Source organism: Tursiops truncatus, chromosome 5, assembly GCF_011762595.2.
Source record: "Tursiops truncatus isolate mTurTru1 chromosome 5, mTurTru1.mat.Y, whole genome shotgun sequence".
Lineage (NCBI taxonomy): Eukaryota > Metazoa > Chordata > Mammalia > Artiodactyla > Delphinidae > Tursiops > Tursiops truncatus.
Window position 1 is genome coordinate 106,547,149 of NC_047038.1, and position 288,358 is coordinate 106,835,506.

A 288,358-nucleotide genomic window follows, 5' to 3' on the forward strand; every position below is an offset into this window, starting at 1 on the left:
CTCCACAACGGGAGAGGCCACAACAGTGAGAGGCCCGCGTACCGCAAAAAAAAAAAAAAAAATTAAAAACTTCTGTTTTATGAAAGACAAAGTCGAGAGAATGAAAAGACAAGCCACAGACTGTAAGAAGATATTTGCAAAAGACACATCTGATAAAGGACTCTTATCCAAAATATAAAAGGACTCACAAATTTCAACAATAAGAAAACAAACAACCAGGCTAAAAAATGGTCCAAAGACCTTAATAGACACCTCACCAAGAGAGATATACAAATGGCAGATAAGCATATGAAAAGATGCTCCACATCATATGTCATCAGGGAACTGCAAATTGAAACAACAATGAGATACCACTACACACCTATTAGAATGCCAAAAATCTGGAACACTGACAACACCATATGCTGGCAAGGATGTGGAGCAACAGGAACTCTCATTCATTGCTGGTGGGAAAGCAAAATGGTACAGCTACTGTGGAAGACAGTTTGGTGGTTACTTTACCATACAATCCAGCAATTGTGTTCCTTGGTATTTACCCAAAGGAGTTGAAAATTTATGTTCACACAAAAACCTGCACACAGATATCTACAGCAGCTTTATTCATAAGTGCCAAAATCTGAAATCAACCAAGATGTCCTTCAGTAGGTAAAAGGATAAATACACTGCAGTAATCCAAACAATGGGATATAACTCAGTGCTAAAAAGAAATGATCTATCAAGCCATGAAAACACATGGAAGAACCTTAAATGCTTATTACGAAGTGAAAGAAGCCAGTCTGAAAAGGCTACCTACTGTATGATTCCAACTATTCCAGAAAAGACAAAACTACGGCGACAGTAAAAAGATTGGTGGTTACTAGCATTTAGCAGGGAGAGAGGGATGAATAGGTGGAGCACGGAAGATTTTTAGGGCAGTGAAATGATTCTGTATATTATAATAGGGCATGCATGTCATTATACATTTGTCCAAACCTATAGAATATATGACACCAACAGTGAACCCTAATGTAGTCTATGGACCCTAGGTGACTATGACGTGTCAATGTAGATCCATCAGTTGTAAAATGTGTACTACTCTGGTGGGAGATGTTGATTCTGGGGGAGGCTGTGCATGTGTGAGGGCAGGGGGGATATGGGAAATCTCTGTATCTTCCTTTGAATTATGCTGTGAACCTAAAACTGCTCCAAAAAATAAAGCTGAATAAAGAAAATTATGGTAAGTGAAAGAAGCCAGACAAAAAAAGACTTCTTTGATTATCTCCTTGTGGTGGTGTTTAACTTATACCTCAATGCTTTGGAAGGTAAGTCTAAAAGCTTGATTTATTTTGGGTAAGAATATTTCATAGGTCATGCTGTGTACTTCTTATTACGTAACATGAGGAGGTAAATAGATTGTTCCACTGTGTGATACTCAATTTGATCATTTGCTTAAGGTGGTGATTGCTAGACCTCTCCCCCATGTAGGTCTATTTTTTCGTTTGCAATTAGCAAGTGATCTATGGACTACGCATTAGCAACAAGTGAATATCTCATCTGCGTTCATGGATAATCCTTGCATGGACTGATTATTTTATTAGGTTTTTTAAAGCATTAATTAAAAATTGCCATTATTCTTCCTCAGTGAATTAGCTGGCTTTCTTCTTAATCAACTGAGACTGAAAAGTTTTTGAGCAGAACAAATTTCTCGTGTTTGTTTCCCTTGACAAATCATGCTCATCCTTCAATGAGCCCCTCTTCTGAAACCCTAACCTCCTCCTTCCTAACTTCCTAATCACAGAAGCTAAGTGTTTTCAAGCCATGTTGCAAATAGTACCGTTTTTTCATTCACTCACTCATTCAGAAATACTTATTGTGTCCATGCCATGTTTTAGGCACTGTTCTAGGCATGGGGCACATAGTGAATAAATCAGATGAAGTCCCTGGCCTGTACTGTAGTGTGTGTGTGTGTGTGTGTGTGTGTGTGTGTGTGTGTGTGTGTGTGTGTGTGACTATGAGTAAATAAATATAAACACAACAGAATGCCATAATAGAAATACTACTGTAAAGAAAAAGAAAGCAATGGATGAGGGAAGGGTAATGATGGGGTGTGTGTTATTTTAGATAGGAAGTCAAGGAAGGTATAGCTGACAGCCATCAGTGCCCGGCCCACATTCCCATTCCCTAAGCACTCTGGAATGATCCAGTTCAAGCCAATCTTACTGGCAGCACTTGTGACCCTCTGTCCGTGGCCTGAGGGCTTCTCTCTATCTGTTTGTGTGACAGGTTCATGCTCGAGGAACAGCTCTCAGCCAATGGTCAACAGGAGTGGAAGGACAAACATCCTGTTTCCCTGCCCCCTTGAGTGGAACATCTTTGATGTGTGGTCCATGTTTCCCAGAGGATCCCTGTGGGCTGAGCTCCAGTTGTCATTGGTAGAACCCTGCTCAAAAGTGCTCTGGATTGTTTCTTTTCCTCTGCGCCTCATGTCTCCACTCCTCTACCACTGCTTCCTGGTATCACATTTTACTCTTCAAACATATCACTTGCACTCAAATCCTTAAGTTTTGGAGGAACACAGCCTAAGTCAGTAGGTCCTAGAAGTGATGCAAGGAAGGAGACCCTCAGAATAGGATTCTAGAATTGGATCACTTGCTGGTCAGATGGCAACTAAGACCCTGCTACTGTTGGTAAGTGAGGCCACGATAATGTCTGGCTACTATAGCATCACTACCACTAAGAGTCTTACCTGTGGTGAATGGGGCTGGTGTGCAGGGGTAAGACAATGTTCTGACCTATAGAGTAGCTCAAGAACAGAATGGGGAGTAGCGACAATTATTAGAATTTTGGAATTGGTTTGTTGTTGTCAACTGCTAGAGGAGCCATGAAAGAAGAAAATAACAGGCTCAGGTCAGGTAAACATTAATTTAGAATTTGGGTTGAAAGAAAGCCAGAAGTCTTCCATCTCATCTTTTAAAGCAGGTCTCATTTCCTGTAGACAGAGGGTAGACTGAGCTGAAAAATAAGACCTCAAATATGATCTTAAATACAGTAGAGCTAAAAAAGGAGGGTGAGTTCACAGCCCAGAAGTGTTCTTATGCTAAAGTCAGGAAACAGAAAGGGAAGGAGAAGAGCCCATTTGGGTAGATGGGATTGAGGATTTAACTCTCTAGATTCCACTGAATAATCTGAGCCAGAATTCTCTGGAGCCCTACCTCTTGCTAGAGGAAACTAGTCTCCAACTGACTGGAGATTGTACAAAGGTCTTACCTAGGGCAGATGCCTTGCAAGATGATGCTTGTCTGTAAGATCTTTCCTTCCCTCTCTTTATTGCTCCTAGACCAATAACTAGAAGTCTTACTATGATCCCAGCAGAGAAATACCACTATGTGGAGAAAGAGATTATTCACTGAAAGCACTGCAGAACCTGGCAGTGTTATGTACCAGGAACTGGGAGAATTTGCCTGGAAATGGATATTAAAGGTGGTGGAATCATGCGGGACAGACTGTGAGGCTGGATAAAAGAGAGTTTATTAATATGGGTGCATTATTCAGTGACTCAAGACTTACTGTCTTGGTAGGATGCCTAGAACTGTCCCTGGTACATTGCAGGAATAGCTCTTCGAAACTTGAAAACAATGATGAGATGGAGGTGCTTGAATTTTGTAGAAGAAAGCTGAGGAAGGGGTAAAAATATTCCAACAGACTAGATTTAAGAATGCATTTATTACCTAATACCAGATAACCTACCTGCTAACAATGTTCCCTGGGCGGGGTGGGGGGGTGTTCAGAGGGCACTCCCTTCACTAAAATATGGAATGTGCTAGTACATTCTGAGAACCTCAGAATTGTTTGTCCTCTACATTAAGCTTGTTGCCCCAGAATCAATGGGAATAACAGGATTCTAGGGGCCAGGCTGGCAGCACTATACCGTCAGAGGCAACAGGGATGTAATTATGATCACATATATCAACCTGAATAAATCTTAGGGGTCTAACGTTGATGGGGGAAAGTGAATCCCAGAAGAACATGGGAGTTATTTAGATTTTGAAAACACACAAAATGAAAACGTAAGTGTGTGTGTGTGTGTGTGTGTGTGTGAGATGAGAGGTTAGTAAACACAAAACTAGAAGAACGCTTCTGGGAGGAAGGGGGAAGAGAGAAGGGTTGGGGAGGTTATAACAAGACTTCTAAGGTCTTGGGAATATTCATTCTCTCAAGCCAGATGCCGAGCACACAGGCAATCACTTTACTGTCACTATTTATACACATAAGTTATACTTTTTGAATGTATTCAATATTTTTTTTTAAAATTTATTATTTATTTATTTATTTTTGGCTGCGTCAGGTCTTAGTTGTGGCATGTGGGATCTTTTCATTGTGGTGCGTGGGCTCTTTGTTGTGGCACATGGGCTCTTTGGTTGTGGTGCGTGGGCTTCTCTCTAGTTGTTGCGTGTGGGTTTTTCTCTTCTCTAGTTGTGATGTGCAGGCTCCAGGGCACGTGGGCTCTGTAGTTTGCGGCACGCAGGCTCTCTAGTCGAGGTGCAGGAGCTCAGTAGTTGTGGTGCACGGGCTTAGCTGCCCCGCGGCATGTAGGATGTTAGTTCCCCGACCAGGGATCAAACCCACGTCCCCTGCTTTGGAAGGCGGATTCTTTACCACTGGACCACCAGGGAAGTCTTGAATGCATCAATATCTAACAAAAATAATTTAAAGAAATAAAGCCTAACCACAGTTTCTGGCTGGTTGTGACACAGTAGAGAGTAGTGAAAGGAATGCAGGTATTGGGCTTTGGCACCAGATAGAGCCAAATTCAAGCCACTTACTGGCTACACAACTTTAGGGAAGTTACTGAGTCTCTTGGAGATGGGTTTCTCATCAGCAAAATGATTTTGATAATAACTATCCAGCAGAGTAGTGGTAAGGATTAAACGAGATAATTCACATAAATCTTATAGTCAGCACCTGGCACATATCAGGGGCTTAAGATACAGCAACTGCTATTCAAAAAGTTTGTCCATGCTTCCCATTTTTTTCCCTTTTAGGAATTGTCCATGTTCCTCACTTGAATTTGACTGCATTCACCTTACTTATTTCCTGAAAGCACAGCTTTATGTTGGGTGGGCTATGTCTTATTTAAAAAAAAAACTTAAAGTTAGTTTCAAAATACCATTATCTCATTTGACCCTCCTTTTTAATCCTAAGTTCCTAGCACAGGTTGGAACATGAAAGGAGCCCCAATAAATCTTAGCAAATGAATGAATGTAGCAGGTAGGTATAATGGGCTTAATTGTGTTCCCCCCGAATTCATATACTGAAATCCCAATCTCCAGTACTTTCAGAATGTAACTGTATTTGGAGATAAGGTCTTTAAAGAGGTGATTAAGTTCAAAAGAGGCCATTAGGGCATGGCCCTAATCCAATATGACTATTGTCCGTAGAAGAAGAGTAAGAGGGGACTTCCCTGGTGGCGCAGTGGTTAAGAATCTGCCTGCCAATGCAAGGGACATGGGGTTCAATCCCTGGTCCAGGAAGATCCTACATGTCACAGGGCAACAAAGCCTGTGCGCCACAACTACTAAGCCTGCGCTCTAGAGCCCATGAGCCACAACTACTGAGCCTGCGTGATACAACTACAGAAGCCCGTGTACCCAGAGCCCGTGTGTGTAACAAGAGAAGCCACTGCAATGAGAAGCAGGTGCACCACAACGAAGAGTAGCCCCCGTTCGCCACAATTAGAGAAAGCCTGTGCACAGCAACGAAGACCCAATGCAGCCCAATAAATAAATAAATACATAAATCTTAAAAAAATAAGGGTAAGAGACCCTACAGATGAGCTCCCACAGGGGAAGGCCATGTGAGGACACAGGGAGAAGGCCAAAGAGAGAGAGACCCCAAGAGAAACCAACCCTGCGACACCTTGATCTTGGACTTCCAGTCTCCAAAACTGTGAGAAATACATTTCTGTTGTTTAAGCCACTTGGTCTGTGGAAGTTTGTTATGGCAGCTCTAGCAAATCAATAGAGTAGGGCAATATTACTATCCCCAAGTTATAAATGTATAAACTGAGTTTCAGGGGTTAAGACCTGTACAGACTTAACGTAAGCAGTAAAAGTGTAGAATTGCTCACTGAATTGAATCTAGGTATCAGATTCTGACATTACAGATGCTTCAATCTATACAAACAATTTTTAAATCAAATTCTTATTTTTATCAAAGTTAATATATGGGTTTCTGAAAATAACAAGATTCACCTGCCTTTCCCTCATCTAACGTGGCTTCCTCAAAGGCAACCCCTTTGAGCACTTTAGGTGTTTCTACGCTTGGTATACGTGTCTAAATAACATGCTGATACAGAATATGTGATGATTTTTCAAACCAAGACATCACCTATGAGGTTCGTTATTAAAGATGAGTCTTAATTATCTCCACACACACACAGAGACACACACATAATCACTATCCTTCGCCTTTCATCTCAAAGTTTTATCACGACCTTTGATAATTGTTCTTCTTCTGCATTGTCCTAGTTTTCTCCAGGTTAATTTTATTTTTTGCTTTCATATTAGACTTTCCTCAAATGTCTGGTGATCTTTGGCTGTCCATTCACATTTAAGAAAAAGCTTTTTTCCACTTTACCCTGCTCCCATCCTTCAAAGGTGACTAGTGACTTCCATTTTTGACATTTTCTAGGGTTTCACATCAGAGATTGGCCAGCTATTGCTGGACGCTCTGCAGGAACTTAGGTTTTAACTTCATTTTCTCTAAGTTAGTTGTTCATTGTCTATCTTTCTATCTTCTAGAATTTCCTGACATCTCCTCTCTGCTGTCATTTCATCTCCTGTGCTCTTTGTACTTTTTATGCCTTTTTATTCCTTAACTGCTCTTTTAGGGGTTTTTGAGAGTAGAGACAAATACAGGCTTTTAAACAGAAGCCTACATTTCTAATTTTGACTTCTCTTGGGTTTTTACTATTCGTCAATAAGTAATGGTTAGTATCAGCTCAATGCAAATGAATAAAAATATCCCTATTTTTTCAGTTGCCTTTGTCAAAGCCTCTTTTACTTTGAAAACCTTGTGTTATGAGTTATGAGTGTCACGAATAAGAAGAATAACAAGAAATTTCTTACTTAAGCCTCACTTATACCTGAAGACGTCTGTGCTCAGAGCAAGGTGAGGAGGGTGTACACACAGGACAAAGGGCTGGTGTGGAGTCCCACGGAGGCTGCCCCAGTGCGTGGTGACAAAGCCTGTGCAGGGAGAGAGGTGAGAATCCGTGCAGGGGCAGAGTCGGGGTGGGACGGGTTCCGGCCAAACAAAGAGGTCACCCACACTATGGGGCGGCCTGTGGTGAGGTGAGTGAGAGGGTGTCCACCTGCGGGGATGTCCCAGCATGGGATCTGAGCACATGCAGGGCATCCTCATGGGGGAGGGGGCAGGGACAGTGATGGGAGTTTGGTCATATATCAAGAGATTGATCAAATAAGTAAAAATTACTAATGGTAATGAGAGCCAGGGTTCTCACCCTCATAGAATGAAGTCATAAACACGGAAAGGGAGAAAACCAGAATACACCTTCAGCATTGGAATTAGAAGTTATCAGTGTGAAATCACGGACTGCAACGTATCTGTATCTTTATGGCATCAATGTTGATATATAACTATAGATGTAAATGTCTGCGTGTGTGTGTATACATGTTCCCTAGCTCCGAACATCAAGAGAGCCTAAAAGCTGGGAACTCAAATTGCAACAAGCAGCCCTATCCAGATTGTGGTTTCTAAATACCATTTGCTACGTAAGGGAACCAGGGCTCCTTGGTAGGGTGCCAGATTTAGTACATAAAAACACAGCAAATATTTAGCAAACCAGAAATTATTGCATGGGACATACCTACACTAAATATTTATTAATTATTTATCTGACTTTCAAATTTAACTGATTAACCTCTATTTTATCTGGTAACCCTATTCCTTGGAGAAATGGCCACTTGCAATACTGGGGCAGGGAAAAGACAACATGAGCCGGGAACATTTTGTTGTGTCAGAAAAAAAAGAAAATACTCACAGAAGGATGGGGCAAAATGACAAAGAAGCCAATTTGAAGGGGTTCTCAAATACGGGACAATGTGAGCATCAAAATAAATAATAATAGTAACAAATTATAACCCAACGAACAAAATAGGAAACCAGGAGCTGATACTGATGTGAATAAAATAAAGGCGTGATAAGGAATAGGATATTTATTTAGATCTAAAGTAACTCTTCGCAAAATTAATACTTGATAATTCCAAATGGAAAAAATAGTAACTTCATTTCGGAGTTACCTCCTTGTGGAGAAGCCTGGTAGACACCATTTTAATCAAGCGATTAAAGTGAACATCACCAGTAATAGGACAAATCAAAACTGAGTGTCACCTGAACACAGCATCAATTTGGTGATATTCCTGCCAAACACAAACACACCCAAATTGAGGGATATTCCACAAAATAACTGAGTCTTCAAAAGTATCAAGGTCATGAACGTCAAACAAAGAGTGAGGAAACATTTTTGACTAAAGGACACTAAAGAGATGTGACAATTAAATGCAATACATATTCTGAAGTGTAGCCTTTTTTTTTTTGCAGTACGCGGGCCTCTCACGGTTGTGGCCTCTCCCGTTGCGGAGCACAGGCTCCGGACGCGCAGGCTCAGCGGCCATGGCTCACGGGCCCAGCCGCTCCGCGGCATGTGGGATCTTCCCAGACCGGGGCACGAACCCGTGTCCCCTGCATCGGCAGGTGGACTCTCAACCACTGCGCCACCAGGGAAGCCCATGTATCCTTTTTTTGCTATAAAAGATATTACTGGGATGATTGATGAAATTTAATGAAGGTCTTAGGATTGTTTAATATAAATGATCCGTGTTTATTTTGATGGTTATATTGTGATTATGTGGGAGAATAACTGATTGCACTCCCTTAAGTATTTGGGGATGGTGGGGCATCAGGTTGGCAACTTACTCCCAAATGGCAGTTCAAGATAAAAAAGTTCTTCCTACTGTACTTGTAATTTTTTGTAAGTTTCAGATTGTTTTAAACTAAATAAAAGTAATGCTTATGTTTGGTTTTAAAAGGGAAATGAATACTTAATCATTCTTACACATGGGTCTAAAACAAGAGCTTAAAATGCCACTAATAAGCAGTGTTTTGCAATGATGATGTAACAGATTAAAAATGAGCCACATGGAAGTCACAAATTCATTTATTAAAAATGCTCCTGAAAGTATGTTGCTGGAATTTTTAAACTACAAGAAGCCAAAAAGAAAATTCTACATATTACTGATGTTTGTATGCCAAGCATTGGGGAAATTGCCATTTAAAACAAAAACCATGGTAGCTGTTTCTGGGGTTTAGACCTTGGCATTTCATCTCTGGGGTAGATGGTCTTTTTATGAAAAACATCTTTAAGGGAGCTATGGACTGAATGTTCGTATGTTGAAATCCTATTCTGCCCTGCCACCCTCCTCTCCTTCCCTCATTGTGATGGTACCAAGAGGTGAGGCCTTTGGGAGGTGAGTAGGATTAGATAAGTTCATGAAGGAGGAGCCTCATGAATGGGATCAGTGCCCTTTTAAGTGTTAGGAGAGAGGTTGCTGCCCTCTGCTCTCCATCATGTGAGGATGCAAGAAGTCAGCAGTCTGCAACCTGGAAGAAGGCCCTCTCCCCAGCATGCTGGCACCCTGCTCTCAGACTTCCAGCCTCCAGAATTGCGGGGAATAAATTTCTGTTACTTATAAGCCACCTAGTCTATGGTAATTTTTTATAGCAGTCAGAACAGACTAAGACAAAGTGTGTCAGACACTCTTAATTTCCTACTCCTTGTCTATTCTTCTCGCTTTCCTTAGTTATAGAAATCCAACCTCTTGTTGGGCAACAATGCCCAGCTAAAATACTACTCAGCCTTCTTTAGATCTAGGTGTGCCCCAAGGTACCACTCTATCAATTAGACCTAAACGGAAGTGTGCTGGAAATGTTGGGAGAAGAATCGGCTTTCCCTCATACAGGCAACACCCGTTCTCCCTCCTTCCAGTCTGCAATTTGGCTGTAGCTCCTGAGGAACAGCAGCCTGTTTGTGACTCATTAAAAAACAGGCTTGATGATAAAAGTCAACATGACATTGATGGCAATGAGGACGGCAAGGAAAGAAAAGCAGCCTGGGTACTTGATGGCATTACTGAGCTGCTGTGTCAATCTTGAACTCCCTACCAGTGGATTTTTTATTAGGAGAAACAGCAAACTCTCTACATGTTTATGCCAGTTGGGTTTTCTGTTATTTGCATCTGTATAAATTATTAACGAGTTTGATGGGCTTTTTTAATCAAAGGTGGAGACCCAAGACAGTTGAATTGCTTGTAATAAAGTAAAAGGAATCTTGTATTTAAAGAGACTGTTCTGGAGAGATGTGAGGGGGATGTGGGGTTAGAGTAGCAAATCCAGGGTGACTGGAAGAGACCTAAGGAAAGACATAATCAGTGAGAAATTCCCTAAGGTTGCAACTGACCAACAGTTTTAGGAAAAGTTATATCTGACATCAATTTTGAAATTGTTTCCTGTGCTGTAAGTTGGTTCTTATACTATAATAACCATTTGTTACCTCTCAACCTAAAAGTCTGCTACACAGAACAGTCTTATGTTGATGAAATGAAACACTCGTGTCCAGTGAGGGGCAAGGCACTGAAATAATTTGAGGACATCAGCCATAGTGGAGAGAGCTGGCTCTGAACTTTTCATAACATATAAGATGGTAGGTCATAACATTTTGTTTGGTTATTGAAAGAAATGTCAATCCTGCAACGACAGGCTGGAGAACCTAAGGATATATTATCCTTGAATTGGAAGCCTATTGGTTGACAAGGAAGCCTTCAACAAATATCTGGAGGGTGCTGATGTTACACCCTGTGATTCTTTCACAGAAGAGTCAGTACCTAGGATTGTTGTTTTCTTTTCCCTAAATGTCCTTTTATAGCTTGAATTGGAACTCAGAACTCATATTTCTATAAAAATATAACAAAAGGGGGTTGCATTTTCTCGTCAGGTCACAAAAGCTTATTTATATCACTTAACCTCACTAGATTAGAATACTAACATTCTTTATGTTTTAAATGCAGACTTGTTATTAAACTCAGCAACTTAACATAACTTTATATGTTTTGCTCTGTTCACTGTTTGATTTAAGTCAGATAGCACTTCTCCAAGCAGCAACTAAGGAATCTGGACTCCTTCTAGCATGTGATCCAATATCTGCACATCCTTTGCTTCTAAGCCTGTAGACAGAGGAGCTGATTATCTCATGGGAAACTTTAGGGATCAAGCCTGGGCATGACACACATTACTCCTGCCCACATTCTGCTGGACAGACTAATCACTGGACTCCAGCCTAACTGCAAGGGAGGCTGGGAAACACAGTCTTCCTTTGTGGCCAGGGAAGAGGAAAAAGGAACATGGGCATCTTGCACCTACTTCGCAAGGTTTTGTGAAGATTAAATAACTGCACATTCTAGGTTCTTGTCAAGTGTGTCTTTTCCTTCCTTTGGAATCAGCTAAGTACATACTGTGGTGGCAGGCTGCAGTGGTGGTGGGTTCTGGTGCACAGGACTCCTAGTGAAAGGGTTTTGGTAACGAAAATCAGACGCAGATGCTGGTCGAGTTAAGCAGAGGTTGTGGTAGCCTGAAAGGTAGAGAATGAGAACATAAGGAACTGTGAGTTAGATGCTCTTGAAAGGGCTCCTAGACATTTAGGACAAATTCAAGGAGAGGAGAAAGAGGGAATAAGGGTTTTGGCTGGAATATCAGAGCCTTCCAGGGAAGACATGGTTGGGCAAAGGAAGAAGGAAGCAGCGTCTGAGAAACGTACAGGTTGCTTTCGGAAAACAGAGGAATGCTTAGCACCTCCCCCAACCACTGAAGCCACACGGAGTCAAAGGTGAGTGAAAAAGCCACTGAAGGAAAGGAGATCACCCTTTACTGAAAATATATAACGTTCTTAGTAGACTTAAAAATATAACATTTTAAACAGGAAATGATATAATGTAAAGCAATTACTTCCAAATAGTATTGGAGAGCCCAGTTTTTAGTTTCCCTAAAAATATTTACATTTAAATATGATTGAAGAATGCAATGTGTGAACCTTGATTGGATCAGGTTGGGGGGGAGGACACAAGCTATCAAAAATAATGTTGGTATTTTATGCTAGAAATTTGCTAAGAGAGTAGATCTTAAATGTCCTCCACCCCCCACCCCACAACAAACACACAAAGGTAACTATGTGAGGTAATGGATTTGTTAACTAACCTTATTGTGGTAATCCATTTCACAATACGTGGGCATCTCAAATCATCACGTTGTACACCTTAAACTTATACAATGTTATTGGTCAATTATATCCCATTAAAGCTAGAAAAAAATATTGTTGGGGACAATCAGGAAAATTTAAATGTGAACTAAATTTAGATATAGATTTTTGTTAATTTTCTTAGATCTGACTAAAGGTTGGGGTTAGGTATATCCTTTTCCTTAGGTGATACCTGCTGAAGCATCACCTAAGAAAAAGGATGAAGCATCATGATGCCTGCAATTTAGTTTCAAGTGTTTCAGAGAACATACATAAAGCAAATATAGCAAAATGTTAACAATGACTAAATCTAGGTGGAAGGTGTATGAACAGAAATCATATTGTTCTTTCAATGTTTCTGTATGTTTAAAAATTGTCATAATGAAAATCTGAAAAATGACAATACGACTGAAGGTTTCTAGCCTGTGATCATTTATTTGCTTATCAAGAGAACAAAGCAGTCACCCAATTATTCATAAAATACATCATCAGATGATAATATAGCTCAAATAGTTTTAGATGGAACTGGCTGGGGTCAAGTATAAAGCCTAGGACATATTGGCACCGGACCGTGAACTCCATGAAGCCAGGACACCATTGTTTTCACCATTATACGTCCAGCACTTAGTCAAGTGCTAGGAAATAGTAGGTGGTAAGTAAATTTGTTCATTGAATGGTGAAGTAAATGTGAAAGTTCTATGCTTAGAATAGATATTCCAACCCTTTTGTGTTTTCTACGTACCACTGCTTTTTGGAAGACAAAAAATATACAAATAATATTTATGCATCTGGTACCTTTGGCAACTCCCTACCGTTAATTCAATAACTCAGTTTTGAATTTCAAGCCAAAACATTTAGAAACCTGTGCTTTTCAGAGCTAAGTTATGTGTAAGCCTACCTTAATATTTTTATGAAGTTATTTTCTTTAAGGCTGCTTTCACTCAATACTTTATTTTAAAAATAACAGTCAGATTTTACTGGATAAAAATAGTGACTATTAATGACAAAATCAAATGAAGGATTCTTCTGAAACTTTAAAGGTAAATTATCAAACATAACAAAATTATTTCAAAATCATTTAAATTTATTTTCCATTAAAACTAGTAGTCATCTATCATTCATTTTTAGAATCAACCTTTATGCAAACCTAGATGATGATAAAGACCACACAGGGACAATCTTATCAAACAGTTGATAAGTTTTCTAGATTGATTTGTTCCTGTATTTAAAAATGTCTTTCAAGTTCTGATATATTCCAACATTTTTAACAGCATTATGATATTATTAGGGAGCTGATCACCAAATCCGAGGGCGTTTGCTGCATCATTTTGACACTACCAACCACTTTTTTTTGTTTTTTCAGATGTTGAGGAAGTATGGTAATTCTCTGGAGAGGCGATGGGGCCTAGTGACAGACTGGCTACAAGGGATGAAGGCAAGAGTGGAGAAATCTGCTTTTTAAAAAGCAGGTTTCCATGTAACCCCTTTTTATCACTATTATTTATATTAATCTCTAAAAATTTTATTCTTTTATTTTATTTTTAATTTTTTTTCGGTACGCGGGCCTCTCACTGTTGTGGCCTCTCCCGTTGCGGAGCACAGGCTCCGGACGCGCATGCTCAGCGGTCATGGCTCACGGGCCCAGCCGCTCCGTGGCATGTGGGATCCTCCCAGACCGGCGCACGAACCCGTGTCCCCTGCATCGGCAGGCGGACTCTCAACCACTGCGCCACCAGGGAAGCCCCTATTCTTTTATTTTTATTTAGACCAATCTTAATCTGATCCTAAAGCTGTTAGGCTTAAAATAAAGTAACCTTATCCAACGGTAGAATAAGAGGTTTGCCATGTGGAAGTGAAAAATACTCTATAGACCAGGAGAATTAATTTACCTTACTGCTCCAGGAGCCTGAGGACCACTGTGATATAATAGCGAGCCTGAGGGCCACTGTGATATAATAGCGAGCATACTCTATTTTGAAGACTTGGGGCCGAGTCCAGGCTTCCTTTTTACTTGCTCTTCTGACCCTGGGTAAGTCATTTAATTTCTCTGGGTCTTCCTCCAGCCTTATAATATCACTGACTCTAAACAAAGAACTGACAGAAAAGAAAATGATAAAACAGTCAAGTAGAATATGCTGGGAAAATTTGCCAGGGAGTGACATGGATAGTATGTATTTGATATTAATGAGTAAAATGAAAAAACAAACAAAGTATGTATTTTAGCAGGAACTTTAGGAGGAAAGAAAAAGCCATTGTGATTTTTATAAAATGAATGAACATTGGAAACGAAAAAAAATTTGTGCTGGTGAAACAATTTGTTACACAGTTGCCTATAAAATACAAAGCAACAAAGAATAGACTTTAGTCACACAGATTCAAGAGAATAAACATCTGGCTTTACATACTTGAGGGAAACTAAGTCACAACAAAACCGGAAACCACCATGATGGATTCCAGCAACAATTTAGTAGCCGAAAGCATGGCATTATTTTGGAATGTAAAAAATATAGCCTTATAGGGCTTCCCTGGTGGCGCAGTGGTTGAGAGTCTGCCTGCCGATGCAGTGATCACGGGTTCGTGCCCCGGTCCAGGAAGATCCCACAGGCCGCGGAGCGGCTGGGCCCGTGAGCCATGGCCGCTGAGCCTGCGCGTCTGGAGCCTGTGCTCCGCAACGGGAGAGGCCACAACAGTGAGAGGCCTGCGTACCGCAAAAAAAAAAAAAAAAAAAAAAAAAAAAAAAAAAATATATCTATATATATCTCTATATATATAGCCTTATAGTCCTACTTTTAAGAAGTTTATCATCAAATTCATAAGAGATAATTAGGTAAACTATAATTATCCTTATTTTGGAAAGAACTTGTCCCAAATGTAACTCATTTGGTAGTATTACCTTACCTGAACTATATTATTCAAAAGTGGACTATAAAAGGATATTGGAAAATCGGGTATCTCGGTGATTAGGCATGAAAACGATAACACATTTCACAAAATAAGAAATACAAATGGCTAGTTGATCTATGAAAACGTCCTCAATAGCATCAGCAATCAGGGAAGTGCAAGTTAAAACCACAATGATAAGTATACACCCCCACCAAGCTGGCAAAGCTGAAAAGGACTGACTATACCAAATGTGGTTGAGGGTGTGGAGCCATGAGGCTCATACACAGTGGGCGTGAGTGTAACACTTTAGAAAACAGTGCGGCATGATTCGTTCACATTTATAATACACATAACCCCTCCCAGGTATACACCATACAGAAACTCACATAGACGTGATGGAATACATACATGAGGAATATTTACAGCAGCATTTATAACAGTTCCAAACTGGAACAACCTAGATATCCATCAACAATAGAATGCCTAATAAATGACGGCATATTGCTACAATAGAACACTGTAATATGCAACAATTAAAATGAATAAATTACAGTTATAGGAACAACATATGGATTAAACACGATGTTGAGCGAAGCCGTAAGCACAACAGGTTACATATTATTTTGTTCCAAGAAAGGGCAAAACCAAACAATATACTGTTTAGGGATGCATGCATACTTGTGATAAAACAATAGAGAAAAGCAAGGAAATGGTTATCACAAAAGTTAGAATAATGGTTACCTCTAAAAGGGAGGGAAAGAGTTGTGTTCAGGAAGGTCACTGGGGGACTTCTGGGGTGCTGGCAGTGTTCCAGTTCTTGACCTGGTTGGTTACATGGAGGTTTCTTTTACAATTACTCATTACAACTGAATAACTGATTTATGCATTTTAATGCATATGTCACAATAAAACCGCTAAAAGTAACTGAATATTGTAGATGGAATTTCTAGAAAGAAATTTTGCTAGAAAATTTAGCTTATGAAATCTTTGACAGCAAAAGCTACTGATGTGGGATAATAAAACTGATAAAATAGTTTCTCAGACGAGCTCACTTTCAAGTGTAGCAGAGAAGAGCCTTATACAAATATCCCATTGTTATATTTTAACATAGTATGCAGATCTTTATCACACAAACTGATGTACCAGGCAAAGAACGCTGTTACCTAAAACTTCGGATTTTTTTTGGAATTGCGAATGAACCAGCTGTTTTCTCCTCTGTATTAATAAGAAGTAAAAGAACTAAAGAGATGCAGACCAAGTTGGAAATGTTTGAACTTCCTTCTCTGCCGTCACCAGTTCCAGCTGTTTCCTCCAGTTACCATACTGGGTGAAGTGGGTGGATCTTGCCTAGTAAGCTAGTGCAGCTGTAACTTCATCAGTAGGTGGCTGAGTGCCATTCTGCCTCTCAGCACCAAAGTTCTCTGGTGGAGCCACTGACAACGAAAACAGATCAGGCTGCTGAAAAGCTCCATGTGGTTACACACTTTTCTGGAGGTGTCCTCTGCTGGGTTGCAGAGCTCTGATGTTTGAATTCTTTTCATTCACCTCTCAGAGGTGCTTGGCTTTACAAAATCCCCTCATTCTGTATATTTTATTCTTGCCATTTTCATCAAAAAATTAGGAAGAGGAGCAAAATCCAAAAAGATTTACTTTGTAGCCATGTGGGGCCATCACTTGCTGGTTTGATTTCCTGTGAGTCTTATTTGGAAGGACCTGGCAAGGACTGGTCACTAGAAGAGAGTCAAATCCAGGGTAGCTGAAAAGTAGGAGAGTTAACCTGGTTCTTAGAACTTTGGATGAAGGTCAGCTGTGCAGACGCTACTTTGTGAGTCTCTTCTTGCTTTGGCAATATCCATCTCCCTCCTCCCATCACTTTTACTGCAGCATTTTAATAAAAATGAGCCCTTGGATTTTACCCAGTTACAAGTTTCCTTGGCCTATTTGCATATGGTGGTGGCAGGAGTGTCAGGAACTCTAAGCTCCCCAGATCTGCCTATAAACACTTGCGCCTCACCCCCTGAGGTGGAAAGACCTGTAACAGCCACTACTGCTGCTTCCAGACGAGGCAAGGAGCGCCAGAGTCCGGAGACCCAACTGTGGAATCTGCTTCCTTTCATCACTGCTGCTTTTATCTCGTTCTCACACTATTCACCAGGACAGGTTCAAGACAGATTTCTGAGGATTCTGAAATCCTTTTATCTTAAAATTTCTTGTCCTAGAGAACCACCCTTTCAACCTCATGAGTTTTTTACTTTGATTTACTTTCCAGGATAACACCCGTAGGAAGACCTGCCTAAATGGTAATGATATTTTACAAAGGAAACAGCCTTTGAGTCAGACCTGAAACACAGGCCAAAATTTCTTGATGACGGTAATGGACACTGATTAACAACCAATACCAGCTCTCCAAAGCTCCAAACCACAAGCAAGAATGATTCCTGAAAGGGAGGCACTGCTAAATTCTCCTCCTGAAAAAGTCAAAAATCCTTCCACACTCTCCGGGAGGATGGCTCCCTTCCCTCGTCCCAGCAATTCGCCTCCTTTTTCACTAAAGACTCAAGTTGTGTGACTCCTCACTTAAGCCGCACCCCTATTTCCTTGCGGGGAGGGGGACGGGGGGGGAGAGGGATGTGTTACAACTCTCATCTTTACAATGCTACGCAGTTTACAAAGCGCTTGCACTTCCGTAAAACTCCTCTGAGCTCCGCGAGGGAGGGAGGGAGGCATTCATTCATTCATTCATCAAACATTTGCTCGGCCCGACCACGCGTTACCGGGCGCTGGGTCTCGCCCCACACGGCGGGAAGGGTGGGGCGCTCGCTCCCTCGAGCAGGTGCAGCGGATCAAGCTGTAAGATAACTTCTCGCTCAGCTGGGCTTTTCGAAGGCCCGTTGGGGCCAAATGCCTCACCTTCGGGTGATGCGCGCCCGAGCATGGCCGCGCGGCCTGGGCCTCCTCCTTGCTCCCCAAGGAGCAGTCACCACCTGCTCTGAAGGAAACCGCTACGGAGCAAGCTCTCTCCACTGCCCTCGGGTCAGGGGTAAGCTTAGGCGGCAGCTTAGGCTCCACGCGGCTCCTCCCCTTCCTCTCCTCAGTTCTGACGCGGCCGTAGAGGCGGCGGCAGCGGCGGCGAGTCCCGCGGCCCGAGGCGCACCCACCCGCTCGCCGAGCCCGACTTCCTCTTCCCTTGGAGCGTCATCGTGCGCGCCAGAGGCGCCCAGGGCGGGGTGGTTGGAAAGGGGAAAAAAGGCCCGCGGAGGAAGCCTTCGAGCGGAGAGAAAAGGGAGGGGGGAAGAGAGCGGTTGCTAGGTGACTTGCGTCATCGGTCCGCGCCGTTTTCCTCCCGCCCCTCTCTCTGGAGTGAGGCGAGAGCCCCGCACTGAGCGAGGGAGACAGCGAGCTGAGCTCGGGGCGCTACCGCCGCCGCCGCCGAGAGCGTGAGAGCGAGGGAGCATCCGAGAGACCCAGCGCCCTTGCACTGGCCGCCGCCGAGACCTCCGCCTTAACCTGGGCCAGAGGGAGCCGCGGCCACCCCTCTTCTCCCCCCCTCGCCTTCCCGGCCGGCAGCGGCGGCTGCACACGCCGGAGCCCGAGCCCGAGCCGGAGCCGGCGGCTGGGGGGCAGGGAGGCGGCTACCTCGGGTCGGGACTAGTCGGCTGCTCCGCGGTGAGAGGACGCTGAGGAGGGGCCGGAGCTTCTGTCCGTTCCGGGGCGCGGGGCGAGGGACCCCCAAGGTGGAGGGAGGGGGTCCCAGCCGCAGCGACACATGCTGGAGCCGGGAGCGGGGGCGGCGCCGAGCGGAGCCGGCCGGGTCCCCCACCTCGCCGCCGCCTCGGCCACCCGCCCGGGGCCGTAGCATCTTGCCCTGGAGTGTATGAGCCGGGACCCCAAGCCCGGCAACCACCCCCCGACCGGGGGGGCGGGGACCCCGATGTGAAGCGGAGGCCGGGGCGGCGGGGACAGCAGGACCGGCGCCGCCGTCCTTTCCTTCCCTGCCCCCTCCCCTCCGCCCCCTCGGGGGTCTTCTTTCTCGGCCAGTCGCCGGCCCCCCGGCTCCTCGGCAGGACTCCGGGAGGAGTTCTTAGAGCCCCCTCCCCTGCCCCAGCCCCGAGGGCGGCGGGGCCGGGGGGGACCCGGGGGGCCGGCCGCAGCCTCCGCCCAGAAGAAACTTTTCAAAAACAAAATCCGGAGCCTCCCAAACGTGACTGTTTGGGGAGAAGTGGCCCGGGACGGGCAGAAGACCCAGCCTGAAGAGACCCAGGAAGAGGAAAAGAGGAGGTAAGCGGGGCCGCCGCCTCGTCTGCTCCGGCGGCGCGGAAGAGTCCCGGGTGGCCGCCGGCTTAGCGATCCCAGCCCCGCTTCTTCCTCACTAACGCTCCGGAGCCTGCCGCAGCTGCCGCCTGAGTCCCAAGAAGGAAGGGAAGCACCCCACGCTCTCAGCGCCCGGCTCTTCTCTAAAGTGTGAGTGGCCTTGGGAAAGGGAATGGAGGGATAGAAAGGGGGAGGATGCTGGGGCGTCCTCCGGAGTTTTGCCGGTGTTTTCCAGGAGTGTTGGGAGTGTATAGACGAGAGGGGTACCTTAGTCCTCACTGCGGGGAGAGGCATCCGGCAGTCCAGTGTTTTGTAACCTTTTAGCGCTCTGTACGTGTGATACGCAAGCCCACAGGTTTCTCTTCGAGGAGTTCTGTCTTTCTCCAGGGTGGACACTTGGTATCTTTCTGGCCAGTAATTGGCAAAAGGAAATTGAGGAAGCCAGAGCCTGTGTGCGCACAAGGGACATCTCTGTAATACACATTTTCCTGGTACACCCGGTGGGAAACAGCGCGGTAGTTTTTGTCTCTGGGCAACTCTTATTTGGTTCCCAAGTGGGAACCCCTGACTCTTTGAACCCCTGAAAGTAAAATTGCTTTCTTTTTTGCCAGTCTTCCTTGAGAGATTTCATTTCAGTACCTAGTGGTACAGGAATTTTTTTTACCTTCTCATTTCCTGGGTGCAGTTCCTGCGTATCAGGAAGACACTGTAACATTTCAGTTACTCAGGAAATTCTGAGGTCTTTTGATCACAACTGATTTGGGGGAGAGCATTTAGTACTTTAACCAGTTTATAAAAGGTGTTAAATTTTTTCCTTACCCAAATGCTTTTTTTTTTTTTTCAGTAGCATATGTCCTAATTGCTAGCAGTTTTTTGTTTGTTGGAATGACTTGAAGCTTTGCTTATTTGAGTTATCTCATGCTTCTGTATCAAATGAGGAGAAACTTCTGATGTTTAATTCTTTGAAGAATGATGTTTTTCCTCTTCCTTTATTTTAAAGGTGAAGTCTGTAAAATCTTTGATTTGTAATTTAGGTATCCCCTCAGAGTGGCAAATTAAGGTGCAGGAAAGTAATTGACATTTCATATGTTTATACAGACCTTAGGGTTAAGCATAGGGTGGAATTTTATATAACAGAACATAGGCAGTACTAAGAATTATGGCCCCTCCAGACAATTGTGTGAGCTTACACTCTCTGAAGCCACTGCTGAGAGAAACTTTGTGGGAGTGAAGCCTGGATTATCCATGTAACCTGGTATGCAATATGAGTATCCAATAACCTGGATTATCCATGCTAACTTTTCCATTCAGGATCTTGATTAAACTTATTTAAAACTTTCTCAAACACTTTTCATCCTGTACTTTTTCTCTTTTGAAGAGATGAATTCTGCAAGTTTACTAGCCCCTGAATTATGTAACAGTTCATTTATTTATCCCAAACCTGTCTCTTTATAAAGTTTCAAGACACATCCCAAGTTCGTATTTTGAGAATTGCTAGAACAAGCTGGAGTTCATCTTTTCCTGGTTTGTAGATTTTGATTGTTCCTCTTTGCTATCATCTTTCCTGACTTTTTGTCTTAAAATAATTTCTTCTATCCTTTTGATCACTTTGCCCTCCTCTGGAACTTCACCAGCTGTTTTGTTTTTCTTTATATGCCTTTTCCTTGTTATGCTTTTGTTAGGAACCTTTAATTCTACTTTAAATAAGTACTGGCATCAAAATATTGAGTAGTGGGGCTTCCCTGGTGGCGCAGTGGTTGAGAGTCCGCCTGCCGATGCAGGGGACACGTGTTCGTGCCCCGGTCCGGGAAGATCTCACCTGCTGCGGAGAGGCTGGGCCCGTGAGCCATGGCCGCTGAGCCTGCGTGTGCTCCGCAGCGGGACAGGCCACAGCAGTGAGAGGCCCACGTACCGCAAAAAAATATATATATATATTGAGTAGTGGATGTAGTGTTAGACGTGGAATCAAAAACAAATTTCGCGGGCTGCCCTGGTGGCGCAGTGGTTGAGAGTCCGCCTGCCAGTGCAGGGGGACATGGGTTCCTGCCTCGGTCTGGGAAGATCCCACATGCCGCCGAGCGGCTGGGCCCGTGAGCCATGGCCGCTGAGCCTGCGCGTCCGTGAGCCTGTGCTCCGCAACGGGAGAGGCCACGACAGTGAGAGGCCCGCGTACCGCAAAAACAAAACAAAACAAAAAAAACAAATGTCTCTAGATCTGTTATTTTGTGACCTTGAGGAAGTCATGTATCCCATACTTCACAAACATAGGAGGAAGAGAAATCTAGTCTTGCATAGGCTGTTTTTTGGGGGAGGAAAAGAGGACAGACCAACAAACTAGTTTGAACGTAGATTATACTCCATCAAAGTTGCTTACAACTTTGACTTGTATTGTTTTGACTATAGATTGGTTAAAAATCATGGTAATGTTTAATGTATATTTGGGTAGCAAAGAAACAACAGAGCATTTGTGGGTCCCTGCCTTTGAGATGCTTTTGCTTATGGGTGGCAGAGGCAGTGAAACGCAGATTGCACAAAATTATATAAAAGGAGGAATGGACCAGTTTTTATCTACGATGACTGTGTGTCAGCAACTGTTTGATACCTTATAGATGTACATGTATTTGTACATTTTTCACTAGAGAAATGTTGATGTTGGACTATACAGAACTTATTGGAGTGTCTGAGCCAGGAGAAAGTGTTTTTTAGGAAGAAAAGAACAGGTGGAGATAAAGTGTTTAAGACTTTTGGAATTGGAGGGGGTGAGGGACAAATGTAATTAGGAAGTTAGCTTTTGGGAATACAGAGGGAGATTGTTGAGTAGGCTTAGGGCCAATTTGTGTTTGTGTGGATACATGTTTACAGCCCAAAGAATGAACTGAGAACAATGTTTCTGAGAGGATAGTTTTAGACCACTGAGAAGAAATCGTATTTTAAGCCAAGAGGCATTATACCTGGATTAGGGTTTTGTTTTTCTAGAGAACTAACATTTTTACACTACAGTCATTGAAGAGCTGTACAGATGGAGGGGTGAAAAAGAAGGTGCTTCCAGTATGTTGGTATGGTGCTAGTGGTTTCTTATAAAAAGTAATTCAGAAATGAGGCAGTGGACTTTGGACATTAAATTTTAGGGTTAAAGTTGGATACCAATGCAATCTTAAGACAGTAAAATAATGAGTGATATGCTGAAAATGTAGAATTGGGAGTCATTATAAAAGTACTAAGGTTTCTCTATAGTGCTGATGGAGAGTAGAGAGCTGAAAAATGGGTATCTGGGGGGAGGGGAATGTGTTAAAGTTAGCAAAGATACAGGAAGAGGAGAATGGATGAGACTCTCCTGTTTTAAAAGTGAATAAGGGTTGAAATTGAAAAAGGAGGAACAACCTTTAAACATGGGCACCAGTTCAGTCTTAGGGCAGATGATTATTTTTGAAATACTAACAAGCTTTTTGTAAGGTATATAGGTCCCTTGAGATTGTTCAGAAGAATATATAAGATTTCAGTGTTAAGGAACTTATACATAAAAGGACATATCTGTTTCATCAAATTCATGTTTTTAAAGTTTGCCTTTCATTATTATCCTAAGTTTGGTCTCTAACATGACGAAGTGGGGCTAAAAATAGCTGGCAAAGAACGCTGCTTCCCCTGCTCGCAGTTGGTGTGTGTCTTTGTGTCCCATACAATGGAGGGGATATCCCTGTGTTGGCACAGCAGTGCTGAAAATGCCTTAAAAAAAAATCTTTTTATTAAAAAACAAACAAAAACCAATTTGGCACTTAAAAAAATTCAGACGTCTTCGAAGCATTTATGGACATTGGAAGACTGATTTTTTTAAAAATTAAAATTTAAAATTCTTGTGGTGAAACTTGCATTTAGTGTTGACACTAACAAGGATTAAGAATTGTGAGGTAGGGAATATGTATATCCACACTTTTTTGTGTTCCTTAGTTCCAATTCACCGTCTTAGTAGCCTGTTTGGCCTCTTCTTAAGAGTGATAATTCAAATGGCAGGACCTTCTGGGCCACAGCTATTTAGACAGGGAGCTAGATCTATGGTGGTTCTAGGATCTGGAATATATGCCATATGAGTGCCTTCTCTCCTCACCCACTATTTTCCACAACAGTTTTTATGCAGGCGAAATCATGTTTCGATGAACTTTAAAGGGCAGCCTTTTGGGGTTAACATGATTTACTAGTGAAGGCAAGTGGGGAAGGTGGGACCCTGGTAGTAGGGAGTGATCACCTCGTGTGCTCTGCCTTGGCAACTTTGGGACTGATATGGGATGATTAAAGAGCCTTGAGGGTGTGTGTTTGTGTGTTTTATCACCGGATGGTCCCAAAGCCCACACCTAGGCTAGCAGCAGCCCAATTCGTGTACTTGGAGATGGTTTTTGGAGAAGTCTTGTGTTGCCTCCGGCATCTCATTGTGTAGAGGAGGGGTTGGCATACTTTTTTTTGGTGAAAGGCCAGTTATTGAATAGTAAATAGTTTAGATTTTGTGGACCATATGGTCTGTGTCGCAACAATGCAGTTCTGCTCTTGAAGTGCTCTTGAACGCCACAGACAGTATGTAAGTGAATGAATGTGAATGTGTTCTAATAAAACCTTATACATAAAAACAGGAGGTATGTTGGGTTTGGCTCGTTGTTTATGGACCCCTGGTATAGAACACTGACTGCCAAGTCAACCAACATGCAGTATGAGCTTCATTCCACTACAAAGCTGGGACTGGCTCTTTTAGCTGGTCTCTGTTTTCTAAATGAGATGTGTTCCTTGGAGGCAGTCTTAAAATGATTCTGCATAAAGCACAGAGTCTACTGTTCAAGGTACTTTTGCCTCCACAGTGATGAAAACTATGGACTGAGGAGCAGGGGCAATGCCATCTATAAGGTGATGAAGCTAAAAAGTAGGTAGGACTACTTGTATTTCTTATTCAAAGATACCATACCATATAAGATACCATATAGTGATATACTGGCCGTGTATCATGGCCAGAAGTATCTTTGAAGAAACTTGTGAGTATAATTTTGAAAGGTTCTGAAAATAAGTTGTAAAGCATTTACTTTAGATGTAAAATTAGAAGTATTGATGGTTTGTTTGAATCAGATGAAAATATTTGTCAAACTATAAGAACATTAAGGTTTGGTACTTCTGTTTCTTAAAGCTTTTATCTTTTGCAGTGACCAAGTTCATTGTGTAGAATTATTAGCTCCACAATTTTTGTTTTGTTAATTTCAAGTATTATATCTTACCAGATCACTTAAATCATTTAACTCTGTACTTTAAAAAGTTTTGCTGTGTTCTTAAGGGTAAATGTAGCATGGGTTAATAGATTCACCCAAAAAATAAATCTCAGATGTGTTGTTTAGAAAGGATAATTCACTTTGTGCAATTTTACATCACAGCTAATATCAAAACATCTGTTTCATATGTCAGCATTGGACGGTGGTATATTTTTACCCTGGTTTCATAAATCTTATTTATCTCAGGAGTCCCCTGTTTATGGCAGGGGAAGGGGTTATTCTTGCAGTAGTGACCACTTTTTAGTTTCAAACCTGCTTTTACTTTATATAATGTTTCTACATATATAATTGATACTTCAATTCCTCTTCCTTTAAAAAAGAGGTCTGACAATTTTACATGACCTGACAATTTTAGTATACCTTTTAGAAAGAAGGTCACTGTAAAGTTGCTTTTTTTTTTTTTGGCGGTACGCGGGCCTCTCACTGTTGTGGCCTCTCCCGTTGCGGAGCACAGGCTCTAGACGCGCAGGCTCGGCGGCCATGGCTCACGGGCCCAGCCGCTCCGCGGCGTCTTCCTGGACCGGGGCACGAACCCGTGTCCCCTGCATTGGCAGGTGGACTCTCAACCCCTGCGCCACCAGGGAAGCCCTAAAGTTGCTTTTTTATTCATTAGGAGAGGATTCTTTCCTTGCTTTTTTAAAAAATCTTGCTTTTATTTCAAGCTTAAGGATGAGTGGCAATTTAAAAGACACAAGGTGTCCATCTGCTATCTCCTGCCTTCTATCCAAATAGTAATATTCTGTGTTGGTGACATTTCCAGTGGACCAGGGAAAAGAGTGGTGTATTAGGTTTCATTTATTTATTTATTTTAATGTAGCTGAATTGTCATTACAGATGAGTAAAGTTGTTTTCAAATAATGAACTCTTGCTGTTAAACATTTCTACTTTGAGACTTTTCCCCACTGAGTGTCAAACCAGTCTGTCTTATGCCTTAGTTTAGTTTTAGATTTTTGCTACTTTTTTATGATACCTCATTGATACTGTCTCATGATCCCTTTCACACTGTGTTTGGAGTCTGTTTCCTAAATCTACATGAAATTTCCTGAACACTATAGGATATATATTTTCTAATAATTATACTTTTACACACATGTATATTTAAAATTTCCTCCTGTTCTACCTTCAGAATTGTGAAATATTTGAGGAAACATCTGTACTTGATCTGGATATTGAGTGACAAACCAATGTATACAGTTTTTTCTAAAATGTTCCCTTAAAAAATTTTGAGTAACAATTGATTTCTCTAAAACTAAGAAAATATTATGTTTGTGTTGTATTATCCTGCAATACAGGTAGTTGGAAAATAATAAAAAAAATGGGCAAGAGACGTTATTGTTTGGTATCTTATTTTTTGCTCTTTCCCCTCATCTAAGGGATAGCTAGTAGATCAGTCTGATATTGTGCAGTTTCTGTTGCTCTGCTGTTTCACCTCAGCCCTTTTTTTCCAGCTGAAGTTTAGCTACTGGAAATCTGGGTGGCTTTAGGCAGGAGATAGCGTGTGCTGTTTGTGTGTCTGTGTGTACATGTATCATGCTAGATGCTCCTTCATGACTGCTGTGGAATTTAGGAAATATTAAAAGATAGTGGTACAAAATATTTTTAATATCACTTAGCCTTTCCTCTGAGAGGATCACCATAGGAGAAGATACTGAACCCATCAATATATGTTAGGCCAAATGTGAAGTGTCAAGACAGATTGCTTGTTTGTTTTTGGAAGAATGTATATAACTTAATGAGACTTTTAGGATGGCATGCTTTTCAGGGTAGTGTAAGGGGTAGTAATAGACCTTTGCATGACATCCTCTAGGTCTGAGAAGGACTTGTCCCACTAATAATGGTGGGTAATTTATAACTATCTAATGGTTGAAAATATGCATACATGGAGCCAGCAACAGTTGCTAATTCATTTCTCATTTTCCTCATAAAATACATTGATACTCTGGAGGCAGAAGACTCATTAGTCAGGCAGTACCTTTCTTGGCTTTGTGGCACGGGACAAGCTACTTATCCTTTTACTGTCGACTTTATCACCTGTTGATGGGGACATGTCTTACACAGGGTTGTTGTTAGGATTAAATGAGATAATGTAAAACATATGCAAAGCTCTTCCAGTGCCTGGCATATAGTAAGGTGACCCATCACTGTTAACTTATTAAGTTAAAGATCTTTTAAACTGTGGCATAGACGGAAGGCTAAAGTCAGGCTTTATATTGCCGAACACTTAAATTCAGCCATTGAGTTTGACAAATAATACTGAAGTAATTCTGCCGTGTTTCCAAAAGCCTCTGAAACAGTGTATCATTCATTAATGTTTTTATTTTAAAAAAATCTTAAAAAGTAAAGAAATGGCAGAACTGCTGTGCTTATTGTTTATAGAAAAGAAAGACTGATTTGAACATAACTGGAATTTGAATTCATCCCTAAAGACTTCAATAGTGCTTAGATCAGAAAGGACTCTTTTTTGAATAATTTATTATCTCTGAAAATGACTGTGGTTTAAATTGTCCATTTAGAAATATCAGGATGTAATTGGATTATCCAGTCTTTAAACTATTCATCTCTTTAACACTGGGAATAAAAAACTTAAAAAAAACCCGTGAAGTTTAATAAGTTTTATTTGTATCGTTACATCTCAAATTAAGATTGAAGGAATTTTATTTGAAGGATTTTATTGAAGGATTTTGTTTTAACTAAATTTTTAGTTTTCTCCTTTTCCTAAAATGATGAGAGTGAGGGAGGGAGGGTTGGCTATTCCCTTTTCATGCTTAATATTTATTAAATACAGGATCAGTTTTCAGAAATAACTTTTCCTTCAAACTTGGCATAATCAGTGTTCTATTGGCCAATTCAAGAAATAAATGCTTCTTGATAGTTTTTTGTATTTGGAAAGTATTTCTACTTTGAGAACAATTCGTCTATGCCTTCATAGTTTGTTTGTTTAATAGAACTGTATATTTAAGATAAGTGTATGAAAAAAATCCAAAGGCAGAAAGAAAAGATTGAGCTATGTTCCTTAGCACTGTTTGTCTTGCCAACTCTTGTTCTCATTCTTTAACTTTTCTTTTAAGGCAGATTTGCTTTAGATTTTGGTGTAAATGCAGAAATCAGATTGACTTATATATTAGTGGATCTCTGGTTAAGTAGTTAATTTAATGAATATTCTAGTTTTTAAACAAAGTCAGTATTTTAAATATTTCTCTCTGTTGGTAGTGATTGGAGTTATAATTCTGGAGTTAGCTTCTTTCCATTTTAGAGATTTTCAGAAAGAATTATAATTATGAATAGGTTACTGGATAGATGGGAGAAGAGCATAATCTCTAGTGAGTTTAATTTCTTCCTGTTTATTTATTATGTCTATAATACCAGGTTATATAAATAAATATGCTGGTCATCAGCTTTCTTTTGCATGATTGGTTGTCTCTTCATTGACTAACATAACTTTTGGAATGCTGCTCTAACGAGTAGGGAACCTTTTTTCTACCTGAGTATTACACAGGTAGACTTTTTTTCCTTAGAGAAATATAAAAGTTTTAGCTAGATTAGAAATTGAGAGTAGGAAACACAAAATTTCCAAGTTTTTGTAAAGGCCTTTTAGTAGGAGAGGAGAGATGGGATGTATAGAGGAGGGGAGAGATGCAGAGCGAAGGAGGGAGGGAAGTGGCAGATTCGGGGAGAATGGGTCAGGAAATTTTGAGGTCAGCCTTAGTCAGAGGTCACACCCTGTTATTTCTTTGGGTTGTGGACACGGGGTGTTACCACTCGTTATCTACCACCCTTTGAAATGTTGATTAGATGATTGACTCTAGCTCCTAGTTTTTCAACATCTGGATTCTTTAAACCATTGAAGTTTTAATCTGTATGGGATAATCAGTGTATTCTAGGGTGGGAAAAAATCCACAGTACCTGCTAGGAGAGGGGGCGGACATATGGTTTTTGACTACATTGGAATTTCTTTTTGGTTCTGGTTTGTTGTCTTTCCTCATTGGCTACATTTCCCTAGCTTTGCCTTAGAAGGATACTTGTAATTCTATGTATGTGACATAGTAGTTGAGAGGCAAGCCTTGGAGTTGATAGACCCAGGTTCCAGCTGTGCTGCTTTGTGACCTTGGTCAAGTTGTTTATTCTGTGTGTGAACCTGTAAAACTGGGATGATAATAATAGTACCTACCTCTCTGAAAAGGTAGTTAAGGGGATTGAGACAATGGATCACAGTGTCTGGCTCAGAGTTAGTGCTTAATAAATGTTAGTTGTTGCAAAAATAATAAATATTACAATATTATTGTTATTTTTTTGTGGTTGCTGAAGGTCTTTGTAACCTTTGTTTCTGAATATGTCACTATTTTGAATAGTGCCTTTATTCAGCAGCAGATATTTACTGAACACTTACTGTGCCAGGCATTGATCTAAGTGAACAGAACATTATAATCCCTGCCCTCTTGAAACTTACATTTTGGCTGAAGGAGACAAAATACATAAAGCAAAGTAGATGACCCATCACTCTTCTTATGAAATTTAGCGTTTGACTCATATGTCTAAGCCTCCATTAACCAACCCTACCAGTCTTCACCTTTAGGTCTTTTGCATTCATTCCTGTTGCTGTGCTTGAGAGTGTTTGTGGCAGGAACACCCTAAAAGCACACAACTAGTGTCATTGTCTCCAGCTATTGGGCGATCTTAATTTTAAGACAGACTTATTACTCCATCATTTCCTTGGCTTACTGTTTAAGTTGGCTATCACAAATCTTTCCTTTCAGTCCTCATACTTCTGTTTCACATTGTTTACAGAAGTGTTGCTCCTCCCCAGCTTATCATGTTTTGCTCATCCATTTCATTTCCAAAAGGGGATAATAGAAACCTCTTTTCAGAAGTATTCCCTGACTAATCTAACTATATACTTTCCTTCTGCTCTTTTTTAACTTCTCACCTTCTATGTGTTGTTAACGGAGATATTTAACTTGCTTATTCTGTCTTTTTAAAAAAATACTGTTCTTTTATCTTCAATTAAATTGTAAGCCTTATTAGGTCAGGGACTACTTTTCTATTCTGAGCCTTAGCTTCTTCACTTGAAAAAAAGATAATACCTACCTCACAGGGATGTTGTGAGATTTCAGAGAGAGAATGTATGGAAAAGATAATACCAAATCCTTAATAAACATAGTTTTCTTTTGTTTGAACCACTCTAGTTTCCAAAATTTGTACGGGGCATGCATACAGTCAGTGCTTAAAAAAATACTTGTTAATTTATCCTGAATTGAGGTTGGGAGTCTTTTAATTTAATTTCCACTTGTGTGGATAATTTTAGTTTTTACTTCCAGATAAGATTCAAAATATTAACTTTCCACGTATCTGATGAAAAAAGCTGAGGCATGAATAAGAGACAACAGAACCGTGCTTAGAGTAGGGATTGAATCCCTGTTGTGTGGGTTCAGTTCGGGCTGGTTGTGTGACTTTTAGCAGGTTGTTTAACTCTTGGCCTCAGTTTCTTTATTTGTAAGATGGGGAAAATAATAACTACCTCATGGATACTATGTTGTTAGATTAAATGAGAATAAATGAGAAGCACAGAACATTGCCTGGCATATAGCAGTAGCCTCAGGGAACATTTGGCAATATCCAGAGATGTTTTAGATGGTCACAGCTGGGGGAGAGGTATGTGTGAGGGTGCTACTAGTATTTTGTGGGGAGAGGCCAGGTATAATCATTGTACACAGGACAGCACCCCGCGAAGAGGGATTATCTGGTTCAAAAGATCAATGGTGCCAAGATTAGGAAACTTTGCTTTATCGTTAAGCTGTTTCTCATTTGCTTATCTTTGTAGTATAAGGTACTTTGCCAGTTAGATTCTGTATAAATACTGACATCCTTCACTTGTATCTAAAAACTGACTGTATATCCATTTGCATGCAACATATGCATATTTGTGTGTGTGTGTATGTATATGCTTTTACGTATGTCTCTGTACCTTGCTATTTCCTCTGCCTGGAGTATTATTTCCCTTTCATCTGTGAAACATTTATCTCTTAAGACTGTACTTAAATATCATCTCCTCTAGGAAGCCTGTCCTGGTTAATGTGAGTAGAGTTAGTTGTTCTTTCTTCTGGTTACCCACAGTATCTATGTGACTTTTACAGCACTTAACATAGTTACTTGTATTTTTCTCTTTTACTGGTCTGTCAAGTTTTTGAGAACAGGGGTTCTATCTTATTCATCTTTTCAGTAAATATCTCCTTCTGCCAAATGCCTAACATTTGCTGCCACATAGTAGGCATATATTAAGTTAATGAATGGAAGAGAGAAAAACAAACTGGAAAGATTTTTTAATAGGCTCTACAAGAAAAGGATATTATCTTGTCACCTTTGCTTCCAAGTGAGTGCTTAGTGTTCAGTGAATATTTATTGAATGAATTAGAGGCCAGTTGCAAAAGTTGATAGATATTTCATGTGACCTTTTTTCTTCATTTCTACAAAGTGTATCCTAGAAGTAAAACAGCCTAGATACTTGGTGCATGTGATGCATTAAGTCGACCTTTCTTTCCTTGACTCGCTTAATGAGACTTGATCCAGCAGGTACTTCCTGAAAGATGTTTTTGGTTGATTTCTTTTTCACCTGTGTGTCCATTCTAGTGTTGAGCTTGTTGGAAAGATGAACGTGTGGTATCAGTCTTACATTATAGATGAGCTGTCATTAAGTACAAGTGTTAAATAAGGCTTTTGATCTCCTTTACATTTGGGCCCAAACTGAGTGAGTATGTATTTACTCTCAAGTATGGATAATGACTGAGGCTAGTGAAGCATGGGAGAAAAGGAGGGTGAGGAAGTTGCCTACTAGGTCTCTTTTTCTTGATAATGACTGCTTTTTACCTCAGAGCTGCCCCCAGCTATTTATAAAGCATTAGCTAGGAGAGGGTTGTGAATCTAGAGGATAAGAATATAGGTTTGATAATTTGATAAAATCAATTAATAATTTGACAAGTCATGGTTTTTTAAATTTATTTTGTTGAAGTATAGTTGTTTTACAATGTGTGTTAATTTCTACTGTATAGCAGAGTGATTCATTTATACATATATATGCCCTCTTTTTCATTATGGTTTAGCCCAGGATATTGAATATAGTTCCCTGTGCTGTACAGTAGGGCCTTGTTGCTTATCCATTCTATATACAATAGTTTACATCTGCTAATCCCAAACTCCCAATCTATCCCTCCTCCACCCCCTCCCACACCGCCCCTTGACAACCACAAGTCTGTTCTCTATGTCTGTGAGTCTGTTTCTCTTTTGTAGATAAGTTCATTTGTGTCCTGTTTTAGATTCCACATATAAGTGATATCATGTGGTATTTGTCTTTCTTTTTCTGTTGACAGTCATTGTTTTGATTATCATAGTTATCACTTATTGAATGTTTGATATATGTCAGGCACTGTGCTAAGGAATTTTACATGCTTTTTAAATTTATTCTTCACAGCAGTGCCTATGAAATACATACTAATAAGCCTGTTTTATGGCAGAAGAAACAGATTCACAGAATTTTCTAAGAACATATAGCTAGGAATTTGAACGCGCAGACCTGAGATTCAAATCCAGATCCATTGACTCTGTGGTCTATGTTTTAATGACTGTGCTGCTGCCTCCTAAGTTTCAGTGGAGGAGTTTTGTATTGAAAGTGGTAGTACTGAGGTAGGAGGGGAAAATAATAGGATTTCATCCTGTACAGATATTAGAACGAAGAAGATTAACAGACTCATGGAGAAGCAATTCCCAAGTTTATGTCCTTATACAAAATAATTATGAAATTTAAACGTGTGATTTAACTAACTTACACTAACCTGCATTTTTTATTAAATTTAGTCTTGCTCTTGGTATCAACATCAGGACAGGTGTCCCAGATACATCTTTAGCAGTAGAAGAAAACTTTCTAGGTAAAATCTAAAAGATCATGAAGCAAAGTGATTTTTATAAATAATTTTTTTTCTATATGTAAAATGTGTTTTGTAGTTAGAGTTAAGTCTTTTGAAAGAGATTTTTGTTTAGGGGATAAGCCTCAGAATTATATTATTTAGGACTTGAAAACCTATGATTTGTTATGCTTGGAAGGTGTAGCAGAAAATTTGATAATTGACACTTGCTAGTCTCTAAGATATAAATTATTTAAGTCAGTGGATATCTGTGGAGTACGTTTGCTCAGACGGTGTTTGTCATTAAAAAAAATTACTTTTTCCTTCCTTCCCATACTTTGTACTGGACTATTTTTTACACAGCTAGTTTACTTATAGGTGTTGTACATTTAATAAATAAAGTGAGAACATAGTTTTGACGTCTGTGCACTATTATTTTTATTCATTAGGAGATTTAAATAGTTTTAAATTTTATTTTGTTACCTTAAAAAGAGCTAAACCTGGATATTGGTCTTAAAAAAGTTTCTTGAAAGATTTTCTCTTTCCTCTTGGTTGTGTTTTAATACTGTATTTGTAATCATAGTTATATGCATTTGAACTTTGCTCCTTTCAGAATTATAATTCAGTGCTTTTGTAAGATTTTATCAAAAGTTACATGCAAACACTAAGAGCAGTGTGCTGAATGATGTTATATTAAAGACTAAAGATGCCTGAATGAAATTGAGCTCTGGTAAATAAGAATTTAGGGTTGGGGTACAGGGAATCAGATAATCACGTCAAGATTTTAGGATTCTAAGTCTTAGGCTTGTTAGTGCTGTCACATTATCTACCACAGGTTGCCTTTCTTTTTTTCTTCCAGGCAAACAAGTTTTATTTTCACCTTACAAGCTTGCATACTTATAAAAAAATGTAGTTTTGTAAAAAGTTTAAGGTTATACAAAGTTTATAAATAATCCTGCAACCATACATAGTAGACAATCAAGTAAATGTGCATTAACTTTGAACTACATCAGCAGTAAATAACATAATTTCTTTGTAATTCACGGGCTTGGTCATAGGTGCACTTGTCTCCAGGTGTAAAGGTTGGGTTTCAGTATTTTAGTGTCCTGTTTCCAGCATTCATACATTTTCAAACTCGATCAGGTGGAATTGCATTCAATCTAGTGATGGAAAACTTAGTATAAACTTACTATACCAGAACCACTATTCTAGTAGTTCCCGAACTTTAGCATGCATCAGGATCACCTGGAAACCTTGCTAAACCATAAATTGCTGGTCCACAAACCTAGTATTTGATTCAGTAGGTCTGGGGTGAGACCCCAAAATGTAATAATTCTTACAGTTTCACAAGTGATACTGTTGATCGAGGGACCAAACTTTGAGAACCACTGTATTATACTAATGAGGTGATATCAAATCAGTTATTTCAAAAGTTCAAGTACTTGCATATAAAGATTAAGACCTTGAATTTGTAACCTTAATTAGCAGTACCCAGTCGTAGGCATCAGTTTTTCATGTTACAGTTGTGACCTAATCCCACTTCTTGGTGGCTTGTGCCATTTTTTGGTTATAAAGCAACAACATTAGCTGTAAACCAATATTTATTTGAATTTGAATATTGCATTCTAGTATTTTATTTGCATAAAATAATATTTTTGAAAGGCTTCTATGGCCTAAATAATGTTATTTTCTCCTTAAAATATCCTGAAAAATAGTGTTTCACCTGCTGTGAAAAGACTGAATAGCATCCAGGAGCCTTAAAGGCACAGAAAAGGAAGTAATGAGCATTAAGAGAAGAAGAAAAAAGCCTGCAATGTTATCCCTCCCATGGAAAAGAAACATAAACTATATTGGCCAAATGCACTGTGTCTTTTGGGATTGTGCATTTCTAACAAGCATCTAGGTGATGCTGATTTGGTGGCCCTCAAAACTATATTTTGCATAGCAAAGCCCTAGAATGTCAGTTTTTAATGTTTCCATATAAGTTTCAATTAGTATTTAACATAGGAACAGACATAATACTCAAACCCGTAAACATATCATTAAGGTTAAAAAATACAGTAATAATTTTTAACTGTGCCCTGGCAGATTCATACAATTAAATAAAACTAAAAGCCACCCAGGGGGACAGTCCGGCAGGTTCCTCAGCAAATACACAGTTTGCCTTTGTTAGAGGTAACTGTTAATATGATATTATTATAAAAATAATATTGATGTCATCATTTGAGTGCTTAATATGTGCCAGGCATTCTTCTATGTCCTTTGTAGATATTAACTCATTCAGTCTTCACTATAACCCTGTCAGGTAAGTATTGTTAATGTCCCTATTTTTTAGTTGAAAATTTGGCCCAGAGAAGTTAAACATGCTCAAGATCTCACCTTTAGTTAGTAGTGGACCTGGGATTGTATCCAGGCAGTCTGGCTCTGCAGCCTGGGATCGTAATCACTATTCTGTACTATATTTATCGTCTATACATTTATTTCTTATATATTATTTAGAGAACAGTGCCTGGCACACAATAAGATCTATAGAAGTGCAGGCTGTTTTCAGTGGCATTTAATTGTATACTACATAAGGTTGGCAGAGCAAGTGTTATTATCCATTTTTGTATGTATATTTTTCTTCTAGTAATTAGATTCCAGACTTTATTCAGGTTTCTCTTAGTCTTTTTTTTTTTTTTTAAATACCTAAGTTCCCTGAGGTCTTAGAAACTGGTTGTCCCAAATTATATGGCCTTGCTAGATCTAAAAATTAGCTTTTCTTATCACACATTCATCTTTACTTTCATTCCTTTAGAAAGTGATAAGGACTGAGATATTTACTTATTTATTTTTGGTATGTCACTGGTTTAGAAAGACAGAAGCAAATATACTAAATTTGTGTGCCCAGTTGATGGAGGAAATAAATTCTTAGATGTTATAAAGTTGTTTTTTTTTTGCCTGTAAAGTTTTGAGAGTGGTATAACTTCATCCTACTGATTTGTGAAATTGAATAATAACACTAATAATAATGTGAAGTATAAGAAATTGTTCTGATGATAGAGCAGATTAGCAGCGTTTAAGAGAAATAATATAAACCATATTTCCTCAAATCTAAGAAGGCATCTGTGTTAGTTTTCCATTGCTGCATTGCAGATTACCACAACTTTAGCAGTTTATCTCACACTTTCTGTTGGTCAGGAGTCTAGCCGTGGTTTAGCTGGGTCCTGTCCTCAGGGTCTTACCAGAGTGAAATCAAGGTGTCATCCAGAGCTGTGATCTTATCTGAGGCTCATGGTTCTCTTCTAGGCTCAGTGGTGGTTCGCAGAATTCAATTCTTTGCGTTTGTAGGAATGGCATCCCTGTTTTCTTGCTGGCTCTCTGTCATGGACCACTCAGTCCCCTAGAGGCTTCTAGAGGCCACTTTGAGTTCTTGCCGTGTGGTCTTCCCTATGGGCAGTTCACAGCATGGTGGTTTGCTACTTTAAGGACAATAGGAGACACTCTGCATTCTTTTAAGAACTGATCTCTAGGTCAGGCCTACTACAATAATCTCAGTAATTTAAAGTCAACTGATTAGAGATTTTAACTACATCTGTAAAATCCCTTCACAACAGCATTTAGATTAATATTTGGTTGAATAACTTTGAGAAGATGTGTACACCAAGGTGTTAGAATCTTGGAGGCCATCTTAGAATACTATCTACCACATGATCAATTTTAAGACAAATTGTTATTTTATTTATCACTAAGGAAGAAAATGCTGGCTTAAAGTATGATACAGTACATTATTAGTACTTGGATGTTGTCTTCTTTAAAAATAAAAAGCGGGATTGTGGTCATTCTTCTAAGCACAAATACTTGCTTCACGAATGTCAAACTTATTCCCCATTGCTGCTTTTCTGTGCTTTTTTGCAAGCATAATTTTTTGTTTCAATGCTGAATCATAGTGTAGTCTTTTAGGGGACATTTAAAATTGGGAAGTGGACTCGACATGTGTGTACCAAAAGTACACAGAATTCAGTAAAAATTATGGTGATATAAACTGCCATGACCAAATTCCCATATGCACAGGGAATGGCAGCTACATTGTGACTGCCACAGGGCTAATGGTGATTGCTTTTTTTTGTTTGTTTGTTTCCTATTTCTTTTCATTCAGCTTTATTGAGGTATAATATGTACAGTAAACTACAACCATTTAAAGAGTTTCAGTTGATGAGTTTTGACAAGTGTATACATGAAACCATTACCACAATCAAGACATTTCCATCAGCCTGAGAAGAGTCAGCCCCAGGCAGTCACTGATCTGTTTTTTTGTTAGTGTAGATTAGTTAGCATTTTCTGGTATTTTAAGCGGTGAGAAAAAAATTAAGACAGTGTTCTTAATTTTTGTGTTTTCTTCAGATGCCCCTCATTCTTAAAGAAATCGTTTCTTTGTTAGGTCCTAGGTTTATTCCTTCATTGTGGGGGTAAAATGGTTCTCTTCGAACCTTTCTGAACTCAATTCTGGGGTGTTCTTGACTTCTTCTTTGCCTAGGTATTTTTTTCCAGCATAATCAGGGTTGGCTCTGCTAAACCATACTTGTGCTTGCATGGCTTCCTGGTCCACTTTTCTACTTACTGTCTTTGAAAGGGCCATAAACAGAAGCAGTTTTCAGCTGGAAGTTCGAAGCTCCTAAAATATTACACTTTGTTATTGCCTGAAGCTTTTCCCTTGTTACTTAAGATAGTCCTAACCCCCAAGAGAATCTCAAAATGTACTCATCTCAGTTTTTCTTGTTAAGATTCATAGTACAATTTGAATTTTAGGAAACGTAGGAGATTTCCCTCCTAGTCACTTCTTAGGATTATTACTTGTTTCATGTTGCCTGGTGTGTGCAGTGCTTTCCAGTATAAGAAACACTCTGGGAAAAGTCTTACTTCCTGCGTATAAGACAAAGGGAATTGAAGGAGGACTCATGAAGCTCTGAAAAAGCTCATTTAGCTGCCATTTAACACAACATTGTCCAATAGAAATATAATGTCAGTCAACCTCATTTGAATCAGCCTCTGATACATGAACTCAAAATCATTCATTTTCTAGTTAACACTATTAGCAGTTTATTTTTTCTGGGGCCTCAGTTTTTTTTTTTTTTTTAACTTATCTAGATAGAGTCAGTCTTTTTCTGCTTTTGACACATCTGAAATAGTAAAAGTAAAATATTTTTACACCTATTTAAAAATTATAGAATGTCTTTATGTGCATGCGTGCATGCGTACACACGCAGAGATACAAGAACAGATGTATAGTGGTATTCTCTCCTATTTTACAGAAAAAAGATCATAGTATACAGACTTAAAAAAAAAATTTCACAGTGTATCCTAGAAATCTTTTCATAATAGTACATTGAGAACTTTCTCATTTTTTTCCCCTGTAGAATAATTTCTTCAAATTACTGGCTTAAAAAGTGTATCCACTTGAATTTTGATTACCTATACTTAGAAAAAGAGATAAGGGAATATCAGTGCGAAAAAGGACACTATGAATGGACTTTTGGACTTTGTTTACAAATGAAAAAATGGAGGATCAGAAATTTTAAATAATTGCCCCTGGTCATGCAACCAGTGCAGGGTCAGGATGCTAATCTAGGTGTGCCTGATTTTAACTAAGCTCCTGGCCTTTCTGTTATATCCATATTGCATTTGATGAACAAAAGGGGAGATAAGTCATGCCAACTTCTTTTTGGAGAAAAATAATCAAATTCCAGACTTTATTTTTGGGATCAGTCCTTTAAGAAGCTTTGCATTCTGAAGCCCATAGGTGTGCTTTTCAGTTTTCAGAAGAACTATTTCTGATATTAAGAAGTATCCTGAAATGATAGTAAATGAAACACTCTAGGATGAATTTGAGAAAAGTACTTAAAAAAGAGATCCCAATATACATAGGTATTTATCACAGGCAGCATTTCAAATTGGTGAGGGAAAAGTTGGCTGATTTGGTAATTTATGTTGCAACAACTTTCTTATCATTTGGCAATAACAAAAATCAACTGTTCATTGCTTTACTTTTTACATAAAAATAATTAAAAATTAAAACAAAAGATAATATAAGAAGACTTTGTGAGGTTAGCCTTTTTACTAAAAAGACTGAACTCAGTGAGTATAGTCATGAAAGTTTCATTTTTTTTTCCCAGCCACTATCTTTTGAATTTTCTTCAGTTGCCCCTTAACATCATCTTGGGTCAAGCTCATAGCTTTCCCAGTATTTTTTTCAGTTACAAAATGTCTAATTCTGCTCTTGTCCCTTATTAGGCTTGACCTGTGGCTGGAGGGATCTATAGTACTCTTTCAGGCTCCTTCCCCCGTTGTTGGGAGTGTAAATTTATGCAACCTTTTTGGAGAGCAGTTTGACAATATCTGTGGAAAAGAAATGCAGTGTGTATGCCCTTTGACTCAGGAGTTATACTTCCAGGAATTTAGTACTACAGATATACTCACACTACTTTATTTGAAAGGTGAGTCCATTAGGGGTGAAAATTCTTTGTTGGTTCTGATAGAAATTCAGAAAACTTAATGTAACTTAATGTTTGTTAACAAGAGCGCTGTTAAACTTATTCTGACTCTTCCAGTGAAATGGTGAGATATGTTATAATTTAACTACTGGACACTTAAGTTGTTCCCAGTTTTTTAAATAAATATAAAAAAATGCTGCAGTGAACATCTTTGTGTATATGCTACTCATTCACGAGTGTTGAGAATGTTTCTTAATGGCCGTATTGAGAAAAGTCTTCTGCTTTATATTTTGCGCCCCCCCCCAACACCCCCATACTTTAAGGAGCACAGGAGACCTCAGTTTAAATCACAACTAATTGTCTAAATGGGTGTGTGACTTTATGACGGCACTTTAACCTTCCTGAGCAGGAGGTTCTGCAAATTTGGGCGTCTCAGGCTGACATTTAACAGCTGTAACAAATGCACTCTTCATTGTTGCCCACTATCACATTCTTCACCATCCTGTAGAGAGTATGTGTCAATAGGGGTGCTGTTAGTATTTTGGATAAGACAATCCATTGGTGAGATAGTCCCATGCTTTTCTGGTCTCCTCCTCCATTGTGATGTCACTGTGCTGCAATTGTGTATAATTACAGATTCAAAAAGCAACTTCAACAGTTATTAAGGAGATAGTACTGCTCCCAGTTGAAAACTACTATAGTAAAAACTTTTGGCAGGAATTATATAAGATTATTTCTGATTTTTATTGGCTTTTCTTTATCTCATTCTTTTAGCAAGAAGCAGTGGTAGTTTAAGTTATTTAATCTCAGTATCTACCCTAGAACATGTCATTTTGTTTATTATCCCCATAAAAGACTGGGTCAACAGTAATAGTTTCTTCACAGATACATCAATAATTTGGTATGATATAAAAACAAGACTGTATTCTGATTTATTAGCTTTGTTTTTTAGGTGGTTTTACATTTTTTTTTTCAAACTGAGGAAAAGAATGGCAAAAATATTGCCACGAATTCTCATACAGCCTTCATCCAGGTTCCCCAAGTGTTAACATCTTACACAGTGACAGTGCAGTTATGAAAATCAGGGAACTAACGTTGATATAATATTGTTATCTAATCTCCAAGCTTTATTCAGATTTCACCAGTTGTCTCACTAATGTCCTTTCTCTGTCCAGGATCTAATGCAGTTGCATTTTAGTATTCATGTCTCTGCTTAGTTTTCTTTAATCTGAAACAATTCCAAAATCTTTGTCTTTCATAACTATTACACTGTGAAGAGTACTAGCCAGTAATTTTGTAGAATGTCCCACAATTTGGATTTATGTGATTTCCTCCATGATTCAAATAATGTTGAACGTTTTGGTTGAGAGTACTATAGAAGTGACATTTTTAAGCTTAGTAGGAGGCACATGATACTGATTTATACAATTACCAGTGATGTTAATTTTGTTCATTGGTTAAGGTGATACAGTTGTCCCCCATAGTTGTGTTTTTCCTTTGTAATTAATAGGTATTCTGTAAGAAGATACTTTGTGGTCAGATAATTATCTTATTTTTCATCATACCTCTCTACTTTTTACTTTCATTGATGATTCATACCTGAAATGATTATTACTAAGGTGTTTGCCAAATGGTGATTTTCTATTTCCATCATTCCTTTTACATTTTGCACTAATTAGAACTGGAGGATTTCTTTATAAGTTACATTGTGCCAAATATGTTATTTCATGGAAACGTGGTTGAAAATTTTATTTGGTTTTATTGGGTATTTGATAATAACAGTTTTAAAAACTTTTCTAAGAGCTTCCTTCTAATGCTTATGGCATAGAAATGTTTGTATCCTTTATGTATTTATTTAGTATAGTGGTCTCAATTTTTTTTCCTTAAGAAAAATCTTGACTTTGACTTAAGTTCTTGGTTCATTTACAAAAGGTGGGTTGGCCATCTATACAGAGTACATTTTTAGTTAAGCTGTACAATATCTACAAAAGATTTCAGGCTTTTCTGCTCATTTAACTTCTGAAACACATGTTTGCTCTTAATATACAATATACATTAGATCCCTGTTCCAGACTATAACTTTAAATTTGCAGTCTCTAAAAGTCGGAAAAGGAAAATTGTAAAGCATTATTTACAAGCCATCAGCTCCTAGATATTTGAGCTTTTAACTAAGGTCGGGATGAGATTAGAACCTCATGTTCTTAGACTGTGTTGTTTTGGCACCACAGAATTCATTCATACTGTCCATTAATTTATCTTGATTTTACCTTGAATTTATTTGTACATTGTCCTTACCAGTGGTTCTCAAAGATGGTCCCCTACCATTAGTAGTGTCAACCTCATGTCAGAACTGGTTAGAAATGTAAACTTCTTAGGATCCACCCAGAGGAAGCAGTCTGTGTTAACCAGCCCTCCAGGTGATCCTGATGCGGGAGAAACATTGCAGTATACATTTCCTATAAATTGTTTTGGATTGTTGGTGGAGGTAGAGAATAGAGTGCCAGTTTATCCATCTGCTGTGTTACATTATCTGTTTTACCTAGCTTGTAGGGGTAGTGAGATATTTTGAAGATTAACTCTCTATTCTCTACCCACCCCCGGCCCCCGAACCTGGTAACCTCAAATTTACTTTCTGTCTCTATGAATTTGTCCATTCTAGATATTTCACGTAAGTGAAGATTCATGCCATATTTTTCCTTTGTGTCTGACTTATTTCACATAACATAATGTTTTCAGGGTCCATCCATGTTGTAGCATATACATCATAATTTCATTTCTTTTTATAGTTGAATAGTAGTCTATTGTATGTATATATCATATTTTGATTATCCATTCATTTGTTCATGTATACTTGGGTTATTTTCACCTTTTGGCTATTGTGAATAAGTCTGCAAAGAACCTTGGTGTTAGAGCCCCTTTTTTCAGCTCTTGGGTATATACCTAGAAATGGAATTTCAGGTCATAACGGTAATTTTGTGTTTGTCTTTTTGAGAAACTGCCAAAGTATTTCCCACAGTGGCTGCACTGTTATACATTCCCACCAACAATGTACAGTTTCTCCACATCCTTGCCAGTACTTACTATTTTTTTCTTTACAAAATTTATTAAAAATAATTATAGTTATCCTAGTAGGTGTGAAGTGGTGTCTCATTGTGATTTTGATTCTCATTTCCCTAATGACTAATGATGTTAAGCATTTTTTCATATGCTTATTTGGCCATTTATATTTCTCCTTTGAAGAAATGTCTGTTCAAGTATTTTGCCCATTTAAAAATTTTTTTTTTGCCTTTTTGTTGTGCTATAGGAATTCTTTATATATTCTGGATATTATTAAACTCTTATCAGATATATGGCTTACAAATACTTTCACCCATTTGGTAGGTTATCTTTTAATTTTCTTGATATCTTGATGTATGAAAGTTTTAAATTTGATGAAGTCCAATATATATATTTTTTTCTTTTGTTGCATATACTGCTGTCATATCTAAGAATCCATTGCCATGATTGTGGCAATCCAAGATCATGTAGGTTTACCCTGTGTTTTTGTGTGACAGTTTTTTGGTTTTAGCTTTTACATTTAGATTTTTGATCCATTTGAGTTAATTTTTGCGTATAATGTGAGGCAGGGATCAACTTCATTCTTTTACATGTGGAAAAAATTCGTTGAAGAGACCATTCTTTCTCCGTTGAGTGGACTTGGCACCCTTATTGAAAATCACTTGGCCATAGATATATGGTTTAAAGTCTGGACTCTCAATTCTGTTCCATTTGTGTATATTTTCTGTCCTTATGTACTATGGTATTTTGATTATAAATTTCTCATGCCATTTTATTTACTTAAAAAAAACTCTTGGCACTTTGCTGTTTTAACTTTTTGTTCTTAATAAAACTAAAATTATGAGTAACCTTAAACATTAAAAATACTACACTTAGTAAATTCTAAATAAATAAATTTAGTATCATGTGATAGGTACTCTCCTGAGCTTCTGTGGGAAGCATGAGGATGGGCAAGACTTGTTTCTGTTCTCTAACAACTTGCAATTCAGTTCACTAACTTAAAAAGTACTATACTTTGCTTTGTCATTCTGTTTTTTGTGTGAGTCCAACCTTGTGATGTCTTTAGTTCAGGACATGAGATGCTTACTCCTGTTGCAGCAAAATTGGAATGTTTAGCTGTTATAGTATTACTTTTTTTTTTCTTTTTTGCTGTTGTATAGTTTGTGTCTTTACCTTAATAAGCACCTAATTTTATTACTCTCCTTATCTTTTTGTAATTTGCTTCCATTATATTCTGCAACTAGTTTCATAGAGAACGGTTCTCCCCTGTTTTAGTTTTATAAAAGACTGAGCTGTTATAACACTGAAGTTTGCCTCTTTCTGTATGTTTTTTACGTATCCATTTGCAAACAACTGAATCTTTCTTAGGCACATTTATCGTCTGATACTGAGACTTGTTCACTGTGTGTTGTGCATATAGTGGGATGGGCTATTGTAATGTGAACTTCCAGGGTGAATTTTTTTTTTTTTTTTTTTTTTGCGGTACGCGGGCCTCTCACTGTTGTGGCCTCTCCCGTTGCGGAGCACAGGTTCCGGACGCGCAGGCTCAGCAGCCACGGCTCACGGGCCCAGCCACTCTGCGGCACGTGGGATCTTCCCGGACCGGGGCACGAACCCGTGTCCCCTGCATCGGCAGGCGGACTCTCAACCACTGCGCCACCAGGGAAGCCCCAGGGTGAATTTTTAGTAGTTGATAGTGATGTTCTAAAGAATGTGCTCTTCTTGCAAGAACATAATTCCATTCATTTTTAGTTAATCTTGCCTAGAATAGCACTGTGTGTTAGAAATATAATTTGAGCCACATAAGTAATTTAAAATTTTCTAGTAGCCTCATTTTAAAAAGTTTAAAAGAAGATTAGATTTATTTTAATATATTTTAGTTAATCTGACATATCCAAAATACTATCATTCTAACATATAAACAATATAAAAATATTGAGATATTTTACATTTCTTTTTTGGACCAATTCTTTGAAGCCTGGTAGATGTTTTATATCTCAATTTGATCACCAAATTTTTATCAGAAATATGTCATCTTTCTGACTTCATAAAAATTTATGGTTGAAAAAGTAGATTCACGTACCTAAGTTGTTCCAAATAAACTTATGCTTTTCAATATCTGAATTAAGTGCCAAAAAATAAATTTTGCTTGTATTTGCATCCAAATTGATAAAACTGTTTCATATTTTTTTAATAGACTTCATTAGACTTTGAAGCAAAAGCTTAACAGTTTCAAAACTGTGCTACTCAAATTAAGCAAATTCACTGACTCGTGTCAACTCAGTATTATTAATCTCAGATTCCTTAAGGATATTGCATACGTTGAAAAGCAACACGAAATTCAGTCAGTATCATAGTGTTCAACTGTTTTCTTGTCATTTTCTCAGCCAGTTTTCATAAAACTGTCCATTGTAATTAAAATATTGTGTATATGGATTCATGTTAGGGAAAAGTGTATTAATCAATCTTTATTATTGATTTGTATTGTGAAAGCTTTCAGTTTCAACACAAAAGTTTCCATACCTTGTAGCTAGGTCATAAATAAACTTTTTCTTTCTTTGATACTTCAGATTAAGCTTGTTTACGTATAGTGAGATACCAGTGACAAAGAATACTGCCATTTTTGTTTTTGATTATTGCATATTGAAAAGCAATCCTTACTTGAATCAGAGTCAGTACAGTAATACAGTAAATCTTTGTGAAGTTCTTCCACTACTCAACCACTGAGCAAAGAGTACAAGATTATTAAATTATTAAATCTTCTGGTTTTTCAACAGCTTTGTAAACTGGCTAGGATTCGTATTATTTGCATGTACATACTTCTCAATTTTAACAAGTTAATCCATTACACTTTTCATAGTTTTAGAAAGCTGAGCACAGATATTTTCAATGTATATCATACAATGGAACAAAACAATAAGATAAACATCAGTTTCTTCTTTTAAAATTCCAATAAGCGTGGATGTTTGAGCTAACGTGACTGGAACTGTCTGTTGAGATAGAAACTAATTTTTTAATATATAGCTGAAATTCTTTGATAGATGTAAAAGATGAGAAGAGGTCTGTGCCACAATTTTGATTTTTTAAAGCTACATATCGACATTTCTTTTTAAATTTCAAAGTCCTTTCAAACAAAATGTGTCTAAAGTTTTAATTTGGCAGTGGCTCTCATATCACATGGCTATCTAAAGCTAAAAGAAAAATAATTTCTCAAATCTATTGATTTTTTTATACTGTTAGAAAGGTCTTCCATATGATGGACAATTGTTTGGTGGCTTAAATGAAGACCTTCCACTTTTTGTAAAGTAACCTTTTTAGTATTCCTCATAATGTTCTAACAAAATGTCTATAATTGAAATATCTTTACTATCTTTCCATTTAAATATGGTTTCCTTCCTCCCTCCTTCCCTCCCTGTCTCCTTTCCTCTTCCCCTTCCCTCCCTCTCTCTCTCTCTCTCTCTCTCTCTCTCTCTCTCTCTCTCTCTCTGTCTGTCTTCCTCCCTCCCTTCCTTCCTTTGCCATTTTATAGATGACCAGAGTCATAAACCCAGATCCCTTAAAAATCTTTTAAAAATGTTTGTGGGACATTTAATTCTATATCAGGTGACTAATTTTGTTGCTTCTCTTTTTTTTAATATAAATTTATTTATTTATTTTTGGCTGCATTGGGTCTTTGTTGCTGAGCATGGGCTTTCTCTGGTTGGTGGTGAGCAGGGGCTACTCTTCGTTGCGGTGTGCCGGCTTCTCATTGCGGTGGCTTCTCTTGTTGCAGAGCACGGGTTCTAGGCGCCCGGGCTTCGGTAGTTGTGGCATGTGGGCTCGTTAGTTGTGGCTCGCGGGCTGTAGAGTGCAGGCTTAGTAGTAGTGGCGCACGGGCTTAGTTGCTCTGTGGCATGTGGGATCTTCCCGGACCAGGGCTTGAACCTGTGTCCCTGGCACTGGCAGGTGGATTCTTAATCACTGCACCACCAGGAAAGTCCCTGTTGCTTCTCTTTTGACTTAGGAAACTTCTTATAAAAATTTATTGCATACTTGCTGAAAATGTCTCTTAATATTGTCCACTTTTTTATTTGAAAAATTTTCTACATAAGAAACAGCTTTTTAATTTTGCTGTACCACAGCTAATTGTGATTATTATCCCTATTAGAATTTGTGGATTATCTTCTTCCAGTCTCACTTCACTGTTCTAGTGATAGTACTAACTTCTGTGTCTTTCCTTCATTGTGCAGGGGTAGAATGCCTTTGTTTTAATTTAAAATTTTTGTTTACCCCCACCACCCTTTTGTCCATTTGTTTTTTTAAAGTTAAAGGAAACAATTATATTCAAAATATATTAAAATTTAAAAATTAAAGTAAAAATTAAAAAGTATCTCCATTTGGTTATCAGTTATGATATACATAGGCATCACTGCAACTTGTGTTCTTTGCAAAAAAAAAATTAAGTAAATGCTTTACACTATCATTACATTGGTATGTAGAAAAAAAGTCATTTCAGTTGAATAGTTAATTGATGCCGCCGAGATCACAACAATACAGTTTTCTTTAATAGGAAGACATTTTACATGACTTCAGCTTTTAAATTTAGATAAAATTAATTATAATTAAATAAAAATTCAATTCCTCGGTAATGGTAGTCAACATTTCAAGTGTTCACTAGTCACATGCAGCCAATGGCTATTGTATTGGAAATTAAACTTTGATAGTTGGTTATATACTGTATACTTCCAGGTCTGGAAATGAAAACCTTGAGAGTTGGGCTTAAAATATTTTGGTGACTTGAGACCAAGCATTATAGTCTTTTTTTGATAATGCTAATGTTACAGGAGCAGTACCAAGAGGACTTAAGAATCAAGAACCCTGGAAAGAGTTGCTTAGAACTACAGGAATACCTTGTTTTTGTTTTGCACTTTGCTTTAGTGAGCTTCGCAGATATTGTGTTTTTTTTTTTTAACAAATTGAAGGTTTGTGGCAACCCTGTGTCAATCAAGTCTGTTGGTGCCATTTTTCCAACAGCTTTTGCTCACTTCATGTCTATGTGTCACATTTTGGCAATTCTTGCAGTATTTCAAACTTTTTCATTATTATTATATTTGTAATGGTTATCTGTGATCAGTGATCTTTGATGTTACTATTGTCATTGTTTTGGGGCACCACAAACCACACCCATGTAAGATGGCAAACTTAATTGATAAACGCAGTGTGTTCTGACTGTTCCATCAACTGGTCATTCCCCCGTCTCTCTCCCTCTTCTCAGGCCTCCCTGTTCCCTGGGACACAACAATATTGAAATCAGGCCAATTAATAACCCTACAATGGCCCCAGTGTTTAAGTGAAAGGAAGAGTTGCATGTCTCTCACTTTAAATTGAAAACTAGAAACAATTAAGCATAGTAAGGAAGACATGCTGAAGCTGAGGTTGGCTGAAAACTAGGCCTCTTGTGCCAGTGCGCCAAGTTGTGAGCAAAGGAAAAGTGTTTGAAGGAAATTAAAAGTGCTACTCCAGTGAATACACAAATGATAAGAAAGCAAAACAACCTTATTGCTGATATGGAGAAAATTTTAGTGGTCTGGATAGAACATCAAACCAGCCACAATATTCTCTTAAGCCAAAGCCTAATTCAGAGCAAGGCCCTAACTCTCTTCAATTCCCTGAAAGCTGAGAGAGGTGAGAAAGCTGCAGAAGAAAAGTTTGAAGGTAGCAGAGGTTGGTTCATGAGGTTTAAGGAAAGAAGCTGTCTCCATAAAAGTGCAAGGTGAAGCAGCAAGTGCCGATGTAGGAGCTGCAGCAAGTTATCCTCAAGATCTAGCTAAGATGATTAATGATGGTGACTACACTAAACAACACATTTTCAGTGTTGATGAAACAGACATATTGGAAGATGCCATCTAGGACTTTCATAGCTAGAGAGGAGAAGTCAATGTCTGGCTTCAGAAAGCTTCAAGAGAGTCAGGCTGACTCTCTTATTAGGGCCTAATGTAGCTGGTGAGTTTCAGTTGAAACCAATACTTACTTACTATTCTGAAAATCATCAGGCCCTTAAGAATTATGTTCAGTCTGCTCTACTGTGTTCTGTAGATGGAACAACAAAACCTAGATGACAGCACATTTGTTTACTACATGGTTTACTGAATATTTTAAATCCACTGTTGAGACCTGCTGCTCAGAAAAAAAGATTCCTTTCAAAATATTATTGCTCATTGACAATGCACCTGGTCACCCAAGAGCTCTGATAGAAACGTACAACAAGATTAATGTTTCTGTGCCTGCCAACAACATCCATTCCGCAGCCCATGGACCAAGGAGTAATTACAACTTTCAAGTCTTATTATTTAAGAAATGCATTTTGTAAGGCTAAAGCTGTCATAGATAGTGATTCCTCAGGTGAATCTGGGCAAAGTAAAGTGAAAACCTTCTGGAAATGATTCACAATTTTAAATGCCATTAAGAACATTTGTGATTCATGGGAAGAGGTCAAAATATCAGCATTAACAGGAGTTTGAAAGAAGTTGATTCTAACCTTCATGGATGACTTTTTTAAGGGGGTTCAAGCCTTCAGTGGAGGAAGGAGCTACAGATTTCTCTTGCTACAGAAATAGCGAGAGAACTAGAATTTGAAGTGGAGCCTGAAGATGTGACTGAATTGCTGCCATCTCATGATAAAACTTGAACGAAGAGTTTGCTCCTTATGGATGAGCAAAGAAAGTGATTTCTTGAGATGGAATCTACTCCTGCTGTGAAGATTGTTGAAATAACAACAAAGGATTTAGAATATTACATAAACTTAGTTGATAAAGCAGCAGTAGGATTTGAGAGGACTGACTCCAGTTTTGAAAGAAGTTCTACTGTGGGTAAAGTGCTATTAAACAGCACCACATGCTACAGAGAAATCATTTGTGAAAGGAAGAGTCAGTCGATGTGGCAAACTTCACTGCTTTAAGAAATGGCCATAGCCGCTCCAGCCTTCAGCAGCTACCGTCCTGATTCAGTCAGCAGCCACCAACACGGAGGCAAGTGCTTCCACCAGCAACAAGATTACAACTCACTGTAGGCTCAGATGATGGTTAGCATTTTTTAGCAATGAAGTATTTTTTAAAAAATTTATTTATGCATTTATTTATTTTTGGCTGCATTGGGTCTTTGTTGCTGAGCATGGGCTTTCTCTAGTTGGTGGTGAGCAGGGGCTACGCTTCGCTGAGGTGTGCGGGCTTCTCATTGCAGTGGCTTCTCTTGTTGCAGAGCATAGGCTATGGGCAGGCGGGCTTCAGTGGTTGTGGCACGTGGGCTCAGTAGTTGTGGCTCGCAGTCTCTAGAGTGCAGGCTCAGTAGTTGTGGCTTGCAGGCTCTAGAGCACAGGCTCAGTAGTTGTGGCACATGGGCTTAGTTGCTCCACAGCATGTGGGATCTTCCTGGACCAGGGCTCGAACCTGTGTCCCCTGCACTGGCAGGCGGATTCTTAACCACTGTGCCACCACGGAAGTCCAGCAATAAAATATTTTTTGATTACGGTATGTACATTGTTGTTTTAGACATAATGCTGTTGCACTCTTTTTTTTTTTTAATTAATTTATTTATTTATTTTTGGCTGTGTTGGGTCTTTGCTTCTGTGCGAGGGCTTTCTCCAGTTGCGGTGAGTGGGGGCCACTCTTCATCGCGGTGCGCAGGCCTCTCACTGTCACGGCCTCTCCTGTTGTGGAGCACAGGCTCCAGACGCGCAGGCTCAGTAGTTGTGGCTCACGGGCTTAGCTGTTCCGCGGCATGTGGGATCTTCCCAGACCAGGGCTCGAACCCGTGTCCCCTGCATTGGCAGGCAGATTCTTAACCACTGCGCCACCAGGGAAGCCCGCTGTTGCACTCTTAATAGACTATAGTATAGTGTAAACATGACTTTGTACTGGGAACCCCGTAAATTCGTGAGACTCACTTTATCGTGATGTTCACTTTACTGCGGTGGTCTGGAACCAAGCCTGCAGTATCTCTGAGACATGCCTGTATTTGCATTTTCTTTGTGGCATGCCTCATAGTCATGAAAAATTAAAAACATTTCAAACATTGTTTATGAGTTAAAGGATATTTAGTAATAAAATACTTGGACACGTGTATTATATATGAAGTCATGGCCCGCCCGCCTTTTATCCTCCAAGTGTTCTGTAGGAGTACTTGGAGAGTGGGAACATGTCTATATTCTGAAAACTATTTCATCACTTCGGTGAAAGACCAAGCAACAACAAAATTAGGGGAGTTATTTTTTTTAAGTGCTCTCTCACAAAAAATTAACATTTTATCTGTAGAGATCTATAGGGGTCTCATCAGGTTCACAACAGATCTTTAAATTATGAAATTTAATTTCAGTTGACATGGACTGTGGAAAGATTGTTAATGGAGCTTAAGTATTTAATATTCTGAGTTTGGTTAAATATGAAAATGTTTTATTAAGTATCCCTCAACTCCTTTGTGGTTCTTAAATTAGGAGGGGCCATATCTCAACTAGTTATAGCACCAACCTTTTTTCTTTTCTTTCCTTTCTTTTCTTTCTATCTTTCTTTCTTTCTTTTTGTTCTTTTCGTTCTTTTCTTTCTTTCTTTTTTGTTCTTTTTTCTTTTTCTTTTCTTTTTTTATTTTTTTGCTGTTGTCTTCTGAACAAGCAGTAAGTTCTCCAAAGTTTCTGATTTTCCCAAAATAAAGGAATGACAATGTTTATTCATTCTCAGTTATGATCTGTGAATACAGGGGGATGTCTAAAGACCTGTTTTAAAAATCAGAGGAGCAAGTCTGTGAATAAAAAGGGAAATGAAACTTGTCTTAATAGAATTTGTCCACTAGATTGTTTCCAAAATTTGTTCTGTAGAAGTAGTCACTAGCGATGGTCCTTGAAGAATGCTTTCTGTGATTAAGTTTGAAGAAATACTATATACCATAATAATGGCCTATTGAAGATTCACAATGCACAGTGATATATTAAAGACTCTGGGACATCTTACAAGAAAGAAACTTGCTAAAGCTTGTTTATCCTGTGTTTCTTAAACTTCTTGGACAATGGAACTCTTTTATTTGTCAAACCTGTCTATCCTATGAGAAATGCTGCCCTCTAGAGGCATAAATTCAGTTGCTCTTGAATTTGAGTACCATAATGCTGCCTCATCTTAGTATGTAGAAGTTGTAACAATAAATAGTAAATACATAACAAAATAAAATAGAAAAATCTTATTTTGTTGAATTTTAATAAAATTTGGGGAGATGGAGCAGCAATGTAAAATATATGCTCCTCTTTTTATTGGACATATGCCATATTTATGGCTGCTAATAATCTTTTGAATACATTTTCTTTATTTAGGGAATTATGAACACAAGGCAAGTCAAGTCTCTAAACACCATAAAGTCTCTCTTGCTGTCAGAAGTCATCTTTCCCTGTCTTCTTTGAAGACTTGTAACAATCTTGCTTATGAAAGTTACCGTTCAGGGGGAAGCCAGTTTCCTCATAGCCCTTCCCATAATTCTCATTGTTTCCAGATCTGTAACTGGAGTCAGATTTTAGCATGCTGTACTTTTGGATAGTCAAAATGAGAAGAAGGGATTATATATCAACTTAAAATTTTTTGCTAACGTATCAGAAAAAATTTCAGGAGTATGTGTAGACGTGGGTTCTGATGATGAGAGGGAAACATGCTTTTACATTGGGCTCAGAGTATTGGCATGGTGCAATTACCAGAGATTCTCAATTCATTATTCCAGCTCAAGCAGCTAAGAGAGGTAATTGTTTGTTTCTTTGACTGATCTCAACATTGGCCTATACTAATGAACTTGAATGCCTATGAACTCATGGTATAATGTAGAGGAAGAAGTCAAAAGATTAAGGGTCAGAGGACTGATGGAGTGGATTTTTCATTGTGCCCATTCACCCACCTCTTTTATTCTGTCTCCACTATTATCCACTAAGAGGTCCAGAAGACACTTTACTCACCAAGGTAATGTGGAATACGTTGAGGACAAATAGCAATAATTGCTATTGTCTGTAGGTAGGAGACCTACCTGCATTTAATTTAATTTAATTCCATTGAAATTGTCTTTCTGATTTCAGATGGTGGGAGTCTAGGGTGCCTCTAAATTTCACAGGCAAGGTGGGCATCATTTCCATAAGGTAGCATGACCCGCATGATGATGAGAGATGCAGCGACCTGAATGCTTCTTTTTGGCTGTGGCTAAATGATCATGGGATCTCTAGATCTAAAGTAGATGGGCGGACCATTAAGGTCCTACTATATCTGTATAACCAAAAGTTTTAGGTTTCACAAGGGAAGGTCTGAAGAGTGAGTTGTAGTTCTTCACACGGTTCCTAGACCCAGGTCAGGTCTCTAGAACCTATTAAGTTTTCCTTCTCTCAGTGTTTATGCATTTAAAAAATATTTTCATTTGTTTTTCCATTCCCACCTCCGTTGCAGTTTTGTCCATAGGTTATAGAAGAAACCAGGAGGGCGGGGGACACGACCCAGAGGTTCTGATATTGGAGCTGTGCACAATAACTGATGAGACTGGTTCTCATCGCCCTTTGAGGAACAGAGAGTTTTGTTTGTACAAGGCTTGGTTATAATCTGTCAGGCTTGAGAATCTTGTTTGGCGCTTGAAGTTTGGAATAAATGTGCATGTTGTTCATTAGCCAAGACTTGGTCTGTATTTGGTCTTATTTCAAATAACCTCCCACTGTTGGATAAATTGGTATGTTAGGAGTGCTACAGAAGGCAGAACTCAGTTTCCTAACATCCCTTGCAGCTAGGACATGGGCACATGACCTAGATTCTGTTGATCAGATGCATCTGTGGAATACGTGAATTCAGAAGAGAGAATTGCAGGGTAGCAGCTCGTGCTTGGATTGCTTCTTAACGTGGATGTTGGGTGCTGAGACGTTGAGCTTTTAGTGTGGCCAGACGTTCTGGTGAGCCTTACAGTCTGAGGCTCTACTTTCATGGCACCAAGGGCTCAAAGAGTGGGAATAATTAATTGGTGAGGATACTTAGGTATTTTTCTGGCTGTTATACCCCCAAGCTGATTCTTTGCTTCTTTGCAGGGAATTCTGTGTATCATCTAATGTGTTTTAATGAATTCCTTTTCTGGTGAAACTACGGGAGATAGGTTCTGTTGTTTGTAGGTAGAAACCCTGATTGATCTACTGATTGTAAAGACTTTGTTTATTGTCAAAGTATTTTATTTTTCTAACTAAGATCCAAAAATTACCAAGCACTTGCACTCTATTTTTCCTCCCTGGAGGTGTACCATTTTTTTTTCTACCTAGAATGCCAATTTTTGTACCTTGTGAATTGCTTCCTGTCCTTCACCGCTCAGCATGAGTTCCACTGCTGTGGTGAAACCTTTCTTTTACATCGCAGCAGCCTGATGGATTCTTTCCTTCCTCTGAATTCCAGTGGCACTTGTTTAGGCGTTAAGTGCTAGTTTTTTTCTTTCTGTATGCATCTTAGCTCTCACACTAAGGGATAAGCTTCCTGAGAACTGGTAGTATACCTCTTTCTGTCCCTTGCATTATCTAGCAGAATGCCTAGCACCTGTTGGATTCAAGGTCCAGCACGGTCACTTTTATAACATGTGGTGATTAGAGTTGCTTGAGAATCACAATGATGCCAGGTCAAGTGAGCTGAGATGATAAACTGATTAGACTCTATCTTGGTCCTAGTGAGACAAAATTGTCTGGCCATGAGGCCCAATTTCATCTTCCTCAGGAAGTCTGAGACTTGCCTCTCGTCCCTGTTTTCATCACTAGGTGGCCATATCTTTTAAATTACCATCTTCAAAATGTTTTGTAAGTTTTTGCCTTGACAGAAGCCTTCCATGTATTTCTCTCTTACTTTCTAGTTACTTGCATTGTACCCTCTGGAATTGCTGTTCATAATCAATGAGCTTACTGTTTTAAATCTCTTAAAATGAAATAACTCAAACATACAAAAACGTACAGGAAGTAATATAACAAATACTTGTGCCTCGCCTCAAGATCAAGCACATGTTAACTTCTTTCATTTGCTTTTTCTCTTCTTTTAAAATTCTCCCCTCCTCATCCTTTCTTCCCTCCTTCAGAGGTACCCATTATCCTGAAGTCCTGGTGCACCATTCCCCTGTTCTTTCACATGTAGGTTTAGTTCATTCTTTTTAACTGCTGTTTGGTATTCCATGTTGAATGAAACCCAGTTTTATACTGAGAGATAACTAGGTTCTACCTTTTGGCAAATAGTATTGTAATGAATAGACTTGTACATAGATACCTAGTCACTGTGTAAATTTATCTAGACTAGACACCCAGCAGTAGAATTGCTTAATCACAGGGTATAGGTGCCACTTTATCTTACCAGGTAAAGCCAAGTCCAGTCCAAAGTGGAGGTACTACTTTGTAGCCACCAGCATGTTTTTCCACATCTTAACGACATTTTATTTTATCTAGCTCCTAATTTTTGCCTCTCTGAAAGATAAGAAATGGAATTTCATAGTTTTCATTTCATTACTTTGATTTTTAGTAGAGTAGAATGTCTTTGCATTTTGGTCTCCTAGTCTGTGAATCTTTTCTCAGTGTCCTTTGCAATTTTTTTTTCTTTCCTCTTAGGCGTTGGCTTTTATTGATTTGTGGCAATTCTTTTTATAATCTGGATATTAATGTTTTTGGTAATACGCATTGTAAATATCTTTCTAGTCTGGATTGTTTTTAACTTTGTTTAAAAGTATTTGATTTGTCTACTTTCATGTCACTATCATACTGTGTTAATTACAGCCGTTTTGATATGTCTTGATGTCTGATAAAGTATCTTCTCTCTCTTAATGAATTTTAGGTCAGTTTGTCAAATTTCACCCCACCTCAAAGAAAATCCAAAAAAAACAAACCCCCAAACCCTGTTTGGGGTTGTGATTGGAATTTCTTTGAATTTACTGGTTTACAGTCGGGATAATTGTCATCTTATTGGATGACTGTGGTATACATCTCTATTTAGGTATTCTCTAATATTTTTCAATACAGTTGTCTTGTTTTCATGAAAGTGTTCTATTAGACTTATTCTTAGGTTTTTTATGATTTTTGTTGTGAATGATACATTTTTATAAAAGTACGTTTTGTAAATGGTGGTTACATACTAGTAACCACCAGTAACCAATTAATGTGGGAAACAAATTGCTATTTGTGTATTGGTTTTGTATTCAGCAACCTTGCTGAACTCTTAATTCTAATGATAGATTCTCTTGGGTGCCCTATGTAGTTAACCATATAATCAGGGAATAGTGATGTTTTTGTTGCTCTCTAGGCTTAAGCCTCTTTATTTTACTTGTCTTATTGAGATGTTCAGGGTCCCTTACTAAAATTGCAGCCCTCCCTGGGTCTATATGAGTGTTAATGTACAGAAGAGGAAGGGGGATCTGAGTTCTAAAGTCTCTCACCAAGGGCCAAAATTCTCATCTGCAATCCCTGCATATGAATTAAAGGGCAAATATATAGGTTAAGACTAGTAACCCATCCTAAGGCAGAAGCACTGCCAATTTGTAATCTTGTTAGTTTTTCCTGTATTACCGGCACTTAAAGATTTTTCTTTCATGGTAGCTAAAAGATTTATTTAAGTGAATGATTTTGATTTATCCTTTCTGGATGAAGTTTTTGTGGGAAGGCTTTTCATGTGATCTAATCTGATATATTGTTGGGACTAAAGGATAGCCTATGCTTTATACATTTCTGTAATTGAAATTTCACTCTGGGGATTCTTTGTGGTCTGTACTGCTGTCACCTTGGTTTTTGATGTATTGCAGTATCATATTGCATAGTGGTTTAAGAGAACAACCTTTGTTAAATCTCTTAAAACTTCTCTGAGTTTGTTTCTTCATCTGTTGTAGTAGTAGTAGTAGTATCATTTTTTCCTTATAGGTTATTGAAGGAATTAAGTAAATTAATACATATAAAGCTTTAAAACAGTGTCAATTATTGTTCTTAGCCTCCTTTTAGCTGCCACCTACTGCCTTCCTGGTAGATTCTGCTTATTTCTCTAAGACAATGGCTCATTGCTCCTATCTCCTTGTACATTCCAGGTCCTACAGTGATTCTGGATGATTTCAGCATCTGTATGAATGATGCACCAACATTCTGAGTCTCATTTCCCTGACCTCACCAAATCCAGTGACTTTCTCCTCCAGTCTACCCTATTCCTCAATCTCATGGGAATTATTATATTAATAACTGTTACATCTAGTAAATCATTAATAAGCACTTTGTATCCCTTAGGGTTGTTTGATTAGCTATATAACTGTTGATTAGCCATTATAACTGTTCTACCAGTTCATTTATACTTCGTCTTTTGGCCTCTCATTTTTCCAATCATCATACTTTTCCATTTTTCATATCTCTTGTTAACTAAGAGTCTGTTGTCTACTTCTTGTTCATATCCTAAATTTCTTTTACTTGCATGTATTTCTCCCAGTTCTTTGGCAAAATCCCAATTCAGAATTATCTGCTTCCTCCCTTTGTAAAGCACATGAATACTGCAGTCAAAATCATCTGAAAGGACGTAGTTCTTTCATTATAAATTCATGATAATTTAAACCACAATGAGATATCATCTCACACCTGTCAGAATGACTGTCATCAAAAAGAGCACAAATAACAAATGTTGGTGAGGATGTGGAGAAAAGGGAACCCTCATACACTGTGAGAATGTAAATTGGTGCAGCTACTGTGGAAAGCAGTATGGAGATATCTCAAAAAACTAGACATAGAACTACCATATGACCCAGCAATTTCACTCCTGGGTATATATCTGAAAAAAAATGAAAACACTAATTCGAAAAGATACATGCACCCCAGTGTTCATCGCAGCATTATTTACAGTAGCCAAGATATGGAAGCAACCTAAGTGTCCATCAACAGATGAATGGATAAAGAAGATGTGGTGTATGTGTGTGTGTATACACACACACGCACACACACACACACACACACACAATGGAATATTACTCAGCCATAGAAAAGAATGAAAATTTTGCCATTTGCAACATCGTGGATGGACTTGGGGAGGGTATTATGCTAGGCCAGACAGAGGAAGACAAATACTGTATGATATCACTTATATGTGGAATCTAAAAAATAAACTAGTGAATACAACAAAAAAAAAGTGCATTCACAGATATGGAGAATAAACTAGTGGTTCCCAGTGGGGAGAGAAAAGCAGGGAGGGGCAAGATGGGGTAGAGGATTAGGAGATACAAGCTATTATGTATAAAATAAATAAGCTACAAGGATGTGTTTTATTATGTGTAAAATAAGCTACACCGGGAATATATTCAATATTTTATAATAACTATAAATGGAGTATAACCTTAAAAATTGTGAATCACTGTTGTATACCTGTTATATAATATTCTGTTTTCAACTATGCTTCAATAAAAATTAATTAAAATAATTTGTGATCTTCAACCATAAGTAGGCCATACTACTTCTTGGAAATCTGTTGCATTACTCTTGTCAGCTGGTCTCGTCATCACTGTAACTGTTTCAGTCTTCCACTCTCCTCACACTTCCTCCACTATGGCCCTTCTCCTCCTCCAGAATGCTTTTCCTATTACTTTACAGTGAAATAGAAGTACCCGTAGTTGCCCACTATCTTTACTATTTTTTCTTCTTCTTTTATGTTAAAATACAGGCAACACTGCTTTTTCTCTAAGGCTCTCTCCGTTTCCTTCCCTCCCTCTTGGGTACCTTACACTGTTAATTATCTCCTCCTTCTTTTGTATATTCAGTTTCTTTCCTTACACTGGATTCTTCTCATCAGTGTTTAAACATACCCAGTTCTCAATATTTAAATAACCAAAACTATATGTCTTCATAGGTACTAACATTACTGATCTTTTTGTTCTCTTTCCTAGCCAGATGCTTGAAATCATTGCTTAAGTTTGTTTCCATTTCTCACCTTTGACTCACCTCTTCAATTTATTTACTCCACCAAATAGTATTTGCTAATGATACCAGTGACCTCTGTGTTAATAAATTAAGTGGATATTTTTAGACTGGCTCTTACTTGACCCTTGTGTTAGTTTGCTAGGGTTGCCACAACGAAATACCACAGACTGGGTGGCTTAAGCAACAAAAATTTATTTTCTCCCAATTCTGGAGGCTAGAAGTCCAAAGTCAAGGTGTCTACAAGTTTGGCTTCCTCTAAGACATCTCTCATTGGCTTGTAAATGGCCACCTTCTTGCTGTGTCTTTCTCACATGGTTTTTCCTTGGTGTCTCTGCATTTCCTCTTATAAGGACAAGTCACAGATTGGATTAAGACCTAGGTGATGACAGAATCACCTCTTTAAAGGCCTGTTCCCAAATGCAGTTATGTTCTGAGGTACTGGAAGTTAGAGCTTCTATATTTGGATTTTAAGGAACACAATTCAGGTTAGAACAACCTCCTGGAAGCTTTTGGCATTGTTGACAACTCCTTCAAACCTTTTGGGTCTATTACTCTTACGCCTTTTTTTAAAATAAGCTTCTCTTCTGCTTGGTTATTAAAAATTGTAATTTCATGAGGTTTGGTCCTGGCTGGTTTCTCTTGCTTTTTTGTTCTTTCTCCCCAGGCAGTCTCACCATTTTGATTTTCACTAATGAAGTGATTTACGTGTTTGTTGCTTTAGCCCTTCCTTATCTAAGTTCCAGACCTATTTTATAACTCTACTTAGCTATCCCAGAGGCACCTCAAACAAAAAGTCTGAATCTGAACTCATGATAATTTCCATGTGATTTAACTAGTCTGTTCCTTGCTATAGCCATTGCTGGCCTCTTTATCCAAATGTGATATATCTTTTACTCCAGAGCGTTTGCTTTGTTATTTTCTATGTCAGTACACTCCTCACCTTCATTTAAAAAATTCCCAATTTTTAAAATATATCAAAGTTATAATATAAACATTAGTCATTAAGGAAATGCAAGTTGAAACCATGAGGTGGCCACTTAAAACCAACTAGAAGGGCTAAATTAAAAAAGACTGTAACAACAAATTTTCCGGTTAGATACCCAGAACTCTCATAAGTTGCTGGCATGGGTATAAAATGGGAGAGCCACTTCGGAAAACCATTTGCCATTTATCAGTTTAAGCATACATCTACTTTTGAATCCAGCAATTCTGCTCCTGGGTGTTTTCCCAAGAGAAATGAAAACATACGTCCACAAAAAGCCTTTTTCAAGAATTTTTGTAGTAGATTTATTCATTATAGTTAATAACTGGAAAAACCCAAATATCATCAACAGGATAATGGATTAAAAGGTTTTGGTATATTCATACCTTGGAATGCTAGTCAGTAATAGAAAGGAACATGCATGCAAATAAGGTGGATGAATGTCACAAACACAGTGGAAGATGCTGGGCACAATATGGCATGACTCTATTTATATTAGAATCTAGAACAGGCAAAGCTAATCTGTGGTTAAAGAAAAAAATTGAACTCAGAATTGTTCAAAAGAATTGAACATGGTTCAGTTCTTTTGGTTGTGGGGAGTGCTGGCGCTCCACTGGGAAGAGGCAGACGGGAGGTTCCTGAAGTGATGAACACGTTTAGTATCTAATAGAGATGTGGGTTACCCGAGTTTATCTGCTTGTCAAGAGTTGTATAGTTGTATAGTTAAGTTGTATAGTTAAGAAGTGTATATTTCAATATATGTAAATTTTACCTAAAAATATAAAAACAGCAGTCAAGTTGGTGGCAGGATGTGGAGGGTATAGATGAAACAAGAATGGCAGGATGTTGATGGTTGCTGAAGTTGGGTAAAGAGTATATAGGAATTTATTATGCTATTCTGTTTATTTTGTGTATGTTTGAAATTTTCCACATAAAAAGTTTTTTTTTAATCTGAAAGTTACAAAGACACAAACAGCCCCATGTTCTCACCACCATCTTAATAAATAAAACCTTACCAGTATAATTCTCTTACCTGTGAACCACACCCTGATTCCATGTCCCATCTCCCACCAACCACTATCCTGAATCCCTCTTCTCTCTTAAACATTTCCAAATCTCACTCTAAATGTCGCTTCCTTGGGGGAAGGTCTTTCCTGATTCAAAACACTCACTAGGTTAAGTGCCCCTGTTATGTGCTTTCATGGCTTTTATCACAGTTGTGATTTATTTGAGTACTCCATATTATTAATCTCTCCAGTAGACTAAGTTTTCAGAGGGCAGAGTATATTTATTTTTGCCGTCTTAGTGCATAGCATAATAAATTTATTAAATGACTGTGTTGGTGTAGTTTTTTTTCTTTATTTCAATGAAGATATCTTAAAAATTGGAGAGCTGTTCTATTATTGCATACTTAGATTGATGGGTCATGTGTTATAAAAAGTTATGAATGTGAGAGAATGATTGATAGGTAGTAATTCTTTCTGATTTTATTGGCATCAGATAAAAAAGGAGCAATAATACTGTGTCCTTAGATTGAAACCATGTCCAAAAGGACTGCCACTTGGTTCCCAAATGCTCCTGAGCTTTATTATTATTTATTTTTATAAGTTTATTTATTTTATTTATTTATTTTTGGCTGCATTGGGTCTTTGTTGCTGCACGGGTTTTCTCTAGTTGCAGCGAGCAGGGTCTACTCTTGGTTGCAGCGCGTGGGCTCCTCATTGCGGTGGCTTCTCTTCTTGCGGAGCACGGGCTGTGGGCACATGGGCTTCAGTAGTTATGGCACGTGGGCTCAGTAGTTGTGGCTCACAGGCTCCAGAGTTCAGGCTCAGCAGTTGTGGCGCATGGGCTTAGTTGCTCCACGGCATGTGAGATCCTCCCAGACCAGGGCTCGAACCCGTGTCCCCTGCGTTGGCAGGCCAGTTCCTAACCACTGCGCCACCAGGGAAGCCCCGTGAGCTTTATTATGTTGTCTTGGAAGCCATGTGAGTGAAAGACCCCTTTCCTGTTTACAAAGATTATTTCTAAATACCTTTTCTTTTTCTCTTCTCTAATGTGCTTCCTCCTTTGGTTATTAGTTTTGGTGTTTATCAGGGATAATGATCTTTAAGGGCTTGTTGTTTTCTTATTTTTTATACTGATACTATATATTTTAAACTTTGATATGACTTACTGCCAAATGACAGTATGAACTAATAAATAATAGAGATTAATAAAAATGCTTTGCTTATAATTGTACCATTAAACATTATCATTAATGCAAATAGACATTAAAAGTATTGAAGGGGAAGGATTGTATTTTGATTTTTGCCATTTTGTATTTACAAGGAATACTTAGGCAGTTTAACACAGTAGTTAAATTTCTGCTATGATTGTTTTTTGTTTTATAAACTTTTGCTGTCTCTGGAAGACTCAGACCGCCAGGGTTTGAGTCCCGGTTCCATTATTTCCTAACTGTGTGACATTGACTAAATGACTTAACTGCTTTGTGCTTCAGTTTCCTTATCATTAAAACATATTAATAGTACCTGGAAGCATTGTCGTGGGGATCATATGAGGTGGTATGTATAGTGACTGATACTTAGTAAATGTTAGATACTTACTACTTTTTGGGTTCTAGGGAACCTAATAAAACCTTTTCCTTTTTTTTTTTTTTTTACTGTGGTAAAATATACATAAAATAGAAACCATTTTCACCATCTTTAAGTATACAATTCAGTGGCATTAAGTAAATTCACAGTGTTATGCAGCTGTCATCACTATCCATTTCTAGAACTTTTTCATTGTCTCAAACAGAAACTCACTAAAAAAGCTCTCTACCCATTAAATAAAGTTCTCCATCTTCCCCTCCCCATAGTCCCTGATACCCTTTATTCTCCTCTCTGTCTCTATGAATTTGACTATTCAAGGTACCACATATAAGTGGAACCATATATTTGTCCTTTTGTGACTGGCTTATTTCATTTGGCATAATGATTTCAAGGTTCATCCATATTGTAGCATGTTACTGTAGCCATTGATTTTTCTTTTCATTCTCTTGTGATTGGAGAAGATACTTTATATGAGTTCATTCTCTGAAATTTTTGAGACCTGTTTTTTGGCCTAACATACGTAGAATTCTTGGAAGAATGTATATTCTGCTGCTTTGGGGTGACATGTTCTGTAGATATCTGTTCTGTCACTTCAGGTTGACATGAAAAGACACAACTTTCATTCACATGAAGAAATGAAGAGAACCATTACTTTTCATTTCAACCTGAATGATTTCTTTTAGTACTTCTTGTAAGGCAGGTCTGCTAGTGATGAATTCACTGTTTTTGTTTATCTAGGAATTTCTTAATCTCTCTTTCATTTTTGAAAGATAATTTTGCTGGATATTCTTGGTTGACAGTCTTTCTTTTGGCATTCTGACCTCCTTGGTTTCTGATGATAAATTTGTTGTTGATCTTATTCAGGATCTCTTATACATTAGATTAGCTTTTTAAATCAAATTTTGGAAGTTTTTGGCTGCTATTTCTTGTAATATTCTTATTGCCTCCTTTTCTCCTTTCCTTCTGGAATTTCCATTTTGTATATGTTGGTAAGCTTGATCGTGTCCCAGAGGTTCTCTGAGAATCAATTCCTGTTTCTTCATTCTTTTTTCTTTTCTGTTCCTCAGACAGGTTAATTTCAATTGACTTGTCTTCAGATTTGCTGATTATTTCTTCTACCTGCTGAATTCTGCTGTTGAACCCCTCCAGTGAGTTTTTCATTTTAGCTGTTGTACTTTTTAATTCCAGAATTTTTATTTGTTTCTTTAAAAAATGTCTTTCTCCTTATCGATATTCTTCATTTGTTGAGATACTATTATCTGACCTTTAGTTCTTTTGGCATGCTTTCCTTTAGTTCGTTGAACATGTTGAAAATAGCTGATTGAAAGTCTTTGTCTAGTAAGTCCAGTGTCAGGGCTTCCACAGGGATAGTTTCTTTTGACTGCTTTTTTTTCTCTGTGCATGAGCCATACTTTGAAGTTTCTTTGCATGTGTTATAATTTTTTGTTGGAAACTGGACACTTTAAATTATATAGTGTGGCAACTCTGGAAATCAGTTTCTTCTCCCTCTCAAGACTTGCTTTTGTTGTTACTTTTTTTTTTTTAAGTGATCTTTCTCAACTAGTTTTGTAAAGTCTGAGTTCTTTGTTGTGAAGCCACTGAAGTCTTTGCTCAGTTAGCTTAGTAGTCAGCTAAGAATTGAACAGAGACTTCCTTGAATTCATGGAAGCAGTAAGTCTACTGGAGAGATTGTTATGAAGTACTGAAACAAATTAATCACAGCTGTGATAAAAGCCATGAAAGCACATAATAGGGACACAACCTAGTGAGTGTTTTGAGTCAGGAAAGACCTTCCCCTAAGGAAGTGACATTTAGACTGATATTTGGAGAATGTTTAAAAGTGAAGAGTGATTCAGGATAGTGGTTGGTGGGGGATGGGACATGGAATCAGGGTGTGGTTCACAGGGAAGAGATTTATATTGGTAAGGTTTTATTTATTAAGCTAGTGGTGAGAACATAGGTACTGTTTATGTGTCTTCAGAACTTTCAGGTAAAAAAAACTTTTTATGTGGAGAATTTCAAACATACACAATATAAACAGAATCGTATATTAAATAAACTTTTTTCCTTCATGTTTTTCAGTGTAGACTGGCTTTTCCACATTGTGGGAAACCTGCAGAAAGAGCCAGTCTGAATTTTTTATCTTAGCACATCAGCCGCTAAAGAGGATCTGATTAATTTTTGAGCCCCAAGCATTAATAGACTCACTGGTATGGCTTGGTCAAGTTGGACTAATTCACTGTAGTCCAGGGTCATGTAAGAACACTGAGTTCCCAAGGTAGCTGTTGGGATGTGTGTGAAAGGTGGGGAGTTAGGGAAAAGAGATGGTGCTTGGAGGAAGGCAAGGGTGCTAGGCAGACAGTACCTTGGATGTTTGCACTAAGGATTACAGTGAACTGAATTTTGTGACTTAATTTATAGATTCTAAATGCAATCTGTTGACTTTAACTGAAACTCATAAAATTGACCAATAATATGACTTTACAATATATGAAAACTGATGTTTTTCTAATACTTTGAAGGGGTTTAAAATGCCTGATTATTATTAGAACCAGTATTTTATTTATTCATTGATAGTTCTCTTTGATTAGCAATTAGTTTAGAAAATGCTAACGTTAAATTAGCAGTACATAATAGATATATAATTATACTGAGCATGAATCATATTTGAAAATCTAGCATTCATGTATTCCTGGGGTACCCTGCATGCCCCAAAGCATTATGTATTCTGAAGTTACTGAAAATAGAAGCTTTTGGGGGTTCACATATCTCAGGAGTAAACTTTCTAAGACAACAAACCTGAACACCATATATCTTATAGTCTTATATATCTTATAATCTTTTAATGACTACCCATTGCATAGAATAAAGTCCAAATTCTAGAGCAATAAAAACATGGCCTTTCAAGGACTGACAGACATTTCCTACTAACTCCCTACACATATGATACATTCTAGCCTTGCTAAATTAATTAAAAATGTCTGAGTTTATTGTGGTGTTTCATGTATCTGTTTTTGTATATGTTATTCACTAAGCCTAAGGTATACTTTCCTTTATTTAGCTTCAAGAATCTCCTCATTAAAGACTTATCTTGTTTAAGCTCAGTTAATGATATCCTTCATGCTATTATATTTAGTAGTTAATACTATTATAAGCTACCTTATAGTAATTTTTTTAGATGCCTGTCTTGCTCCTTAAAATGAATTGCTCGAGGGCAAGGATTGTGTATTAGTCTTTGCAGTATCTTCCATGCCTTGCTTACTGTAGTTGATTGATTAATGCTGATTGGGTAAATGAACATTTTTGTTCTTCATTTTGAGACTGTTATAGGTGTTGTTCCTTTAGTTGTTTATGAGAAGATGGCACAGATTTCTACACAACTTGGCTCCATGGGAAAACAGAAGAGAGTAATTAAATAAAATATAAGTAGTTTCATCTAGGAACAGCTTTCTGAAGTTGGAACTAATATGTTATTAAATTACCTGGAGTGGAAGGTCAGATTTCTAGAATGATCATGTTTTAGTTGTTAAAGCAAATGGCATGTAAGAGAACTTTCAAGTTCGTATGGCAAAAACAGGGAAAAATTGCAAAGTTAGAGTCTCTGAGGTTTCTGATGTTTCATAGACTAACAAAAGGTTGCTTTATTAGCAGCATTAATGAAGGAATCGCTTTATTGGCTTAGGCATACTGGTAGCTTTGTCGGTCCAAAGAGCTAAGAGTTCTTATTTCAATTCATGATTATGTTGGAGTAGTGAAGTGAAAGCCGTTGACCTTCTCTTAAGCAGAAAATAGAAAGTTTTTACAAATAGATTAAAGCATTATAAGGAATGTGATGAAGAACTAACTTATGATCAAATCACTTAAAATTTGAGTTTTCAGAATCTTTTTGTGCACCATTTTTACAACAGTAGTAGATTTTTTATAGACTTATTAATTGGTATTTAAAGTTATAACTTTAATAGGATGGTTATGTAAAATTAGGTCAAAATGATTGAAAAAAACCTGAATTATTAGAATGGATAAACTTTCAGTTCTCCAAATGGTGATACATATTAAGAGCAATATGAGATACAGGAAGTATCAAACTTTAGAGATGGTGTAATGCCACTCAGATGGTGTACCTTCCAAGTTGTTTTTTATTTAGGTAAATGAAATGCATTTTGCTTTTTAGAATCATTTTGAAAGGGCTGATTTGCTTCTGTTAATTTACATCAGAGATTAAAGCAGAAGGAGACACTGGGGGCCTGCTTCTAAATTAAAGTTCTTCAAATCAGTAGTTTTACATACCAGGAATTACAGAACTAAGTATTATATAGGTGTATAACAGAATTAAGGTTTTTGTATAGCAGCAATTCATTTAAAATTTTAAATTTCTAAATGATGGAATATTTAAAAGTATAAAAATTACAGGGACGAATATAAAGTGCTCATGTATCCATACTGACCAAATTAACAGATATTAATATTTTGCTATAATTGTTTCAGAACTTTTAAAATAAATTAAAATATGGCTGAAGATTTCTAATCTCATTCTTTTGCTTCCAAGAGGTAATTACTAATCTCAAGGTATCTTTTAAGTTTTTTATACTTTTATGCACACATTTATATAAAAAGATAAATAGTATTGATTTGGTTTTAAAATGTAAATTAAGTAGTATCATATTGTTTACATACATTTGTAACATGCTTTTTTTCACTCAGTGTTCGAGATTTATACATGTTGATATATGTATGTACTTAAAGTTTGCTTATTTTACCCTTTGTATTATTATGTTTGTTCCATTATTTGTGATGTTAAGCTAGATTATTTGGTTTAGCTGGTGCTGCCAAATGTCTCTGTTGTAAAGGTATTACAAAGGTATTTTTCCCTTTGGTAATTAATCTATGCCTTCAGGCTGAGTTAATATTGTTTCTCAATAACCTTTGACCTAATGATTTTAGTATCCTTTGTTGATTTTTGCCTGAACCGTTGATTATATTGATGCTTGAAAAATGATGATTTTCTAGTTTATTATTCTTCCCACATTTATTAGCTGGCAGAGTTTCATGGATTCTTTTTTTATTCAGTGGGCTAAGATCCATTATTGTTACATTTCTTTTGAAGGCTCAAAATGTTAAAATTCAGCAGTAGGAACTCATTCAGTCTGGTTTTTATGTCTCTTTGATATGTACCATTATTTTAGATCACTTCTTTACTTTCTGGCACAACAAAATGTTCCATTCTTATTATCTTATGCTTTCACTGCCCCTAGACCTGGAAACAGCTATTTCTCCAGGAATCCCCGTTCCTCTTGTTGGGTACTTAAAAGCTACCTCATGAGCTCTGAATGTGTTCTGTATTACTGGTCGTCATTGCTTCTAGGGGTTCTTTTCATTGGACAGAGAACAAGGAGTTATACTTAAAAAAACTACTAATATTTGTGATTCCAGTCGAGTACCCCAGGGTCCTTCTCTTCTCCTGTTTCATATTTGGATCTCTCTTCTCCCACAGTGAGGATATTGGTTAACAGTAGCATCAATATACATATATTAATTTTCTCTGACCTATAAATATACATGATGTAATATTGGAATTACCACACCAATACTACTGCCAACAATAAACCCAGTAAGTAAAGAAAGTTGAAGATTTCTGTGCATTTTGTTCATGTAATATATCCCAATGAAGGTATGCATCAGAATACTATGCTCATAAATTATTTTAATTAGTGATATATTTTTATGCCACCAGTTTGATAAACACTAGGTTCATTTGTTTTTGCTTCTGTTCAGTTTTAGCGCCCCCATTATTGATTTAATTTTTTAAAAAATTTGAGACTAGTAAAACAGTAAAATGGCTAAAAGTCAAAACTATGTAAAAAGGCATTCTCAAAAGTCTTACTCCCTTCTTCTTCCCTGTTTTCTATTTTCACTCTCTGTAGGTTACCAATTTCATTAGTTTCTTGTTTATCCTTATGTGTCCTTTTATAAAAATAGGCATATTATGTGTTCATGCATTTCTGTTTGTATCTTTATTCATATTCTTATTTTATATAAACAAGAATATGCTATATATACATATTCTCTATGAGTGAAGTTGAACATCAGCTTATTGAGCTCTAGGAAAACAGTTGTTGGTGTTTTTATTTGAATAATGTTATTCATTAACTTGGGGAAATCAGTATCTTTATGAGGCTAAGTCATACTTTCCAAAAGAATAGGGGATGTTTTTTCATTTGTTTACTTTGGTTTGTATCTTTCAGAAGTGTTCTAAAGTTTTCCTTTTAGAGGTTTTACACATTTATGTTTAATCCTAAATATGTTTTCTTTTTTGTTGTTTTTGTAAATACTGTTTTCTCTTCAAATAAGCAGTTTGAAACTTTTTCCTTTTAATAGGAGAGTTAAGCCTATTTATATATCTTGATATGACAGTGTTTCTTCTAATTGATACATTGCACTTACTGCTGTTTTATGATGTACTTACTTTTTTTCTTCTCTATGGGCTGTTTTTCTACTCTTTTTGAAGATTATTTTCTTATTTAGGAAGGTTGATGTTTTTGTTTTAATGGCTAACTTTATAGTAATACCTTTTATAATATCATTAGGGTCCCTTTAGGCAAAGGCTTAGACTGCTGATAATTGCTTTGTTTGCATTAAATGAATATCCTCTGACATTCACTTATTACCTATTCAACTCCAATGAGCTGATTCTTCTGTTTTTTACTTGTTTTCTTCACATTAAAAAAATTGCATGATAATTTGTCAGAGAATATAATATTTGAGTACTATTCTTCTGTCTTTGTCCATATCTTTGTTTTAGTAATATATCTAAAATTAAATATAGTCAATGTTTATCCCACTGTTTAGTAAAGTTTTTGCCAAAGTTTTTGCTGTCTTTTTTTAATGGGATGAATCTCATTCTTTTGTAGATTGCTCAGAATGGGCTATGAATAGTATAGTCCCAGAGTTCTTGCATGTTTATTTCTGTAATAGACTTTGTAGTAATAAGGATACATGACTGGATATAAAATCCTTAGTTTACACTTTCATTCCTTGGGTTTCTAGAAAAAGATGCTACACTGTTACCTCACTTTGACTGTTGCTCTTCAGAAATCTGATGCCAGCCTTACCTTCAGTCCTGTGTAAGAGGCTTAGTGTTTTTTGTCTGGAGGACCCAAAGATTTTTTTCCTTACTTCCTTTTGAAGTTTTACTAGGCTATATTTTGGAGTTTATTATTCTGGGTTTCTCCAAGTGTATAGTAGGTTGTTGCCAGAATTAATGTATCTTGTACTTCCTCCTGCCCACCACAACATACAAATACATATTTGTTTTGGAAATACTCTATAAATTATAGTTTTAAATATTTATTCCTTTATTTTGCTTTTTATTCTTCAGAGTTTTCAGTTATACATATAACTTCTTTAAAGGTATATGTTAATAATGTTTTTCTCCAATCATTTTTTTCTTCTATAGTTTTATTCTCTTGGCTGACATTTTCTTGTTCCTTATTTTCCTTTATATTTTTACTTGAATTCAACCTTACTTTTTTTTTTTTTTTTTTGCGGTACGCGGGCCTCTCACTGTAGTGGCCTCTCCCGTTGCGGAGCACAGGCTCCAGACGCGCAGGATTAGCAGCCTCGGGCCCAGCCGCTCTGCGGCATGTGGGATCTTCCAGGACCGAGGCTCGAACCCGTGTCCCCTGCTTCAGCAGGCGGACTCTCAACCACTGCGCCACCAGGGAAGCCCCAACCTTCCTTTTCATTACTTTTTTTTTGGCCCTGCCAGAGTGTGGGATCTTAGTGCAACATGTGGGTGAGATCTTAGTTCCCCGACCAGGAATCAAACCCACACCCCCTGCATTTGAAAGCATGGAGTCTTAACCACTGGACCACCAGGGAAGTCCCTTTATTACATATTTTAAAAGTGATTTGTCTTTTTCTCAATCCCCCCCCCCCTTCCTGAGCATGCTCAGTTCTTGTTGCATATCTTGTGTTTTGACCATTTCTGTTTTTGATTTTTGGTTCAAGATTTTTAAAAAATATGTAAAAGTCTGTTACAGATTCATTTTGGAATATTATTTTACAGTTTTCTGTTTGTGGATTTTTTTTCCTTTGGTGAGAATTTTCATTAGCTGGAGTGTTTGGACTTGGAATGTCTGTGTTCTTACAGTAGCTTTTAAAATTAGTGTTGTCTGCTATTTCTGTTCATTTCATGGCTCAGCATTACAACTTGTATGTAGATGGGGTGAGGGATTTGCTTAGTTTATAAGGTTTTCAGTTCACGAAATCGCATTTTTGTTGGTATGGTGCAGTATAATTTCTTTAATCTACAAGTTTTTTGTTTTTTGTTGTTTTGGTCTGTGAGGGGGAAGGGGTAGGTATATTGTACAGTTTTTGAAATTCTTTTTTGTTCTTTCAGAGTACTTAATTTCTACCCTTTGCTTCCTCCTTTTCCCTTCACCACCAGGCATCTAAGGGGTACCCAATCCAAATTATTTTACTGTCTCCCAGAACTGTTGCCTTCCTGGGACTGCCATCTTTGATCCTGCGTACTTTACGTCCTCCTTTTCTGTTCTTTAGTAGCCAGTGATCTGATCTACCCTTGTCTCAGATGCCTTTTCTCAATATTTTCTATTTTCTATTTTCTCAATATTTTCTATTCACTTTTCTCAATATTTTCTATTCAATATTTTCTATTCACTGATAGCAATAATTATTTGTATTTACTGAAACAAGGGTTCAGGCTAACATTCTAGCACCTATTGTGTGTACTTATTATCTGATTTGTTCTTAAGCCGTTGTAACATGTAGGTATTACTATGCCTGTTTTACTTTGATGAAACTGAAGCTTAGAAAAGTTAAATAATTGTATTCAATAAATATTGAGTGCCTACTATATCTAAGGTTGTTTCCTATATGCTAAATGTGGAGTCATAAATAAAACTGATACTATTACAAAGATTTTAAAAAAGACATAATGATCCTTGATAATTATAAAATGTAGAATTGCTTGGTTATGTTGTTTGTTACATATATTTTAAATAGGTAAAGAAACACATTAACCAGAATTTGCAAAATAGACAAAAAAAATAGAAACCACCTGCATAATCTGCTATCCTTTCCTGAAAAAATATTGTAATTCATATCTACTTCCTTGATAGTTACTTGGCATCTAATATTTATTGCCACAAGTTTATTTAATATTTCAATAATATGTCTAAGTGACATATGACAGTTTTTTATGTACAAAACAAAATGTAGTTGTATTGCATATTGTAAAGCAGATCATTTTTAGATACCACATGGCTGTGTTTTAGTAAATAGATTAAATAAAAGTGAACCTTTTTGGTTGGGTCTTAATGATACTGCATGATGGAAGGTATCTATATTGAGATTATGTTTATATCTGTATCCTTGTTTATAGAAAAGGGATATTCATTCTAACTTTGCTCTGAAGTCATGTTATGGGCTGCTGTGGGGCTGGGGAGTTTCCACCAATAATATAATATATCCTAATATTGATAATGTAATGAGTAGATATCATTCTACTCTAAGGAAAAGAATAAAAGGAGCAGAAAATGATAAACTTGGAGTGCATATACAAATTTCTCTTTTGTAAAATAATTCATTTACACTTGGAAACTTGATTAAGTAATTTGGGTTGTTTGCTGTGATATTTTGCTTACTGTAATGCCTTTTTAAAAGAGGTATGCATGACCTGAATGTTAACTGAATATTTTCCATATGGAAGTAATTGGAGATAGGATGCATGGGACTAGAGACTGAGAACTTTTTGAGTACAGAGCTGTGCAGCCAAGTTTTACTTTCCGTGGCTTATTCCCAAATATTTATGCTTAGAAAAGTTTCAAGTCATCTTATTAGTTACCCCATTGGAAAGTTTGGAATCTGCTGTATATTTTCTTAAATACATAAGCTTATTATTATGCCAAGGTTATGTACATTGGTGTATATTATTTCTTTTCTTAGTGCTAGATAAAATTTGTTAAAACAGGTTTTGGTGCTTGAGAAAATGTATGTTTCCAGATTTTCCTCATTTGTAAAGATTATTATTAAAGATAAAATAGAAGACAATTCAAAACTTTTGTAAAATGACCATTAAAGATAAATGATAGGTTAAAAAGATCATTGTTACAATCCTTTCAATTATGTATGAAAACTACGTAATTATTTAGTAACTATAAATGTCCACTGTGGTCATATTTAAAGGAAAACCAAATACTACTTTTAGTTAGTTCCTGATTTAAAAATTATTATTTTGCCAAATTTTGTTAAAAGTATTAGAAATACACACACACACACACACACACACACACACACACACACATACATATCTCTATATATGCTTGTTTCTATTCAGTTATTATGAACTTATATTTTCTGTCATTATGAACTTAACGTTAAAGGAAAAATATATCTTATGAACTAGTATCATTTGATTTTACTTCTCACCTTTACTGTTAGATTCTTGTTTTTAAAGAAATTTATGAGGTCTTACTTTTATACCTGATTTAAATAGGAACTTTAAATATTTGACTGTTTAACCATAAAGTATTTGTCTATCAGGGAATATATTAATGTGTATTTTGTTTATATTGTCTTGTTCTCGATTTTCTAAGGTCTGCTTTTTATGTATAATTCCCTAGCATTTGGTGGTGTGGTCTAGTATGGTCTAGCCTGTGTGAAGGGAGAGTCATGTACCCATAAGATAAATACTATTTGTTAGAGCATCAGTTTTACTTGAAGAGTTGGAAAAAGGGAACATTAGGCAATTTAACTGTTAAGTAATTAGAAGGTTATTTATATAATAGAATGAATTCACAAATAATACAAAGTTGAATGCAAAATGTGTGTTAATTTTTAATGTGAGTCAAGCATTCCAAACAATTTGGCTTTCATGTAGGCTGTTTCAGACTGTACTTTTCATTGTCACAGGTTAGATGGAGCTGAAGAGTAGGGGGGATAAGATCGTTATATGTTTTTTACTTTTACCTTTGGTGGTTTTTTGCTAAACTGAAATGTGAGAAGTATTGTCCTAAGGTATTTACCCCTAACTCTTCAGCTGCCTCTGGATACCTTCTTTGTGCCTAGGATACCTTCCTAGGAAATCAGTTTGCCAGCATCTGCTTATCAGGACAAGGCCTGCTTCTGGGTTGGTAGTATAGTACCTAAAGGCTTTCTTGTCTTGAGGTGTATCATCAGCAGAAGTTTGTCTTCCTGTCTGTAGATCTTTAGAATTTTAATCTTAGCCCTTAGATAGTGCTTTCAGTCTTTTTTGGTATTTTTATTGTCATTACTATGTTTAATTTTGTTAACTAGAATCTGCATTTTCTTTTTTTCTGTCCATTTAGTTGGGCTTTATACTTTTCTTTGCAAAAATCTTGTGTCCTGAGGTAAATTTGCATCTGAGCATTTAATAATTAAACAAATTACCATTGTGAGTGGATTTATTTTATATGAATAGTGTGCCACAACTAAATTTTACTACGGTTGATTTTTCCTTTTTGTGGAGCTTTTACAGTGTTGACAGTATTTTTGTTTGCTTGCTCCCCCATATGTATAGCTTAGTAATTACCAAAAAAGGTGTTTTTTGCCATATTTATTCTGTAATTGCTACTGTGCAATTGAACTGCAAAAGGAGGACATTCTCACAGTGGTTATATGTCACTGCAATAAAGTGATCAGTTGAGACTTGTATTGATTTAAGGAGTATGAAGGTGGTAGTGAAAGATATAAGACCCAGGCTTAATGAGAAGTATGTTGTAAAAAATTGGCAATTGACAAGAACTGTGAGGAATTTAGAAATACTTTTAAGGTTTGTGGAAATGTTGAAGAAAAGCGATGAGAGCATAACTTTATAAAGGTGTAATTGTGTAGTGAAAAGGATTATAAAAATGCAGGTAAATTGTACTGAAACTTATGTTTTGTAATGTTTTAATAACTGGGGCAAGTAAGATATTTTAAAAGTATCATGTGTTTCTTTTTAAATTTGTTGGTAGTTTCTATGAGACTGTCATCAGAACATTGAGGGATTCCTTTCAAACTGTTGGAGGCATTGTGGAAGCATTCCTTTGCAGTTTTGTAGCAATCAGGCAAGAAGCTTGAGAGGATAAATGCTGAGTGCTGTGTCTTCTTTGTTCAAGAAATAGAAATGCAGCATGAGATTTTTAAAGTAAAATTTTACATCTTTTACAAAAAATTATGATAGTGTGGAGTTTTTTGAAGATATGTGAAGGATAAAATAGGATTTAGTTCTCTATAAGGTAGGGATAAACTGTCGATTTGGATTGTGTTGATTTGTGAAATATTGTAATTAGGGTAAATTGAATGGGTGATGGGCAGTTTGAGAAGTGATTGCTAATGCTTTTTTTTTTTTTTTCGGTGAAGATATTTTATTTTTCATAAAAATATAATTGTACAATGCTCTTCAGAGAAAGAAAAATTCCTTCAGTGCCCCAAAATACCATGTGATTTAGTAGTAATTTTCCTCTCCTTTAAAACTAAAAATGTAATTGATAATAGGCAACTGATTTCTTGTGAAACATCGCATTTATGTTTTTAAATTTTATTTGCCTTTGTTTTAACTAAAGGTAAGTCTGGTTTTAACCTATAGTTTTTGGAATGAGCCAAATCAAGCCTATCAGTTCAAAGATGATAAAATAAAATGCTAAATGGTGATGCTGATAGATACTGTCAGATAGCTGGTAAACAGTGATATCAATTTGCTGCAGCAAGATTCTGATTCCGATATATTAGAAAGATTTTAGGTAAAATAGAAAAAAAATTTAAGAACTTCAAGTATATCCTAAAATTTGATCTAGTCAAACTTATTCCATATTATACTCAGTTGCTCTAATATACAACGAATCTATGCTAAATTAATGACAGAAAATTAATGACTGGTCTAAATTTTCCCCCTTTCCTTTCCTTCTTTGGGAAAAGGAAAAAGGAAACATTACTCTGTGTACTCTACAGAGCAAGGAGAACAGCAGAACAGATGAAAGGGGACTGAGCTCACTGACTCTTCAACCGGCTTCTGTTCTCTCTCAGCCTGTATGTTGTCCTTATAGGTGAGTGAGAGATGCTAGGATTTCAGCATGCTGCTCCTTAACTGGAATGGGACAATTACTTAATTTATAATTCAAGATCTGATATCTATGTAACAACTTAAAACTCTTGACTAGCTGAGACCTTGCTTTTTAGATATTTTTCACCAGTCTGGCTCTAACTTTTCCACCTCTAAAATTAAAATAGAAAACAGCAACAAAAAATAACAGAATCCTAAGAAAATATATCATTAGCATTATTCAAAGATGCTAGCTTTTCAAATACCAGTTTTTACATAGTTATCATTAATGAGCAATCTGTATTAGATTTATTGCTGACTGAACAGTGTGTAGTCACTGAATTCACTATGCATCTTTTGTTTTAGGGGAAGACTGCTGTGCTTACATCCTTATTGTCCTCTCTGGGATTTTTAGTGTATTACTAGAAATCATGAAGTTAGATAATTTTCCTAACAAACCTTTGTCTAGCCCTGTAGGTTCTTTAGATTTGGGATGGATCTATTGGCTCTCTGCTTCAAAATAGGTCCTAAATCGTGATCATGGTCCTTCTCTTAGTGTTTGTCTGTCTTATTTTAGTGAGATGTGTGACCTCTGGGGAGGTCTCCTTACATTTAGTAAGTTGATCTTTCTCTTTTAGGTAGATAAGCCAAACTTCTCTTGAGGGAGAGTTTTTTTGCCTGTATTTTCTAAAGTGCCTCTCAAATGAACACTGTTGTTCATTTCAAAAGTTGCCCAAAGTGGGAACCTGTAAGTCTTAAGTTGTTCTTAGTGAAAATATACAATTTAGAAAGATAAGTACCTGAATTAGAAGTGGGTGTCTGGCTTGGGGGTGGGTTGACTGATGAAAAAAGTCAGTTTTGTGCAAGTGTTGCTTTTGCACCTTATGTCTTAGAACCACAACTGAATGGTTGGCTACTTTCAAGTAGAAACCTGATAAATCCTGGCTGGTTGGAGGTTTGGAGAGATCTCTACCAGGCCAGACTCATAGGTAAGGCAATCCAAGACTGAGGAAAGTTATTGTAAGGTTTTGCTGAGTCGTCTAATGTTTGTCCAAAGGATACTCAGACTCTGGGAATTGTTCAGGGAACTAACCTGTTGGGGCCTATGCCATTCTGTTCCTCTGAACATTGTCTTAAGAGACTTATATGACAGACCCCACCCCCAGCTCAAGACAAATCTGTCTTATGCAAATAAGACAGATTTCCATCAATGATACAAGTTTTCAAATCTGATCAAATAATGGTATCATTTAATTTAGAGAGAAGTCAGGTTAAAAAAATAGTTATTAGGTAAATATAATGGAAAAATAAAAGGATATACAGATGAAACTGTTTATATTTTTAATAAAGAAGGTATACCATTGTAAGTATCAACGTAAAAAGTTTTAGATATGTAAGAATATTTATTTGGAAGACTTTTCTTCAAACGGTTACTGGTTTTTAAGTCTTAAATTTTTTCTGAGAAACAGGGCCAAGTGGTGTGCCTTAAGGTTTTTATGAATGCCTGTCTTGGCCATACAATTGCTTTTAAAATCAACTTCTGAGTTAGCTATTAATACTTTTAATATGTGTGAAGTTATACATTTGTGAACCTAACTTGAGCCTATGTAGAACAGGCATTGGCAAGACTTCATGCAAAACTTTCTCTGCTATTAATAGAAAATCATAAGGAATCCCTTCTTGGTAAAATTTATATTTACATTGAAACTATTCTTAAAACTTATTAATACAAAATAACCAGACATATTTACTTTACCTTTATGCAGTCTATAGAAATAAATTGAAATACATTGTTAGGAGATCCAGATTTTCAAATGAGTGAGTTACAGATCATTAGTACAATGACCTGGAGTTATTTAACTGAGAAGTGATTTTTCATCTATTTTATTTTTTTTTTAAATAAACTTTTAGGGACATCCCTGGCGGTCCAGTGGTTAAGACTCTGTGCTTCCAATGCAGGGGGTGTGGGTTCAATCCCTAGTTGGGGAACTAAGATCCCACATGCTGCAAGGCGTGGCCAAAAAGTAATAAAAAGTAAAAAAAGTAAAAAAAAAAAAGAAACTTTTAAAATAATTGAAGTATAGTTTATATACAGAAAAGTTTAGGTGAACTTTTCTATACTGATGAACTTTTACAAAGTGAACACACCTTTGTAACCATACCTAGATCAAGGTATCCACTCCTCTGAAGCCTCCCTCTGTTCTGCCCCAGTTAAATAACCCATTCACCCGAAGTTAACTACTGTTCTGACTTTGTGATCAGAGATTAGTTTGGTTTGTTTTTGAATTCAATAGAATAATATATAGGCTTCTCCTCCCCTCCCCGCCAGCTGCTTCATATAGCATTGTGTTTGTGAGATGTATCTTAATTTTGTGTATGGCACTAGTTTTCTCATTTTCACTGAGGTATAGGAATCCACTGTATAAACTACAGTTTATTTCTCCTTCCTACTGCTGACGGACATTTGGGTCGTGAGTTTTGGGCTCCTTTGTACATATCTTTCTGTGCACAAACATATACATTTCTATTGATTGTATACACAGGAGTTGTATTACTTAGTCATTGGGTATGTGTATTTTCACCTTTAGTAGATATTTCCAAATAGTTTTCCATACTGGTTATACGAATTTCCATTTCTACCTGCAGTGCATGAGAATGCCATTTGCTGCACATGCTCACTTACATTTGGTATTCTCTGATTTTTCGATTAAAAACTAGCCATTTTGGTGTGTAGTAGTATCTTATTGTGTTGTTTATCTGTGTTTTCCTGAGGATTAGTGATGTTGAGTACCTTTTCAATATGCTTATTGGTTTTTGAAATTATCTTTTATGAAGTTTTTTTTTTGGTCTTTAGCTTATCTTAAAAACTGGGTTGTCTTTTTCTTGGTGATTTAAAGTTGTTTTTTTGTTTTTTAATATTTCATACATGAGTCCTTTGGACATGTGCATTGAGAAGATCTTCTCCTACCCTGTAGCTTTTTCATTTTAAGAACACAACTTTTTAATGAAGTCCAATTTGCTGTGTTTATCTTTGTGTCTTGTTTAAGAAATCTTTGCCTACCTCAAAGTAATGACAGTATTCACCTGTCATCTCACAGCTTTATTGTTTTAAACTTTATTGTTCAGGTCATACTTTCTTCTTCCCTCCTGTTCCATGGCCTGTGGATGGATGTGATTCATTTGACTGATTTTGATTTTAATAGTAGTAGTGATAGAAAATATACTGGTATGGCTTACTCATAAGAAAATGTTTTTATTTTATTTTTATATATGGCATTATAATTTCTGTATGATAACTTATTGCTAGTTAAAATAGATGATTTTTATTTTGTTGATTCTTTAAAAGGAATTTAAAAACTTTTTTTTTGTCTGACTCTAAAAGAGGCAATCAGTTTTACTATATACTATGTCATGTTCTGTCTTATTTGTTTTGTTTTTGAGGAGTCATAGTGTGATGCCTTAAAGACATTGGATTGTGCAGTCAATGGCAGCTACTATATTTAAGCAGATGAATGAATATAAGGTTTGGTTTTGTAATCTATAAAATGGAGAGTAAATAAGGTGATTAAAAAAAGTGTGCGTAAGTTTTTTCAAATCTTTGGCAATGTGCCTGACAAACACTAAGAGCACTATAATATTTAGTGCTTTTTTCTTGAATTTTTGAACTTCATTTTGAAGATTATTTTGACCTGAGACTTGACTGAAAGGACATATACTATGTTTATTATAAAATTATTCACAGCTAACTTTTGTAAGTAGTAAAATTAATTTGTAAGTTTATGCATTTCTTTTTATTGTGGGTAAAATCTTAATTTTTTTTAGTATCAACATAAGGTGGATTTAAAAATACTTATGTTAATTTTTTAATAAAATAGAATATAATAAATAGAATAAATAAATAGAAAATATATATTAATAAATATTTTAAAATATCTTTCTATTTCATTGGCTCTACTTTAACTCTGTAGATGCTACAGTTACATTGTCTAGCTGCTACTTAAAAGGTGGTAACTAGATACTAGAATGTAGAGCTTGGCATTGTATGTTGATGGTTAGGAATAATTTAACATATGGATGCTTTTCTAAGACATTGTTAGTATGCTGTTATCTGATTTGTTATAGAGCTCACTCTTTTTGTAGTCTAGTAACTGCCAATATCTGATAATTCATTAACTTTTCCATATATTACATTTAAACTTTCAGTTGTTTATAAGGTTAGGAAAAATTTTGTTAATCATTTGCCAAAGTTCAGCACATGCTTTGGGTTTTAAAGTAGTGTGAAAAAACAAATTGCTGTCATGAAAATGGGATTCCTGCATATACTTTACAGATTAGAGGTAACTCCGAAGTTGAAAAATTATTCCTGATATATTTATTTTTTTATTATTTAGGGAGTCTCAACGAGATTTTTAAAAGGCTATCAAATATTTGGTAAGTACATATTCTCCATGTTAAATACTTTGCATGTTACTTAAATTTACATGTATATTACATTAATGGCATTTATAATAATAGCCTGTGTAAATTATAATTTATATTTCTTTTAATTTTTACCCAGTATTGGAATTTCTTCTCTTTATATTCTGATCCTCTTCTGATTCTTTCTACACATTGCATCAAGAAAATTCTTCTAGCATGCAGGCTAAGTATTAAAAGAGTTCAAAGAAAATAGTAGCCTTCATGGGCAGAAATGCTAATACTTTGTGAATGAAACAGGATTTTCCTCACTTGAGATTTTTGTAACAGTTTTTGATTAGCTGTTGATACGAGTACAGATATCAAGATTCTTCAGCCATCCCTTGCTCTACTCCTTACATTAGGTCCAGTTCATCACAATAAGCCAATGTGAAGACTCCGATCAGACCTTATGCTGTTTCCTATTTGGACCACTCCAGTTTCTTTGTAATAACATTATAATATGAAAATTTGATAAGGGCCTGTAATTAAGAATTTCATAAACTTTTGATTTCACTAGATAGTGTTTTACTGTTTTTACTTTTTTTTTTTTTTTTTTTTGCGGTACGCGGGCCTCTCACTGTTGTGGCCTCTCCCGTTGCGGAGCACAGGCTCTGGACGCGCAGGCTCAGCGGCCATGGCTCACGGGCCTAGCCGCTCCTCGGCATGTGGGATCTTCCCGGACCAGGGCACAAACCCGCGTTCCCTGCATCGGCAGGCAGACTCTCAACCACTGCGCCACCAGGGAAGCCCTACTTTTTAAAATTTTTGAGTGAAAGTGGGAGAATTAATCTCAGAATGTGTTTCACTTCACTATATAGGATTTTAGAGTTTTGTGCTGTGGTGATTATATAGGTGTAACAATGCTTTGGTTGGTTACTCATGATAGATTTAAAAATTTTTGGATATACTTCAACAGTGAGCGGAAAGTATCAAGTGGCATATGTAGATTTTGATTATTTTAATATAGTAATACAATTTTTTTAAGGATGAATACATTTACTTGATTAGCTAAAGGAAATTTCCTAGATACATGAAGAAATATTTAATCATTAATTTCTTTTATTATACTTTTTATGTGTTTGAAACAATAAATATTCAACTGAATGATATTTCTAAAATTCTGTAATAATCATAGTTAATGTAAGTATTCAACAAATTATACCACTCTATTTACTGTATATTTATAATAAATATAACATTTTTAGGAGCAAATGATGTTACAAAAATCTCTTAAACAAAATTTTACTACTTTAAAATGTGGTAACTGATTTCTGGTGATGTATTAAGTGGAAAAAGCAATTTACTGCCGTCTTTTCCCCCATTGATGCAAATATTTGAGTTAGTTTGAGTGAACCATATTCAGAGTTGTGTATTCATTACTGCTATCTAGTTTTAGACATCTCCCCCCCCCCCACCCCCTAGGCAACCAGTAATATACTTTTTCTATGAATTGTGTATTCTGGACATTTCTTATAAATGCAGTCATACAATATTTGTCATTTTGTGTCTGGCATCTTTCACTTAGCATAATATTTTCAAGGTTCACCCATGTGGTAGCGTGTATCATTTATTTTTATGGCTAAAAAAGATTCCATTGTATACCACATTTTGTTTATCCATTCATCAGTTGGTGGGTTGTATCTACGTTTAGGCTATTAGGAATGCTTCTGCAGTGAACATTCTTGCATAAGTTTTTGTGTGCACTTATGTTTTCATTTCCTTTGGGTGTATACTTATAAGGGGCAGAGTTGCAGGTTAGTATAGTAACTGTGTGTAACTCTGAGGAACTGTCAAAATGGATGCACTGTGTTACAATCTCACCCCAGTGTATGAGGGTTCCAATTTCTCCACACTCTTGCAGACATTGATTGTTACACTGTCAGTCTTTTTTGTATTTTAGCCATCCAGATAGATGTGAAGTGGTATTTCATTGTGGTTTTGATTTAGATGTGAAATGGTATTTCATTGTGGTTTTGATTTTCATTTCCGTAATGACTAATGATGAGCATTATTTCATGTGCTTATTGACCATTTACATATGTCCTTTGGAGAAATGTCTCTTCACATCCTTTGCCCATTTTTTAATTAGGTTGTCTTTTTATTGTTAAACTATACACGTTCTTTATATATTCTGGAAACTAGCCCCTTATGAGATAATATGATTTGCAAATACTTTCCCCCATTCTGTGGATTGTCTTTTCACTTTCTTTCTGGTGTCCTTTGAAGCACAAAAGTTTTTAATTTTGATGAAGTCTGATTTATCTCTTTTTTTCTTTTGTTGCTTATGCTTTTGGTGTCATATTGCAAAATTATCTTTAAATAAATATTCATTGATAGTCTAGGTCTGTGACAAGGTTTTAATTATCACAGGGCTGTAAAGCATTGACATTTCCTGTGTTTGACAGCCAAAGCCCAAAGGAAGCAATTATCCTTGTATTTGTGCTTCAATTCCTCAGCTAATTGTTTTAAGCAAAACATTATGTTTTGATTCCATGTGTTGCCATGAAAACGTTAGCTGTGTGTGATATGTTTATTGATATTGGTCTCATGAATTCATAGTTAGTTTTTTAGATTGGAGAAGAACTAAGTATTTAGTTTATGTGGTGTTTATTGCATATTTGATTTCATACCTTAATAAACCATCGCTTTTTAGGCTAAGAGTATTATCAGGGTTCTTTTTAGCTTTCCTGTGAGGAAAAAATAGATTTTGAGAATCTTATTGATTTTAATCTTGTGCAGGTTATTTGTAGCAGTGATATTTTGATGTTTTTGTAAACCTACATATGGAATACGTATATTTTTCTTCTGCTTTATTAAGTATGTGCCTTTTTAATTTTTATGGGACCATTTTAGTTTCTTATTTTTTACATTATGTGGTTTTTAAATCAACTGGAGGCATATTTCAGGATGTATTGGCCTGTAATGTCTAATTCAGTTTTTTAGAAAAATGGCATGTGACAATGAAGTGTCACTACTCTTAGTAGATTGGCTTTCTGTGTAAGGGCAAGAGGTTGTAATACAGTATAACAAATATATTTTTATTTGGGGAATTTACTTTTGTATCTTTCATATTATCTAATAGTATTCTGTGTTAACTTCAGGTTAACCAAAGTCTATTTTAATGAAATTTTATAGAGCTAAGATCATTGATATTCTTCTTGTTAGTTGATTTGAAATCATAGTGTCCATTGATGAACAGTCCTTAAGTGCCCATTGGATGAGTGATATTGTTCTTTACATTGATGTGTGTTATACTATCTGTGGACATTTTGCAGTGGAAAAGGAAATAAAAACTGACATCTCATTCATGGTGGTATTAATTGTGGTGGTATTAATTGTGATAAAAATAAGGAAAAGATTTAGCTGAGAGAGTTACCTCCTCCTATGGTTATATGTCAGATATGGTGATTAAGAGGATTTTGATGATCTATTTATGGCTGAATTAAGGTGAAATGGCTTTTGTGCACTATTCTTTCCCCCTTCCCTTCTCTTGTTCTAAATGCTTATTTACTAACATAATAACTGAATATATATTAATTCTCTTTGAGTATTTATATTTGAAATGAGGTTTTAATATTAGTAGAGACCTCTTTTTCTTACAAGGGTAGGAAGGATTACCCTTTAGTTAAACCACTAATTTGTCACTAAAGTCAGTAAGGCCTGCCTTATACTACAGGGGGCAGCTTCTCAGCACATATACTAGAGTTTGCCATTCCGCTGATCCATAATACCTTGGAGATATTGGTCAGGGTTGTATGGATAGAACAATTAAACTATTCTTCATCAGAGGGGTCTTTCACTACTTGCTTTTTTTTTTTTTTTTTTTTTTTGCGGTACGCGGGCCTCTCACTGTTGTGGCCTCTCCCGTTGTGGAGCACAGGCTCTGGCCGCACAGGCCCAGCGACCATGGCTCACGGGCGCAGCCGCTCTGCGGCATGTGGGATCCTCCCGGACCGGGGCACAAACCCGCATCCCCTGCATCGGCAGGCAGACCCCCAACCACTGCGCCACCAGGGGAGCCCTTTCTTTTTTTTTTTTTTAATTAATTAATTAAATTTATTTATTTTTGGCTGCGTTGGGTCTTCATTGCTGTGCGTGGGCTTTCTTTCTGTAGTTGCGGCGAGCGGTGGCTACTCTTCGTTGCGGCAGGTGGGCTTTTCATTGTGGTGGCTTCTCTTGTGGCTCTAGGCATGCGGGCTTCAGTAGTTGTGGCACGTGGGCTCAGTAGTTGTGGCTCGCGGGCTCTAGAGTGTGGGCTCAGTAGTTGTGGCACACGGGATTAGTTGCTCCATGGTATGTGGGATCTTCCTGGACCAGGGCTTGAACCTGTGTCCCCTGCATTGGGAGGCGGATTCTTAGCCACTGCGCCACCAGGGAAGTCCCTCTTTCACTACTTTCTAATCTCAGGAAAGCTCAGCTAGACTTGAATTATTCTAAATGTCACACTGTTTTTTGCACAAATGTCTGAAAGCTATCGCACAAGTAGTATGACTTTTTTTTTCTCCCAATACAGTTACTGTAGTAACCACATCATGCAGAGAAGTTTTCCTGAAAGCTTTTTCCTTCAGAACTTACTTTTAAAAAAATTTTTTTAATTTAATTTTATTTACTTTTTTTATACAGTAGGTTCTTATTAGTCCTCAATTTTATACACATTAGTGTATACATGTCAATCCCAATCGCCCAATTCATCACACCACCATCCCCACCCCCCCACAGCTTTCCCCCCTTGGTGTTCATATGTTTGCAGAACTTACTTTTTAAATGAAAACTTAATCCAGATTAACTCACATTCAGTCTAGTAGCCATCTTAATTTTATTCTTATTAATATCTAAGATTTCCATTCTCTTGATCTTTCTTCAGAAATTTCTCAGTCTATTAATCCAGGGGTCCCCAGTCCCCGGGCCGGGAGCCAGTACTGGTCCAAGGCCAGTTAGGAACCAGACTGCACAGCAGGAGGTGAGCGGTGGACAAGTGAGCGAAGCTTCATCTGTGGTTCCCCATTGCTCACGTTACCGCCTGAATCACCCTCCGCATCCCCATGGAAAAATTGTTTTCCACAAAACTGGTCCTGGTGCCAAAAAGGTTGGGGACCACTGTATTAATCTAAAGAGTTACAACCGTTCATTTCTTCTGTTTTATCCCCTGTTCGTGGACTGCTTTATTTTGCTAGAGTGATATCAGTTTACTGTCTTGAGAGGTTCCTAGTATAAATTCACATCCCCCCGGCCCTGCCCCAGTATAGCCTCAGTGCTTCTTGGTCATCTTTATCTCTTTTTCATCTTCTATTTCATTCCACATTATTAGTTATTTGGAACCTTTCCACTCTCCTCAAATGACCAGTCCTGTCCCTATTTCGCTTATTCTTTCTTCATTTCATATTTTATACTCTTTCTTTCCCCAGTCTAAGTTTACTCAAGGAATAAAATGTTTTCATTTCTTTCAAAAGCTAACATCTATATTCTCAGTCTTATTCCTCCTTTCCTTCACTGGAACCTTGTTATTCTTCCTTTTATGCTCCATGCCGGGTTCTCTGCCTTATCACACTAAATCTTGAAAAATATCTTACTTCTACTATTTTCCTATCTTTCCCGTTATCACTGAGCTTGTTTGATTTATAGTTGTTGACTCCAGGTGTCCAATTTCTCAACTTTTATTCAACTACCTTCTGCAGTTTGACTATTGTTTCTACTAGTGTTCTGCTTCCTCAAATGAAAGTAAACCACTTTTCTTACCTACCCAGATAGACATTGGTTAGGTTGATGATAGAATGTTCTGTATCATCCCCCAAATAAGACTGAGTTCCAATTGCTAATCTGTGTCTTTTCTTTTCTCATCCTGTCCTACCTTTTTCAGCATTTGGTATTTTGCTTCTCCTTAACATTCAGTTCTCCCTTGTCTTCTGTAATACTTTAATGGTTTTTCTACTAACTCTCCAACTAAATGCTTGCTTTCTTTGTTATTGCTTTTTTCCTTTACATACCCCTTATGTATAAACTGGGTTGAAGCTTTGCTCCTCCTCATTATATATCATTTTTAGGAGGTGGTCTCTGCTTTTATTATGTAAATTATCACAAATTTGTGATGACTCACAGATGCCACATTTTCCTTTATTACGTGTTTTACTTGAGTCATTAGGTCTTAAGCACCACAAAATTAAATTAATATTTCTCAAGCTGAAAATATTGCCTCGATATATGCATGGAACTCAGTAAACACTTGTTGAATCACTGAATGACTCATCTTAGTCTCCCGGTCTGTTTAGTCTGTTCTTTTTGTTTTGGATAACAATTTTAACCATTCACCTATTCTCATATTGCAAGGCTTATACCATCTTTGACCACCTCTTGTCTGTGCTGGTTAATATTAGTTACCGTATTTTGGTCCTAAGCTTAACTAATGAGGCAGATGATATTCCCATTTGCAGATGGTAAAAATAAGGATCACAGAGGTTGTGATTTGCTTATAATTTCACAGGTAGTGGTGGAGTTGAAAATTAACATCTGATTCCTTATCACATGTTTTCTGGTTTTCACAGAAAACATTCTAATGATAAAAGCAGTATGATGGACAAGAAATTATTGTCAGTGTACTGTGTGAGTTAAGGTAGAGAAAACAGGAAGGTGGGAATACTTTAAATTGTTACGTGATGAGATGAAGTCCTAATTTGGTGGGAGGAATGAAAATCAAGGATGTGAGAAGTTTGTCCCTGAAGATTAATAGAATTTTGACATCTGTTAGTGATGCAGGGATGCCGGTAAAGTATTGAATGATCCCTCAGATAACAGTGATAAAATCCGGATAAAATATTGAAAGAAAAACTATTTAAAAGCAGCAGAAAATGACCAAAAGGAGACAGAAGTCAGCTGAGAAGTTATCCTTTAAAGCCTGAAAATACAATGTGTAAGAGTTGTACATTTGTGGTTTTCTTGCTTTTGAGTGCATCCCAACCTCCTGTATTTCCAGTAGTACAGGACAGAAGTTAAATCTAGCCAAGTAGCTGGAAATTTATTGAGGGAAATCCTAGAAGCAAGTGAACCACTGAAAAGTAAACAAAAACTGATGGAATTTTTTGCCAGCCCACCACCATTACAAGCAATTCTAAAGGAAGTTCATCAGTCTGAAGGGAAATGGCACCAGATTTCAAGTGTTATTTACAGGAGGAAACCAACATCAAAAATAGTGAGTAATTGGGTAATTATAAAAAACTATATACAGTTGACCCTTGAACATTATGGCATTAGGAGCACCGACCCTCCACACTGTTGATAATCTGAATATAACTTTACAGTTGACTCTCTGTATCTGGGTTCCGCATCTGAGGATTCAACCAACCATGGATTGTGTAGTACATATTTAGTGAAAAAAATCGATGTATAAGGGGACCTGAACAGTTCAAATCTGTGTTGTTTAAGGGTCCACTGTGTGTGTGTGTGTGTGTGTGTGTGTGTGTGTGTGTGTGTATATATATATATATATATATTTTGCGGTACGCGGGCCTCTCACCGGCGCAGCCTCTCCCGTTGCGGAGCAACAGGCTCTGGACGCGCAGGCCCAGCGGCCATGACCCACGGGCCCAGCCGCTACGCGGCACGTGGGATCCTCCCGGACCGGGGCACGAACCCGTGTCCCCTGCATCAGCAGGCGGACTCTCAACCACTGCGCCACCAGGGAAACCCTCCACTGTATACTTTTATTATTAAAAAAAAATTACTGATTAAAGCAAAACTTATAATACTGTATTTTTGGGTTTGTAATGTATATATGAGAACAACAGCACAAAGTTGGGGGTGTTGTGTTCTTGTATTTCTCTGATGTTAATGTTGAGCATCTTTTCATGTGTTATTGACTATTTGAATATCTTTGGTGAAGTATCTGATCAAGATTTTAAGAATTGACATATTACACAGTATTTAATATAACATGTCATAATAAGACCTATTATGACAAATTGACATACTAAGCAATATTTAGTCTTTTTTTTTTTGGCTGCACTGTGCGACTTGTGGGATCTTAGTTCTCTGACCAGGGATTGAACCTGAGCCCTTGGCAGTGAAAGCACTCAGCCCTAACCACTGAGCCCCCAGGAATTCCCAACAATGTTTAGTCTTCTAACTTATGAACATGGTATATCTTTCATTTATTTAGATTGTTTTTTCATTTCTCTCAGTAATGTATGGTAGTTTTTTTTTCTTAAGGTGGTAAAAAAAACTGAACTCTGTACACATTAAGCAATAATTTCTCATTTCCCCCTCTCCCAGGCCCCAGTAGTATCTAATTTACTTTCTGTCTGTATGAATTTGCCTATTTTAGATATTTCATACAAGTGTACTGTCATCCAGTATTTGTTCTTTTGTGTCTGGCTTATTTCACTTGGCATAATGTTTTCAAAGTACATCTGTGTTGGAGCATGCATCAGAATTTCCTTCCTTTTTATGGCTGAATGATGTTCCATTGCAGTATTCCACATTTTGTTTATCTGTTCATCTATTGATGGACACTTGGGTTGTTTTCACTTTTTGGCTGTTGTGAATAATGCTGCAATGAAATTTGGTGTACAAGTACCTGAGTCCTCTTTTCAGTTCTCTTGGGTGTATATCTAGGAGTGGAATTGCTGGGTCATATGGTAGTTCTATGTTTAGCTTTTTGTGAAGCTGCTAAACTGATTTCCATTGTGGCTTCACCATTTTACATTACCATCAGCGATTTACAAGGGTTATAGTTTCTCCACATCCTCATCAGTGCTTGTTATTTCCTATCTGTAGTACCTTTGTGAGGCAGATTCCTTAGGATTTTCTACATAAACAATCATGTGAACAGAGACAGTTTTACTTCCTTTTTGATCTTTTTGCTTTTCTTTTTCTTACCTTTTTGTTTGGAATTTCTACAATATAATGTTGAATATAAGTAAGGAGAATAGACATTCTTGCCATGCTCCCAAACTTAGGGAGAGTATATTCGATATTTCATTATTAAGTATGTTGTTAACCATAGGACTTTCATAGGTACTCTATCTGGTTGAAAAAGTTCTTTGCTGAATGGTTTTGTTTGTCTGTTTTTAATCATTAATGGTATTTGATTTTATCACTGACTTCTGCATCTATTGCCACAATCATATAGATTTTCTCTTGAACTATTAATGTGGTTGAATTACATTAATTATTTTTCATGTTCACTCAACCCTGCATTCCTAGATAAACTTTACTTTGTTAGACTGTATTACTGTTTTTATGTATCACTGGATTTGATTTGCTGAAAATTTTGGCAAAACTGGAAAGTGTCCTCTTTTCCTCTATTTTGTATACTACTGGCATATGTTTATATGCCAAATATATAGTTTGTGTAAATCTGGCATATGTTTTCCTTAACTGTTTGGTAGAATTCACCAGTGAAATCATCTTGGTCAAGAGTATGTTTTGAAGGAAGGTTTTGGATTTATGGATTTTTTATTCTTCCTGGTTTTATTTTTTTATGGGTAAGTCAGCTGTTTTAGTAATTGGTGCTTACCTGGTTAATCCATTTTTCTGTTATGAAATCTGGTTACTGGATTGGATTTTTTTCTCTCTTTTCAAATAGTAGTTTTATTCCTCATTTAGTTTCCTTGGGTTAGTTACAGTAATGAAGAGAGCTACATCTTAAGTATTTAGTGATTTAAAAATATGTAAATGGACTTATATATACTACCAAATGTAAAATAGATAGCTAGTGGGAAGCAGCCACATAGAACAGGGAGATCAGCTCGGTGCTTTGTGACCCCCTAGAGGGGTTGGATAGGGAGGGTAGAAGGGAGACGCAAGAGGGAGGAGATATGGGGATATATGTATATGTATAGCTGATTCACTTTGTTATACAGCAGAAACTAACACACCATTGTAAAGCAGTTATACTCCAATAAAGATGTTTAAAAAAATGTAAATGTATAAATTGTCTTCGGTTCACCCATGTGTCACCTAGGTTTTGAACTGCTTTTTCCTCCCTGTTTTAATGTTTTTGCTTGGATGCTAAAGAGGACTTTAGTTCATTGTAGTTTTGTACTGTAGGATTCTTATAATAGCTTTTTGTGTATATATCTGTGTGGTCCTATGTTGTAGTATAGTCTTGCCAGGGAAAACTTGATTTTGTTTGATTTAAGGTCTGGTGAATGCCATTCTTCCTCCTGTACATTTACTGCTACCCCAGCACAACCTTATATATAATAAAAACAAATTTCTTTCCTAAACTGTAATGTGAACTTTTGATCTATAATAGTTTTAACCTAACTCACAGTATACAGAGTAGGCAAATGTGAAAAATACCCAGCTGGTTATTTGGCATATGGCAGTTTAATAAGTTAAAAAAATTCCTGTTATTGCCTATTTTGAAATTGCATAGTGTTTTGAACTAACTAGTGTGATTTGAACCTAAATTTTAATGTGAGGCACGTTCTAATCCTGCTTCTCTCACTTACCTTTCTCACTGTGAATTTCGTAATACTTTGATTATATTCTTTGTACTTTATTAGAGATCCATTTTTTATTTTCTGTTGCACTTTCTGAAATCTGTTAGTAATTTTTTTTTCTTCTCCTAATGTTACATAAGATTTGAATTCCTGGGACAAAACTCTGGTAACAGTGGGTAATTCTTTTAATATTAGCACTTCTTTCTCTCATTCAGTTATGTAGTTATTGCCTGGCAAATGTCTGAAAAGATCTTTTAAAACAAATTTAAAGATTTCTGTAGGTATAAGTAGCAGACAATTTGTTTGGTTTTGGCTAAAGTAATCTGAGCTGGGGATATATTTCATTTAATTTGGGTGTAGTGGTATATATTTATATGGAGATCAGTCATGACCATGTATAATTGTAGGGATGTGTTCTTAATGTCCAGTGGCTCTAGCCATTGAGACAGGAATGTATAAGGCTAGAGCGCATATACATTATGAAAGTGTCCTGCGATGGTCGTTACTAGAAGTATGAGTACACTACTAGTAGCAGCAAAGGAGAAACTAGGTTTGAAATTTACAAAGTCAGAATCAAGTCTATGGAAATGTTTACAGATACATATCTAAAACTGTAAGATTAGGTTTTCATCCTACTCATTCAAAATGTCTGTACTCCTGTATAGAAAATAATACATAATGTAATGTGTATATTGTATATTCACCAAATATTTTTCCTATTTTAGTTGAAATAGCATATTTAATAAAATTAAAATATGTGATTTCATCTGCCTATTGGAACACTTTAGTAAAGCAAGTATGAAATAATAGACTTCTGATTTGGAAGTATGTTGAAGGTGTATTCTTTTGTCATATTTACATTTATTTAAGAATTAAGATAAAATTTAGATTAAATTAATGGAATATGAAACAAAAATGGTTAAAGATGTGCCACAAGTAATTAGAAGTTATTCTGACATTGCAAAGTGAATTGTGACATAAAAATGTTTTGATCATGCAAAAACAGTAATTCATTTAAGAGGAAAAAATATAAACAGAAGTAATAGGCTCTTGGTTTTTTGATAGTCCAATTAATGAAAATGAATCTTATGAAAATATTGGAAAAATATTTAAATAACTTACTTGTTTGAAACCAGAATCTCTGATCAGTGAACATAGCATAAAACTCATAACCCACCAAGAATGACATTGATGATTGTCTTATCATCAATGAATGTCTTAAATTTAGGGTATGTAAGATTAGTTACTGCACAAGAAAACTTGAATTGAAATCTCAAGTTTATATATGAAAGGAGCGTGATAGGAGTTCCTCATATTTGTCAACTCTCTCAAAAATTTACACGACATTCCCAATAACAGGTTGTGAAATTTGAAGTTTGTAAACTTTGAATAATAAAAAATAAATTATGATAAACTATGCTAGAGGAAAGACTAAATTATCCTCCTAATCTCTGTATAAGAAACAGTATAAAATTTTGTCACATGAAAAGCCAAGCAAAGATTACTCAACCAAAAAATGAAGGAATTATGGCATAACAGAATTGTGTCAGACATTTAATTAACGTGTTATTTTTCTGGATTTATTTATGGTATTTGTCAGTCTTTTAAAAATTAGTATTTTGTTATTTTTTCACATTTCAAATATGTATTCACTTTCATTTCTAATTTTGTATTTGTAATTTTGTATTCTTTCTTTTAAATCCTCCAATTTTTAGAAGCTTCAGGCCCCTTAAAACTTAGATGTGCCCCTATTAAAGGGATAGAGCACACACAGATGCAAGTGCAGTCTGATGGGCTTGGCGGGGGATGGTTTAGAGAGACTGTCTTTCTGAAGAGGTGGCACTTGAACAAAGATCTGATTAAAGGCATGGAGAGAACCTTATGAGGGTTTGGCGGAAAGAGCAATTCAAGTAGGGGCACTGTTGTGGGAATGTCTGGTATGCTTATTACGAGGAGGCAATGAGGTTGGAGCCCAGTGGTTGGAGATGAGATTGAAAAGGAAAGCAAATTATATACTTAAAGCAATTATATATGGCCTGGACAAAAATTTAAGGAATTTAGATTTTGATTCTAGTTATAATAAGCTTACCATTGTAGAATTTTTCACATTTTCAAACTGGCAATGAAACTTTTTCAAGTGCTCATTTGGGGACCCAGTTTGCTTTCATCTTTTAGGTCCTTCATCCTTGTGCTTTATTTTCATGTTCCAACTGCATTAGGAAGGAGAAATAATCTGCATACCCACTCTCTTAAAATGCCCAATGCAGAACGGCACACATAGTTTCTAAAATTCATTTTCCTTTGATGAGAATTTAGGTGTAATTGTAAGGCAGAGTGCCCTGCTACATTGCCGTTACTATGGAAGGCGAGAATGAATTTTGGTTAGAAAATTTGTTGTCACTACCACATTAATACTTAGGTGTTAGGACCTAATACCTGACTTATTCTGACTTCTTCTTAGGATTCCATATGAAGGTTGTACTATAGTTTAATGTTTAGCCATTCTCTTATTGCTAGATTAACGTAATTTTTAAGTTCTTGGTATCATAAGTAAGGCTGCAACAAGCAACTTTGTTATGTTTACTTGAATATTAGGGTAGCTAACAAAAAGTATAATTGCTGTATAATAAACATTAAAAAATGTAATAGATACTGTGAAATTGTCCTTCACGTGTTACTCTCGTCAGTGGATGGGTATATCCATTTCACTACCTCCCCATTAATACTTGATGTTGTTTTTGATAATCTTTTAACTGAAAAATATATTCTCTTTGTTTTGGTTTGCATTTTCTTAATTATTGGTGAGGCTAAACACCTTTTTGTAAGTTTTTGGTAATTCTTTCTACTGTGAATTGTCTACTTATATATTCCCATTTTTTCTATTAAAATTGTCTTTAAAAAATATAATCTGGTTATCATTTTAATCCTTTGGATTTTCTGTCTCTTTCAAAAACATTGTCCCAGTTTTTTGCCAGTTAAAAAAATTTTTTTAAATGGTGTTTTATATCGTACGTGGTATTTCTATATTGTTTCAATATAGAAATGGAAAATATTGATATATTACTGGTTTCCAAACTACTCTGTGGAAGCAAATATTTTACAGATTCTATAGACTAAAGTTTTTTAGATTAAAAACGTCTAATGTTTATTTATTTTCTCCTTTTTAAAAAATTTCAAACCTACAGGTGAGAAAATAATACAGTGAACACCTGTATACTCTTCACTTAGACTCAACCAGTTGTTAACATTTTGTTAATATTTTGCCACATTTTTTCCAGTCTGTATCTCTATTTCTATTCATACCCATATCTGCATTTACATATATACATATAATCTTCTTTTGATTACACATTTAGAAAGTAAGTTTTGAGCAAGCAGGTGGTTGCCAGAAGGGAGGAGGGGGTTGGAGGAAAGAACTAGGTGAAGGCAATTAAGAACTACAAACTTCCATTTGCAAAATAAATGAGTCATGGGTAAGAAATGAACATTGTGGGGAATATGGTCATTAACTATGTAAAATCTTTGTACAGTGACATATTGTAACTATACTTAACATGGTGATCATCCTGAAATGTATAGAAAAACTGATTCACTATGTTAACAGGAACGAACATAGTGCTTGAGGTCAGTTATACTTCAAAAACAAACAAACAAACATACATACATAGAAAAGGAGAACAAATGTGTAGTTACCAGAGGTGGGGTATGTGGGGAGGGTAATTGGATGAAGGCAGTGAAAAGGTATAAGCTTCCAGTTATAAGACAAGTACTAGGGGTATAATGTACATGATAAATGTAATTAACACCACTGTGTGTTATATATGAAAATTGTTAAGAGAGTAAATCCTAAGAGTTCTCATCACAAAGAAAATTTTTTTTCCTGTTTCTTTAATTCTGCATCTATAGGAGATGATGGATGCTCACTAAACTTACTGTGGTGATCATTTCATGATGTATGTAAGTCAAATCATTTTGCTGTATACCTTAAACTTATACAGTGCTATATGTCAATTATATCTCAAAGCTGGAAAAAAAAAAGTTTTGTACGTTCTGACATTTAACTGCTAAATACTAAGCATGTTTGATATAAAAATAAGATTTTTGAAAATGTATAGCAACAGTATCATTATTGTACCCATGAAAATTAGCCTTGATTTGATAAAATCTAATAATACTGTCCATTTTCAAATTTTCCTAATTGCTTTCTAAAGATTTTTATAATCCCCACCCCCATCTGCTGCCTGCCCAATCTAGGATCTAATCCAGGATCACTCGTATTTGGTTATAATGGTTTTTTTAGTCTCTCTTAATCTGAAACAGTCTCTTGCCTTTATTTTATATTTTATGACACTGACTTTTTAAAGAGTCCCAGCTAGTTGCCTTGTAGGCATTTTTACATTTTCAAATTTTTCTGAGTATTTCCTTATGATTGGATTCAGGTTAAAACATTTTGGCAAAACTAAAACATAGGTGATAGTGTATGCTTTTCAGTGTATCACACATGCCAGTTTGGTTCATTATTGTTTATGATAAGTTTGATTATTTTCTCAAGGTGGTGATGGCCAGATTTCTTTATTATAAAGCTACTTCTCCCTTATCGTTTATAAGTAACCTGAGGGTGATACTTTGAGGCCATGTGGATATGTTTCCTACCAAGTTTTCATCCAACAGTTTTATCGTCTATTGATGATTCTTGCTTGAATCAGTTATTACACTGAGTTTTAGTGTTTATGGTATTTAAAAACACAAATTTAAATTAAACACAAATTTAAAACAGTTGTGGTATATCAAATTTTAAAGTGTTAGACACCACTAGTATATTAACTTGTGCTGTCAGAGCAGCTTTTTAAAAGCATTTGCTGCTTTCTTCTAAATGTATTGTCAATGCTCTCCAGCAAAGAGCACCAGAAGCATACCTGCAGTTGGACAAGTTGGGTGTACTACTCATTGCAGCAAGGGAGCACACACACTATGGGAGACCATGGGGTCCCAGTAAGAGGGTGTCAGGACTTAAAGGATTTGGGCTTTGGTTGAGTGATTTTGGGAATGGTCCAAGGTAGCAGAAGTCCACTCTGGATTAGGTACTGTCAAAAAGCAGGAACAGTTCTATGATTTCGTACCCCAACAAATCTTATCTATAGGGACAGCAGAATAAAGTGAGACTAGAGCTGTAATTGTTAAAGAAGCAGCATTCACTCATACCTTTTGCAAGAGGGGGATGTTTGGTATTTTGTGGCTTGGAGAGTGTTCATATTTTGCCTGTGTCCAGATGTGATTACTGAGTGGTCTTGTAGTCACGGTTCATCCTGATCAGAGTGACCATGTCTAATGCAAATGTTCTTTGAAATTGTTTTATGTTCAACAGAAGAATATCAAGGCTGGCAGATGGTACTAGGCAGGTTCCTGGATATTAGGAGTTCTTTTCCATCTCTCAGTGTCATTTAAAAGAAAGTTTTAAACTCACCAGTGTTTTTTAAGGAAGTTTTCCAACTGGATATATTCTGTATGTAAAGTTTAAGAATGATGACTCTACTGCATAGGTGAGGGGACTGGAGGGTGTGGGCTCAGCTAAATGTGGCTGAGACTCAGATGCATATACAGCTCCTGTGTTCTTTTTGTGCTTTGTCAATAATGTATATAGTCATTGTGCAGTTAATGAATCTGTAAATATTTCGAGCATATTGTATTACAGATAATATTAGTACTCATTTTAAATTTGGGGTGTTTAGTTTTATACATTTATAATAAGTTAACAGTTGTTGGAAACTGTTAGTGATTTAGCTTTGGATTGAAATGTTCCAATGTATATTTTAGAAATTACTTATTCAGGTACTTATCTTTATGTATCAGGATTTTCTTAATATAGTCTAACCCATACAATACAGAAATAAATTGCTGAAACTGATAAAAACTCATGACTACATATTTTTACATTTATTAGACAGGCACATTGTTTTATTAATTCTCTTTATGTAAGTAAATATAACTTAACATAACTTTACACTAATAATATTGTTAATATCTTTCAAATATAGTTCCATTTAAGATTTTGTTTGCAGATATTGTTAATATCTTTCAAATATTATAGTTCCATTTAAGATTTTGTTTGGGAGGAAATGGTTGAATATCACTATCTTATGAATAGCGTAAAGTAAACATTTTCTGTTTGTTTGGTATTGTTACTTCTTTAACTCAGAATAGGTATAGTACATATTTATTTATATAGTAATGTATATTTATGTGTATTACATCCCCAGATCTTGCTTTTGAGGATTTCTGACTTCTCCGAATCTATTTGTTATGGAAATTAGCAATTTTAGCTCCAATATAATTAGAAACTTTATGATAAAATGTAAATTCCACAGAATTTGTTCTGGATAGTAAAAAGAAAAATTTTAATGTTTTTGATATGACTATTTTAATAATATGTCGTACACTTTGCTTTTTTAAAAAGTAGTATATCATGACCATAGTTCATTTTTGGATAACTTAGGGTCCCATTTGAATCTCGGTTATTGTACAGGGATGCCATTGCAGAGAGTTTACAGTTTAACTCATCCCTGACTTTTCCAAATAGGCAAGTCAGTGCCCTAGGGCATTTTTCTTTCCGCATTCCCTCCTTTCCCCCTCCCTTAATACCTATTAAAACCATTGTTACACTCCATTTTATAGTTATGGCAGAAGGTTTGCCCTCCCCCATCCTTACCTATTATTATCCACAGTTGGAAGGTGTTAGTATTAGGGATTTATAAAGTATTACTTTCTGTACTTTGTAGTACAAAGAAAATTGGTGTTTTTATTGTAGTATTGATTGTGCTTTTTCAAACCACACTTCCCCCATGGTTTGGAATCACTGCTGTATTAATGTAAGGTCAGTCTGCCTATGATATGATTCCCCATTTATCACCAGGGTTAACTGAATTAACTGCTGTCTATAAAAAGAATCTTAGGAATGACTATCGGGTTTGCTCTTTGCATGTTTTGGCTACTCTTGTAGTTAACTTGGCTATAGTATTGTAGCGACTTATTTGCCTCAAAGAGATATGCCCCAAAGCTTGATTGAAAAAAGTGGATCTGCTGATAGTTTTGAAAATATGATGATCCTGAAGTCATCTTTCTGGCTTGACTATTTTTCTCATGGCATTAATGATAGATGGGATGTTATTTTAGGTAGTAAAGTTATGTTGTAGTCTGAACTTGCTGTACTATTTTGGCTAGTAACTTAGCGGAGAATACCACTTTCTTAGTGGCGTGCAGGCTTCTCTCTAGTTGTGGCATGCACGTTCTTTTCTCTCTTCTAGTTGTGGTGCATACTCTCCAGGGCACGTGGGCTCTGTAGTTGTGGCACACGAGTTCCAGAAAGTGTGGGCTCTCTAGTTGAGGCATGCGAGTTCAGTAGTTGTGGCACACAGGTTTAGTTGCCCCGAGGCATGTGGGATCTTAGTTCCCGACCAGGAATCGAACCCATGTCCCCTGCGTTGGAAGGTGGATTCTTTACCACTGGACCACCACTTCTCACCTGTCATTTGGGGCTGTTTCACTGCACCTTGCAGTGAATATGCAGAGGAGTAACTAGATCCTAATTTCCATAAGTTGATCATGCCAGTTGGGGAACATTTTAATTGTGGTTGTCTAGCTATGTTAGGGCTGTTATTGGTTTTGCTTTCAGCTGTGCTACAAAGTGGAAAAGATTGAATTGCTTATCAATCTCTCATCACATGCTAAGACTTTCCAGTGACCCATAGAAGTGACATAGCAAACCAAACATAACTGGGGTGGTTTTCCAATCACAAGCTCCCACCTTCCTCTCTCTGTCTCTCTCTGTCTGTCTCTCTCTCCCTCCCTCTTTCTCTGTTTGATTTTTGGACTTGTTTCTTTTCATACCCATACTGTAAGCAGTGCTTTCCAGTTAGAAGTCAGTTGACTCTTAACAGAGCTGGTTTACACAGAGATGGGACTAGGGTAGCAATCCAACATGAGATTATTATGCTGTCATTTTAAAATGAGCAAATGGCTGTTTATGAGATGGTGGTTTGTCTAAGATAGTATTGCCTACTGAGGTTTGTCTGACCTGGAGCCCAAATGTGTTGATTTCCTAATAATGTCTCAGTGTTATGATGGATCATGCACATCTGGATCATTCTTTTCAGTTGACTAAGTTGATACATATCTTTTATCTCTGAGAGTTAAAAATATTAAAAAAGTCAGAAATTTATTAGGCACTCTCTCTGAAGGTGAAAATAAATGTGCCTCAGAAACTAGTAAAGTTTATTTTTGACCACTGTGTCAATCTGCTTAGAAAGTTTATTTTAAACATCAACTTACAAAAGTCTCCTGAACTTTCTCCTTTTTATGGTGTTGGGGAGGATAAGAGTGGTGGAGAAGTCCAGTGGAAACTGAGTACCACTACCGTTTTCCTTTACCTTCTAACCAGAAATCTTTCCTAAATTCCACAGTTAATATCTGTATTCCAGCTCCAATTCTCAGGTGTCCTACAATTCAGTTTAATTCAGTTTGGAAACTATCTATCGTTAATGTTAAATCCCACAAGTTAAAGGGCAAGGTTTCCAACAAAACTGCCTTTACTTGAGATGCCAGTCACAAGTGTGTTCCCCAAGCTACCTGCTCTTCTGTCTGACCTGTTTACAAATTCAGAGGTTTGTACAACTAGAAAGATTGGATGATTCCCTAGAATGATTCACAGAACTCGCTGAAAACTCTGTACTTATGATTATACTTTTATTTTAAAGGATACAACTCAGCCAAATGGAAGAGAGGAATAGGCAAGGTCTGGGGTGAGGGTAGGGGCCATATAGAGCTTGCATGTCCTCTCCTCACGCTTTCTGTGAATGCCACCTCCTACCATATCAATGCATCCACCAACAAGGGAGGTCCCTTAAGCCACAATGTTTAGTGTTTTTATCAAGGTCTTATTATGTAGGGGTAATTGATTAAACCATTGGTTTTGTGTGATCGAATTTAATCTCCAGCCCCTCTCCTGTCCCTGGAGATTGAGAGGTGGGGCTGAAAGTTTTTCTGGTGACCAACCCCCATCCTGAAGCTCTGTAATACCACTTTTAGTCACCTCATTAGCATAAACTCAGGAGTGGTTGAAAGGGGCTTTGACAGAGGTAGTGTCAGAATGGAAGGATTGTACCTTTAATTTGTGCATTCTGACACTAACTCTGGTTAGTATCAGAATTGAATTGAATTGTAGGACACCTAGTTGTTATCCGAGAATGAATAACAAAAGACACTTTTATCACTCAGGAAAGTCACGGGCTTTTGCTGGGAACTGGGGCCAAAGACCAAATACATATATTGAATGTATTTTAAATTGTATTACAGTGTCAGTGTAACATCTTTAATCTTTCAAGTTGTCTTTGGTATTCTTTACTTTGCAGACTGTTTATTAAGATTCTACCAAAAAAATAGGTTTCAGATTTTAATTTCTCTGCTTCATTTCCATGTTCTAATTTTTAAATTTAAAAAGTTTAGTTTTATTTAGATGTAATTAATGCATAATTTGATGACTTTTGACACATGTATGTACTCATGAAGCCATCACCACAATGAAGATGAATATATACGTCATCCCCAAAATCCTCCTTATAACTCTGTAATTCCTCCCTCCCCTCCCCCACTTTCCCGGCAAACACTGATTTTCCTTTCTGTCATTACAGGTTAGTTTGTATTTTCTTGAATGTTATATAAGTAGAATCATATAATACGTCTCCTCTTTTCTCTGGCTTCCTTCCCCCAGGTTAATAAATTGGAGATTTATCCATATTGTTGGATGGACTATCAATACTTTGTCCCTTTTTATTATGGAATACTAAAATTTTGATTTGATTTTGATACGTCACAATTTGTTTTCCATTTACCTGTTGCTGTGTTGGGTTGTTAACAGTTTTTGGCTATTGCAAATCGGCTACAAACATTTGCATGGATTTTTTCATGTGGACATGTGCTTTCCTTTTTCCTCTGAGTGCAATAGTGGAATCATATAGTAGGTATATGTTTACCTTTATAAGAAACTAGTCCTTTGTGTAACTGTTTGAGGTTTTTCCCTGTTTGTGGCTTGCATTTCATTTTTTTTAACCAATGTCTTTTGAAGTTTAGAAGTTTTTCATTTTGATGAAGCTGAGTTTATATCTTTTTCTTTTATATTTCATGCTTTTTTGGTATATTGTGGGAGGTTGACTAGTATCCCCAGCCCCAAAAATGTCCATGTCCTAATTTCCAAAATCTGTGACTATACTATCTTATGTGGCTAAAGGAACTTTTCATATGTGATTAAGTTAAGGATCTTGAGATGGGGAGTTTATCCTGAATTACTCTGGTGGGCCCAGTATAATCACAGACTCCTTAAAAGAGGGAGGTAAGAAGGTCAGGGCAGAAGAAAGAGATGGGAGACTGAAGGTAAGAGGTTAGAGTGGTACACTCTGAAGATTTAGGAAAAGGCCAGGAGCTAAGGAATGAGGCAGCTTTCTAAAAGTTAGAAAAGGCAAGGAAACAGATTCTCTTTTAGAGCCTTTAGAAAGAACACTGGCCTGCCAACACCTTGATTTTTTTTTTTTTTTTTTTTTTTTGCGGTACGCGAGCCTCTCACTGTCGTGGCCTCTCCCGTTGCGGAGCACAGGCTCCGGACGCGCAGGCTTAGCGGCCATGGCTCACGTGTCCAGCCGCTCCGCGGCATATGGGATCTTCCCACAATGGGGCACGAACCCGTGTTCCCTGCATCGGCAGGCGGACTCTCAACCACTGCGCCACCAGGGAAGCCCCAACACCTGGATTTTTAGCCCACTGAAACTGATTTTGGGCTTCTGACCTCAAGAACTGTAAGAGAATAAATTCATGTCGTGATATGCCAGCAGCCTTGTGGTAATGTGTTACAGCAGCCCTAGGAAGCTAGTACAGAAGTGGGCGGAGCTGCTGTAACCAATACCTGCACATATAGAAGCGACTTTGAGATTGGGTAATGAGTAGAATTTTGAGGAATATGGTAGGAAAGGCGTAGATTGCCTTGAATGTACTGTTGGTAGAAACATGGATGGTAAAGATCCTGAAGATGAGGACTCAGAAGAAAGTAAAGAAAGCCTATAGCTTCTTAAAGAAATGCCAAAATGTCATAAACAGAATTTGGTGGAAACATGAACATTAATGGTACTGCTGGTAGGGGCTCGGAAGGAAGTGCACATGTTATTGGAAACTGGAGTAAAGGGGATCCTTGTTAGATAGTAACAGAAAGCTTGCCTGACTTTTGTCCTATAGTAACCTAGCTATCTCTCTTCTGTCTTGCCTTGGTAGAGTAGCAGTCATGTTTGTATAAATTTTGCTCTTCTTTTATGTACTTGCATAAAGTACTTCAGTTTTAATTAAAGTGACAGATTTATATTTTTATATAAATTAAATTTACATTTTAACAAAATGTCAGGATTTTTCAGAGCAAACATCTTAGTAGTAGTAGTAGTAGACTATGCTTATTCTTGAGATGTCATTATTACTGGTCTTTTTGCAGTTTCCCATTGAATAAATGGATATGCAAAAACAACTTGCTGTAAAACCCTTAATTTCTGGATTTTCCTGATGACTTCAAGAAAACTATTTTTCAAAACATAATTTTAACTTACCATTTTGAACTAAAATGGCTATTATAAAACACATACCTTGGTTTTAATGTATATATGCTCATTGAAGATAAATATTTAGAAAGTAGAAATGTATTGTTTGGTAAAATAATTTTAAGTGATAGCTTTTGTTAATGGTTATTATTTATTAGTATGATACAACTTATAAATATCTGTGCATTCAGTCTTTACCCTGTTCTTGCAAATCTTTTTCTTCTGTATTCTAGGGTTTTTGTTTGTTTTGTTTTTGGAGGGAGGATATATAAAGTAGTAATCATTACTATATTTTCAACCATTGCCACGTTGAAACTCAGTGTTTAAATTTGAAACTAAAGTTAGTGCTATTTAAATGTGGAATTCCTAAATATTATAGTTCCCTCTTCTGTCTTTTCAGAGCTATTGCACCACGTTAAATGTTTCAAATTAATTTCAGCAAGTGTTTGAAAATTACCAATAGCCTTAAATTGCTGTTTGATTCTCTGGAGTTAGAAGGACTCCTGTGTCTGCCACCTCAAATCTCTAGTATTTCTGTTAAATTTGGAATTTGGAATAGTCATTATCAAAAATTATTTGTGGGAAATAGGAAAGATTGGGGTACAGGGTAAATGACATAGTGAAGAAGCATATAGACAGTTTCAGGATATAAGAAAACTAAAGTGGTTTCTGCAAGTCAGTGGCATGAAAAAGAGGGGCAGGGGAGTTGCTCTCAAATGAAAGAGATGTGAGAAACAAGAATCACATACCAAGAGTAGTTCTTTTTGGATTCTGTTTAGATCACATTATCTAAAATAGACATTCTTGAGGCAGTCTTAGAAATTTGAGTATTGACTGGTATTAGTTAATACCTTGGAAGCTTAATTTGATAAGTGTGATAATAGTGATTTTGTTATTATATAAGGCAATGGCAAAATTAAAGATATGTGTGTGGGTGGGGGAAGGGAGTGACATGATATCTGGGATTTACTTTAAAAATACCTTAAAAACAAAAACAAAAGACAAATATAGAAATATCGATAATATCTTGAATCATATTCCTAAATCTTTAAAAGTATTATTTATATTTCTAATAAGAAAAATGAGGCTTTTCCCGGCCATTTCGTTCTTCTTCTTTTTTTTCTCCTTATGATTTATCACCATCTCCTATAGTAAATATCTCTTTTGTTGTTGTGTGTCTTCTCCTGGAATATAAGTTTAATGAAGGTAGGAGGGATTTTTATCTGTTTTGTGCATTGCAACTTCTTCATTACGTATCCCTGCCTAGCACATGGTTGGTGCTTAGTAAATAGTTGAATGAATGAACGAATGGGAACTAAAGCTCTTGAATACTGAGGACATGGGGTTTGGCCAAAGACAACTAAGGAGAACCCCTTTGAAAATTAACCATGTGGAACTTACAGGGGAAAACGTGGCCTAGTACATTAAAATTTAAGGTGATAAGCCGTCTATCCCGTGTTAGACTATAAAGTCATAATATATCAAATATTCAACATATTCTCAGCAATAGGGGTTGCTATAAAGTAATTGTTGTCTTACTGTAATTTCTCTAGTTGTCTTTCATATAGTCTTTATCATTTCTTCTCCCCCCAGTCATCTGTTTATCACATCTTGAGGTGTACAGCCATCCCTTGGTGTCTGCGGGAGGTTGTTTCCAGGACCCCCCCCAGACACCAAAGTTCGCAGATGCTCAAGTCTCTCATGTAAATGGTGTAGTGCAGTTGGCTCTCCGTATCCGTGGGTTCCACATCTGCCTATATGGAGGGCTGACTCTTTTATTTGAAGGCTATGTATTTCTTCTTAGGGGGAAAAAAAATGATTTAAAACTAGTAATTTTGTACAGATAAGATGAATTTTAGAAACTGTTCTTATGGTTTATTTTTATGTTAGAATATATGTAATCTCACATTTCTCCTTTTTCTAACAACTGCTTTGCTCTCTTTTTCACTGTATATGTGTTTACAAGCTAGATTTTAATATCTCACTTATGAACATAATTATCAGTTATCTACTACTTTTAAAAAATAGATTTTAGTTTTTAGCATTACTGTGAGACACAACTGATAATAATTGTACTCAATAATTAAGGTGACCAAGTTGAGTATTAAAATGACATCAGTGAAAATTCAGAAACTTTTTATATTTGATATTCTAAAACGAATGTTTTTAGAATCACTGCTTTTAAAATTGCTGAAGTCATTTTTATAAACCCAAACTGTAAGCCTTGACTGAAGGAAAAATGTGAGCAAAAATTTTTAGTCAGTGTCAACTTTTTTGTGTTTCAGGACCCTATTATACTCTTAGAAATTATTTAGGACCCCAAAGACGTTTGATTTATTTGAGTTATATTTCTCAATATTTAACCTATTAGAAAGTAAAACTGAGAAGTTTAAAAAGTACTGTATTCATTCTTTTAAATTCACTTAAAAATAACTGGTAATTACATGTTAACGCAATTAATATATTTTGGGGGAATTAGGCTTATTTTCCCCAAACAAAAAAAGTCAATAAGAAAGATGACATTGTCTTACGTTTCTACAAATGTATTTAAAGTCTGGCTTAATGAAAGATAGTTGGATTCTCTTATCTGCTTCTGCATTCAGTCTGTTAAGATATAACAAACCATGTTGTCTGAGGAAAACTTCATTGTATACTCATGAGAGATTGAGAGTGAAAAACACAACTAACATCTTAGTATTATGAAAATAATTTTGATCTCATAGACTTTATGTCAGGGTCTCAGAGACCACACCCAAGTCCATATTTTGAGAACTGCTGGAATAATTTCTCTGGGAAACTGTATGTGGCAATATCTTAAAGTCTTTAAAATGAAAGACAAGTTTTAAATATATAATAGTGTCAATTGAGTGTTTCTGTTCCATATGCTCTACTTTAGGGGAACTATTGAAGTTAGCGTGTGCTTACTTATGTATATATCAATACATTTGGGCATTGAGGAAGGATGCCCTGACCTGCAGGGCTGTGTTTGTAGATTTCACATGTTTTAGACTACCATGTAATAGAACTGGTCACCTTATTTCTTAGAGAAGTAGAAATTTATTCAATAGTAATAGATGGTTAAAATTTTTAAAGCAAGTTTTTGGTATTCAGAGTTACTTGTAATTAAGGGGCAAAGCACAACTTTAAAATGCAGTTAATTTATTAAAAAATAATCATGATGCTTAATGTCATTAGTGAGCAAATATTAGTGTTGTTTCCACCTCTTGGTGAATATAACTCTAGCCATACAAAGATAACTGTTAACTGTTTTTTTTCCCTAAATATGTTATGTTTCATTTTCTGAGAGTTTTTAAAGCTGTTTCTTTGTTGACTTGCCTTCTGCCTCCATCTGTATGCAACCTAAAAATCAATAGTACATTAAATTAGCTGACACAGAAGGAAAAATAATAAGTAAAGAAAATAGCACTTATTGCTTACATTCGATTTTAGTTATAACTAGTGTAAGATCCAGAGGGTATTGATGGGGAATGAGGGAAACGAAGCACTACACATCAAGTTATTTCACAAGTAGTAGTCTATACTTTTGCATCTTTTATTTCATGGTTTTGTTTAGAAACAACATTGATGCTGAGTAGCTAGTAAAATAACTTACTTTCACTAACAGCATTTGGTGAGGATTGTTATTGATGCTTGTCTGTAATATTAGACACAATGATTTATTTAAAGGCTGTGTTAATTATAAAGCTAATAAAAACCTCATATTATTATGGGCATGCTATATATTTGTTGACAATATAAATTGCATGAGGTTTTAATGCTCAGTACATTGTCCTTACGTTCGGATGATGTACTAATTTTTTCATTACCTCTCTAAGCTTCCCAATCTCGCACATTTGCTAGGAGGAGTGCATTAGCAGCAATAAGATCTTTTTCTCCAACGTGTCTGACAAGCCTCTGAAAATGTGATGGAGCAAGCTATAGCTAGATTTTAGAAGTTCTTTTGTTAAATCATGTAAGAAACTTAAACTTACAGTACTTCACATTTTCCATGGTAATTTGCTCTTTCGATGAATAGCTGGGTAGCAGCAGCACAGGAAAAGCAGAGTACTTGGCAATACCAGCTCAATTGCCTCTGCAGATGAGGATTTAAAATTCTATGCAGCAGACAGTACCTCCAGCAGGCGAGTAAAAGGTTACTGCATTATTTTGCTTGTTTGTTTCCGTAGCCTTTATCTACAAGCGGATTTTTAAAAATGCAATGTGAAGTGCATGCCTGTTTTTAGATATTCTGGAAATTGATTTAAGTTTAACATGAATATCAAAAGGGCAGCGCAAGGTGAAGGAAGAGGCAATACTGGTTCTTTTTAGATTTAAACCAAAGAAGAAATTGAACATGAGATATACACAAATAAAGAACCTTTCAATGCCACAGAAAACAGGAAGTTTTTAAAATATACATTTTAATACAAGGTATTTCTTTTTAGTTTTTAGACTATCTTCCTCAAAAATGGTGCTGTTAACAGACTGATAATCGTGGATCTGTGAATGTTCATTAAGTTACAGTTGTTTGAAGTCTGATTATTTGGGAAGACTATAAAGTATTTGTATTAATGTGACCCTCTCTTGTCCTGTGGATTATAATTACATGGTATACATACATATATATATATCTTTATACATTATTGGCAAAAGATACTAGAGTATGGCTAACATAATTAATACTGTTGTTTATGTTTTCAGGGTGGTTTGTGGTTTTTGAATCTTTTTAATGAGATGCAGGTAACCAGGTAGGAGAAGATTCAGTATCAAAACAACCAGGTTTTTGGTGGCTTTTCACTTATTGTCAATACCTATCTATGTAGTCACATGCCCTTTCCTTCTCATTTTAAACTCTTCTTACATTTATGATAGCAGGGGTCTCCTTGGATTCTCTTTCTTAGTTATTCTGTCATTATCAACACCACTGGTTTTGCTATAGAATTGTATTGCTCCATATTTCTCAAGTTTAAGTACAGTATTCAGAAGGAAGTTTTTACTTTGCCTATCAACCACCGTCCTGCCCTCTTCCAGCAATACTCAAAGATTTTTACTAGCTACTGTCTAAATTTTGTTTAAAAAAATAGTTATGCCTATGTTTTTGTATTTTAGATTGAATAACAAGATTGAAAACAATCCTATAAATTAATCTGTAATAAAGAAGTAAAATCAGTTGATTATTCTTACTGTGAGAGTTTGGCTGGCTTCTTGAATCGTAGAGTCATAAAGGGTCAGCAGTTCTGATTGGTAAGTTAAAGAATCCGTCCAGTAATTTGCTCCCTGTTGTTTCTCAAAGCAATGCAGCAGCAGTTCTTTTCCAGATATTGAGCGGTTCTTGAACAGAGTGTATGGGGACAGGGAGGGGTGGGGCTCATTCCTGTTGGTTGTTGAGACAGTGTGCATTTACAGAGGGAACAGGTTGGATAGGCTGAGCCGGAGGAGTAGGCAAGCAGATCTAAACTGATGGAGGACAGAAAGAGTGGTTAGTATAATTTGGGGGTACATTATCTTGAGTTTGCTCCTTTATTCAGTACTTGGGCTTTAATATAAAACACTTTAAAATATTAAAGCACCCTACCTTCTTTCTAAAGAGTAGCCGGGAGACTTCTGCTTTTAATATCGAGTTTTTCTTGGCAATGAGTTTGTGGCTGGTATCTTCTGTGGAAGCTGTTGTTTTATTCTTTTTTAACAGTGTTTCTTTCAGCCAGAGAGCTGCAGAATGAGGCAGTTAGCCAATTTTGAGTATACATGGGACATTACCAGTTCTGATTTTTTAAGTTAAATTCTCTGATTTTTTAAGTTAAATGAGCAAGTCAATGTGTGGCTGTGGCTGCAGCGTTATTTCTTCTTTAATGAAGAGGTTGAGCCGTTCGACCTGCTGCTCCGACCTGTTCCCTGGTAGCCATACATCAGACCAGTTGCAGAGATTATCCATCGAGTGTCCCAGGCAACCAAAGGTAACTACATAGATTTATTTCAAATAAAAATATACAATTAAAATGGATGCATTATAACTAAGACCAAATGATTAAAAATAAAAGATCAATTAAAGATGTTCTGAGCAGTTTTCTTGACCTTGCAGTAGCTATCCAGTATCATTTTGTCATCATCAGATTGTGTAGCAATGGAAATGCACTGCAGTAATTGATTTTGTAATAGGATCAGGTGATTTACTAGCTGCACTGACAACCACTTGCTTGCCTGCTCTGAGCTGTGGAGGACTCTAATGGATGTTGTGATTGCAGCCCCGAGTTGCTGTGAGGCTGCTGGCCACTTAAAGCAGCAGCATGTATTTTTAAAATTAGAATAGTAAGTTTCTCTTTTTTGTTTTCTTTGCTGTAAGTTATGGGTAACCTCAGTAATTTTACAGGTAATTGAATGCCCCCATGAAATTTTAGAGATTATGTGTTATTTCATCCATCAGTTCGTAAAAAGTTCATTGGTACTAGTAGTCTTGAATATAATCTCTGCTCCCTGCTCCTAGTTTAGCATCAACATGTGTATCAACATACTTTGGTGTTGAACATGAGAGCACATCTCTAAAATATAACAATTTATGTTAACTGTCCTATGTCATCTAAATGAAACAGAATATTTCTCACATTTGTAAATTTCATCAATTTCATCTAGCTATAATTATGATAATGGGATTATGGTAAATTCTTGTACTAGTGAGGAGTTGTATTAAGAGTTGTTTTGTATCCTTTTTTGGTCTTTTGCTTTCTTAGTGGTCTCATAGATATAACAACATTTAGGAACTCTGAGTTGAACCAATTCTAAGGAATGTTGATGAAAACATAGTAGCTATTTTAGAGTAGTGTTTAAGGGTATAGCAATTTAAAAATTTAAAAATTGGATATTAAAAATTTAATATCCAAGATTATGAATTTTCAGTGATTATATTTTAATAATCTTTGCTTTCATCTTTCCTTTATGCATTTTAAACAAATAGTTGATTATAAATATAGAAGTATAAGACCAAAGCTTAAAACAGAATAGAACTAGTGTTATGTAAAGGACCATCAGACTCAGGTGCCCAAGATTTTGCCCACTTTGAAGTTCTGCTTAGGGCTTTGCATTAGGAAAGAAAATTATCTCCCCTCTTTACATTCCTCACCAACTCCTTTACCTCTCTAACTATCTAACATGTGAAGTGTTTTGTACACAGCCTGATACATAAAAATACTGAATTCTCTGTCCTTCCCTAATTTACATTCTTAAATCATATTTATTTTCTTGCCACAATAGAGGTGCTATTTCTTTCAACCACATCTAAAACATTTACATTAATTAATGTTAATAATTTGCTATAGAAGCAATTGGGCATAAAATTGCCATTGTATATGATAGTCAAACCTCCAAGTGAGGACAGCTTCTCTTTGTGATGTACTTAAATACTTGCCCGTAGTATTTGAGGCCTTTGTGTTTCTTGAAAGATGCAAACATTTCCAATATCATTCTATACTTTATCCTAAATTCAGATAGTTAAAACTTTAATTATGGAAGACTAATATAATTTAAACACTAGTATTTGAAATCTTTTATTATTCAATTGGTAACAAGTTTATTAACCCCCCGCCCACCCCCACCCCCACCCCCCAAAAAAACCCTCTATGAACACTGATAACATGAACATAAGGATGTTAATACCATAAGAGATTTGGTCAAGGATGTGTTGAAATTTCATATATATTGAAATGTTAAGTGGTGGATTACCAATAAATTACTAGTAAGTTTCACTGGATTGGTGAAAGCTTTTTTGCAGTGGGGCGGGCAAATAGGAGGAAAGGAAGTGAATATCAGAAGTGTTGACTACTTTTTTAAAAAATTGGTTATAAAAGATAGGAGATATTGTGACCTGTAATTCAACACTCTGTGAAGTCCTAGCCCTAGTGGAACTGCTTTTTCTTAAGAGCTCTAAATCAAGCATTAAAAGACCTGGATTTAATCACACTCTGCCACTAATATGTTGTACTTGATGACCTTGATCAATTTGTATATGAACATTTTCAGGGTTCCTTAAGCATGCTTCTAAAATGTCCATTAAAAAGAAATGAGTTGACTCTTACCACTGTGAGGTATGGTAATACTTGACCTGGAAGCATGTTAAAGTTAGGAGGAAGGATGAAATTTCTTAAAGAACCAGGTTCTAGGTGATATTGAAATGTCTCCTTTCATTTTTCCTGTTTTGGGGCTGGAGGGCAGAGAGGCACATGTTTTTGCTTAAGAACACTTGTCTTGTTGATATCCAGTATTCTCTAAATAGGATAATTATTCTAGATAATAAATAAAAGAACAAGTTTGGGATTAAATTCTGGAGCTGCCATTTTTTCCTATGCTCTCTAACAAAGATAATGTTGTTAAAGCGTTTGTTTCCACACCTGGCATATTTTTTAGTCAGCATTTTTTTTTAAAGGCAGCCTTTATGTTGCTACTGCTTTTTCCATATAGGGCCTATCAGATAAGCTGAACACAGTCCTCTTTTTTGCCTGGGCAAAGTCATTTGTGGCTTGATTGAATTAGGTGCATTCACCATGATGATCGTGTCATAATAATTATAACAAAGATTTATTGGACCCTTAACTTGGACCAGATGCTATCCTAAGCACTTCTACATTAATTATGCCATTTATGAGATAGGTGTTCTTACTGTCATTTTTAAAAATGAGGAAACTGAGGCTCTGAGAGGTTACATAACTTACGTTAAATCACAGAGCTAGGAAATAGCAGAGCCAATATTAAAACTTATACTTAAAAAAATATATTTTTTAATTGTGGTAAAATACTGTACTTTAATATACTTTTAAAGTATTTGCACTTTCAATTAAGCAGTGACTGCAGAGATGAAGCCAAGTTTTTGTCTGAAGACATTATATGATTACTTAATTTTTGTGTCTTGAATGAGAAGAAAGTGATATATTCCCTTCTTACTCAGCTTTTTGGAATATACTTCTCATTGTTGCAATAATCATTCATTTAAAGCATTTGTACTATGTTTGCAGTAATGTTTCTCAAAGTGCGGTTCAGAGATCACTTATATCTGTATCATTCAGGATGGTAGTTGAATGCACAAATACACATCAGAACCCACTGACAGAATCACTAGAATTGGGTCCAGGGATTTTCATTTTTAAACAGTCCACTCAGGTGATTCATATGCATATCAAATTTTATATGTCCATACACATGTAGTGCATGTATGGTGTTAGGTTGAACCGTATGAAATTGCCATTTTTGTAGGCCTAGTGGTTTAATATCGACATTTTCATGGAGTTTAACCTACCATGACATCAATTTTGAAAATATGTATTAGTTGCACATTGTAGTGAGGGAGACTGGAAGCAAATACAACAAATTTATAAAGTGATTATCTCTGGATGATGAGATTATAGATAATTTAAAATATTTCTTCTTTACATGCCTAGGTTTTTCATGTCTTCTTTACATACTAGGTCTTAGATTTGACCTTTATAATAAGGCAAAACAAGTTGCCTTACTGATAACGGTTCTAATAAAAATATTAATATAGCTAAACATTTGTACCCAACATCAGTTAGTCTTCTCCTTTGAAATGTAGGTCCATGAGGGCATTCAATTCTGTTTAAGATAAATTGTCCAAATTCAATATTCTGATCCAGGATGTACCCTCCTTTAGTAGTCCTCCCTACCCCCAACCCCCCTTTTCTTAAGAAAAAGGAAACATGGGAAAGGTATTTTCATGGATTATTTATCTGTACTCACAGCTTGGCCAGATAATTTAACATTGTGGAAATCCTAGCAGTTCTTGACCATTAACCAGCCTCTGCTTGGCCTCTTCTACAAAATTTTTAGTTTTTTTTTCCTTAAGGTCATCATATATTGCTAAGGCTCTCTCTGTGAGGAAGCTTGTCCCTGATGGCTTTAAAACATTACTATGCTGGAGAATATTTTTTCTGGGCCAATGTGACTTTTACATTATTCTGACCTCATCCCTTAATGATGAATGAATGAAGTAATTCTCACTACAGAAACGTGTTTTGTAGAAAAATAGTAGCCTCTAGTTGTCCCATTGCTTTGTCATCATTCATGTATTGAACTATATTTGTGCACATTCATGTTTATATTTATATATTACCATGTAGTAAAGGAAAGGGGCTTTGGAGTTAGGCTGATTTGTCGGAATGAATCAAATTTAGGTGACTGAGTTTTGGTTGTGTGAGGATAATACTAATTATCTGGTAGGATTCTTTTGAAGATTAAGGCAGAATGTACATAAAACATCTAGCACAGTGATTGGCATATAGCAGATAACAAATGTTACTTCCTTTTCTAATGCTGACATTGGAGACTGCAAAGATTAAGTGACTTGCCCAAGGTTACCCCTCGGCAAGCAAAGGGGCAGGTAGCAAAAGTCAGATTCACTGACTACTATAATTGCTATCTTAATTCCTATCCTATCCTAATTCCTGTATGTACACATATACATACATTTGGGTGCATACATGAGATTCTCCTACTGATTTAAGGTTTATTCTTCCCTTAGTTGATTAGTGTCTCACTAATTCATATTCTTTTCTATTCAGATATTGATGCTGATAATGGTAAAAGATTGGTAGGGAAGCTCTTTACTTTATGTAAGTTCCTGTTCTAATTAGACTAGTACTGCTTTGAAGTGAAGGATGCTGTACTTAAGGTTGTGTCAGCAGTTTTATTCATGCCTGTTTGCACTTTTCCAGTAGACTGTAAACTGTTTCCCTAGTTACACAATAATAGACAGGCATTGGCAAATTCATTGTTTACTTTTTTAAAAAACATGGCATCTTCCCCCAGTCAAAATAAAATATACCAGTTTACTTATTTTATACTAATGCATTATGTTGATCATACAAGTTTTCCTTTGGAGTAATTTATAAATGAATATGAAATTAATTTGGTTAATATGAAATTAACCCCTTTCTATTTGTTTCTCAGTAAAATTTCTATTCTTTAATATGGTCATTATTTTATTCTTCTATTTATAGATAAAAATACAGCAACAAAGATTATTTTCTTTTCCCAAGCTTGCTACCTTTTAGTATAAAAAAGAAGGAATATCTTCCTATATTTCTGTAACTGAGATTTGTGTACATTATCTGCAGTTATTTACCTCACAATACCATTTGCAGTAATGTTAGAGGATACGCATGCTGTAGATTTTATGGAGGATGTGTTATATGAGTTTGTAGTGGTTGTTATTATGTTCTTTTATGTTTTGAAATTTTAAGAATCAGAACTCATAGGATTTGACATTGCACCATGTCTGGCTTTCATTAAATTTTTGAACTGTTACTCATAATAAAAATTATAATTACATATCCAAATTTGCATGTAGTAAGTGATCAATTTTGAAATCATGTTAACATACAATATTAGAATCAATTGATATATTTGATCAAATCTATGAAGCTTGAGGTACACAATTATTTTAACTATTAGAAAAGGAAAAATGCTGCTTATTTAAACTATGGCATGCCATCAATTTCAGAGAAGCTGAGATATGAAAAAAATGTGCCTTTTAGAATCTATGAAATATTTCAGGTGTGTATTCAGATTTTAGGGCTCTTTTTCGGTGAGGAGCAAATTTTGTGTTGCTAGTTGTTGAGGACCCTACTTAATTCTCTGTATATGTACAACTTCACCAATTCTTTTTGTTCATTTGTTCTGCCTTTAGTATTTATCTAGTGTCTTTCATGTGCAGAGCTGTGTCATGTTTCTGGCCACGTAAGATTTCTTCCTCCTTGGAACTTCTATTACATATCCAGAGCATAACAGAAAACCAAGTTATTGGTAATACAAAGTAGTACTTACTTGTATCTCCAGCTAGGTTTCAGGCTATCTTAGGGCAAGATTGTTGGTTTTTATGTGTCATGTATCTGCTTCATTTCCTATCACATACTTGGTAATTCATTGTAATTTCTTGATTAAACTTTGTTTAAAATGGTAGGAAAGAGAAGTAGCACATACACCTCAAAAGAGTGTCTGTATGATTATGTTTTAATAGTAGTTTGTATCTCTTAATCTCCTATCCCTACTGCTATGTATAAAATAAATAACAATGATACATTGTATAGCATAGAGAAATGTAACCATTATTTTATAACAACTTTAAATGGAGTATAATGTATAAAAATATTGAATCACTATGTGATTCAATTATTATAACTATGTTAGTTATAATACTAACATTTTGCAGCCTCCAATAAATTAATGGATGGAGACACCGAATATCAACAGCTGCTAACATCATGAAAGGAAGGACACCAGACGCTAGGTGACTCCTAATGAAATAACTCACCACGCTGTGACAGAGGGACCAAACCAAGCCTAATAAAGCCTCTGGATCCAGCTGCCAGTTTGAATGAGGAAATACAAAGGACGGATAAATGTGTTGAACTGTATCACTTGTATGCAATTAGTCAAATCCAGACTATGAAAAACAGATCAAACAGATAAATTTTAAGAAAGGTATAGAAAATAAATCTGTAGATTGAAATAGACTTAAAAGAAACATCAACCGTTTTTTTTTTTAATGGTCAAGATTGAAAAACAGTATCTAGGGAGACATACTTCAGTGAGAGAATCATAAATAAAAGGAAGTGATTTCTGCAAGAGCAACTTAGAGGAAAGGAGTTACTTAAAGGAAGGGAAGGGGCTATGATTGAGTCAGGGCACTTGGAGGCACTTCTGGGATAGTTGGCAAACTTCTAAGTATTGAGCTGTGTGGTAGTTATAAGAATGTATATCCATGAATATAAAAAAAATCTGATTAGAAAATGGGCAGAAGATCTGAATAGACATTTTTCCAAAGAAGACATACAGATGGCTAACAGACACATAAAAAATGCTCAACATCGTTAATCACCAGAAATGCAAATCAAAACCACAATGAAATATCAGCTCTCATATGTCAGAATGGCCATCATCAAAAGTCTGTGAATAATGAAACGTTGTCAAGGACATATAGAAAAGGGAACCCTAGTACACTGTTGGTGGGAATGTAAACTGGTGCAGCCACTATGGAAATAATATGGAGGTTCCTCAAAAAACTAAAAGTGGAACTACCATATGACCCAGCAATTCCACTCCTGGGTATATATACGAAAAAAACAAAAACACTAATTCGAACAGGTACACGCACCCCAATGTTCATAGCAGCATTATTTGCAACTGCCAAGATATGGAAGCAACCTAAGTGTCTATAAACAGATGAGTGGATAAAGAAGGTGTATATACATATACACAATGGAATATTACTCAGCCATAAAAAGGAATGAAATTCTGCCATTTGCAACATCACAGATGGGCCTAGAGGGTATTATGCTTAGTGAAATAAGACAGAGAAACACAAATACTGTATGTTATCAATTATATGTGGAATCTAAAAAATAAAACGAATGAATATAACAAAACAGAAACAGACTCACAGATGTAGAGAACACACTAGTGGTTACCAGGGGGAAAGAAAAGGGGAAAGATAGGTTGATTCCATATCTTAGCTATGGTGAATAATGCTGCAGTGATCATGGGAGTGCAGATATCTCTTCAGTATCCTGTTTCCATTTCCTTTGGATATATACCCAGAAGTGGTTGCTGGATCATATGGTACTTCTATTTCTAACCTTTTGAGGAACATCTATACTGTTTTCCATAGTGGCTATACAAGTTTGCATTCCCACCAGTAGTGTACAGTAGTTCTCTTTTCTCCACACACTCTCCGTGAATATTTGGTATATTTGGGTTTGGAAGGTAGTTACTCTGACCTTGTAAGTAGTACCCAAATTGAGTTAAGGTTTGAATTAGATGTCTTTAATGACTGCTAATCTCCTTTCTTCTGTGTCATATTTAACTCATGATGAGGTAACCTATTTTAAATATATATTTTTAAATTTTTATTTATTTATTTGGTTGTGCTGGGTCTTAGTTGCAGCACGTGGGCTCCTTAGTTGTGGCCTGTGAGATCTTAGTTGTGGCATGCATGTGGGATCTAGTTCCCTGACCAGGGATTGAAACTGGGCCCCCTGCATTGGGAGCGCGGAGTCTTAACCACTGCGCCCACCAGGAAAGTCCCTGAGGTAACCTATTTTAAAGTGTTTTTAAAATTGGTAACAGAAGGTTGTTTAATAGCTAATAACATATTAAGTACTCACTATGTGTCAGACACATCTTTAAACATTTTACATGTATTATCTCTCTAATCCTCACAATAATCTTGTGATATAGAGGTGCCATTTTAAATTTCCTTTTGCAGATGAGGTAACTGAGATTTAAAGGTGTTGAGTGATATATCCAAGTTTACATAGCTAGGTAGTGGTAGGACTAGAATCTGTATTGTCATCTACTACTGAACATGGGCTCTTGACCACTGGGATTTATAACCTCAATTTTATGCAGCTGTTTCCCTATCAATTTGGCTTTGACCAAATGGATCCCCAGCCCACTGTCCCTGACTCTGATTGGGAGAAAGGTGATGTTTAGGGGTCTGAGAAAGCAGAGTGGGCCCTATCTTAAGGGGCTTTTATATGAAAGAGATAGTTGTAGTGGTGTCATGTTACTGTCACCTGTGCCCATTGTTTTTCTTGGTGCTTCAAGATTTTTATTATGCCATGTTGGAAGACAGGTTGGTCTAATGGAATGAACATAAACCATGGCTCAGACATATCTGAGTTTCAAACATGTTACTAAATCGTACTAACTGTAAATCTTTGGGCAAGTGACCTTAATCCGAGGCTGTTTCCTGTTTTGTAAAATGGAAGTAATGATCTCAGGGTTGTAGATTAAATGAATGTGCTGTACCTAGCATCGTGTTGGTCCCTAGTGGACACTCTGTAAATGTTTGTTGATTACATTAATGCATTGGAAGTATCTTTACTAATTTGAATATAAAAACAGTCTTCTTAACCTATAAGATTCCCTACTAATATTTTGGTTTCTATATCCGGAGGAATCGAATTGCTGCAGTAGAAAAACAAAGGCCTATTTTATGGCTTTCAATTAATTATTATTATTATTATTCTTTTGACTTAACCTTCTACTTTTGTCTAGGGGAGAGGAGTAACTTCAGAATGAAGGAATCCTATCCAGAAACTTGGAAGTTCTAAGAAATATTCCTTCCAACAAATCTGAAAATCAGTAGTTTTGGAGAGCAGCGACCACCGTTATTGTCTTTCCAGTTATTTGAATGGCTGAGTTTAGTGGTAAAATCCTTAGGCCGTCCTCATTGTGATAAGGAATTCAAGTTGTGACCAACCCACAATGCTTCCTCTTAGTTTTAGATTGAGTGTACAACACAGCATTGTTTGTACTGAAATTGAGGGTGTTTGGAAGTTTGAGAGTGTTGTACAACTACTGCCTTGTTAGGTTTGTCCAGAAATACTGTTCTATAACCTGAAAAATTTTAAAAATTTCTTGTCTGAAAAATAACAGATCATTACATAAGGGATCTAGTTTACTGATTTAATCATTATGACAGTGTTGCTTTATTTCTACATAAATAGAAAACGTCTTTGTCAGAAGATCATATTTCTTACTATTTAAAAAATAATAGCTCGTAGTCTTTACTAAAAAGAAAGAATAGTTTTGAGTGGATTATAATTGTTTCTTGCTATTAGAATTAGTATTTTACATGTTATTTTCTTAGTGGTGGTGATGGTTTTTACCTTTTTTTTTTTTCTTTTTCAGTTACTGTAGACATTGGTGGGCACTGATGAAACTGGGCTAGAATGAAGTTTATTTTACCTGGTTTCTACTATAATTATATAACTTTTAGAAGTTTTTTTGTCCATATATCTTACAAAGGTCTAACTAGGGTAGATGTTTGTCTCATAATTTTTAAAAAATAATATCTTTATAGCGATTGCACTCTACTTTTTGGATGCAGGGTTTATGTCTTTGGTCAGCATTGTATCCCCAGTGCCTGGCGCATGTTAGAGTTTAAATCTTTTCTCTTTTTCAGTTCAAATACACATTTTCTGAAGGCACGTTGTGTGCAGTGCAGTCACGCACTATCTTCCCCCAATATGTCCACTCAACCTTCCTGCCAAGAATTTGAAGAGGAAGATGGAGTGGTTGTTTCTGAGAGTCTACATGTGAATAGTGATTTTCTGGCATATTCATCTAAATGAGGTCATTGTTTTGCCTCAGAGAGCAAGAAAAGAAATCTAGGCAGGAGTTACCTGAGTTCTAATTGCACACATACTGACTGACACTTCCTAGGGATCCAGGCATGGGGGGGATCAAGCAATAGCAAATGAGAATAGGATTCCTAGATTTAAAAAGCAAATAATAAGACGACATTTTTTTCCGCTTGTTGTTTTTCTATAGTTGCCAAGCTAAAATTATGCTCACCAAGATAGGAACCCTATTTAAAAAACAGACTCACTGGTTTTCTATAGACAATACATTTTCTATATTACAGTGGTGTGCTTTTTCTGAAGTGCAAAACCTTGTAAAATGATAGTGAGGCAGAGTAGAGGCCAGAGTTCCAGGATTTGTTCAAGTCAGTAGTTGCTCATTGTGATGGTATTGAGGCTTTCCTTAAAGATGCTGAGTTATTTCTGAAATTAAGCAGATTCTGGCTTTCTTTGGTCCTGTGATCACTGGCTCTTTAGGTAGTGGCTTCAGATGTTGCTTCTTCTAAGTACGGTTGCTTATGTGTCCCTATTGTATTCTTCATTCCAAATTCTGTCTGCTTGCTACAGAATGTTTCACAGTGAACCATGTGTTGCTGACTCTTCATCTATGGGCCCAGAGCAAAGAAGACCTAAGCCTTCTTCAGCATGTAACAGTCTTCAGCACGATGGGAGAGTCAAGGAAGGCAGAGAAGTTTTTGCATTGTCTTCAGTTAATTACACATTTTTCATTGAGGTGCTTTTATGTAAAGTGAAGGTACAGATGAGTTTTGACCAATGTATGCACTTATGTAACCATAACCAACACCTCAATCAATATACAGAGTATTTCTGTCACCCCCACCCCCACCAAATTTCTCTCATGCTCCATTCCATTCAGTCCACACTTAGGCAACTACTGTTCTGATTACTCTCACTGTAGATTAGTTCTGTGTATTTGCAAACATCATATAAACAGAATCACATAATGTTGCTTTTTTGTGTCTGACTTCTTTCATTCAGTGTACTGTTTTTGCCATCCATGTTGTTGCATGTATCAGAAGTGCATTCTTTTTTATTTCTGTGTACTATTCCATCACATGAATACAATTCAATTAATCCATTCTTCTGTTGATGAATATTTGAGTTGTTTCCAGTTTTGGCTATTCTGAATAAAGCTGCTATAAACCTTCTTGTACCAGCCTTTTTTATGGACATTTCTCTTGGGTAGGTACCTAGGAGTGTATATGCTAGCTCACCGCATAAGTGTGTGTTTGTAAGAAACTGCCAAGTGGTTTTCTACAGTGGTGGTACCATTTTATAGTCCAGTAGCCAAATATGAGAGTTTCAGTTGTTTCCTATTTTCAGCAACATATGGTGGTGCTTGGTCTCTTTTAATTTTAGTAATTCTTGTGGATGAGAAGATCTTCTGCATTGTGGTTTTAATTTGCATCTCCTTGATGGCTGATGTTATTGAGCACCTTTTCATGTGTTTATCAACCCTTTATATCTTCTTTTAGTCAACTGTTTGTCTTTCACCCAATTTTTTGACCTATTTAATGTTTGAATGGTGAATGACTGAATTACTACATGACTGAATTCTGTGATTATTTACCTTACTTACCCAGGTTTCAGCTTTCATATCCAAACTCGACACCCCTCTTGCTCCAAGCCATGATGACAGCACCACTCTACCTAAAAGACTTCTAGGAAGGTTGTTTGCTCAGTCATAAGGTTTTTTTCAGTAGACTTCAGTTCAGTAGACTTCTTGAACTACCACAAAGAAATAGAAATATCTGGTAACAACTTAAGATGGACACTTACATTTTTGTTTTAAAAATCTATAATCACTAAGCTTTTTTGTTTACAGTCTATGAGAAAAGTGATTGAATATAAAGGCAAAGCAGTGTGTATTGAAGATGGATAGAGGTGAGACCAGATTGGGTATGTCTTAAGTACTGTGCTTAGGATTTTAGATTTATCCTACAGAATGGTAGTTTTCAGAAGTTTTGCAGAGTCACTCGAGGGTTGCTAATTCTCTCTTCTCCCCTGCTCTCACAAGCTCTCTCTTCACCTTTTTAATATTTTGCTCTCATTTGAGCAAAGGGTTCAACATGTAAAAAGTTTAAAAGCTGCCACTGAGTTGTTGACATTTCCTGTTCTGGCAGCAGTATAGAGGGTAGATGAGAGGGGCAGGAGACAAAAGATAGGGAGATTACTAGGGATGTTATTCAAGTAGTTTGGGCAAGAGGCAGATGGCATGCGCTTATTAAACAGTACTAGAAAAGTGGGACTGGTTGTAGTGGACTTAGGAGAACTTATGATGTGAGTGGGTGACAGAAGTGTGGGGATAGGCAAGGGTAGTTTGTAACAAATGATAGGAACCAGAATGACATCCAGATTTCTCCTTTTACCCCCTTATTTCAGAAAAGTTCCAAGTACAGTGCTAAGAACTTATTTTGCCCCAGAACCATTTGATAAGTTGCCAAAATGATGCACCATCACTCCCAAACACTTGAGTATGCATTTCTTATAAACAAGGACATTCTTCTGCATAATCACAATATAACCATTAAAATCAGGACATTGGCACTGGTATATTAGATTGTTTATTCCTCAGACCCCATTGTTGTTCAAATAATATCTCGTATAAGGACAAGATTCCATTCAAAATCATGAGTTGCATTTATTATCATGTATCCAGAACAGTCCCTTGATCTTTTATTTTCATTCCTTTAACACTTTTGAAGATTACAGGCCAGTCATTTTGAACTGGGACCCTTAATTTGTGTTTCCTCTTGTTTCCTCATTAGGTTAGGCATCATTGACAGGAATATCACAACAGAAGGGATGCTGTGTTACTCCCACTGCTTCCTATTAAGTAAACATAATTTCAGTTTGTCCCATTACTGATTTTCACTTTCAGCCTTTCTCACTCTTACACTGGGAAAACACTTAAAATAATTTTCTGATCTTGAGAAACCTACGTAAAAATTATTTTATCTACAGCTCATGGTATATTCGCTTGATCAGAAGTTGTAGATATAATGATTCATTGATAATTGTCAGTGCTCTTTTGAGTACAGAATGCTTTTTTTTCTCTGTGGACATGTTTATACTGGCAAATTTATTAGCCTCTTCTTTTCGTGTGGTTCCCCCTTCCCACAAAGGATGTCAGCTCCAATACAAGTTAATGGAGCAGATAGAGGAAACTCCAGTTTTTTCTTTTTTTAACTTTACCTTCTTAACCTTGACCACATAGGCCTTACCACAAATTCTTACTATTTGAGATCCAAATGAGATATGGTACGTGCAAGAGCAGTCCCTCTTTCCGCCCCAATATTTAAGACTAAACATTTTAGCCACCTTTTCTTGGGGGAAAATACAACCCCCTGGTAATTAAGCTTAACTTACTTTCCTTGAAATAAATCTCTTTTAGGGAATTCCCTGGTGGTCCAGTGGTTAGGACTGTGTGCTTTCACTGCCAAGAGCCCAGGTTCAGTCCCTGGTCGGGGAACTAAGATCCCACAAGCCACGTGGCTCGGCCAAAAAAAAAAAAAAAAAAAAGAAAAGAAAGAAAATCTCTTTTATCATTTCATAAATTTTGCAAACTCATAAGAAACATAATAAATTTCATGTAACTAACTTAAACCAAAATGGGACTCAATTTTTCTTAATGTAGGCTTAGCAGATTTAATTTAAATAAAGGTTATAAATTAATTTTAATTAATGTTATTTACAGCATGAAAATTTATTGACAGTGTCGAATAGTAGGGCAACTGAAATCATAAGCCAAAGCAATATGAATAAAAATATTGCCTAGACACAATTTTATACAAGACTGAAAAAACATTTCCTTATTCAGTGACATGATCAGGCTCAAATATAGACCAAGCAGTTAGAAAATTACTTTTATAGGCTCATATACACATAAAAGTGTTGTTTTTGAATCTTAAAAATTATATTTACCTCCTTACAGTGAATTTACCTTTTTAATGTAAAAATTGTATTTATCTTGTGTGCTTGTTCTTTGCTTTAGAAATACCATTCAGGGTCAAACATGGGATGAGCAAGCACATACAAATTTTTCTTTCAGCTGAAATGAGACCATTTTTTTAGCTTACTCTTGATGTTCATTGAATAAGTAAAAGATTGCTCAAATGTGTGAAAAGTTGGAAACTGTAGCATAATGTTCATTGTTTCCTATGATAGCAGGATATTCTTTTCTTTGCAGAAATCCAAAACTTGTCTGGGCAGATCAATAAAACTCATCTTGAATGTATTAGACTGCAGCTTCTTCCTTTTTTCTCAAGTCAAATTCTCACAATCAGAAGATTCAGAAAAAGAGTACCTGCTCATTGATAACACTTGTTTTTGAAAGGGAAGGAAAATCGTTTCAGTTTGTTCTTCAGCTTCACTAGGTGGTTTCCAGTAAGACTTGAGACTTGCTGATGACTTCTTCACTTGGGCCCGAGCAGCAGTGGAAACATTTTAGGATTTCTTTTTTGTAACACGATGTTTTCTAAAAGCGTATTTTCCTTTTAAATCCAAGAATTTTGTCCCTTGAAGTCAAAAACATTAGAGACTGAAGAGCAAGTGTGAGATCTGCAGCCGTTCTTCATCTTCAAAGTATTCAACAAAATCTCTTCCTCTGTTGTCTTAAAAGGACCCCTTTCAGCTCAAATACCCTGTTGAGAATTTTTCCTCTGCTAAGCCACTGGATTTCTTTATGTAGTAGGAGATGTTCTTTAAATACTCTGGAGTGAAATGACCTTTGTTTAATGAAGTTAACCATTTTGTAGTGTCTTCCAGAACAGTTTTATTTCATCCCGAGTGTTTTTGACACCGGTACGTGAATACCTTCTGTGTCAGTTCAGGTCCCCAGAGAAACAGATGTCAAGACAAGATTTGATGTGCAGGGAGCCCCATCCAGAGTTGGCTATTGGAGCATTCCCACCATGCTCAGGCTTCTGCTGGGAGAAGTCTAGAGGAAGCATGGCCAGATGTGAATGTTACTGTGGATTCCAAGGTGAGGTAGCTGGGGGCTGTCAGGCAGCTCTGCTCCTCATAGCAGGTTCTGTTGAAGGGATATCTGAGCAGGGCACCACTGTGGCCACCACACCCACGATATCCCATTTGGGCTCTGACGCCATCCTGTCATGTGGATGCCTTTCTTACCCTGCTGACGTTCGACACGCCCACCCAAGTAGAACTTCTCATTCTGCTCTGCCTTTGCCCTGCTGGGTCTCTCTGCTGTATGGATCACTCCTCACCTTGCTCATAGTCAGGCTGTTTCCTCCCACCTTCCCCCACATACTGGGAAGCCCTCCTCCCACTGCTTGGACTGACCCCTCTGCTGGACTGCCACCACCTCCCACACGTACACCTAACTTGCCTGGCTCCACTTAATGGCTTTAGGACTGAATTGTTGAGGGGAGGGGATAGTAGAAGGAGGTAGAAGAGGAAGAACCATTTGGGTTTCTTAAATCTGCAACTGACTAGAATATGCTTCCATTCACCGAGGTAGAGAAAATAGGAGGAGGACCTAAGAAGAAACTTGGGGGTGTGTGTGTGTACAGGAATTTGCGTTTTAAAATAACGAATTTGGGGCAACTGTGGGATATCTTGATAAAACTAATAGGCTCAGTGGAGGAGTTTGGCTAGAGAGAATAGAATTGGTTGTCATTAGCTTCTATGTGGTAGTTAAAATCCCAGGTTGCAAAGAAACTGCAGAGAAGGAAGGAGCTGTCAGTGGAGAGCAATAGTGCTGCCTGGTGGACAATACTAAGAAAAGGATTATATCAAGGGAAACTAAGGGATGTGAGAATTGTAAAGAGGGGAGTGCTTGTTTAGTAATGTCAAAAGTTTACATTTTTTACAAAAATGGTAAAAGATCCAGTGGGATTTAGCAACCAGTTTAAAATTTAGTTATAATGGAGTAAACCCAGATTGCAGAGGGAGTGGAGGTGAACGGGAGTGAGGAATTAAATTTGGCCAGAAATAGGTATGTTATTTAACTTACATACACATATGTATACGTAAGTTAAATAACATAAAAAGTAGGTATTGACATATGGACTGAAAAATAGTGTTTTTCATCCTTTCTAGTAAAGATATACATGATTGATGAGGCATGTGGATTTAAAATATTCAGTTCAGAACCATAAAACTTCAAATGAATAATTGCTGGTTGTATGAATACTTGTATGATGTGCCCCGTATTGTTCATTTTGTGTTGATTTTATTAATCTACAGTACTAAGGATCTGTTCAGCTAATTTTGCAGCCTCTGGAAGATTTTCACCTTAAGCTGCATAAATGATTTCCCAGTTAGCTGCAGTATGGGAGATGTGAAACTAGAATTACTCCACAAATTATGTGCTTTTGAAGTATTCATCTTTTTAGTCACACATTTTTTATAACATGTGCTGAAAATAACAAGAAATTTGATAAAGGGAAAATATCTTTATGACTTAGAGGAAGATAATTTATAAATAAATGTTAACATATTAGATTTATACCCTCTGAGTTTCAAGAGTACTACAAGTGACTTGTTCAGTACAGACTACAACTTAAAAAAATGTGTTCAAAATATCTGGTACTTTTTTGTGACCTGGCTTGTAGCTCTTCTTTGATGAGGAAAGAATTCTCAGCACACGACTGGCTTTAAAAAGATGTAATAATTATTTACTCACTAAATGTTTTGAGGACCGACTGAGCCAAGCATTTTTGTAGGTGCTGAAGATAGTGGTGAAAAAGGTAAGTCTCTTTCCTTATGGAGCTTAAATTCTAGTGGGAAGAGGCGGATAATACATGAAGAAATGAATGGATGGATGGATGGATGCATGGATAGATAGATAGATAGGTAGGCACTCTATATAAACAGACAGTATTGCAGTGCTTTTATACAGTGCTTGGAGCAGAATAAAGCAGGGCAAAGGGGAATAATGTGATGCAAGGGAGTGATTATTTTAAATAAGATTATTAGGGAAAGTGCATTTCTTAGAGGATGTTTGAAAAGAGTCCTGAAGGAAATAATGGGAAGAACCATGCAGATATATGAGGGAGAGCATTCAGATAGAAGGTGTATCCAGTGCAAAGGCTCTGAGGTAGCAGCGTATTTTCCTCTTCCAGAAAGAACAAGGACAGAAAGAGTGGAGCAAGGTGAAAAAGAGAGAAGAGTGGAATATGAGCTCAGAGTGGTGGGATGTGTGTCGATTATACAGGGCCTAAAATACAACCATTTAAAAAAAAATGACCTTTATTGTGAGTGAGATGGGAAGCTCTTGGTGGATTTTGAGTAGCAGATACTAAGTATCTAAGTAAGTGATACTAAGTAAGTGATACTTAGTATGTGTTCCAGATACTTACCTTTAATCAGTTTGAACATAGGGATTAATACTAAATTATTAATTTGTCATATAGAGAGTTCATAATATGCAGTACTATTAAGTGGTGCGTCCAGAAGAGGAATCCTGGTGATTAGTGAGGTTCTTTTAGGATTCATTGAAAATCCTAACCTGCTTATAGAAGGTGATTCCCAGCTTTGAGTTATCCTTCTCGATGATCAGTACAATTTGGTTGATTTTCCTACCATCTATATCTTAAAGCTTCTTAACTGACTTTGTAGACCAAGCCTAGTGGCTTCTGAAAATGTTAGTATTGCACAGTCTTTGAAGGCTTTGACAATTTGCTTGTCACCCCGTGTACATTAGTGTAACCAGTATTAGTGTCTACTATGATTTCAAGGTTAATCTTTGCCTGGTAATCTTTGGAGGCTCACAATTCTGGTTCACTCTGAGATAGGCTTTCAGAGCTCACTTTAACATGTATACTATGCCCTCTTTAACTCCTTTAGGCAACCTAAAATAAGCTGTTCAAATGATTTTGGATAATCAAAGGTCTTTTGAGAAGCGACGTTCATAAGAAACTATTTAAAAAGTTTGTGAGAAACTTAAACCAAAAAAGGCACTGAAATTAGGTCTGAAGTGCTGCGAATGTAACCAGGTATAACGACTAAAAGTTACCCTGTATTTTCTAGGACTTGGGGAAAGTCACATAGTAGTTCTCTTTTATCTCAATAACCTTATTATTGAATTTTTTTGAAGAGCAATTTATTATAATACTTATAATACTTCTCCTTCATCCTGGAATGGAGATGCCTGTAGGTGTCTCTTCCTTTAGGTACCCTTAGGTTTGGGCCTCTCTGGACTTTCACACTGCCAGGAGAAGCCTGTTCTCCCCACTTACCTAAGGAAAAGTGGTGCCCCTTTTCCCTTTTCTTTCTCCAGCCGTTACTTTATACAAAGTCCAGCTTTATTTAATATGGGATTTGCCTACTCACTAAAATTCATTTGTAACACCAAAAATCAGTACTTGTGGTACTTTCACAGTCATTTGTGGATGTTCGCATGCACAGGGTGGCAAAAAATTTGAGTCACCTGACATGGACTTTCCCGTCTGAACCAGGTGACACTCTGCTTTCTTGTTTCAGCTCTCATATTCTACACAAGTGTCCTTTTCATCGTCTGTTTACTGAAACATTTTTCACTAAAAGCTTTTTGTGTTTATTGTTTGTGGTTTTGCTGTTCAAAATGATTCCCAAGCAGTTTTGAGGTACTGCCTAGTGTTGTGATGGAAAACATACATGTTAGATAAGCTTCTTTCAGGCATGAATTTATAGTACTGTTGACCATGAGTTCAATGTTAATCAACTATATATTAAATAACATGTCTTTAAATAGAAATACACATATAAAAAGATTATGTATTGATCAGTTGGCAAAAACGTGACTAGCGGCTTGCAGGAACTCAACCGTGTATTTCCCTTAGGAACACTCGTTTGGTATTTGTGGCAACTTTATAGAACACAATTACTGTGAATAATGAGAGTCGACTGGGACTTCCCTGGTGGCGCAGTGGTTAAGAATCTGCTTGCCAGTGCGGGGGACACGGGTTCGAGCCCTGGTCTGGGAAGATCGCACATGCCGTGGAGCAACTAAGCCTGTGCACCACAACTACTGAGCCTACACTCTAGAGCCCGTGAGCCACAACTACTGAGCCTGCATGCCGCAACTATTGAAGCCCGTGCGCCTAGAGCACGTGCTCCGCAACAAGAGAAGCCACCGCAATGAGAAGCCTGTGCACCGCAAGGAAGAGTGACCCCCACTCGCTGCAACTAGAGAAAGCCCGCACACAGCAACGAAGACCCAATGCAGCCAAAAATAAATACGTAAATTAAAAAAAATAATGAAAACGAACTATGTTTAATTAAGGGTAGTGATTTATAGAGACTTTAGGTATAAACATTTCATCATTCCCTCTCACTGAAACCATCGTTTTAGATTTGTTTAAATACATGCATAAAGAGTTGTAATGTAAAATTTAATTTTGCTATGGGTTCAGGTTAAAAGTCACTGATTAACTTGTAAAGAAACATTTCTAAACATTATCTTCTACAAAATTAATATGTGCCTGAGGCATATTGAGTGCTCAGTGAGTATTTATTTTAGAGTAATAATTTTTGAGCATTGTAGGATTCTGGTTTTGGAGAAGAAGGCAATATCAGTGTTAGAGAATAATATTCTTTTAAGACTTTATCATATGTAGTTATGTAGACTGAGGCACATGAAAGAAAACTCAGTTGAATGTCAATTTCTGGTCCCTGCTTTGCTCTAAGCTAGCTAATCTTGAGAAATACGTACTCTCTTTGAGCCCAATTGCTTTGTCTGTGAAGTGAGGAACATTTTCAATTTGTTCAGTTTCATTTTCTTTTGTCAGTATTATTCCTGACCTTAAATCATTTCCATTCTCATCAAGGAAATCATACAATCTAATGTCAAAATACATTAGCTGTCACATTTTGTTTTACTGACTTCAACTTCAGTCTCACTGATTATTGATAAAAATGTAAGTTATGTATATGATATATCTGACATTATATACTGGTAAGAAGAAATAAAAGAACATCCTTAAATTTTACATAATTTTTTTTTTTAGGATATAGGATTCTGTTTGTTGATGTTTGTGTTTCATATGATACAGTGTCCTAAATCATACAAAAAGTTTTCTCTAAAAACAGTTTAAAATTAGAATTATAAAAAGCAAAAATGTGCTTTTATTAATACCTCATTTATTAATATTTCCTGTATGGCAGAAGTTTTAGATTATGGGTGCTTAGTTTTTTTTTGTGGGACTTTATAAACTAATTGTTTTTTTTTTGGAAAAATTGCTTTATGAAGCCTTAAGAAGCACTGAGTATAATTAAACTGTAGTCCAGAGTTAGATACAATTTAATAATAGTTCAATTCCAAAATAAAAGTTATTGTAGGTGAGACCATGAAATTTCCTAACACGTGATTTTAATAGTTTGCCCTAAATTTTCTAAAACGACTCAGAGGAACCAATATTTACAGTAGATGGCATATTTATGAAAAATCTGACATCACCTATTTCATATATATATATATATAACCTAAGATGATACGACCTAGGAAATAGATGTTGTATATCTCAACAGCAATACTAGAATGCAGAGTTTGAGACTGGGATTTATAACGTGAGATTTGGAAAAGGAGCAGACATCTTGTTTTCAAAACCTGAAGTTTTTCTCAAGACCGAAGTCAACATTGTAACTGCCACAGAACAGGAAAAGGGAAGCTTTTCTCGCTTTACTTGTTCATCTGCATCAGAAAGTCCAGTATCCCTGAGATAGGAACCACTGCAATAAGAAGGGAGTGAATAGGTTCTCCTAAAGGAAGATTGTTACTTCATTATGCCTCTGCCCTGGTCACCAGGAGTGAACTTTGCATTTCCCAACCTAATGCTTGGCAGCACCGAGACGTTTCAGTAATGGTTCATCATAAACCCAGCATTCTCCATCTTCATGAAATGACCTGTCTCCCGTTGAATTTCCTTTTGTTTCCTTTCTCGGGCTTCTGCTCTTTGTCTTTCTTCAAGTCTGTGCTTGGCTTCAGTTGCTGCATCAGTGTCTCTGATTTTTAAGTTGAAAGTGACATCCTTCCAAAGGCAGTGGGTTTCACACTCATTCTGATCTTCCAACTTCCTCACTTTCTTCTTGATTATAGGCAACTTCTTGGTATCTATAAAAACTACATTTTCCCCTGTTGAGTATTTTGCATACATTATACCATTCCATTCCCCATCAATTGAGCAGAAAGATTTCGTGTCATTTGGAGAAAAAATCTCAGCAGTAATTCTGTGCTTCTTGCCCCCATAGAAAGGTTTAGTGTGGAAGACGATATTGGTACTATAGCCAGTTTTGGAACAATTAATATTGCATTCTCCGCCTAGTTCCACGCAGGGCACTGTGTGGAGAGACCTTCCACGACCATTGCGGAATGTGAGAATGTAATGTTCATCATAAGGTACTATTTTACAGCCTGAACCATTCGGTCTGTGGCATCCTTCTGGTCACTAATACTCACAAACAGGTCCGGATGTGCAAAAAAGTCTGCATACATTTCTAAAAGAGATCTTCTTTCAAGAATAAATGTTGGAAGAACTACCTTAGTAAGATCCATTCCAAGCCTAACCTGTGACAACAGATGCAGGATAACACTCTTGTGCTCTTCCACTGACCCTGCCTCCCCTTCATCATCTCTCTCATCATGTGAATCGAAAAGTTCAGCATCACTTGTCCCATTGGACATGGAAGAATTAAGTGATTCCGTGGTATCTGGGCACTTTAGACTATTCCCTAAGCTGCTGTGTGTCAAGACTGAGGCAGATCCAGAGGAATCTATTAAGTGCTGTGGGGATGAGCCACTCTGATGGAATTCATCCACATCATAGAATTCATCTTCACATCTAGAATAAGAGAACTCTGGGACTGTGTTTGGAGACAAGTTGACATGGCTTGGAGAAGTTAGACTGCTTCTAGGTGGTGAGTGCCCACTGCCTGTACTATTTGGTGTTGGAGTCTGATGATGTCCCAAGGTAGCTAATACGGGTGCAACTGGTAGAGAAGATGGATGCTGCTCTGACTTACACAACTGAGCAGGTTCTGGAGGTAAGACAGTCTGGGAAGGCATTGTGTTGATCACACGTTCCAAGGGACTAGGTTGATGTATTGCATCTACAGGATTAATAGTACTTTTAGCGATCTGCAGCAACACAATGCAGTGTTTGATTGATTCTACCATGCTATTTGTTGTCTCTTTGAGAGTTGCAGTTTTCTTTCTCTGTTCATCATCTTTGCAGTTTTGAAGTTTGTCATCAAAAAGCTTTAACTGTTCTATCAAGATTTGTAGGTAAGCATCAGCCTCTGTAAGTTTCTTATCAAAGTTCTGGACACTAGGAACAAATCCTGAATCAAACCCCCAGGGGGCGGCGGGAAGGAGGCAGGGAGAGAACGATATCCATATTCGTGCCCGATATTCGTGCCCGCGGCCCCGGCAAGAAGCAGGGTCCCTGGGGACTCAGGAGTGGGAGCCGGCCCCTCCCTCTCCCAGGCCCTCCGGGTCTAATTAGCAAGTAGCCATCAAGAAAGCCATTCGCCAAGGCCCCTGCCTTCTGTGCCTCCAGGGGAGAGAGCCTAGGGCCGCTTCCGAGCACCCACTCTTCTCCACCGTCTGCCGGATCACCGGGCTGCTGCGCAGTCGGTCCGGTCCGGTTCAGCCGGTCCCCCGGTACAGCCCTTCGCCCCCTGTGTAAACTAATTTTTGAATGTTTTTTTCCCCCTTAAAAGTGTTTAATAGTTGATTCTGATTTCCTATTAATTATTGGATAAATATTATTTTAATTAAGTCATTAGCTTATTTAATAGATTATTACTAGGAAGAACACATTTTCTAAAAATACTGTTTTTTAAATTAATACCAACAGAAAATGAAAATTTCCTCTTAGTTTCTATATATTTATTACTATTTTCCACTCCCAGAATGAGTCAGAGAAGTCCAATTTTTATGTAAGTCTATCAGTTAGATATTTTCAGCCTCTTCAAATATTCTGGAATTCCTGTAATTTGACTTTCAGTTGTGTCATTGAATATTTTTTATTGGCTGTGCTTTAAATCTGATTCTTCTACTTGGATTTTCCATTATTGACCAGGTCTATCTTTAAGAGTCTGTATTATTTTGAAAGCTGTTTACGTGCTACACTGTAAATATGAGTCAGTTTATTGGCTTAAGACATTTCTTCTCTGTTCCCCTCAATATTACACTAAAGTTATACAATGACAGTGATTTGTATTTTTATTATTCATAATTGGTAACATAAGTGTTCTTCAGTGACCAGGTACTGTTTTTGAAATGCCGGTTATAAACTTTCTATTTGTTGATAGGCTGGCTGCTTACCAACAGTCTCCTCCCTTTATGCACATTCTTTATGCTTTGTTTTATGATCTTGGTTCTCTCATTTTTTTACTTTGTAAGTTGCTCTTAGTATGTCATTTAACCTGTTTCAGTCTTGTAAAAATATGCCTGTTAGGTTGGGTACACAAAGGGCAATTTTCTTGGGGCTTGCATTATCCCAGGCAGTGTCCCTGATTTCATGCCATTCTGTGAATAAACATCCAAGTGAAAAACGTTCTCGTTAGTGTTACGAGAGCTAGACTTTAGATACAGTTACTAAAGCAAGATTTTGATTCTAGCCTTGAAGAAATCCTGTGTATAGCAGATTTACTTTTATATACACAGGGGTAGTGTGTGTGTGTGTGTGTGTGTTTGTGTGTATTTTTTCATTTGTGTAGGTCACTGTGTTTCAGTATGTTATTTTTAACCTGATTTCCTGTGATATTTTCATAGTTTGTCTTTGACATATACTAGCCAGCAAGATTTTGATGACCTTTATTTTCTGTAGTTTATCTTCTGAAAACAATGGATATATATATTCCTTTTTCTAAGGAACCCTACCTGCTACCTCAAAGATAAAGTTTGTATTGTGCTTGCCTGAGTTGTAAATAAGAACCACTTGACTTTTACTTTTATTTTTTTTCTTCAAAAGCATAATAACATTTTATTTTTAATTTTTATTTTACACTGGAGTATAGTTGATGAACAATGTTGTGTTAGTTTCAGGTGTACAGCAGAGTGATTCAGTTATACATGTTATCTATTCTTTTTCAAATTCTTTTCCCATTTAGGTTTTTACAGAATATTTGGCAGAGTTCTCTGTGCTCTACAGTAGGTTCTTGTTGGTTATCTATTAGAACTACTTGACTTTTAAAAGCCGCATTTAATATATATTACATCATAGTTTATTGATTACATTTGATCATCAAAATCTCTTGCGTGAAAGAAGGTTCCCTTCCTCTTTCTCTAGAGGGCTATTTCATGTCTTTCTCTTCAAATTTGTAACATCACTCTCAGCTGATAACCTTACTTCTTCCTATTTTACAAAGAAAAGGAAAAAATAATTGAAGGAATGAGCAGGGAACTTCCAAAGACTCTGACCACTATAAAAATCTACCTGCTTCCAACTGTTCCCACATTGAGAAATATGCTAAAAAGAAGTAAAGTATTTATATAATACTATACTGCTTTTCCATCTATGACCGTAAATGTAGTATCCCCTTTTCTAACTATCCCCTTTTCTAACGTTTGAATGCTTTCTCATCACCCCCTTTTTAATTACTTAAGGATATCACTTCACTATTTCTTCTCTCTCTTGATTACATTATTGACTTTTTTGTTTTGTGCTGGATCATTCTTGTCAGTGTACAGATATGCTGCTAGTTCGCTAGTCTTAATCAAGAATCTTCTCTTGACCCTGTTTTCCCTACCAATTACTACTCCCTTTCTTTTGTTCCCTTTTGCATCAAACTGCAAACTCTTCCATACCCACCATCTCTATTCTCTTTTCCCAGTCTCTTAAATCTACTTTTATCAGACTTCAACTAACGAAAACTCCTCCTATTACTAGTGACTTCCATGTTACTGAATCCAGTGGTCAGTTCTCTGTCTCCATCCTACTTGATCTCTTGGCGGTAGTTGTCATCATTTACTTTCTCCTGCTGGATATGCTTTCTTAACTTGGCTTTACGGGTAACTCTGGTTCTTGGTTTTCCTACTTAGTCACCTTTGCTGGCTACTTCTCTTCTTTTAGAATGTTGGAGGGTCTCAGGGGTCCATCTTTAGAACTCTTCTCTTTCTACATTTATACTTCTAGAGTAAGTAGAATTTAAGAATTCCCCCCCCCCCAACTGTAGCTTATTTCTTAGAAATTGTTGATTATAGAAGAGAAAATAAAATACTGTTATTTAAAAACTATCTTTTGGACTTTCTTGACCCCATCTTAAAGTTTGCCATGAGAACTGTGGACCTTTGGGGGAGTGACCATCTAGGGGCAAGGGTTGGAGAGGTGGATAAGGCTGTTTTATTTAAAGATCATTGTGATATAATGTAGTAACTCTTAGGGCATGATAGAAAATGGATATTGTATTTCCTTATCTCATAAACCTTAAAGGTATTTTTAAAAGGAATTTTATATAAACTTGTGTAATGTGTTGGCATTATTTTCTGTAACCTCAAGCATGTCCATATAGGTATCTGCAAAGGATGAAATTTAAAAAGGAACGTTATGAAAAGATTCTATATCAGATCAAATTTTAGAGCCACGGTTAAAAACATAAAAGTAAACATGCTTGATGCATAAAATTTGAGAAATACGGTAAAAAAATGAATTAAAACACCTATCATACCACTGCCTAAATGCAGTTTATATTTTGAAATATTTCTTCAATCTAGTCTTGTGCAGTTTAAAAATCATTCTATGATCATATAATGTCCATCATTTTGTGAAAACGTCCATGTTTTCACAATTTTTTTTATGAACATTATGTTTAGGGATTGTACTAAATATATCCCATCTCATGGGTTCATATGTCTTGAACATTTGGGTTTTGATTATTTTAATTTACATTTATTTTTGTTTTTTGTTTTTGTGGATAAAGCTGCAGTGAGCATCCTCTGCATCATTTTTTTTTTCTGTTTTAGGATTACTTCCTTAGGATAGATTGCCAGAAGTGGAGTGACTGGGTCAGAGGGTATGAACTTACGAATGGTTTTTCTTTTCTTTTTTTGAAATAAAATTTTTTATTTATTTGATGTCTAGTTGATTTATATTCATTATGAAAAATGAAAATCATAGTGATTATATTTGGTAACTGTCAGAAAACTGTGTCTAAAGGCAAGGTTCTGTGATCCGAAAAGTTTGGGAAATTCCTAAAGTTAAAAAAAAAGCCTTTTAATCTTGGTTTATCTCAGCATTTCCTGAACTTAACTGAGCATTAAATAGGTTTTTTTGTGATACACTTCTTAACATTTTGTGGAAGTTTGACAAAGGGTATAGTTTATGAGCTACTGATCTAAAATTTAAAAATGTTTTATTGGTTAGATTATGTTTTATTGGTCAAAGCAACTAAACTATAAACCTTTGTTCTAAAATTATTTTTAAAAGGAGATTAAAATAAAGCTGTTTACTATATGATTTTTGTGTATGTCTTTATAAAGTCTCATACTTTTATAATTTAAACTTTCTATACTGACTCCAAAAGAACATCTTAATGTCTCCATGGCATCAAATACTTTTTACAGTCTTTAATGAAATTTGGAATATAGACATATAACATAAAAGTAGAAGATAATGTAGATTGTACAAACCTTTTTTCCCTCCCCCCATTTTTCTCTACAGAATGTGAAAACCTTTGCATCTTCTGATAGTCTAGCCAAGGTCCAAGAAGTAGCAAGCTGGCTTTTGGAAATGAATCAGGAACTGCTCTCTGTGGGCAGCAAAAGACGACGAACTGGAGGCTCTCTGAGAGGTAACCCTTCCTCAAGCCAGGCAGATGAGGAGCAGATGAATCGCGTGGTGGAGGAGGAACAGCAGCAGCAGCTAAGACAACAAGAGGAGGAGCACACTGCAAGGAATGGTGAAGTCGTTGGAGCAGAACCTAGACCTGGAGACCAAAGTGATTCCCAGCAAGGACAATTGGAAGAAAACAATAACCGGTTTATTTCAGTAGATGAGGACTCCTCGGGAAACCAAGAGGAACAAGAGGAAGACGAGGAACATGCTGGTGAACAAGATGAGGAGGATGAAGAGGAAGAGGAAATGGACCAGGAGAGTGATGATTTTGATCAGTCTGATGACAGCAGCAGGGAAGATGAACATACACATAGTAACAGTGTCACAAACTCTAGTAGTATCGTGGACCTGCCTATTCACCAACTCTCCTCCCCGTTCTATACAAAGACAACAAAAGTAAGTACATTTAGTCTGCTCTTCACCTGAGGAATTTTACATATCCGTATTAATTGTAACGAAACTTTCCTCACAGTCTTTGTAGTATTGCAAAATTAATCTTCAGATGTGTAGTAATAAAATGAACTAATTTTTGTTTTACAGAAGGTATTAGAAAGTATTAGAAATAGAAATACTGATAATGGGACAATGTTATTACACATGGAGAGAGGGTATTTGATCCTATTACTATGAAAAATCATTAATATCAAATTTCATTATCAGTTTTGTCCCTGGGACAGGGGTTAGTAGGTTGCATGTAGTGGAGAGGGTTGGAGTGAAACATGGTTTGTGTAGATCAAGTAGTGAAGACTCTTTTCTTATTTACCAAGTGCAGCTGGGCTGGTGGGCTGTGTATTCACAGGTGTTACTCCAAGGCAGTAGTTACTGGAAGCTACCTCACAATTAGTTTTCTTATTATGATGAATAAGATATATCCTTTGTAAATAGTTTTCTCTTTGTTATGTAAACAAGGTAAAATTACAGTCTGAATATTAGTATTTGGTTGTTGGGGAAATCTGAGTAGGTATTTTTAAAAGTTAAAATGCTAGACGCCGACGTATTTAAGATTATGAAACATTTTTCCTACTTTATAAAACAACAAGAATGTATGGTGCTGTCTTCACTGCTTGTTTTCTTCTAGTTATTTTATTAAAGTTAAAGCATTTAGGAACCCCAGAGGAATTTTTTTTTTTTTCCTGATTCCATTTTAGTGGAACACTCCATTTGCTTCTCCAGGCAATTTGAATATTAAGTATAGGATAACCACACCATTTTGGTTGGTATTTGACTGTGAGAAATAGGAGGTGATATGAAGATGCACTTAGATTCCCAACTTTCGCTCAAGTTACTGCCACGACTTCCCTTGCTTGCAGTTTTCCTTTCCCTTTGTTCCTGGGAGACAGCTCTGTTGGATCTGCCTCCTTATCTCATTTAGCTGGTGGTAGCCCATGGAAACTAGTCATAGCCATGTTTTAAAAGGTGGACAGTTAGACTCTTGTCTAAACTAGAGGAATCCTATCAGTTCAGGGACTTGGTGACTAATCTAGTGCTGAGAGACAATTCCATTTTATACAGTCCTTGGAGGCTGTGCCAGAGTTAAGGACTGGATACACTGTCACTATCACACACCGTCATTGCTTCCCAGAATTGTCCTTGCTGGATAGGCAGGGAGCTGCTGTCTGAGGTGGAAGCGGGAAGTGTTTGAGTAAATATGGAATTGCCAGTGCTAATTCTGTGGGGTGGCATGTGGGCTTCTTTCCTCAAAACATTCCTGGAATTATCACTTAAAATTGCGGTCATAACAAGGGGCAGGGATTGTGGAGAGAAAGAGGAAGCATTGCTCACTACCCAGTCTTTCTATTGTATTCCCTTTCCCCCATCAAATTACAGTCAAAATGAAATGATATAGTGTCTGGGCTTTGCTTCAAAATAATACCAAAGGGGAGAATAGGAAGGAGGGTATAGATTGGCCATGAGTTAGTTGCTAATTGTTGAAGCCGGGTTATAGGGACATGGGGGTTCGTGGGTATTCTATGTAGTTTTCCAAGTATGTTTAAAGTTTTCCATAATAAAAAAAATTAAGTTGTAAAGAATATGAACACACACACACACACACACACACACACACACACAACCCAAAGCTGGAAATGAGACTTTTCTTTACATACCTTGGTCTTGTTCACTAGCTCCTCAGTCATCTAAGTGCTGACTTCTCTTCTGCATTGAAATTTATTTTCTCTGTATTTTGGTGCTATTGAAATTACAGGAAATTCAATAAGGACATCATGTGCATTTTGCTGGAGTTAGAATTTATCTTAATCAATATTTTAGGCAGTGTTGCTAAGCAGTGGTCTATATAAAGAGGAGAGAACGTAAAAAGAATTATATTCAGAATGAATGAGGTATGTAGCATAACTTCTATCCTTTTTTTCCCTTCAGGCTTCTTCGCTCATAGATCTTTATCTTTGCATGCTTTCTGTTTCTTTATCATTTAGAAATTAGGTAAAAATCATGAATATCCATGTAGAGTAGACTGTGAGTTAAACAATTCTTTGGAAAGGAGCATTTTAACTGAAATAATATCTTACTTATTTTACAGACATTAAAATAAATAATGGCTGAGGTAGTTTATCCTCTTATTCGCTTACTTGTAAATTTTACAGTGAATCATTTATTTAGCCCATAAACAACACACAAACAGATTTAACATCATCCTCTTTAACTTGACCTGCAATAAAATAGCTTAGACACTCGGTTTAATAGTTGAATTGCTGTATCAGTTTTGCTTCGGCTTGTGAACCTTAAACTCTTTCTAAAACATGTTTATCCCTAATTTCCCTAGCCTGTCTGCAAGTTTAGATTTTATTTAATTGGTTTGATCTAAGAAGGAAGTGGCTTCAAGTGGTGGTTTTCATCCCTTTTACCATCCCTGTCTCAAGGTGTTGAAGTGGTGCTTTGGAACTCAGCCAGATGGCTCTAACACAACCAATGGCAAAGCTCAAACCTTTTATAGTGCAATTTGCCCAGCTTATATACCTGATCTCTTGATTTCTCTCCCTCAAGGTTACTATCTCAAAAGAGGAAATTTATATCTCTCCTGTTTTTTTCTGAGGATTCAGATGGAGGAATAGGGATTTAGTATTTAATTACATTATCTTATTTAAGAAAGAAGTTTAATCAAAACTAAGCCTTTCAGAACAATGCAAAGCTATCAATGAATTCTGCTGCATTTTAAATTAAAAACTAGAAAGCCAGCTAGATGAAATGTATCATTTACCTAAAGGAGAAGTCATCATAGTGTTCAGTAGGAAAATTTCCAGTATACAGATTTGACAGATGCTTTATATTTCCCTTCCCTTCAAGATGAAACCATAAACAGAACTTTTAGATATGTCTTATACAGATTAGCTACCTCCTTAAAAACAAACATACTGAATTTAAGTCTGTTTCCCCTAGTGACTCTTGAGTTGTGAACACAATTATTGTGTTATACATACAAGGCCGCAGGAGTGGACTGAGTACTAACAGCAACAGAGCTAGATGTGTTCATGTGTTTATGTGAGTGTGTGTGTGTGTGTGTGTGTGTGTGTGTGTAAAATGCACTTTTGATATGCTGTTTATCTTGAGGTCATTTGCCTTAATAAGTATGGCAAGAAGAATATAAAACTATTTGATTGCCAAGGCAGAGATGCCCTTCTAATAAGTAGGATGTCAATCTGAGATTGGCTCGTTTTCCTTTTTGTTTGTTCTTGAAACGCTTCTTCAGGATCACTCCCAACAACATTTTATTTTTTCAACAACATTTAAAAAAATCACCTAATACTGTGTTACTTCGAAAGAAAATGTCAGTCACCCATGTGTATAAATCTTTTAACTACAGTAAACAGGGGGAAAGCTCTCACTGTTTCAAAATTACTTTATTTTGGAGCAGCTCCAAATTATTGATTATTATAAACATAAGACACTTTAAACTCTTGATCATTATAAACATAAGACACTTCTAAACCCTAAGCCACAATTTCTTTTAAATCCTCTTAAACTATAACTTTTGAGAAGAGTAGAGGTATAATAAGTATTTTTAAAATCCCATTTTTTAATGTTAACATGGGATTAGCCTTCTACAGTCTTACCCAGCATACCTTTCAAATGTTTTTGTTTGTTTGTTTGTTTGTTTGTTTTTGGGCAGTTTCTTAAACATACCCTTTGGACCACTAAACTTATTTGGCATTCCTGAACATGCTATATATGCAAATATGATATTAATGAGAAAAACCATTTTTGGTCCTTCATTGTATTGGGCTTTTCTTTGAAAGCATATTGGAAACTATCAAAACTCTTAGGACAATCTTTTTTCCCTCTAGTCACCAAAGATTTATTCTAATGGGAGTCTATGGCAATAATATAAATTAGAAATTCCAGACTTTCTTAATGTTAAGAGCCAAGGACAGTGGCAGTCAAGAATTGGTGCTTATTAAGTCCATACTTAAGTTTGTTTGAACTTGCAAACAAACTTAAGTAAGCAGAGCTTGCAGAGAGGCCAACACCCCAAAATTTCACTGTAAGTGGCAAGAGATTTTAAGACAGATCTGCCTAATTTCAGAAAAACCCTTTCTTTCCATGCGCTATGCTGCCCCCTATGGTAGAGTTTGGCAAACATTACTAAACAAGATCTTCAGCAGAATTTTAAGTCTCTAGGTTCTAGGCTTTGGAGTATGGTGGTTTTCTAATACCATATCACATTTGAAATCAACAGAGCTATCCTTTAGAAAGTACAGATTGCTTAGTTAAATGCTTTTCTTTGTGATATTTAACAAGTACTGTACTGAAGTTATGAGGGCTCAAGGCTAAAGTTATAACAGGAAGAAGTGACAATGAAATTTGCGACTGGATAACAGATATCAATTCTCTCTGGATTCCATCAAATGTGCTTCTTAATTAGTGGTTGTGTGCCAGCTATTTCTGTAAGTTTGGTTAGTCTGCCTGCAAATTTGAAATTCAACTTGCTTCCCCGAATAGAAATGCCCATCTCTTCAGTTTTAACTCCCTGTGTCAACAGTCTTTTATATATATATATAATTTTTTTTTTTTAAATCTTGTTTCCTGAAGAGATGCCCAGCCCATACTAAAGACTTCTTTTCCATGTTTAATGTAGAGTATCAACTCATTTTCTACTAAAATGAAAAGCAAATGAGATTACCATCAGGCCAGATCTTGTATCCTCCTGATCTTCTCATGAAGAGAACCATGTTTGAGCACCGATTTCTGCTTCTTCCATGTCTATCATAGTGCGTTTTATTTGTTCTCACATAACTTCATTCCTTATCTCAAGTTAATATATCTTTTTTGCCATCCTGATTGTTAGATTTCTCCTGGTAACTAAGCCTTTTTTTTTTTTTTTTAGCTGTGCCGCACGGCACGTGGGATCTTAGTTCCCCAACCAGGGATCAAACCCACACCCCCTGCAGTGGAAGCGCAGAGTCTTAACCACTGGACTGCCAGGGAAGTCCCTAAGCAGTTTTTTTAAAATCCTTTTTCCCTCAAATAAGAAATAAGTGTTTAGTAAAAATATGTATATATTCAAAGAAGCAGTATGTTAGTGTATAAGAGGCCTGAGACTTTCTTGTCTCTAGATTCAAAACAGTAGAGGAGCTAGGGACAAGGATCACTAACCAGTCAGGGGATCAAAACTACAGTTTTGTTTCTAGTCCAGCATTTTTCAGCTGCTCCCTTGAGCCAGACCTACTGGCAAACTTTGTAGGACAATGTGGGTAACAACTGAAATCAAGTAGCGTTCTAAATTCTACTTTATTTAGGTAGAGTTCTAGAGAGCGATGGCCATGTCATGAAGTCCCTGGCCTTGTCTTGTTCTTGTAAGACAAAGAACCAAAGTTTAAATTCTGTTAGGTGGAGAGAGGTCCAGAGATCAGTCATCTTGAATAACATCCACTAGGAAACATAGCCCAACAAATAGCCATGCCTCCTGCATTTGTGAAGGAGAACAGACTGGAAACATTCACTCAGCCCAGTTTAACCCAATTTTAAACATGTGGAGAGGGTGGAAGCGGAGGGAAGGGGACACACTGGAGGAGATGGGTTTCCCCTAACTTAGTAGAGTGAAAAGAGCTTTTCAGGCTTGAACTTGAATTCTGATTTTGCCGCTCATTATATGGCCATAAATATGTAATCTCATTGAACTGTTTCCTTATCTGTAAAATAAGACTATAATACCTACTTCACAGGGTTTTTATAAGGATTGAGTAAAATAATTTATGTAAAGCAAGTAGTGTAGTGCCTGGGACGTGCAAGTAGTTTGCAGATGTAAGCCTGTGACCTCATTTTGTCTGTCTCTTATCCTTCATCCCTAATCTCACAGAACACACTTCATTCCCCACAGAAGATATCAGTCTATGTACTTTTTATGACCTTTAGTGTTCAGTCATCATATCACCCTCTAGTGGAAAAAGTTATTAATAGAGAAATAGATAAATACTTTTAAAAGGATGCTCAGGAGGAGTGGGAGCATATTATAATAAGTGGGCTGATTTCTGATAAAAATAAGAATAGAACAAATTTCCACGGGGATGCTTATCACAGATCGTCCTGGTTGATAGGTAGGCATCATTTCCTTCTATTAGAATTTGTCAGTTTCTCTAAATTTTCTTCTTTAAAACATCTGTATACGTTAAATGCTTTGTGAATTTTACAACTGGATGCCCAAATGAACTTTAGTTTATGGTCAATTTCTAATTAATTCCTGTTAGTGCAGTTTTAAAAATACTTATTAACATTATTTTAAACCATAATAGCTCTCATGTTGGTCATGTTTAAATCTGTTATCCTGTTCACTGCAAATAATTAATTAATTATGGATTTTAATTATAGACCAAAACAAATCTTCCCACAGAATGGAGAATTTAAAAAAATTTTAATAGGGTTCCATTGATTTGTACTTTATGCAGATGATAACCTTCTCTGAAGTATCCACAAATACCAAAGATAGTTATACTCAAAATGTTCCTGAGGCAGATTATTTCATATGTATATAATAAAAATGAACTGATGTTTATTCATGTTGTTTTTGTTGGTGATAAAGAAGAGGGTATGAAAAGGATAAAGGGGTTCTGTTTTTACTTTGGTAGGTAACTCCAAAATTAAGTCTCAAGGGCCCATCATTCACCCAGGCCTCAGTCCTGCATTTCTACCTGTCTCTTGGGCATTGTCACCTGAGCGGTCCACTGAAAGCTAAAACTACTACTGTATGTATTTCTTCCTACCAGTTTTTAATTTTCCTCTTTAGATTTTCTAGTCTCTTAATATCCTAGTCTTCTGTTCATTTGGTGAAAAAATGGTTTGACTTTTTCTTATCATCTGAGTCTGTGGGTTTGCTGAAGAGTTTAACACATATGAACACTTGATCTTCCTTTTTCTTACCCCCAGGCACTTGTAAGATAAAAATTGAAGGGTCATGTTTAAAAATCTTAAGAGCATCTTTGCTTAATGTTTCTGTTTGCACCAGGCTATAACGCCATGTCCTTGACAATGTGTTGCCAGTATGAATTATTGGATGAATTTTTAAAAATGAATTTTTGTTCTGTGTGGATCAGTAACCTCAATTTTAAGTATCTGGTGCTCCATTTCCCCCTGATGAAGCCAAATCCATAGGTGGACACTTGAAGTGTTTCACAATCTTACCAATTTTTTTCTACCTGATTTCATCTCCATTTCTCCACTTGCTTTTAATAAACTCTAGCCAGATCCTTCAAATTCCAGGCCAAATTCCATCTGTGTCTTTACACCTTCCTAGAATTAGAAAATTCAATTCCTTGAACCCGTTGTTGGTTCTCTATGTTACAGTTCATTTGGTGTTACCTTGTGACTCTTGCGGTAAGTTTTATCTTGAGTTGACATTTAATTCTTTTATTTTTTGAACAGTAGAAATTTGATGTATTTGTTTCTAGTGCTGATTCAGGTTGAGAATTGAAGTTTCACAGATTGCAATGTGAGCAATTCTCATTTCACCTCTTAAGATGTACCCAAGCTAGACTATAAATTATAAATAAGCATGCCATTTAAGTTTAGTTTAAAACTCAGATATTCATTATAAAGATAGTTACATTGAGGAACATTATAATAACAATTAGCAGTTGACTCCCCGAGGAGAAGTTAAAACCCTAGTTTAAGAACTGTGTTGCTAAGATGCAGAAATCAATTGCGGGTAACTTATACAGTCATTAAAAGTCATATTTTTACAGGAAATTTAATAACAGGAAAACCTTAAAAATATAACATTTACTAAATATATAGAACTCAAAACTATGTATATAATATGATCCTAACTATGAAATAAACATACAATAATCTATATATATATGCATGGGAAAAGATCAGAAAGAATTAAACCAAATGTTAGAAATTATCTCTGAATGTGGTTGAGTTATTTCTGTTTTTTCTTATATACTTTTCAGAATTTCCCAAGCTTGTTATAACAGGCATATATTACTGTTATTTATTAGGGAAAAAAACTATATCTATTAGAAACCAGTTTTTATTCTACTTACTTAGTCTTTTTAGGTAACTTTCATAATGTATAATGCTCCAGTGGAAGACTGGATAAAAAGACATCTTTCACAAGTAAGGGCATTATATAATGATCTCTTCATGAAAATGCAGCTGAATATAGTGGGAAAAAAGCAATGAAATCTTTAAGAGTTCTTTGAATAACCAATTCTTCACCTCTCTAGGACTCAGGTGCCATGCGGGCAATTCTCTAAGGTCACCTTACCACATTATTAGAGGAGGAGTAGTTAGCATGGTGGTATCTTTCTTTGTTTTCAAGACATTTATTTAATATATGGTTTCTTCAGAGTTACTTAGAGTAGCCTTGGCAGCACTTTTGGCTGTCCCTGAAACATGAATATCTTTCATTTAAACATCCTGTGAGCAATTTCAGAATCCATCTTTTTAAATATAATTCTGCAGTGCTTTACCAGGAAGTCACCAGTGCTTTTCTTCCTGTCCCCTGGTCCCAACGCTTCATTTCTTCAAACTGATTAATATATTTAAACTGCTTAGGTTTTCCATCCTAGTTTTAAGTCTCCTGAGATAGAATCCGAAGGAGACCTTTGAGATCACCAAGTCCAGACCTGTGCCCAGTAGCTTTATCAAGAGACTTGGGCTTGAAAATGAAGTCGTCACTAGGGAATACTACAGTGTGAAGTAGCATTGTATTTTTAGACAGTTCTTTATGTGGACATCTATTACCTTTCTTTGGTCCTTTCTCTTCCATGTAGAGCAGTAACAGCCTTTCTTATAGGAGAAGACTGCTGTCATATTCATCCATAATCTTCTCACCAGACTTAATGCCTTCAACATGTTTTCTAGGATCACCATCCTGGTTGCCCTTCTCTGCACAAATTGATCTTGAAGTGTTGTATGCTGTAGTCAATGGAGGTGCTGCTCAGGTGTAGTAGAGCCAGACTATTCCCTGTTCTTACTCTGAACCTCATCAGCGCAATGGCAAGCTGCACTGATAAAAATGCTACTACTACTAATAAACCACTTACTGAACACTATTTACTATGTGCTAGGACACTGCTAAATACTCTCCATATATAACCTCATTTAATCTCAACAGTCCTGTTATGTTGGTTCTGAGTTTTATCTCCATATTAGAGGTGAGAAACAAGTGAAGAGAAGTTAAGTAATTTGTCAGTGGTCAGTCATGTGGTAAGTAGTGGAGCTAGGAATTTGAGCCTAGATCTCATTCTGGGTCCAAGTTGCACTTTTGTTAAAATTTGAAAATTCAATGAAACAGTAATTTTGGGAGGAGGGGAACAGTAAAATAACCCATAAAGCCAGCTAGTATCTGTTTTTATCCCCCCCGCCCCAAGAGTTTCCCTATCTTAATCTCTACTCCCATGCTATATTTATTATGACTCATTTCGTATTATATTAAATTTGTTTTCCTATCTCCCTCCTATTCAAGCCTTTTGATTTCTTATCTTGCCTAGAGTACTTATCATGTGTAAGGCACCCATATACCTAATAATTTGTCACTAAATAATTAGTGAATAAATTTTTATGTATTACTTGCCAGTCCTTAACCACACAGATACATATTTTGCATAGCTAGGGTCAATGTATATTACTGTTTCTCATTTCTGCTGCTTCTAACATCCATGTGAAGGTTTTTGTGTAGGCAGAAGTTTTCATCTCTTTTGGGTAAATACCAATGAGCATGATTGCTGGATAGTATGGTAAGAGTATGTTTAATTTTGTAAGAAATTGGCAAACTCTTCCAGAGTGGCTGTACCGTTCAGCATTCCCACCAGCAATGAATGAGAGTTCCTGTTGCCAGCATTTGATGTTGTCAGTGTTTTGGATTTTAGCCACTCTAATAAGCATGTAGTAGTATTTCATTGTTGTTTTAATTTGAAATTCCCTAATGACATAGGATATTCACCATCTTTTCATATGTTTACTTGCCATTTGTATATCTTCTTTGGTGAGGTGTCTGTACAGATCTTTTGCCTGTTTTTTAATCAGGTTGTTTGTTTTCTTATTGTTTAGTTTTAAGACTTCTTTATATATTTTGGATAACAGGCCTCTATCATATTGTCTCTTACAAGTATTTTCTCCTAATCAGTGGCTTGTCTTCTCATTCTCTTGACATCGTTTTTCACAGAGCAGTTTTTAATGAAGTCCAGTTATCAATTATTTCTTTCATAGATTGTACCTTTAGTGTTGTATTTAGAAAGTCTTCATCATATCTAATGTCATCTAGGTTTTCTTCTATGTTATTTTCTAGGAGTTTTATAGTTTTGTGTTTTACATTTAGGTCTATGATCTATTTTTAGTTTTTGCATGTGCATGTCCAGTTGTTCCAGTACCATTTGTTGAATAGGCTATCTTTGTCCCATTGTATTGCCTTTGCTCCTTTGTCAAAGATCAGTCAGTTGATTATATTTATAATGTAATGTAGGTCTGTTTCTGGGCTCTTTCTTTTGTTACTTTTTTTTTGTATCCACAACATCTTTCCCCAGCATGACCTGTGTAAGTCATTGTTGGATAGCTTTCCTCTGTTGAATCACAACCCTGGTGTATAGGTTAGGCAGGTAATATTAGACAGACTTGTGTTCTGAAAAGAATAGGAGGTAAGAAGGCTTACCTGCTCTCTCTCATCCATTAACCTCCTTGAGCCTCAGTTTCTTCATCATTAAACAGGAATAGGATACCTGACCTTATTGCAAAGTGTTGTGTGGAGTTGAAATGACATGATGAATGTGAAATGCTTTGCAAGTGTTAAAAAGTTGTGGAAACATATGTGTCATTTTTATCATCCTTATTATCTCCATTGGTGACATGATCATAAGCAAGGCAGGGATTATCCAGTGTTGCCCTTGCATATTTTTGCTTATTCATTTGCTTACTGGGTTTCTTCTTCCCCAGTTGAGACATGCATCTTTGCTCTTGTGATCAGTGAAGGATTCCTTCCAACATGATAAGAGGTGAACCTAAATGATGATAAGCTAATTACTACAAGTTTTAAGACCTACTTACTGTGGAGAAATGCTTGTGCATTATCAAGAAAACAAGTTTGGAAAGGAAAATGAGGACATTTTGTCCCTTTGATTGATTTGTCTATTCTTCTTCCAGTACCACACTGTCTTGATTAGTCAGTCCTCTGCCTCTGACTTTGTTGCTTTCTTTCAATATTGAATTGGCTATTCTGGGTCTTTTGCCTCTCTGTATAAACTTTAGAATCAGCTTATCAATATCCACAAAGTAACTTGCTGGGATTTTGATTGGGATTACATTGAATCTATACATCAGGTTGTGAAAAACTGACATCTTGATAATGAGTCTTCCTATCTAAGATCATGGACTATGTCTCCATTTAGTTAGTTCTTTGGTATCTTTCATCAGAGTTATAGTTTTCCTCATAGAGACCTTGGACATGTTTTGTTAGATTTATGACTATTTCATTTTGGGGGGTGCTAATGTAAAGGGTAATGCATTTTTAATTTCAAGTTTACTTGTTTATTGCTGGTATATAGGAAGGTGATTCCTTGCTATGATCACTTATTAGTTCCAGTAGTTTTTTTCTTGTTGTTGATCCTTTCTGATTTTCTTCATAGATGATCATGTCATATGTGAATACAGACAGTTTTATTTCTTCCTTCCTAATCTGCATGTTCCTTATTTCCTTTTCTTGTCTTATTGCATTTGCTCGAACTCCCAGTATGATGTCAAAAAACAGTAGTGAGAGAAGACACCCTTGCCTTGCTTCTGATCTTATTTCCTTCAGCTTGTTTCTGCCCTACTGTCTACCTCAGCAGCAGCAGTTTATTTGACATTTCTGAGAACAGAGGAATTCAGACTACTTTGATACCTTTGCTTAAGCTTTTTCCTTCTCTTTTAAATGTCTTCTTCCCTCTGTAGCCTCTTTCAAATTTCTGTCCTTCTTTTTAAGATCCATTTCAAATCTTACCTCCCTTACAAATATTTCACAGAACTCCGAGCAAAATTCTGTATCTCCATTAGGTCTTTGTTTTTAACTTATATTGTGATAGTTGTAGTCAGCTTCTTTTTTTTAAATTTATATATATTTAGATTGTTGATGCTCTAGATCATTAATTCATCAGATGGTAGATTCTCTAAGATTCTGCTGTGTCTTACAGGACTTTGTACTTTGCATGTAGAAAATGCTTAAAAATTGAATTCAGTTTTCAGAAAACAAAATCTTACGTATTTTTATAAACACAGTCTAGTTTAATCCTGTTCCACTTAATGTGAATGTTTATAGGTTTTTGAACCTAAGTACAAGACTTTAAATTTGTTCCTATTAGATTTTCTATCGTTATTTGCCATCATGCCTCCATCCTCACTGAGTTCACATTTTGGCTCCTTTACCAAGTTCTTGTTTGTTTGTTTTTTTTAAAAATAAATTTATTTATTTTTGGCTGTGTTGGGTCTTTGTTGCTACGCTTGGGCTTTCTTTAGTTGTGGCGAATGGAGGCTGCTCTTCATTGTGGTGCATGGGTTTCTCATGGCTTGTGTGGAGCATGGGCTACAGGTGCGTGGGCTTCAGTAGTTGTGGCTCGCAGGCTCTAGGGTGCAGGCTCAGTAGTTGTGGCGCACGGGCTTAGTTGCTCCACGGCATGTGGGATCTTCCCTGACCAGGGCTCAAACCCGTGTCCCCTGCATTAGCAGGCAGATTCCTAACCACTGTGACACAAGGGAAGTCCCCAAGTTCTTGTTTACTAAGATTATTTTGTATTAAAATTCTGTCTTCCAGCATTTTCATTGTTCCTCCCACTTTTGTAGTTCTCAACACATATGCATCCACATTCAAATAATTAAATCAGTGATATCTTCAGTGAGGAAATGAAAGCTAGGCTGAGACCTATAGGATAGGAATTAGTGTTGGGAGGCTGTAAAGAAATGAAAATGAGGAGTTGTAACTTTTTTGAATAGTGGCAGAATTTTTAGAAGTAATTATAAAACCTTTCTAGGTGACTATTTGAATATATTCCACATATCTATATGGGTTAATATTGGGCAAATTTGTTTAAATTTTCTTTGTTTGTATCCTGTCTTTTTCTAGTGATTTACTGATGGCTAAGTCGTACTTTGAGGGGTCATTTGTAGAGTTTCCAGGCTGTAGTCAACTTACTACCTTGACATTTGGAGGATTGATCTCGATACCAAGTACAAGAACTTCAGATCTTTCTGTGGTTTCTGAAGTTTTAACTCGGAAATATTATTTGCTTAAAGTTATAGGAAGTGAATGACAGAGCTGGAGTATAATTTAGATCTTGCTCATATACCAGTCGCCACCTTCCCCGTACAAAACTCCAATATATAAACAATAAATATATATTTTTAAAACATGTAATAAACTTAGGTCCATTTTGAAATTAGTGTTTCACCAACTTTATTTAGACAGTAATAATCAATTTTATGTAATAAAAAATAATAATCCATTTTTCACCAGTGCTTACAATCTTAATCTCCTCTGAGTCTACTTTTTTACTCTTGACTCTTGTCCTAAAATCTCAATCCCATCTTTGACCTCTCTTCTGGGGAATACAGTTTTCATGTATTTCATTGCTTTGGTTGCTGTAATGAATGTCATCTATAAATTATGATAAAGATAAAAACGAAGTTGGATGAATTATAGAAGTAGAATACAGAGAAAGGAAAATACGATTAGAGAATATGGATTAGTTGTGTTCTAAATACCTACCTAATTTGTAGTCATGACACTATTATTTTTGTTTCTTCTTTGAAAATTTCCTTAAATTTAATACTGTTTAGTTTTAATTGAGAAATGTTGTTTCTTCTCTGTTTAGAATTGGGTTTTTTTTAATGGAAAATCTTTTTATGGAAATGTTTTTATGGAAAACATTTAAGAATTCTTTCAGAATCTTTTGGATACTCCAAACATGGGTGGTAGTTCAAAAGAAAGCACATAGAAGTAAAGCCACAGAAGATACAAACTATTTGGGTTTTTGTAGAAGTCACAAATGAACATGTTTAACATACTTAGTAAATCAGAGAAAGTATTATTTTTTACTATGAAATGTCATATATAAGAGTTAAGAATTCATCTGTTTCTTCATTGAACACTAGAGGGCCGTATGGTACCTTATTGTTGCTTTTAACATGTTTAAATATAGTTAGTAAGTGCTTTTTTCTCTTATACTTTGTGTTCTAGTACACTATTCCTTGCTCAGAATTAGAAGTTAATATTTGGAGTAGTTATGTGCCCTGTCATATAATATGTGAGATACCTAGTGGTGTCTTTTTTTTTTAACCAGCAGCTAGCATATATTCATTTTGCTATTTTAAAACAACAATGCCAACAAAAAGTGAACAAAAAGTGAGCCTTGGGATGACAGTACATATGTGCCCAGACTTACTGTGCTTTGGGAATATGTGTATGCTTTTTGAAAATTTCTCGAGTATATGCACATAAGTGCATTAAAAACAAAAGTCTTGTCGTTAGTTGCTCTGGGCATCCTCATCATGGATGTGAGAAAAGAATGATCCGTCCAGTCCAAGATGCTATCTTTCTTGTTTTGATTTCCTCTTTTGTTAACATAGAACGTAATATTGCAGCATAGAGCCAGATCATCCTGAACTAAAGAATATTTGAGCAGATGATTCTTCTTCCTCAATTTCTTTTAGTTGCTTGGGGTGAAGAAATGAGAAATATAATCTACAATTCCCAAACAGGTGGTGTGAATGAGTGAAGGAAGAGTCATGACTGAGCCAGTAAGATTGCTCAGGCTCTTACGAACCGCAGGGCACATTTGTGCAGGATCCAAAAACACTGACTTTGAGCCACGTTTGATCTCTGGATTACTATTTATCTTTGATAGCTTCTGAAAAAGAAATTCAACATCTTAAGTATAGCCTTGGTTAAATTTTTATTTCCCCCTCAGACGTACTTTAAAGAAAACTGCTCGTTATTAATTTCTATATTATGTTTTGGAGGGAAAATAAGGGCGTTTTCTCTTCAGCTACTATTTATACTTCCCTCTTTGTGAAGGAAGATTAGAATGAACTCAGCAGAAACACATTGTTTATACCTAGAGGAGGGCCTGATCATGTGACAGAGAGAACGTGCAATAATAGTTGAAGACTTCAAAGAACCTTATCTTTTGAGTTTCTCTTCCTTGTATTTGTTAATTTTAATGTCTTAAATTATTTCCTCAGATTAGTTACTATCAATATAATGAAGTGACAAAACTTCGATCTTTAATTCTAAATTACACTGAGGAGTTAGTCCTTTTGAATATTGATGAACTTCTTTTCAACTTAGTCACTGCTATGATAAACAGTATTCTCTAACTGATAAAGTTATATTTTGTATATGTTTGCTTTTTTTGGAATCATTACCATTTTCTGAAAACCGCATTTATTGCTATATTTTTACAGCTAACATTAGCCTAAGTGATTAAACACTGAGCTAGAATTCTGATCTTTTTGCTCAGATAATGAAATTTGCTACTAATAGAATAATTTATTTGGTGAATGTTAAATGGTCAGTAGTGTAAAACGTGGGGAAAAAAACCAGATCAGTATCTGGATATGGTGAAAAACACCTGAACTTCTCCTTGCTAGAGAAGGAGAGGTATTAGATGCTCTTGATGGATTGAAGACATTAAAATCCTGCCTCTGTAACATGTTTCTGGATTTTTTTTTTTTGCGGTACGCGGGCCTCTCACTGTTGTGGCTTCTCCCGTTGCGGAGCACAGGCTCTGGACGTGCAGGCTCAGCGGCCATGGCTCACGGGCCCAGCCGCTCAGCTGCACATGGGATCTTCCCGGCCCGGGGCACGAACCCGTGTCCCCTGCATCGGCAGGCGGACTCTCAACCACTGCGCCACCAGGGAAGCCCTGATCCTAGCTTTTATGGGAGTGGGGAGAGGAAGGCGTGGGGCACAGTACTACTGTAAATGCATACAACCACCATAAGGGTGTCATGTTTCCAAAGGTTAATGGGGGAGGGGCAAGTGCAGGCTTGAGGGTATGGGGTATTTCACAAAGGTTTGGGAAAATCTGGTTAGTATGAGTACTAGAAATGTTTCTAGAATACCATTCACCTGTCTTGTAACTAGTTTCCAGCAGTGATTCCTGGACTATGCTGAAATGATTTTCTTCCAGAAAATCTTCTTAATCTCATTTCCCCCATCACAATTTATAGGAGACACAAACCCAAGGCATAGGGGCCAGAAAGGTAATTTAAACGAATGAAATAGACTAAATATAAGACCTGGGGAGCCAAAGCATCTCTAGATAAAGGGGATGACTGAAAATTGGGATACTGATATTACCATATTTTCCAATTTTTCAAAAGTCACTGGAATTCCAGATTTTTCAATGATAATTTCTCAATTTTTTGTATGTTGGCATCCATATTTTTTAAATACATTTCTGTGGGCTGGCTTGACCTATAGACCACCCGTTTCTACTAGACGTTATATGTGGAAGAAGAGTGCTGTTCATCACTCATTGCAGAATTAAAATAGTTTGCATCTAGTGCAGATCCATTAAGGGCATTGAGTTGGTTGGAGTGGGAGAGCACCATATGCAGAGCCCATTAAGTGTTTTAGCAGGGACCTACGGACTTTTTGCTTTATGAATTTAATATACTGGTTTTAGGTATTGAACTGCCAAATGAATTAGCCTCGTTTGAAAGAAATATGTATCCTAACTTTCACAAGGAATTTGAGGTGACCTATATATAGGAGAAACACATATAATAAAATAATCAAGTGTACATGAAAATCAGAGCCAGGGAAAATAGTGGAGTAGACTATGAAGACAAGGCCATGAGAAGAAGTAAGGAATGAATTATGATGAGTTGGAGTAAGCTGTTCATAGGTTACAGGTTGGCCACTCATAAGGACCAGTATTCTTTAAAGTGTGACCCATCAGAAATATCTGGAATGCTTACTAAAAGTGCAAGTTGCAGGCTTACACTGCAGAACTACTTAACCAAATCTCTAAGGGTGGGATATGTATTTTTAACAGGCTCCCACGTGATTCTAATGTAGACTAAAGTTTGCAGAACATTGGACTGTTAGTCTCTCTGCTTCCTTGTGATAAAATTAAGAGGAGAAAGTGCTGAGTCCTCTCACGAGAAAACATGTCAGTCACACACACACACACACACACACACACACACACACACGCACCCCTTTTCCTAACATTATATAAAAGGAATTTCTCACATGGAACTTCATGAGTGATTCAGTAAACAGTGCCCTCAATAAGCATAACATCTATAATAAATGCATCAATGCTTATAAATACTGGTAAGTAGAGATCGTGATCTCTGAAGTCAGACTGTGTTTTCACAGTCTGTCACTTCATGGCACTTTGACCTTGGGCAAACTGTTAACTGCTGTTATATAGTTATTTTAAGGATGATAGTAGTATCATAATAACACAGTATTATTGAGAGGATTCAATGAGATAATGTTTGTAAAGTACTTAGAAAGTAACTGGCAGATAGTTAAGTCCTTAACAAGTGTTAAGTATTATATTTTGTAAGATTTATTGTAGTGTTAAAAGACTATGCTAAAACTAGCTTAACGAACTAGTCCAGGCTAGATAGTGCTATGCAAAATGTTTTTGGTTTCAAAGATCAACTCTCTTAGGTGGGTTGAAACTATTCCACTAATTTTTGCCTGAATTATTTTGACTTTTAGAGTAGTGTTCAGCTGTTTGGTACTGTAAATTTAGTATTTTGTATTTAGTACTAACTGTGAAGCACTTTAGCTCTCTGATGGGTGTTTGTTTTCCTAATTGATTGTTAATGTTGAACCTAGAAGGAATTTGAAAGAAAACCTAAAAGTACATTTGGTAGTCTTGGGGCTTTGATTCCTCACATGAGGACTAGTTCTATTCTATAATGTTAGTTCTTGAACTGAATAGCTGGGGAGCTGGGATATATGCAAGGGAAAATTCTCTTTGGTACTTCTGTAGAAATTCTAGAATTACAGCTTGATACTATAGGAAATACCTACATTTTCATAATTAAGAGAGTATTGTAAACAAATAAAAGCCATCTTTACAAATGGAAGAATAGTTTCAGTCAAGTTAAAATGATCTCTACTTAGGATATATTTTAGGGAACACATTTTGTAAAATGTTGGTATAAGCTACTGGATGTATCTGATGTTCAATATTAACTCAATTGCTCCTAATACTAAGAATTATTGTCAGAGTAGCACCTTGCATATAAACCTTAACCTCTAATTATATGAAATGTAAATAGAAGAATGATGATTATTTTCATAGATCACCAGGGCTAAAAATAATGTATAAGACTGGGGGGGGGGGCGTCCAGAAAAGGATTTATTTTGTTGAAATGTACCATGTTCTTCTGTTCAGTGGTCTTTGCTGATGGTAGTATTAAAAAGTAGCTTCTGTGCTTTAGAGTAGCTATTGCTTTTAGAAGATACTTTACTTTCAAAGTGAAAAATGCTTTTTTTCTGTGTTTCTGGTTGGTCTTAAATGACAATTTCTGGTTATTGAAATCAGATGCAAATGAGAAATGGAAGTACGAAGAAAATACTGGTGAATTTGGGAGCTAAGTGCCAAGAGTCATTCATTTGCTTAGCTATAGGTGTTGGTTTTATACGTCAACATTATAAATTTAATTGTTAAGAATGAATTGTTTGTACTTTACCGATATACTGCCATCTGTCTTACGGTCTAATGAGTGAAAACATTAAATATGCTGAGGTGCATCTGTAATGTTTATCACTTAAATTTTCAGTTTTCTGATTTGTTTCTTATTTCACTCTGTCAACAGGTATAGAAAAGAAGATTAAAACATTTAGAATCATTATTCTATGTCATTTAGATATCAGTAATCTTATATTTAATCTTTATTATATTTTTATGCTTCTTTACTCCAGAGAAGAACAGAGCAGAGATTGCAAACTAGTGTCTTATATAGTGTTTTTTTTTTTTAACGAATTTAAATATGTTGCGAACACTTAAAAATCTGGAGAGTTCACATAAAAATATTGATTCTTCACCTTCTTTTGCAAATGTGGACTGTCTGTCCTTACTGGGTTCCCGTGCTTACATGACAACAATCAACGGCACCTTTTAAATGGCCTTTCCAGGCCTTAAACCTGACTTGTTTTTCTCCTTTATTTTACCTGAGTGCTCCTCTAGTCATTTGAGTTTGCTTAGAATGACGACAAAAGCATTACTGTCGGAAATGCAAAAGTAAGTTGATTTTTTCTTTATTTGTCACATGTCAAACTAGTTTGGATGAAGATCCAAGTCGAAGTAATATGTAACCGTTTGTCAAGTTTATTATTAAAATAGAGATTTGCTAAACACCACATTTCTAATGGGTATTATCAAGGTGGGAATTTGTCACCAAAGCTTTTACCAACCTCCAAATACCTACTCGTTTAAATTTTCATTCTAGCTCACCTGTTATCTTTCCCATTCTTGTTAAATTTTGAAGTTAAAACTCTACTAGGATGACTGTCATATTACAACAGTAAACCAGTGTTCTTGGAGCTTCTTATTTTGGAAGATGTTTCAGTTATCTATTGCCACCTGTCACCCCAAAGATTTATGATTATAACAAGCAACAATTATTTTATTATTTCTCATTGTTCTTGTAGGTTATGAATTTAGGAAGGGCTCACTTGAGCATTGTTGATTTGGGGTTGCAGTCAGATGGTGGCTGGAGGTGGAATACCAGGGGGCTAGAACAGCTAGCTGGGATCTAGCCAAAAATCTCCTCTTCATATAGTCTCAGGACTTACCCAGTTATGGTCTTTTTACCCGGGTTAGTTTGGGCTTCTTCATGGCATGGTGACCTCAGGGCAATCAGACTACTTACAACAGAGCTACCATGTGAGTATTCCAACAAGCAAGATGGAAATGGAATCTCTTTTGTAAGACTTAGCCTAGGAAATCGCATTCTGTCTTGGTTGAAACAGACTCACCTCTCAGTGGAAGGAGTGTTGCAGTACATTGTAAGAAGAGCATGCGAAGATGTGGGATATTGCTGTGACCATCTTTGAGACACACAGTGTACTATAGAAGGTCATAATATCTTTGCTTTTAGAAGTTTTTGTTTTTCATTTGTACTTCATAAAAATCAGGCTCATTAAAACAGATTTCATATGTAATATATGTATCTTATGTAATTCCTTAAAATGTAGACTAATGATACCTCACAGTCTTGTCATGATATTTAAGTGAAAGAAAGCATGATCTACTAGGAACTCTGTCAGTCTTTTATCCTTCCCTCATATCATTGTACCAATCTGAAATAATATGTATTTTTTCTAAGCCCTGTAGCTGCAAACTTCCTTTATATCTCCTATTGATCTCTGATAGTCTCCTACTATCCATAGACTTCCTCCTTCTATCCCAAGATCTTTCTGTTTCAGGCATAATCAAGAATTATAGGGATTGAGTTTTGTTTTTTCTTTGTTTCTAATGTTTCTTGATAAACAGTGTTTTATTTATTGGAAAGAATGAAAACTTGGACTGTCAGTTTAATTTAAACTTCAGTCGATGTTTATCAGACGATGTATTTTGTTGAATATGTAATTTTTTAATTAGTTGTCTGCATTGGGTGTTAGCTGAAGCACGTGGGATCTTTTGTTGTGGCATGCAGGCTCTTCATTGCAGCGCATGGGCTTCTCTCTAGTTGTGTGTGGGCTCCAGAGCACATGGGCTCAGTAGTTGTGGCATGCAGCCTCTCTAGTTGTGGTGCACAGTCTCTTTAGTTGCGGTGCATGGGCTCTCTAGTTGTGGTGCATGGGCTCTCCAGTCATGGTGTTCAGGCTCAGTAGTTGCGGCACACAGGCTCACTAGTTGTGGCACATGAGCTCTAGAGCGCGCAGGCTTAGTTGCCCTGCAACATGTGGGATCTTAGTTCCCCAACCAGGCATCGAACCCACGTCCCCTGCATTGGAAGGTGGATTCTTAACCACTGGAGCACCAGGGAAGTCCCTGAATATATAATTTTGACAATGTAAAAAGGCCAGTGGTGTCAACTGTCAGCCCATCCAAGAATGAGACCCTAAATATATATTTTCTATAGCTTAATTCTATATTAAAGTATTTTCTATGCTTAAAGTAACTCTATACTTAAATTTGATGCTGAAGTGAATATTGACAAATGAATATTTATAATGAAGAAATTATTCAGTGAATATTGTTAAGACTCATATGCTTTAATAGCATGTTATTGAAAATTATACAATTGAAGTCGTGGAACTATGTTCACCTCACTCATAATTGATTTTTACTTATAATTGCATCAAAAACTCAACAGCGTAGGGGATATAATTATCTCCGCGCCTCCTTACTGTTTTACTTTCTTAAATTGTTAACACTGTCAAGTATCTTACATGTCCATTTATTTTTCATAGGATACATTCCTACAGTGTGTTAAGCCATCAATTTGGTGAACTTCCTGCGTTATAGCTTAGTTTAATTTTTTTTAAGTGCAGAAAGAAACCACCTACATTACTTACTGTGCTTTAAAGGAATTAATAGTATTATGTCCCTACTTATTACTCCCTGGCCTATAACACTTTTCAGAATTTTTACAAGAGAGATAAATGATTGATAAATTGTATTTAGTTTAACTGAAAGGTTAATGAAACTTTTATGCTTAAACTTGTTCATAAAAGTAACAAATCATAAACCTTAAAAAACTGATATTAAAGAAGTTTTTGTCCTCTTTGTTGCACTTAAATTTTATTTTGAGAATTGTAGAAAATTAAGTTGCTTTTAAATCACTCTGTCATCACATGAGGCTTTTGCATGATTGAAATACCTGTAATTACTATGTCATTTTTGTCATTGTTGACTTAAAGGTGTAACTATAATAATCATCTGCTAAATTCTTGGAGAGCAGCTGTATAAGACCGATTTAACAGCTGGGGTAACCCAGCACAGACTGTAAGAGTTAAACTTAATCTTGAGGCAAGTTATGTTATGGTCGTTGAGGACTTCATACTGGGCATTTCTGAAATACTTAAAAAATTCAATCCAATAATTGGATTTTTGTTTTATCACAAATATTTCTTTAAATGTTTAATGAAAGAGTGAGGAAAAGTATCATTTTGATATTAACAACTAAAGTTCAGACAAAATATGGGAATAAAATCCAAAGTTTACTCATTAAAAAAAATCAGATATACTCTGAATGTCACTGTTCATGCCACCATGGTAAATAGGAAAGGAGAAATACGTTAAAAATATTATGGAATAATATGGAATCAGAAAAATTCTAAGATCCTTATCTTGAATTTCATCTTTTAAAATCATGTTTTAAAAAATCATTTATGCCTGTAACTTTTTTCCATTGAAAATGTTTTCTTATTGTTATGCAACATTAATATATATTCACAACACAAGGATAGATGCCTGTTTTTAGAAGCTATACACAGAAATGAATTGAAGCAGTGAATTTTATTTGGATATATTTTGTAAAACTGTAACTACTTACTAAACTACAATAAAGGAAGGCTCACCAAATTGACAGTCCAACACATTACAAGAAGGTGCTATACTCGTTGCTATTAGAACTGCAGTATATATATTCTTAAAGCTGTAAGGGACTTCATTCTTAATCATTTTGTCCAACCTCCTCATTCCTCATTCTAGAAATCTGAAATCTGAGACAGCTTAAGAGACTTACCTAAGGTCACTGGTTAGTGGTAGAGCTGAAAGTAGAACTTAAAGTTCACCCTATATTTTTTGTATACTGGTAAGTTTACCTGGAGTATTAATTTCAGGTAATTTGGATGAAAGTTGATTGAGGCAATAATTAAGAGTAATTTGATTGTAAATGAATTTAGTTGTAAATAAGTCAGTAAATAGTTGGTGTTTTTTGAGTCATGCAATTTCTAGTGCACTATGCAATGGTGTCGTCATATTTAATTTTTCAGGACTTTTTTGGGTTTTTTTTATAGTCTTTACCTTGTAACTTTGTTTTCAGCCAATTTAAAAAAATTAACTGGATTTTCCAGCAGAATTTGGAAATAACCTAAATGTCCAGCAATCAGACCTTGATTATACAAATCAAAGCAGTTCCAATACTATATAAAACCTGATATTGTAACATTCTTATTTTGAAAATGCTACACATATATGTATATATGTAATGCTTTTATTTTGCAAATGTCTAATTACCAGGTCACATTTTTATAACACTTATATAAACTGTATGTGCTGCTTTAGAATCCAAGCTAATTTCTCTTACGTCCTTAGGGGCTACATGTACTCAGGGGCTACACTAAGTCCCTGGATAAAGAAAATTAGCAAGGAAGTACAGTAATAAGTTATGACTCATTAAATGTTTACATGAATATAATATCTTAAATGCATTATAATTAGATGTTGTAATCTTTCTTAGGAACACTTTGAGCATTTAAATGTTTCAGAATTTTTTAAGGAAATGTTTTGAATGTGATTTTAATTTTTATAAAACATTTCTGTTCGTTTGACTTATGCCTTTTATGAATAATAAAACTTAAAGAGGACTGCCATATATTTAAATTTTTCCTTCATAGTAAATTTAATTGTGTTTTTAGTTTCTACAATTAAAGTACAATATGTTATTTGGATTTTTTTTTTTGCAATTGTTTTTTGGTTTTTTGCAGTTGTTTCTAATACAAGCTTGACTGTTCATCATTAAGCAAAGAACTTAATTTCTTGATTCATCATCATTTTTCTCTGTTTTTAAATTGTTCTATCTTTGTACATGAATTGCTTAGACTAGGGAGATAACTTTTAACGCTCTGGTATCTAAGGTGTTAGGAAAGACTAAAAACAATGACTTAGATACAGAGAATAATCTGTTTCACTCTATATCCCAGAATAAATGAGTATGCTCTTTATAATACCGTATTTTCATCTCAAAAGGATATTGATTCTGATTTATTTCACTTTAGGAGTGGTGTTAATTTTTAGAATCTGGAATTCTTTTGTTTCTACAGAAGAGTAAGTCACTTGTTGCTTAAATTCACAGAAGTAATAAATAATACTGAATTTAAATGGTGTATGCTGATAGTCTCCCTGTCAAAATTTTTTGATGTGAGACTGAAAACTTTTGGTTAAAATCATAAATACTTGTAGGTAAACTTGTATCTTTCAAGCGATTTGTTTTAGCTGATTCAAAAATAGTTTATGAAAAACAGAAAATCTTTATGCTGCTTATATGATGTGGCCTTTGATCTGGAGCAGTTAAATCCTGGCCTTCTGTATAATAATGAATGTAAGAAATGGTAGAAATCCAGAATAAACTACTATAAATCTTTTTGTCATTGTTGTAAGAGAATTGGAGTGTATGGAACTGTAATACATTTTAGAAATACTGTATTGGTGATATTTTGTTACATGCAACATTTATATATAATCATCTTTGACTAATACAAACTTTTATTTATTTATTTATTTGGCGGTTCGCGGGCCTCTCACTGTTGTGGCCTCTCCCATTGCGGAATACAGGCTCCGGACGCGCAGGCTCAGCGGCCATGGCTCACGGGCCCAGCCGCTCCGCGGCATGTGGGATCTTCCCGGGCCGGGGCACGAACCCGTGTCGCCTGCATCGGCAGGCAGACTCTCAACCACTGCGCCACCAGGGAAGCCCTACAAACTTCTAGAAGAAAGAAAAATCAGAGAGTGATAAACAGGCAAAATATCTTGTATAGAGATCTTCTGTTTATCACAAGTTCCCCATTGTTGAGTTCTTCTTGGTTGGATAGTGATACCTGAAGTCTTAAAATGCCAAGGCACAACTACTAAGATGCTACAGCTTAACTTTCAGATAAAAATCGTGACAGAATTTAGGAAGTCTTTCTAAAACTTGTAGATGATTGTGTTTCAAAATATTGTACTCCAAAGTTATTATAGGTGGATTTTGCATCTTTGCTTGCTTTCTTAGTGATTTTTAAGATTGAAATGTAATCTGCAAAGCTCTACGTGGTTTTTTTTTATCCTAGTAGTAGTAGTAATGGCAGCTAACAGTATTGAGCACTTACTAAATGTGAAGCATTGTTCTTTGTGTTTCACTTATATTAACCGTTGTAATCCTCATAACTGTCCTATGAGGTAGGTTCTATATAGATGAAATTGAGGCACAGAGGCATTGATTTAAGGACATACCACTAATAAGTGGTAGAACCAGGCTTTGAACTATGGCCGTTTGACTCCAGCATATATATTCCTACCTACTGTATTATACTCCCATAATATTTATTGATATCATCTTAAAAAGAGCTTGTCTATTTTGAAAAGTCTCAGTTTGGGTGGTGGGGGGGTAATAATTAAGACTATCTTAAATGCTTTTAAAAGGATCATTGAAACCAAGACTTTATTTTTTCTTGAACGTGTGGAACTAGCTGCATTTTAAAATATTAGCAATTGAGGTTCTCCTACGCATTGTCGTCAGCTTCCCTCACTGACTAGGGTTTTCTTCTGTATTTGAAGATTTTGTAGTTTGAATGTTTCCATGCTGATTTAGAGCATTGCTTTAGAAGTACTATTAACTTGAATCCTCAGAAAAAAGATGGAACTCGGTAGTTTGGAAATTAGTACTCACTTTGCTCAATCACTAATAATGTCTCTTTCACAAAAGTATATTGTTAAAGACACATAATTTGATTTAGCGTTTGCTTGAGTTGCAGTGCTCTGTACTATCCAGTTGAGGGCAGCTACTTACCAATTTAAAAAATGAGTTGAATTAGAATGCCACCACTTTGTATTTACCAAAACTTGGTATCTAGTGTAAAACACAACATTTAATATACAAGACTGCTTTAATTTTCACTCCTATTTTTACCATAAATAATTTCTTAAAAATGAAAAACTAGTTTTACTTCATGGTAATTTCTGCCCTTTCATAAGTACTTTATGTGTATTTTAATTTTCCTAATCCAAATTCTTTTCAATTCCAATCTCCTCCCCCTCCCTTGCTTTAGGATCAGACTCCAAGAAGATTAGAGAGGTTCATATCATCCTTATCTTCAAACTACCTACATGTAAATACATGTGATTATAAATTTCAATATAAAAGTGAAAACTAATTTTCAGTATGGTGATCTTTATTAAGTGAAAGTCAAAATTGGAGTTGATCTGTTTGATTCATTTTTCTCTGCAGAATATGTTAAATTTGTGGAATGAAGTACTCTTCTAATTTTTCTGGATTGAAATAACACATAGTTTAAATTACATCTTCTGTGTGGTATCAAGAAATGAATTTTGGGGGTTAATTAACTATCTGATTCAAAGATATCACTGAGACAGAATTTTTTTGAGAATAAAGAATGTCTACCTGAAACTATATGTAATACTAACAAAGTGACCCTGATAGTAACTTGGAGAGGGGGCATTCCACGGGAGCTGCCTCAACAAAGGGATTTTTCTAATAAGGAGAAACAGACACAATATGACTGAAGGTTATGTTATACAAAAAAAAAAAAAATTAGACTTGTGTTAAGGAATAAAGTGAGCACCAGAGGAGATGCTGAGATTAGAATAAGGCTAGAGACATTCATTCTGCAAGGTAGTAAGTAGTCTAGTGGGGCCGTAGACATCCTTATCTCAGGTATCAGTCTCACCTTGTTGTACCATATCAACTTAACAGATTTCCAGTACCCTCTCTCCTATCCCTAGATCTCTGTTGGGTTTTTTCAGTGGTTATGGTTGTATTCTTAGTCATTTACTTTTTTACTAAAACAATTTTTGTATTGTGATTAAATACCCATAACATAAAATTTACCATTTTAACCATGTTTAAGTGTACAATTCAGTAGCATTAAGTACATTCACAGTGTTGTGCAGCCGTTACCACTGTCCATGTCCAGAAGTTTTTATCTTTTCCAGCAAAAATTCGGTACCCATTAAACACTAACACCTCATTCATTTCTCCCCCGAGCCCCTGGCAACCACCATTCTACTTTCTATCTATAAATTTAACTACTCTAGGGACCTCAGATAAGTGGAATCATACAATATATATCCTTTTTTGACTGACTTATTTCACTTAGCATTATATCTTCAAGGTTCATCCATGTTGTGTCAGAATCTTCTCCCTTTTTAGGCTGAATAATATTCCGTTGTATGTGTATGTACCACATTTTTTTACCCATTCATCCATTATTGGTTACTTAGGTTGTCTCCGCCTCTAGGCTGTTGTGAATAATGCTGCTATGAACATGGTTGTACAAATATCTGTGTGAGCCCTGCTTTTAATTCTTTGGGGGTGTATATCCAAAAGTGGAATTGCTGGATCACATAGTAATATTTTGAGGACTTTCCATATTTTCCACAGTAGCTCTGTCCATTTTACGTTCTTACCAACAGTACACAAGGGTTCCAGTTTCTCCACATCGTTGCCAACACATATTTGTGTGTGTCTGTGTTTAAATAATAGCCGTAATAATGGGTGTACAGTGTGGTTCTGGTTTTGATTTGCATTTCCCTAATTATTAGTGAAATTGAGCATCTTTACATGTACTTATTGATCGTTTACATATCTACTTTGGAGGAATTCAGTTTTTTACTTTCGTGTCACTAAAAATTTCTTCTCTGCTTAATGATTTTGCATTTTCAACTACATTTTAAATTGTGATATCAGAGAAAGGTGTACTTTAAGAAAGTAGCATCATGGTAGGACTAGGGGGTATTTCTTGTGTGTGAATTGACTTCCCAGCAACCCACTTCGTGTATTTAGTAAGACAGATCTCACCAAAGTCAAAGAAGAGACCACCCATTTCTGACATTCTCCTTTTTAACTCTCTCCATATCACATTCTAAATTCCCACTTATAAAAATCCATAAAAGCAGGTGGAAGGAGAGATACGTGAGATGACTGGCTGTTGGAAGAAAAAAACAGAATGGAAGGAGAGAACAAACATTAGCTGAGCACTGTGAATGGATAGTTCACTTCTATTATCTATCTATTAAAACTACTATCAATGCTCACACTAGGCTTTTTTTAAATCATCATAATGTTCTAGTTCCTGGGCTTGGAAATGAAATGTAGCATAAAGATTAATTAGCATGGCATAAGTAGTTAATTTAGGGAAATATTTGAGATAATTCCGAAAAAGTGAGTTTGGGGCCACTTTGAGGAGAGTCTTCATCTCCAAACTTTATCTTAGGCTTTGGGGAACCATTGGAAGTTCTTGAGGAGTGTATTGTACACCACATTCCGTCTCCATGTTTTAGGAAGATGTATCTGACTATGGTATGTTAAAGAAATGAAGCCCTAAGGATTTGTGATGAACTGGTTAGTTATTATTCATTTTACTTTAATTACTTCCCAACACAGGTTACATTTATAAATACCTGGGTTTCTAAATATATTTAATCAGTCAAATTACTGTTATACTTTCAAGTGGAATCCCTAAGTGTTTCAGAATTATAGAGATTGAACTGAAATTTGCAAACAACTAAAATGTCTCCTGGTAAAATTAACCTGCAGTGCATATTAATAGCTATTGAGAGCTTCAGTTGATTTAATGTCTTAGTTTGAGATAAAGACTGGTACATATGGAAGAGGAAAAGAGAGCATGCTTAAGACAAACACTTGAAGATATAATGCTCATTCTGAATATATCTAAGATAGAACAAATATATGTTTGTCTTTTTTGAGCGTGCATAAATGCTGTTCTTAAATTTGAAGCACGATTCGAAACACTCCTAAAATATTAATGCTGATATTTGGGTAAGGAAGACTTAATAAATATTTAAGAGAAAATACAATGTTTATCTTTTGGATTTTTGTAAAGACAAGTTTACTTTCACTTTCTAGGGAATACCTAGGTTAGTCACTGGAGAAGTTTCCAAAGGGACCCTGTAGCACAGCCCTGCTTCGGTTGTCTTCGCATTACTGACTTTGTATGGGAGGTGCACCAGCTGTTTGACTGGCAGGAGCAGGAGCTTTCACTTCAGTAGTTTATAACTCCTGGCTATTCTAGGATAGCTTGCACTTCACCAAGCCTCAGACAGGTCAGGACATTTGGTAGGAGAAGGTTGAAAGACAAAAGCAGCAAGCCTTGGGTTCTCAGCCTTTTTTTTAAATTAGAAAGTTATATTTTAATTCGGTGGTTAGAGTTTCTAGTAATGTGCCTGTATTACATGTAGAGAGTATTCATCAGCCAAGAGGAGTTTTAAAATGTCAAAACCGGGAAAAGCTACTCTAAACCATGGCTTGGTTCCTGTTGATCTTAAAAGTGCAAAAGAGCCTCTACCACATCAAACCATGATGAAGATATTTAGCATTAGCATCATTGCCCAAGGCCTCCCCTTTTGTCGAAGACGGGTAAGTCTCACACATTTGAAAAATAGGAATATTTATTTAAATGAACTACTTCTGCCTCTTTTGGTGAAGAAATGGTTCAAATTTCAATTGGTATTTATAACTAAAACTATCAGTGCATTATGTAGCCAGTGAAAACTTCTGTAAGTGATAGTTTTAATAGTGTGATAGAGAGCCTCGAGGGCAAGGTTACCTAATTCACCGGTTTGTGTCTCTCATTTATTTTTATGGTATTAGAATTCTTTAAACTTACTTAAACTTGGTAAATTTAAAAAGTATGTTTTGAAATATGTCGGCAAATACTAACACCCCAAATTTGTCGTTTTTATTTTGTGGGAAAAGTAAAAAGCTGGTGGTATGGTCCATATACATGATAATTAAAGCATTTAGCTCTCTTAAAGAGTTTATCTGCCAATTTAAGCTAGATTGTTTTTAAATCACTATTTCTTAAATTCAGACCTAACATAATAGAGACGTTACTTTTTGCTGTTATATGAAATAAAAATAGCATGCTATTGTGTGGCAGTTACGATACAGTTTATATATAGACAATTCTGAAGTAATATTTTGTAGAACTTGTGCTAATCTATAATCAGGTTATGATCTATTGGATGTTTTTTGGGATTATATTCTCCTCCTCGCCAGATTTTGACCCTGTTAGTATTAACAGTTTTGTTGTATTTTCTGTGTTACTTGGTATTACCATTTTGAATTATTAACTAGAGTGATATATTTTTAGATCTAAAATATGTTTAGTATCCCGAACACATTAAACCAAAAAATACCTGTTGGAGAGTCATTGAGTGTTTTTATATATCAGTGCTATTAGTGTTTTAGTTCCTTTTACCAGCTCCCCCCACACCCCGCTTTTTTTTTTTTTTTTTTTAAACTAAAAGGGAAACATTCTATTAAACAAGTAGGTTAACTTACCAACACCGGAAAAATATTTTTCCTCTTTAGTGAACAGAATCTTCTATTTGCTTGGACTTAAATAGCCTTTGTAAAAATATGTTTTCTAATTACCTTAGTTCTTTTTGAATTGTTTCTACTTCTACTCCAATAAATGGTAGCCATGTTGAAAAACATTTTGAGTAAGTTTTAAATGTAATACAGTTTAAACATTGAAAATAGAATATAAATATCTCTGTCACCCACTTACTTTCTTCTTAACTATATTTTCAGAAAGTGTGTCTTTTGTTTTGTCTTCTGTCACTTTTATAACTTCTGAATGAGGTCACTGCTCTGATTTAAACATTTACACAGAGGCCTCTAGTAGCTTTAAGGTCATTAATAAACTAATTTATTATTTTAATACTTCTGTAAAAAAATACCAATACAAGTAAACTTTCAAATTAAGGAGAAGAAGTGTGAGTTTTTAAAATTAAGGTGTTAAGATCTTAAAAAGATAATTTTGTTCTTGTTGAATATTTCTAATAAACTTAAGTACAGTTTATAGCAGATTATTCATTATGTCACACTGTATGTTTTCTATCTGTATCTTCTTTACAAGTGCATGAAACTTAAAAGGCTCAGGAGCAGGTTCTCTAAGAAAAATTAATAGAGAACTTAAGGGCTTTCCTTGCAGGTTTCCTAGGGTCACTATTCAGTTTGACTTTTCTAGGTTACTGTTATGATAAATTATAGCCTGGCATTTGTAATTATAGAAGAGGACTAAATTCAAAAAATAAAATTCAAACTATAACATAGTTCTAGTTTGGGGGAAGATAGATAACAAAATTAACACATTCAGTTTTAGACTGCCTGCCAATAATTTACTATTGTATAACTCATTGACTCTGACTACTAGAAATATTAGAGGGATCGTGTAATTATAACTTCTCCCCTCCTTTTTGCAACTGGTTAATTTAGGTAGCTTTAAATTGATTCACATGTTCTTTGTTGTTTTAACTTACTAACATTCCCTTGGTAATGTTAATGATAGATACTTTTATATATATATATATATTTTTTTTTTTTTTTTTTTTTTTTTCCGTACACGGGCCTCTCACTGTTGTGGCCTCTCCCATTGCGGAGCACAGGCTCCGGACGCGCAGGCTCAGCGGCCGTGGCTCACGGGCCCAGCCGCTCCGCGGCATGTGGGATCTTCCCGGACCGGGGCACGAACCCATGTCCCCTGCATCGGCAGGTGGACTCTCAACCACTGCGCCACCAGGGAAGCCCTTTAATATATTTCTTATCAAAGATTTTAAAAAGACTTTTGGTGTGATATGTAATTAATCACATTGTGTATCTAACATCCAGTATATCTTTTCCATTAGGTATGTTTAGCCTCTTTCAATCAGATTGTTATACACTGACAACAAGTGTACAGACTTCTCTATTTTGTAGGCCTTTTTTATCCTTCCAAGTAGTGAGCTAATGTATAGTGAACTCTTACAAGACTGTATGTAGTCTTGGCCTATTAAAAGTTGAAAAACATGTTATTGCGCCTCCATCCATCATAGGTGTTGATCCATTTAATATTTGCACAGTAAAATAATTTTGAAAATTGTGAAAAATTCTTTAAAATAGTTATCATAACTACAGCTTCAATTTATAGCTCTCGAAATGTTTTCAGGAAATTTATTTACCTCATTATTAAGTACTATTAGTAATGATAGTCTAATTTATTATTATGTAAATTATTCTAGCTCCTCATCAGAGATACTTTGGACTTAATACTAACGACAGTAAAGAAATAGCAATCTAGCTATTAACCAGTTACCGTCAATCAAAGTGTTTTTAGTATTTAGGTCCTCATAGTTCATATAAGTCCTACAGGTAATTCTTAGCATCAGGAATATTTGAGAATATTACTTGAGTATATAACTTTTTATTTTAAAAGAACTGATCGTCCTTTAAAGGAAGAGAATATTTACAGGAAAAACTTACTTAGTCTATAAAATCACTGGAAAATTGTTTTTCTTTGAAATTGGAATACCTAGTTATGGTAATACTGTATTTCCTAAATCCTAAGATACATTATTTTTCTACATTTTAAACATATGTAAAATTAGTATACGTCTGGATGGAATTTCATAGCTTAGCTGGCAGCATTTTTTTCTTTCTAGTGATAAGAGAAATAATATCTTACAATTAATAATAGTATATTGAAAGAAAAGTCATTAAAATGTTTATATTTCATTTATTAACTCGTTTTTGTTTGGAGACTTTCAAGCATTGACAATATTCTCATAAAGTTATTCTTCAATGTTACTATTTTGGTAGAAATTTCCAAAAGACATGCAATTGGTTATGTATATAGGGCTTTTAAAGATATCTGGTTGACTGTGTTGGTTTATAGAAGGAAAATGTTTTTAGAGTGCCTTTATATTCTTGGGTTTGAACCGATTGTGTAGCATAAGCATCAGCAACAGAGCTAAGAAAATGGGGTAGAGCTGCTGGTGGGAGCAGCAGGGAGGCGAGGTGGGAGCAACGTGGTACAAGGACTTGTTCACCTGAAACCCAAGAGCTCAGGCAACAATGAAATGTATGACTAGATTTCTGATAGTTGAAAACAATTTTGTACTGGTTATATTCCATATCCAGTTCTGTTTAAAGTACCATATTTAAAATAATCTTTCTTTAAAGTGAAAAAGGAAATAAAATTGAAATAGAATATTTGAGTCATTTGAGAAAATATTTGAGTTAATATCACTCCTGTGTATTTTTATCTTTGAGGGTTAGCTTAAGTCAGGGGTCCACAAACTTTTTCTGCAAAGGGCCAGCAGCTATTTTATACTTCGTGGACCAGATAGTCACTGTTAGAACTATTCAGCTCTGCCATTGTAGCATGAAAGCAGATGTAGGCAATACTTAAAGGAGTAGTTGAATGAGCATGATTGTGTTTTAGTAAAACTTTATTTACGAGACCGTGAAATACAGATTTTTATGATTACAGTAATACTATAGTAAATCTTCTTGTGCTTGAATATAAGTTTCAGCTAACAGTAAATTTTTAGAAAGAGATTGTTAGAGCCATGACGTTTCATTTTCTTTAAAAACCCTCATTCTCTCTTCTAATTCTTTTGTAGCTATATAGAGAAAAAATTTTATGTGTATAATCACTAGAATTTTAACATACTGCTCTTTTTTTGTTTTTATTTGTTTTTTTTTTTTTTTTTTGCGGTATGCGGGCCTCTCCCGTTGCGGAGCACAGGCTCCGGACATGCAGGTTCAGTGGCTGTGGCTCACAGGCCCAGCTGCTCCGCAGCATGTGGGATCCTCCTGGACCGGGGCACGAACCCGTGTCCCCTGCATCGGCGGGCGGACTCTCAACCACTGCACCGCTGGGGAAGCCCAACATACTGCTTTTTAATTTTCCTTCTCGATGTACAGTAGTAGCATAATAATGCTATTAATAATTGCTCTTATTTTAAAAGGACCTACTATATATTCTAGGCATTGTCCAGCTATTTTTTATATTTTAAATAATTCTTAAATGATTTAAACGTTTGTTAAGTACGGTAAGTTAGGTATTATCTCCATTCAGTAGACTAGAAAGCTGAGGCTCAAACAAGTTACCTCTCCCCAGTTTTCTTGGTAAATAGTAAAGCTGGTATTTAACTTCAGGACTCTAATGCTGCAGGTAGTAGCCATTCTCTTTCTACTGTGTTTTGTGACCTTTTCTTATGAACTTAACTTTTTTCAACTACTATTATATTCATATTTTGGTGGGTAAACCTGGGAGCCTATCATTGTTGACATTGTTTCTTTGAGAAAATTCAAAGATTCAAATAATTGAACTACAAATAACTTGGTAGCATGTTACATTTATAAATTTAGGATTTTTTGTGTAATCTCTTTCAAGATGTTTCATTTGTAAAGTTATCCCACAGATGATGCAATGATTATAGTGATAAAAAACTAGAAATATTCAAACAGTATGCATGTTTGTAGTCTTTCTGTAAGCTGAGGGATGATACCTGTTAAAGAAAAAATCATTCATGAACCTTGTTAAAATCGTAAGACAGATTTTATTCAGGGGGACTGTCATGATATGTATAGGGACTACTACAAGGGGAGTTTGCAGTAGGGGAGATAGATTGGGCTCAACTGTTAATAGAACAAAGAAAAGTGAGAATTTATAGCCAAGGAGCAGCATGGAATTCAGTGGGTAGCTAATTTCTAAGAGGAAGCATCAGGGGTAAAGGGTGGGGGGTGCTCTGGTTAAATGAACTTAACCAAAGTGGTCAGAAATCCCCTGGGGGATGGTGGAGGATGGCGAACCCAACAGATATGGAGAGGGTGACCAGGTACCACAGGTGATTGACATCAAGGGTGGGGAATTCTGGTTAGACTGATTTAGCAGGATTCTTGCTAAAATTTGGTTCCTGAGAACATGCCGAAGGACAGGTCCTAGTTGAAAAAGAGCTCAGGAGCCTGACTAGAGTTTGGTTAAGGAGAGAATCGTTGTCATACCTCAGGGTCTGTGTTTCGTAGGAAACAACTCAGAACAGGGTGTCTGACAGATTAACCATCCTCAAACTGCAGTGCAGTACCACTCTCATCAGTTTGTTCATTTAGTACTTTTGACTATGATGACAAAAATTAAAAACAGCATTATACCTCTCTTAGCTTCAATACTGTCTTGGATTCAAGTTTTTTCTTTATTGTTGAACTATTGATGATACTAATTAAAAAAAACCTATATTCAAAATTTTAATCTCATTCAGGCATAATCTATTCTGCTGTTTTTGTGTGTATAATCTTCAGTTAGTTCAAGGTATATATAATTATAGTCTATTAAGCTCCTTTAATAGACTTTTCAGCAAAGGTCTGCCAGTTTTATCAAACAGTTGTATTGTCTTTGTTTCAAAAAACAACCTCTCTAATTATTTATTCTACAATAAAATTGTCACTTGTAGGAAGATTTTATAATCCATCATAAGTTCTGTTGGTAAAGCAAATTTGTGAGTTATTACCTTCCTGAATTTAATAATTTGATAATCCCCTAAATTCCCTGAGTTGAATTATGATATAGAGAATTTTTATTTTCTTCCAGTAGTTAATATCTTTTACTTCTGTTTATAAAAATTAGACATGCTCAGTATGTAAAATGCAGAAGAAATGTTTCTTTACATTTTCCTAAATTATCAGTAATTCCACTGCTCAGAAATAACCACAGTAAAAATTTTAAGTAAATAACTCTTTAAACAAAATCGATACTTTAATCCATTTTTCATATATTGCTAGTACTTCCTCATGGCTATAGTTATTCAAAAGTGTATAATCTGCCAAATGAATGTGTCATCATTTTCTAACTGCTGTTGATTTGGTCAGTGACCTGCTTTGAACTTTTTTATACATAAATCTTTAACATCTCTATATACATTTTTCCAGAAGTGGAATTACTGGGTCAAGGAGTGTGAATTCTTTTAGATTCTTAATAAATACTGCTAAATTGTTTTCCAGAAAGATTGTACCAAATAAAAAACAGCACTAGGGACTTCTAATGTTGTTTAACAAGAGAAAGAAATCATATGTTAAGCAAATTTATTCCTACCATGGCAAAGTTTTATGGATTTTACTTAGTTGATACTATATCATTATATTTCTATGTTTATTCTAGGTTTTCTATTGAAGGAATTTTTTTTTCATTTTGAGAAAATAATGATATGTGTTTATACTTACAACATCATTAGGAAAATATATAAATAGATCAAGAAATTATTTGTTGTTCATGGTGATTTTTAAAAATAATGCTTTCTGGAAAATAATGTTTGCCATAAACCTGTCACCAATATTATTTTCGACTATAATTTTCTTCTACTCTTCCCATAGTTTTAAAACTATTATCTCTGTTTTTGTCTAAACAGATGGTCCATGTGTATGGTTTTATAATTTATCATTGATTTAACACATTTTTACTGTGTCTTATGGTTATCTCAGTTTTTGTCATCTTAGTTTATACTTTTACATTTCTGAGTTTTAGTGTGTTGTTTGTACAGTTTAAATGACAGTTTCTCCCAAAGTATATTGCTATTAATAATCTTTACTACAGGAGTACTTTTCATGCTAGCAAAAGCAGCTGCCAGAAATACTTGCCTATTTCTTAAAGCACTGCAACTTAGTCTTACATTTCTGACATAGCTTTGCCTTTTGCCCCAATCCAGGTTCACCTTTTATTTTTATTTTTTAATTCTAGTCTAGCTATGATTAATTCTCATTTAAAATAGTTGTAGCAAGTCTCCCATTCTAAAATGCCTTGATGCCTGAAAGACATTTCATGAAACTCAACGTTTGTTTCATGGAACTCTTAACCAAGAGGAAATAGATGGATATTTCCTTAACATATAGAAATATGAAACCTTTAAAAAGCCAGTGTCATGTTCCCTTCCCCCATACTAATCTATTCAGTATCTGCCAGTTACATTTGTGACTCTTTCTCCAAATCCTTTCCATGACCTCACAGTCTAGCTTGTCTCTCTGGTTGGAACCTTCCTCCTGGCACTGGTTGCATCTACCGTTGTCCTTATCCATTAGTGGAACGTATTGTAGTTGTTGCAATTACCTTTGGTGCTTAGACATATATGTACTGCTCAGTGGTGTTATTTGACAGCTTCATTTAGTTATCTTGTTTCCTCAGTTGAGGCTATGAACTCTTATTAGACTTCAGAAATTATCTCTAGGGCTTCCCTGGTGGCGCAGTGGTTGAGAGTCCACCTGCCGATGCAGGGGACATGGGTTCGTGCCCAGGTTCGTGCCCCGGTCCGGGAAGATCCCACATGCCACGGAGCGGCTGGGCCCGTGAGCCATGGCCGCTGAGCCTGCGTGTCTGGAGCCTGTGCTCCACAACGGGAGAGGCCACAACAGTGAGAGGCCCGCGTACTGCAAAAAACAAAAACAGAAATTATCTCTAATATCTTTTCATGCTCCCAGTGATGTGCAAGAGAAAGTTAGTGTAAATATTTGTATGACCAATTTGTTGAAACTTTTGTTAAGTTTGGAAAATTCTTTAAGGAGTTTTTGTACTGTTAGAATATGGCATGTTTTTGTTTACTAAATGTTTTTAAATGACTGTGCAGCTGTGATTTTGAATATTTCATTTTCTAAATATAACTAAATTCAGATACAGTTTGACACTTAATTTTAAAAGTAATTACTACTTAGCAGTTCCGAAAACGAAGGAGAAACAAACATAGGGTGTACTTGTTTAGATGGCACTTTTGAGAGTCTGCAGTAGCCAGACAAGTCAGAAAATGCTAAAATAAAAATTATTACAATGCTTTGGAGAGAAGGAAGAACAGGGTGGTGCTATGAGCAGATTTGGAGGGAGATTTTAATAGTTTTATCTGATTTTTTTTTTTGAGTAAACTAAAATGTGGCTTCCTAAAGTTTTTTTCCACAGATATATTCCATTGGAACTTGGGGGAAAATTGGCATTTTCAGATCATCTGATATCTTTTTTTGTGTGTGTGTGGTATGCGGGCCTCTCACTGTTGTGGCCGCTCCCATTGTGGAGCACAGGCTCCTGACGTGCAGGCCCAGCGGCCATGGCTCACGAGCCCAGCCACTCCGTGGCATGTGAGATCTTCTCGGACCGGGGCACGAACCCTTGTCCTCTTGCATCGGCAGGCGGACTCTCAACCACTGCGCCACCAGGGAAGCCCCATCTGATATCTTTTATTGTCACTACTTATTTTATGAATAAAGGAATTAACTAGTTACCACATACCAGGTCATTCTATTTTTGATCCTATCAGTTTCTTCTTAAGAATGTTTCATACATCATGCATAAACATGAGTAAACAATATAAATTGTAAATTTTCTTCTGGTCTTATTTTCTGTACTGTGCAAGGCGGTGGCTGTAAATAAAAAGGTGATGATTCTTCCTCTCTGCCTCTGGACATACAAAAATGAAAATTACAATCCGTTAAGCATTTAATAGGTAGTGGTAAAACCACAAACAAACCCTTAGACCAAAGGATAATTGCTTTAAATGGACCCATATACAAAGTACTGTGGGAGCATGAGAGGGCCACCCAAGTCTCAATTCAAATGGCTCAGGAAAGGCTTCATAGTAACTTTAAATGAAAATGTGAAGGATGTTTGCTAAGCAGATGATCAGAGAAGTTATGGACAGAAGGAACTTGTATTATTGCTTGGTCTTCCATCTTGTTTTTTTCACGTTAATTATACTGCTGCAAAATTATTCACTTATATCTGGATATGAAGTTTATTAATAGTAGTAACAGCCCCAAAATATGTATTAAGGACTTAGAACAGAGTTGGGAACTTTTCTAGAACCTGTAGATATAACAGTAAAGTAGATGGACAAAGGCCATGCTCTCGTGGAGCTTAGATTCTAATTTAGGGAAACAGAAAAGTAACTGTTAATGCTAATGTTTTGATGATGATAAAACAGGGTAGCACTATATAATAGAGTCTAACTTGGGATGCAGAGGAAACACTATTCTAAGTATTTTCCACATATGAACTCATTTAATCCTTAAAATAACCTCATGAAGTAGATTGCATTATATTATCCATATTTTATAGATGTAGAATCAGAGGTATAGGAAGTTTAACTAACTTGCCCTAGAGCTAGTAAATGATGGAGCTAAGATTCTAACCTAGGTGTCTGGCTCCAGCATCATGAACAGTGTGGTGTACTGACCTGGGTAAGGGTTTGTTGAGTGAATGGATCCTTAGTTTCCAAATATTTCAAGGTTAACTTTTGCCATGTAATCCTGGATTTTTAAATACGTAATTTATACTTTGTTTTCACAATTTATGAAGACCTCAATATCTAATTACTGTTAACATTGCTTTCTAGATGTTTTTGTCATCAGGTGATGTCATAGTATTAGGTTGTGCCTCAGTTATCAGATACAAACGCTAACATGATTTGTAAATCTACAACTACAGCATAGAAATAACTGCCCTGAATTGTTAGCCCTTTTGTTGATAGTTAATCTGTACAAATAGTATAGTAATTTTAACATCACAGGGCAAGGCTATTTAAATTTGTAGGTTATATTTTACAGAAACTAAATATTAAGACTTGGAGTATGGGAGACAGATGAAAAATATGCTAAAAATAAACTTGTTACAAAGCTTCTGGCTGGGTAAACAAGTATGAAATAAATCCACGGTCCCTTGTCTGCAAATCAGGAGTCCAGTAAGCCCTGAAAACTAAGAAGTGTTTTAACAAGTTGGCCAAACCTAACCCTAACTAACTAAGACAGTCACTTTTATTGTTTATCTGAATATTTGTATATTTTGCTGCAGAAATGTTTGTACGTGATGTACTGGAAGTGTTGTGCCATACGCTGTATATGTACCATATTACCCTTCTAAACTCCAACGGTTTTGAAGTCAGGAACACAGCTTTCTCCAGAATTGTGGAGCTAACTGCAGACCTTTGAGTTTTACAGGTATCATCCACATTTAGAAATGGAATACACTTTGAAATGTCGAAGTAACCTAAGCCTTATCTTCAGTTTCTTAAGTACATTCATATTTAACTGCTTTAAAACATACATTACATAAATGAATACCTAAATTTTATTAACCTAGTTATAGGCAGCTCAATATAGTATGATAATAGTTCAGAGCTTTTATATTATTTATCTTCTGTGATTAAAGGCAACTCATGCTATCAGATAGATACTTTAAATGAGGAATGAGAACCGCAACAACTTTTTAAATTTTTCTCAGTATTTCCGTGGAATATTAACACCTCTAAATTAATTTTAATTCTGCTAGTATGTATTAGGCGTATACATACTCCCTGCTTGTGATGCTAATGTAACAAAGGTGAATAAGGCAGAGACCTTCCCTTAAGGAGGCCACTGATGCTTTCCTGTCTCTGAGAGACTTATTGTCACCGTTCCATGATATCCTCATGATATCAATCAGAGGAACATGGATTAATTAATCCATTCAACAAATAAGCATCTACTAATTGCCAGGCACAGTTCTAGATACATTATTGAACAAAACAAACAAACAAAAATCCTACCTTTTTATAATTTAACATTTTGGTGACCCTGAGAATTCCACCTAGGCATGGAGAGCATGTTTGATCTGCTCCAGTATACAGTGTTTCATCAGACTCCTTTATTCAGTTGTACACTTTTCATTTCCAAGTCAACTGGTGATCATTTGTAGTTTATAGTTTCTCCATATGTATATAAAGATACCTCCATACACATGCCTGCATATGCAGACACTCTACCTGACTTGATAGGATTATTTTGGTAACTTAAGTGAAATGTATTGATAGTAAAACCTACAAGTTTTCAAATACTGTTAGGTAGTATCCAGTATATTATTTTGAGGCTCTGAAAGATTAAATATGATTCCATATTATTTAATTTTTCATGTTCTTGCCAGAAAACTTTAGTCTTTAATATCCTATCAGGTCCACCATAGTGATTTCTTTCTGGATCGTACCTGGGTCAGAATTAGAGTTCTTGGCCCTATCCCTGACTTGTTGTGGAAAGTTGCATAAATTAATGTGTCTCACATATAAATCAGTTAACTAATGGTAGATTAATTGCGGTAGATGCAAATAATGATAGATATAATGTAGGATTTTTAAAATGTGATGTAAGTTTTACTATAGAAATAATACCAGAAAGGACTACCATTTGTGATAAAAGCAATGACATTCTTATTTCCTTTTACAAAGACCTATTGATGCAGCACATCTCTTTATTTGCATATATAGTGCTTTATTCCTACAATGTTGTAAAAGGTAAAATAATTACAGTAGATTTTTTAAAAGTAAATCTGGTATTAGATTAATAGAAGTTTCTGTTGTGGTTTTGGTAGTACCTATGTATATATGTGTTTATGTATACATTTATGAGCTTTATAGAAATTTATTTAGGTCTGGGGGAAACAATTCAATGGTTAGTATTTCTCAAACATTAATATATAAACATTGATCCCAGAAGCACATAGGTGACTAGCTATTTGTTTATGGTTATTTTATGATATCTTCATGTAAGGTTGGGGAAATCTGTTTTGAGAGAAAAAAATATAATGTTGGATGAAATTCTCTTATCTTAAGTTTCTTCTCCTTGCTAGTATTGAAAGTGAAAATTGAAACTTATGGGTTACTCCTATTTTTAACTACCTTTTTATGTGTGGGTGATTTCATATCATTCACTTGGGAACAATTTGAGCTTAAAGAGCTTTTCAGTAATCCACAGAAATCTCTACACTATCACTTTAGATTTTGAAATGTCATTGTTACTACTAGTTTGAACATGTAGGGGCAGTATAGTACTGTTTTTGTAAATCTCATCTGAATTTGTGGGTTTTTTAAATCTGTAAGTGTTCTTTGAGGAAATACAACTTATGTGTTACTTTTTAAGGGATGATTGGTGCTGTTTTATTAAGTTGGAACTATTCTTTCAATTCAGGTTCATATATATATATATATAGTACAAAAGCTTTTATATTATAGAAGCTCATGGCCCTGATTTATATTTGAAGTCAAGGAATACGTTAAGCTAGTTAACAGGGAAAATGCATTCTTACAGTTAGACAATAAAAACGAGGACAAGTGGATTCATGGAAATGCTAAAATCAGTGCAATTTTGCTTTTATTCATTCTGTACCAACCTTTCAAAATGAATGTTTAATCATGAGAATTTTAAAAATTTAGTCTTAATTTTTCAACCTGACAAGAGATTCCTAAACAGTCTTATTTTAAGATTCTTTAATTGGTAAATAATTCTTCTAGTATCAAAATGATTAAGGGTTTTTACAAAATTTATGATTGCCTTTTTTTTCCACTTAAAGTGATGTACACTTAATAAAAAAACAACTGATCAGTTATCTCTTCTATCCATTCCATCTATTTATTCAATCTATTCAACAACTTCTATGAACCAAGGACTACTTTAGACATTTGGAGTACAGTAGTGAATGAAACAGACCCACATCTTTGCCCTTGTGGAGTTTATGTCAGGATGGCAGACTGCTTAAGAACATAGAGATAGAGTCAGTTAGACCTGAGGTTAAGTTTTTAGCTCCATCACTTACTAAGCCACCTCTGTAGGATGGCAATAATAGTACTACCTACTTCACAGGATAGTTTTATGGGTAAAATGAAATAACATAGAGAAAGTATGGTTATATAATAAGAACTTAGTAACTGTTAATGAAGTCCACATAAGACTTATTTAGATGTGTTGGTAAAAATATAATTAATTCTCCTCATATAATAGTACTTATTTCTTTCACTTACGGTTAGTATTTTGAATATTTTTTCATTTTTACTTTCTTCAGATTGTGAGAGAAAATGCATAACACCAATTTTGATAGTCATTTTTCTTAAAGTTTCCTGATTGACTGTTAATCTCTAAATGGAAAGATACTGCACATAAAAAATTAATGTGATTTGGATCTTCTTGCATTATATAGAGTCATTCAGTGTGACTCTCATGTATATAAAAATTAACCCCAATATGTCTTCCTGAATTAAGAAAGTAACATGTGCCACTTAGTATTTTGTTTGGAGTTTCTCTGTTCAGAATAAATGTGTTGGCTTCAAATACCATTAAATTTTTAGAAATTAAATTGCTATATAAGAATTAAAAACATAGTTTGTTGATTCACATATTATGTTAGCAGCTAAAATGTCTAGGAAATAGTTTTCATTATGATTCTTAAATTTTGACGCCATTTCTTTCCCTAAATTAAGCCCCAAAATGAGTTAATTAAGAAATGGAACGTACCTTGTTAACATCTTTGAAAACTAGCTTGTCCAAATGGCACCTGGTATATTATTACCATATAGGAGTTGAGACTTAAAACATTTAAAGAATTGATTCACAAGTCTTAACAAAAGTACTCAGAAATTTAGATCCTTCTTGGGTACCCTGTACTACTCTTGGTTCTTTTTATTTTTTAATTATGTGGAAGACCCATGTTTAACACACACGTGCGTGCACAGGCACAAGCACACATCCCCCACATACAAACAAATAAAATTCTCATCACCACCCCCAACCCCCGTTTAACAGCTTATCTGCTGTGTTCATGGGACAACCGCTTCATTGAGGGGAAGTCGTTGTTCTGCCGTTTTCGTATTAGCTTTGTTATCATGCAGGATTTTCAGCTGCTCACACTCATTACCATACAGCTGGTATGTAGAGAAGGAAGCAAGCAGAAGTTGTACTGTCTACAAGAATAAGAAGCTCTCTTGCAGATGGGGTGCTGGCAGATGGGGCATGTGTTTGAACAGGTTTTACTAATGACAGAGTGCATTAAAAATCATTCTGAGAAAGTCTAAGGTCAGTGCCATGAATTCAGAGCTTGAGAGGTTGTTCAGCTTTTTGTAGACCTTTTTAGAATATTAATTAACTCTAATGCAAATAAGTAATAAATGGCCCAACCACAATCTCTTCCAAAATTTTTTTTATCAGTTTTCCTTTTTTATTTTAGTATATTTTGTTTTTCTTTAATATAATTTAAAAAGCACTGTTAGCTAGTGTTTCTCATCATCTTGCACTATATTTTGTAGTCTTCAAATATATTTACTTAACATTCCAGAGTATGTTTATATACAAAAGTGTTTTGTATACATGCTTTGAAATGTATACATGTATATATTCTTTGAGCAGTGTAATAACATTCCTCAGTTTTGATATATGAGAGTATTTATCAGAAGATGAAAACCAAAGAGGATTTGGAAATCCATATGTGTAGTATTGACTTCGTTGAAGATTAAGATGAGGTATGTTCTATCTGCATGCAAAATTAGAAGTGGGGCTTCCCAGGTGGCTCAGTGGTTGAGAGTCCGCCTGCTGATGCAGGGGACACGGGTTCGTACCCCGGTCTGGGACGATCCCACATGCCGTGGAGCGGCTAGGCCCGTGAGCCATGGCTGCTGAGCCTGCGCGTCCGGAGCCTGTGCTCCGCAATGGGAGAGGCCACAACAGTGAGAGGCTCGCATACCGCAAAAAAAAAAAAAAAAAAAAAAAGTGAATGGTATGCCCCAAATGTATCTATTGTTAAAATTATTACTTGCATATGTTCCATATTCACAAAACCAAAATGAATAAAGTAGTAGTTGAAATATCTATCAATATATTTTTTAAGATATTTCAGTGGGATCTTAGTTCTTTTGACCCTTTTCATTAAATGTAGTGTTTCTTGATATATCCTATCTCAATGGGAGATGGTGATAAAAAGCAGGTGAAGCAAAATAAAGCTAGGCAATTATATGTAAAAATGCAGTTTTCAATTTAATTTTAATGGAAATGGAACTCAGCCTGTTATTCTGTTCATAGGGATTAAGATATATATTGCCAAAGGTTTTTCTTAGTTATAATGCTTTTGGTAACTCTCAAAAACTTACATGCTGTAGATTTCCTGTCAGTAAAATTGAAGCACAAAAATGCTATCTGTTAGGTTAATACCTATGAATCAATAGAATACTTGGTAAGTGAGATCTGTAGGAAATGGTGTACGTTAAGTGTTGTTAAAACTGCATACTGCCTTTATCAGTAAAAGTTTATATTCTGTTGGGCATTTTTAAAGGTACAGGAAGTCCCAAACCAGGGTGGCTTTTAACAACAAAGATAGTTGCATTTTCATTGCATATCAAACTGTATATTTTCTTCCAATTTAATTTATACTTGACTTGTGTAACTGATAAATATGTAGAAAATTTTATTACTTTTCCCTGAGGGGGAAAACATATAAAATATTATAAGTAATAATATGTATAGTGCAATAGTAAATAAATAATAAATACGTGAAATGTATTGTTTACCTATTAATATTTTTCAGTTATTATTTCTGTACTTCTGTCATTGTAGATTAGAGTGTATCTCACATTCTTAATTATCTCATATAAATATTATTTATTGATACCCTGATATGTGCAAGAACTGTGTGAGGAGCTGAGATACAACAGGAATCAAAATAGATGTGGTCACTGCTTTTATGGAACTTACAGTCTAATGGTGAAGAGAGACAAATAATTAGTGTGCACACATTGTGACAGCGTGTTGGGTTCAAGCACTGTGATTCACAGCTTTAAAATGAGGAGGAGGTGGCCTATACACGGTTAATTCCCATGTTTTTATCTTCAATCTAGACCTTTTTTTGAGCTCCAGAGCCAGTTGGAGCATGATATGAGTTGAGACCTGGATGTCTCAAAGACACCTCAAACCAAATAAGACTAAAAATGGAACTTGTGATCCTCCCTACTCTAGAAAACAAACACCGACCTTGTTTAGTGTCCTCTGTCATCTTCCATCCAGTTGCATAAGTAAGAAACTTTGGTGTTCTTGTTAATAACTAACTCCTTCTCCTTTATTTCCCATGACCAATCTGTCACCAAATCCTATGAGTTTTATGTCCTAAATATCTCCTAACTCTTCACTTCTGTCCGTCTGTAATGCACCTAGCTAGTCCAGGCCAACATTATCTCTTGCATGGTCTAATGGAATAGCTTCCTCCTCAGTCTCTCCACATCAACTCTCACTTACTTCCCCATTCTGCTCTTTTTTATTTTCTTCTTTTTAATTTTTACTGGAGTATAGTTGCTTTACAATGCTGTTAGTTTCTACTGTACGCAAAGTGAATCAGCTATACATATACATATATCCCCTCTTTTTTGGATTTCCTTCCCATTTAGGTCACCACAGAGCATTGAGTAGAGTTCCCTGAGCTATACTGCAGGTTCTCATTAGTTAGCTATTTTATACATAAGTGTATATATGTCAATCCAATTTCCCAATTCATCCCACCCCCCTTCCCCCTTGATAGCCATACGTCAGCCATACGTCTGTTCTCCGCATCTGTCTCTATTTGTACTCCTCATTCTGTTCTTAACATTACATTCAGAATGATATTGCAAGAGGTATATCTGGGTCATGCCCTTCCCTTGACTGACTTTACTTTTCATTATTCTTATGGTAAAGACCAAAATCCTTTATGAGGTCTTGCATAAGCTGTCCCTTCTCTACTTCTCTAGCCTCATCTTGCACCTGCCATAATACCTTTATTCTGTGCACTGCAGCCCAATGGGTGCCCCTCCCCCGCCACAGCACAGCTTAGTCGTTCCTTTAGAGAAGAGAAGCATTCTCTGAACCCCCAAACTAGGTCAAAACCTTAACGTTATGCATTTTTCTAACGCTGTGTAGCGTATACTAGTTTCAGCTTTGCTCTGTTTTAATTGTTTATGCTTTCTCCCCTACTACACTGTGAACTCCAGTCATGAAGCTGAGACCATACTTAATTTAGCTTGTGTATAATAGGCAACCAAGTAAATGTTGAGTGAATGAGTGTCTGTGGGAGATTAAAATAACCATATAAATCTAAATTTGTTGTAATTGTGTATCCTACTTAGAATAAAGGTAATTAGAGATAGTTGAAACAAATTGTAGGATAGACTCATAGAGATATGCATGTATCAACAATGGTGTTTACTGCTAGAAAGTGATAACCACACATGGATCAAATTGACATTTCTTAAAGATGGATTGGCTCTTAGAAAAAGGTCATATGTGATGAAATTAAGAAACATGGCCAAAGTGATAATCACATATTGAAGAGTATGTTCTGTATGTACTCAGATGGAAAAATGCTGTGTGTGTGTGTGTGTGTGTATATGCACACACACATACACATTACTTAGTTAATAAGTATTTTTAGGCTGTCTGCTAAATTAAGCTAAATTAAAAATCAAGTAGAAGTCATAATTCCCTGTTAAGTGTATTTGGATTAGAGTAACCAATAAAGATCACTTGAAGCAGTTCCTTCAGTAAGTGTTAAAATGTATACAATAACTTTTGCCTATCTGCTATAGCGTTCAGATCATTTTGGTAATGGTGAGAGACCCAGTAGCCTCTTTGAAAGGACCTTCCAGTGAAGACACTTTCGTTGTATTCTGTTCTCAGCTCTTTTTCATTATTTCACGTTTTGGGGAAATAAAGCATGGAATATAAAGAAATAAGGGTAGGAGGTAGAAGTTCTTAGAGTATTTGGGAAAAGGAGGCAAAACCCATGTGTTGTTGTGAGCACCTTCCATCAGACTTTCTTCCACTCTGCCTACTGATGGCTGCTTAGCCTCAGTACATGTCCAAGATGCCATCATCTTGGAGCAGTTCTTCACCAAGTAAGCATTGGCAGTAGTGCGTTAACTCTTTGTCAAGTTGCTCTTAGTAAATTGCCACAAATAAAGTGTATCAGAGTACATAATTAGCTGCCTAGTTTGTCTTTTCTTTCTCTGTGTCTACTGTGAGTCTAACATAAATTTCATCCGTACATCACACATTTGCATACTGAAATAGCCCAGGAAGCATCCCAAAGATTTCTTAACTACCAATACTTCTTGCTATATATGTAGAAAACCCTATTTCATTTTCTATAAACTGGAGACCAAGATCTCCCTGTGGTTAAATTGCTGTTACCAACTCTATAGTTGTGTGACCTTGGGAAAGTTACTTAAACTCACTGTGCCTGTTCCTTATTTGTAAAATGGGTTAATAGTAGTACCTACTTCTTAGGGTTGTTAACAGTTTCAGTGAGTTAATATAAGTAAAGCACCTAGAAGAGTGCCTGGCATATAGTAAGTTCTCTTCCCTGTATATTTCATTTTCTTAAGAGATCATTTTTTTTAAGAGTTGATTATTCAAAGCTGAATAGTTTATAGTATCTTTGATAGTGAGCACTGAAGGAGCACTCAAGTCAGAATGACATCTAGTGTTTATTTTTCCTTTATTCTTTTGGTTTAAAATATTGCCATGTGTGACAACATTTATTTCTTCCTCTTTCTAGGTCTGTGTATTGTCGTATAAACTGAGCAATTTTATTTATCAGTTATATTGCTTTGTCATTTTTTTATTGATTTGTCTGTCCTTCCCTCTGAATTGGGGAGTTCTTCCAGAATAGAGACTACATCTTGCTCAATTTTGCATTCTTTTTTGCTTGGAGTCTGGCTTTCAGTAACCTTGGCTAAATATTTCTAGAATGTGGTAGGTCTAGATCTATAAAAATAAAATGTTTGAGTCACTGTTTAGTTTTTTTCCACCTCTTGTTTCATTGTTCAGAAAATAGAGAACCATTATATGACTCAGGATTCATTTGGATGAGACTGATAATATTGAAATGAAATGTGGGGTTAGAAGCTCACCATAAATTTTTCTCACAGTAATTTCCTTTTCCTTTGCTACGTATATATAAACACACAGAGTGAACTTCACAAAGTTAAGGTCTTTGAAATAAATGAATTGGTGGGGAGTAAATTACACCTTGGCCTAACAAAATCTGTTTATTATAATTGTTCAGTAAAAGCTAGTTGAGTAAAAATATCTTAGAAGATACCATCTAATTTTAGTCTTGGTTTTTTACATTGTGATCATGATGATTAATATCACCTCATTCAATATCTCTGGAAAAAATTCTAAGTTCTTAATTTGCTGTTTTGTCTCCTGATAGAATAACTCTAAAGGAAAGGCTTAAAATGAAGAGGGGTGTGTGTGTTTCTGTGTGTGTGTGTCTGTCTTTATCCTAAGAGCTAACAAAATATTACAATTTTAAGAATATCCTAAACTTCAACATCTTTTTGCTAGCTTTAACTTTATATTCTTTGGTAGATTTAAGCTGTTCCTCATAGAATTTTTTTTTTCATGTTGTAAAAGTTTGAACATGCATTGACTCAATAAAAATAAAATTTAGATTTAGTTTTTTGAAGTGGTCTCATACCACCATATAACAGTTTCCAGCAGACCAGCTGTGTGCATAAAGCAGTTCTTAATTAAGTTGTATGCAAATTTGTTTAATAGTCAGCATGCCATCACTACATACCATGCTTTCATGCAACTGGTGGGGAAAGCCTGATATCCATCCTACAGAAAGAACTGTTTAGAGTCATGTATCAAGTGTGACAGACTTTCAAAGTTAATTTGTAAACATTTGGAGGCCTCAAGTATTTATAGGTAAATATTTTTTAAGTTATGTGCTAAATTTTAAAGAACTTTTTAATAAAGAAAATGAACTTATAAATAAAATATTTCTATTACAATAGTCTTGCCAAGATATCAAAGTACTCCTAGTCATTTGCAATCTTACAATTCATTGCAAATAAAAGACTACTGTAGATCAGATACTTTTTCAAATTAATAGTTATTTTGAAAATGTCTCCATGACAGACAAAATTATGTCAAACCCTACTCATGACTATTTCCAGCAATATTTCTTTGTACTCAGATTTTATTTACTGAATCTTCACAGTCTTTTGGAATCTCCTGAAAAGGTAGGAGATCATGTAAGTGTTATGCTAGTCATATAATTCTTGATAGTTTCAAAGTAAAGAATGCAGTTTGTTAAATTATAGGTACAGTAATTGCTTTAAAATGTAAATTGATGTTTCTCAAATGAATATTTAGAATCCTCCTTTTTATATGTAGTGGGGGCATGATTACTAGGTTCTTCCCTACTCACTTGACAGCTACATCAAACACTTGAATACTTAAAGAGCAGGCAAGCGACTCTAAAATAAGTAAAGGATTGATTAAAGATCACTATGATGTACACTTTCTAGAGGAAGAACCCAGTGTGATTTATGTTTCTTACTGACCTAGCACCAATGTGGAATAGGTACTTAATAAATGTTTTTAAGTAAGGGAAATAAGTTCAGGTTCACAGACCTTGATTCTTGACTGGAGTTTGAAGAGAATGGTTTAAGCTATCCCTTCTCATTTTGAATTCTTCTGGAAATTTTTTAAGATATTTGGAAAGAGATGTTATGTTTTAAAAAGTGCAGTAAGTTTGAATCTGGACTTTATGTGTCTGCTAGTCAAATATTTATAATTGAACATAATTATCAAAATCAGTAAGCCAACTAATAGAAGACCACAGAGTTGAGAATAACTTAGTATTTTAGGTTAACCAGGTCCTGGATGACAACATGCTAGTGAAAGTATACGTAAGAGTGTAATGGAGGCTGTACTAAACTTTAGTTGAAGGCTTTTTCCAACCTTAAGATTCAGTGATTATGTTCTGAATTCCTTTATGATTACAGAGAAGCAGTTTTAAAAAGTGTACCATGGGTAAAATCATTTCACCTCCAATAACTAAGGGTGACCATGTCTTTCACCATTGTAGACATTTGCTAAAGTAAGGCTGGCAGATGCATTAACAATCTACAGAGATCTGAGCCCAGTATCTCTCTCTTTCTCAAAAAGAGTAAATTATCAAATTTAAAGATAAAATCAGGGCATAGAAAGTGGAAGAGCAAGGAAATAGAGATGATATGGTAGATACCCTTTCATTCTTATAGAATGGAGTTACTAGATATAAAGGCTTTAGAATGGTGCTTGGTTCATGGTACAGAATAATTAAGTATTACCTACTATTCCAATTCTCTTCCTTTTCCAAGTTTAAGAATCTTGGAATAGGTGCTAAGTTTGAGAATTAGTATGAGGTGACAAGTGATAAGGGAAATGGAAGAGTAATTGAACATGAAAGAGTTGAAAAGATTTTTATGCATTTTCTCTATATGTCTAATTTCAGCAAGTGAGAATTAATTACTTTGTGAGTGGTCTTCAATTTTATATACATTTTTTAAATATAAAAAATAATATTAAAACATATACACAGAAATTGTGTATTCTCGAAATCCTCGGAATCCTCTAATGGCTTCACATTGCACTAGAATTCCTTAAATCCTAACTCTTGACCGTGGCCAAGATCCTACATGATCTGGCCCTTGGTTACCTCTCCATCTTCATCTTGTACCAGTCACTTTACCTAGCCAGATTGGCCTTATTCTTGCTGAGTCTAGACTCTACTCCATTTTGACTTAAAAGTTGTTTCCTGGGTAATACCTTTCAAAATTAGCTACAGTTCTCTACTACCCTCTGTTAACTACTTACTTCTTTCATACTACCTACCCTGTTTTATTTCTCTCTTAGAGCTTAGCATTATATGAAATTATCTTTTTCATTTATTAGTTTATTTATTGTGTGTTTTACCCCACTCCAGAATACAAACTGTATGAGACTAGGGAGCTCATCTGCATTGTTTGCTACCTTATACCCAGTGCCTGGAACAGTTGTTAGCACATAATAAGGAATACTGGTTTATTGACAAGTTAAAAGAAAAAGAAGGAAAATCTCTTATTAAGCAATTTAGATGACCACTGTGCACATTTTTATATATTTATGTAGGCTTTTCCCCATCCATACACATGTGTGCGTGCACACACACACACACACACACTTAAATATACGTGCATATATTTTCGAAAGGACCATACTTTTTATCATGTGTTTGAATCTCACAACTCCTGCTTTACAGTAACCTTTCTCCTAGTTTTGTATATGGTGAACAGTTTCTGTGCCTTCAGAATGCTCTATACTGAAATCTATTCCTTAGCAGGAGGCTTTGAGTCTGGAGGCTGGAGGGGCAAGGCATGGGAAGAAAGGGCTGGGAGTGGAACAAAACAAAGTATTTCATTTTCCAAGCAAGCTGTGTTTTTGAATAGTAGAAGTCCTTTTGGCCACATGTTGGTGAGAATGAGTCAGGTATCCACCTTGGCCCTGAGTTACATTTTTTATTGTCTTTTCATAAAGTTTTTTGGTGAATATGACATTTGAATGTTTATTTAAGAACTCTCTTATATCTGTACCAACCCCGCCTATATTCAAGAGTACAACCTGCCGTTATATATGATTTCTGTATGAGTACCTTTGGAAACAGAAGGACCCCTTCATAGTCAGTGTTTGTAACTAAAATAAAAGGTCTACAGTCTTCACACCCACACAGTAAAGTTCTTCTTGTACAGAAAGACACATATTAGCCCTAAAATGGAAGAATGAGTCATGGCAGGAAGTACTTTTGAAGAAACCATTACTAGTAAGTTAAAGGCTATTTTAACTGTAGTATTAAGTGTTTGAATTAGGAGATAATAATATTAAAAAGGTTATTCCCTAATGAGCCTTATAAAACTAGTGACTGCTAGAAGTCTTATATTGTCAATCCTTCAAGTTAATGATTGTGGCATTTCCACATATATCTTAGGTCCACAGATGATAATTTCCTTCTATCTCCTCAACATCTACCAAACTTACGTCTTTTAAATTTAGAAGCAAGATCGTATGTTTTATGAAATCTCAGACTAGTTAAATGATTTCTCCATTTTCTGACTTCTTACACTACCCAATTTGGCACTTGATATCCAGTCAAATATTGTTCTCTATTAGTCTCTTGTCTTGCCAGTTGGATTTTAAGTATCTTAGGGGTGGAGGGTTATTGCAATGTTTTTATTTGACTTCAGTATCATTTTGCAGATAGTGGGTGATTTTTTCTTAATTGATTGATTTCATTTAAGCTAACTCTTTCTCTCAGTTTCTGTTACCTTTTCCCCAATTACCATGTCTTTGCCTCAGATTCCCAAGTGTAGCAGAAGCATAGTTACATAGACCTAGATATTCATTCCATGAACTGAATAAATAAAGATTTAGTTGTGGTTTGCATATTTCATTGATATTTGCAATTAATATGCATATATCGCAATATATATTTGCAAAATATAACACTTTTTTCCTTCTTTAGTAATGTCTGATTTTTTTAGCTGGACTTGAGCCCTCACAGAGCTAATGCAAATCAGTTAAAAGTAGTGAACCTGGGACCTGAGCCTACGCCTCTAAAATAACTGTATGACCCTGAGCAAGAAAATTCTCTACCTTACCTTTCTCACCTGTAAATAATAGTTATTATTTTATAGGGGCACCTCTGTGTTTTCACAATGACTCTGTGGCCTAGGTTGGTAAGGTAAATGGTATTACCACCACATTTAAGAGAAAACTGGAACTCATCATGGTCAAATAACCCCTACCGAGGTTAACACTCTAGTAATGGCGTAACTGTTGTTTAAACTCAGATTTCTCCGATTCCAAAACTTAGGTTCATTCCACAAATGAAGGAGAATTAGATTAGGTGATTTCCAAGATCCCTTCTAGTTCTACACTCAATGGCTTCCTGCTATTAGTGGTTTTTTTGTTGATTCAGTGGATATAACTTTTTTACTTCTTAGCCTTTATCTCTTTTCTCAAAGCTTTTTAGTCATGACTAGTAGCTGGTATAAGAAATTAATTTCAGAATTTTAAGCAGTGCTTAAAATGAAAGGTTATTTTAATATTAAAATACAAGGTTGATATACCACATCTATAGGAAATTTTTCTCAAGCCAGGTAAATATATTTGAACATTACGAACAGCAGCAGTAAATATCCAGTTGGATAAAGAAAGAAGAGCAAATGTGGTTCTAAGCAATACATGGAAGGAAAATTGATTTCATTCTTTCTCCATGTTAATTAAATTCATTCCTGGGTCATATTTGCTGTTTTATTTTTCTTGAACTTAACCTTTCAAAAAATAGTTTCCCATGGTATTTTTCTTACTTTACTGAAGGGATTACTACAAAAAATTTATAATAAAAATTTGAGAGGAAACTCCTAGGTATGAATTCAAGATGCTTACTGGTAGTTTATTTTGGATTCTAAGCATGAGATTTAAAGATTAATTGCCTTCTAGATAATTCGGGATAAACTCCAGAGTGACTTACCAACTTTGTCAAATTATTGCAGATGTTGCTTGTCTACAAAGAAGTATTGTAAGTAATGTTTTGGTATGTGTAGTAAGTCTCTGACAGCTCTATAACAATATAAATTTTAGAAGAGCAAACAGACAGAGCTCCCATCTTCATTATTTTCTTGTGTGCCTGTGATAAATAGAACTCTTAACTTGCATTATTGTGTGAAATTCTGTATGTGTCTATATTTATTTATTGGTAGATACATATATTTGTGCGTGTTTATCAGATCAGTAATTTGGCCCAAATTAAGGGATGAAAAAAACCTTTATCTTGAATCAATATTGTAATTTGTGTCAAATCTTCAGGGGCTGCATTTTTATAAAGAAAGTTATAAATATTTTAAACATCAGGAATAAGAAAAAAAATTTTAAGTACCACTCCTACAATCATAGTTATCTTAAAATTTTTTTAAACCAGTCTAAGCTGTGATAGTTTGATTTGCATTTTGATTTACTGAGGTTAGGATTTTGTATATTATTAGAAGCATCCCCCTCACTTCCCAACAAGTGTATTTTAAACAAAGTTGTTATATATTACAATATTTAGTGTTTGGGATATTTTCTAATGCAGTAGTATTTTAATATTTGTTTCCTTGGATGGTAATTTCAAACTAAATCTGGCTTACCTTGTTTCGTTTTACATATTCTCAAAAAATTTTTTGAACTAATTTCAGTGTGAGTTCTAAGAATCAGATGTGTATATGTATCACCCTATTCTCTGTCTTAAATTGAGCATAAATTCAATGGAGGAAGAAAAAGTTTTTTAAATTATGTACTATCCTGTGCCTGACACATAGTTGGTGTAAATAAATGCTTAATGAATGAATAAATGTGAAAATAGCTTATTGATCAATACTGCCACCTACTTGTATTAGGGAAAATGTAGGTGCTCGGCATACATCCTATTTTAATAAATAATACCTGTGATAGAACAGGTTTATTAACTTGCCAATTTCAGTTGTGAACCTTTTAATAAGAACTAGCACCCCAGAAACCTGATGATTGTGGGTTAGTGAGATTTCAAGTTTGTTTCAACCTCAACATGCTTGCCATTCCTTTCTTTGATGTTGAAATCCCAAACTGTCTCTAATCTAAATTCTGTGCTCAGGGCAAGACGGCTAACTGTGCTAGGTGGTTTTCTTAGTGTAACATCAGAGTAAAGAATGTTGTCATAATAGTAATGAAGAAAATCACTGATGTACAAATATAAACACATTATCCTACTATTATAAAATGGAAATAAAATTTTAAATGTTGGCAAAGTAATGCAAAGAACCAATAGTATTTATAGTATCATCAACTAATTATAATACAATAGTTGGACTTTTAGCACTAAGTATAATTTAGTACTAGTTATATATTTATGCTTTAGAAAAATGATGCCATGGTTGCTACTACTTGCTTGTATGGTCAGTGATTCAAAACTATTAATTATTTGTTACATATCATTTTTCTGCTATGTCTTAGAAAGCTGTGAACCTTTGAGTGGTAGGGGAGAGGGATGTATAAAAATTACAATGAGGTATGATAAGTGCAATGGAAGAATATATTTAAAATGGAAATAATGAACTCTGAGAGTCAAGGTGAGGAAAAGTACTCTATTAACGACTCCTTCCTCTGTCGACACCATGTATAAGATACATACTTCTCTGAAGACACATGATACATGAAGACTGTTTTACTGTTTGTATTTTTCTCACTATTTACATGTAGATTGTTTTTTGTATCTGCCCATAACCACAGCTTGCTCTTCTGAAAACGTAGTCATCCCCACCAATTGCTTAGAAAGAGCCGTTTCTCTTATACTAGCTCACAAGTTAATCGTTCTACTGCTACTGTTTCCCAGAGGCTTACACTCTGGGGCAGTACATCTTCCTATCTTTGTGCTGTTTTTCAGTTTTCAAGCTACTGCCCTCGTGCATTGCTCATACACCTAGCTCAATGGAGTTGTGATGAAATGAGCACTGAGTCTGAATTAGCAGATAGGCTATGATCTAAGGACTTCATTGTTAGTCACTCCCTTACTAATAGATTTTCAGCAAGGTTTATAGCACGTCCGTCAGCACAAGAAATAATTCTTTATAGAATGGGAGATTCATTGCTTAGCTGATATTACATGAAGATTTAGTTTATTGTAGTGAAAATGATATTGAATACACTGAGATATTAATTCTAAAAATGTGGATGAGAAACACAAGTATTTTCTTAGCTATAATGATTAACTAGCTTTTTCAGTGAACTTAGTAGCTAACATTCTAGCATAAAGCATAAAATACTTTTTTTGGTAAACTTATTTAACATAGATTATGGACTGACCTCAGTTTTACAATGTTTCTGTCTACCACAGGGATAAGATAGATAAAGATTCACACACAAAGCCTTTTTCAGTCATATTAGTAAAAACCTTAAATCTCTGAATAAAGTTTTAAATGTTTGTATTTTAGCCAAGACTCCCAGAAACAGGAATTTGAGAATGATTTCATTTGCTTTGTTCATATATAGATTATGATGAAAATAATATAATAGATCACAATTTTCATTCCTAGTACTTTAGAGAATATTGAAAATCATTCATTTTTATTCTGTTAATTTGGAATCTACTTAGAGACTTGGTTGACTAGCTTTGCTTAAATTCTTTCTTCGCAATTCAAATTAACATTATAAACAAGATATTAGGGAGAATTGTTTAAATATTTGGAAAAATTAAGTCTTTGTGAGTATTTATAAGCATACACATTCTCACTTAAAGGATAAACAAACTAATGAAAATCATTTCCAAGTGGGAACCATGGTAGATGGGTGGGTGGGGGTGTTGGAGAGTCTTCTCAGTGTTTACTTTTTGCATATCATTTTGATTTTTGAGCCAGATAAATATTTCACCTGTTTAAAAATAAGATATGAATACACATACCTACATATAAACATACATTTGTGGGAATCAGGTTTTCCTGTAACTTCATAGCCATACATAGGAGCCATATGACCAGAAGAGCATTCTGTTGAATGTACAAAGTTAAGATATTTTCTTCTTCAATTATCCTAAATTTTGAGACGGCATTCCTGGTTTATTAAAGTTGGTCGGTGTCCTCAACTGAGTAGACTTAATTTGAAAAGGTTAATTCAACTAGAGGTAGGACATGATTTCAATTGAAGTCAAGGTATATACCAGTATGTGACTGGTAGGTAGTCTCTTTGTCCTCCGACAAGCTTTAGAGGGAATTTCAGGTGTTCATTTTACAATTAGTTTCTTCAGACAGCCCAGAATGGCGGGAGGGGGTATCCTTTTTTTTTTTTTTTTTTTTTTTTTTAAAATTCTGCATGCTCTGAAGCTCTAATAAAAGGGTTTATGGGTCTGTTCCTAACATTTGGGATTTTTTTTCCTAAGAGTAAGAGATTTCTTTTTAAAAGGAACTTTCCTTTGAAGTAAGCTAATTGTTTATTTAGAAAACTAACTTTTGCTGGGTACATGTACATATTGTTTCTGAGGGTAAGAATTAGTTTAAGAGCCAGGAAGGGGATTTTTTTTTTTTTAAAGATAATATGTAGACTATAACTTCCAGGAGAAGACCCAAGATGTACATTTTCATAAAATTTTAGATTATCTTATTTATGTTTTAAAGTAAAAGACAGGAGGGAGACGCAAGAGGGAGGAGATATGGGGATATATGTATATGTATAGCTGATTCACTTTGTTATAAAGCAGAAACTAACACACCATTGTAAAGTAATTATACTCCAATAAAGATGTTTAAAAAAATATAAAGTAAAAGAGGTTATACTGACTTAATGTCTTAATTAAAAAGGTAAACATTTATTTTTAAAATTATACTACTTTATGCAGTATTTAGAATCATTTTTCTAACAAAAGCCATTTATTACCATAGCAGAGAGTATTAAAATGTAGTAAGTCAAAATAGTATTTCTTTTTTCCTGAAGAAACTTTTTAAGTACTTAAGTAACTATAGGCACACAGTTTGCTTGTAATAAAGAACATTAATGGGGAGGGTAGGAGTTAATTAACTAGGCCCTTAATAATGGGCCTTTCTAGTCCAAGGAATCTTATAATTGCCTCTGAAGCTGGTTTTGTAGCAAGTTGAGTGATGAAATATCTAGATTTGCGTAGTAGTCATTCTAAGAAAAAGGTTGCCTTCAGGCAAACTTTAGTACCTTTATTATTCTATATAATAACTTTTTAATGATAAGCAGTACACATTGTGAAAGTAAGTTTAGAGGTAGAAATCCAGTGCCTCCTGTTTACTCAACAGTAAATGAACAAATAATTATAAGACTCTCCAATGAGCACAGTTTTTGCTCTCTTGGGAGAAACAGAACCTTTCAGCCAGACTTTATATACTTAGTTTGTTAATCATAAAAAGATATTCTCATGATTAGTAAGGATTGGCAGTGTGTGGTAATTTTCTTGAAGACTATGTTTTAAATGAATGGAATGGGAAAGCAAAGGGAATATTTACATTAAATCTTAATATAAGAAATATACAGATTGAAGTATAACTTATTACATAATTTCTGCAAATGTCGTATGCTCTAAACTGGTTTACCTTTTTGTAAATTGCCCCAAAGAATATCTAATTCCTCCCTTTGGAATTGCCCATTTTGGACTGTCCAAGCTACTTGAAAAACCTAATCCAGGACTGACTGTAATAGGGTAGCAGTTAGTGAAAATAGACTGCTTTGCTTCCGTTGGGAGGACCATATGAAAATATATTCCATTTTCAAAATGTTTCTGAAAGGACTTATTTGCAGAAACGATGCTTGCCATTTAAAACTCTTCAAAAATGCAGGTTTTACAAAATACAAAAATAACCTCCTGAAAGTTTGAAAGGGGAGAGAGGGGGCTGTGGTATGGGGGCGGTCTCCTTCGTTGCCCACCTCCTCCCTCTGTTCAGCGCGCTGTGTGCTTACGGGTTCCCTGGAGCGGATCACCATGTAATTGATGTGCAGTCTGCATTGCTGAATCCTGGACTGCACCATTCTGTGTTCAAGGGAAGATGTAATCTGATCCCTCTGCTGCTGAGGGAGGAATCTGTTCAGTCCAGGCTTTGACAGGGCATAGTCTCCTCCAATAATCTTCTCGGTTCTCTCTCATTATTCCCTTGAGTTCTCCTCAGTCAAGCTGCATGTATGTATGTGTGTCCCAAGAAGCGGTTTGATACTGAGCTGCATTTGCCTCTACTGTGGAGTTTTGTTGCCGGTTCTGCTCCCTAATCTTCCTTTTCTGACGTGCCTGAGCATGTCCACATTAGAATCTGTGACATACCTACCTGAAAAAGGTTTATATTGTCAGAGACTGCCAAGCAGCCGGACACACGGGGGCACAGAATCACTGAAGGGGAAAAATCCAGAAAATATGGGTTTCTACGGCACACTAAAAATGATTTTTTACAAAGTAAGTAAGCTGTTTTCTTCCTGTGTTGTATGATTGTGTGTGTGTGCCTGCCTGGGAAGGAAAATCTGTATCATCAGAGATGGCTGCAGTATCCTCTAATTTTGGTGGGTGGCTGGATGTCTGATATTCTGTTTTATATCATGAATGTAAGCAAATAATGGAAAGACAACATAAACTGGAAAAAGCTTTACATTTAAAATAAAATGTACATTTTAATGTGAGAATTTTCCTCTAAAAATATATTCAGACTTTAGAAATGTGCCTCCGTTAAATGCTGACCTGGAAATACTCTATCCTTAGTTAGCTTTTAGTGAACCTTTTGCCTGTAATTTTTCTATACCTTATATATAGGTTTTTCTTTTTTCTTTAGTTACCTCTCTTAAAGTCTAGAATTGCTAGAATATTGGGGATTTATATTTAAAGAGGTTATATTTACTTTCGGTACCCTTTCAAAATTGCAGGATTGATTTTTGGTTCTAAAGTCGGTATTTTCAGTAAACAATATAATATTTAAAAGACATATAGTCATACAGAAAGTGCTTTATTTTATAAAATATTCTAAATTTAAAAATCCTTTCACAGCAGTTCCCTTGATATGAATTTCAGGCATTTTTATTCATTGAAGGGATTTCTAAGATGGAAATAAAGTTTGCTTTAGTGGCAAATGGCATTTGCACCAATGTATTTACAAGATATCCAGGGAAGTTCTGAAAGCCAGTATTACAAACTTAATTACAGTGAATATCAAAGTTTATCATAACAACTTTGAAAATGAGGGTTTGTGGAAGTTATAAAAAAATAGATTTTTAAGGTAATCTGTACTGACTGACCTTCCTGATGGATACATTTGTGTGTATGTGTACATGTGTGTCTATAATTTATATATATGCAAGCATGTGGCTACCTATGTATTAAAGTATTTATTTTTGCCTTTTATTAAAGTTATTTGGAGAAAGAAAATAATGGGTTTTGAGAGGAATCACTTTAAAACAATGTTATGAGCACAGAAACTTCTGAAGGGTTGAAATAAGACCAATTCCGTTTCTGTCGGTATTTCATGAACTAAGGTATAAATTGTGGATGAGCTTGTCGTATGCTCACCTCTTGCCTCTAACGTTGTAAGATTATCCCTGTGTTTTAGAATACTTTCTTCATGATGATAAAAACAGTCTTTATTACCCAGAGTGTGGTTCAAAAAGCTTTTAGTCTTGTTGCTTCTCTCTGGTATTTATAGTGTGGCATGCTGTGTTATGACGTTCCCATGTGAGGAATAGGTAAGAAAATAAGGCTGCTGCAAAGCAAGGGTTTTCACCTTATTACAAAAATGAGGGTAACTTTCTATCACTCTGGGATTCCCCCGCTTCCATCATTTTCAATGATACAGTAATTAATTAGCAGACACAAATCTTAGAGGGGTTGCTGAAATAGAGAAAGTTGAATCTTCTCAGATCTTATTTTATAGTTTTATAACATATCTATAGTAAGATGACCTCAGTTAACCAATAGTAAAATATAAAAATATATATATTTCAATATTGATGACGACAAAATATAATTCTGAATATATTTACAATATTACATACCTATATAGCATAATAAAATACTTTAAAACTACAGATGTCGGGTATACCTTACAAAGATGCATAACTCATTCTTTTTAAATCTTTCTGTTTTTCTTGTTGGTTTTCAAGTTAGAATATTTTGTCCTGAGTGAGTATCTGTCAGTAGAGCTATGTATTCTGTGTAAAATATCAATTGATGGCTTTTTTCCTACCGTTATTATACCATCTCCAGATTTCCCTCTTATTATGGACTTACTTATTTGTACTGTCTTCATTGCCCATATTCATTGCTTTATGCCTTATCATAATTACTTTTCAAGAGCATTTTATTTACATTATTCTCCTTACCCTTTTATAATAATGTGTTTTAAATTCAGTGACTATTACTTCCATTCTGATTTTGAAATTTTGAATTTGTTGTTTATCTTTCTTAAAATACGTTTTTAAAGGAAAATGTAAATCACTAAGAACAGTATATTAAATATGGTTCTTTTCTGTGTGGGTTAACATGACATGTTCCTCTGTGTTGGTTCTTAAACTAGAAAATGTGAAAGGTATAGTACTCTCAAGGAATATATACGATGGATATCAATTTTTAAATCACCATACACTGTTCTTCTGGACAAATATTAGGGGGGAAAATTCACCTTTCCAGTCTTGTAAAGAGTAAAACAAAGTAGAACTAATAGAAGAAAGTATGAAACATTTATTTTCTATATTAATTAACTATGCCTAATTAACATTGAGGGCATTTGAAAACTTAAGAATTTTTTCAGTATTACTGATGCTAACATTAAGATTTGATAGTTGGACAGGTGATTTTTTTTCAACATATCTCATTTGTTTTACCTTATAGATGAAAAGAAAGTTGGACCATGGTTCTGAGGTCCGCTCTTTTTCTTTGGGAAAGAAACCATGCAAAGTCTCAGAATATACAAGGTAATATTAAGTATAATAATTCATTCTCTCATGATTCTCATGTTTCTTTAAAGAGTTGATGATTCTGTCACTAATGCTGTTGACTGTTTTAACACATTTTGAGATCACTGAAAGTTGAGAAACATACATTTTAAATAAGGAGAAGAATGACTGCCACTGTGGCTTTATATTACTAATACATTGAAGTAAGACACAAGCAGAAGTTCTCTTATCTACAAAATTTTTAAATCATAATTTTTAAGGAATTCTAAAAAGTAAATCGTAAAATATGGATATGAGCAAATGTATCTTGTTACTATAGCAACAGCTGTTCTAGGGTGGATAGTTATATATGCATAACTGAAGATACATTTGTTAGCAGTGAAATAGACCACACAATTACTAACTGAATCTTATTTCATGAGATTACTATGTTAGAAACTCCCTTTATTTGCTTCGTAAGTCTTATGTTTTTAACACATACATTTCCACACCAGTAGAATAGTTTCCATAACAACTAAATACAACTGTACTCTTGTTTCCTGCACCATTCCATCATTTTTGGATTTTGCATCAGTATAAAACTTTTCCCACTCTCACGCTAATTAGGCTAACTTAAGCACAATATCTATTACCCAGCTAATTAAAAATGGCTTTGGATGTCATTTGGAATGTGGTATTTTAAAATTTAAATGACAAAAGCATCTTAAGGGTTTTATGGGGGGTCTTTTTTGCATAATTGTCACTTCTTCAAATAACTGATTGAAAGTTATAGAAACCATAAGAACTTCATTATGGTGACATTTCTTTTTTTTCCCCTCAATATTTTGATTTAGATTTATTTTTACTCTTTAAGATACAATAAAATTAACATTGCTCAGACATAAGTTTATGTGATTGAACATTGTTACAGATTGCATCTCTTTTTTCCAGGGAACCAGTTTATACTTTTACTTCATTCAGTTGTGGAAAATATTTCTTTCAGATGCTCTTTGGTGAAACTTAGAAATCATAATAATTAGAGTAGTTTTATATACAAAAATGATACAAAAGAGAAAAATAAAGCTATTTCTTGGTTACTCAGGAAATGCTTTTTGTGTGATGATCCCATGTTAATTGTTCCCTTCCTCCCTCTTATGTAGGCTTTGCCTTTTGAAAATTTCACTGTGTTTTGGCACTTCCGCCAGAGGGTGTGGAGTGATAGACAAGTGAAACTATTCACTTCATTTTTGTTTTTTTTCTTCTAATCTTGATAAACTGTTTCTTGGATGAGAAAGTTGAGTTTAATGTTTAAAATGTGCTGTTTTTTTTAATGTATAGATTTCAGTTAACCATATAATTTTGGTCTTCAATTAATATGGCTAATGCCAGGGCAAAAGTATTAAATGGTTCAGTTGTTTTTAAGGCAGTTTATAAATGACTGCTGAATTTTTACCACAGAACACATTTTAGTAAAATTTTTCTTCAGTTGCCGACTTTTTTATTGAGAAAGTACCTGCAAAGGTGAAAGTTTTATTTTTAGCCTTTTAACACACAGTCTTACTAAAGCAAACCAGACAGCATATTGATTGCCGTGTCTTTTTGGAGACTTGATCAGTGTATTTTTGATATTCTTTAATTTTGTTGAAAGATTTTCTAATAATAAGATGAAACTATGATTTTTCATCATTTTTGTTAGAAAATTTAAGTTATAATCACATCCTATTTCATTTCAGAGAAGAAAATAGAGCTTACCTTTGAAATTTGATAAAAGAAAAATAGATTTAGTTGTTGAATGTTAGAGACCATCTTAGATGTATAATGCTAAAAGATTTAAAGGTGGTAGATATGAAGATTTTTCTGTATTATCTGGTGACTGAGATGCATTTTTAAGCAAATAATGAGATATGCTGGATAAAAAAGAATTGGAGTTGTTTCATTAGTAATTTTTCAGAGCTTGATAGTTAACTGTTAGGATATAATTTATACGTTCTTTGGATTTAAAACACTTTACTGTCATAGCTCAATAAAATGAAGATTATTTTACAAACACGGTTTTGTTACCTGAATCTTTCTGCTCCTTTTTTTCCACGTGTCTCTAAGATAGAGATGTTCAGTACTTACCTCGAGTTTAACTAATTTAATTAGGCATTGAAATTAGAAAGCAAAGTTTAATATACTAATAACATAGTTCTAACTACTTTTTCTGCTATTAGGCATTTTTAGGAGAGTTGAACAATTTTAGAGATAGATCATCTCTTATTTTACTAGTGGCAGAATTAATTGAATTTCAGGTTTGTGGTGTTTTTTTTTTTTTTTTAACTGTCTCAAAATTTAAATTATTGGCTAAAAGTATTTAGCCAAAATGATCTCATTTTACAGTATTTAATTTTGCATATAATAAAATAAGTTCTACCTACCTACCTGTTTGAGTAAACACATTTCTAATCAAGGCTTATTCCTGTTAAATATTATTTAGACTAAGCTTAATCATAGCAATAGAAATTAGAGAGGAATAGACAAATATTATAAATAACTTAGAAGGCATCTGGGGCAAACTTAAGGAATAATGTGACTAGTGAAATGTCTAAAACATTGAACAGACTACTGCTACATATGATTTTTTTAAAGCATTAATAATCTCACACCCCTTTTTGTGAAAGAAATTTAAACTTTTGTTTAATTATGATGCTGAAGACCAGACATAGGCAAGTGGAACCTGAATCTTCTAAGCAAATATTTTAACATTATTTGTATGTTACCAACAACTTACAGTTTTGCCATAGAGATTCTGTCATTTGGTTGCAATTAGCTGTGCCGGGATAAAAACAGGTGGTTATGTAGGAGGGAGGAAGCTTACTCTACAATAGCAGAAAAGGTTTTGTGCATCCTTACTCTCTGGGAACAAGCAAATAAAAATAATAGTTTGATTGATGTTTGAAATATGCCGTGTCATCCCATTCTTATTAAACTAGAGCCCATTATTCTTAATAAATATCTGTCTTTGTCTCCACTCTTGTATTTTCTTGTAGTACCGCTGGCCTCGTACCATGTTCAGCAACACCGACAACTTTTGGAGACCTGAGAGCAGCCAATGGCCAAGGGCAACAACGACGCCGAATTACATCTGTCCAACCACCTACAGGCCTCCAGGAGTGGCTGAAAATGTTTCAGGTGACATGTCTAAACACAGTACTTGAAATGCTTCACTTATTTGCTGCAAAAAATAAGGGATTATTCAGCCATGAAAAGGAACATGCTACACCATGGATGAACCTTGAAAACCTTATGCTAAGTAAAAGAAGCCAGACACAAAAGGCCACATAATGTATGATTATATGAAATATCCAGAACAGGAAAATCCATAGAGACAGAAAGGAGATTAGTGATTGAGGTGATGTTAGGAGGGCAGGTTGGGACTAACTGCCGATAGGTATGGGGCTTCTTTTGGGGGTGATGGAAGTTTTCTGGAATTGGATAGTGGTGATGGTTGCACAGCAAGATGGGTGTGCTGGGAACTATTGAAGTGTACACTTAAATGGTGAATTTTATGTTTGTGAAGTATATCTCAATTAAAAATGTTATTAAAAATAAGGGAACTCACTTTAATTTTTAGGTATATTAATCAAGAGAGTCCAGTGCTTGTTTTGTGTAAGTGTGCATTTGCATTGTTTATTGCTTTTTAGATAATAAGACCTTTCTTTTTCTCCTTTATGTTTGGGTTTCTGGTATTACTGAATGTACTTGTTTTCTAAACTGCACTGTTTGGAAGTTAAGCATTCTAAGAACTCTGCCTATTAGTCACTAGTGGTAACTTATCCATCACTGTTACCCTTCTGGCCTCCAAGAGTTGATGCAGCTTCTTTCCATCAGTGCCATGCTTGTGTGTGGCTTACTGTGCTCAAAATTCTGATTACTATATTTTACTAGCATTTAAAGTTTTGGGAATTTTACCGGGAAGTTCAGCTACAACCAAACCTTGAATCTTATGAATTTTATAGCTCATGATAGTGATATTAATTGATTTATCTTTTCTTCTAGTGAGATAACACATAGAAGTCAAGTATTTAGCAAAGTAGTTGGCATCAATTAAACACTTGGTTAATTATTCCTTGTAAATAGTGAATAATATAAAGTATGTAAAGTGAAGGTATCTCTGATACTAGCCACTGTACTAATGTAAAATGAATATATTTCCTTACCTCTGGCTACTTTATTGATGGTATTTTATGAATGCATAGGGGAATAATGGTTGAAATAGAAGATATTGCATAGATTTTATATGATATTTCATATTTTATGGTGTCCATTTATATAAATCCCAATATTTTAAATACCTGGGCAATAACTAAGTAAATGTCCCAGTTTTTTTCTTCTGGAGCTGGAAAACTCACTTGAAGCAATGTTTATTTAAAATGGATTTTTAAAATTGTTTTCTACCCTTCAGGTGATTTCAGAGAAATTAGAATAACTTCTTTTTTCGGTTGATAACTGAAAGGTTAGAGCAGCACGTCTCGACAGGGGGCAAATTTTCCCTTGGTTGAAACATTTTTAGTTCTTACAACTGCCTGGGCCGGGGGTAGGACACTGCTGGCATCTGATGGGTGGAGCCAGTGTAAGGAACAGCCTCCCCCAACACAAAGTTATCCAGCCCAAAATATCAATTGCTGAGGTTGAGAATCTATGGCTTCGAGGCATAAAAGTTATACTTCACTGTTACAATAATGTTATGAACCACTACAGTTACAAAGATTTTGTGTTTTATTTTCACAGTCATTTGTTAATTAAACTTACCTTTTCTTAAGGATCATTCCCTCCCCTCATCTGAGTTCTTTTATCTTAGGTTCATGATTTTTAAATTTTATTTTAATTTTTTCCTACACATGCCCTCAGAATTCTAAATTATTTGTCACATCCTTTCTTTTTTTTTTTTTTTTTTTTTTTTGGTTTACGCGGGCCTCTCACTGTTGTGGCCTTTCCTGTTGCGGAGCACAGGCTCCAGACGCGCAGGCTCAGCGGCCGTGGCTAACGGGCCCAGCCGCTCCGCGGCATGTGGGATCTTCCCGGACCGGGGCACGAACCCGTGTCCCCTGCATCGGCAGGCGGACTCTCAACCACTGCACCACCAGGGAAGCCCCTGTCACATCCTTTTAAAAAGAGATGTATCCCGCCAATTAGAGGTGAAAATAGCACTCAGACACTTACAAAGCCTAAAAAAAATGCTTTAAAGACTTGCATCATCTCTGATTAAGCCAAGGAGACAGGAATATGGGTGTGGATTGTCATGCTTACACGCACATGTAGTGTGAGCAGCACAGCACTTGAGAGTATGCAGAGGCTGATTTCATATCATTTTTATAGGAAAGTACCAACATGATGGAAAATTACACTATTAGTAATAGTTTTATCATCATTGTAGACAGCCTCCAAAATGTTTATTTTATATGCAAAGCTTTATTTCTTATCAGAAGGTAGTCTAGACTGAGATTTATTTTGTACGTGGTATGGACCTATTTTTTTTCAATGTTTCAGAGGCCCAGAATATTCTTTGCTAGCCATTTAGGGTTTTTTTTTTTACCAGTTTTAAGAGAACTATCTCAAATACTGATATATAAAATATAGTTTTAAGAGAACTATCTCAAATACTGATATATAGTAGGGGGCATTTGTGCTCTATTTTGCAGTGAGGGTGTTTTAGGGAGTCCTTTGTACAATGTTGGCTTGTTTATTAGCTCACTCATGCTTTTCTTAATGAAACGTCCTCGTGTTACCACATACTGTATGTCATCAAATCAGAGATACCATAGATTATTAGATGCATCCCAAATTTAGAAATGTTCATTGTAATTTTAAAAACTTGTTTTTTTAGAATTAATGATATTCAATAAACTATATTAGGCTAGCTTTTGTCCTATAAAAAGGCCCATTTGATCACTTTTCATAGGAGAAGTAGAAAACTTGTTCTCAGTTAATAGGAATAACATAGAATTATCCCTGCAGGTGTAGTACTATATTTTTTTTTTCACATACATATTCTGTAGCAAAGAAGTTTACTAGCAACAGAAGGTCAGCTAGATGGGTAGATCAAGACCTTAATCCTTTGAGTACCATTTCTGCCTTGACACACCCAAGACCCCATTGTGGTACACTGCCCTTAATTTTCAGGGCTGGTGCCAAACTAACTAGAAATGAATCCTTTGCCTAAAGGCTTACAATGCTTTAATGCTTAACTTGTAGAGAGAGATAATTTCATAGTAAAGTGGGGGAGTCATGAGTTGACCTACGTGGTATACTTGAGGGACAATTAAACTGGCATGATTTCTACAGATGTGCTATGCGGGCATTTAATGATGACTTTTCTGTGGCATAACAAGCAAAATGGGAGAGCTTGTCCCCTTACTGTTCTGCTATTCCTCCTAAGATGGTGGTACAGCATTGTTTCGGTCCAGCTCCATCTATTCTGACAAAGTACTCTGTACTCAATTTATAAATTGAATGAGAACAAATGATACACCATTTTAGGAAAAGGGAAACTGAAACAGAATGCCACTCTAAAATAGAAGTACCAATTAAAAACAAAACTAAAAAAAAAAAAAACAAATTTTGTACTGTTTGAATTTTCAGTTGCCCTTGATTCTGCTTTTTTTGGCAGCCCCAGGTTGATGCTTTCAGATTGTTAATTTGGGGGAAGAGGATTGGTCACTTTTTTATTTTGTTTATGTCATTTGAGTGTAAATATATAGTTTTTCACTTGCAAATAGTAGACTAGGTAAAGGCACCAATAACATTGACATTCTCTGATGTTGAAATTGATATTCAGAGGTATCCTGATATAATGAGAAGCACTTTGACTTAGAAGAAAAAGCTCTTAGTACAAATTCTGGCTTTCCCTCTTAATTGGGTAATTTCATTGATATTATGTAACTACTTTTGCCTGTGTTCTTATCCTCTGTAAAATAGATATAACACTAAAAAGTTGTCGAAAGGGAGAAAACATGTAAATGTGCTTAAAGCTTTCTTGGAAATACAGTGGAAACTCAATAAATGTTAGTTTCCTCTCTTGGTTAAGAAATAGCCTTTGTGAACCTCAGTTTTCTCAGGTGTTAAAAGAAGCTATTAACACTAGCTTCATGCAAATGTCATCAGATTAACATTATTAGCATTATTTTAATCAAAGCATATTTGTATTGTATTAAAATTATGAATGTACTTTGAAAATGCCTGTTATACTCCATAATATTTTTTTGAATGATAAAGTAGAAAATACTTCTGTGTTTTGAAATTAAAAGTGGAGTAAAAACTATTCCTTTGAAGGACTTAATCAAGTTTTATGGTAACACTTAGAAATTGTACATGTTTTCTAACTTATTTGGATCTCTTTTATTTGCTAGCCAACGACATGTTAAAACAGCAAGGTACCAAAAGAAAATGAATTCAGTAATACTTTGCCATTGTATTTGAAACAGTATGATCAAGAAGTCCTGTTGGGTGATGAAGAGTTAAAGAAAGTCATGTATTTAGCCAGAGAAGACTAAGGGAGAAATGTTGTTTCTGTCTAACGTTTTAAAGACTTTTGTATAAAAGTAGAATCAGACTGATTCTTGGTTTCTTCAGCAAACAAAACCTGAATCATATTCTTTGAGTCAGATTTTGGTGTAAGTTGAACTTAACAATTTGAACTGACCCAGAGTAGAATGGGAGCTAGTAAGTCTCCACTCCTGGAACTGTTCAAACAGACTAAGTAACCATCTTCTGGAGGTACTAGAGAAGTGAGTTCTTTACCACATGAAATGCAGGTGCTAGACTGCCTAAAGTCATAAAAATATATATATATCTGAATGAGATACCACCAAGGATCATCCAGACTAATAACCACTGCTGGTTTGTGAATCATCCACATCCGTACGGGATGAGTTGGTTATTTAAAGCATAAACTGCCCTCAGCCCCACCATGACCACTGAATCAGACTCTTTGATGGTGGGCTGGGGGACTCCATGATTCTTGCACCACTCAGACAGCACTTGGGAACCCCTGGTATGGCCAAGCCCCTCATTATACAGGTGGGGTCTCTGAGACGCAGACTCATTAAGGGGCTTCCCTGCAGTTCCACAGTGAGTTTACTGGTGAAACCTTGGCCCCTGATTACGGCTCAGTGCTCCTTCTACTCTTCTCTACTACCTTCAGGTATTCTCTGATTACCTGAAATCAAATACCGCTTCCATGGGGAATTTTCAAGTTTGCATTTGCAATTTTGTCCACAAATTAAATTTTGTTTATCTTGATTCTTTCTGATTTTGGAATGTTTTTCCTATCCCTTTCAATGTGTTCCCAGTAACTTTACCATGAAAGACCAAAGGAAAGTGCTTTTTTTCTTTTCCAGAAGAACTACTTTTCAGAGCAGAAATAAAATAATTATCAGAATTTACAGCACTTTTTCAGATAAAGAAACTAAAGCCTGCAGAGGTAAATTGTAACCTGATTAGTGGCAGTTATCTTCTCCAAAAGTTGTGTTTCCTGATCCCCAATTCGGTATTCTTTCCTCCAGTCCTCATTAAAGATTGGTGTGGGTTCAACAATCCACACCGATAATAATAAAATATTCTTTTATTTTAATATAGTCATTAACTGCAAGGTTTTCAAGTTAATACATCCTTCCCTTGCTGTTAAATCGTGTATGTATCAAAACTGGGAACCAGTCTCGGAACCAGACTAAGCAAGCAAGTCCCAGTGATACCATCAGGTACATAGATTAGAAACTTTCTCAAGAAAGAGGGGTTTTTTTTTTGGTTTTCTTGTTTTTTTTTGTTTTTGCGGTATGCGGGCCTCTCACTGTTGTGGCCTCTCCCATTGCGGAGCACAGGCTCCGGACGCGTAGGCTCAGCGGCCATGGCTCACGGGCCCAGCCGCTCTGCGGCATGTGGGATCTTCCCAGACCGGGGCATGAACCTGTGTCCCCTGCATCGGCAGGCGGACTCTCAACCACTGCACCACCAGGGAAGCCCAAGAAAGAGTTTTAAGATAGCATTGGTGCAGTATTTCCTGACTCTTTGGGGATTCATTCATTTATTCAACAAATATTTACTGAGTATCTGTCAGGTGCTAGGCCCTAATTTGGATCTGGGATACAGTAATTAACAAAACAGACAAAAACCCTTTTTTGGAGAACTTAACTCTAGTCAGGAAAGGGAGGGGGTTGGGGGATTTCAAACTGGTTTGCAGTTTTAGAAAATTGCACAGAGAAGGTCTCAGAGAAGGAGGTAGGGAAGTAAAGCACGTGGGTGTCTAGGGAAAGAATAGTCCAGGGATCAGCAAGTGAAAAGGCTCTGAAGCAGAGCATGCTGGGTGTGTTTGAGGCACAGAAGGAGTATCTATGGCTAAAGTAGAGTAAGCGAGGGAAAGGAATAGGAAATTAGAACCTTGTAGGCCAACCTGAAAACTTTGGTTTTTGCTTGGAGTGAAGTGGGAAGCCACTGGAGGGCTTCAAGCAGAAGAGTGAGTGAGTGACTTTTAGCACGGTCACTCTGACTGCTTTGTGGAGAACAGAACTAGGAGGGCAAAGGTGGGAAGCTGGGAGACTGGGTAAGAGGTTATAGGAATAACCCAGGTGAGAGACAATAGTAGCTTAGACCAATGTAGTAATAGTCAGATTCTGGGTATATTTTGAATTTTAAGGTCTTAGAATTCACTGATGGATCAGAACTATCTGATGGTGAAAGTAAGAGAGTTGGGGATGACTCCAGAGCTTTGGGCCTGAACAAACTAATATAATAAGAGTTACATCTTACTGAAACAGGGAAGATTGTGGACATGCATATTTGAAGAGATAGGTCATGGATATAGTTTCTATTACATACCCAAGAATACATGTTGAATAAGCAATTTTATAAACAGCTCTGGAGTTCAGGAAAGAAATCCAGGCTGGAGAGAGAAAAACTAGGGACTACATGGTCCAGACCTTTGCTGGAACCATCTAAGAGATGTGACTTAAAGTAATTGGACTGTCAAATATGTATGGTCGGTGAAAACAGTCTCATTTACTTTGTAGATTACAGCTTGTTACTAATCTTTGTCAGTTGTATACTTTTCAGTAAAATGTCACAAAGTAATATCTGCTGAATATATGTATAATTCAAATTGAAATATAATTTAAATTTTATTTAACTTATTAAATATTATCTTAAAACAGAATAAAACTATTGTTTAAAGTCTTAGAAGCATTTTGCTCTATGGGCATAATTTTCATCATGGACTTTGCCTTAAATATATAGAAGTTTCTGACACAGTTTCTAACATTTACCTAAGGTCTGAATTGTTTATCTTCTGTTCTGGGTTTTTTCGTTCTATACTCCAGCCCCTAAAATCCTGGAAAGGATATTTTTTCATCTGTTAGCAGTTATATACCATGTATTGATACTGTTTTTCTATTCCTTCCTTTTTTAAACACTGTAATAATATGTTAACTGAAAAAAAACAAAACATGAAACTTGTATAGTATATTAACCTTTAATTAGAAATATTCATAATAGTTGTAATTTATATAGAATAGTAATATATTAAATTATATAGAATATAAATTATAATTAGTAATATAAATAGTAATATGTTAAAAGATGTTTCACTATCTTTTTACCATAGAAGATCACATACCTTTATTTAACCATAAATATTTCCAAATATTTCCAAAAATATCTGTAAAGCTGGCGTTCATATATGCAAAGGAGATTTAAAAGTTTACATTAAAATTATTCTATCAAGTGTCTTAATTAAAGCTGCATTTTAATCAAGTCAGCATAGTTATCCATCACCCAAAATGGGCATGTTTTTATACTAGTGTCCATGAATTCTTATAATGTAGATGGAGAGGAACAGCATATTATAAAAACCCACCTCAAATCCTGTGAGGAATATAAATCAGTAACTTAGAGTTTATAGTATTGGTACTGTCAGGGATGAGTGGCGATTGATCAGCAAGAGTTTTGTCAAAGAGGTATTAAGTTTTGAACCAGGATTTTAAGCTATGTGAGGGAAATGGAGTGAAATAAACTTCAAATTAACTGCTTTTAATTGGTCGTGTGTGTGCATATACATGTATATGAGTATTTTTAACTTCTATGTATAAATCCTCACCCTAACCAAAAAGGATACACAGTGAGTACTCAAGGAGAATGTTCTGGGTATATGTATGTGTCAAAGGAAAAAGAAAGGACACAGCTTATTAGAGCCTCTGTTTCCTCATATTTGATGGTAAAATGAGGATATTCTCCAGGGTTTTTATTGATGATTAAGTGAGATATACATATATAGTAGTACTGTGGAAATACTACTGAAATGTTTGCTAGTATTAGTGTAGTCTACACTTTATGATAGGAAAGAAGAGATGAGATTTCATTGTAGATTCTGATAAATATTTTAAGAAATACTTTAAAAAGTAGTGATATTCTGAATACGGCTTCCAGTATCCTCAGTATCTCAGTTTTCAACTATTATCTATTTCACATGTTACAAAATCCAGGTTCCTAGTTTGAGCAAGAAAGGGAATGTCAAAATCCAGATCTTTCTAGCTCCAAACCTCACCTATTGTTCTCTCTTCTCCCACTTCCAAAGTGGACATAATAATTCACAAAGGTACTATATCAGCTTGCTCAAGGATGTTTTTTCACCTAAGTGTTTCAAGGTTATTTAAATGTTTTACTTGATTTTTGTGAGGGGAGGTCCTAACATTTTAAATGATTCATGTGGCTTTTTAGTTTCTCCTTTTAAGAATCATGGCATTTCTGTGCAGGTGTTCCACACTGGGGAAACAACTCCCTTAGTATGGTTTAAAGGAGCTCATATTTTTGAGGTATAATTGTTTTTGTTTTTCCATAGCATATACTTTATTTCTTACCCTCTTTTAGCCTTTGTTCATATTCTAATTTTACTATTAAGTCAGCTACCATTTTCTGTTGTTTTCTTTCTTTCTTTTTTTTTTTTTTTTTTTTTTCGGTACACGGGCCTCTCACTGTTGGGGCCTCTCCCGTTGTGGAGCACAGGCTCCGGATGTGCAGGCTCAGCGGCCATGGCTCACGGGCCTAGCCGCTCCGCGGCATGTGGGATCTTCCCGGCCCGGGGCACGAACCTGTGTCCCCTGCATCGGCAGGCGGACTCTCAACCACTGCGCCACCAGGGAAGCCCTTGTTTGCTGTTTTTTATTTGAAATTATTTTCACATAGCAAATCAAAGCCCTTTTAATTTGTAGAAGACACTTGTCAGATGTGCAGTCTATCCAGTTATTAATTTTTCTCTAGTTGATGCTGCCAGTCTCAGATGAGTGCCTTACTAAAACCATCAAGTTTTATGGTGCCCACTAGAAAGAAAGGGAAGAAAGGAAAATCATCTGTCAAAATTCATTTACTTAGTGGCCCAAACCGATGTTTCTGAATAAAATTTTGGTTTCTCAACCAGTATCTTGGTGGTGGATGGACGAACATATAACAATTATAATAATACAATGCAAAAATATTTTTCTGTCTATCAAGCCTAAAAAAAACTTTTACACAATAAAGGTAGCTAATAAACTTGATGAGACTAAATGATTGTCACTTCAGTGCCTTCTACTGTAAGCAGCCACTTTTTATGTTGTGTGTGGATGTGGATTTTCCTTTATGAGTTTATAATTTGAGACATTTATTAAAATAATAGATAAAAATTTCTAATTCCTCTTTGATAGAGCTGGAGTGGACCAGAGAAATTGCTTGCTTTAGATGAACTTATTGATAGTTGTGAACCAACACAAGTAAAACATATGATGCAAGTGATAGAACCCCAGTTTCAGCGAGACTTCATTTCCTTGCTCCCTAAAGAGGTAAGGATTATCAATTATATTCTTCATTAGTGCTATTTGAAAATAAAAATCAACAGCTACCATCTTTAGACATTGTCATGCTAATTATGGTATTCAGTATTGTCAGTTTAACACTCTTAATTAGTATTACAGGGGGCTGTAAATGATAAGGTGCTGTGACTTAATATAATTTTCAGATTAAATTATACTTACAGACTAAGTGTCTTCTTTCCATCACTGGAATAAGTCATATGTGAGACTAAGCTATTGAGTTTCGTTAATTTGACTGTTTCTTTACCAAGAATTTTTCCTAGGTTATTTGAAGTCCAACCTTTAGTTGTCTTGGTATGTTCATTTATAGTAGTAGATTTTTTTAAATTCTGATTTTATTAAAACAGCAATATTTTTTTTCTTATTTTGTTTTTTGTTTATCCTAAGTCCCTTCAAGACTAATAGTTTCATGATTCTATTGGATAGTAGTTCTCAGTGACTTACATTATGTAATTATTTTGAAGTGTATGGAATTTCACATGTACGTCATCTTCTATAAATCATTCCCCTTTCTGCCGCATCACACACACACACACACAATCACAGATTTCCCATACCAGTTACATTCTTATAGTATTTCTTTTAGAATTATTTATGCCCATTTGTTTTAATATCTTTATATAAAATAAAACATCTTTGATTTTTTATCATAGATTGATTATGATCACATGTGCATTCTTGACTATGTAAATGAGGCATAGTTTAGATGTAGTTCTTTTATTGATGTTGTAGCCTTCATAGTTTCATTTTTGTCAGCAAACGGAAATAAGATAACATTAAATAATCAATGTTACCATGATTTATATTTTCACAAAAGTTTTATATATGCCACTAATCATACATAGATCAGCTAAGAAGACAATATAAAATACCATTTATGTTAATATAAATATAAATGCAAATGGTCCTGAAACTTCAAATTTGAAGAGAAAGGAAGTTGATTTTTTTTTTTTTCAGATACCCATGCTAAATATCCTAAGGGCATTAAAGATAGTCCCAATACTAATTTCACAACGGATATTAATAAAATGGTTTCATCATAGTTAATGGATAAAATTAAGCATAACTACAGGAAAAAGCAAAGTGGAAAAAAATATCTTTTTCCTGAGATGTTGCTTCTTTGGAGTGATTTTTAAAATGACATTGTCCCAGAAAAAAAAATCTTTATTCTTGATGGCTCATTCTAAAACTGAACTCTTTGGATAGATTTCGCTTATGAAAGTGGCATAAGCTCTCTCTCTTTGCTTCCAGAAGGGTGGTAATAATAGGAAGCACTTTTATAAGTATTTGACTGAAACTGAATTTATTCTCCTTTGATATATTTTTCATAGTTTTCCTTGATATCCTTCATATTTTAGAAGGTAGTATTTTTGTTAAAATATAGACTTTTTCTCAGTCTAATTTATCCTCTTATGTCTAAAGATTGTGAGGTTTTTGTTTTGTTTCGTTTTTTCTTTATTTGGATTTCCACAGAAGCTTCATAACACAAAAAAAACATGATTTGAAATCAGAAGAATATTAAAGTATTCTTAAGAATCTAAAAATTAAGCACAAATTATCCATAACCAGGGCAGTAAAGATTTTCTTGAATTAAGTGTTCCTTTGAAGATTGCCTGAGGGGAAAGAAGCTTTGCTAGATAGAATGAGTGAGCCTGACTTAGCATGGCACCTGTCCCCCCATCTTTTTTAATTTGTTTTTTATTGAAGTATAGTATTGTATATAAGTATAGTATTGTATATTGAATTACAGTGTTGAGTTAATTACTACTATACAGCAAAGTGACTCAGTTATACATACATATACATTCTTTTTCATATGCTTTTCCATTATGGTTTATCAAAGGATATTGAATCTAGTTTTAACTGCTAGAAAAAACGTTTTCTTTTTTGAAAAATGCTTTATTTTATGTGTAGAGAAATAATGGTATAGATCTAAGTCCTGAAGGAAACTAACATCTTATTGGAGACTAAGTACTATCATTATTTAAAACAGTATTACCTTCATGTCAGGAAATGGACTTATAGTAATTTTCTTATAATTCCTTTCAACAGATCGCAAAGCTCTTTACCAACATTTACTTACTAATCTCAAAAACCTTGACAGAAATCTCACTAGTCTCACATGGGAGACTTGTGATAAAGAGCACTATCTTTATTTTGTAAGTAAATGCCAAGAAAAGCATAGTGATACAGTAGATGATCTAGAACAAAGCCTAAATTCTTAACATAGGATTGGCCAACATTTTCTTTATTCTTTTCTTTTCTTTTTCTTTCACTATTTCAATCCACTGAAATATAGCAATTCTGGGAAAGTATTAGCTACTTTTTAAATATAATATGGTGGTCTTTTATATTGGGTTGACCAAAACGTTTGTTCAGTTTTAAGTAAAAATAAAAGACACGTTTTTTCATTTTCACCAAGAATTTTACTGAACAATGTATTCACTAACCGAATGAACTTTTTGGCCAACCCAATATAAGTTATAGTGAAAAACAAAAAACAGCAACTCTCATTGAAATGACAAGTTTGGCCAAAGAAAAGATAATTATCTGAAATGAATTTTCAATATAAGAGATTTTCTTGTGTGGAAGTAGTCCTTAGGAAGAATTACTAATCTAGAGTTTACCTTTAATACAATTTAATAGAAAACTGCATTAGCTAGACCATTCAATTTGGCTCCAAGAAACCTGTAACCCCCTCTGTGGTATTGTAGAGATGTAGTTTGGGACAATGCCCACTCTCTGTCCCCTATAAGGAACCCTACATGACAAAACCTTGTTTCCTTTGAGGAACTGGTATAACTAATTGCTGTTTTCTTTTTGCTTGGCAGCCTAATTAAAAAACCATGTAAAATACTGTTGCCAGTGTATTTGTGTTCTACTTTTCCTCTAGTTTAAACCTTTTCTATTTATATTTTTCCTGGTTCTGATTTTCTTATTCATATTTTTCTATGTATATTTTCTCTTTTTTAAAAAATTTTATTATTTGGCTGCATCAGGTCTTAGTTGCGGCATGAGGGATCTTCATCGCAGCATGCGGGCTTCTCTAGTTGTGGCACATGGGCTTCTCTCTAGTTGTGATGTGCGGGCTCCAGAGTGCACAGGCTCAGTAGTTGCGGCTTGCGGGCTCTCTAGTGGCGTACGGGCTCGGTAGCTGCTGAGCGTGGGCTTAGTTGCCCCACGGCATGTGGGATTTTAGTTCCCCAACCAGGGATTGAAACCTTGTCCTCTGCATTGGAAGGCAGATTCTCAACCACTGGACCATGAGAGAAGTCCCATGCTATGTGTATTTTCTATAATACAGGGATGTTTTGATGGCATGGACAAACATTTAATAAGTTGAAGTTTATGGTTGAGTTAGGGACTTTGCTGTTCTAAAGGAACGGGCACCAGTTACCTATGGAGTTAGCACTTCAAATTTCTTTAGCACCTGAGTGTTTCTTTACATTTCTTTTTAATGCATGCAGACACTGGACTAGATGATCTCTTAATCACCAGTAATGACAGAAATTTTACCTGTTGATTTAAGGATAAATCTAACCTGCTCTGGATTTGTTTCTTAGCATTTAGGATCCATTGAATGTTTCTATAACTTACCTGATTTCTGCTTCAGCTGGATAGCTAAAATAAGAGTAGGCTTTTTCATATGACCATTCTCAATATCTTGGGCATTAACTAGCATCTCTTTTCCACAAATATAACTTTGTGCCTGATAATTTCAATGTTAAATATCAGTTTCACATAGAAGATTAATAGTATGCTGTTAGACTGACACTAAGCAAACTTGTCTAGGCTTTGATTGATTGAGAATTTCAAAATTAATTGGTTTATGGGGCATCCATTTAAAAATATATTGTTGAGTTATGTATGTATGTGTATATTTGTATATGTGAACACACACGCATATATAGATTGTTTAATATAGTTATGCCTTTTCATTTTAAATGACTCCGTTTCTGTATATAATACTGAATGGTCTTCTCTGATAGACCAAAAATAATTATTCCACAAAAAGTTTTTCACTGTCATTTGTCAGTAGTAGTATTACGTTGAATACTGACTGGTTGAAGTACTTTCTATATAGAATATACTCAATAAATATGTGATTAATGATGAACTCTGTATATATATAGATACAAAGTCATTGGGAAAACATAATTTATTTCATGTAATTCCTGTTTAGCATCAAAAAATAATTCAGATTGTGCTTTTTTACTCCCTGTATGACCCTAGGTCCTTTAAATGATAGTTTGTTTTAATCTTTGTAACTTAGTTTATGTGAAAAGTAAACTTTACTACTCTGTTTAGATCATTCTGTCCTAATATCATAATTTAAATTTTTATGTGATTTGTGAGGCTAATTGAACGAGCATAGTCGGAAGCTGTTGTTCTCCTTTTTCTTCTATTTCCTTTTCTTTTATTTATTTGAATTGACTTTACACACTGGAAGAAAAATTGATGGTTTGCAAGTATTGGAAACAAAATTTTTAAATCAGTGATATATCAAAGACTTAGCTCAAATATACAACTCTATCTGGCCCATCCAGAAAATCTCCATAAGCAATATAAAGGAATTAGAACCCAATTACTTTTATAGGTCTAGGAAGCAGTTTAATAATTGTTCCTTTTTGTCATTTACAGTAAAGGATTAAATGTTTGAAAAGTACATCACTGTGATATAAACAGTTTGATACGATAAAGAACTATTAATTATATCTAACTATCTGAAGGATTCTGAAATTATGCCACACAGAGTATATGGGAATCTCATTTCTTAAGTCAAATTATATTGTAGTGAGGACAGAAAAAGACAAAATTTAAACAACTAATAAAGTAAAAAATATATAAATAAATAGTAGAATTCTTGAGATGAGATTCACAGAGCAAAGGCAAGAGAAGAGGCAGAGAGGTTTAATAAGTATTCCTTGAAGAGGTGAGGAGCTAGTGGGGTGAAGTTCATAAAAACCAATAGGGTGTTTTTAAATCTGGTATGTGTTTGTTAAAATTGAATATTAGAAGGTACTGCCTTTCATAATTTTAGAAATTAGAATGTAAAATTATATTACATTTATAAGTACTTTATACCATAGGGAATAATTAACTTATTTTTTATCGTTAAAAAGAGACACGTGGTATACTATGCTTTTTCTTTTCATAGCTGGCACTTTATGTGCTTTCATTCCTGGAACCCAAAGACCTGCTACAAGCGGCTCAGACGTGTCGCTACTGGAGAATTTTGGCTGAAGACAACCTTCTCTGGAGAGAGAAATGTAAAGAAGAGGGTAAGGTTCAAAATCACAGAGAGAAAATATTTGTAGTTCGAAAAAGCAAAGTGATTCTGAAAAATAATAATAAGCTTTATGTGCACATAGAATAAAGTGGTGGATAAATAAAAAAAGAGAACTTTGGCAGCCTATCAAAGAATCAAGACTGTGTCTTCATTTACATTCACCTACTTATATAAAATCCACAGGTTATTCCACACGTTCAGATGTGCCAAATCTTGCCACTAACCCCTTTAGTGAGCACTGTAACTAATAGTGAATATATCTCATTTGCTTCCCAGTCTCCAGTAGAATTAATAAACAATGAGAAAGTCAAGATGAGGACAACTTAAAGAGAACCCCCAAATTAAATTAGCAATTAAATACTCAAATATTTGTAGTCTATTCATTTCTTCCACAAATATTTCTTGAGCACCTCTTATGTGCTAGATATTCTTAAATCCTGGGGATGTAGTAGTAAAGTCCCATTTTCTTCCTACCATGGAGCCTGTGTTCTGAGACCTGTTTAAAAAAAAAAAATCCCCTTTCCTAGTAATGGAGTAGGTATCATACATATTAAGAAAGGACATTTTTTCTTTCCAGCAGGCATCTAGAAAAATATTACTTTTGAAAAAAATATTATTTGCCTTCAACAAGCAAAATTTTTAAGAAAGAATCATAGAGTGTAAGACAGATGCGCTATAGGTTCTCTTTAGTAAAGCTGAGAGGTAAAGAAAGATCCAGGATACTTGGTTTCTAATCCTGCCTCTGCCCTGCCTGTGGCTTGGACTACTCAGTGAAACCTTCTCTTCTCAGATATATATAAAGTGGGATTAATTATCCCTGCCTTACCTTCTCATAGAATCATTATTTTAATGACTTTTTTAAATTGTGATAATTTATACGTAAAATAGAATTTATCACTTTCACCATTTTTAAGTGTATAGTTCAGCGGCATCAAGTATGCTGACTTTGCTGTGGAACCATCACCACCATCCATCTCCAGAACTTTATCATCTTCCCCAGCTGCAACTCCATACCCATTTAACAGTAACTCCCTATTCCTCTTCCCTGCAGCACTGGCAACCACCATTTTGTTTTCTGTCTCTATAAATTTGACGACTCTAGGGACCTCATATAAGTGGAATCATACGGTATTTGTCTTTTTGTGACTGTCTTATTTCACTTAGCATAATGTCTTCAAGGTTCATCCAAATGTATCAGAATTCCCTCCTTTTTTAAGACTAAACATTCCATTGTATGTATATACCACACTTTTTTCTCCATTTATCCGTCAGTGGACACTTGGGTTGCTTCCACCTCTTGGCTGTTATAAATAATGCTGCTACGAACATGGATGTACAAATACCTGTTCAAGTCCCTGCTTTCAGTTCTTTTGGGTGTATGTTCAGAAGTGGAATTGCTGGATCATATGGTAATTTTATGGTTAATTTATTTTGAGTAACCACCATACTGTTTTCCATAGCAGCAACATTATTTTATAGTCCCACAAGCATTGCACAAGGGTTCCAATTTCTCCACATCCTCACCAACATTTCATAGAATTATTCTGAGAGAAATGAAATAGTCAGTAGACAACATGCCATACAGATTGCAAATTTACATTAGTGTCTCATAATAACAGTGTTAGAAATTAGTGTTCTGCATTTCAGTGGTTTTCAGCATAGGAGAAAATGAGATGCATTATAAAATGTGTAATTTGTATTATTGGTGAAGGCAATTATACTCTAAATTTTCTAAACCTTAGGTATTGATGAACCATTGCACATCAAGAGAAGAAAAGTAATAAAACCAGGTTTCATACACAGTCCATGGAAGAGTGCATACATCAGGCAGCACAGAATTGATACTAACTGGAGGCGAGGAGAACTCAAATCCCCTAAGGTAACTGAACTCTTGCATGATGTAACAGAAACCATTAATCAGTGTTAGTACGTAGTGTACTCTTTCGTATCTGACAAGTAGTATAACTTGACAACCTATGTCCTGTAGAAAGAAAACAATATATTTTGAAATAACTGAAAATGTAACTGACAGTATTCCTCTGTGCTAATATCTCTAGTCTGACAACTAACTGTACTTGAATAAAAGACGAATTGACTTACGTGTTGTTCCGTCTATTGCATGTAAATGAAAATTTCTGAATATCCTGTTGAATTTTGTGTCATATACGTACTACCTAAGAATTTGCTCCCTCTCTGACCAAACATGATTTTTTGAGGAGTACCCATGTTTGGGGGGTTTTTTGATGGCTTTTGTGTGTTTTAATTTTATAAATTTAAGCATAATTCTGATTTTCTGCCTTATAACATTTCAATTATATAAAGAATGGCAAAAACACTTGAAATCCTTAGCTATATTTTTTTCAACTGGAAAAAAAGCAATTTGGGGAGACATTTTGTATTAAAACGTATACATTATGACAGGCTTTTTTGTTTAAGTTGAAAAAGTTGATGATTATTGTCTTTCTACTTAGTAGGTACTTTTGTGTGTCAAAATTGCACAACTTAAGTGCATATTCTTTTGGTTTGAGCGGATAAAATAGATGATTATAAAATACGTTTGTGTTTGAACCATATTTATGAGGTCTTGACTGAGTAAAATTTTAATAGTTGATGTCTCAAGTATAAATAATAGAATATGGAAACAATAAAATGTTTAATACTTAATTCATCTGCCAGGAAGGATGCTTCATATTTTATACAAATTTTTACTCTGGAAATAGACTATGGATTACTGTTGCTATTTATGGCCTCATTTTTCTTTTCACTAGTATTTTAAAAAACATAATGTAGTAACATACTTCTGATCTGTACATCTATGTTGTAGGTGCTGAAAGGACATGATGATCACGTGATCACATGCTTACAGTTTTGTGGTAACCGAATAGTTAGCGGTTCTGATGACAACACTTTAAAAGTTTGGTCAGCAGTCACAGGCAAAGTAAGTGTACTTCTCTCTACACTTCGTAAAGTCACCATTTGGTACATACCTTTACAAGGATCAACCAGTGAAAGGAAAACAAGGATTCATTTTTGAGTCTAGCTTATTTTGATAGCAAATATCAGAGCTTCTAATTCAGCTTTTTTCTTGGCATGAAAATGATGTTTCTCATGATAGGGATGTCATTAGTTTCTTCTTCATTTAAATAGTTTGTCTATCTTTGTGACTTAGCTATTTTAAGATTTTACAGATGTGCTTTTTTTTCTTTCTTTTTTGGGGGTTAGTTTTTCCCACTTTTATTAACCATAAAAGTTATATCTCCTTCCTTTTTAATCTTTTTCAAAACTATGACTGAGGGATATATTTTTTTCCTTGTAAACTTTGTTGATAACCTACCTGGAGTTTAAAAGTTAAATAAATCATGTTAATTTTGATTTATCTCAAACCCTGTAAGATAGAAGTTAAGCAGGCTAGTTAGTTATGTAAATAGGAGTTTGAAGGAAACAAAGCAGTCCAAGCAGTCAGTTTCACTTCATACAATACTCTACTTTAATGGTTCTCTACTGAATACTTATTTTTATCTGTCCAATGGAAAATATTTTCTTGAATTAGGTAATTGACCACCTAAAAAAGAATAGAAGAAAGTGTGTGGGGAGGGGGAAATCTGTCTTTTAAAATGTCTTATAACATGTTGATTCTTGGGCAAGAATCTTCTAAATATTCCAAGTCAGATGTAAAAGTTTTTTTAAAACTGCTTCGTATTTCCGTAGTGTAATATTAGTTTTGGATTTATTTCAGGGTTTTAGTGTCTGTCTTTACTTGTCTAGAAGTACCTTGCCATAGAAGTACCCTCACTACTGCCTTGGGGCAGATTCAGATGAAATGTGGAATGTAGCCACACCCAACTCTGTTGGCATTCTTTCACTGAATCCATTCCCGTGGAAGAAACCAAGTTGCAATTTTAGTATTATTTTATCAAAGAGGCCAGGCCAGAGTTGTCATACTTTAGTGAGAAAGGTTTACTGTCTGCATACTTGTTCCCCGACTGTGTGTGTGTGTGTGTAATATGCAGTGCTGCTGAATAAACAAAGAAATACACAGTGATGGGATCATGTTATATTGATGTGAAAAATTATTTTCTAATATGCCAAACATTCCAACTGAGTAAATAACTTTACTTCAGATTTTAATGAACTGCTAAAATCTTATTTACATTGTTTTTCTTTCTACCCAAAAGTAATCATCTTAAGTGTTTTTGCAGTGTCTGAGGACATTAGTGGGACACACAGGTGGAGTATGGTCATCACAGATGAGAGACAATATCATTATTAGTGGATCTACAGATCGGACTCTCAAAGTGTGGAATGCGGAGACGGGAGAATGTATACACACCTTATATGGGCATACTTCCACTGTACGTTGTATGCATCTCCATGAAAAAAGGTAGGGGAAACCCTGTAGGGGTTGGGAATTCTTTCTCTGTTACTTGTGAACTTGGGGCCTTTTGTATAGAGTTCAGTTGTACAGTACTTACTATGTCTAACAGAGAGATAGTGATAATATGCTCCTAAACTAGACTGATCATTCAACTTCAGATATTTCTCTGCTAGGAAAGCAGTAGTGTATTGCCTTAAGATTGGGCAGTAGGGTATTGCCTTTAAATTTCCGTCCTCATTTAATGTGTTGTTGGCTTCCACCTTGAAACTCTGTTCTCTGATCTTGACTAACACCTTACTTGATTGTTCTAAATCTTTGATGACTCATCATCTTCAAAAAAAAATGGGGAGGGGCATATATTTCCAGTAGTGGGACAAATTCAGTAAGTCAGGCTTCAAGTCTCTGAGTCTTTTTAATTACCCACCACCCTTCCCCCACTCCATCATATCCCCTGTGTCTGGGCAAAAGCTGAGGCCTGTGGGTTTTAACTTATTCTCTCATTACCTATCACCTGAACTACTGACAGAGCTTTCAAACTTGGTCACCTTTTACACAGCTGCAGAGAACCTCCTCTAATTACGGTAGTACCACTGCCCTTTGGGAGCCTACTGTTACCTACCGAATTAAGGAAGAAACCCTCAATCCAGTTTTCAAAATAGTTTAAGCCAAACCAGACTGCTTGACTTTTTCTTCTCAGCATCTTTGCTGTTGCTTTTATCTCCTCCTACAGAGCCCTCCTATTAAAGTCCTTTCTATCTTCCATTGGCGTGTCTTCACAGTACCCCTGTTAAACAGATGTGATTTCTACCTCCTTTGTCAGAAAAGGTCTCTCTGAAGGGTCCTTACAGTGAATCCACTCCAGTTTTTACCGTTCATTCATTCTGTCCATAGCATCTTCTTTATCAAGAACCATTACATTTAGCAGATTTCACTTTAGATTTGTAATATGTGCAGAAAAGTACCTTCTCACTTGTAATTTGAATCTACTTTGAACAGTGTGCTGTACTATTAAAATTGGGGGGGATTGGTATCAAGAGACCTTGCATTTCAGTTTCCATTATATTCTGACTTAAATCTCTCAATGCTTCCATTATCTACTGTCCCAAAGGTGGAAACTCTGGCCTTTCTTAATCTCTTAGGAATGACATTAAAGACATCTGAGTTTTCAGCTCTCCTTTGTAATCCAAAGGTGATTGCCATATTTGTATCACTCTGGTCTTCGGAAGAGAATAATGTTGGGTCAGAGTTTCAAGGGATTTCCATTGCCCCTACATGCGTATGTTCTAAAAATCTGTATGTCTTAATGCCCCGGTAGCCTACAGAATATTTTTAAATATAAGCATAAGCAGCCTTTGTTTGAGGACATGTTTAAAACTGGTTAATTTAACCAGAGTATATGGTGTAAAGCACATATGTTTAGCTGTTTAAATTCCAGATTCTGATTTGTTTTGTTGAAAAACCTTCATTGAATTTTTTCCCTAGTCACGAAGGGACTTTGTGCTCATAATTAAAATAGGAGGAAATGACAAAGAATAAAGAAGAAAATTTAAGTTTTTCAAAATACTACCATCCATTAGCATTTTACACATATTGCCCACACTAACATTTTATTTCTAAAATCAAGATCTTATTGTATGTGTTTAGAGCTGGCTGCTTCCGCTGCTGCTTCTTTATCTTCTTTGACTTGGTCTTCCTCTCCTTCCTCTTTGTCATTTCTAATTACAGTACAGTAGTCTTAAAACTGTTCCACAGGACCCCAAGGTGCTCCTGGGTCCCTCATAGGTGGAGGAATCAAACAGGCAGAATTCTAGGCTTTCCAACTTCCCATCCCAATCAGAGTAACTCAACTTTTGCATGTTTATATATCAAGGTTTTACATAGTATGTACTTATTTTGAAAACAGGTATTTCTGCTTAAGAAAAGGTAAAAAAGTTTTAATAACCACAGACTTTTTATGTATCATGTTTTCTCACAATATCAAAATTCTAATACATTCTTTTTTCTGTTTCCCCCCCCTACAGAGTTGTTAGTGGTTCTCGAGATGCCACCCTTAGGGTTTGGGATATTGAGACAGGCCAGTGTTTACATGTTTTGATGGGTCATGTAGCAGCGGTCCGCTGTGTTCAATATGATGGCAGAAGGGTTGTGAGTGGAGCGTATGACTTTATGGTGAAGGTGTGGGACCCAGAGACAGAGACCTGTCTGCACACGTTGCAGGGGCACACCAACAGGGTCTACTCGTTACAGGTAAGAGACCTATCTCTCCTGCTCTTGAGATGCTGTATTTTTGAGTCATAAGGTTGTCTTACTCATAATCACTGTCAGATTGCTGATCCAATACAGTCCAAAAAAAGATGAATCAAATTATTCTGCCGTTTACATATACTTTATTTATTTTTTAAATAAACTTTATTTATTTATTGGCTGCACTGGGTCTTCATTGCTGTGCGCGTGCTTCCTCTAGTTGCAGCGAGCGGGGGCTACTCTTTCGTTGCGGTGCGCAGGCTTCTCCTGTTGCGGAGCATGGGCTCTAGGCGCAGGCTTCAGTAGTTGTGGCTCGCGGGCTCTAGAGTGCAGGCTCAGTAGTTGTGGCTTGCGGGCTCTAGAGTGCAGGCTCAGTACTTGTGGCACATGGGCTTAGTTGCTCCGTGGCATGTGGGATCTTCCCAGACCCGGGCTCGAACCCGTGTCCCCTGCACTGGCAGGTGGATTCATAACCACTGTGCCACCAGGGAAGTCCCTACATGTACTTTAAAATTGGCATGAAGAAAGCATAAATTTTGAAATTATTTAAATGATTTCTTTCAGTTTTTCTGTGATTGATTTCCCTCACAGAACCTTGGAACCTGAGACTTCGGGGCCTTAAATTTTGCTGTGTTAATTAATGGGTAGATAGTCTCCTAGGAGAATAACCTGGATTTTAATAAACTCCTTAGAGGATTAATTTGGCCCAAAGCTGCCCCTTTGCCTTGATAGCTGGAAGTTGATGGACCACGTAATTGTGATTCCGTCCCCATTCAAAGTGGAAGTGAACTTCGCACAAAGCTGCTCTGCTGTCACAGGGCTGCTGGTTTGTAGTCATGAAGAAGTAAATTTGACTTAAACTGATTTTTGGTTTGTTTTCATTTGAACCTGATATCCTAGAATAGATTGCCATATTTTGACATAAATAACTAGATTAATAGCAAGTTTAGAAAATAGATCTTGTTTCGTTTCGTGAAAGACAACATTTTCAATTCAAAACTACAGTTGACCCTTGAACAACTTAGGAGTCAGGGGCACCAACCACCCCCTCCCCACCCCCAACTCCAGTCGAAAATCCTTGAATAACTTTACAGTTGGCCCTCAGTATTTGCAGTTCCACATCCAAGAATCCAACCAACCTGGGATTGTGTAGTAGGTATTTAGCAAAAGAAATTCGAGTATAGGTGTGGACCCTCCCGGTTCAAACCCATGTTGTTCAAGGGTCAGCTGTATTTCTTATTACTTACATAGCTTGTTTACCAGTTACTGCCCGTTAGTAATCAGCAAATTAGTATGTAGTCCCAGGGCTCACAGTTCTGTCGTTGGGGTATTTGTATCTTAACTGATGGAATACTCTCCATGTCATGAAATATTGACATATAATAAAGATGTCTGTTAACTTAGGAAAGGTTATGAATTTGGAGGAGAGGGAATTGGCTGCAATTGTTTGTATGTTTTGTGATATGTTCGAACCTTAATGAATATAATAATCTTATTTAAATAAGCCATTAGATTGAAGAAAGAGGTGGTAACATTATTATAGATCTGGGAATTGGTAGATATTTGTTGACTTTGGGTATAGCTGGGAAGCTGGAGAAGAGATGCTGTATATGGTTTGCTTTTGTTCTCAAAATGCCACCACTTCTAATTCCAGATATAATTGTCTGTTGGCACATTTCCTAAATAGCATTAGGTTCTTGTAAATGAAATTTTTATTTTACATACAATTTTTAATGGAACTTACTTTGAAGTATCATGAAAGCTATCTCCAGCCCTTTTCTTGCCATAGGTGTTGATAAGCACACCCTTTATTCATAAACCACGTTAGCAGTTTTAGCTTCCTATTGGGAAGTAAAACTCAAATGGCAATCCATATTGAATCATTCATGATAGGTAGCTAGTAAGTGTGGCCAGATGATCTGAAAATAATATGTTCATTTTAGGTGGTTTTTTGAAAATTGTTTCTGCATCTAGTTTGAAGCCACTGGCCATAAAAAATTAGCATTTCTGGTAGAAGCTTCTGAGAACATGCCCTGTAGAGTTGCTTGATTGCATGCACTTTGTCTTGTACCCCATTTTGTTCCTGGCATTTTGTTCTCATGCTTTACTCGCGTCCCCTTTTAGGATTAAGGTCAATAAGTAATATCAAGAATGTGTACACTTCTAGTCTAATAAACTGTGTCTGTTGTAGTTTGATGGCATCCATGTGGTGAGTGGATCTCTTGATACATCAATCCGAGTTTGGGATGTGGAGACAGGGAATTGCATTCACACGTTAACAGGACACCAGTCATTAACAAGCGGCATGGAACTCAAAGACAACATTCTTGTCTCTGGGAATGCAGATTCTACAGTTAAAATCTGGGATATCAAAACAGGACAGTGTTTACAAACATTGCAAGGTAAATATTGGCTACCCACCTTTAGTTGCGTTCCTTAAAAATGAGATTGTTGGTCAGAAGAGAAATGTGGAGCTTTTGTGTCACAGAAGGAAGTAACCTCATACAAAATGAAAACTTATTTTGGATAAGTTTATGAGCCTTTCCACTCTGACTTGAGTAGGAGTGGAAGTAGGATGGGAAGGATTCACAGTGCCCACTGAACTAGAGGAAGAAACATGTGAAAGCCGCTAATACTAAATGAGGCAGAGCAGTGTTAACTTCTTATATCTTGATTAACTTCTTTTTATTAGTCATAGCCCTTAGAAAGTGTTTTTTTCATTGAGGCCATCTGGTGGGCTATACTGCAGCTTTTTTACTCATTGATTTTGTCTCTTCCGCAGAGTTTTGGAATAGTGTCCATTCAGCCTTTGCCTTTGACTGGTTAGTTCAGAGTGGTAGGGTAATAGATTGTCCATGAGCAGAATACGTGATGCTGGTACTATCTACATCACCACCGAGAGAAGTGCTCATTCATGCAACCAGGACACAAAATGTATGCCTGGTAGCTAACCACGCTTCCTGGAACACAGAACCCTCAGAGATTAACGTTTCAGTTACAAATAGCTACCAGATTTTCTTACATCCCTGCCGATCCTAAAATACTCAGAACACAGTTTCTAAATGTGCAGCGGTTTAAATATTTCATTTATTGTGTGTTCCAATATAGATTCCACAAATTACAGTATAGCTGACCCTTAGTCATGATTTCTAACCAGTAACGAAATTCCTTTGGTTTTGCCTAGGTCCCAACAAGCATCAGAGTGCTGTGACCTGTTTACAGTTCAACAAGAACTTTGTAATTACCAGCTCAGATGATGGAACTGTAAAACTATGGGACTTGAAAACGGGTGAATTTATTCGCAACCTAGTCACATTGGAGAGTGGGGGGAGCGGGGGAGTCGTGTGGCGGATCAGAGCCTCAAACACAAAGCTGGTGTGTGCAGTAGGGAGTCGCAACGGGACGGAGGAAACCAAGCTGCTGGTGCTGGACTTTGATGTGGACATGAAGTGAGGAGCAGGAAAGGTGGCATCGTCCCAACGTGTAGACGACATACTCCCTGCCCTTCCCCCTGCAAAAGAAAAAAAGAGAAAAAAAGAAAAAAGAAAAGAAAAAGAAAAAAAATCCCTTGTTCTCAGTGGTGCAGGATGTTGGCTTGGGGCAACAGAGCGAAAAGACCTACAGACTCAGAAGGAAAAGAGGAAGCGATGACAAACCGCAACTGACAAGAGAGGCGCCTGCCGGCTCGTCCCGGAAAAAGCTTCACTTTGGACTGAGGGCAGCTTTGCAAAACGAGACTTTCGAAATCAAACCAGGTGCAATTATTTCTTTATTTTCTTCTCCAGTGGTCGCTGGGCAGTGTTACTGCAGAGATGTCGTTACAGATTCTGCTAGCCTGTTCTTTCACCACTGAGACCTAGAAAGAAGCTGCAGTAACATCCACACAGTACCGGTGGACTTTCTCACCAGAGAGCATCTGCAACAAAAAGTCATTTTTCTGGAGCGGAAAAGCTAAAAAGGAAAAAAATTACTGTGAATTGTTTTTGTACAGTTATCATGAAAAGCTTTTTTTTTTTTTTTTTTTTTGCCAACCATTGCCAATGTCAATCAATCACAGTATTAGCCTCTGTTAATCTATTCCTGTCGCTTCCACATACACTCTGCAATGCCTGTGTTGCTCAAAGGTGGCAAGTTGTCCTGGGTTCTGTGAGTCCCGAGATGGATTTAATTCTTGATGCTGGTGCTAGAAGTAGGTCTTCAAATATGGGATTGTGTCCCACCCCTGTACTGTACTCCCAGTGGCCAAACTTATTTATGCTGCTAAATGAAAGAAAGAAAAAAAAAAAGCAAATTATTTTTTTTTATTTTTTTTCTGCTGTGACGTTTTAGTCCCAGACTGAATTCCAAATTTGCTCTAGTTTGGTTACGGAAAAAAAAAGACTTTTTGCCACTGAAACTTGAACCATCTGTGCCTCTAAGAGGCTGAGAATGGGCGAGTTTCAGAAAATAAAGAGTGAAGTTTGCCTGCAAGTAAAGAATTGAGAGTGTGTGCAAAGCTTATTTTCTTTTATCTGGGCAAAAATTAAAACACATTCCTTGGAACAGAGCTGTTGCCGCCTGTTCTGTGGAGAAACTTTTCTTTTTGAGGGCTGTGGTGAATGGATGAACATACATAATAAAACTGACAAAATATTTTAAAAATATATAAAACACAAAATTAAAATAAAGTTGCTGGTCAGTCTTAGTGTTTTACAGTATTTGGGAAAACAACTGTTACAGTTTTATTGCTCTGAGTAACTGACAAAGCAGAAACTATCCAGTTTTTGTAGTAAAGGCGTCACATGCAAACAAGCAAAATGAATGAAAAAGTCAAATGGTTTGCCTCATTCTCCAAGAGCCACAACTCAAGCTGAACTGTGAAAGTGGTTTAACACTGTATCCTAGGTGATCTTTTTTTCCTCCTCCTGTTTATTTTTTTTGTTTGTTTTATTTATAGTCTGATTTAAAACAATCAGATTCAAGTTGGTTAATTTTAGTTATGTAACAACCTGACATGATGGAGGAAAACAACCTTTAAAGGGATTGTGTCTATGGTTTGATTCACTTAGAAATTTTATTTTCTTATAACTTAAGTGCAATAAAATGTGTTTTTTCATGTTAGTATGCCTGTTTCTTCCACTGAGGTAATAACACTTCATTATCAGTATTTAGGGTTTGTCTCTGATATTTTAATCTTCGCATCCCCTGTAGTGCGGCATGGAAATTGATGCTTCCAGGCCTGTTGTCCACAGCCAAAGTAGGAACAGTGGGCTGCAAGATGCCAATTACATTTATTTAGACTGTGCAGGAGGATGTGGTGCTGTGCTCATCTCTATTACATTGGGGTATATATGTATGAAATCTGGTCCCTCAAAGAGCCACCAGACTTTTATGGTAGTTACAACTAGAATTCCTGTAGGAAGTTCATTTTTAAAACGTGACCACATGTCGACTACTTACCAGGAACTTTCTACGCGTTCGTTCTGAAGCTCCCACCATCCTGAGATGGAGACACCGTTCTCTCCACTTTAAAGATGAGGGCAGGACTGCGGCTCACACGGGTTAGGTGTTTGTCAGGAGTCAGGTACCTGGCCAAGCACCAGGATTCACACTCATGCCCTTTAAGGAGAAAGAAACCTAGAATTTTGACAGACTAAAGCAAGATTTGTGGCGGGGAGGATCATTTTTGTGGTAATTTCAGGCTCTTTTGTCTCTGTTTTATTGAATAAATCTAGCATTTTATAAAGTAAGGGAAAAAAATGAAGTTCAGTTACTCAAATTAGGTAACCTCTCAAGAAGCAGGTTTCTGCCATGTGTGTATCTCCAGGAATCTCAACTATCCAGGCCCAAGGTGAACATTGGAAAGTTAACAAATATTGATGCTACTTAGAGAATAAATTTCTCACAGTCACAAAGCATGTGTTCTTTACTCCTAAGGCAGCAATTCTTGGGCCTCGCTCTCCCACGACTGCTGAATGAGAACATCTGGGGGTGGGACCCAAGAATCTGCATTTAAACTAGCTCACCAGGTGGGGTATGGACACGACTTTAAGAACCACTGCCCTCGAGACCTTCCAGTACGTTTGGTTATTTGGTTTTTTAGTCCACAGCACGTTACAGGCACAAGAACATCAGAAAGAAGTGACAGGTTAAGGGAAAAGACAGAAAGCCACATGGTTAAAGACAAAAGTCGTATTAGGCAATGAAGTGCGGGTGAGCGGCCCGGCCTGCTTTAGGGAGAACCGGGGCGAAGCCCAGAGCCATGACTGCTGTTCACACGGACAACTCGGTGATCAAGAAGAAGCTGTAATCCTACTTGGTAGTCTTGAAACTGCTTGATTTTTCATAACGTAAGTGTGGCTTGACTCTAATACAATTGAAGAACATCATCAATAAAAATAAGTGTGCAGAACAGAATAGAATGAGTTCACAGACAGAGACGCCTGAATCCAAATCCCAGTTCTGTCTGTTTACGGGACCTTCATCAGATTACTTGACCTCATCTTCTAGGAGGCAGAGAATACCTACCTCCTAAGGTTATCGTAGGGATTAAACGCAATGTTTTAAAGCACATAGCACGCTGTTGGCACTTGTAGCTCAATTCAGTGGTAGCTGCTATTACAACTTTAAGAAAATAGACCCAGATAATTGTAACTTGCTAGATTTGGGAGCAATTGAATGTATTTGTGACTCACTCAGGTATGAAATAAAAATAGTATTTCTATAGAGCAATTTACATTTTTTAAGTAGAGTCACATAGATTTCTCATTTGAGTCTTACAGAAACCTTGTAAAAGACAGATAAGGAGCACCTAGGAGTGATTTTATATATGTTCATTAAGTATTATTTATGAATAAATGGATAATCTTTATTACAGTGGATCTGTTCCTGAAAGGGAAAATATTACCCTCATCCTAAAGGAATTAAAGTATTGTCATTGAAGGAAGAAAGGTCACAAAGGGACCCCTGCTTTGTGGCCTCCTTAATGAAGAAATTCACCACCTTATATAACTGTGAATTTTCAACTCTTTATACTGGAGTAAAGGCAGTCCCCACATTTAGATGTTACAATTTCCCAAAGATCAAACATTGCCTGAAACTAAAATTAGGACACAGAGTAACCCATAAAAGCTCAGTAAATACCTGTTGAACTGAGCAAAGAGAGTTTACTATCTCTCTCTCTTTTTTCTTAATTGGAATTGTTTATAATTTTGCCACTTGGAAACTCCTTGCTGTTTAAGAAGCAAAGCTATTTCATTAATTTGTAACAGCTAGTACATGCCAAATGGTTAAGTTAAGTAAATGTTTCAACCTACCTATTTGTTTAATTTCAAAAGGTAGTTGACATTTAGTTAAGTGTATTAACTGTTTTTAAGCCATTTTCTCTATGCCTTTTGGGCTAGCCTGTTACAAAGTCTCCTTTCTACTTCTCCGAATTGATTGGCGGCTACAATCAAATAACAACAGGGCTTCCCTGGTGGTGCAGTGGTTGAGAGTCAGCCTGCCGATGCAGGGGACACGGGTTCGTGCCCCGGTCCAGGAGGATCCTACATGCCGCAGAGCGGCTGGGCCTGTGAGCCCTGGCCGCTGAGCCTGCACGTCCAGAGCCTGTGCTCCACAACGGGAGAGGCCACAACAGTGAGAGGCCCGCGTACCGCAAAAAAAAAAAACACCACCAACAACAAAGAGCTCTGTGCCTTTCTCTTCCCTGAAGTGAAACAGGATAGAGGGCAGCTTCCCCAGACCCAGGCTGTGCCTTGTTTTCTGCACACTTTTCCCGGATGCACTGACTGCACTCTGTGAAACAAAGACACCAAGGTGGACAGAGAAACTACCTGGCGGAGCCTGCCCAGCTCTATCCTGTCTCCTATAACTCCTAGCATCCCATATTAATAGAAACCAGAAACAAGCGGCTTGCTTGGCACGAGTAGATTAGATTCATATCACATTGATTCTGATTCCTTCCCTCAGATACAACTTTTATTCATTCACCCCCAATAAACGAGTCAGTGTTGTAACCTCTACTCTATCAGATTCATCGGCAACAGAGGATTCAACCTTGTCGTCCCTTGCAGCAATTCTAGGAGAAACTCCTAGTTTGTAAAGCCATTTGGAATTCTACCGATAGTCAAAGTGGTTTAGTGTTGCTGGTGAATGAATTTGAATAAATGCTTCTGACACAGGTTGTTTTCACGTTCCCTGACTCACTGCGTTTTGGAGATAGGTTATGTGTGTGCATGTGTACACAACGTGCATCTACAAGAATATATTGGAACCTGTTTATATAACATTTCCATTAAGCCTTTCCCCTCATCATCCGTGAAAAAAAAGAATGGGCCATACGAAGGGAAGGTTGTTGGTGGCCAAGAGACTTCCCAAGTCTTTTCTGTGATAGATCAATGGCCTCTGTGTGAAGAGGGTGTGTTTTCACACAATGTTCTGCATTAAACAAATGGTAATTACCATATGGTAACTTGAAAAGTGGGTGCACGGTTTTTTATTTTGGCATTGCCTGCCAAGGAGATGGATTTTAAATTGGTCCAAAGTGGCTGCACCCAGCTCCCCATTTTGGGGAGTGCCAGGCGTCTATTTGAATTGCAAACAAACATAGCGTGGCATAGTTCACTAGCCAACACGTCTCATTGTCCATTTGATTAATACTAGTGATGCCCAAAGGTGGGAGGTTCTTGCCAACTTCGTTCCTCTACCACCTTCTCTTTCTAGGTGGAGGAGATCAGAAATATTAAAAGGTAATTTCAAAGGTTCTTCAAAAAAAGGAAAAGCACCAAAAGCTGAAATGACTCAGAATGCACCTTCCTCCCAAAGTGTAAATAAATTCTAGACCCAGTTCCTAGGAAGACTCATTGCTGAGATGAAAGCCTGGCAACTTCCCAGTTTGCAATTGGGTATAAAAATAGCAGAGTTTCTATTTCAGATGATCTGATTCTCCCCAGGATTCTTAAGGACAAGGAACCACTGAGCGGACATTTTGATGTTTTATTCTTTGCTTTGGAAAATCTATCGTGGCCAAACTTACGAAGGCTGTTTATCTTTGGGTTTTGCTTTGCTTCAGCAGTCATGCTCTGCAAAAGGAAAATTATGTTGAAATCACTCTTGCAAATCAAAGGTTCAAACATAATAGAGCACAGAAATATATTGCCAGTTTACTGCTTTTCTAGGAGATTCATAGATTATAAAAGAGACATCAAACCACTATTCCCAATAAGAGGAAGGAAGGTTACTTGCAAGACTTTTTAAACCTATATTAATGAAGCCCATTAATACTTCACCAAACCATTATGCCTTACTAAACGCAGGCAGCAAGACAGTCTAGTCCCCTGCTACCATGAGCCTTTCCGTTTGAGGATTCTCTCCATTCCTATAAAGTGACTTTATGATCTTAAATCAATCTAGCAAGGACATAATACGGTGTAGAGATTAAAAGTAAGACCAGATGCACCTCTGTTAAGAGTCAGATTTGAGTTTGGGAGACCTGAAGCTCATAAGCTTAAGGACCCTCTTAAAGAAAAGAAAAAACTTACAAAATTAGATCCCAAAGTGAACATTTAGAACGATAAAGATTATGACAACTTACTGAGGCCTTGGTAATTCAGATCCCTTTCTCTGAGATCTCTTCAGGCAATTGCTAGAGTTGCTTAGTAGAAGTGCTTCTGACTGCAGGCTGGCTTCTCCTCCCCGCTGCACCTCCTAGCACCCCCAGCTCTCACAGGGATCTGTTAAAGGAGGGGCCCTGAAGCTCAGCTTCATCAGTTTCAGGGAAAATCCTCCTCTGTTCTCCCAACTCTAATCCACTCATCTGTAAATGGGGTAACATGTCATGGGGATTACATGTCATGAGACATTGTATGTTGAGCATTTAGCAATGTGCCTGGTATGCAGTAAGTATTCATTAATGGGTTGTAGATATCAACAGTAATAATGGTAGCTAGCTGCTATCATACACTTATTATAACTTAGCACGGTGACAAGTACTTTAAAATCATTTATTACTCATTAATCTTCTCAGCTGTCCCATGATATATTATTATTAGCCCTATTTTACAGATGAGGAAACAGGTACAGATATGTCAAGGCACTTGCTCAAGGCCACGCAGTTAAGAAGAAAAAAAAAAAAAAACTTGTAGAAACTGGGATTCAAACCTGGGCTTGTGGCCCCAGAGCCCAAGCTCTTACCCACTTTATTATGCATTGATTCACAACTGCCTTGCAAATATAGGAACATGTAGTATGTTGTAGATCATACCAGAAAATGACACGGTCTCAGTCCCAACCTGCCGACCTGGGAGCTGACAAAGCCACAGAAGCAGGCATGGGCCTGGATTTCAACGAGGGAGCCCTGAAGAACAGTGGGTAGTAGATTCCTGCTATGGTTTGGCTGTAATGAATCCCCTTTTGTTGGAAAATTGGAATCACTTTTTCCAGTTGCAGAGTCAAAAGAGAGTGAGTTGCCTGAAAAGAAAGGCATAGCAATGAAAATATAGGAATAATGGGTAAAATAGTGTATTATTAAAAGAAAGTTTGCTTCCAGATCATTTCGGGAAAAATATATGCTGTTCCTACAAAAGATGGACACTTCAGTTATACGAGAATTTTTTTTTTTTTATAAATCACGATTGATGCATTTGTGCCCCCAAACAACTAGGCAAATGAGGAGCAAGCTTTTGCATTCTCAGGATTGATACATGGTGAATCCTCAATAAATGTTAGCAGCCTTTGTTGTTGTTATTATTATCAAGGAATACAGCTGTAGTCAAATTCCATCTCAGCCACTTGTGTGACTCTGGAAGACTTTTTTTTTTTTTAATCTTTCTGAACCTCTGTCATCATCTGTAGAGGAGAAAGTTGTGAATGTTACATGAGATAACTCATAAAGCACCTGGTACCATCTTGGCTAATTATATACTCAATGAATGGTAGTTATCTTTAGTATCATCACCACCACTAACAACAGAGATAGTGGTGACTGCGTTTCAGGGCGTCATTTCAAGCTAAATCTGGAACAGCAGACCTGTAAGACTTCTAGAACACCGTGCCCCAACTACCTTCCAAAATATGCCAGGAACAGATATGCCAGAGAGCAGTCTCCCCTGTTAGAAAGTAATCCAGTTTAAAGTGACAATTCTATTTCTTTCCAAAGACTTATTTAAATAATAGGAGAGAAATTAAACAGGCATAATCCCAAAAGGGGAGCAGGAGAGGAGAGCCAAGTAGACCAAAGATTTCACCAACTTTGGATGAAGGAAAACAGATGGAGTGGTGGTCTTTAGACGAGTAGGTTAGAGAAACTACAACCTAAAGTGCCCACGAAGAGGGGGGCACTAATGGGAAGTGAGCTGACCCCTCTATGTGGACGGCGAGGCCAGACACAGGGCTCAGAACTGGGGACTGATTGTAAGTAAGAGCAGGGGTGAGTGGGACCTACCTCTCTTTCTCATCTTCTTACAGCCAGGGGACCATCTGTGTTGAACCCACCCCTCTCCAGGCCCAACACACCCGCCATTTACAAGAACTATGAAGGGGTGTGACCCAAACTGCATACCCAGGCTTAGGTAGAGGCAGCAGGGAGTGGGTTCAGAAGTGAAAATGGAGATTAAGTTACAGTCTGCAGTTCTCCCCCACTCTGTTCCAGAAGGCCAACAGTCTGGCATATACCAGAGGATTCTTCCCCAGAGAAGCGAACAACAGGGAAAAAAGTTTCCATGTACTGGTGTTGGTGGGAGAGGCGAGAGTTCCTCCAATGAAAACTGACTCCCTTCCCAATCAAAGGAGAAACTCCTCTTCCAGAGAACCCCAACCAATACAGAGAGGCTTCTCTCTGATTTTTAGTGTCTGTCTCTTAAATATGAACAGATAGTCAAGAATCACCAAACATCTGAGAAAGACCTCCAATTTGAAAGACTAAGCCAAAAACGTATGAAATAAACTTGGAAAAAGAACAGTAGAAAGGTAAAATACTATCTTATAATACAGGAACAGGATGTAATATTTTAAAGGCCTCGTGGAAACTAAAATGTGGTAGAAATTCAAAAAGAAAAACCTTCAATAGAAAATAAAAATTTAGCAAATCAAACAGAAATTTTAAAAAGAGATGGAAATTAGCAGCGAAAACATAAAAGACTTAGAAGATCAGTCTGAGACATCTTACAACTAATAAGTGTCAAAAAAGAAAATAGCACAGAATAAATTATTCAAAAATTAATATAAGGAAAATTAGCAGAATTGAAGGACAGAAAACCTCTAGATTGAAAGGGCCACTCAGTGTCCTTTGAATAAATGGATGAAAAACATCCATACCATGATTTATTATTATGAAAGTTTGGAACACCTGGGCTATAAAGAAGTCCCTAAAAATTTGTGGAGGGAAAAATCAGGATTAAAAAAATGAGAAATGGAATTCTGGACTTCTCAATAGCAACATCAGATGCTAGAAGACGAAAGTCTTTGAAATTCTACAGGCAAATTATTTTTAATTTATAATTGTACACCCAGCCAAATTATTGACCAAGTGAGAGGGAGAATTAAAAACATTCCTAGACAAAGGACTCCAAACACTACCTCTCACAAACTCTTTCTTAAGTGGCTGTGGACAATATGGTCCAACAGAACAATGAAATAAACCATGGAAGAGGAAAACATAGTACACAGAAATTTGGGATTTCAATACAGGAGAGGGACTTCTAGGGTGATAGACGGGCATTTGGACTCAAGAACTACCAGTCGAGGTGTGAGCAGGGAGGGCCTTAGGAGAAAGGCCCTAAGAATACAAAGGAAGTGATAATTCATCTCACAATCATGGTACAGCATTTAGAGAAAAACATTTCTCAGAATTCAGGACATCAGATGATAAATTCAGAAAAATTTTTAAAGGTTCAATGTATTAAAAGCTATGCAACACATCAAAATGAGGCAATTTTTTTTTTTTTTTTTTTTTTGCGGTACGCGGCCGTCTCACTATTGTGGCCTCTCCCATTGCGGAGCACAGGCTCCGGATGCGCAGGCTCAGCGGCCATGGCTCATGGGCCCAGCCGCTCCACCGCATGTGGGATCTTCCCGGACCAGGGCACAAACCCGTGTCCCCTGCATCGGCAGGCGGACTCTCAACCACTGTGCCACCAGGGAAGCCCGAGGCAATTATTAATTCAAAATAGTATGTGAAAAAACTTAAGCATAGTTGGTACACTGTGTAGCCCTGCAGTAAACCATATTCATGCAGCTATAAAAATGTGAATACTGATTAGAGACTGTGCTAAAACATATGTGAGGGAGGGGAGGGATGTGGGATGGTGGGAGAGTTAAATCCTCCTCTACCATAATTAGAAGTTATTAATGTTTAATATGAAAAAAAAGCTAAAAATAAGAGGATGAGCACATTATGAAAAGATTGGAGATAGCATCGTAGAATTAGCTAAAAGAGTTAGAAATGTTTGCTTTGTGCTTGAGGAGACAGGAGAGGGGTGCAGCATTTTGATATGCTTTACTTTTTTTGCATTCCTTTGCTAAAAATATGTATTTTAAAGGAAGGCCAAATAAAAATTAGTAGGGCAGGACTTCCCTGGTGGCGCAGTGCTTAAGAATCCGCCTGCCGATGCAGGTGACGTGGGTTCGATCCCTGGTCCGGGAGGATCCCACATGCCGCGGAGCAGCTAAGCCCGTGTGCCACAACTACAGAGCCCGCAATCCTAGAGCCCATGTTCCACAACAAGAGAAACCACCGCAAGGAGAAGCCCACGTACCGCAGTGAAGAGTAGCCCCTGCTCGCCCCAACTAGAAAGAAAAGCCCATGCGCAGCAACGAAGAACCAACAGAGCCCCCCCAAAAAGTTAGTAGGGCAAATTTCAGAACCAAAGGTACTTCTTTACCCATGCCAGCCGGCATCCATTAACAAGGCACTGATCAAGCTAGTCACCATGAGTTACTAGTCTAATGGCAAAAAAGAGGGGCATGGGGGCGCTCCTCTGGAGGAGTTCCACAGGGTGAGAGCCGTGTGGGCACAAATGACCTAGGTTCTCTTTGTCCCCATTTTTCATCTGTAAAATGGGCCCAATGATAAGCCCCCTCCTTAATACACGATGCATGTGATGTGCTCAGCATAGTCTCTGGCTCACGAGTTTTTAATAAAGGGAGCTTTATTTTTACCACCACCCCTCAGTCTCAGGGTGAAAGCTAACTTACATTAAGATCTGGAACTAGTAGCATCCAGTACTTTTGACTTCAGGTTCTAATTTGAGCATGAAGAGATGGGTAACCTGAGTTATAACCCCGTGTATCTTATATCAGGAGGATTAGACACTTGTGGAGACCCAAGGATATAGACCTCATCCCCTCCCCAACCTGTTTGCCATCATCTCTTTTTTTTAAACTTAATTTTTATTTTATATTGGAGTATAGTTGATTTACAATGTTTTGTTAGATTCAGATGTACAGCAAAGTGATTCAGTTATACATATACATATATATATTCTTTTTCAGATTCTTTTTCCATATAGGTTATTACAGAGTATTAAGTAGAGTTCCCTGTGCTATACAGTAGGTCCTTGTTAGTTATCTATTTTGTATATAGTAGTATGTCTATGTCAATCCCAAACTCCTAATTTATCCCTCCCCCGCCACTTTACACTTTGGTAACCATAAGTTTGTTTTTAAAGTCTGTGGGTCTGTTTCTGTTTTGTAAATAAGTTCATTTGTATCATTTTTTTAGATTCCATATATAAGGGATATCATATGATATTTGTCTGTCTCTGTCTGACTTCACGTAGTATGATAATCTCTAGGTCCATCCATGTTGCTGCAAATGGCATTATTTCATTCTTTTTTATGGTTGAATAATATTCCATTGTATATATGTACCACATCTTCTTTGTCCATTCATCTGTCAATGGACATTTGGGTTGTTTCTATGTCTTGGCTATTGTAAATAGTGCTGCAGTGAACATTGGGGTGCATGTATCTTTTTTGAATTATGGTTTACTCTGGATATATGTCCAAGAGTTGGGTTGCTGGATCATATGGTAGCTCTATTTTTAGTCTTTTAAGGAACCTCCATACTGTTCTCCACAGTGGTTGCACCAATTTACATTCCCACCAACAGTGTAGGAGGGTTTCCTTTTCCCCAGGCCCTCTCCAGCATTTATTATTTGTAGACTTTTTGATGATGGCCATTCAATCATCTCTTTTTAACTAGCTTTGGGTTTTACTTCCAAATTCTCCCACCAGGTATCTTAAGCTTTTTCTCTACTTGGAAATACTTCTCAAATGAAAATGACTAAACTTTTTGTAATGTGAAATCCAGAGTATCTCTTTTGGACACTCTGTCTTTCCCTTAAAATTCTAGATCAAAATTTCAAAAAGGCCAGAGAGGGGTGAGTAGAAGAGCAGAAGCGATGAATTGGAAGGACTTCCATTGTGTCTGCATTAGGTCCTGCTAAATGAAGCACTGAGGGTGAGTGCACAATTCCTCCCAAGCCAAAAGGCTTTTTCCTACCCGGGAAGTGTGCAGCATGAATTAGTCTGGGTGCGTATTGGTCCCCAGCACAGCAGAGCTGTGACAGGTGTGCTGTCCCTGTGAGTTACTCCTGACCTTCCAAGCCTGCCTAAAACAGACAGCAGCAGTGCCGTGAGTTCTTCATCTGCCCTGGCTGCTCTGTCTAAAGGCTCTAGAACCAGTGGAAGCCTCAGAGGTGCACAGGGTTTGGGGACTGGGGCTGGGGGTCGGTGTGGGCTTGCTGCTGTCAGCTCAGCTCTCCAGGCTGAGTTCTAAGAACCACGTGACCGGCTGCAGCCACCTGATCCCTTTGAACACATCCCAGATGGCCAGAAAGCCCCCCAACCACAGACCTTCCTTGTGGCGCCTGGGTCCTGAGCGCCAGGCTGGTCATTCGTGTACATTTCCCTGTGGCTTTCTGGTTGGCGATCTAGACTCTCACCCAACAAGATTCCTGTAGGTTTCAAGGCAACTAGAGGGACCGATAGCAAGCTTGTCTTTTTTGAGGACTGTATAACCATCACTTGACAACTGAAATCAGCTGTTGGTTGAAGTGGGCGGCGTCTTCATTTTCTGAAGTCATCAGTGACTTCATAAGTTGTATCCTCGAATGTTAAGGATGTGTGAACAGATCAGGCCCAGTATCATTACCCTCAGTGAAGGTTCTGTGTTGTGGTTTCGTTTTTGTTTTTGTTTTTAATTTAAAGCAGCCATCAGAGGCCCAGGGTCTAATTTAATTAAGCAACTCGGCTTCATGACCAGGGCTCCAATGAAAGAGTCTTCAGAATTGATTTGCTGCTTCTGGAAGTTGGCCCAAGTTCCCACACAGGTGTTGAGAACACCTAGTTCTAGTTGGAGAAGAAATACCAAGGAGAGAAATGCTGTGACATTTCCTCTTCTCTCAGAACCCAAGTCCTTTGCTTTGGTGAATACAATTCTTTAAAACTCCTAGGAGAGGGATTCTGGTACTTTGCTTGCAAAAGCCTCGCTACCTTGATCACACACACACACCCCATCCGCAGGGCCTGAGCCTACACACACCCTAGTGTTTCTGTTTATTTCCACTGAGCTAAGGAGTCATTGCAATGGGGAAAATAAATTAGAACTCAATTAGACGGACATTCAGAGTCCTGGAAGCATGACTGCCTATGAGCATTACTGGTTGTTTTATGTCTCCACTGCCTGGGGGGTGGGGGTGGGGTGGCTTCCCACATCAGTAACGGGCAATCTGGCTAATCAGTGCACAGAACAGAAATCTGGAGAAAGGTCCAAATCTGTTAAGATGGAGAGTGGCATACAGCAATTCAAGTTGTATCCATCTCTAAGAAAAAGAAAAATCACTTACCTACAGAATATACTCAAATTGTTGAAAAGCTCTTACTTCACTCTCTTCCCTTGCTTACCCTAATTTGGAGAAATCCAAATTAGAAAACTTCCTATTTAAGATAATCAACAGAGGAGAACAACAGATCAACTTGGCCTAATATCAGTAGCAGTGAAGACCAATTAACAAATTCATGAATTGTGTTGTTTACACTTCTTGTCCTAAAGTTAATTATGCGATCAAGTAATAGCTGTTGCCTTGATTACAGGGCCCTTAGGAAATAAAAGTGTGTTTCCACTTTACAAGTATGTTTGCATTTCAGTCCTGCATTGAAAGCACAGGAACTGAGCTTAGTAAGTATCACCTGTACACACCACTGTAGTCAAAGGAGAGGGTTGTTAAAAAAAGAGACAACAGGGCTTCCCTGGTGGCGCAGTGGTTGAGAGTCAGCCTGCCGATGCAGGGGACACGGGTTCGTGCCCCAGTGTGGGAAGATCCCCCATGCCGCAGAGTGTCTGGGCCCGTGAGCCACGGCCGCTGAGCCTGCGCGTCTGGAGCCTGTGCTCCGCAACGGGAGAGGCCACAACAGTGAGAGGCCCGCGTACCGCCAAAAAAAAAAAAGAGACAACAGGCCCTAAATGGAGTCACTTGTGCTAAGCCCACGTCACCAAACTGAGACTTAATAGCCAACCTAATTGCAGTTTCAGCCTCTCCCAGCAAAGTAACCTTAACCAGTCAGTCTGGAATTTCCTGGTCAGCCCTAGAGAGGTAATTCAACTGGTAGACCCTGGCTGTCCCCCAGAGGAAGGAGACCCTGCCTGGAACAATCCACTCTTTGCTAGAATAACTTCCTCGCCCACCTCCTTCTGCCTATAAAAGTCTCATTTTTGCAGCTCTTCAGAGCTCCTTTCTATTTGCTAGATGGGGTACTGCCCAATTCATGAATTGTTGAATAAATCCAAAAGCCAACAAGATCTTTAAAATTTACTCAGTTGAATTTTGTTTTTTAACAGGGTCTTAGCCTCAAGACTCGATGTGTAAACAGAAACATAATTCGTAGAAGTACTAACATCCACCTACACATTTTTCCCCTCTCTCTGCTTTAGACTATTTGTATTGTCCATTCTTTCCAGATGTTGTAGATTGGAGAGTGCAGGTCTTTTCTCATTATTCCCTATTGGGAAGAATCAGTAAAATTAGCTACTTGGCCTTCAATATATGTACAGAAAAAAGAAACGTCACCTACATTTTCAGGGGACAATCTTAGCAAGCCTGTTCTAGGTCCCTATGAATAGTGGCAGCTTACATTTTTTGAGAGATTGGCCCATGACAGGCAACTCACATGAATTAATTTGTGTAGTTTTTACAATAAGCCTATGAGGTAGTGCAGGGGAGCCAAAGCTGCCACCCCAAAATGTCTCTTTGGACCTTGATTATTTCGAGTTAAAAACAATCAACGTCCAAGAGAGGAAGACACTCTGACCTTTCCCCTAACTGCCTAAAAGAATTTACACAGAGGGCCAGTTCCCGGAATAGAGCTATCTCCAGAGAGATCTGCTAGGAATATGGCCGAGGTATGGTGGGAAAACTTGGGCATGACCTAGAAATCAGAGTCCACTTTGTGTCCCAGTCTCTGCAGGGCCCAGCCAACATTTATTTACCAAATATTTGCTTTTCTATCTCCATGTGAATTGCCTTCCCCCCCTTTGAAGTCTCAAACCTGTAGCCCCAGCATTCTCTTTTGTCTTTAGCTGAAGATGGTATTTGAGACGAGGGCTTCGGCCATTTTGGCGAGTGCCTCAGGTTTTCCTGGGTCTCTCCCATGTACACATGTTATTAAACTTTGGTGTGATTTTCTCCTGTTCATCTGTCTCATGTCAATTTAATTCTTAGACCAGCCAGAAGAAGCTAGAAGGGTAGAGGAATACGTCTTCTCCCAGACAGTAGATACTATCATTTCCATCATCTCTCCTCTGCAGGTGAGAAAACGGAGGCATTGAGAGATTATGCAAACTGGCCAAGACCCTAGCGGCTAGTTAAGTCGGGATTTGAAGCCAGGCAATCTGGCTCCAGAGCCTCCACACTTAACTACCATGTGCTATTGTTTCTCCCTTTGGGCCCCGACTCTGGTTTGCAGTATTAGAGGATAGTGGGTTATTTCAACAAAATGGAGAAGCAACACCTAGAAGGTATATCGTGTCGTTTGTAAACTTTAAATTGAGGTGCAAAAGTTAACCTCTTCTGCATGCCATCACTTTGGAGTAATCTGACCCAAAGTAATCAAAAAGATCATTGGTTTCTTTGGGGGCTGCCAAAAGTATTACCAAGATACGACCAGAGCTAGCTGATGTCTGGCTGACTCTCCCTGCCTTTCCTGGAGCCCTGGACTGGCCCATGTCCTCAGGGCAGCAGAGCCAGGGCTGCATGGATGCAAACCCTGATCAACGGTGTGGACGATGAAGAAAGGACTTATTGGCTAATTTAACAAGGGCTCACCACAGAATTCTCTGGATGAAGATCAAGGTACCAAATTCACTTTCTGTTTTTCTTTTCACTAAAAAAGAGAGGAGGTATGTATAGCAGCTGTGAGTTCGGGCTGCAGGGCCAGACTGAACTAAATCAAACCCGGTCTCTGCCATTTACAGCCAGGTGACTTGGGGTGTGTTCCTTAATCTTGCACCTCAGCGACCTCATCTGTAAAAGAGTGTCTACCTCATAGGTTGTCGTGAAGATGAAATCTGATAAACATGGTAAAGAGACTCAAAATGGGGTCCTCAGACCAGCAGCAACAGCATCACCGGTGAGCTTCTCAGAGATGCAGGCTCTCAGGCCCCATCCCAGACCATTCACCTGAATGGTGGGCCCTTCATCTCAAATACTAAAGACTGATCAGTGAAGTGAAACACAACGATCGCTATTAGTTGTAATTATATAAAGTCAGATCATCTGCCATCCAAGTGGCTTCAGCGTCACCCTCCCAGGAAGAAAGTGTTAGGCGGGACCTCGGGAATGGGCCACAAGGCCCAGGTTGCAAATCCCCTCCCCTGCCTCAACTGTTCCTCATTTTCTAAATTCTCAGCGATGAAAAGAAAACCTCTGAAGAAAGTAATGGAGACTTTCTGGGAAAAGCCAAAGTCGGGGAAACAGCCATAAAACGTGCAGCTTTCGCACCGGCAATGATGGCAGCTGGCAGCCCTTGCCAGCACCTAAACTAAGAAAGCCGTTTGTAACAATTATTTTTTTTTTTTTTTCAGCACAGCCCGTTTCCTGCCCGATCGTGGCTTTTAATTTAAGTGTACAGTTGCTGCTCAAAAGTGAGTCGCCGGCCTTTGAAGAGCCACTCTCCTTTAGAAGTCTGTTGAGAATGCAGAGGGTTTGAAGATTGGTGTTGGCAGTGAGAGCGTCTGACTGCCCAAGTAGTCAATCTCCCAGGGACTTAGAGATTTCCCTGCGGGAAACTGATGTTCATTAAACTGTAAGCAAATTAGAGTTCAAGCCAAAGGTATAAAGGAAGACATAATGAGTGTACTGGAGCCAGCCACCATCGTTTGACTTCTCTTAGGTGAGAATCTTATACTTCGGAATTAGTTCCTTGCACAAGAGAAAATCATACAGCTGCTTTTATGCGGGCTGCTGATGCTGTTTCATCGCACTCAATTTACAATGAAATGAAGCGGAAGCCAGCAAGACGGCATTAAAGCTTTAATTTTTCTTTTGCGTTTTACCTCCATTTTATCTTTAGAGGAAACAGGAATGGGTTGATACATAGAGTATTTTGCCAGTCAATAAATAAAACAGCTATTTTTACCAAGTGGACGCTGAATGGCTACAGCACAGGACAGAAGCTTCCTGGGAGTCAGAGGATGGGAAGGCATGCCACCCTTCAGCAAAATCGATTTGGGGAAAAAAGCATTGCTCCCTGTCCCCCGAAACCTGGCCACCCTGAAGTAATGTGGTTCTCAAGGACTCCTGACACACCCTGGGGGCTACCCTACCAGGCCTAGGTTCCAGGCACAACTTGAGGGAAACAGACAAAGGAACTGAACTCCCAGAGGAAAATAAATCTCATCAGACATAGTGTAGCAACAAGTCTGTGGCTCCATGAGGAGTTTTGTAAGGAATGAAATACCCAGTTCTCCCTCGCCCCACCCTGAAACACTTTTCCCGTTGCGGAGCACAGGCTCCGGACGCGCGGGCTCAGTGGCCGTGGCTCACGGGCCCAGCCGCTCCGCGGTATGTGGGATCCTCCCGGACTGGGGCACGAACCCGTGTGCCCTGCATCGGCAGGCGGACTCCCAACCACTGCGCCACCAGGGAAGCCCTGGGAGTCACATTTGAGTCTGTAGAACATGCCCCACTCCACACTCCCTCCCACCATCCCTCCCCAGGTACTGGGAGTTGAAAGAGCTCGGGAAAGGCCCTCCCTTGGATCTGGAAGGTAATCATAGATCAGCAAGGGCAGGTGGGCAGGCCATGGACTGGGACCCCAATTCCCTGGGTCTGCAGGGCGGGGAACGACACGCCTGGGTCTGGACTGAAAGGGAAAGCCGTGTATGCAACGGCAGCCAAATGCATCCTTGAAAGAGGAACAGCAACATGGCGGCTCCCTGCAGGGGCTGAGAGGGGAACCTGAGCGGGCTGGGGAGTTTGGGCTCGCTCAGCAGGTGTGCTGCATCTAGATCATCCCTGACCAGCAGCCTCCAGGTCTGACTTGGTAGGAAAGATGCTGCTGTGACTGAATGGGCTGGGAACGGGAACACTGCTTTGGAAACTAGAATAATGTCAGTCGTCATAGACACCTCTCCGAGAGCCCCTTTTTATAGTGAGTCTGAGAAGTAGATTGGTTTTACCTGTGTTTCACCAATAAGGGAAGAGAAGCGAAGTGCACACCTGCCATTTGCCTAAAGTCACCCAAACAGAGGATGGGAGAGATTGAAGAGTAGCCTCCACCTAGGAAACTAAAGCTGGCCCCCCCTCTGCCCAGTTCCAGAAAGTTCTGAAATCTGGGAAATGTGTAAGACAAAAGAAGAAACTTGGAACATGATTTCTACGTTTCCTTTTCTAAAGACTCAATGTCTTTTTTAAAAATTAATTAATTTATTTTTGGCTGTGTTGGGTCTTTGTTTCTGTGCGCGGGCTTTTCTCTCTAGTTGCGGCGAGCAGGGGCTACTCTTCATTTTGGTGCGCAGGCTTCTCATTGCAGTGGCTTCTCTTGTTGCAGAGCACGGGCTCCAGGTGCGTGGGCTTCAGTAGTTGCAGGACATGGGCTCAGTATTTGTGGCTCGCGGGCTCTAGAGCGCAGGCTCGGTAGTTGTGACGCACAGGCTTAGTTGCTCCGTAGCATGTGGGATCTTCCCGGACCAGGGCTCGAACCTGTGTCCCCTGCCTTGGCAGATGGATTCTTAGCCACTGAGCCACCAGGGAAGTCCTGGGGACATGATTTCTGAGGGAGGGAGTAGAATGTCCAGAAAAATGGAGGAAGTAGAGATTCAGGAAAGCAGGGAAGGAATAAAAAGAAAGAGGGATCCCAAGAAGGAGAGAGCAGGGTGTTAGGAATGGAAGGAAATTCATGGTCCCAAGTTCTGGGCAGTGAGGAGTGAGGCTTTCCAATTCTGTTCCTCATCTTGCTTGAGTCAAGAACCTCAGAAACTTCCTGGAGCCTTGAGTGTGGGGACAGTGGCCAGGATGGAATCTGGAGGGACATGACACAAACCACACCAGAAATTCCTCCATCATGGAATATGGGGCAGTAGGGCGGCCAATGTCCTGGCAACAACCTCAGCTGGAGCCCGAGACCCCTCCCCAGAATTTCTCTTGCCCAGAGGACAGGAGAGCACTCCCTAGCGACACTCTCCCACAGCGGCAGGAAGTGGTCCCGACACCAGTCCCTGTTGACTCCCTGCTCTAAAGGAGGCCCTGGGGTGGGGCCACACTGGCCTTTGTAACAGAGGGGAGCTGGGGTGGGAGAGTGTGTGTAATGCCAGGACCAGATCACAGAAAGGAGTTTTTTTCTGGAGCTCTGTCCGTTAATGTTGGTTTGATTCCACCCAATGCCCGTCTTCCTAACAGTACCATAAAGTGTTTTTTTTGTTGTTTGTTTTATAAAGTGTTTATTTTAAATTTCATCTTCTCAGTGGCTCTTAAGATCCTTTCACCAAGACTTTGGAACCACTCATTGAAACATTGATGGGGTTGGGGGGGGGGGGAATGAAGCAGAGAGAGAGGAGACGAAAAGAATAGTCCTTTCTCCCAGCTCTATAAATGAATCATTAAAAAAATTCCCCAAGCAGCAATAGATCAGCCATTTGGCCTGGGAAGAGTGCACCTAACACGCACAAGCTGCTTCCCGGGCTGGGTCTGTCAGTGCCTGGCCTCATCACATCAACTAACATTTCTGAAAAGCCCTTCAATGCCCCAGTGAGGGTGCTTAGTTTGCTGTCCTGTGTATCCGTCAGGCAGCTGATCCATCATATTTTGTAAAAGAAACCAGTCCTGCAGCTCTGGTGGAGAAGCGGGGATCTATGGGCATACACGATGCAGAACGAGGAGAGGCCAGGGAAGCTAGGGATAGGGGCCCCAAGAAGGACCCAAGGAAGTTCACCAGCCTGGACCCCTCCCTGGGGACCAGGAGGGAAGCCACTGGCCCAGGAGTCCCCTCGAGAGGACAGTTAGGAGCTGCAGAGGTGGAAACGAAAGAGGAGGCACCTTAGTCACATGGATGCCAAGCGTTCTGAGATTCCCAGGACTGTCTTGATTCCCTATTATATGCTTTTCAGTAAAGATGTGCTGGCATTTCTGCTCTATCGTCGTATATACATTGCTAAAACCCTGAGTTCTACAAAGTGGCACGCTAAAAAAATGATAGGTCTTATGGGAAAAATAGAGTTGGGGCAGTCTGTAAAAATCTATGGAACTTGGTAACCAGAACACTAGCAAAAACAATCACAACTCTCATGAAATACGAGCCCAGCTACATGTCCCTGGCATTTGCACAGCGTCACTGGCTGTGATGCCTTGCAGCCTTTCCCCGGGGCTTTCACGTCCTTCTTCTAAACCCGGGTCCTGGAGGGTGTTCGCTTCCACTGGAGATAAGTGTCAGCGAAATGAAAAGTCTGAGTCAGGGTGAAGGCATCCTTAATAATGTTTTCATCTTTGGGGGAAATATAATCAAACTCCTAGATCTAACTCTATAAGAAACACTGAAGATGGATTTATCGATCATCTTAAATACATGAAGATAGAACTAGCTAAATCCACTGTAAACCTGGTTTGAACAAACTAACTGTAAAAATGCTTTTTTTTTAACAGAGAAAAATAAACACTGACTTGTAATAGGTGATATTCAGCATTAGTATTCACTTTTGTTGGGTGTGATAGTGATTTTGTGGTTATGTTTTTTCAATCTTTATCTATTAGACGTAAAAATAGAAAAACAGATGGGGGGACTTCCCTGGTGGCACAGTGGTTAAGAATCCGCCTGCCAATTCAGGGGACACAGGTTTGAGCCCTGGTCTGGGAAGATTCCACATGCCATGGAGCAACTAAACCCTTACGCCACAACTACTGAGCCTGCACTCTAGAGCCCGCGAGCCACAACTACTGAAGCTCACAAGCCTAGAGCCCGTGCTCTGCAACAAGAGAAGCCACTGCAAGGAGAAGCCCGTGCACCACAACAAAGAGTAGCCCCCGCTCGCCACAACTAGAGAAAGCCTGTACACAGCAACGAAGACACAATGCAGCCAAAAATAAATTAATTAATTTAAAAAATAAATATTACATTAAAAAGAAAGAAAAAAACAGATGGGGTAGTTATGTCACAAAAAATGTTAACAGTTGTTAAGTCTGAAAGGTGAGTATCTGAAGTTTCTTTATACTATTCACTTTTCTGTTTGAGACTTTTTTGTAATAAAAAATAAATAGGATCTCATCTTGTACTGCCAGAAAGTAAGGAAGGGCTCAGAAAAACAAAACACCATCAATTATGGGAGCAGGCCAACTGAAAGAGCTCCCAGTAGCCAAAGTTGGAACAATTTGAGCAAAGAAAAAAAAAAGTAGCACTAGATTATAACCGAAAGTATAAAATAAATATCTCTAAGTCCATACTGATATTAAAAAATGATCGAATAAATAAATAAATGGGAGAGAAGAGACAAATCTTCTGTGCAAAAGAATTCCAAGTAATTCACGTGTTAATGTCTACTCTGTCCTCCACGAGTGGAGCATAACCCTCCTCCTTAGTGAGAGCTGCCAGAGTGACTACCTTCCAATGAGTACCGTACGTATGGAAAGGGGGAGAGGAGTACTTTGCAAGGGGAGAAACCCAATAGGTAATACCTCAGCCTGGTGGCGATCAAGGTCAACATCAACTATGAGAAATCATGCCGATATTGTGTACCCTTGATATATGATAAAAAACAGCACTTCACCTCTGTGATCTGCCTCAAAAATCCTATAACCACTGTCTAATTATGAGAAAAACATTGGACAAATCCCAATGGAGGAACAGTCTACAAAACAACTGACCAGTGCTCTTTAAAACTGTCCAGGTCATCAAAAACAAGGAAAGTCTGAGAAACTGAGCCTAAGAGAGTTGATGGCTAAATGAACTGTGGGATCCTGTGTGGGATCGTGGAATGGAAAAAGGACATCAGGTAAGGAAACCTGAATAAAGTACAGACTTGAGATAATAGTAGTGTATCAATATTGGCTCATTAATTGTGACAAATGTACCACACTAATCTAAGGTGTTACTAAGATGTGCAGGGTAGATGCGAACTCTCTGTACCATCTTCACAGTTTTTCTGTAAATCTAAAACTTAAAAAAAATAAATAGTTTATTTTTAAAAACTAGGAGCACCCAATGTTCATTGCAGCACTATTTACAATAGCCAAGATATGGAAGCAACCTAAATGCCCACAGACAGAGGAATGGATAAAGAAGATACGGTACATATATACAATGGAATATTATTCAGCCATAAAAAATAATGCCATTTGCAGCAACATGGATGGACCTAGAGATTATCATACTAAGTGAAGTAAGTCAGACAGAAAAAGATAAATATCATATGATATCACTTATATGTGGAATCTAATAAAACAAAAATGATTCAAATGAACTTTTTTCACAGCAGAAACAGTCTCACAGATCTCAAAATCAAATTTATGGTTACCAAAGGGGAAACATGGGGAGAAGAAATGGACTGGGAGATTGAGATTAACATATACACACTACTTATATATAAGAGTATATAACATATACACACTACTATACATACCCACTGTATAGCACAGGGAACTCTACTCAGTGTTTTGTGGTGACCTATATGGGAAAATAATCTGAAACAGAATGAATATATATATATACATATATATATATATATATATATATATATGTTCATATATATAAACTTCTTTGATGGATGGTTTGTTTCTTAGTAACAGCTTTATTGTCATATAATTCATGTAATCCAAAGTTCACTGTTTTAAAATGTACAATTCAGTTGTACATTGGTTCATGGCAGCACTATTTACAATAGCCAGGTCATGGAAGCAACCTAAATGCCCATCGACAGATGAATGGATAAAGAAGATGTAGTACATATATGCAATGGAATATTACTCAGACATAAAAAGGAATGAAATTTGGTCATTTGTAGAGATGTGGATGGATCTAGAGACTGTCATACAGAGTGAAGTAAGTCAGAAAGAGAAAAACGAATATCACATATTAACGCATATATGTGGAACGTAGAAAAATGTACAGATGAACTGGTTTGCAGGGCAGAAATTGAGACACAGATGCAGAGAACAAACGTATGGATACCAAGGGGGGAAGCGGCGGGGGCTGGGGGGTGGTGGTGTGATGAATTGGGAGATTGAGACTGACATATATACACTAATATGTATAAAATAGATAACTGATAACAACCTGCTGTATAAAAGATAAATAAAATAAAATTCAAAAAAAATTTCAATAGAAAATGTCATTACTTACAGAGTAACACATGTAAATCCTATCAGACTAACTGGAAATGTGTATACCTTTACCTCTAAATGTAGGATGCTGTAAATTTAGTTTATTTGAGAAATGGTGTTGGTAATCTTGTGTGGTGTTGAAGGTAGAGCCACACATTAGACAGAGGTTTAAAGTCAATTTAATAAAAGTAAATTAATAACCTATTAATGTGAAATTTTTTTTAATTAATTAATTAATTATTTATTTATTTTTTTGTGCACCAGGTCTTAGTTGCAGCAGGTGGGCTCCTTAGTTGTGGCTCGCCGACTTTTTAGTTGCAGCACGTGGGCTCTTTAGTTGTGGCATGCGAACTCTTAGGTGAGGCATGCATATGGGATCTAGTTCCCTGACCAGGGATCAAACCAGGACCCCCTGCATTGGGAGCATGGTGTCTTACCCAGTGCACCACCATGGAAGTCCCCTCCATTCTTTTTTATGGCTGAATATTATCTCATCGTATGGGGATATACCATATTTTGTGTATCCATCCATCAGTTGATGGATGTTTGGGTAGTTCCCACTTTGGGGCTATTGTGAATAATGTCACTATGAGCATTCATTTGCAAGTTATGTGTGAACATATGTTTTCATTTCTCTTGTGTATATACCTAAGAATGGAATTACTTGGTCATGTGGTAAGTCTATGTTTAACTTTTTGAGAAACTACCAAACTGTTTTCTAAAGTGGCTTCGTTGTTTTCTCATCCCGCCAGGAATGTATTACGGTCCCAATTTCTCCTCACCAACACTTGTTATTGTCTGTCTTTTTTTATTTTACCCATCCTAGTGGGTATGAATCATATTGTGATTCTGATTTGCATTTCTTTAGTAACTATTAATGTTGAATACCTTTTTTCCCCAGCTTTATCATGGTATAATTGACAAATAAAAATTATATATAGGTAACATGTACAACTTGATGTTTTAATTTATGTATACATGGTAAAATAATGACCATGGTCAAGCTAATTACACATCCATCATACCAGATGTTGAGCACCTTTTCATGTGCTTATTAGATATTTGTTTATCTTCTTTATAGAAATGTCTATTCAAATCCTTTACCCATTAAAAATTGTATTGTCTTTTTATTGATGAGTGATGAGTTCTTTATATATTCTGGATATGAGTCCCTTATCAGACATACAATTTGCAAATGTTTTCTCCAATACCATGGGTTGTCTTTTCACTTTTTTAATGGTGTCCTTTAAAGCACAAAAGTTTTTAATGTTGATGAAGTCCTATTTATTTATTTAGTTATTTAATCTCTTGTGCTGTATGTGTTGTATCTAAGAAATCATTGCTTAACCCAAGGTCATGAAGAGTTATGCTTATGTGCTCTACTAAAAGTTTTATAGTTTTATGTCTTATATTTAGGTCTATGATCCATTTTAAGTTAAATGCATTTTTGTTTATGGTGTGAGGTAGGGATCTAACTTCATTCTTTTGCATGTGGATATCCAGTTGCCCCAGCATCCTTCATTGAAAGGATTCTTCTTTCCCCTATGGAATTATCTTGCCACTCTTACTGATGATCAACTGACCATAAATGTAAGGGTTTATTTCTACTTCCTTGTTTTTTAATAACTATTATTTTCTTGATACAAAAAACAATATTTGTTCATTGCAGAAGTTTTGGAAAATACAACAACGACAAAAGAGAATACATTAAAACATGCTATAATCTCATCCTCTAGAGCAAACCAGATTTTCAAAACCTGATTTCAAAATTTTTGAAATTTGAAGCATTTTTTCTTGTAAATCAAAAACCTTGTGGGTGGGGGTAGAGGGTGGTTCTGATGTGTAGCCAGAGTTGAGAACCACACCAAGAAAGGCCATCATGGGCTGTGCAGATGTGCTCAGATAAGCTCTGTGGATGAGAGCTGTGCAAGCATCCCAGAGAGTAAGTGGCCCAGGACGGCATCCCAGGAGCCCAACTGTCAGGGGAGTCAGGGCATGTGAAGTGCTGGTCTCCCTCACATGTCCCCACTCTCCTGCTCTTGTCCTTCTTAGAAAAGCACACCCATGCTACTTCTCCTCTTGTGACCCACCAGACTCGGGATTCAGCCTCCCTCTGTTTCTGCCATTACTGCTTCTGATCCTGCTTCTTCTTCTGTTTGGATTTCTTCCTAATGTCTCTCTTTTCCTAAGTCACAAATTCACAAGCCTCCAAGAGAAGATCTGACTGGTGTTTCATAATTCAACATGAAACAACATGGAATCCTCCATCCAGGTCACTGGAGGTGACCATATGATTTGTCATTCGAGTTGGGACACCTTTGAGAGTGAACATGAGGGCTGATTGTAATTGAGCTGGAGTAACAGGTATAAACCGAGACTACGCTGGGCAGACTGAGCTGCATGGTCACCCTACTCTAACATTTTCCAAATGTGCTGTGTGTGAAACACTACCTATTATATACTCCCTCTTCCTACCTCTTTCTTGGTGGTTTACAGAGCACATTAGCCTATTAAAGGCTGAGAAGAAACCTGAGTAACTTTATTTAACATTTTCCATATTCATTTGACTATTTTTTCTTTATGTAATATGTGTTTGGTGGACTCCTTTTCCACATGGATTCTTCCTTTTACCCCTGGCAACCTGGCTCCAGCCAACTGGGGCATCCCTTCCCATCCCCTTGAACTCAGTGATTGGGTCAGGGATAGTCATGTGATAGAACTGGGGCAAATGAGGGGATTGATCCCAGAACTTGCACAAAAGCTACCAAAGATTTTCTCTCTCCTCCTCTGGAAGAGATGAGGTAAAGACAAAATTACTGCAGCCATAAAGTGAAAATAAGCTTAACGGCGCCATCAGCTCCCCCAAAGGGCAGAGAAGAAAGCATCCGCGTCCTGCTCCATCTAAGGGGTAATGAAATAAGGGATGACTCAGCAACCTCCCAGCAGAGATTAAAAAATGGCAATTATCCCCATCAACGATCACCTCAGAGGCCACTCATAAGGAAAAATGGGGGGAGAGAAAATAACTTCCCTAGAAAGAAACCAGATGACATTGTTGAACCACTGATGGTTTCTCAGCTGAATCCAGCCCTGACTTGTGTTATTTGCCGATTAAATATCTTTTGTTCCTAGGCCTGTTTGGTTTGGGTTTTCTTTCACCAACATTTTTTTTTAAAAAGCCAACTAGGAGAAAGCTGATTTTTTTCTTAGTTTTCTAGACCACAGACCTCTGGGCCAGGGTAGTGGAGAAGGGAGGAAGTGTCACATATCACAAACGCACGTGGCTGCTGATGGTGATGACAACTTATTCAGGAGAGGGCTGTGGTCATGGCAGACTGGCTGTACTCCTCAGTATTTTGACAATTTACCACGAACTATTTCCTATGTCATCAAACATACTTCTGCAACATGGTTTATGATCGCTGCATAGTATTCCATTGTATGCATCTGTTATCTGTTTAATTAACCAGCCCCCTATATTTGTCCCTTTTAAAAATAATTATAAATAATGCTATGATGAACATCTTGTGCATAATTGTTCATGTCTATCTCTGATTATTTTCTTTTGATTAATTGCCAGAAATGGAATTGCTAGGTCAGGCGGTACGATGTGGTCTTAAATCTTTATATACCATTGCCGATTGCCTTCCAGGAACATTGCATTAATTTACATGCCCAATACACACACATGAGAGGATGGATGCCCATGAGTCCACACGTGGCCATTTAAAAATTTTTGCCAATCAACTATACCTCAATAAAATAAAATTTAAAAAAATCTTTGCCAGTTGATAGGTAGGAGATAGGATCTCGTTGTTCTAATCTGCCTTCATTTTATTGTTAATTGGCCATCATGGACTTGTATAGGTTATCTCTAGTCCAAGAATTAGGAAAGGTCCCCAAAGGACGCCAACTACAAATACACAGAGGAAGATGAGCCCTACCCTGAAGCCCATGGTGAGGGGCACCTGTGGGCTGAGAAGGTGAGTCAGGTAAGAGCATCGTCTCCCAGGGGTCTGGAGCCAGGCCTGGGACATGCAACGGAAGAGCCCAAGAGGAAAGGGCAGGACACGAAGGAGGGGAGACTTTACAGGATGTATCAGCATCAGGTGCAGTTCCTCCAGGGAGATCTGGAGAGGACAGAAGAAGAGGAAGAGAGAAAGAAAAGGAAAAAAAATACTCAGTCCTTTCCAGAGGAGGAAAGGGCAGCCTGTGGGTCAGAGGGCGTCTCTGGCCTACCGCACCTGGCCCCCTCAAACTTCACACTCTGCGCCTGCCTTTCCTGGACTAGAGGCCAGTTCTCACTTCAGAAGTAAAATTGTATACATTTTGTCGTTCATCTGAGGAACGTACCGACACTCATTTCTCCTGGCCAGCTCTGCCCTGGCCGGCAGCCCCGCTTTTCCTATTTGAACCTTTTTCCTCATCACCATTTGCCTGTGGGTTTGGGCTATTACACACACCACACCCCAAAGGCATTGGGACCTAAGATTGATTTTAAAAACACATGCTTTTTTTTTTTTTTTTAACTGACTGCAAAATACACACAAGCACAAGAGCCATAAATAAATATAAACCGCACATAATTCCACCACCAGAGATAACGACGACTAATATGATAATCTACATACTTAGTGGCTTTCCTTGGCATATACGTATCATCTTTTCAAAGTGTCATTTTTTCTAAAGGAAATTTCTTCCCGAGTCCTCGCCTCCCCATCCTTTACCCATTTGCTCTGAATAAAATGTGTGCAGCAGACTCATGAGCTTATTGGAGAAAGAGAGAACATGACTCTTTAGAGAACATTCTCTGTGATAAACATGAAAGAGATGACCACCTAACATACATTTCAGAGATTTTCTGTTGTACACGTATGACCTGTCAGATGTCCCCTGCTTTCTAAGCTTCCAGAAGGTTATTGTGAAAGAGATTCTTTATTTTCTTTAACAATCATAAATGGAAAATCAGTTCCAAGCTGGGTAGTCCCCGAGGCTGAGCGATCCCTGGGAGAATGAGGTGCTGACAGGAGCAGAGAGCAGGGTAGCCGAGAGGAGGGGTCCCCCCTTGGCCGGCAGCAGGCAGGGCGGTTTTCAGACAAGCTTAGGGGGCCTCCACTGGCCTCACTCAGGACCCAGTGCAGCCTGGCAGCCCAGATGCAACCCTGGTTCTGGTATCTTCTTTGGTGCCCCTTGTTCTGGCCTCCTGGGTGCTGGAGGTGTTTAAGTGCAAGTTTACTGATGATGCCCTGAGGACGGATGGGGATGTCCCAGCTATAGCAGCTGCTGAGAACTGCTGTATCCCAGGGCACCCCACCTCCTGACCCCTGTGGCTCAAAGGCTCCTGCCAATAGGTTTTCTCTACTTGGTAGATGAGCTCTGGGTCCAACTTGGTCATTTGAAGCCAGAGAATTTTGGAAGGGGGGACTTCTGGAACTTCAGTTGGCTCATCCAATTTGATGAGATTTCTTTAAAAAGAATAATAAAGTTGTTAGGGACTTCCCTGGTGGTCCAGTGGTTAAGACGCCACGCTTCCACTGCAGGGGGTGCAGGTTCGAGCCCTGGTTGGAGAACTAAGATCCCCCACGCCGTGCAGCGCAGCCAAAAAATTAAAAAAAAAAAAAAAAGAATTAAAAAAAAGAATAGTAAAGTTGTTATCCTGATAAAACAAAGGTAGTTTTTACTCAGATGCTTTATTGGTCCTTTAAGCTCTTTAAGAAGACTTTAGAGCAGTGTTTCTCAAAGTGTGGTCCCAGACTAGCACCATCAACTTGCCAGAAGTGGAAATCACGGCTCCCCCAGACCTACTGAGTCTGAAAATCAGACGTCCTGTCTCAGCAGTCTGCGATTCTGGTGTCTGCTAAGTTTTGAGAGCCATTGCTTAGAAGACACACACGTGGATGTGACTAGGAGTGACTGAAAGCAAAAAGCATTCCGTTGGAGCTCCACTTGGGGAAGACTTGGTAGAAAGACCTTGCTGACCCCTCTGTCCCCAGGGGCCCAAGTGCATAGTCAGAATACAATGGCCAGAGCAAATGGCTCCTTTAATAGGCTCATCTTTGCAAAACGAACTCATCCTTCCCTGGACTCTTGCTCCCGTCTCCCTCCCTCCCAGTTCCCCACTCTTCTTCCATCCCTCTCCTTCCCGCCCTTACATTTTCTTTCCTTGCCCTGGAGAATCCCCTTCATGACTTCATGACCAGCTCCCCCTCCAGGAAGCCCTCTCTGACTCTCCCCAGTGGGAAGGCCTGCTCCCTTTGCTCAACTCCCACGACATTCTGTCTGAATCCTGATCTAAGCTCTCGGACCACCAGGAAAGGAGATCTGAGCTGGAGTCACTTTGCCGCACCCTCAGTGGAGCCTGCCACAGAAAGGATGAACACACCTCAGAGGCAGGAACAGCAAATAAGAAATCGTAGCACAGAGGGTTGTGGAGGACTTTGAGGGAAGGAGAATGAAAAGGCGCAGAAATAAGTTAACATCTGAATGCTGAAACGAAGACCAAGACAAATGGGCCCCTTAGTTTTCAGTTTAAAGATCGATTATCACATTAATGTTAAATTTTATTTAAATGAGCCTATTTCTTCACAGTGGGCATTCAATAAAGTATCCCCATGGAACAGAATATAGGAGAAAAGAAGAAAGGCTCAGTGAAGATGGGCATCACTAAAGGGAAAACCAGCTGCATCCGTACAAATCTCTAAGACTCGTGTCCCTCGTCTCCAAGGGCGTCATCCCCCTGCTTATTTCTGCTACCAGTGCAGGTTGCTCCCTTGTGTGATTAACAGTGAGCCCTTTAATTTTCGGCCACTTGACCGTGAACCATTCAGTAAGGTGCGTCCTTATTTCCCCAGCCTTTTCTGTCACTTTGACCTTTCATTTCAGGAATGTAACTATTGAAAGGCAGCCTCTGAATCCCACAAAGCTAGAACAGCCTTCCTTGTTTTAGGCTCCACCTCATTCCCCCTGGTTTTTTTTTTTTTTTTTTTTTTTGCAGTACGCGGGCCTCTCACTGCTGTGGCCTCTCCCATCGCGGATCACAGGCTCTGGACGCGCAGGCTCAGCGGCCATGGCTCATGGGCCCAGCCACTCCGCGGCACGTGGGATCCTCCCGGACCGGGGCACGAACCCACGTCCCCTGCATCGGCAGGCGGACCCTCAACCACTGTGCCACCAGGGAAGCCCCATTCCCCCTGTTTTGCGTTGATCCGCTGAACTTAGTTCAACACCAGCACATCCAAAACATCTCACACAGACTGTTGGTGGGAGGCGAGACCTCAGAGAACTGTCCCATCCTTCCCGTCCAGTCCAATTGCAACTGCCCTTGATCCCAGGCTCTGTGAAAATAGCACATTCAAATTGTAGTTGTTTCCACCAGACAAGTGGGGACCAGAACCAGCTGTGCTTCTGGTTGACTGTGGACCCTGGAGATCCACGGGAGCCTGCCTGACCTGGTTGGCTCCTGCCCGAGCATTTGCAGGCTGTGTGCCACTGACTTGTAGCTTCACCTCCCTCGGCTCAGGGTGCCTCTCCTGTAAAATCCCTGCCTCAAAGGGTGGTTGTGAGGACTGGCACAGTGGCTAGCACGTAGTAAGCACTCAATAAAAGATAGCTGTTAGCTAATAATTCTAATGGTAACTGACATTCTGCCCAGGATCCCTGGTACCTATTTGTTGTTGTTGTTTGCCAGTCACCTCTCTCTAACCTGCTCCTGTCAGAGAAGCTGAAGCCCGTGCATGAAAACAGCAAGCCCGCTGTGGGGAGGGAGGTTCATCACATCACACAATCCTCAGTTCATTTTGTGGAGCCAGACTCTTCCCCTCTGTCACCTGGCTTTTAACAACTCGAGAACAGAGACGATGCTGTTTAGTTCTTGCTGAATGAATGAATGAATGAATACAAAAGCGACCCTGCCCAGCTCCACATCCTCTCTAACTCCTCCCGGGTCACCCCTTGCTCTGCTCGCCCCTGTCCCTTGGGCTCTGGTTCCTCCAGGGAGGGGGCTGTCTCCTCTCCCGTTGCCCATGCACACCTCTCCCCTTTCCGCCTGGACCTGCATGCTCTCCCTTCTCGGGAACACTAGGGGTGATGTAGCCAGGCTGAGCTCAGCAGTGGCGGAGGATCCAGGCACGCCCTCTGCCAAGGAAAAAGAGCCAGTGATGGGATAAGGCTGTGCTGTTTAGGACAGTAACCCGGACCCTGTCCTTCCCCAATCTAACTTCACACAGAAGGAAGAACTTCTATTTGAAGGCCCTTCAATTTTAAACATTATCAATCAATGTGCATTTAAAAGCACCAGAAACGTGTTTGGCATTTCATGCAGAGAGCAAGAAAGACAAACTGTATTGTTGTGAATATCAAGAAAGTTTCCCTTACAGTTTTAGAATAAAACATGCCTTTCTGATCTCTGCTTTACTGGTGACCCCAGCCCCATCTCCCTTATACGCTCAAACTCAAACTTCACCTCTAGGAAGGAAACCAGGGGGTCAAAGGATATTGGAGTGGGAAAGTGTGATCACAGCCCAGGATTTGACTCCTGTTAATAACATTTTCATATCAACTCAAGTCAATAAACATGATATAGCATTTTGGTACAAAATAAACATAGAGGTACCAATTCAATATAGTTTAAACTAAATGTAAGCTGTTGTCAATTAATATTTAACTCTGATTTCCTTTTTCATTTGAACAAACATCTTTTCACCCTTTCACGTGTGTTGGACCAAGTTCCAGACTTTTCAACTTCCACAGTTCCACTGTGTTCGTTGATGCAAGGAACAGAGATGCCGAAAAGTGACCTCCCAGGATGGCCAAGGAAGGATGCTTGTGGGAATTAAAAAGACAGGACCTCCCAGGAGCACAGGCCCAGCCACACAGCCAGGGCTTGAAGAGATTGGAAGACAGCACAGGACGTGGAAGGATCCAGCACAGCTCTTCAGACTGGGTTCTCTCGCTGCTTCCTTGGGAGTTTCTTGATCCTTTGCCCTTACTGGCATCCCCACTCTGCCTTGGTTTCTATCATTCCTGTCTTTACCATGAACTCCCACAGCCTGTGGCCAGGAGGGCCTATACCTCATAGATTCTGTACATTTTCTTTATGCTAGCTCGGGTCTTCCCTGGGCCTCTCTTAGCCCCTGCTCTTTGATGTGCATATGAATCTTTTCTGCTTCTGGTTCTGAAACTGAGCAGGAGGACCCTGTGGGGCTCCTGGGCACAGAAGCCTTTCTGTGTCCCTCATTTCTTGATGACAGGAAATAGGCTTCATTCAGCCTCCACGACCTTCCCTGAGTTCCAACAAGGCAGGTTCAAACAGATGCTAATCAGGGAAGGGAGGGGATACAGAGACAAGGGAGGAGCAGTCAAGAAACAACAGTGCAGCCTTGGGGCAGGGTCCTGGTTCCCCCTCAAGGGATACACATAACAATACTTTTGAGCTGTTCTGCAGATACTGACACCCCCACCAGGTGGGAGAAGTTAACTGTATGCTGCCCACAAGCACGTAGACCCCAGACTGGTTGGAACCAGAAGGCTGATGACGCTGACTCCTGCTTACCTCCCCACCAACCGGTCAGAATAATGTCCACGAGCTGACCACGTCCCTTTGAACCATTACTATAAAACTCCTCACTACCCGCTCCAGGTTGGAACTGCAGTTTTGAGGGCATTAGCCTGCCATGACCCTGTTTGCCTGGCAAAGCAATAAAGCTATTCTTTTCTACTTCACCCAAAACTCTGTCTCTGAGATTAGATTTAATTCAGTGTCGGGGTACAGAGCCTGGATTCGGCATCAGTTCCATTACTCCACTGATGAATTATCTCATTTTTCCCCCAGTTGGATCCTTAGAAAGAGAGACTCAGATTTCAGCAGCTGATCACCATTGTCTCGGCCTGGGACACGTGCTGCTCTGGGCCAGCTCGCAGGTCACAAGACAACATATGGATTAGCTGTCCTCAGGCCAGTGCCCACGCCACAGCCAGGACGGAAGACAATAAGACCATCTTTGGCATCTCCCTAAGCCCAGCACCATGATGGCAAGTCCATGTCAGGAACACTTGGGCTTCTAGCGAGATGCTCCTAGCCTTTCTCCTGCCATCCTGGACTGAGGTGTCCTCCAGCTCTCAGCTGCTCCTCAGTTTATAGCATAAAGTTGGTTCACATTTATCAGAATATTTTTTGGAATGTTGGGTGTCACTGAAAGGTTTTTTTCTGCACTTCTTTGCTTGGCTAAGTCCTACTCAGTTGAGGCCCAATTCAGCAGATTAACTTCCATGCTGCCTCCATCATACTTGGTTATTTCAACTTCTCTAGAATCATGAAGCATTCTGGGTATGCGTCAGTCTCATGTTCGCACCTTATACTGTAGTGGTTTATTTTATCGTAGTGAACAACTGTCATTCACAGAGACCTCAAAACTTTTGAACTGCTTCTCCATATTCTGCTGGTTCCCCATGGTATAAATCTCACATTCCCATCAAAGAATGCCTTATGTTTCCCAGACTCTTGCGCTAGAGTACAGATACTGATTTATGATCTGCCAGTCAGATACACTCATGCAAGACTTGGATTCAGATCTAACTTTCATGGGAAAAGAAGCAGGACATGGACCATTCTTTCTGCTGGCTCCGGTAATGGCAGACGTGATGTGGTTACAGAGCCAGCCGTGGTGGTGATGGCTTTCCATTTCAGAGGTTCTTGTCTGTGGCAAGGATAGCTTGTCTTTTGGCAAAAGCTATTTTGGTGGAGTCTTGGAAACCCAGCCTGGAGCTTGTTTCTTCCCAATGATTTTGTGAGATATTTATAAACCTTAATTAACCCCTTTCAGCTTAAACTAGCTAGAATGGATCATATTGTCTGCAACCAAGAACCTTGACTTTTTTCCTATTAGACTGAACCTTACGAAGGCAGGAACCAAGTCATGTTTGTTTTTGTATCCTTAGCACAGCACATTTGTGGCACAGAGTAGGGTTTCAATAAATGTTTATGGAAGTGCTTTAGTCATCTATACAGGCTTACCTGTGTACAACTCTTTCTAACTAGTTAGTATTTTTGTTTTTGTTTTTTGTTTTTTTGCGGTATGCGGGCCTCTCACTGTTGTGGCTTCTCCCGTCGCGGAGCACAGGCTCCGGACGCGCAGGCTCAGCGGCCATGGCTCACGGGCCCAGCCGCTCTGCAGCATGTGGGATCTTCCCGGACGGGGGCACGAACCCTTGTCCCCTGCGTTGGCAGGTGGACTCTCAACCACTGCACCATCAGGGAAGCCCTAGTTAGTATTTTTGTTGAAGGCAAAACTATTCTTTTGAGAAATCTTATATTTATATGCTTATCCAGATTATTATCTATTCCAGCAGCTGTGTTGGGCTATGCATATAATGTTGAATAAGATACAGTCTTCATTCCTCCCTCAAACCATTGGGGAGATCTGTCATTTTACTATATAAATGTGATTTGTAGCTCATGCTTGGAGTGAGAAAGAAAGCAAGTGAGATGCTATTTTCCTATCCTAAGATGAGGTATGATTGAACACTAAAAATACTGTTTATGGAATTTCTAAAATATTCCCCATTTAACCAGCATCAGCTCTTGATTATTTCCTTCCTGATGGCAAGGGAAACAGCTTTGACTATCTTCAAGAAGCTGATCAATCAAATAACATTTATATGGGGCTTTGGGACTTTTTTAAAAAAAATGATGGCAGAATCTTATGTTCTGGGAATTTATTTCAAGCAGCACGATGAAGCAGAACTGGAAAAACTTGACTCGGTTGGATCTGGGAATCCATCCAGTTTCCCTAGCCTGCCCCTCTGTTCAAACCTCTCCTCTAACGGTCTCAATGCTAGGAATAGACTCTTCATCGGGCGGTTTAACGCAGAGCATCACCCAGAGCAGAGCTGCCCTTACTGAATCTTTCTGAGAGTTGGAATATCATTAAGTGTTTCATTTCCACAGGGTTTCCCTGTTGGGGTCCAGGGTTTATAGGAAATCAGAGCAACACACAGTTGAGGTGACAATGAAGGAGAGAGAAAATAATCAGTGGCTTGAAAGCTACTGAAAAGATAGAGCCTAATCTGTTGACAACCCTTGGATAGATTTTATGTGTCTCTATTTTCTGCATTGCCTTGAAAAAACTACTTTTCTTTAACTCTCCTGGAATCCCAAATTTCCTCACATAATAGCCATTCTTGGCATTTACTTCTGGCCAAACACTGGGCTAAGAGCTTCCCCTGCATTATCTCATTTAATCCTCATACTGACCCTCCCTGGTATGTATTTGAATTCCAGTGTTACAGATGAGAAAACAGCTCAGAGGCCATAAAGAAGGAAACGTGCCTAAGACCATATAGGCAAGGATTCAAGCTCTGGTTGTTCTGGCTCCAAAAACTGTGTACTCACAACTACGCTACAGCTAGCCAACAACAAGGAACACAAGAGTCAGTTCCAAAACTTCCTCTTGTCCTTTTCAGCATTTGGAGGGACTCACGAGATTTTGCATTCTTACCCTCCTTCAAAATTGGGTCCCTTCAGATTATTTTCAATAGATAAGCCCTTAGGTATAAAAACCTACCCGTCATATTTTTAATAAACTTATTCCATAATAGAGAATCACATTCTCCCCACAAAGGGCTGCTTTCATGGTTGTGTGTGTGTGTGTGTGTGCATGAGAACCTACTATGCACCTTCTGAAACATGACCTTAGGGGTCTGGAAAATAACATCTCATGTGTCTATGGTGCTTTTTTGTTTACAAAGGGATCATGAATCCATTATCTACTTGTAATCTCACCACAAAGCTGTGAGATAGGTATTAGCATTATATTTCACACATAAGAAAGCCAAGGCTCAAAAAGGATAGGCAACATGCCGCGCTCACACAGCTGTGAAGTGGCAAAGCTGAGCTGGGCGCGGGCGTCCTCGGACCACAGGCTTCCCCGCACAGCTACCGAGACAGCACCAGCACCGCTGCCTCTGCTCTGACAGCTCAGTTGAGGAGAAAGGCCCTGCTGAAGTGACAGACCATCGAAAACAGGACTCAGAAAGCTCACCTGTAACTTCCCACAAAAGGATAAGGCTTCAGAACAGGCCACAATTAAGTTTCCATCGGCATCAACGTTCCTTACAGTGAGTTTCAGAAACACGATGGCAGCCAAATGGCCGCTCTTCAGAGTAAGCGGAAGAACTAAGTGTAACTTCACAATTTAGGGCTCACTTTTTACACTTTTTCAAGTAGCTTTCTGGGAGGATCTTGCATTTTGGGGGTGGTTGGTGCTGACACGTCCTGGCACTTTACAGCCTCCCTGAACTCTGAGAAGAGGTCTTCGCGGGCTGGTGGCTAATACTTCCCCCTCCTTGACGATTTCCTGCCCAACTTTCCGCCTTCTGCAAACGACCCAAGACAAAACTCCCAAAGCAACTCTCAGAGCTGCATTTGTCCGCATCAAGGAAACTTAAAACACCTGCATCATACATGATCCAAAGTTTGAGGCTTCATCTGCATATTTTATTGACCCCACGCACCTTTCTTTCAAGAAGGAAAAAGCGTCAATCTGGCGGCCTTTACCTGCATCATCATGTGAACACTTAGACTGGTTTGGAAACCCCTGGGAGGCAAAATAACATCGCAAAACCCTGAGGATGGCATTCATCTCAGAGCCTTCTCAGTTACTAGACTCAAAATTTGCCCAGTAAAATCAGTCTTACCATCATAAACATTCAGTAATGTAGAGTCCCTCTACACAATTTTTTTCAGATCTGAAAGTTCTCTTACAGGTATGGGGAAACCCAAGAAAGAAAAGCATGAGAAGAGGGTTTCTTCCATTTTCTTGGGTTTGTGGTCTGACTTTTTTAGGTAGTTTCTGAACAGGGCTTAGGTAGATGGGGAAAATACAGATGTACACACACGCGTATGTATGTGTGTGTGTGCCCCTCTCCATGTACCTATTTCATTGAAACCCTCCGGAAGAGGAGAACTACCCCCACCCTCCTTTGGCTACCATGTCTAGCATTGGGAATAAGGTAAGTCAGGACTCAAAGACTTTAGGAACGTGTGTCAGGAAACCCAATTCAAGCCAGTTTAAACAACAATGTAAAGAAAAAGTTAGATTTCTTTAGCTCGTTTAGCTGGAGAGTCTACAAGTAGTGAAGCTTCAGGCATGGCTAGATCCAAGGGGTCATAATCATACAATGCCCCAGGAACTGGTCTCCTTTCTTGGTCTTTTAGTGTTGATTTCATCCCCAGCCAGACATTCTTTATCCGGTGGTCCTCATCAATAGATTTAGTAAAAAGTCCTGGGTCAGCAGTCAGCTTGGTTTATGTGTCTGTTGGGCTACACCCCACAGGCCTACGGTACCTGTGCTTGCCCAGCTTCAAGACTGAAGAAAGAGCCCGGAGTCAGGAACAGAGACATCAGTGGTTTCATGGAAGCTGGAGCTTACCTGTGTGGAGCAAGGTTCTGGTGTGACACCCTACCATGTGTGGTGGACGGCGGGCAGGACATGGCAGGCAAGCTTTGCTCCCAGGGAGAAGGGGAGGTGACCAGTTACGGGGGGAACTGACGTCAGGTGGGCTCATTAGTTACCAGGGAGACCAGCAGAGGGGCACGCCCCGCACTACCCCTTTGATAAGAACAATCACTAGCTGGGGCCTGGGGCAAGTATTGGAAGGTCAGTCAGGTGAGTGGGGTGTAGGTGAAGCAGGCACTGGCTGGGCAGGCGATGCACTGGTTGGACAGCAAGAGAACAGCTGTCTTGAGTGGCCTGACCATACAGTGTCCGTCCCTGAATCAGCAATGGATAGATAGGGGGCTAGAACATGTGGCAAGGCCAGGGCTGAGCCAGGTACCCGCCCTCAGAGCTCAGGATGGGCTCAACCACCTGCACGTGTGGTCCCCGGGGGAGGGATGGTTTCCCAAAGCGAAATACAAGTTCACCGGAAGGGGGCATGGCTGCTGGGAGGCCAAATCCACAGATGTCTACTGCATTTACAGACTCCTCAGGACAGGTTAAAAACCTCTTGTTTTCTCTGGGTTAGTCCCATTATTCTCCATAAACTACTTTTTCACAGATAGGAATCCTATTAAGCAGAGAGATGTCTGCCTTACCTTCCTAGTTAAACTGTCCTAACTCTACCTGGTGGAGTTTAATCTTCAAAAAGATCTGCTGTGTGATAAAATTGCATAGAAGTAAACACACACATAAACACACATGAGAGCATGTAAAATTGGTGACACCTGAATAAGGCTGGTGGGTGGTCTCAACGTCAATTTCCTGGTTGTGGTTCGGATGGTCGCGCAGGATGTTACCATGGAGGGAAACTGCAGGAAGGGTGCACAGGCTCTCTTTTGTATTATTTCTTACAATGCATGTGCATCTACAATTATCTCAAAATAAAAAGCTTTTAAAGAAGTTCCTTGCCCTTTCCTGGGAAAAATTCCTATTGATGCCAACTCCGTTGATGGCAGACTTGGTCACGTCTTGTTTCGGCCAATGAAGTGTGAGCAAAGACAGTGCTTAGCTGAAGCTTCAAGAGTGAGATCACCGCTTGCCATGTTCTCGTCTCCCTCTGCCATGAGGACTGGCGATGTTCAGACAGAGGGTGCCGGCTGCACCAGCCCGGGTCTTGGAGAAGAGCACAACCGGCCCACGGTGGACAAGTTTTGTGAGCAAGAAAGCAATCTTTGTCACCATGAGCCATTGAGATGTGAGGGTTATTTGTTACTGCGGCACATCCTAGCCCAGTGCTCCTCCGATTCTGTAGCTTGCTCCGGAACCATCTAGAGAGCTTGTTAAAACACAGATTTCAGAGCCCTGCCCCAGAGATTCTGATTCAGTGCTTTTGGGGGGTGTGGGTTGAGAATTTGTATTTCTTTTTTTTTTTTTTTGCGTTATGCGGGCCCCTCACTGCTGTGGCCTCTCCCCTTGCGGATCACAGGCTCCAGACGTGCAGGCTCAGCGGCCATGGCTCACAGGCCCAGACGCTCCGTGGCATGTGGGATCCTCCCGGACCGGGGCACAAACCCGTGTCCCCTGCATCGGCAGGCGGACTCTCAACCACTGCACCACCAGGGAAGCCCGAGAATTTGCATTTCTAATAGCTTATGCTGATGGGGCTCATCTAGGAGTGTGAGTAGCACTGACCTGGCTTATCTTAACTGATAAAACTTTAATTCTCCAGTGACCCTTCTCTCAAACTTTCCCAACTTGTTCACGTCCCTCCTATCACAGAATCCAGAGCTTGGCCTGGGACAGTGCTTGACATGTTTTCAATGGATCTGCTGAATGAATATATGGTCCAGTGTTCTTGACAGAACCTAATCTACCAGCTCAAGTGGAAAAATGATCTTCCTAGCCTTATAATCCCAGTAAAATGATTGTGATCTTTAAAAAGTATGTTAATTTTTTTCCCTGATTACACAATAAGAAAATGTCCATTGGAGAAAATTTTGTGTCAAACACAAAAGTAGAAAACAACCCACAGCTGAATCACCCAGAGGAAGATACTGTCAAATTTTGGTACATATCCTTCTGTTTTGTGTTGCCCACAGTTTCAGCGGAGTTGCACAGAGTACCAGCCCAGGTTCACGTCATTGTTCATTCAGACTTCTTACTTCCCTTTACTCAGAACTGTTCTTGTCCAATCGTTTCCTCCTTTGTGTTTTTACAGTTCTCCCCAAGGGTTTCATCAGGCATTGGTCACTAGTGTTCTTTGTTTTGATACTATGAAGCCAGCAAGTGACTAATAGGCCATTGCCCAGGAGTTAGAGTTGCTCTTTCAGTAACCCCTGAAGGGCTCCCCATGCTGGTGTGAACCCACATCCACTTCTCTCCTAGGCCTGAGCTCCCTGCTCTGCACTCGGCAACTTCGGGCCTCATGGCTCATGGGAGAACCAGGTCGGGATCCACACCACCATGGGTCCTGATGGGGCCAGGGCAGAGCCCTCCAAAGGAGAATGTCAGATCTGCCCCCTGCCTTCAGGAGGAGCACAGAGATGTCAGCGATTCCCGTAGACCAGAAGCTCAGCAATGGAGTCAGGTTACCACTGGAAGTCTGACAAGGGAGGGAAGGAAGTAAGCTTTATTGAGCACCTACTATGTGCTGGGACCTTCCCATGTCATCTTCTTGGTCCTCATGTGAGACAGCTTTTAGGTTTTACGTTTTATAGTTGAAGGAACTGAGAGTCAATGAGGTTTGGGTACTATTTGTGTGACTAAAAGAAAGGAGAGGGATATCTTGTTTAATTTCCAGGGATTGTTAAACCAGGCAAATAAGAGAATGAACGTCTACATGAAGACAGAATGATGTGCTCACACTCTCCAGCCTAGAAACTCTGAGAAAGAGTGTGTTCAAGGACTAGAACATGAAACAGAAGCTTGTGCTTGACCATGGACTGGTCCACTCAATCCCAGTTCCCCACAACAGAGGGAAGATACCAGGGTGAGGGAGGGGATGGACCCTCAGCCTTGGGACTCCAACTGCTCAGGTTCAAATCCTCATCTTGTGAACTCTGTACCCTTCAGCAAGCCCTTTGATCTCCACCTCAGTTTCCTCATCTGTTTAAGAAAGGGTGGTAATGATAGTATCCACATCACAGAGTTTCTTTAAAGATTAGAAGAAGTGACATATATGAAGCATATATGTGACATATGTATGACATATATAAAGCACGTTGCAGAAGGCCTGGTACCACAGTACCACGGTATTAGCTATTTTAATCTGGGAACATGTTGTACAGTCTAAACGAGGTAACTGTAGATGAAAACAAAGCTTACTTCCCAGGTGGGAAGTAAACTTGCTAAACCTATCAGCCCCAAAGACGGCACAAATGGAAAATATAAATGAAATAGAAAAAGGTTAGCTCAGGGGTGGATAACATTTTCTCTACCCTGAGCCAAGGACACACAGGGAAAACACATCCATCTCTGGCCCTGGTAAGTCAGGGAAGCCATCATGGGCTGTGGAGGGAGTTCAGTTAGTCGCTGGTTGCCATGCCAATGCAAACCTTCCACCCACTCCCCCGTCAACACATTTGAATAAGTAACAATGATAACAGCATGCACTAAAAATGCTATTTTTAAAAAAGTTAAAGGCACTTCTGTCAAAAGTCTGGTTTTCAGAAATAATTGCTGTAGGCCAGATAAAGATTTGCATAGAATCCCTAAGATGGGTTGGGTATAGTCACAGAAGAGAAAGCGTCTATAGATCGTTAAGGGGCTCCGGATCTGGGGGGGGAGGGGGGGTTGAGGGGGATGGGGTCCACCTAACGTTCCAAGCTTGACAAAAGTCCCCTTTGTGGTGTCAGAAGCGAGGGTGAGACAGCCCTCGGGTGACACTGCCTCCTTCGTCCCCTACTGCCTAATGTGAATCCCTGGTCCTCATGGTCCCTTCTGTAAGCATTACTTGAATATTCACAATTTGGTGATGTGTATCTAAAACTTAAAACAAAACAAAACAAAAAACTTTGATCTAAGAATTTAATTTCCCATAATCAATCCTGAGAAAAACCATAACTGACATGCAATCAGATTTATAATAGCAAAATAAAAGAAATGAAAACAAAAACAATAGAACTAAGCTAAATGTCTAAATGAAATTGTTGTGCATCCTTATGTTAGAATATGATGAACTATTAAAAATGAGATGGTCAAAGACCATTTGATGATGTGGAAAATTATTATACATTGTTAAGTGAAACAAGCAGGTTACAGAGCAAGGATTTGGTGAAATCCGAATTCGATGTATGCAATTTTATGTAAATATATGCATAGGAAAAACTAGCAGTGTGTTACTCTAAAATGTTAATGTTTATTTTGGGATAATAGGAGTACAGGTGGCTTTTTGTTGTCTTTGTGCCATTTTCTCAAAAAACACTTTTTATGATGATTTCATATTTCTTCTGTAATCAGGGAAAAAAATCCAATGAATATCATATACAGAGAACCAAGGGCCTGCTCTGTGTCTGAGGCATGAGAAGGAAGAACTTCGGGGGGGGGGGTGCTGCAGTTGGGTCATCTGTGGCCAGACCCTCACCTCACTCAGGGCACCAGAGGTCACGGCTGAGGTGTCAGCCGAGATGACTTAGGTTCAAGTCTGAAATGACCTGGGCTCTCAAAGGATCTGTCAGCTCCCTGAGGAAGCCTTTCACACTTGAGCTTGGCTTCACCCAGCCCCACTATTAAGAGTGTTTCAGTGTCTGTGACTGGTCTGCACATTCTGGTCCCTGCGACGATGGCAGATGTGCCCAAACGGGAGACAGTTTTCTCATGGAAGTTTGTGGGTGTGTGTTGGGGGGCTTTATGGGGCTTGTGGACGCGTCACATGAAGTTTTATGACCAAATAAGCCACCCATCACCTCGCCCTCTCTCCCACAATGCCTTTTCCATCCCCTGGGACCCAGGAGCCCCACATAAAAGGTAATCAGAGAAGCTGTATCCCTAGGACCGCAACGTGGACCATCATGTACAATAAGACTATGATGGTGCTGATGAGCAAAGTCAGCCTAAGAGATGGACATTCCTTTTCTGCAGGATTTCTTAAAGTTCAGCCCTTCAACCACCTGACCCCAATTTCCTGGCTAGAACATGCACATTCCTGGGTCCACCCCAGACCTACCACAATCAGAATCTCTGGGAGTCAGGAGTAATTCTATGCGCCCTAGAATAGGAGAACTGCCTCCCCAAGAACTGGAAGCGGGGAAGAAAAATGCCCAAGGGTCTGGACTAAGAAGTACAGAGGGACACATCCCCTGAACTGGGCGCCCCATCTTTGTGCACTCCAATCTAAAACAACGGCCATTCATTGAGTGCCTACTGTGTGCTAGGAATACTCCTGGTGCTGTATATTCATTACCTCAAATAATCTTCTCTACCACCCTTCCAGGGCACTTTTTATCTCGATGAGGAAACGGAGTAAGAGGGTTCACTGGAACTCACCTAGAAGTCCTTTTATTTGAACTTGACCCCTGTAAACTGTCCATTGTCTATCTTCTGTTTTCTCTTCTCCTTCTCAAACCTTGGCGCACATAAAGTGTTTCCTTTGAGATGAAATTCCAAAGACTCTCCCACACCACTGGCCCCATGGTTGTCCTCTCTCCTGGTCCCTTCCCTAAAGGTTTATCCTCAGTGCTTCAGCAGGTGGGAGGTCTGGCTGCATAACTGCACCATGTGTAGAGTAGGGCCAGGTATGGATTCAGCAGGGGGTGGACTTGTCCTGGCTGAGCACTGGGTCTCAGCTCTCTTCACTGGCCTCTGCTGCAGGGAGTGCCCAGGCTGCCCTGTTTCCACCACGCGGCCCTCCTAGGCTCTCCCTCCGTCCCGCCACCATGACTAAGGCACCTGCATGTACCGTGTACCCGAGACGGCTGCTTGCCACGCGTTGACAGCCTAGCAAAGAGGCATTTCCTGGGCAACTTTGAGGCCAGGCTTAGTCATGTGGATAAATTCGGGCCCTGGGAGTGGAGGTGACTCATGCCATTCCAGGGCTCCTGCGGTATGGGTGTGGTGGTGAGCAATCTTGGACCATTTAGGCAAAGTCGCCACCCTAGGATGATGGAATAACAAAATGCAAGGAGCCTGGATCTCGGAGAACTTTGCAGAGAAGGGCTGCCGTGGCAGACTCTCAGGAGAGAAAACAGATGCTCTTGTTTAACTGTGATTTGCGGTCTCCTCGCTGCAGTGGTTCAGCTGACACCCAAACAAATGCACTGAACCCACTAAGGGTCTTTCCCAGGAATTTGGAATGGATACCCTGGGAATTAGCTGTCAGGGGGTCCAAAGGTCATGGCCACAGTCGGAGCCATGGCCAGCCTAAACAGAGACCCTGGATAAGCAGAGGAAGCCAGAGAGAGGAGCATGAAGAGAGGTGCAGTGAGAAAAGAGCGGAGAAGAAACAAGGTAGGGAGGGGGCTGCTGCCCCTCTCAATGGCACCCCAGTCCCCGCACCCCAGTCCCAGGCACAGTTCCTGCAGAGCTCCAGATGTATCCTGCTGTTCGATGTCATAAAATTGTCCTGTGTCCTTTCACTACTATGACTGAGTTTCTCTTCTTTGCAACCAGGTGAGTTGTAATTAAAATACAGTGCCCTTTATTATTATATTACTGTATCTATTACTTTATATTACTATTATTATATTACTATAAATTATATTATTATAGTTCTTCAGATCTCAGATGCACATCTCCCCCCAGCAATTTAATATTTCTGAAAATGGTATGCACTTTAATCTCACTTTTTACCTAATTATTTATGTCTGGTACGGTAGATGTTTTATATTTTTCCCTCTCAAAGCAGGTGGTCCATCACGGCTTTGTCTGGTGACCACCTCTTCTATTGGTACAGAAGCTGCCCAAGGTAGGGCTTTGTTTTGGGGCCAGCACAGTGCTGGGCACACAGATGCTCAGTAAATGTCCAGTGGAGCAAGGGACCCAGTTAGTCCTGGGTGTCGCTGAATCAATAAATGATTACGTAGGAGCCATGGGGGGAGCTGCCAGGACTCACTCCCGAGCCCCAGCTCACTCCCCTCCCCTTGCTCTTTCTACTGCCATGTCGGTATTTTGGCCCAAGCTCTTTCCAAACCTTGAGCATGTTCTTTCTTCTCTCTTCCTTTATTTTAAAGTCTCACTCCAACATTTAAATCTCTGCTCTGCTCGCCCTCCTCTGGGGGCTTTCTTAGAGAAACCTACCCCTCAGTGCATTAACAATACTGCTGCCCTCACCCTGAGGTCACCCTATCACCACCACTGGCCAGGAAAGGCCGGTCCTTGTGTACTTCACCAGGTGGATCATCAGTCCCTTTGGGGGCAGGATCAGAACCGATCTTGGCATAGAGATGGCCAACAGGCACATGAAAAGATGCTCAACATCGCTAATTATTAGAGAAATGCAAATCAGAACTACAATGAGGTATCACCTCACAGTGGTCAGAATGGCCATCATTAAAAAGTCTACAGGGCTTCCCTGGTGGCGCAGTGGTTGAGACTCCGCCTGCCAATGCAGGGGACGTGGGTTCGTGCCCTGGTCCGGGAAGATCCCACATGCCGCGGAACGGCTGGGCCCGTGAGCCATGGCTGCTGAGCCCACGCGTCCGGAGCCTGTGCCCCGCAACAGGAGAGGCCACAACAGTGAGAGGCCCGCATACTGCAAAAAAAAAAAAAAAAGAAGAAGAAAAAGTCTACAAATAACAAATGCTGGAGAGGGTGTGGAGAAAAGGGACAGTCCTACACTGTTGGTGGGAATGTAAATTGGTGCAGCCACTTTGGAGAACAGTATGGAGGTTCCTTAAAAAACTAAAAATGGAACTACCATATGACCCAGCAACCCACTCCTGGGCTTATATCTGGAGAAAACTCTAATTCGAAAAGATACATGCACACCAATGTTCATAGCAGCACTATTTACAATAGCCAAGACACGGAAATGACCTAAATGTCTATCAACAGATAAATGGATAAAGAAAATGTGGTACATATATATAATGGAATGTTACTCAGCCATAAAAAAGAACAAAATAATGCCATTTGCAGCAACATGGATGGACCTAGAGATTTTCATACTATCATACTACTAAAGACATGCTAAGTCCTTCTGACTTACTTTCTGAGGTAAATCAGAAAGAGAAAGACAAATACCATATGACATCACTTATATGTGGACTCTAAAATACAACACAAATTAACTTTTATGAAACAGAAACAGATTCACAAACAGAGAACAGACTTACGGTTGCCAAGGGGGGTGGGGTAGGAGAGGGAGGGAGTGGGAGTTTGGGATTAGCAGATGCAAACTATTATATATAGAATGGATAAACAACAAGGTCCTACTCTACAGCACAGGGAACTATATTCAACACTCTGTGATAAACCATAATTGACAAGGATATTATAAAAGAGAATGTGTGTATATATGTATATATATATATATATATATATATATAACTGAATCACTTTGCTGTACAGCAGAAATTAACAAGACTTTGTAAATCAACTATATTTCAATTAAAATAAAAAGAACTTGTCTTGGCTGTCCAGCAGGGCACACACGCCGGCTCCTCCCTTACCACCAGCCTGTCGCATCCGGCTCTAGGCACGGTGATGGTGTGATGCTGGCCCAGAGTGGCCTCTCCCTCCCAACACACTGCTCCAGGCTCTGGGAACCCAGCGGCGGACAAGACATGTCAACATTTATCCTCAAGGGCAGTTACCACTGATGAGGTGCCGCACGTGGGCGGGACTCTTCCGAGGCTCTTCTCTCCATCTGTGCGGGTCGTGGTCTGCCGTGCTGGAGGCTGAGGGTTAGAATCGATAAGATCCGTCCCTGCCCTCCTGGAACTTGAAGAGTCAGAGTGAAGGATACAGGCAGAGAGAGAGGCAAGTTCATGCTCTAAAGTGTTCTGCTGCAGGACCAGCTGGCTGGGAACCGCTCCCGGGCCTTTGTCTCAGGCGCTTCTCCTCTCTTGTCACGGCTGCGGGGCTGGGGGCAGTGACGAGCACCGGCCTGAGGCGGCTACTTCCTGCCCCTCACTCAAGTCTGTGGTCTGAGGCCTGGAAGGTCCAGGTCACCCAACCATGCAGGTGAGCTCTAGACTCCTGGTTCTCCAGTTTGGGGCTGGCGCTGGGTGACCTGAACGGTTTTCCTGCCATGGCAGAACAATGCAAAGTTCAGGAAGGCCCTGCTTGCGTCGTCAGGGGAGCCCCATGGCCCACCCAGCCCATATAAAAGGGAGGCTCATGGGGGGCTGCTGCTGACCCTGGAATTAGTATCAACAGGGCCAGAGCAGGTGCCGGAGAGGAGGGAGCAGGGGCGGAGGCGGGCAGTGTCGCAGAGGCATCAAGATTTGACGCCTAGGGAGACCTTCAGGAATGCCTTCTGGGGTGGGTGAGGGGAGCCAGGATGCACGGTCAGGAACTCTCGCAGGTGGGAGGGAGACCGCAGAATCAGAAGGGGCTTTGACCAGAGGAAACCCAGGGCCACCACGCTCACCCAAGCGTGCCATCCAGAAGCCTCACTCATTCCTGGCATGGGAGCCCTCCTGTAGCCGGGGCAGGACAGGGAGCTGCCCTTAGAGCTGGCCCGACAGGTTTACGGAATAATTACAGGGGACCTGGTGTGGAGGTGTGGAGCCTGTTTGCATATGATTTGCACATGAATAGCCTGCGCTTTGGGTTCCCAGGCACTTTTCAACTTAAATATTAATTGTTGCTGCCCTTAGGGTTTTCATTGGTTGGTTCTGTTTTCTCTGTTTCTTCTCACCCACTTGCTGTCAGTGACTCCGATCTGTGTGTGTGTGTGTGTGTGTGGGAGCGGGGAAGCAGCCCAGGTGTGGAGGATCAGGTGTCTACTCGGTGCAGAAAGCAGTAGCCGCGCAAAGCAACAAACCAGCCAATGATGCTAAAGAAACTTCCGGATTCCTCCCGGGCCCAGCAGGCTCTCCTCCCTGGTGGTGATGTGGGACGTGTGGCCCCCAGCCCCGGCTGCGGCGCAGTACCAACCTCAGCAACTGCCTGCCAGCCTGCCCGCCCCAGCCCTCGCCCGCCCCCCAGATCTGCCAGCTCCTGCCCGCTCTGTCACCAGAGGCCCAGCCACACGCGGCACGGAGACAGGGAAAGGTGAGGCTGTGCAGAGCAGCGTTTAGCTCACAGGCTCTGAGGCCGACTGTGCTGCATCTGGATCTTGGCTCTGTATCCTAAGTAACTTTGCAACTCTGGGCAACTGACTGACCACCCTCGCGCCCCAGGGTCCTCTTCTGTAAAACAGAGTGACCCAGAGTGCCTGCCTCATTGTGAGGTGGGGACGAGGCCAGCGACTGCGTGTGGAGCCCCTGGCCCTGGGCCTCCCTGGTACACAGACTGTGCTCCCTGCCGCTGAGCTGCAGACATCCCACCCCAGCTGTGGGTCACCTGGTCCCAGCCTTGCCCAGTGCGGGACATCCCATGCCAGCACGGCATCATTTGGCTTTGGCACCAACGTCCCCTGAGACGGAGGCTCACTCCTGTTCTCCTGAGGGCTGTTCCCAGCACACACACGATAACCCCGTTAAAGGACCCTTAGAAGGGAGCTCAGAGCTCTTCCAGGAGCTGGCCTCTGTGCCCGGCTCTCATCCGGAGAAAGGACTTCCTTGGGCGGCCCCTCGGCTCCCTGCAAGTCGACTCGAGTCTGGTGTCTGGGGTCCTGCAGCCCGCAGCTCCCCTTCTCTCCGAGAGCCCAGGAAAAATTGCAGGATGTGCTCCCTTCTTGCGCCTTCTCAATCCAAGCTGCTTAGACCGAGCACCTTGCTCTTGCCCCAGAACAAGGTGGGGCACCAGGGTGACTCCGAGACACTGACACAGGCCTCTTTGAGCTTTTCTCCTCCAGCGCCTGACGGGGTCCGTAGAGTCCTCCTGGGAAGCGTGACGAGCAGCCTGAGGTTGGCTGAGGATGGCGGCCACTGCTCAGTGCGCCAGGCAACATGCTGCGGGCTCTAAATACACGTGCTCGAAGGGGTAAGTGCTATTATTATTCCCATTTCACGGCTGTGGGAAGCGAGGCTTAGAAAAGCTAAGGAATTTGCCCCGAATGGCTCGGCTTCTACGCTGGGGAGCCTGGTGGTGATGCAGACAGGCTGGCTCCAGACACTGGCTGCTACCAGCTGCAGGACTACTTCTCTAAAGGCATTTTTCTCACAACTGGGTTTTCTTCTCTTTTTCTTCTGTAAGAGGTGACTGGCTCAAGAGGTGAATCCTTCTAGAATCTGCCTGTCTCCATATCTGTGTTGTAAGCACGATTTGGGTATGTAGCGAGCAATGGTCTTTATTTCTTTTGGCTTCGCTTATAGATCTGAGGTCTTGAGTTGACCCTGGGGCGCCCTTATCTAGAGGGGTGGCTACACAACACCCCCCTCCCACCAGGCATCTCAGCACCTCTGAGCCAAGGGCACAACGATTCCCCTCTCATAAGCTCCAACCCAGATTTCTCCTCCTCCTTCCATGTTACCATCATAAAACCTGCTCACACAGGCTCCACCCCAGGCCCCCTTTCACCAGCCCCGATGCTGGGGCCCTGACCTCCCAGAAAAATGCAACTTCCGGAGAGCACTCTGGGCTCGGCAGTCTGTGAGCTTTTTCTCCCCGGGGGTGAAGAATCAAGGCCCCACTTAAGTCATAAAATCACCTCTGATGACCATGACCTTATTAGAACTGCATCCAAATGTGGTGTTCCCACTAAGCTCAGAAGAAAGGCCCAGAAATTTCTGCAAAACTTCAGCCATGCTTGGGGAGTGGGGGGACATCGTTAGGAAAACGGCGAACAAAGTTGTTATTTTCCTCATATCTCCAAGGAAACAGCTCTAGAGTAGGGCTCTTACCCAAAACGTCAGGACCTTGTGACATGTGAGGAGGATGGGTTGATTCTGACTGTATTGTGAGGACCCAAGGAATGGCTGAATTTTTCTTTGAAAATCCAAGAGACAGCACCTGGGAAGAGGAGGCCGCATATTCATAGTCTTATTTACCTGGACAGGGCATAGCTACTGGTCAGCAAGGCTGCTGATTGGGGAGGTTAGAAGTTCGAAAATCGCCCATTCGAGTGCCATCCGTATTCTGTCTGGAGAATTCCAGGAGCAGCCTGGGAACGATGGACTGCTTCCAGCTCCCTCTCTGTCTTCAGCTTCCCCTCTCTGGTCCTCAGTCTCTGCAAAATAAAGAGGTACGCCTATATCTTCAGTTTCCAAACTTTTAAAACAGCAGTGGCTTCTCTTTAAAAAAAAAAATCTCTTGTGAAAGTCCAAAGTATATGACAGATCAAAGAGCAGCAGCTTTGGCTGAGTTTTCTGGGGATGGTTCCCTCAGGGCCCTGGGAAATCTGACAGGTCAGTCTGGGAACCTCTCCCTACCTGAGCTCTAGGTGCCCATCAGCTCCAGGGAAAACAAAGGAGACTCTGGTTCCTGGAGCTTGGACTTAGCCCAGGGAACTTGGCCTTGACCTTGGATGGGCGAAGCAGCTGGAGTGCACTGTGGATAGAATTTTACGGCATGACGTTTGGTGGTCTTTTCCCTTTCTTTCCTTTCACCTTTTCTCCCACTTTCCCAGTTCTTTTCCTTCTCCCTCGGGCACCTGGAGGCAGGGCTCAGCACCAGCTGTGGTTTGCATTGTGGAGCTTAAAAGCTGCTGCTAAATCTTTTTTTTTTTTTTGGTACGCGGGCCTCTCACTGCTGTGGCGTCACCCGCTGCAGAGCACAGGCTCCGGACGCGCAGGCTCAGCGGCCATGGCTCACGGGCCCAGCCGCTCCGCGACATGTGGGATCCTCCCAGACCGGGGCACGAACCCGTGTCCCCTGCATCGGCAGGCGGACTCTCAATCACTGCGCCACCAGGGAAGCCCGCTGCTAAATCTTAATCTGGAAAGATCTCCCAGTCCTACCGAGAAGATTTACCAGCGTTCTCCCAGGACCCCAGCCAGCGGTCCACACTACCTGGAGAACGGCTACCGTGGGGCCCATCGCAAATGAGTGGGGAGGGGTTGTCCAAACCAGGCCATTATTTCTTGAATTTATCACCTCCTTTACCTGTGTCACTGTCGCCAGGAGAAATGTGTTTTAATGTCCTGGATCATTAAAACCCAATAATCGCTTTGAAATGGCTTAACTGCTTCCTGCATGGAGATAAAGTAAATAAAACTGTCGTCTCTGTGTCTGCTGTCACTGTGTGATGCGGCAACTCTTTTCCTTTTTTAATAACTGCATTCATTTTAGCTCAGGCCAATGCATTTATGCCACGCTGGTGGTGTATAAATCTGGTAATTAAATCCTGTTATCTTGACACAATGGGCAGAATAAGAAGCAGTTGTGATGTTTCAGAGAGGAAAAGACACTGTGGGAAGAGAGAGAAGGAGATTTGTTTTGTATTTTTTAAAAAATCATTTTCATGGAGTCTTTTTTTAGGACTGACGAGCTGACAGATGCCTGACTAACAGCGAGATCCTTGTGTGGGGGAAGGATTCTAGAGAATCCTGTGAAATTGCTCTTCACTTTGTTGTCCACCCCGGCAGAGTAGAAAGTGTATGGTATTTGTAATCCTACAGACCCGGAATTGTATCTAAGCTCAGTGGCTTAGCTGTAGGACCTCAGGTCAGTCACTCACTTCTGTATCTGTCAGGGTGCTTGTGGCTGCAAATAAGAAAAATCCCTTTCCAGAATGACCAAATCATTAAAGAAAATGTTTACGATCCTATAATAAGAAATTCTGATTTGAGGTAACTCCAGGGATGTTGAATTCAGCAGCTTATCAATGTGAGTGAAGAGCCCAGATCCTTTCCAACATTTTCCTCTGCCCTCCTTCAGGGATTGGCTTGGGCTCCTAACCTCGCCCTATGATAGCAAGATGGCTGCCTCATTTCCAGGAATCCCACGCAGACCCAACAGTGTGCAGCAGCAGCAGAGGGCCTCTTTCATCAGCAAGAAAGCATTTCCTGGAAGCTCTCTAGGAGACACAGCCTCACATCCTATTGGCCAGAAGTGTGTCTCATGCCACTTCTAAACCAATCACTGGCAAAGGGGAGAAAGGGACTCATTATGATTGGCTCGCATGAATCAGAGTTTCCTCCTCCTCCCAGCCAGGCTGGGGATGGGACCCCTGAAATGCCTGCCACGCAGATAAGACAGGATACTTAAGTAAAACCAGGGTTCTATTAGGAAGAAAGATGAGAGGTGCAACGTTGCTGGGTGGGCAACTGATGGTATCTGCCACAACCTGTTTGAGTCTGTTTCTTCGTCTGTAAAACTAGGATCATAAATACTTACCTTAAAAATCCTGTTGTGGGGATTCAAAGAGATGAATAATATATCAGACTCTTCTGTCATACACAGAGTGTGAGCAGGATAGAGAGCTGATTTGGGGTTAGCCATCTTCTCCCGAAAAGGCTCATTGGTAGACATGGGTTTGCGTCTTATTCAGTCCCAAGAGGGCCAGAGAATCAGGCTTCTACTAATGATGGAACTTTGTGCTGAATGCTCCCACCACATGCGTGGCTGGCCTTGGTGGGTCCTCCAGGTGGCCTGGAGACTTGCCTCCTGTGGTCGGCCTTTTACTTTTTCTAATGTGTTCGTGAATCATGTAACTGGAATATGGAAGGGCCCCTTGTTTTCTGACTCAAAAGGTGTCTCCAGCCAGCAAACGGTGCAATCTGGGCTCATCTCCGATTCCAGTGTTGAGTCTGCTTTATGATCCTTAGGAAGAGATGGAGGTGAAGCCCAGGCCATCTTGGAGCCACTGCAGCTCCTCATCCTCCAGACCAGACAGGCAGGAACACCAGGGAGATAAAAGAAGTTCTCTCCTGAACCATCAGGAGAGTTCTCAGATGAGTAAGCAGTATGGGGGACCAGAAGTTGGAAACTTCATCAACTCAACCAACACCCTTTGCCCAACATAAGGGAGCCAGACCTGAATCATGGAAAACGGTATCTACCATGGATGTTCCTTCCCATCCAACACTCCCTTTGTTACCCCCTTGCCCATGAGGTCCCCTCTTTCAAGTCGCTTGGTCTTCCATCTTCATCCTCTTCCTTGGGAGACCCCATGCCTCCTCACAGGAGCAAGAATTTCCTCCCCCATCCCTTCCCAAGTCTCACTGACCGACCCTGGGGAGACAATAGATTCCAGAAGCACCAGCGAGAGTGATGGAGGGTGTGTTGATGCTAATTCAGTCTGCAGTGTCCGCTTCCTCAGCGGTTCATCAAAGAGGTAAGCATGCCTCACCTAGGCAAGGTTTAACTTGTCTTGGAGCCTACCCAATCTTAACGTGTGTGAAGGCAATTGCATTGCTCCTATTAGAAGAGCTTTCTTCTTGTCCTTTCCGTAACATTAGCCCTTGCCCTTATTGTACTAGGAAGCATTTGGGTTTTTCTTGAATCTGCTATTGTATTACATTACAAGAGCCTCGCTTTGACAGTAAAATGGCTCTGTCTGTGGTACCCAGGAGGGATGGCACCCGCTTGGATGACATCTTGGATGAAAGAAGAGGGGGAGGGCTTCCAGTTTATTTCACTCCGTGCATTTTCCCTTTTAGTCTGTGAACGCATTGTTCCTTCCGTGAAAGGTAGAAGTGGGGTAGCCGTGGGCCTATTCGTCATATTCTGGAACGGCAGGTAGGTAGGTAACCTGTAAAGTTTGTACATTAGGACAAAAGGAGGAAATGCCATATTGCTCACCAGAAAACAAACGTTTCAAACTTCTTGCCCCAAGTGGTGGAAAAATTAAAGTTATAAATAGCCTTTAAAAGATTAGGTTTTCACATAGTATGCTTATTTACCAGGGCAAGCCAAAGAAATTAACTAAAAAGATGTTAGGATTAATAAAATAATTTTGTATAAATGTTGGGTAAAAGAAGAGGATACAAAAATCAATGATATCCAATAACACTCCTGTGTACTTGGAATACGCAGTCAGAAAAATACAAAGGACAAACAAGCAAAAAGTGTTTGGCCCGTTCCTTCTCTGTGGGGTTTTGTCCCGCTACCGCCTACCTATTAATCAGATAGAATCGTAGATGTTATGCCCTCAGAAAGGGCTTCCCAGATCCTTACACTGGCTAGGTCCCCCTGTAGTGTGCTTTCTGGGCACCCCATACTTATCTTGTTCATTGGAATTACCAACTATTGCTTAAGTGTCTCTTTCCTTCTAGACTGTAAGCTTCTCCACTAGACTGTATCCTGAGGGTAGGACAGAGGGGTCTTGCTTACTGCTTAATTCCTAGAGCTTTGCACAATATTCTTGAATGAATTAAAAAATTAACAAGACAGAACATTCCTTGGAAACATCTCTCTGTAGAGAAATGTGTGTGCCCTATATGAAGAAAAATGACACACTTTACAAAAGGTCAAAGAAAACTTGAAAAGGAGTGACCAGGTGCCTTGCTTTTGGAGGGACAACTGGACAACATACAGTTGTCCCTTCTGCTCAGAATAATGTACAGTATTGACTTAATGTAACATCAAGTAAAGTCCTCACAGAATTATTGGGAAAATTATTATAAAATTATTCTGGAAGAAAATGACCATAAAAGAAAGTTCTGGAAAACTAATCTATGAGCTTCCTGTGTATAGCATCCTGTTATCTCTCCCCTTTGTCTCCAAGTAGTCTTTCACTCACAGCACAGCACAGAAACCCCCGATGTGTTCTGTCGGAGGGGCGGGGAGGGGCAGGCTCTCCAAGACAGTAGAAATACCCAGGCAGCAAGTCCCCAGGCTCCGGTCTTTCACCCCAGAAAGCAATGGGAGCTCAGGGCAGACAGGGACAAGACCAGTTCATGAATGCTCGTCTGGAATTTAGCACTGATATTGACAGTCTGGGACTGGACCAGATGCAGCTAGAGCTCACAAGGCTCTGTGCAAGCAGTTATGTCCCCTCCCAGGGCCCTTCCCCGAAAAGGCCCCTCTCCAAATGCTCCTCTGACTGTATCAGTGCCCCTATTGTCCCGCCTCTGTGCACTGTTTGCCTGATCATTGCTCCTTAGAGAAGTAGCTGGAGCAGCATCTCCCAGGAAGAGAGGATTCTGTGTCTCGTTCTCCGGTTGTCTCCAGGAGGGTCTCGCCGACTGCAGAGGCTCTTCTAGGCTTCTTGCCCAGGAGTGTCTGTAAATCAAGACCACCTCACTCTGAATGGGGACGCCCCCATCTCCCTTTGACACGTCTGGCTCAGTTGACTTAGCTATAGTTCTCAATACAGAGTCAAAAAGAACAATGTGAAGCCTTAGGCAATCAAGCGTTTAAATACCTCATTCTTGAACCAATCAAGCAGTGTTTGACACCATGCTCCCTCACCTCAAACCTCATTCAATCAACTTCGATTTAACGTCCTATAAAAATATACCCACCGTGTCACTTTACTGTGTCCCTGAAATTGGAACATACATTGTAAGTTATAACATCCAACCCCATCCTCTCAAACATTTAAACCCACGAGAAGAACTCTTATCATTATTACCAAGTCCCACAATTCCAATTGCAGTGAATTTCCCACAGGACATGGGATCACAAATATTCCCATTGGCTGCAGTTTTAGTAATATTGATATCTTTGCACCAGGCTGGGAAAATAATTTCTCTTTCCCATTTTTGCTTCTAAATGTCTCCAGCTCGAAATGATTACAACGGGAGATTGAAGTCAGGAGTTGCAGAGAGCAAGAAAGCAGGTGGGGGAATTTAAGGTCTAAGAAGCAGAAGAGGGATCTAGTGGGTTCTGGGGCCAAGGGACCCAAGAATGCCGCTGGGGTGGGGAATTCAGGACAAAAATGCAGGGAGCATGGGGGTGGGGGTGGGAGGTGGGGAACTCCTGGGAAGCCATCAAGAGCAATTCTGGAGCCGGTATTGTACTGCTGATACTCCAGGTACCAGTCACAGGTGGGCTTGGGTGCACATGGGGAGGAATAAACAGGACCCCAGGGCTTCATTCCACGGAGCCTCGTCTCTCTCCGTCTTCTCTTGGGGAGCTGAGCCAGTGTGAGCCCCAGCCAGAGCCGGCCGTGACATCTGCTATCTTTGCGTGCGGCTTGAACAGACTCCACCCTGCAGATGACCCAGGATCCCATTGTTCATGGAGAACCACACTGTCTAGAAGTCCTCTGGGCTCTGCTGTCAACCTTGGGTGTTGTAGGTCCTCGAACTGTACTCATGGTAGGGGACTATCGGTTCCTTCCTTAGAGGACTGACCAGCTGCCCTAGTCCATTTCCTCCAACCACTGCCCCGTGCTAGCCACATGCTTGACCTCAACTTGCTTCCATTGCACCAGCTGAAGCTCTCAGAACACTCTGTGGCTAGGGCCGTGCACAAATCAACGACCAGTAGTGATAAGAATGGGATTAGGAGCTCTAGAATGCTGGATTGAAGTCTCAACTATGCCATCTACTCTCTGGGTCACTTTGAGCAAAGGCATGTAGCCTTTCGAAGCTTGAGTTCTCCCATCCACAAAGATGGAACTAGTAAGTTGTACCTCCTCTGGGGTTGACATGTGAGTTATAAATGAGAGGCTGTACATGAATACACCTAGCACTCAATCAATACATCTTTAATCACATTCATGAATCTTGTAGGACAGGGTACAGTTTATCATTCCCTCCGGAAAAGTCATCCTAGTTTAACCCTGTGGTAGGGACTGTATCACTTTGTCCCATTCTTCATCAATAGGTGAGCTCCTTGCTGGCAGAGACTGAATGAAACCCACAAAGTCAATCTCAAAGATTCCTATCCTGGGACCACATGTTCCAAGACAGCCCAGCCATGCTGCCCACGTGAGAGCTCCCTCAGATACCCGTGGGGAACGGCCAAGGGACTCAGCGGATTCTGTGTTCACACTTGTGCACACACGGTCACACTGCCAGCAGGCTTAACCGGCAGCCAGAAAGCGACTGCATAAATATGATCTACACACACCCCTGTAGATTAAAAATATAGGCCAATATCTACTTGCCAAGGAAAGGACTAAGATATTTTCTCAAAAGGATATATTTAGACCTGACAGCAAGTCCCAGTATTTGCCGAGAAGGGGTCTAGGTCTGATACCATCGCTTTCCCACCCGAGAAGGGCTCGTCCTTCACAGCACCTGTGGGCTCCATGTTTGGCCGAGTTATGGTTTTGACAGGTGAGGTGAGGCAGCCTCCAGAAAGCCTGGTTAACTTCAGAGGTGAAATAGCAGGAGTGACAGTTACGGTGATTCCCCACAGTAAGGCCATTGAAACGGTGTTGGTGGAGGGGTGGATGGAAATGGTTCTGATGTCTTCTGAACATGGTGGCGAAGGATCATATTTAATAAGCATTTTGTGCCTGCCTCTCTGGACCTGTTGAGTGGCTTATCCTCCTCTCAATAGCAGGATATGGCTCCTATTAATCTCAGAGAGAGCAAGGGGGGAACTAGAGGGAACCAGCCTCCCAAGGGAGGCTTTCACTTAGGCTTGAGATTTCCATGGACCCAGTGGTTGGCCGGAGAGTTTCCTAGGAATAAAAATGAGTAGGTGGGTGTTTGGAACGGAATCAATTCCACATGCTCCAGACTCTCAATCCCACTACGTGCAGCCCAGAATATTCGAATGTGGACTTCATAAAAGGAGGGTGGGGCCACAGAAGTAGCCTAGCTGAGAGCCCACGTGAAGCTGCTTTACAAGAGGACAAACTGGACATCTCTCGCCATTTTTTTCCCCCCTGGCAGGCAGGAAGTTTTCCTACTTGATTTTGTCACTCTTGGCACTGATGGTTGGGTTGGATTTAGGACCACATTTGGACTTGAGTTCATTCTCAGTTACTCGGCTTGATTTCTCATGAGTCATGGCTTGCCAGGAAGCTCTGAGATGCTGGGCCAAGCACATGGCCTGTTGGATCTGCCCTCCATTTCTCATTAGCTTACCTCTTTGGAAGTCACGTAGTAGCTTCACCACCACTGGTAGCCTCCCTTCACTGTGGGAAAATGCTATGCGGGGCTCAGGCAGTGAATAAGTAGGGGTGGAACCAGGGCCCCTGTTTTCAAAGTCATCATTCTCTGAACTTGCCTTGTGGAACCCCAGCACCCAGCCTTTGGAAGGATTGCAGGTCTGCTCTCTCTGCTCTCTTTCTCCCACAGGAAGTGAGGCAACTTTGCTGCAAGAAACATATTCTGACACACATCCAGGGCTTGGATTTGTTTGGAAATGGATGACCTGAAGTCATCCCTTTACGTTTTAGTACGTGTGACTCAAATGCCTGGGTATGTGTGTGCGTGTCTTTGTTTCCCTCTGCTGAATGCATTCACAGACTGTCCTCTTTTCTTTATTCTCTCTGGCTGCAAGCAGTAAAAGTGAGGAGTCCTTGCTATTTAAAAACCTTTAAAGCCCTGCCACTGTCTACAGGAAAGTGCTAATTCCTGAGTGTCCGGATGATTCTTGCCTCTCTGTGGATCACTCTGAGCTTTGGTGCTTTGGGCTATAATCAGTCTTATTCTTCACCTTTCATGTCTTTCCTGTCTGTGACACATGGTGTTCCCTGCCAGCTCCCACTTCCTCTCTCATCCATCTATCTCTATCTACTGGCCTGGTTATATATATCTACCTGTCTCTCTCTCTCTCTCTCTCTCTCTCTCTCTCTCCATCTCTATGCTCAGAGTTGACAAATGCCAGCAAGACCCATAATGAAAGAGCCCCTCCCAGTTTAATGTACAGCAAATACACTTCAGTGTAGACCTGAACCCACACTGGATCCTCCATCACACCTCCTCGGGAGAGGATTATTATCTTTTGTAGTGCTTGAGAGGAGAGCAGGAGGAGAAGACGATGCCCATTTCTGGAGAGCATCTTCTTCTGAAAGGCTAAAACTCTTCTGAAGTTCATTACTTACCGAGCACTGCTTAGGTGACGGGCACTGTAATGGGCCAGAGGTTCAGAGATGAACAGGCCATAGCCTCTGACCTCCAGGACTGGCCAATAAGTCTAGTGGATGAGGAATCAAGCTGAAGACATTGCAAATGACTGAGTCGGTACCAGCTGTCGCAAACTGGTCTAGAGAAAAGACTCAGTAGAAAGTGGACACTCAGCCCGGGTCATCCAACTGGGAGAACTGGGGAGAGAGGAGGAAAATCTGGCAAAATAAGGTTGGAAAATAGTAACCACCACTGGACCATGAGTTCAGAGAACTTGGCTCTGTTGTTCATTGTTGTATTCCTAGGGTCAAGAACAATACCTGGAACATATCAGGCATACAAAAAATTATTTGTTGAATCCAGGGATAAATCTCAGTGGCTCATTTCCCTTGCCATTTGCTGGAAGGAATCCCCCCTCCTCCCCAATATAGGACAATGCCATTAGGCAGGTGTACCTTGGGAATTTGCACCATCTGTTTGGGGCCCCATGGAGAGGGTGTACCAGATGGACTTGAGGTCTATTTTGGTCTTTTCTTTGCATGTTTCTTGTTTTTCTGCATCCCATGCAGATGGATACTGTCAGGTTATTTATAGCAGGAGTTTGCTAACAATAATAGAACAGTTGCTCTAATTCCAATGCCAATTGAATTACTTTGGCTTTGCATTCTTTGGAGGACCTGTAGCAAGCACAGTGTTAAATAGCTGTGGGACCAGGACGGTTCCTATATAGCATCAGCTGCCACCCATTCTGACCCTCTTCCCCAAAACAATTCTCTTTGAAACATGGCACACAGTGACATTGTTTGCATGCATTCCACAGGTTTCAGGAACAGTCTATTCATAGATGCAAAACTTTATAAAATACAGTGCTGGAAAACATATTATTTAATAGTGTATTAAATAATTAATACACATAGCCAAGAATGCAAAGATGGTTCTTATGTACAAGAATATTCAGGATTTTAGAATTTATACTATTACACAGCAAAGGAAACCATAAACAAAATGAAAAGACAACCTACAGAATAAGAGAAAATATTTGCAAACGTTGGAACTGACAAGTGATTAATCTCCAAAATATACAAACAGCTCATACAAAACAAATATACAAACAGCTCCATATCAAATATACAAAATATACAAACAGCTCCATGTCAAAACAAACAAACAAACAAACAACTCAATCAAAAAATGCGCAGAAGACCTAAATAGGTATTTCTCCAAAGAAGACATACAGATGGCCAACCGGCACATGAAAAATGCTCAATATCACTAATCATTAGAGAAATGCAAATCAAAACTACAATGAGGTATCACCTCACATCAGGCAGAATGGTCGTCATCAAAAAATCTACAAATAATAAATGCTGGAGAGGGTGTGGAGAAAAGGGAACCCTTCTGCACTGTTCGTGTGAATGTAAATTGGTGCAGACACTATGGAAAACAGTATGGAGGTTCCTTAAAAAACTAAAAATAGAGTTATTATGTGATCTTGCAATCCCACTCCTGGACATACATCTAGAAAAAACTCTAATTTGAAAAGACACATGCACCCCAATGTTCATAGCAGCACTATTTACAATAGCCAAGATAGGGAAGCAACCTAAGTGTCCACCAACAGATGAATGGATAAGGAAGATGTGGTGTATTTATACAATGGAATATTACTCAGCTATAAAAAAGAATGAAATAATGCCATTTGCAGCAACATGGATGGACCTAGAGATTATCACAGTAAGTGAAGTAAGTCAGACAGAGAAAGACAAATACCATATGATATCACTCACATGAGGAATCTAAAAAAATGATACAAATGAACTTATTTACAAAACAGAAATAGACTCACAGACATAGAAAACAATCTTATGGTACCGAAGGGGAAAGGGGGTGGGGAGGGATCAATTAGGATTTTGGGATACACACTAATATATATATAATAGGTAAATAACAAGGACCTACTTATAGCATAGGGAACTATACTCAATATCTTGTAATAACCTATAATGAAAAAATATCTGAAAAAGAATATATATATACACATCTATAGGTATAACTGAATCACTTTTCTCTACACCTGAAACATTGTAAATCGACTCTACTTCAATAAAGAATAAAGTTAAGAAAAGAATTTATAATCGTGAAGACTTGAAAACAACCTATATGTTCAACAATAGGGGCCTTGTCTAGAAAATTATCATATGTTCATATGATACAATACTCTATAGCTATCAAGAGTGTATTTCAGGATAATAGTTAATAATATGAGAAAGTGGATATGATATATTAAGTGAAAACCTGCAGATCGTACACATACATACACAAACATATGATCTAATCTTATAAAAAACTGTGCATGCCTAGGAAAAAAAGACTGAAAATATACAGTGAGTAATTTCTCAATGGGAAGATCATGAGTGATGACTTTTCTGTTTTTAACAAGATTTCTAAAATGAACATTTATTACTTTTGTATCTAAAAAAGTATGCTATTTTGAAGAATAGTCCCTTTGGTTGTTTCCAGGTGGGGTTTTGTATCTGAAGTTTATATTAAAGACTAGCTCAGGCCATCTGCTAATAGAGATGAACAAAGGGAAAAGAGGAAGTGTACAGTCATGGTCTTTAAAGTAGGCATTTAAAAGGTTGCTTTTAATTTAATCTCAAAAGGAAGAGGTAGGGGGTGTCTTCTCTGCAGATATTTATTAATGCTGGTTTGTACATTATCCAGGCATCTCTCACTTGCCCTAAAGCCTGTCTATAAAGAACCGGCATGTGTAGGCAGCACGTGTGTTTTCCATATCCATAAACTGTGTATTGCTCAAGGCCGGTCGTCTATTACGTCTGCCCAGGAATGAAGACCAACCTGTGGAATCTCACATAGTCAATAGCAGAAAAGCTTTTGGGGAGAGGAGGTTTATGAAGAGGAGAACTGTGGACCCTACTTTTTCTTATATCCTCCTGCTTGCCTGTCCCCTGTCTTGGAACCTGGGCCCTGATCAGGCATTTGGAGCAAACTTGTTATGCACAAGCTCCTGTGTAAACCCATCTTGGTTAAAGACACCAGTTTTCTAAAGCCTGAGGGAGGAACAGTCTGACTCATAGTCACTGTTTTAACTTGAACAGTCAAACTATAATAGCTACACAGCCGGCTCCAACGATTAGCAGCAGAATTTATCTTTCCTGGATTGCATTTACAGTGACACACTCAATGTTATCCGCCCAGATACAGCATCTATAAAGTCAGTTGTATCATGCTCACTATTTTTAACTATAAGAAGAGGAGTCATATCTAATGTAATCTATATAGTGCTGTAATTAAAATGTCCTGCATAATGAGAACATCTAATAAATACAGTACAGCAAGTATTATGTTTCAGAACAAACAAATGCTGGGATTTAGGCTGCCTTAAAATCCGCATTTGAGAAATGAGGACCAGTCTTTGATAGCAGAGAAAACAAGATTAGGGACACCTTTCCAACATGGGGTTTAGACAACTGTTGGAGAGATATAGAGAACACAATTTACTTGACAAAAACTGGTCATCTAAGGCAACCTGGAAAGATGAAAAGAAATGGATTAGAGATTGAATCTATTCTGATTCTACTGTAGAATCTGATAATGCTTTTTAAAAAATAATGATACATCAACATCAAAATAAAATAAAATCAAAACAAACATACTTTGCTTAGCTCTTTACAATCAACTTTACTACCATTGCTAATTGTATCAAATTGTTCTGTCACTGCAGTTCTAAGGAAACTTTGGTGGCTATTGTCCTTACATTTCCACTTGAAATTTGCTTCTAGGAAACCCATGGATGTTATTGGTTTCCTCTTATATCTCCCACACGATCTTTGAAATATCTTCTAGACAAGAAAAAAGATCAGTCCTTTAGTCCTATGAGACGTTTCACTTTAGAGTGGAGAGAATATGGAGGAGACCTTTCACATTAAAAGAGAGAATGGAAAATACAGTATATGAAGTAGAAAGTCAAGAAGACAAGAAAATACCCAGGGGTGCTCTGTATCACCTTTTGGTGAAGAATTGCAGTGTTTGTCATCCCTCTGAGCATGAGACTATGCCCAATGCCTCTGACTTTGAGCAGAATGACCATGGGAAATGGACAGGCTGTGATGTCCTGATTGCAGGAGAAACTAAATTCTGGGCAGCTCTTGTAGATCAGCAACTAGAGAACAGACAAGGCTGGCTCAGGATTTCCATGTTGGAGCTATTAGCAGCTACAGCTGTTCCCAGGAGCCCAGGGCTCTGCAGCTTCCATCTGAATGACTTCCACAATGCCAGATTAAGCATTTATTGAATGAATATATAAATCAATGAACTGCATAATTGGAGAAATGAAGGAAAGCTTCGCTAAACCCTGAGGTTACAAAATTCCCTCTAAGTACCACTATCTACATCCTATAAGTTTTAACATGTAGTATTATTGTTACAGTTCATAATGATTTTATTGTAGTTTCATTATTATTTCATTTTTAACACACTAATAACATAGAGATAAGGTTTTAGTTTAAAATGAATGTTTTACGAAGTTTATCTTTTTATTATTCATTTTAAAGCTAATTGCACTTAGTTATAAAATATGGTCTGCAAATAGAACAGATTCTTCAAAATATATTGAGACTTACTTATTGACCTTTATTCATACCTGTGTTTTCTGATTTTTAATCCAGGACTCTCTACATGTGTATTAAATCAAACTGTTAATTGTGTGGTCAAACCTTTTATACTTTAATTTTTTTGCATGCTAGATCTATTAGTTTCAAAGAGAGGTATGTTAAACTCTCCCACCATGTTTATGGATTTGTCAATGACACCTTATAATTCTATCAGATGTGATTTATATATTTGATGCTATGTGATTAGTTCATACGAAATTAAAATTGTTATTTTTCCTAGTGAATTTAACATTTTATCATTATGAAGTGGCTCCCTAACATT

General features: G+C 37.8%; 1 protein-coding gene, 1 long non-coding RNA gene and 1 pseudogene across 11 annotated transcripts; 2 read left to right on the forward strand and 1 right to left on the reverse strand.

Moving 5' to 3' along the window:
* The first annotated feature begins 19,228 nt into the window (after window positions 1-19,228).
* Window positions 19,229-226,383, forward strand: FBXW7 (F-box and WD repeat domain containing 7). Of its 6 annotated transcripts, XM_073805492.1 has the most exons (15): window positions 19,229-19,690; window positions 79,209-79,248; window positions 133,415-133,464; window positions 134,112-134,681; window positions 141,362-141,478; window positions 196,459-196,541; window positions 199,532-199,673; window positions 209,210-209,344; window positions 214,533-214,656; window positions 216,407-216,543; window positions 217,489-217,602; window positions 218,864-219,045; window positions 221,061-221,286; window positions 223,475-223,685; window positions 224,468-226,383. In XM_073805492.1, exons 4-15 carry the CDS (start codon window positions 134,181-134,183, stop codon window positions 224,734-224,736), a joined length of 2,241 nt encoding a protein of 746 aa, XP_073661593.1. In that variant the 5' UTR covers window positions 19,229-19,690; window positions 79,209-79,248; window positions 133,415-133,464; window positions 134,112-134,180; the 3' UTR covers window positions 224,737-226,383. The 6 variants fall into 6 exon arrangements, with proteins under 6 accessions (XP_073661593.1, XP_073661594.1, XP_073661595.1 ...); XM_073805493.1 differs by lacking the exon at window positions 133,415-133,464; XM_073805494.1 differs by lacking the exons at window positions 79,209-79,248; window positions 133,415-133,464.
* Window positions 128,304-129,801, reverse strand: LOC101339219 (oxysterol-binding protein-related protein 9 pseudogene; annotated as a pseudogene).
* A 42,204-nt stretch (window positions 226,384-268,587) lies between the features above and the next one.
* Window positions 268,588-275,726, forward strand: LOC117312433 (uncharacterized). 5 transcript variants are annotated; one of them, XR_012332138.1, is made up of 3 exons: window positions 268,594-269,108; window positions 271,080-273,816; window positions 274,546-275,726. It is a non-coding gene; the product is annotated as an uncharacterized lncRNA (long non-coding RNA). The 5 variants fall into 5 exon arrangements; XR_004526729.2 differs by having other exon boundaries at window positions 271,080-273,530; window positions 273,744-275,726; XR_004526730.2 differs by having other exon boundaries at window positions 271,080-271,622; window positions 272,316-275,726.
* Window positions 275,727-288,358: the final 12,632 nt, after the last annotated feature.

Excerpts from the sequence above, each read along its gene's own strand:
- FBXW7 (XM_073805492.1), top strand. The coding sequence starts at position 134,181 with ATGAATCAGGAACTGCTCTCTGTGGGCAGCAAAAGACGACGAACTGGA. Across the intron at positions 217,603-218,863 it reads GGTCAGCAGTCACAGGCAAA|TGTCTGAGGACATTAGTGGG; the intron begins GTAAGTGTACTT and ends GTGTTTTTGCAG. Across the intron at positions 219,046-221,060 it reads ATGCATCTCCATGAAAAAAG|AGTTGTTAGTGGTTCTCGAG; the intron begins GTAGGGGAAACC and ends CCCCCCCTACAG.